Here is a 274,021-nt window from a genome sequence, read left to right on the forward strand (position 1 = left end):
AAAAGTTGAATTTAAAACAGAAAGCTTAAGTTGAATTATTAAGCTTTGTGAAAGTTTTAGCGGTAGCATCCGCCGCATGTGAGGAAACTCTTGTGAGTGAAGCAAAACTCTTGCCACTAGAACTCCACATGTCACTCGTGAAGCGACTGACACGGCTTTGGACTGTAAATAGTTTGGTAAAACTCTGATAGGATTTCATCAGTGAAATATTTACGACGCAGCAGCGCGCACCGCGGATCCAAGCTAACGTGTTTAAACCCGATGTCTTCTACAACAGAAAGCGGCTGATGAGCAAAGCATATGAATTCATTACCTTACAATGTAGTTCTTTATTTTTCTTGCTGTCGTTTACATGTCTGTGTTACGTTCAGAGGAGTTAGCGGTGTGGCTGCACCTCCTTTTCTTTCTCTGCCTTAGCAGCAGCCAACTTTGACAACTCAATATACTCCTTCGTATGAAAAACTTTGAAATGTCGTATCAGCTTTGTTGTGTTGAAATTCTTTTATAACATTCCTCCCCGGGGTGTCTTCTCTCCCCACACCTTACAAACTGCAAATTGGTTGTCCTTTTCAGACATTGTAAAACTCCCATACCGGCGAGGCCGACGCCCCCTCAGGACAGCTCGGTCTGAGATGCGGGAACGCCCGCCCGGGCGGCGTTTGTTGTTGTAAACGTCATCAGATCGGCCGCTCTGAACTATTATTTTCTGATCTCGGATCAAAACCAATAGAGCCATTATCGTCCCGATACCGATCAATCGGTGCATCTCTAGCAGTAATGATAATACTAAAGAGGATAAAACAAATTAATACAAAAAAAAGATATAATAACCATTCAGAAAGATCTAACAGATCCTGTGCACAGTTATGTAGAGTCACTTCTTTCCTTATATGACAACCATTTTCCCCAGTTCGTTACAAAGAGATCTTCTTCCATTTTCAACTTGTATGTGAGATGTTCCATCACCAGTATTTCATCTATAATTAACATCCATTGTTTGCTACTTGGGGGATCAGACTTGAGCCGGTTTTTGGTAATGGCCTTCTTCCCAGCCACTAGGAGAATCTTGACCAGATATCTGTCTCCAACATATACCCATCCATCCAAATGTCCAAGGTACAGAGTAAGACAGGATCACATATCCCAGTACATTACAGAGAACTGAGTGAACATTCCCCCAGAAGGGCTGTACATTCATACATTTCCAAAATATGTGTGTGTGATCTGGATCCATGTGGTTACACAATCTCCAGCATGGTTAGTGGGTATTTATCTGTTTAGCTCTGATTTTAGGTGTGATAAAATATCAAATTAAAGCAGCACAACGTAACTTTCAGCTTTGTTGAGTTTGGCGCCTCCTTTGGACAAAAATCGGTAGTGCTTTACCAGAAAGAACACTCCATTTCCCATGAGCACCAGCGTGTACTGCCGGAAAACTCCTGTCCCCGTCGCTGCATTTGTTTTGATGAGAGAAGACGGGACGGACTTTCAAAACTACTTTTCTGTTTTCAGCGGTCGTTTGCAGGATGGATAATGAAGAGGTAATGTATCTATTTTTTGTTAAACAATATAATATGACGATGTTGAAAAACACTAAGTTCAACTTGGTTTTATTAAGTTGTTTCAGCGAGATAATGCGCCCTACAAACTCATACGCTCTGCACCTTTTTCCTGTCACGTATTTTAGAGGGACTTCGTCATAAATTAGTAGTCCAACATACTTACTGACAAAATAAAAAAATACTTTATAACCTGTGAATAACTGAATGCCCATTCCTTATATTTTGCAGATCAGCTCTGCACAATTTTACAGTTCTCAGGAAAAATACTAGAAATGTTCTATACATTTTCTTTGCATTGCATTATTTCCTCTAGTGCTGTAATTCTATTCAATTGTATTATTATTTTATAAAGCTTCCTCATTGCGAATTACACATTTTTATGATCACTATTATTTTTCTGTCTGTTGTTGATATTGTCAGTAATTTTAGAATTACCAAAACCCAAGACGAATCCCCAGTATGTGAAAACATTCTAATTTTGATTCTTATTGATCATAGAACTCTACATTTACATTTGTATCATAACAATTCTGTCTCTTGTTTTATCAGGAATCTGCTGTTCTTGAGAACACCTCTACCTCTGCATCATCAGAGTTTGAACCCCCACAAAGACGGAGCCAACACGCAGCATATACATCATATATATATCATATATATATATATATATATATATATATGCATATATATACATATTGCCAGTTTGTGCTCTGGCAGCATGATGTTTGGAAAATAAGTGACACCTTTCCAGACCCAATGGGACAGTACACTGGTTTCAGGGCTCGCCGTCTTCTGTAGAATGGAACCTTTTATGAGGATTATTGCAAATATTTTGATATTGTTTTTTTTTTGTTCCATTTTTTCCTGTACAGTTGTTTTTGTGTGTTTAAAATAAAGACATTTGTGCAAAACAAGACAGACTTTTATTTACACACCTTTCAGAAAATAGAAAAATTCTTGAACTTTGTTATTTGCATAGTGACAGCAGTTATCCCATACATTATTATAAACAATAAGTAATCTGTATCACAGTAGCAGTAATGAACAACTGTATGACAGGATAAATTACTGTGAATAAAGTAAACAAGTGTAAATAGAGTAGTAGAAAAATAAACTAAAAATAATGAACTGATAATAAAAACTGAACTATGAAACAGTGTAAGAAGTTACTGTAAATAAATACAATGACTATAGTAGCAGTAGCATCTTGTGTCCATCCATGTTTCGTGCTGGGAGAGTCCGCGTGTGATTCACTGCTGGAGTAGGAGAACCTTCCCTGATGATTCACTGCTGGAGTGTAGGAGAACCTTCCCTGATGATTCACTGCTGGAGTAGGAGAACCTTCCCTGATGATTCACTGCTGGAGTAGGAGAACCTTCCCTGATGATTCACTGCTGGAGTGTAGGAGAACCTTCCCTGATGATTCACTGCTGGAGTAGGAGAACCTTCCCTGATGATTCACTGCTGGAGTGTAGGAGAACCTTCCCTGATGATTCACTGCTGGAGTGTAGGAGAACCTTCCCTGATGATTCACTGCTGGAGTGTAGGAGAACCTTCCCTGATGATTCACTGCTGGAGTGTAGGAGAACCTTCCCTGATGATTCACTGCTGGAGTAGGAGAACCTTCCCTGATGATTCACTGCTGGAGTGTAGGAGAACCTTCCCTGATGATTCACTGCTGGAGTAGGAGAACCTTCCCTGATGATTCACTGCTGGAGTAGGAGAACCTTCCCTGATGATTCACTGCTGGAGTAGGAGAACCTTCCCTGATGATTCACTGCTGGAGTGTAGGAGAACCTTCCCTGATGATTCACTGCTGGAGTAGGAGAACCTTCCCTGATGATTCACTGCTGGAGTGTAGGAGAACCTTCCCTGATGATTCACTGCTGGAGTAGGAGTACCTTCCCTGATGATTCACTGCTGGAGTGTAGGAGAACCTTCCCTGATGATTCACTGCTGGAGTAGGAGAACCTTCCCTGATGATTCACTGCTGGAGTAGGAGAACCTTCCCTGCATGATTCACTGCTGGAGTAGGAGAACCTTCCCTGATGATTCACTGCTGGAGTAGGAGAACCTTCCCTGATGATTCACTGCTGGAGTTTAGGAGAACCTTCCCTGATGATTCACTGCTGGAGTAGGAGAACCTTCCCTGATGATTCACTGCTGGAGTAGGAGAACCTTCCCTGCATGAGGATGTGATTCTGGAAGTTTTCCAGATCTGATGTAGTCCTGCAGAGTGTGAGAATAAAGATACAAAAACATTGTCTTTCTGATAATTACTGACCTATAAATCATTCAACATATTTTGTCGATCACAAGTTTGAATTTTTTTCTTTGTTGAAGTCACTGTAATTACACAGACGGTAAAAGCAATTAATGTATAGCTATAGAAAATTTAGAGAAATGTATATATTTATACACTCACAAGATAAATCACAAGACACATTATAAACACCATATAAGATTTCTTTTACTACCCTTGTTATTATTTTAATATAATTCCAACAAAGTAGATTTATTTTATATGCTTATATGGTGTTTATATTGTATTCTTTTTAACTGGAAGTGTATACTTTGCCTATATATTTCATTTTTCTGGCTATATTTTACTATATCTACAAATGTGTTGCTTTTACCATCCGTGTATGAGTATCTGTATATACAGACCTGAAGAGTCAAAAGGTTTACATAGATATTGACATTTGATACAGTAGCAACACTTACACCAGCTGTAGTAGTTTCAGGATAATTGTTTTTGTAAAACACACTGACATAGGTGTTGACAAAAATGCATACCTGGAGGTGATGAACGTCTTTACATCCTTCAACCATCTCTTGTCCAAGACGACGGCTACAAGGGCTTGTAGCGAGTGAACGCCGGGCCAATGTTTATTCTCCACCGGGCATTTAGCTTGTTACTCTCCCGCTTTCTTTTTTTCGCCTCCTCCGCTCCGTTAAAACTTTTATTTTCTTCGTTTTTTTCGCTGCTTCGGCCATGATACCAGCTCCTCGTTTAGCTCAACACCAGCTTCTGCTGAGCTCAGCCTCTGCGCTCCAAGCCCCGCCCATTTTCGTCTCGACTACGAATCGGGAAGGAGGGGGAAGTGACGTATGTGCCGTAAAGCAGTCAAAGCCGTAAAATTTGTAGTTTTTTAGTGTGGCAGGGTTCCTACCATGCTCCTCAAAGTTACATAGTGCCAGTGAAGGTGATACAGACCCCTCAGATCATGACAGAGGTGTCATTAAACCTGTTGGAAGTTGATGTACCATCACAATGACTCTGGAAATATGATATTAAGCTGGAAAAGTTACGTAGTGTCGCTTTAAATTATCTTAATATTATCTTTAAAAAAGTTATATTCCACAACTTATAGTTTGGGAGAAATACACACAATTTTCACAGTCTTCACAATTTGCCACATTGCGCAATGAATGGACTCCAGTCATTGAGGAACCAGTACCGGCTCCTCCCTTTCAGCAGCAGGTTGACATGCCGTGAGTGCGTGATCAATCTGTCTCAATCATTTCAATTAAAAAAATACAGTTGACAGAGTTTTCACCTTTTTTATTTTTGTTTGTTATTTTTTCAATTAATTTGCCCACTGTTTGCTTCATTGCCTGAAAAGAGAAACGTTGTATTAAAGAAACAATAATGGAATCACTGACAGGTTGTTCTGCACATAATTTCTTTACCTCAGTTTTAAATATTCCATCTCCAGATCAGCCTTGGCTATCTGGCGTTGCAGATGTACCCTAGAGTTCCTTTGCCGACATCTAACACAGCAGCCATGTTCAGCATTTGGTGGAGTTTGGCCCATTTACGCATAAACTATGATTATTTCTTACGTTGCTGTATTGATTGAAGCTTGTAGCGGGCTTGTAGGCGTAATTAGGAAAAATACATTGGACAAGAGGGGTGTGCTCCTCCTGGGAGGTGGCCGGCTCTGATGACATCCCCCCAGGAATCCCCTCCATCATCAGCTCTGATGACATCCCCCCAGGAATCCCCTCCATCATCAGCTCTGATGACGTCCCCCCAGGAATCCCCTCCATCATCAGCTCTGATGACGTCCCCCCAGGAATCCCCTCCATCATCAGCTCTGATGACATCCCCCCAGGAATACCCTCCATCATCAGCTCTGATGACGTCCCCCCAGGAATACCCTCCATCATCAGCTCTGATGACGTCCCCCCAGGAATACCCTCCATCATCAGCTCTGATGACGTCCCCCCAGGAATCCTCTCCATCATCAGCTCTGATGACGTCCCCCCAGGAATCCCCTCCATCATCGGCTCTGATGACGTCCCCCCAGGAATCCCCTCCATCATCAGCTCTGATGACGTCGAAAAACCAAAAAATGGCTAAACAAAGAGCAACTTCTATTTCATATTTCACAGAAATGGAGCAGCAAGTTCCTCCTTGAGGCGTACGAGGAGGAGAGGGCAGTGATTACAAAAAAAAAGTAAAACTAATACATCTGCCAAAGCACGTGATCGGGCTTGGCAGAGAATTAAGCCTGATTTATGGTTCTGCGTTAAATCAACGCAGAGCCGACGGCGTGGGGAACGCGGCGCCGCGCACCGTACGGCGCATTCCCTACGCCGTCGGCTCTGCGTTGGTGTAACGCGGAACCATAAATCAGCCTTTACTGATCGCGTCAATGCGTAAGTTTAGGCCATTATGTGAATTTTATATTACCGTATTTTCACGACCATACAGCGCACCGTGTGGAAAGGCGCACCCTCAGTTTTGTGTGTCATTTTTGGTTTTAAAACACACATACGGCGCACCGACCCAAAAGGCGCCGTCTACAAAGACGAGCTGCACACACGCGCGCTGCAAAACACACACGCGCTAAAAATAGAGCGGAAGCAAAACTTAGTTTGATATTTTATTTCACTTTTCACATCAATCAAACCCTTCAAAAGGTTCATATTCTTTTTCCGCATTAAAGAATTAAAAAAAAACACGGGTCGCCGCACATAAACCTGTCTCAGCCACCAGCCCTTTTCATTTCACTCTGGCTGGAAAAGTCTGTTTAGGCAACGCTTTTCTTTTAAAAATCACCATAGCTGGCAGTTTATGTCCATCAGCGTGGCAGGCAAGAGTAAATAAACTTTTCATACCCCGTTGTGCTGCGGATCCCGACCGCGGCGGTCCCGGGTCCCGCGTCCCGCGTCCCGGGTCCCGGGTCCCGCGTCCCGCGTCCCCCGCGCTGGACCGGGTCCCGGGTCCCGGTCCGCTCCCCCGCGCTGGTCCCGCTCACACACGCGCATGTCGGGATCTGGTAACGTGTTGTGCCGGATTCAGCCTCCCTGCCGTGAAATGCCCCCCCTCGTCATACTTTCCCACAATCACAGTCACAGATAACAAAAATCGGGTAAATGGTTATTGATGTCATTAATTAATAGCCTGCTTACTGTTTTGTCTTCCATAATATTTGTAAATATATATAATATAAACTCCTAAGTATGTGTTCATGTGAGTGTGTATATATAAATATATTGAAGTGTCAGTGTGTTGTTTTTTTTCTTGGTCTACTTATCATTGAATATAAACTCCTAAGTATATATTTACAAATATTATGGAAGACAACACAGTAAGCAGGCTATTAATTAATGACATCAATAACCATTTTCCCCGATTTTTGTTATCTGTGACTGTGATTGTGGGAAAGTATGACGAGGGGGGGCATTTCACGGCAGGGGGGCTGAATCCGGCACAACACCGGGTTGTATCCGACAGGAGCTCCGCTCCGCTAATTCAGCTGCGCCACTGTCTCAGCCACATGATCATCATCCCTTCATCCAGCCACCCCTTTTCATTCGCCCTTATAATGACTCCGGCTGGAAACGTCTTATGCAAAGTTTTTCTTTTAAAAATCACCATACAGTTTCTGTCCATCAGCTGGGCAGGCAAGCACAACATAAATGAGAATGTGTGTGTTTCGCGCCGCGAACACACACACACACACGCATGTCGGAGATCCGGTACCGGGTTTGTAACCGACAGATTTGGCTGGAAATTTCGGAGGGGGAAGCTGATCCGACCTGAGACATACCCCAGAAATCCCTGCTCGCAAAGCGGCCAGGAACCAGGTCGATCGGACCCCGCTTGGGGAACCAGGAAGTCGGGAGGAACAGCGCGCATCACCGCGGCTTTAACCGGGGAACGTAACCGTTTCCGACCGGCCGGGACCGGAGGAACCTGCCTGGACTGGTAGCAGGGACTCCCGGGGAAAGAGCACCGGCATTTCAGCCGGATCTGCCCCGGGGATGCGGCGATCGGACCCCGCAAACCCACGGCAGGTGCATCCTCGTTCCCGACATGCAAAACACACGCGCTGCAGAACAAGTGTGCTTATTTAAAAATATAGCGGGAGCAAAACTTAGTTTGATTGTATTTTATTTCACTTTAGACATCAAGCAAATCCTTGAAAGTGTTCATCTTCTGTTTACGCATTAATCAGCTCAGTGGAGTCTCATTCAAACCGCAACTCACGGGGGCTTCACCCGCCCCCTTCTCTTTTTACCGTTCTCATGGTGGCCGGCCTCACATTACCGTAATTCAGGTAATAGACACACGGCGCACCGTTTCAGAAGGCGCCCGGCACATTTAAAAAAAAAAAAAAAAAAATGTATGTGCGCCTTATGGTCGCGAAAATACGGTAAATTAAATAGTTCGGGGAAACTGGTTTGGTCCTGGAGGCTTCAGGGTCCTGGAGGCTTCAGGGTCCTGGAGGCTTCAGGGTCCTGGAGGCTTCAGGGTCCTGGAGGCTTCAGGGTCCTGGAGGCTTCAGGGTCCTGGAGGCTTCAGGGTCCTGGAGGCTTCAGGGTCCTGGAGGCTGCAGGGTCCTGGAGGCTGCAGGGTCCTGGAGGCTGCAGGGTCCTGGAGGCTGCAGGGTCCTGGACAGATGGAAGATTGCAGCCAATCAGCTTCTCTTTAGAGCGGATGATCCGCTGCAGCTGCTGCCAGCCTGCACCTTTGCTGCATGTCATCCCCATTCTCTCTCTCTACCTCCTTCCTGTCTGACACTTGAATAAATGGCCACTAGCCACAAAAAATCTTTAAAAGAAGATTGAAATGACATTATTTACCATTATAGTAATCAGATTACACCGTATATCAGCATCACTGAAATGGACTTGATGCTTAATCAATCACAACGATATGCAAATATTAACCTTTTGTTAACCAGTTGTTTGTAAGTGGGAACAGAAATCCCAGGTTTGGTGGAAAAGGGGTTTTACTGGGTTTGTTTTTATTTCTTTCTTTGACCCATTGGAGGCTTCCGTTGTCTTACAGCAGCAGCATGAACATTGTTGTGATTAGCTGTCCCGTTTGGTCGGAGGTGGAACTCTTAAAAGGAGCAGCACTAAGGGCCAAATCCACAAAGAATAGATTGCGCCCGCAAATAGCGCTGTGAATTGCGCCGCATTTGCGCCCGCAATTTGCCCCGCTTTAAGGTCCTATTCACAAAAGATTTTGCTCTACTGATATGCCGGCGCAAACACGCCCATAAAGTCTTGCAGCTGGGTGCAATTTTCCCTTGTCTGAGTAAGTGAGCGGAGCTGTTTTGTTCTCCATATTTCAGCACACAGATTGGTCCATAATGAAAACTGCAGAGAGCACAACAGCCTCAACTTTCACGTATTTGTACTTCTCTAGTATTTCGCATGTATGACATAAGCTAATGAAATGTCAAATGTTAAGAGGCTGTGCGCATTTACGCACAAGGCACAGCACCGGTAACTTCATTACACTGTTAACCCGAATAAGTTCACAGAATTCAAATTTTTTTGTGTAACTGGATGCATCAAAATATTTAAGTTATATTTTTAAATGTTTTAAGTTTCCACAACTTAAAACTTGTTAACACCGGATTGGGATCAGATCAGGATCTCACGGTAATTCATGTTCTGTGTTTTGCTACACACACCTACAGGAGTGGGTTTGCGCGCAGTTAATACACGCTTCGAAAAGACGGTATTTGCTCCACTATTTTTGCGTGTGGCAAATAGCGCTGGCCTTTGTGAATTAGACGGTTTTTGCAATGAGGCTTATTTGCATAGAAAGGGGGCAATTTTGCGCCGAATGTATGAATATTACCTAATTTACATGCATGCAAATGGCACAGGCGCACCATGACACTATTTGCTTGGCAGCGCAGTTTGTGGTGCAATTCGCCCTTTGCGGGTGCTTTGTGAATTAGACGCTCTCTTTTTGTCTCATTTGCACCAGTTTAGCGGCCGCAAAAGCCGCGCAATCCTTTTGTGGATTTGGTCCTAAGTGTTTCAAATCCTCAAACCAAGGAATGTCTCCCATCATAACTCCAGCTTTGGTTTTGCTACATTACTTGGCACTACTGCTTTTTTTAACTCAGGATGACGGCATGAAACACAAGATCCTGATTGTCCCTTCAATTCTTTGGATTCTGAAAAGACACGGGGAGCATAAAAGTGGGTGGAGAAAGATTACAGGGTGTTTGTGGTGTTTCAGGTGAAGAACAAAGCTCCTGCAGAGATATTTGAGGGTGTTTGTGGTGTTTCAGGTGAAGAACAAAGCTCCTGCAGAGATATTTGAGGGTGTTTGTGGTGTTTCAGGTGAAGAACAAAGCTCCTGCAGAGATATTTCAGGGTGTTTGTGGTGTTTCAGGTGAAGAACGAAGCTCCTGCCGAGGTGCAGATCACCGCCGAGCAGCTGCTGAGAGAAGCCAAGGAGAGGGAGCTGGAACTTCTGCCGCCCAAGCAGGAGATTACCGTCAAGGAGGAGCTCAACGACTCCAAGCTGAGGAAGAGGAAGGTAAACCTGCTTCCAGGCTCCGTTATCTTGAAACAAACACCACAGTTTAGTGTCTTGACTTCACGCTGAGCTGCTTTCTTGAAGGCCTTTGAGGACCAACATCAGGAAGAATCCAACCGTCATCAGTTAGGGCTCAGTTCTACTTGCAGTTCAGAACGCGTACGCATCGTTGTCATCACGCGTATCCTGCGTTCATTTGGCGCGTGGACGTGCACGTTCTCAAAAAGATAGTGAACGCGTCGGCCGCTCGGTGGCGCAGTGGGTTAAGCGGCGGCTCATATACTGAGGCTACAGTCCACCTCCTGCAGCGGTCGCGGGTTCGAATCCAGCCCGCGCACCTTTGCTGCGTGTCTTCCCCGTTCTCTCTCTACCCCTTTCCAGTCTGCATCTCAATAAAGGGCCACTAGAGCCCAAAAAAAATCTTTAAAAAAAAAAAAAAAAAAAAAGATAGTGAACGCGTACGCGACCTGCAGTTCTGGCTGTGGCCGCGAGTGGCGCTGTTCCCGGTCTGATCCCAGCTGGACACAAGTGACGACGGAGGTCGCTGGCGCCGTTTCCTTTGCCCACATTCTGCTGCTCTCTGCTGGAGAAAGGTCCCCATGCAGGTTAACTTGCCCAAACTTTCTATCTGAAAACATATTCTCATCTTGATGTTTCCTGCTAATTCATACACAATCTTCACTTTAATCCTTAACTTAGTTTTACACCAGAATGGTTTTTTGTTTTATTATTGAAACATAGATACAAACAAACAAACAAGGCACATATCAGAATTACAAACTTTTGCCTTGGGTTGAGCAACATCAGTATTACAAAATATACACTGAGAATCTAATTATTGTACAACATAAAATAAAAATGAAATAAAAAAAATAAAATGAAAAATAACTCACAAGGGCCATATCATATTAAATCATCTTTCAAGTAAAGAAAAACAGTTTAAGGGCTTTCTTGTCTTTAACAAGACTCAAGGACTTACTCATGCCATCTTTCGGGAACCACAGGATTTCGTCTTTGCTTTTTGCAGATGACGTTGTCCTGTTGGCTTCATCGGACCGGGACCTTCAGCATGTGCTGGGGCGGTTTGAGGCCGAGTGCGACGCATCAGGGATGAGAATCGGCACCTCCAAGACCGAGGCCATGGTTCTCCATCGGGAAAGGGTGGCGTGGAGAAGTCCTGCCATCAGGTGGAGGAGTTCAAGTATCTCGGGGTCGGTGTTCCGGACCGTCGTGGTGAAGAAGGAGCTGAGTCGAAAGGTGGCGCTCTTGATTTACCGGTCAATCTACGCACCTACCCTCACCTATGGTCATGAACTTTGGGTAGTGAGCGAAAGGACAAGATACAAACGGCCGATATGAGTTTCCTCCGCAGGGTGGCTGGACGCTCCCTTAGAGATGCGTTTCCTCCGCAGGGTGGCTGGACGCTCCCTTAGAGATGCGTTTCCTCCGCAGGGTGGCTGGACGCTCCCTTAGAGATGAGTTTCCTCCGCAGGGTGGCTGGACGCTCCCTTAGAGATAGGGTGAGGAGTTCGGTCACCCGGGAGGAGCTCGGAGTTGAGCCGCTGCTCCTTCACATTGAGAGGAGTCAGCTGAGGTGGCTTGTGCATCTGTACCGGATGCCTCCTGGACGCCTCCCTAGGGAGGTGTTCCAGGCATGTCCCTCCTCCCTAGGGAGGTGTTCCAGACATGTCCCTCCGGGAGGAGACCCCGGGGAAGACCCAGGACACGCTGGAGAGACTGTCTCTCGGCTGGCCTGGGAACGCCTCGGACTCCCCTCGGAAGAGCTGGATGAAGTGTCTGGAGGAAGTGTCTGGAGGAAGTGTCTGGGGTGAAGGAAGTCTGGGCATCTCTGTTGAGACTGCTGCTCCCGCGAGAGCCGGTTCTGGATAAGCGGCGGAAAATGGATGGATGGATGAAACCAGATAAGGATCCTATGCTCTCAACGAGCTAACGCCCAATATCTCTTTATAAATGTAGATCTCAAAATAATCAGCAAAGCTCTTTCCAAACGTCTGAAAATAATTACCCCTTCTATTATACACCCGGATCAAACAGGTTTTATTAAGGGTAGACACTCTTCTACTAATACTCGTAAACTACTCAATATTATAGATCATTCCAATAATAATAAACAGGAATCTACAGTTATATCTCTAGAGGCAAAAAGAGCATTCAATTGGGTAAACGTTGGAAATTTCTATTGGCAACTTTACACAAATTTGGATTTGGCATTTGGATCTTTTATCTTTCATCTGGATAAAGATATTATATAGCTCTCTCAAGGCATGTGTAAGGACAAATTTGAACAAGCTTTAACTTGCAAAGAGGTACCAGACAGGGTTGTCCTCTTTCTCCCTCACTATTTACAGGTATTGAGCGCTTAGCAGCTGCTATTAGGCAAAACCTAAATATTAAAGGGATACAATGTAAAACATCCATCCATCCATTTTCTATACCCGCTTTATCCTTTGTAGGTTCACAGGGGTCGGCTGGAGCCTATCCCAGGCGAGAGGCAGGGGGTTACACCCTGGACAGGTCGCCAGTCCTGCCACATATATACAAACAACCATGCACACTCACACTCACACCTCTGGGCAATTTAGAATGATCAATTTACCTAGCATGCATGTTTTTGGACTGTGTGAGGAAACTGGAGTACCCGGAGAGAACCCACGCAAGCACGGAGAGAACATGCAAACTCCACACAGAAAGACCCTGCTGGGAACCGGGGACCTTCTTGCTGTGAGGCAACAGTGCTAACCACTAAGCCACCGTGCTGCCCAAATCTTCCTCCAGAACTCACAAACCTCCCTATCACAGACAATTGCACTTATAGATGGATTTTCATCTCTGTCTGACTACTCTATCAGCTGGTCCAAATCCACAGTTTTGTGCATCAACTGCAATTTCCAGAATACAGCAACTACTAAATTACAATCAGGAAACATTAGATATCTAGGCATAAACATCTCCCCTAGACTGTCAGAGTTGTTGTGTCAAAATTCCTGTGGAAAAATAAAACACCACGTATTAGCTTAAAGACATTACAAAAATCCAAAGACTGTGGAAGCTTAGACTTACCCAACTTCCAGTATTATTTCTTAGTTAATAAGTTACAGTATATCTTAAAATGGTGCAAAAACCACTTACTAGATAGTCAATGGCTGGATTCAGAACAAGTATTTTGCAATGATTTGGAAATTGCAGATCTACCATTTATCAGTCAAAATATTACACATCATGAATGCTTTAAAAGCATTTATATTAGCTCAACTCTGACAGCCTGGTGGGACTTCCTTAAAATAACCAAAGTCTCACTTTTTTCCATGTGATCGCACACCCATCTGGAACAATCAAGAAAATGTAAAGATGGTAAACTTTACTCAATGGAGAGACCAAGGAATAAAGTATCTACAACATATAATCATAAGTGGACATTTTGTACCATTTAACACACTCACTGTTCAATATGGAATTAGCAGTAACAAAGTTTTAGAATACCAACAACTTAAGTCCATAATAATAAAAAAATAAAATCAACCAACTGGATCTGCAACTTCCCGCTAAGAAAATAGTTACTTAATCTAAACACCCCAAAATTACTATTGAAACTCTACAGGTTAATGTCCAAAATAGATAGTTTCTCTTCCGATTTCCAAAAGGGCGGCTGACCTCTCTCTTAACAATAACCAAATCTCTTGGTCACAAATATGTTTAAATAATTTCATTATGACGAAGAAGCCAAACTTGCAACTTATACAGTACAAAGTTCTTTACAGAATACATTATACAGGACAAAGGATGTTCCAGATGGGTTTTGCAACCTCTAATATCTGGTCACAGTGTACAGAGAACAGCCCTGATAATCATATACATGCTTCATGGTTTTGTGCACCGGTACAGAAGTTCTGGATGGAGATGTGAGGATTTATCCACATGGCTCAATTACAGTGTGCCCCACACTATGCATACTAGGTCACCTGGGAGACATCCACATGGAATCTAACCTGGCTCACTTGGTTCTCACTGCTTTATGTATCGCAAAGAAAACCGCTCTTATGAACTGGAAACAAAAATCCAATATGTATTAATCAATTAAGGAATCTTCTGTTAAATCATATCAGTAATGAGATAATGTCTGCCTCCACTAAACATCATTTGGCAGAACTGCATTCTCTCTGGTCCCCGACTATAGGCTTCATTACCTAGTGTGGGTGGTGATACATACATAAATATCTCCGCTGTTTCTCATCATCATTTGCTGCATCGGCAGGACTTGGAGCTCTCCAGCCTCCCGGCGGCTCTGGTTGAACGGCCCGATAAACCATCTCCGATCGCGCTGTTTTCTTTACCGAGATCACAAGAAAAGCAGAGCAGTGATCTCCTCTCCATCCCGTGTTGTCTTGTTTATTTATCTTTAAAGCATGACTTCTGGTTCTGCATCAACCCAACGCAGAGCACACGCCGTCACCGTGATGCCGTCATGAACACTTCGGCGTCACTCCATTTCGTCGCGGTTCAGTACCCCCTGTGACCGGTAGTTTGCAATCTTTTCCTGAATGGTTTATCCGACTTTTTCCGGTCAGTGAATCAAAGAGATAAGGACAACTATTGTGCAAAAAACCAAAACAAAAAGAATCCTATATACACGAAGAAAAGAGCGCTGAAAGTTCACGACTGCTTCAAACCGGAAACCGGAAATGCGTTTCTTCCAAGCGAACCAATCAGAGCCTTCTCCGTCTGCGTGTGGCCTGTGTCGCCTCGACGCGTAGTTACAATTTTCGGGAGGTGACGTCAGTGACGGCGTGTGGTCTGCATCGACACGTACCACACGCCGTAGGCACAGGGTCGTTTTGACTCAGAACCATAACTCAAGCTTCACTCCACCAACTCGAAATATTGAATTACTTTTCTAAGCCAACGGCACAACGCAGCTCAAACAGCAGGTGTATCCGCCCTTTAATCTGATTGGTTTACGAGTAAATCGTCCCCCACGTAGGGTCCGCTCTTATGACCGGCTGAAACAAAGGAAGATATCTGATTGGTTGAAGATCCTTCCGTGTTAAAAAAAAAATGCATTTGTGTATCGAGTCACGTCAGGGGAGTCTCAAAAGTCACACGCAAATCCAGCTCAGCTCACAGATAAAAATGTTTTTGTAACTGAAAAGGCTTTTGATAATGCATCCAAGATAATGTAAGTCATCTTCTCTGTTACAGAATCATAAAGGAAGACCCAAAAGATACTGCTGTCGTCATTGCAAGCAAGTCTTCACCACTTCATCAAACCTGAAGATCCATAAGAAAACTCACACTGGTGATAAACCATACAGCTGTGATCAGTGTGGAGCGGCTTTTGCCCTGCAAGGTAACCTAACGACTCACCAGCGTATTCACACTGGAGACAAGCCTTACAAGTGTGATCAGTGTGGAGTGGCTTTTGCCCATCAAAGTAACCTAACGACTCACCAACGTATTCACACTGGAGACAAGCCTTACAGGTGTGATCAGTGTGGAGCGGCTTTTGCCCAGCAAGGTGCTCTAACGACTCATCAACGTATTCACACTGGAAACAAGCCTTACAGATGTGATCAGTGTGGAACGGCTTTTGCCCTGCAAAGTGCTCTAATAAGACACCAACGTATTCACACTGGAGACAAGCCTTACAGATGTGATCAGTGTGGAGCGGCTTTTGCCCTGCAAGGTAACCTAACGACTCACCAGCGTATTCACACGGGAGACAAGCCTTACAGGTGTGATCAGTGTGGAGTGGCTTTTGCCCATCAAAGTAACCTAACGACTCACCAACGTATTCACACTGGAGACAAGCCTTACAGGTGTGCTCAGTGTGGAGCGGCTTTTGCCCAACAAGGTACTCTAAAGCAACACCAACGTATTCACACTGGATAAAAAGTGTACATTTGTGATCAGTGCTGATATCATTTATTTTGAGAGTTCAGTTAAAAGGTACCAATTTAGTTTAGTTAATTTAGTTTGAAAGGAATAATTCTGGTGGTTCGATTGTTGGAAAGATTTTGAATATTTTTTTTAAAAAGCAGTAGATTCTTACAGCTGTAAGAGCTGTTCAGTTATAACCAGATTTAGGAAATGAAGTAAAAGAATTCAATTCAAATGTCTTTATTTTGAACATGATGGTAGTGTAAGTAACAGACATGCTCGAACATACTTGAACAATGAATGCAAGTTTTTTTTTTTTTTTGTTTTTTTTTTTTGAAGCAGCAGCAGTTTTGACATGTTGAAAAAGATGTAAGAAGAAGTAAAAAAAATACCAGGGGGACTCGATCCAGTATTCAAAGAATGGACACAAAAAGGAATGACAGCAATGTGTACGGTTTCGGAGGATGGGGAATTTCTAAGCTTTCAAGAGCTAAAGACAAGGTACGGCCTCGAAAACAAAGACTTATATAGATACATGCAGTTAAGAGATTATTTCACAAAAGAAATAAGGCCAGTTGCAACTATAAACAAGGTGATTGGAGTCATTGTGGATTCATACAAACAGAAGGGGTCTCGGCCCATCTCTGGGAGGGGAGTCAACCCTCTATATAAAAGCAAAATGGGAAGGAGAACTAAAGATCCAAATACAAGAGGATGAATGGTACCACATGTGCGAGACACAATGTACGTCCACAAACTCATTAATATGGAGGGAGTTCTGCTGGAAAAATTTAACTCGATATTTTATAACACCAAAAATAAAATCTAGACAACTTGCCACACAACAAAACTGCTGGAGACAGTGCGGGAATGTGGAGGCGGACCATGCACACATCTTCTGGAACTGTACAAAAATTAAAATATACTGGCAAAATGTAAATTTAGTAGTTAAAAATATTTTGGGATATGAAATCCCAAATACTTGCCCAGTGATGTATCTTGGGAATATTGGAAAGGTTGTAACGAGAGAAGATCTGTACTTGACTAAAGTGTTACTCGCAGCAAGTAAAAAGGCAGTCACAAGAAACTGGCTCAATGTAAATGCCCCGAAACAGGAACAGTGGTTGGAAATTGTCCAGGAAATTTGTGTTATGGAAAAATTGACATATCTTTTAAGGATCAAAGGGGATGTGTTTGAGAAGAACTGGGAAAAATGGAATACTTACATGAGACGTGACACCAACTGAACAGATGCCGAATGGAACAGTGGACTGAATAGAGGATCATCTCCAGACAGTTTGTTTTTGTTTTTGTTAATTTTATTATTATTGCTATTCTAATATGTAACTTGTTTGCAGTATTGTTTTGTTTGTTTACTTGTGAAAAAATAATACAAATTTAAGTTTAAAAAAAAAAGAAGTAAAAAAAACTTCTCCTACTCCTTGAACTCAATACCATGTTTTCACATAGACGTCAGATATCAAAAATCTTGATGTATTGAGAAGTTACACAAATTAATATTAATAATTTTACACGGTGTAAACATATTGTGGTATAGATAGACACAAATTAATTTTACACAGTGTAAACATATTGTTGTATACATGAGTATAAATTTGCGGATACCTGGGTGATTATTGCCATTTGCAGTTACATGTCCCTCTATATAAACACTATTTACCATGAGTCCCTGTATTCATCTATACATAAAAGCGTACATTATTTACTATGTACAATCTTATTCATTACGGGCATTCTCACACAAATATTTCTAGATGCATTAAAGGTATTGTGACATCATTTTTAACATGCTTTTAACACTATTAAAAGTCTTGGCCAACATCCCTCAAATGTGTCTAAAAGAGTGTAACAAGAAAATATTCACTCTAGTACTCTATTCCTGGCTTTTTATTACAGTGTTTTTTTGCGCCGTGAAAAATGCTTCCTTTTCCCCCTTTCCTGTCAATCATTGCTCCGCTCCTCCTCCAAACCTCCTCCTCCTCCAGCCATACGCTCACAGCGGCGTCGGAGAGAGCCGGGAGCGACAGGCGAAGCATGCACGGAAAAGCAGCACGGCGAACCACAGCAAACAATCATAAAAATAAAGGCATGCAAGCAGCAGTGTCACCTTATCTTAAGTCCAGTCAGTGGCCGCGGGTGTTCTTAGCAGTTTTCCTCCGGTGATTAGAACAAAAGAGGCTCTAAACACTAAACAGCTCCGTGTTAAGCCTGATTTATGGTTCCGCGTTAAATCGACGCAGAGCCCTACGCCGTAGGGTTCAGCGTACGGTGCGCGTCGCCGCGTAACCCTACGCCGTAGGCTCTGCGTCGGTGTAACGCGGAACCATAAATCAGCCTTTATGGTGCGCTGGAGAGGAGAGGAGGCAGGGAGCTGGGTGGAGGGGGCGGTGATTTAGCGGGCCGTTACGTAACGATCCGCCACCAGACCACATGCGCCGTTTTTGCACAGTTATGCGGAAAATCCCAGAAAGCACACAATACACTGAATGTTAAAAGTTCGTTGTTTTTTGGGTGTAATTGATGTCAAGACACCCAACAAAACACAAAAAATCAAGAAAATTTTGTTTTTCATGTCACAATCCCTTTAAAGCATAAATATGTACATATATAATAGACAGATACACACATTTCCACGTACATATACACCCACAAGTCCAGTCCACCCCACCACCCCCTCACCCAGAGCAGAATGAGGAAGTGAGCCGTCCCGATCGGCCAGCACAATACAAATGATGAGAAAAGATATGAGAAATATTTGTTGGGCCACAGTCCGATATGAACTATGGATTGTGTGATTATATGAACAGCTGAGGCCTTGGGTCAGCATTGAGGCCCAGTTCTGGGGCCTCAGGCTGAGACCAGCCTCGAGTTTATGATACCTGACCACATGGTTTGGAACAAAGGAAACCCCATGGACGCAAAGCTCAACCAGGATTTGCATCTAAGGCCCTGCAGTGATAAGGAACGGCCCCTGATTGGACACAGACTCCAAGCCACAGGGGGGCGGGGCTTCACTTCCTGGGCCAGCTATAAAAGGAATAGCTCTCTTCTCCTCGCTCTCTTCTCCTCTGCTCTGTCCGTTTTGCAGCGAGTGGCCGCGAGTTTTCTGAGCCCAAAGAGGAGCCGAACCAGGGACCCTGCATGTCTCGACGTGAACGCCTTTGGACCGACCTGGAGCTGAAGGAGGCCCAGCTGCTGTGCCCATGTATTCCCCTCATCCACACTGGTCCTCATCTGGACCAGGAGAGAGAGAGACGCTCTTTATCAGGATCCCCTGCTGAGCGTAACTACTCTTTGTTTCATCAAGAAACACTGACCAGCCGGATCAAACCACTTTCTCTTAATTTACAAAGATTCACGTAAGAGGCTGTTCTGTGTCTGGGCAGAGAAACTTAGTAACACATTTTAAAAGTTGGTTTTACGTTGTGAGCCGGACTGTTGATCCCGTCACAACTGTGCTCATTAGTTGAGTGTGTTGGTTTATCCTATTGTTTTCTCCCCTAATTCTGCTCCTACTAACCCCCCCACCCCCCCTTCAGGTAATCTGAAGTTTTGTGTACATGTTTAGTTAGTTGTTGTTTTTGGGTAGTTTAGCCATCAGAATTTATCCGAAGTGTTGTTTTACCATCTTCTTGACACTTGTCAAATAAATTTGAATGAGAGAAGTTGTTCGTGCTTATTTTACGCTTATTTGTCACAACTGTTGTTGCAAGGCCTTTGTTCAAACTCCTCCCTTCACTATTATTCTGAAGAATAATCTACCTTGAGACTCATTTTTGCTGTTTAGTTATCTTTTTCCTGATTACATCAGGTGGTGCCCCGTTTTTGATTAAGTCATTTTGATAATTCAATTTGATAATCTACTTTATAATTATTAATGATTGTCCTTCGACAATCATTAATGACTCTTTGATAACTGAACCAGCACCTCCCCTGTGGCACAACATCAATGATATTAGAAATAAATGTATGGCTTTATATAAGTTGTCCTGTTGTGGTAGAATAACATATCATCCAGCACAGAGATGTCATATGTGTGGAGAAAAAACAATTTTCCACTCTTTTTACTCAGGTAGCTTGGCTGATCAGTTATCGAAGGCTTATTAATAATTTTATTCAAGAATTATTAATAATTAATAAAGTTGACTATTTATCAAATTGAATGACCAATATGATAAATAAAATCCTCGGGGCACCACCCTAGGCCTTAATCCAGGGAAATGATAACTTAACAGCAGAATATCAGTCTCAAAGTAATTACTATACCCAGTTATTAGTTGAAGGAGTGATATCCGAACACACACTTCGTCACCCAGCCTTGGCGGCAGACATGCACAGAATAAACAGAGACGACTTTTTGCGATCAGAAATTTATTCACACTAGTGTCAAAGTGTGTGTGTGTGTGTGTGTGTGTGTGTGTGTGTGTGTGTGTGTGTGTGTGTGTGTGTGTGTGTGTGTGTGTGTGTGTGTGTGTGTGTGTGTGTGTGTGTGTGTGTGTGTGTGTGTGTGTGTGTGTGTGTGTGTGTGTGTGTGTGTGTGTGTGTGTGTGTGTGTGTGTGTGTGTGTGTGTGTGTGTGCGTGTCAGAGCAGCGTACACTGCGCGTCACGCGGTCTGGGGGCGGGTCACGCTGCGTGAACACGCCTCCCGGAAGGCGAACCACGGCAGTACAGCCGTGAGGGAAATGTGACGGAAAGCGCAGCAGATCACGGATAAACAACGGTGAAACACCACGTGGATCTGACGCGCAACCGGGTTTAGTGAAGAGAGGGGGGGGGCGGAGGAGCGGGTCAGCGGACCGCGCTCGGACGTCGCACCGACGTGCCTGCGGGATCTCCGACGCGTCACACAGATGCGCGGCTGCAGGTGGTCACACCGCAGCCGGGGGTTTGTGAGCTCTAACGGCCGGTTCGGTAGATCGGCCGCAGGTCCCACTCGAGCCGGGTCGGGAGTGAAACCCACCCACTCCGAGATACAGTCGGGAGCCGTGGTCCGATCACTCGGCGGTGAAAGCTCACGTAAACAGGCGTACAGTACAATCAATACGTGACACAGTGCATAAACTCAATAAACAGGATCAAAACGACCGAAATAAACTTTAAACTAAATCTGCCCAGACACTAATTTGCCTCTTACTTTGCAGTAGATGGGAGAGCAGCCGCTCTGTTTGAGGAGGAGGAGGAGGGGGAGTGCGTCCAGCCCGTTGGTGCAGTATCGCTCCTTGCGCGCACCCGGGGGGGGGGACTCCGTCTCGCCCCGTCCGACTCTGGGGAAAGGAACACAGGCAGGATTGCAGGACCGGCGACCCTTATTACCAGTGCTGGACGGTCTCCAGTGGTCCTTTGTGGCGGTCGGCGCCGGGCACCGATGTCGGGATGCTCCGGGAAAGACCGTTTTACCGCGGTGGCGCCCACGGAGTCGGCTGGCAGGGTGCCCGGGGCAGATGCTGCGCTGGTTGGATGTGGGAGTCGGGCTAGGAAAAATTGCACCTCTGCCACCAGGCAAAAAGGCCGGGCAGATGAAAAAGTGAAAAGGGAAAAATAAAAAGAGAAGAAAACTTGGAGCTAAACTCCAAGTTTTGGCCTGATGCCAAAAAAATGAGGAGTGGCAACGGAAAAACAGAAAAAGCAGAGAAACGAAGAAAAAGCAGAGAGCATCAGGTGGTTGCTCCTCTTTATAGTCTCTTTGGGGGTGGGACTGATCAGCAGGCAGTGCCTCCCACTCCCCCGGCCGGTTGAGGCCTGGCGTTCGGGCTCCGGTGTGTCTGACCTACCCAGGTGCCGTAAAACCCCGGGGAGTCTGTTCCTGGCAGAAATCCTGCTGATTCGCTGTTTTGACCCCCCTCTAGGTGTCATAAACCTGAGTTCTGTTTCCGTGGGCGCCCTTTTGATCTGGGGCCGTGTAGTGGGGTCATATGCAGGCCATCTCGAGCCAGGCCACAAGGGTTATAAATTGGCCTGAGCGAGAAGATAGCAGCAGGGCCATAACTCTGCTTTTCAGGAAGGAGGCCGGGTCTGGCTTTGCTGGAATTTGATGACAATGTAATGTTCCTCCGATCGCACATGTCATGGATTCATCATCATATTTTCACATGGGCTGAGCCCAACATATAGCAGGCAGTTAATGTTTATTTTTTCCTGTAAAGTTGGACATTTTAAAGAGTAGGTGAATGACTTTCTTTTTGACAGTTGTGGAACTGCAACAAAATTAATTTATGCATGAGACCCAATGCAATAAAGAGATGGTCGACCTTCCTGTCCTGAGCACCAAGAAGAGGACTGGAATGGTTTTCCATGTCCAAATAATAACACTGTAAAGTCTCACGTTTCCACCAAGGTTCAAACAGGGGACGTTTCACGTGTTAGGCTAACGTGATAACCGCTACACTACAGAAACTGACATGCTTTGACCTGCAAAGTCGGCGGGCATAACAAAAAAATCCTATAAAACATTCTGCTACAAGTCTTGACAGCAAGATGGATACTGCAGGTTTTCTCCTGGCTGCTCTGAAAGACTCATTCTGCGAGAAATATTTTATCTCTTCCTTTTCTTCGAGTCTTTGCACATTGGCTTTGAAGTTATCTTCATATGAATCATATTAGAAATAAATGTATGGCTTTATATAAGCTGTCCTGTTGTGGTATAATAAAAAATCATCCACCACAGAGATGTCATGGGTGTGAAAACAAACAATCAAGAAAAAACTATTTTTTTTTTTAAAGGCAAGTAATTAATATATTTCTTTTTTGTTATAAAGTTGGACATTTTAAAGTGTAGGTGAAAGGAGAATGACTGGCGTTTGGTCTGCAACAACTGCAACAAAATTCATTTCTGCGTGAGACCCAATATGAGAAAGAGATGGTCGGCTTTCCTGTCCTGAGCACCAAGTAAAGGACTGGAGTGGTTTTCCAAGTCCAAATAATGCTATTGCAAAGTCATACATGTTTCTACCCAGTTTTGAACAGGGGCCCTTTCGCGTGTTAGCAGAACGTGATAACCACTACACTACGGACTCTGCCATGCACTGAAATCGCAAATCAAAGATAACAGAAGAATGTAAAGGTCCTGTGAGTGGGAAGAGTTTGCAGAAAGCAGAATTCCACAGTGAAAGGTACTGACGGACCAGTCGTAAAAGTGAGCTACTCCCTTCTCGAAGGAGATGTTGGTGAAACATGTCGGTGTGCGAAATGTTACATTTCGCACACAGAGGGATGGGTGGACGAGGGGGGGGGGGTGGACTAGGGGGTTGCCCTAGAGGGCCAGGAGTGACACGCCCCACAAAGAGACACTGACGGGGACTGGCTTCTCTGGAGAAAAACACTCTACCATTCACACGCCCCCTCGTATCACTCCCTGTAATCTGATGGGAAGAGAGTTACTAATCGGGTTAGGGATGACTATTCTGTGTGGATCCGATTGTTTGACGCATACCTTTCTGGACGGAGGTACACGGAGTGGATCAACCATCCAGTGGACAATGCATGTTATCTCCTCAGCCAGATCTGGCCGCAGATATATATTGGACTTTGTTTGAACCAGAAACACCGGCTACTCCTAGCCCCTTATACGGTCTATCAACAGTGGCGCCCCTGAATCGACACCCTGGGTCCTTACGCTCCTCCCCCCAACCCCTTACATCTCACATTATTTTATGACATGACACCCAATGGTACCATGAGGCCTTCCAAGAGAAAAAGGGGGACCATTGGAGTATTGCGTGCACACACATGTATGTTTCGGCGGTAGGCGTAGTCGCCTCCGCTGCACTCACGACTGCACGACTAAGGTGGTATGAAATGGCGGATGAGGCTTACCCTCATGTGTCATTGGCTTTGCACCCAGGTCATCAGGCTAAGGATTTAAAGCCTCCAAAGCAAAATTATAATATGCTAGAAGACGGATTTAATTCCGGGGGAGATAGGTGTCTCAAAAAGGGGTGCACATCTCTCCAGAACGCTGTTCCTCCATCCTCCACCACCCCACACCTTTGATTGTGGGGGACATGTTGTCCTTTTTAAGACTGACAACGTAATACCTGACTACACCTTCACCACCCAATAGTTGCACGACATGGTGAAACAACTAGGCGTTAGGAACCGAACTTCACAATTAGATTGGGCCGAGGCCGCAGAAAAGGCGTTTATTTTGCTGACACAATTGCTATTGTCGGCAGCAGTCCTCCCCGCCCGAGATTACTCGTCTCCGTTTTATTTAGATCATTCTGTAAAAGAATCATCAGCAAGTGATGTCCTGTTTCAGAAAAAGGGGGAGTATGGTTGATAATCATGTATGACATGGAAACACGACCCTACATGCACACAGCATGTAGCAGCTACGGCGAAAACACCATTTGACGAAGCGATTAATTTGTTTGTAGACGGATACTGTTTTAAACACTGGAACGAAGGGTTACAATTAGCATATGCGATAGTAAACGAGGAAGACGAAACATGGGTAACAGTAGAAGCTAGAAGGATTGAAGGCATCCAATCAGAATCAGAATCAGATTTATTAGCCAAGTTTGAACATTGCCCAACAAGGAATTTGACTCCAGTTATTTCGCTTACCACCCAGATTTAGAAGTAGCAACAGTAATTAACAAATGTACGTTGGATAAACAATGTGGCACGTATTAAAATATATACGATTAAAAAGTGAAAGGTGCAGCAGTACTGAGGTAGACATTGTAATGACAGCTCTTAATAAGAAAAATAAGAAATATAAAATTTTTGAAAAGTGAGCAATCAGCCCAGAGAATAGAAGTATTGGCAATAATAGTGGCCTTGAGATGGGAAATGGAGATTGAAATGAGTTGAGTTAAACCTGAGACCACCTGATATATGGTACAAGCATTATGGGAGTAGTTATATTCTTTTATGGTAAAGAATACCACAGTGGGCAAACAAATGGCGATTAGGTGAATTAAATTCAGTCCAGGAGATGGCACGAGTAATCTTTTTCTTTTTTGTAAAAGGTCACATTTTTTAGGTAACTGGGATAAGTATTACACTAAATAATATTACATTAATTTAAAAATGGTTCAAGCAAAGGTTTATAAAGAATGAAAAGAGAAGAACGTGGAAGGAGGTGTTGAAAAGCAGACCGACATGTTTAGATTTTTAGATATTTAGATATTTAGTTTTGCACAAGTGATCTATATGACAATTAGAGTTTAGACAGTCATCAATGAGGACCCCAAGGAACTTGGTAGAGTTTACTTTCTTTATTTTTTTCATCATTTATTTTGATCTGAAAGGCCAGATTTTCCATATTCATTCGTTCTTTATTGAAACTAAATTATATATAATTTGTTTTCTTAATATTAAGAGAGATTTTGTTCATCTTGATCCAAATATCCACCTTAGAGAGCTCATTGTTAAGGAGATTTTAACTTTCATGAATGTTATGTGATACAAGAAAGGTTGTTTCGCTGGGCATTCCCGGAGGACATGCCAGTGTTTAGCCTCCTGGGGCAGATCATTTTCAACTTTATTCTGTGCGAAGATGTGTCTTTATTTAACAGTGAACTACGAAAGGAGTTTAGCAAGAAGGAATATGTTTTTCATTTATTGTAATAATTAATTTGATCATCGACCAGTATTTTGGGGCAAATATGCCGTAGTTTCGTGTGAGCTAATGATTATTACTTTTTTTGCCTAGAAACGCTATTTTTTTCCACCAAGGAAATGTTAATCGAGTGGACAATCCTAAGTACCCCCTGAACCCTTAAAGGATTTAACAGAGTAATCTGCAGGTCTGGATTCTTTAAGTGGGTGTACATACAGTGCGCAAAGGGAAAGATATCAGTAATGTTCATAAAGAAACAATTTTTACTCCACATCTATCTGTATAAAATTATAAAATAATGTATTGAATCATCTGGAGTTGAGTATTGTGTAGTAGGTGAGATCATGAAGGCGTTTGGGAAACGCCGGATGGGACATGCAATTATGAAGACTAAATTGGCAAAAATCTGTGAGCAGACCAAAATGACATGACATGGGACGCGGGCCACGGACTGACGCCGTACGAACTACAGACTGGACGACTGTTTCCAGGGCCGCAGAACGCGCCCTATTTGAAGGAGACTGATAAATACCAACTTGGTCAAAAAGCTTACTTCTCCGAACTGCGAAGTTTGGTCTCTGCTTACTCCAAACAGGTCGGGGACGGACGGACACCGACCCCACAGACAGAGTGGGTTCTCCTGAGAGTCATCAAGAGACAGTGTTCGAGCCGTGGTGGACAGGACCCAGAATGGATCTCCCACGTCATCCGACTCCACAGGAAAGGTGACACGTGGTGCCACTGGTTGCAGTGGGCCCACCGGACCCCCACAAAGATCAGAACCCCAGATCCGGCTGGATCTGCCGCAGCAGCGGACATCAAACCTGAGCCCTCAACATAGGGGCAGAATAATCCCCTGGTGCGGGTCCACAGGGTGTCAGGGTAGTCTACCCCTGACACCTGAAGAAAGAAGAAAGAAGATACACAGAGTGATCTCTGAGGAGAGATCAAAAGGGGGATTGTTGGATAAAATAAATTCAAAACCAAACTGAATATGTAAACTGCATGTGCTGATTAACTAAATGTGTCTGTGTTGAAACTAAGGCGCATTCTTCTGACGTTTCACTGAAAGAACCATTTTCTGTACCAGGCACGAGATAAGGGGGGCCCCCAGCAATAAACTTTGGGCCATCCCCCCCTTTCTCTTAAAGTAATAAACCAGCCACACACACAGAGCGGCAGATCTAGCAGGACGTTTGACAGGAACAGGCTGCGGAGCCTGTTGCAGCTAGATCTCCCTCTTTAATTATGCCAGTGTTTTTCTTTAACTTTTCCAGCTCAATCAACAAACCCGGGGTGATCGGTTCACAACATTTCCTTGTAGTTACTTGCGCAGTAATTCTATTTCCCAAGTATTTACCCAATAAGTACAGAAATTTATACCTGGCTTTTACTCAGTAATTAAAGTGAAACTGGACTGTAAAAGAAAGCGTGTGTTGTTTCCATAATATTACCTCTGTCCTCCAGTAATTACCTGTATTAATGACACCTGCTTTAACTGGTTATCAGTATTGATAACCAGTAACAAAAGTATTGAGATGAACTTTTGTTATTGATCAAATACTTATTTTAAAATATAATTTGCAAATACATTCTTTAAAAATCAGCCAATGTGATTTTCTGATTTATTTTTATTTTGTCTCTCGAAATCCTCTGGTTACCACAGGATTTCGTCTCTGCTTTTTGCGGATGATGTTGTCCTGTTGGCTTCATCGGACCGGGACCTTTAGCATGTACCGGGGCGGTTTGAGGCCAAGTGCGACGCGGCAGGCATGAGAATCAGTGTGGCGTCACGAAGAGGTAGTTTTGGTCAAAGTTATTTTTACTGTTGCCAAACAACGCCACCCTGGGAGTTTCACCCAGAGAAATTAAAGTAAACTATTTGAGGAGAAAAAGGCACTCAGGTCCGTCACAAAGTGAGGCAGAGACAGTCGTTCAGTTATACAAAAATAGGTTTGTTTTTATTATTCAAAAGTTTCTGTTTTAAAAATGATCAATTAAAGGATATCATTCACTAGGGGGATTTAAAAAGGGGACCAATCAGGGCTGAGACTTTCTGGTGTGGAGGGGTCAACTAAGAGGGGATACTTAAAACACCACACGTGCAATAAAAGAAATAAGGTGAAAAACTTAAACACAGCACACAACAAAAGGCAGGGGCACCACCACCGGACACCATTCCACCACCGTCAGCTCAGCACCTGAGAGGGGGGAAACCAGAGGACAGTTAGGGAACAAATTAACACAAGAGGAAATGAATACCGTATTTTCGCGACCATATGGCGCACTGTGTGGAAAGGCGCACCCTCAGTTTTGTGTGTCATTTTTGGTTTTAAAACACACATATGGCGCACCGACCCAAAAGGCGCCGTCTACGGAGACGGAGCTGCACACACACGCGTTGCAAAACACACGCGCTAAAAATACAGCAGAAGCAAAACTTAGTTTGATATTTTATTTCACTTTTCACATCAATCAAACCCTTCAAAGGTTCATATTCTGTTTCTGCATTAAAGAATTTAAAAAAACCACCGGGTTGCTGCACAAACCTGTCTCAGCCACTGATCATCTCCTCATCCATCCAGCCCTTTTCATTTCACTCTGGCTGGAAAAGTCTCTTTAGGGAACGCTTTTCTTTTAAAAATCCCGACCGCGGCGGTCCCGGGTCCCGCTCCCCGTTTGCTCCCTCGCGCTGGACCGGGTCCCGGGTCCCGGGTCCCGGTCCGCCCCCCCCCCCCCCCCTCGCACTGGACCCGCTCACACACGCGCGCTGTCGGGGAGCCGGTACCGGGGTTTGTATCCGACAGGAGCTCCGTTAATTCAGCTGCGCCGGTCCGAATTTCCAGACCTGTCTCAGCTTCTTGATCACCATCATCCCTTCATCCAGCCCCCTCTTTTCATTCACCCTTATAATGACTCCGGCTGGAAACGTCTTATGCAAAGTTTTTCTTTTAAAAATCACCATAAGTTTCTTTCCATCAGCTGCGCCAGTCCAGCACCACATAGGCTACATGAGAATCTGTGTGTCGCGCCGCGAATACACACACGCGCATGTCGGGATCCGGTACCGGGTTTGTAACCGACAGATTTGGCTGCAAATCTCGGAGAGTGAAGCTGATCTGACCTGAGACAGACCCCAGAAATCTCTGCTCTTAAAGCGGCCAGGAACCAGGTCATCGGACCCGCTTGGGGAACCAGGAAGTCGGCTGCAGCAGCGCGCATCACCGCGCTGCTGCATCGGTTCCCGACATGCAAAACACACACGCGCTGCAGAACACTCACACACAAGTGTGCTTATTTAAATAGAGCGGAGCAAAACTTAGTTTGATTGTATTTTATTTCACTTTACACATCAAGCAAATCCTTAAAAGTCTTCATCATCTGTTTCGCATTAAACAGCTCAGTGGATGGTCTCATTCAGCTTCACCCGCCCCCTTCTCTTTTTACCTTCTCATAGTGGCCGACCTGACATTACCGTAATTCAGGTAATAGACACGGCGCACCGTTTCTTAAGGCGCCCGGCACATTTAAAAAAAAAAAAAAAAAAAAAAGTTGCGCCTTATGGTCGCGAAAATACGGTAGACTTAAATTAAACGTAATTAGGCTCAACAATCACTTATTGGCCACCCAAAATATACAAAATCACAAATACCTCAAAAGAAATATAAATAACGGACACTAAACCAACAATAAGTTCCTAAATGAAATAAAATACAAATAAACAGGACCAACAAACACACAAAACAACCAATAAACCAAGTCCCACACTGTTCTCTCTCACACATACACACACGCGCACACAGACACTATAAAACTTGGCTGAACGTCACGGAGCCCCGAAGCGACACAGTAGCTCCACAAGCAGCAGACGCAAGCTGTCACGCAGCAGCAAAACGGCGTCTGACGTCACGGAGCTCCAAGCGACACGGTAGCTCCAGCAAGGCAAAGCAGCTCCACAAGGCAAAGCAGCTCCACAAGCAGCAGACGCACACAGCAAGGCAAAGCAGCAGGGGTTTAGCGGTGGCTAAATGGACATCTTTAACCTATAATAACAAAAACATAACATAAGAAACTACAAGTGGCTGGCGGAGAAAGCCATTGTCACTGAACATACCGATCAGGCAGTCCTGGCCATTACGGCATGGAAAGAGGGGTCAGCGCAGCATGTGCGCAACCTGTAAACACACACACACAAGTTGCTGCGTGTGCAACGCCAAGGAGGATGACGCGGGGGGAGAAAGCTCACTTACCGGCAGTAAGCAGCATACAGAAAGGTACAAGCGGTGAGCAGCATGCAGCCAGCATTCAACACAGGGACAGGGCGACGTGAGCTTTGACACTTCCACGTCAATTGCACCTGTGAAGAAGCAGCATGCAGCAATCACCCAAACGAGCCTCCACACCCAGGGGCTGAAGTGACGGACGTCAAGTGGCAACAAAGCCCGGCCCCCAGGAGCAAGAGAAAGACAGGTATTGAAACCCCCCTTTTATACCGTCACTGCCCACTAGGAGTGACGTCACAGGACCGAGGACTGTCCTGCTACATCAGCACCTCCAAAACCGAGGCCATGGTTCTCCACCGGGAAAGGGTGGTGTGCCTTCTCCGGGTGGGTGGAGAAGTCCTGCCTCAGGTGGAGGAGTTTAAGTATCTCGGGGTCTTGTTCACGAGTGAGGGAACGATGGAGTGGGAGATTGACAGACGGATCGGTGCAGCGTCCGCAGTTATGCGGTCGATGTACCGGACCGGCGTGGTGAAGAAGGAGCTGAGTCGAAAGGCGACGCTCTCAATTTACCGGTTAATCTACGCACCTACCCTCACCTATGGTCATGAACTTTGGGTAGTGACCGAAAAGACGAGATTGTGGATACAAACGGCCGAGATGAGTTTCCTCCGCAGGGTGGCTGGACGCTCCCTTACAGATAGGGTGAGGAGTTTGGTCACCTGGGAGGAGCTCGAAGTCAAGCCGCTGCTCCTTCACATTGAGAGGAGTCAACTGAGGTGGCTTGGGCATCTGTACCGGATCCTCCTGGACGCCTCCCTAGGGAGGTGTTCCAGGCATGTCCCTCCGGGAGGAGACCCCGGGGAAGACCCAGGACACGCTGGAGAGACTATGTCTCTCGGCTGGCCTGGGAACGCCTTGGACTCCCCTGGAAGAGCTGGAGGAAGAGCTGGAGGAAGTGTCTGGGGTGAAGGAAGTCATACTTCATGCTTCAAGCCCAGACCTTTTCGGTCAAATAATCACAATGTTGACCAGGGAAAAACCTGTGTTATCTTGTTTGTTGATTTTTGTTTGTGATTGACCGAAATAAATATTTACTACTACTATATACCTCCTCACACCACCACCACCTTGTAACAATTACGCCAAAACAGGTGATCTGTCAAAGACTTTTTTTTCTTCAAAATGATAAAGAAAAAAATACAAAGTTCTGTATAAAAAACATATTGTACAGTGTAAAACGTATTGCATAGTGTAAAACATAAAACTAGACACAGTGTTGAAAATATAGGCACATTCAGTCAATCAATGCAACAAATAAAACAACACAGTGCATTCAATAACGATATAACAGCATATTTAGATCACAAACTGGCATGTCAAGGACCCCAGTAATATCTGCATTTGCCCATCAGTAAGTTTAAGTTAGTTTTTCAGCAACTAGCACAACACTGATCCTAACCCTAATCCCCACTCGCCAGTGCGCCCCCCCAACATTTTTTATCACCAGCCATTACTGCATACACATACCTAGATATATACGAAAAAGAACCATGTACCATGAAGGCCGGTTAGCTCAGAAGGTCAGAGCGTGGTGCTAATGCCAAGGTCATGGGTTCAATCCCCATACTGGCCAAACTGGTTACCAGTTAAACTCTGGGGATCTTACAAAGTTTCAGTTTTTAAAGATCGTATGTTTCATTGTTAACTTTACGTGGACCAATAATTATTCACGTCTGAAGGATCACCTGCCTTGAAGAAAGGAGGAAATAAAGATGACTTTTAAACATAATGAATTTACTAAGTTTATAAAGCGAGGGGAAGTTTATTTGTAATAGACATTCCATGTACAATTCAAAGTGCTTTACATTAAAACATTTGAAAAATGAGGATAGAAATATGTGTCATGGATAAAGAATTATCATCCAACAATAAAAAAGGCTCTAGATGCTCTGGTTCTGCAGGTTCTCTGACAGGTTGTTGTGGCCGAGTGGTAAAGGCTTTTGATTGCTTTATATTTGTAAAAATATGAAGAAAAGAAGAAACTAAATATTCAGACTATAACCTGAGTAGCTCAGCTGGTAGAGCATCAGACTTTTAATCTGAGGGTCCAGGTTTCAAGTCCCTGGTCAGGTGGATAAACTGCTGACCACAATTTCTAACTGTTAAGAAACAACCAGATTATTTTCAATGTCCATCTCAAGCTATTAAATAAAAAACAAAGGGTGAAATACAGAGACAAAGCTCTCTCTAGAACTCATGTTCATAATGACTGCTGAGTTTCCCCCAAAAGAGAGAACTTCACTCTTAACTCCCTCTCATGTTTGCTGCATGGGCTGGATTTGAACCGAGGTCAACTGCTAGCAGATATGCTGACCACTAAACCACCAACGCTGCAGGAGACGTCACAGTTTACCAGCCACATGAGCAGGTGAGCAGTCATGATGTCAGGAAAGTAACTGTTTGTTGATGGTTTCTTCAAAATCCCAAGCTACTTACCTCCATTTGTCCTTCACCTTATACAACAACTTCTACATTAACGATTGCATGTTTGCATGTATATTCAGTTAGACACGTGTTGTATGTCATCCATTGCTTTACAACATCCTCTTAGAAAGAGACCATAGACTTGGAGAGGTTTGATAATGACAACTGTCATTGACATTTGAATGAACAGCTCTCTCTTCGTACCTACTCCTGACTGGATTACAGCTTTCTCAAGAACCCTGGCAGTGACGGTCAGCCAACGACTGTTCCCTTATGAGCAACAATTATCATCTCAATATGAATGAGGCCTGTTAAAATGTCATGAGAGTTCAGTCTGCTTTTACTGCTTAGGAAATGTTAGAAGAAGCACTTGCTACACTGAGAAACATTGTAAGTGTTTGTGTCGACAAACAGTTTCCTCCCAAACAGAGGAGAAGGTGAAGACTTTATCCAACCATGTGGAAAACAGATACATTTTTCCACAAAGCCAGTGGTTTTTATCATTACAGGAGTGTTATACTTAATTGTTAGTTTGAAGGCTCTGCTGGGATTTGAACCCAGGATCTCCTGTTTACAAGACAGGCGCTTTGACCAACTAAGCCACAGAACCTCCAACGATGTCTTCAGCTTGTTATACAAACCCTGTTGACACAAAAGTTCTTCCTCTGGAGCAGCTTGATTCCACCTCACTGGGATATATTTAGTTCACAAACCTGTTCCACTACTGTCCTGGCTTTATGTGAAGTAACAGAGCTATGAAGGAGGTGAAACAACGCTTTTATAGTTACCATATATGGTACCTGCCCTGAAATGGGTTCAGTTAAAGCAGGTCTTGTGTGTTCCAGCACCCACTGACTCTTTGCACTATTCTGCACAACGGTACGTGATATAATTGCACTGGACTTTTTGCCAACTACCTCCTCACACTGCTGTAAATACTTCCACTCTCATGTAAATACTGCAATCACCCATGTATGCACTATAATTGAAATCTGTGTAAATCATATGGTCACATCTCATCTGTTCATAATATATATTATCATTCATTCAAACTATCATTTTACAGTTTCTAACTATAAAGTAGTAAAACCCACTTTTATACACCAATATATCTTCCCCCATACTACAACCTGAACAACTCAGCCATCGTACCAGAAATGCCCTTCATAGCAGATCCTCACAGAAATGACTTGATGGTACATCCATCCTTTCTCTATAACCACTATATTATTTGGAGGGGTCACATGGGTCTCCTGGAGCCTATCCCAGCTATTTTCCAGGTGAGAGGCAGAACCTGAAACTTTCAAAGATAACCCGTGTTTTAGTGGTAAACATTCTGGCCAGTATGGGGATTGAACATGCAATCCCCATAGCAAATGACAGCTCCACTCTGGATTTGACAAAAAGTGATTTCCAGTCCTCGCTTGAGTGATCATATCTTGAAAAGTGTCAGGTTAGAAGAGAGAGGAGAAGTTTTCCTCCGTTTTGAAGTCTGAATGACATTTTGTACGTGCAAGTATGAGAAAGTTAGGTGACTCAGAAAAAAGGTGAATTTTGGCTTTTTTTTTTAACCTCATCCCATCCACACTATGACATTCTGCGCCATAAACATACATGTGAAAATCTCCCCATTAGTTTGGAAATTTGGAAATGTTCTTGCACTTCGTGCAAAAACTATTTGTGCCATCGCTCTGAAAATTGACAGGACTGTAGTTAAATTCAGGGCCAACAACTTTCTAAAGCGCACGTTTTTGCACGTTGCACAAAAACGTGTGCACCAATCGCTAATAAAAGTCATACCACTCGATTCGGGCTTAAGGCACACGTGTCTAAGTTTTAACTTTTCGTGTTTTCTCTGCGCCAGAGGCACGCCTCCTCCATTGCTATTGCATAGCTATGGAGGAGGCGTGCCTCTTGGGGCAGCCGTGGCAATAATAATTAATAAAGGAGATTATTTATCAAATTGAATTATCAAAATTACTTAATCAAAACAGGGCACCACCTGATGTAATCAGGAAAATGATAACTAAACAGCAAAAATCAGTCTCAATGTAGATTATTTTTCAGAATAATAGTAAAGGAGGAGGGAGTCCGAACACAGGCCATTGCAACCAGTAATTGTGACAAATATGCGTAAAATAAGCACAAACAACTTCTCTCATTCAAATTAATAAGAATTTATTTACACAAGTGTCAAGAAGATGGTAAAACAACACTTCGGATAAATCCTGATGGCTAAACTACCCAAAAACAACAACTAACTAAACATGAACACAAACTTCAGATTACCTGTGTGTGTGTGTGGGAGGGGGGGGTTGGTAGATTACGTGAAGGGGGGTGAGGGTGGTAGTAGGAGCAGAATGAGGGGAGAAAACAATAAGATAAACAAACACACTCAACTAATGAGCACAGTTGTGACGGGATCACCAGTCCGGCTCACAACCTAAAACTAACTTTTAAAATGTGTTACTAAGTTTCTCTGCCCAGACACAGAACAGCCACTTACGTGAATCTTTGTAAATGAAGAGAAAGTGGTTCGATCCGGCCGGTCAGTGTTTCTTGATGAAACAAAGAGTAGTTACGCTCAGCAGGGGATCCTGATAAAGAGCGTCTCTCTCTCTCTCCTGGTCCAGATGAGGACCAGTGTGGATGAGGGGAATACATGGGCACAGCAGCTGGGCCTCCTTCAGCTCCAGGTCGGTCCAAAGGCGTTCACGTCGAGGCATGCAGGGTCCCTGGTTCGGCTCCTCTTTGGGCTCAGAAAACTTGCGGCTACTCGCTGCGAAACGGACAGAGCAGAGGAGAAGAGAGCTTTTCCTTTTATAGCTGGCCCAGGAAGTCAAGGCCCCCCTGTGGCTTGGGGTCTGTGTCCAATCAGGGGCCGTTCCTTATCCCTGCAGGGCCTTAGATGTAAATCCTGGTTTAGCTTTGCGTCCATGGGGTTTCCTTTGTTCCAAACCATGGGTCAGGTATCATAAACTCGAGGCTGGTCTCAGCCTGAGGCCCCAGAACTGGGACTCAAAGCTGACCCAAGGCCTCAACTGTTCATATAATCACACAATCCATAGTTCATATCGGACTGTGGCCCAACAAATATTTCTCATATCTTTTCTCATCATTTGTATTGTGCTGGCCGATCGGGACGGCTGAATTCCTCATTCTGCGCTGGGTGAGGGGATGGTGGGGTGGACTGGACTTGTGGGTGTATATGTACGTGGAAATCTGTTTATTATATATGTACATATTTATGCTTTAATGCATCTAGAAATATTTGTGTGAGAATGCCTGTAATGAATAAGATTGTACACAGTAAATAATGAATGCTTTTATGTATAGATGAATACAGGGACTCCTGGTGAATAGTGTTTATATAGAGGGACATGTAACTGCAATTGGCAATAATCACTCAGGTATCCGCAAATTTATACTCATCTATACCACAATATGTTTACACTGTGTAAAATTGTTAATGTGAATTTGTGTAACTTCTCAATACATCAAGATTTTTGACATCTAATAACAAGGGTCTATGTGAAACATGGTATTGAGTTCAAGGGATAAGATAAGTTTTTTTACTTCCTACTTCTTTTTCAACATGCCAAAACTGCTGCTGCTTCAAAAAAAAAGAATCTCTTGCATTCATTGTTCAAGTATGTTCGAGCATGTCTGTTACTTACACTACCATCATGTTCAAAATAAAGACTTTTGAATTGAATTCTACTTCATTTTCTAAATCTGGTTATAACTGGACAGCTCTTACAGCTGTAAGAATCTGCTGCTTTTTAAAAATATATTCAAAAATGTTTCCCACAATCTAACGACCAGAATTATTTCTTTCAAACTAAATTAACTAAACTTGTGCATTTTAACTGAACTCTCAAAATAAATGATATCAGCACTGATCACAAATGTACATTTTTTATCCAGTGTGAATAAGTTGATGTCTCGTCAAATGACCTCGCTGGGCAAAAGCAATTCCACACTGATCACACCTGTAAGGCTTGTCTCCAGTGTGAATACGTTGGTGAGTCGTTAGGTTACTTTTATGGGCAAAAGCCGCTCCACACTGATCACATCTGTAAGGCTTGTCTCCAGTGTGAATACGTTGGTGAGTCGTCAAAGTACCTTGCTCGGCAAAAGCCTTTCCACAATGATCGCATCTGTAAGGCTTTTCTCCAATGTGAATACGTCGGTGTTTCGTTAGAGCACTCTGCTGGGAAAAAGCCGCCTCACACTGATCACACCTGTAGGGCTTGTCTCCAGTGTGAATACGTTGGTGACTCGTTAGAGCATCTTGCCGGGCAAAAGCCATTCCACACTGATCACATCTGTAAGGCTTGTCTCCAGTGTGAATACGTTGGTGACTCGTTAGAGCAGTTTTCTGGGCAAAAGCCACTCCACACTGATCACAGCTGTAAGGCTTTTCTCCAGAGTGAATCCGTCGGTGTTTCGTTAGAGCACTTTGCTGGGCAAAAGCCGCCTCACACTGATCACATCTGTAAGGCTTGTCTCCAGTGTGAATACGTTGGTGTATCGTAAGTTGATGTTTCACGGCAAAAGCCGCTCGACACTGATCACAGCTGTAAGGCTTGTCTCCAGTGTGAATACGTTGGTGAGTCGTTAGATTACTTTGATGGGCAAAAGCCGCCTCACACTGATCGCATCTGTAAGGCTTGTCTCCAGTGTGAATACGTTGGTGACTCATCAAATGACCTTGCGTGCCAAAAGCCACTCCACACTGATCGCATCTGTAAGGCTTGTCTCCAGTGTGAATACGTTGGTGAGTTGTAAGATTATTTTTCACGGCAAAAGCCGCTCCACACTGATCACAGCTATATGGTTTATCACCAGTGTGAATACGTCTGTGTTTCGTTAGATCACTTTGCTGGGCAAAAGCCGCCTCACACTGATTACACCTGTAAGGCTTGTCTCCAGTGTGAATACGTTGGTGGGTTGTAAGATTACCTTTCAGGGCAAAAGCCGCTCCACACTGATCACAGCTGTATGGTTTCTCACCAGTGTGAATACGTTGGTGAGTCGTAAGATTACCTTTCACGGCAAAAGCCGCACCACACTGATCACAGCTGTATGGTTTATCACCAGTGTGACTTTTCTTATGGATCTCCAGGTTTGATGAAGTGGTGAAGACTTTCTCGCAATCATCACAGCAGTATCTTTTGGGTCTTCCTTTATGATTCTGTAACAGAGAAGATGACTTACATTATCCTGGCTTCATTATCAAAAGCCTTTTCAGTTTCAAGTATGGAGCTAGAACAGTGTCATAATTCACAAATGCACAGAACAATTCACACGCGCGTAGGACAAGATACACAAATGTATTTTTGATGCACACACAAATATAACCTGATTTACAAATGTTTTTTTATTTGTGAGCTGAGCTGGATTTATGTGTGACTTTTGAGACTCCCCTGACGTGACTTGATTAACAAATGCGTTTTTTTTTTCTAAAACGGAAGGATCTGCAACCAATCAGATATCTTTGTTTCAACCAATCATAAGAGCGCCCAGCACGCTCTTATGGGGGACGATTTACTCGTAAACCAATCAGATTAAAGAGCGGATACACCTGCTGTTTGAGCTGCGTCGCGCCGTTGGCTTAGAAAAGTGATTCAATATTTCGAGTTGGTGGAGTAAAGACAAATAAACAAGACAGCAACACGGGATGGAGAGGAGATCACTGCTCTGCTTTTCTTGTGATCTCGGTAAAGAAAACAGCGTGATCGGAGATGGTTTGTCGGGCCGTTCAACCAGAGCCGCCAGGAGACTAGAGAGCTCCAAGTCCTGCCGATTCAATTCAATTCAATTTTATTTATATAGCGTCTAATGCAACAGATGTTGTCTCTAGATGCTTTCCGGAGATCCAGAACATGAACATAAACATAAACCCCTGAGCAATTATTACATAAACAATGGCAGGTAAAAACTCCCATAGTGGGAGAAAAACCTTAAGCCAAACAGTGGCAAGAAAAACTCCCCTTTAGGAGGGAAGAAACCTTGAGCTGGACCAGGCTCATAAGGGTGGGGACCCTCCTGCCGAAGGCCAGACTGGGGGAGTCGGGGACGTCAGCAGCACACAGCAGTCATGTGGAGTGCAGCAAATGATGATGAGAAACAACTGAGATATTTATGTATGTATCACCACCCACTCGCCCCCACTAATGAAGCCTATAATCGGGGACCAGAGAAAGGCAGTTCTGCCGAATGATGTTTAGTGGAGGCAGACATTATCTCATTACTGATATGATTTAACAGAGGATTCCTAAATTGATTCATACAAAGATTGGATTTTTGTTTCCAGTTCATTAGAGCATTTTTCTTTGCGATACATAAGACAGTGAGAACCAAGTGAGCCAGGTTAGATTCTATTTGGATGTCTCCCAGGTGACCTAGTATGCATAGTGTGGGGCACACTGTAATTGAGCCATGTGGATAAATCCTCACATATCCCGATCCAGAACTTCTGTACCGGTGCACAAAACCATGAAGCATGTATATAATTATCAGGGGTGTTCTCTGTACACTGTGAGCAGATATTAGAGGTTACAAAACCCATCTGGAACGTCCGTTGTCCTCTATAATGTATTCTGTAAATAACTTTGTACTGTATAAGTTGCAAGTTTGGATTCTTGTTAGGGACCAAGCACTTACAGGGCGAATGCCCTATTGTATCTGTAGGAATTCTTGTTATTCTTCTTTCTTCTGATGAAAGGAGGGCCTTTTTGCCCCCCTAAACGTGCCCCAAAAGTCACCAAATTTTGCACGCAAGCCAGGCCTGGCGAACAATTTGATATTTAATGGTTTGCATTAATGGTCGTGGCAAAATGGCTCAACAGCGCCCCCCTAGAAAACTTTGTGCTTCAAGCCCCACAATACGGTTTGACGTACATGCACGAAAATCGGTACACACCTGTATCATGGCGCAACTTAAAGAAAAGTCTCTTGGCCCCATGGCCGAAACCGAACAGGAAGTCGGCCATTTTGAATTAATCGTGTCATTTTGACAAAATTTATGACATTCTTTCGGCAGTTAGTACGGCCTGAACTGTAACGTGCACCCAGGTGTGTTATACATCAAAATGTGCGTCTCCGTCTTGTGACAACACGCATTACTTTTCTCTTTCAAAAGCGTTACCGTGGCGATGCTAGATGCCAAAAAGCGTGCCAACCCTTCATCTGATTGGTCCATATTTAGATAGTTTCACTAAAAGTCACCAGATTTTGCATCCAAGCCAGGCCTGGCGATACGTTTGATATTTCATGGTTTGCATTAATGGGCGTGGCCTAATGGCTCAACAGCGCCCCCTAGAATACTTTTCTCTGCCATGACTTTTGAATGGTTTGACATAAAGACGCGAGGGTGGTGTCATCGGACTCGGTATTGAGTCCTTGACCATAATTGGTGAAAATTAGCCCCGCCCCTTCTTCTGATTGGTTGTACCTTTTTTCTGCTATAACTTTTGAATGGTGGACTTTAAATGCCTCCAAAGAAAACAAAAACGCGGACAGGAGAAAGTGATACTTGTGGTGAACAGGTGACTGCAGTGGACATGGCAGGTGGGAAGACCAATCAACCTGAATTGGCTGCACTGATTCGCACTATCATGAGAGAAGAAATCAGCGCGGCGATTGAAAAACTGCAACCACAGCTAAATGCCTTGAAAGACAATATATCTGAGTGCAGCCAAAAAAATCGGAGATGTTGAACAAGCATTATGCAACATGGACAGCCGGGTGACAAAACTGGAAACGGCAAATAAGCTCCTCCGTCAGGAGAATGAGGATCTGAAAGAAAAGGCCGAACGACTGGAGAGCCACAGCAGAAAATACAATTTAAGAGTCTTTGGTATAACTGCGAACATCGAAAAAGGAAATCCAACAAGTTATATGTCCTCACTTTTTAAGGAGTTGTTTAAAGGCAAGCTCCAGGTGGAACCGGATGTGGAGATTGCGCATCGGGTCGGACCCATGGTGACATCTGGAAATCGAGCAATGATTGTGAAGATGCAGAGATACATGGCGAGAGAGGACATCTTAAGGATCGCGAGGAAGGAAGGTGTGCTTGAGGTACGAGGAATGAAGATACAGATTTTTCCTGACCTGACATCTGACATGGCAAAAAAGAGAGCCGGCTTTCGTGAAGTAAGAGAGAGCCTGAGGAGCGCAGGTGTGAGGCACGGTATTATCCATCCGGCCACACTGATTATAACTTTCAAAGAAGAAACAAAAAGATTCCCGGACCATCTGGCCGCAGAAACTTATTGGAAAGAGGTGATAGAACCTGGACTGCCAAACAAGTAAAGGACGGGATGGACCTGTCACCACAAGGTATGATACGCGATTAAATATGACGTTAATGGACATGCGAGGTTAAGAGAATGAACTGCAAGAATTAATAATAAGACTGACAATTAAAGTTAAAATAAATCACTGGAAGTTGCTGAAAGTTGATTCTTTTTTTTTTTAGTTCAAATGAATTGAATTTAAGTTGTTCAGTGACGCTGAAACGAGTGGATCAATGGCCATACGAGAAATATTGTTACATATGAGGAGATGGCGAGTTCTTTTAAGGTTTCCGCTGTGTATTATTGAAATGAGGAGGAATGGGTGTGTATGTGTGTATGGCAGTCTTGCATTGTGTGTGTATATGTTTGTTTGCGGTTTGTTTTTTGTTTTATTGTTTTGTGTGTGTGATGTGTGTATGTGTCTGGTTGTCCCGAGTGTGTTTGTGGCTATTGCCGTGTCAATGTATACATGTAATCCCAGTAAAGTCTTTGATAAATCTGTGCTGTTTATATTATGGGTTTTGAGGATTTAAACTCTGTTGGAGATTCTCAGCACTGTAGTGATATGGGTGGTAATATTACCTGTAATGTTTTTGACCTCGATAACTTAAAGCCGTTAATTGATGGGCATAATTTTTCTCTGCTACATCTTAACATCAGAAGCCTAAACAAACATCATTCCGATTTAGCTGCCTTACTGTCAAACTCTAGCTGTCATTTTGATGTTATTGGGTGTAGTGAAACCTGGCTCAATGACTTTTCATATGTTGATTTATTTAACCTTGATGGGTACAATTTACACTTTAAGAACAGACCAAATAGATCAGGTGGAGGGGTCTGTCTCTATGTTAAAAGCAGTCTCCAAGAAAAAAACTTGCGATCTTCATTTAGAAGATGATCATTGTGAGTCTTTATTCATTGAGATACACAATCATGACAAGACAATCATTGTTGGTGTACTTTATCGTCCACCAGACTCTCCTCTTAACACATTTTTCTGTAATCTGGAAGTTCTATTACACAAATTGAATAAACTAAAAAAAGACTGCATACTCCTTGGTGACTATAACATCGATATTTCCAAGGAAGATGGGCCAAAACACAACTTTATGAACACATTGCACTCTTCCTCCTTTTTCCCCACTATAAATAGATTTACTAGAGTCACACAGGCATCTAGGACCATTATTGATAATATTATCACTAATATTCTAAACACTAAGTTGGAGACGGGAGTTGTGCAGTCTGACATTACAGACCATTTTCCCATTGCAATATTCTTTGGCTCTGGCAAATTGTTCTCTCCTCCACTCTCAAAAATTAAATCTAAAATTCTAAATGAGAGGAATGTACATAACCTAATTGTTAATTTACAGGACAAGTCGTGGGACTCTGTCTATAATAGTGGGACTGCTGATGCTGCATATGACAGCCTGATTAAGATAATCCAAGATTCCATTAAGGACACAATCCCTGAAAAGACTGTCAGGTGCAGCACTACTCTCCAGAACCCTTGGATTACGAATGGAATTTTAAAGTCAATTAAATATAAAAGTAGGCTTTACAAGTCTTACATGAAAAATCTTACTAACCTAAATAAAGAGAAATATATTTCCTATAAAAAATAAATTAACACAGATCATAAGAAAGCGCAAAAGAAGTCATTACACAGAACTCTTACAAGCTTCACAGGGGGACTGCAGGAGGTCTTGGAATGTGTTAAATGAAGTCCTCAACAGGAGACATAAACCCATTACTCTACCTGATCTTGGTGATGCCAAAGCTGATCTTGCACAGAGTTTTAATATTCATTTTGCTTCAATAGGTGTAAATCTGTCTAGGAAGATCAGTCAACCCCAGGGTGTTACTTTCAAGCAATTTCTTTCTGGTAGCTACATTTTGTTTGTTTGTTTGTTTGTACTGTTTATTCCGAATATGCCAGGAAGCAAAATAATAAAGCATAGAAAACCCGAAAATAAATGACATATTCGAAAAGGAGTGAGAAGAAGCATAGCTTATTAGCTCTCACCCCTTTGTCTAAAATAAAAAAATATATATATATTATATATATATATATACATACACATATACACTGTATATACATACACATATACATATACACATACATAGTCTAGATACTGTATCCATATATACACATACACACAAACCTAAACATACCTACACATACATGCACACATATACATATACACATATATATACCCACATTCACTCATTTTACATTTTACATGAAACCAACAGATAGTACTGAACTACTCAAGATCACTATGGACTTGAGGAGCTCATACACCGCTGGTGTAGATGGAATATGTAATAATATCATGAAAGCCATTGCTAACATCATTGTAGAGCCACTGGCCCATTGTATTAACCTTTCTTTACTTACTGGCACCGTACCCAAAATGACCAAAATAGCCAAGATAATTCCCATTTTTAAATCAGGTGCCCGCAATGATATGAGCAACTATCGGCCCATATCAATTCTACCCACCTTTTCTAAAGTAATGGAGAAGGTGGTATACAATAGACTCAGTGGCTATCTTGAAAAACTAAATATTCTTGTTCCCTCCCAATACGGTTTCAGAAAAAAGAGCACAACCTGTATGGCAATACTTGACCTAATAGAACAAATTCATGACTGCATTGAAGAGGGCAAATGTGGGGTTGGTATTTTCTTGGACCTATCAAAAGCTTTTGATACCATTGACTTTGATATATTGCTGGATAAATTACATCACTATGGTATCAGAGGTTTGGCACTTGCATGGTTCAGAAGTTACTTATATGAGCGGGAACAGTATGTCCATGTAAATGATCATAACTCTACCTGTAAGCCTATAATCTTTGGGGTCCCCCAGGGTTCCATTTTGGGGCCACTCCTATTCATCCTATACATAAATGATTTTGTAAATTGTTCCAAAATATTTCATAAAATAATTTTTGCTGACGATACTAATTTGTTTACGTCACACAGAAACCCACTTATTCTTCAAGATATAGTAAACTCTGAGTTAACCAAAGTGGACTCTTGGTTCAAATGCAACAAACTGTCATTAAATGTCAGTAAAACAAATTTAATCTTATTCAAATCAAACAAAAAGCTCGTCCACACTGGTAACTGCCTATTTAAAATAAATGGGCAGGAAATAAAAAGAGTATATGCCACTAAATTCCTGGGGGTCCATATTGATGATTCTCTCAATTTTAAATGTCATATTGACCATCTTGTAAACAAACTGTCCAAGTATGTTGGTTTGTTCTACAAGATCAGACACTTCCTTCCTCTGTCTGCCCTTCTTACTTTGTACAAAACTCTCTTTGAACCTCATTTCAACTACTGCAATGTGATATGGTGCAACACCTTCACGAGCCATCTTAAAAAATTAGTATCTTTGCAAAAGAAAGTCATACGGGCCCTGTCTTGGTCAGAGATAAATTTCCCCACCCACCCTCTATTTCACCGCTTTGAGTTATTAAGACTGGCTGAGTTAAACAATTATCATAATGCTTGTCTTATGTTTCAAATGGTCAACAGGCTCAACCCTAGACTTAGTAGTCTTGTGCCAATCTCCAGTCCTCAGCACACGTACCAAACAAGAATCAAACCACTCATATTAGGGAAATGTCGCCGACATGTGCGCGCCAGTATGAGTGTTGTTTGCAGGGGGCCGCAGATTTGGAATGGAATTGATGATGGCCTCAAGGTGTTGCGTTCTATCTCCAAGTTTAAAAGACAACTAAAAAATAATCTTTTACTAACCTATATATAATTTAAATGCTTCTTCATGGACTGCTGGGACGTATGTGTGTGACTGTATGTGTATGTAATGTTAAGTATGTATGTTAAGTGTTTTTTTTGTGTACTTGTATGCATTTATCCATCACCATCTCTTTACGGATGGTAACTGCTTATACCATTGACTGTACCCTCACCCTTATATGTACTATGGGCCCCCACCTATAAGCTTTCCTAGCTTCCTTGGGGGACCCATTCACTCTACCCGTTTAATTCAATTGTATTATTATAATTATTATTCTGGTATTGTGAATAAACTTAAACTCAATGTCCACACTAGTATAAATACAGGTTTGCATGGCCTCACAAAATGATGCCGTTTACAATGAGGTGGCAGCACTTATTATTCTAATGTAGGGCTGAACGATTTTTGAAAATAATCTAATTGCGATTTTTTTCCTCAATATTACGATTGCGATTTAATATGTGATTTTTTTTTTTCAAGGTCCTGTTCTCATGTATTTTTCAACTACACAAAAAATAAATCAGTCTGTTTCAGGTAGATTTTCACTTGAAATAAGTAGAAAAATCTGCCAATGGAACAAGATTTTTTTGCTTGTAATAAGAAGATAAATCTTGTTCCACTGGCAGATTTTCCTACTTATTTCAAGTGAAAATTTACTTGAAACAGGTGAAAATTGTCAAATAAGTTATTTTTCTGGTGACAACTCTAAATGTTGAAATAGCAGTAAAACCACATTCATTGATGAAATGACATAAGGGATGGAAAGGGGGGGTGGCAGTTTTACAGGGGGGATGATTTGGACCGTTTTTATTTCAGGGGGGATGATTTGGACCGTTTTTATTTCAGGGGGGATGATTTGGACCGTTTTTATTTCAGGGGGAGATGATTTGGACCGTTTTTATTTCAGGGGGAGATGATTTGGACCGTTTTTATTTCAGGGTGGGGGGTGCCATCACATCCCCCCTCAACTCGAGTACTGCTCACACGGAACTCAGAACTTCATAAATAACTCAAAAATCCCAGAGAGAAAAAAAACACCAGCAAGCTAAAAAACAAACCAATAAAGCTCTCAGAGTTAAAAAAACGAACCAGCAATGAACAACTGGCAGCCCCGCTGTTTTAACCTCTCATCCTCATGACCTGATGGGCTGCAGGTGTGGTTTAAGGCTGATTTATGGTTCCGCGTTACACCAACGCAGCCCATACGCCGTGGGTTACGCGAACTACGGCGTACCCTACGGCGTGCCCTACGGCGTGCCCTACGGCGAAAGCTCTGCGTCGATTTAACGCAGAACTATAAATCAGGCTTCACAGCGCCCGGCTCGTACTCCTCGCCGACTCCGCGATCATATATTTAATAAATTTATAAAGCACATATATTTATAAAGCCTCACTTGGCCGAGCCCTAACGCTGAGGCCATGGTAGGACCTGATGGCAGGACTTCTCCACGCCACCCTTTCCCGATGGAGAACCATGGCCTCGGTCTTGGAGGTGCCGATTCTCATCCCTGATGCGTCGCACTCGGCCTCAAACCGCCCCAGCACATGCTGAAGGTCCCGGTCCGATGAAGCCAACAGGACAACGTCATCTGCAAAAAGCAAAGACGACATCCTGTGTTTCCCGAAAGATGGCATGAGTAAGTCCTTGAGTCTTGTTAAAGACAAGAAAGCCCTTAAACCGTTTTCTTTACTTGAAAGATATGATTTAATATGATATGGTCCTTGTGAGTTATTTTTCATTTTATTTTTTTTATTTCATTTTTATTTTATGTTGTACAATAATTAGATTCTCAGTGTATATTTTGTAATACTGATGTTGCTCAACCCAAGGCAAAAGTTTGTAATTCTGATATGTGCCTTGTTTGTTTGTATCTATGTTTCAATAAAAAAAAAAAAAAAACATTCTGGTGTAAAACTAAGTTAAAGGAGCCGTCTGTAAGAAATGTCCAAAACTGGTACTGCAGTCACTTTCAAAATATTGTTGAGCGGCGTGTACCCTCCCCCTCCTCCCCCCGACCAGAGGTTGCCAGGTAGGCTGCAGAATGCAGCAGGAACGTAGGCTGCCATGGCTGCGATAATTAGAGCCGAGTTGGCAACCCGGATGCCGAAACAATACTGACTTGGTGATTGGGAGATAGGTGGAGGGTGGAGCTTCAGAAACAATACTGACTTGGTGATTGGGAGATAGGTGGAGGGTGGAGCTTCAGAAACAATACTGACTTGGTGATTGGGAGATAGGTGGAGGGTGGAGCTTCAGAAACAATACTGACTTGGTGATTGGGAGATAGGTGGAGGGTGGAGCTTCAGAAACAATACTGACTTGGTGATTGGGAGATAGGTGGAGGGTGGAGCTTCAGGCCAAAACAAAAAATGACAACATAAACATCAGTTGAGGGCTGCAACTCCTCTTTTTAAACTGGAATATCCTGGCTTGAGTGCTGTTGTCAGTGACATAAGTATTTGAAATGAACATGATTTTTAAATGTCTGTTGACATATCGGGGTCATTTTATGATTCATTTTATTATTGCTCTTACATACAGCTCCTTTAAGGCTTAAAGTGAAGAATTAGCAGGAAACATCAAGATGAGAATATGTTTTCAGATAGAAAGTTTGGGCAAGTTAACCTGCATGGGGACCTTTCTCCAGCAGAGAGCAGCAGAATCTGGGCAAAGGAAACGGCGCCAGCGACCTGCGTCGTCACTTGTGTCCAGCTGGTATCAGACCGGGAACAGCGCCACTCGCGGCCACAGCCAGAACTGCAGGTCGCGGACGCGTTCACTGTCTTTTTGAGAACGTGCACGTCCACGCGCCAAATGAACGACAACGATGCGTACGCGTTCTGAACTGCAAGTAGAACTGAGCCCTAACTGATGACGGTTGGATTCTTCCTGATGTTGGTCCTCAAAGGCCTTCAAGAAAGCAGCTCAGCGTGAAGTCAAGACACTAAACTGTGGTGTTTGTTTCAAGATAACGGAGCCTGGAAGCAGGTTTACCTTCCTCTTCCTCAGCTTGGAGTCGTTGAGCTCCTCCTTGACGGTAATCTCCTGCTTGGGCGGCAGAAGTTCCAGCTCCCTCTCCTTGGCTTCTCTCAGCAGCTGCTCGGCGGTGATCTGCACCTCGGCAGGAGCTTCGTTCTTCACCTGAAACACCACAAACACCCTGAAATATCTCTGCAGGAGCTTCGTTCTTCACCTGAAACACCACAAACACCCTGAAATATCTCTGCAGGAGCTTTGTTCTTCACTTTTTTTTCACTTCGCTCTTTGGTCTTGACACCAAGTTTACCGACGACTGATATGTTTTCTATGCTGTTGACTGCACATTAGTGCCCCCCCCACCAACTTTGAAACATGTTTTCTCCAGATTTCAGGCAGAAGAACCCGGATGTGATCAAAGTTCTGCTGAAACAAAAACTAACCAAACTAAACTAAACTCGGCCAGAAGCAGGTTCCTACACTTTTTTCAAGGTCAAATTCAAGTACTTTCAAGGGTCATTTTCAAAATCTTCAAGCACCTTATCGCTGGGGTAAAATATATATACTATATAATTTTTTGCGCTTTTTATCACAATTATGTACATTGTATCGTGCTGTAAACATCTAGTTATGTTTCATCTTACTGATTTTATTTCTCCTTGTAATAACTAAACTATACAGTCTGATCGCAATTTGGTGAAAGACAGAGTTATAATTTCAAGCACTTAAACTAAAATTCAAGGACTTTTCAGTCCTTTATTTAAGAAAAAATGTTGCGTCCCGTATTGAACTAATACGGGACGCGATTCGTCCCGTATTTTCATTAACGCCCCGTCTGTCACACACACATCAACACTAAATTTAACAATAATCAACAAAATAAAACACAGGAAACATTAAGGCCAGCAAAATCTTTGTGGCGGGACAACAGGACCTGCTGCGTCTGTGCCATATCTTTATATATTATTATTATTATTATTATTATTATTATTATTATTATATGTGTGTGTGCCAGACAGCGGGGAGGACTCGGGCTTCACCTCCAGGTCGGGGTTGGGAATTAAAAGTTGCGTTCCGTATTGAACCAATACGGACATTTATTATGCTCTTATTTATTGATGTCATAATCTACAGGTGAAGGTCGGAACATTTGAATATATTGCAAAACGTCATTGGTAGTAAATTTAACTAAAGGTGAAACAAATATATTATTTCCCCACTACATTCAAAGTGAGATAATTTAAGCCTTTATTTGTTATGATTTTGGTGATTATGACTCACAGTTTATGAAAACCCCAAATAAAAAATAAATTATAAATAAATTAGAGAATATTAGATAATATTTTATGAAATCAATAGACAATTGATTTCATCAAAATCATAACAAATAAAGGTTTAACATATCTTGCTTTGCATGTAATAAGACTAGGTAATATATTAGTTTCACCTTTTAAGTTGAATTATTGAAATAAATTAACTTTTACACCATATTCTAGTTGAATTATTGAAATAAATTAACTTTTACACCATATTCTAGTTGAATTATTGAAATAAATTAACTTTTACACCATATTCTAGTTGAATTATTGAAATAAATTAACTTTTACACCATATTCTAGTTGAATTATTGAAATAAATTAACTTTTACACCATATTCTAGTTGAATTATTGAAATAAATTAACTTTTACACCATATTCTAGTTGAATTATTGAAATAAATTAACTTTTACACCATATTCTTGTTCAATTATTGAAATAAATTAATTTTTACACCATATTCTAGTTCAATTATTGAAATAAATTAACTTTTACACCATATTCTAGTTCAATTATTAAAATAAATTAACTTTTAAACCATATTCTAGTTGAATTATTGAAATAAATTAACTTTTACACCATATTCTAGTTGAATTATTGAAATAAATTAACTTTTACACCATATTCTAGTTGAATTACATTAACTTTTACACTATAGTCTAGTTGAATTATTGAATTACATTAACTTTTACACCATATTCTAGTTGAATTATTGAAATAAATTAACTTTTACACCATATTCTAGCGGAATTATTGAAATAAATTAACTTTTACACCATATTCTAGTTGAATTATTGAAATAAATTAACTTTTACACCATATTCTAGTTGAATTACTGAAATAAAATAATTTTTACACCATATTCTAGTTGAATTACTGAAATAAATTAACTTTTACACCATATTCTTCACCTGTATATTCTACATCTGGGCTGATGTGGACGGACGGACGGACGGACGGACGTACATACATACATACATACATACATACATACATACATACATACATACATACATACATAGGAGGATATTTCAGTTACTATATGGTTGTCAGTCTCTACAGTCATGAAAGTTCAATGCTATTAAAGCACTTTAAACTTTAAATCAAAGCATTTAGTTTTTTCATATAAAATAAACACATTTTTATGCAGTTTAGAAGTTTTGGGGCTTTTTTTTTTGCTCCTGCGCTGCTGAAATCAGGGCGTCCCTTATTTGTATTTGTGAAAGGTGGAAACCCTAGTGTGGATTAAACTAATTAAACTGAATTAATCCATCAATAAGAACTGATTCCACTAATTCATATGAATGTGAGCCCGACACCAGGCCCAGTTTGACACAGAAACAGTTTAAAACGCTAAGACTTCATGACTAAAACCCGTGCCCTGTCCAAACCCTGCTTAGCTTAGCTTAGCTTAGCTTAGCTTAGCTTAGCTTAGCTTAGCTTAGCTTAGCTTAGCTTCCCTAAACTCCGGGTTTCGTACCTTCGCCACCTCGGGGATCCGCTGCTTCCCTGCCGCGGTGGACGCCATGATCCTTGGTGTGTCGGGGGTTCGAGCCCCGGAATATCAAACCTGAGCGGGTCAAACAGCAGCTTTTAGCAGCTTAGCAGCGTTTATATGTTTATGGTTTGTAGAGCAACATTTGCTAATAAAGTTTTTTAAATAAAGGCTCCATAACCCGGAAGTGCTGCCGCCATGATTTCCAACGGAGTCCTATGGAAGCGTCGCCTCTGTTTTATCCACTGCTCTGGTTCAGACCAGAGAAACTCCCGTTACATTGAAGATTGGAACATTTTGGAAGAATGGAGAAGGAGAAGGAGAAAGACCAGGACCAGGACCAGAAGATTGTGAGTCTAACAATGTTGCAAGTGTTGAGCCGCAGCCACGTGTTGAACATGGTAAAGGTGTAACTTCAACTCTGAGGTCTAACATCAACTGTAAGACCACATTGTCTTCCAGTTGACCACATGGCCCGAAACAAAGAAACCGAGACAATGACCCATCTGGTTTCAAACAGAGCACCAGCATCACTCATACGTAGTTTTTGAAAACTTAATCTACACTTATTTTTTTTGCCATCTTCTTCTTTCAGGATTATTTTGTGACCCAAACCATATTCATCACCAAGAGCTAGAGAACTTTTATCTATTTTATTATTTTATTTTTATTTTGTACATGTAAAAAACAACAATTAAAGAGAAGATATGATAACAAAACAAAGAATTTCATACTTTTAACACTTACTATCTTAATTTACATATGCAAAAAGGAGTAGGAAGAAGTGTAAACTTATTTAATCCTACCCCCATTCACTAATCATTTATTAACACGTATTTATAATAACTAACTAACTAACTATACTATAATTATACTCACACACTTACCTATACATACATGCACACAGTTGAGTATTTCTATATATTTGTACACACACGCCCATATAAATATATACATACCTATTTACACCATACTATCTCTATATTAACTCCATCTGCTGTATGTATGTATGTATGTATGTATGTATGTATGTATGTATGTATGTATGTATGTATCTACTTACACACGTATTCACACACATACATATTATATATATAATATAACTCCATGTGTATGTATGTGTGTGTGTGTGTGTGTGTGTATATACACATACACATATCTATATATATATATATATATATATATATATTTATATTTCACTCTTATACACGAATCCGGCGACCGGTTTGTGTGCGCCGCCATCGCTGCGGTGGCAGGTGTCAATCTGCCACCGCAGCGCTGTTATTGTAACCTGACGCTCTACAGCATCATTATAGCTGGATGATGATGTTAGACAGTGGCCTTCCATAAATAATGAAGGTATCTTAAATTAATGCTGATGTTAATTTATAAATAATGATTTGTTTGAGCGATAAGCAGGAAAGAATAGAGGAATAGGGAGATAAGGGAGTGTATGATTAAACACTGTAATATAGCATACGTTACGTGTGACGTTAGCAGCGCAAAATGTAATCATTATGGAAAGGCTACGTCATTAAAAAAAACAACAACAACACCTGTTTATGTTTTGTTTTATTTTAGGTGTCCAAGAATATTTTATTGATCGCCTGGCGTCCGATGACCAAAAAAAACACAATTACAGGTCTCTAATTGAAGGGCAGAACTATCTCAGCTCCGGATGATACAGAATACATACATAGGCTACATAACCCCAATCTGCAGATAAATCTAGTTTGTTGAGGAAAAAATATCAACTCTATTTGTAGCTGCAGAAGAAAAAAATAATCTCACGAGGAAAAGAAAAATATTGCTCACGCCTCGGAGCCTCTTCAGCATAATATAGCGGAAAAAGAAAAGAGAAGTAAGAGTAATAAAAAAGATGTACTGTATGTTGTACTATTATACAAATTTATTGAAACACATGGCGAGTCAAACATATACCAAAGCAGCTGCCAAACACTAAACAAGGTAGTAAGACGGTGGTTCTGCAGAACTGCGGCAGTAAATCCTCATCGCAGCTCCATTCTTTAGTAGTGATTTCATATGGATCCAAACCGTTAATAATCATTATTTTCTCCATATACCGCTCCCTGGCTTCCTTGTTTAAGGTATCCCAGTAAATTCCAGTTCCTTTCCAGCAGTTTAACATCTTTTTTTTGCGTTCCGTCTGTTCACTTGGTGAAACAGAAAAGTAGTTTTGAAAGTCCCTCCCGTCTTCATTCACTATCAAAACAAATGCAGCGACGGGACAGGAGTTTTCCGATGATACAAATACATTAAGAGAGCCTGGCAGGGAGCGGAGTAATAGATCCATGGGAGCGGAGCATGGATCTATATACGTATTATGTCTATGGGCTGGAGCGGAGGAGCGGAGCCGCCACCGCAGTAATGGCGGCCGCTCGACTTCCGGGTTTTGCTGGATTCGTGTATAATTAGCAGCCCATTTCTGTACATAAATATAAACCAGTCTACCCAATAGTGTTATATCAGGCCCCTAAAGGCGCTAAACCCCTTCCTCTTTGTACCTTGTGAAAATCATGTTTTTATATTTGTTTTTAAACTGGTTTAATGCTCACTGGCGTCCGTGCACTCAGTATGCTCTGGCGACTGTTTACCTTTGGAGAATACGCACGTAATAATAAATTAAACTTGTAATGCACTTTACATTAAATGAATCTCAAAGTGCTAAACTTAAACTATTAATAATTCATACACATTCTCAACGGTGGTGGTAGCTACGTTTTGTAGCCACAGCTGCCCTGCAGACTGATGGAAGCGTGGCTGCCATACTGCGCCAAACAGCCCCTCCCACCACCACCAACATTCATACACATTTAAACACTGATTGGCACATTGGCTGACAGGAATTATCAACCCTTCTTTTAAAAGTTTACAGTCAATAGAAGAGAGAGGCGTCTCCAGAATAAATCAGACCAAGCTTTCCGGGGAAGAAAGACGGCCGGCTCCCTCCTGACGTTTCAATTCTGCTTCCCAGGTTTCCAGAGGAGAGTTAGGAGGATTCAACTCCGTGAGGCAAAGCTCCAATCTTGTTGCAGCGGTCTCAGGACCTGAGGCCCGTAACACTGACACCAAGGTAAGGTCCAAGAGACACCGGCCATCAGCAGGCCCACAGAGCCAGGGGGGGCAGGTCTAGAGATGGAGGACATCATCACCACATTTTTGTTCTTTATCAATTTTGATTTATTTCCATTATCAATGTTAACAAACACATTTAAGACGAATCCCTCAGATCTACGGATCAGGAAAGAAACTGTCAAATAGAAAATAATAACGGCAATAATGATAATACTAAAGAGGACAAAACAAATGAATACAAAAACAAACATATAATAACTATTAGAGATGCACCGATCAGGATTTTGAGGGCCGATCACCGATCTCGAAAACCAGTATCGGCCGATCCCGATTTTGCCGATCACCGATCTCAACGAGAAATCCATAAAATCGTCAATATCGTTGTCTCATGTACATGACTGACATTGTATTATAAAAGGTATAAAAATAAGGAGATGAAGTAGGATGAATTGACTGTTTTATTGTAGGCTGAGGCAATGTGCAATATTTCACTCTTTAGAGACAACTTGGACTCAGCTTACATTGTAACTTATTAGCTTAGTAGTGGCATTAAATCTGTGTACAACACAGAACATGTGGAGTACACTAACACAGACAACAGTAAACATTTAACTCTCTTAGAGTTGAATCCTGAGTTTTCCTGCAGAAAAAGGACTTAAATCTTTAAATAAAAATAAATTATTATATCCACAAAACGTAACATGATAAACATTTCACTCTGTCTAGAAACTCTTTCTTAAACACAATTTGGAGTGTAGCTACAAGCAAAAAATAAAAATAAATATGTCATAAAAAAAAGACATGTGCAACTGCAATTTTTTCTCTAGAGACACTCTTGGACATAAAACTTTAAGCTTATACTGTAGGTTTCCTTTAAAAAAAACTCAAATTGCAACATAAACAGGCTATAGCCAAAATATATAATAAAAGGCAGTGTGTCTGCATGTAAGAGATAGACAATAGTGTGCAAAAAAGATGTTCACAGCATTAGCAGTAATCAAAACAAAAAAAAATATTGATGCATATCTGTTTCAGCTGAGGTAGTTTCTGTCCCCTGCAGGGTAAAATACAAAAGTAAAACTAAATAAATAAACATTGTAGCTCAATTTCTAGGCCTGGCTATATACCTCTCATTTTTGCTGGAGCTTTTAGAGATACTCAAAAGCTTATTTCTGGTTAACAAGCATGAAGGGCAGATTGGCTTTGCTAAATATAAGCATCTCTGCATTTTTTGCAGTTAACCTGCTCCTTTTCTCATCCATAATAAGTCCTGCTGTACTAAAAAGACGCTCGCTATCTACGCTTGTGCAGGGTGAACAGAGATATGTGCGTGCTGCTTGTGCGAGAGCAGGAAAGCGGCCTTCATTGGCCTTCCAAAAATGTAGGGGCTGAATATCTGCAATAACTGGTTCTGACAGGTATAGAGCTATCTGTGATGAAACAGATGTGTTTGTGTCAGCAGCAGCAGCTTCATCTTGCCCATCTTCAGCCAACAGCTCAGCATACATAGCATGCAGGATGGTCCGTGGTATTTTCTCTGGAGGCTTGGAGCTGCTCGCTGCAGAACTCTCCTCAGCAGCCTGTTGCTCCCCTGCAGTGGCCTGGCCCAGGAAGTCGTCAGAGAGCTGCCTTTGAAGCTGTGGCTTCAGTGCAGTGGTGAAAAACCTGTCTTTATACCTTTTCATTAGAAGGAAACAAAAGACAAAACTTAACATTAATTTATCATGATGAATTTCATATGTCATGCCTAACTTGTGTTTTGACTAGTCATGGGCTTAGCTGGCCCCATAACACAGTCCAAACATGTATTAATTTCTTATTTTTAAATCAAATTTGAAGGAATTGCAAATCTTCCTACACTACAGTATAGAAAAACACATAGCTATAGTTAAATGTTATCTTTAAGCATAACCCCCTTTATCAATCAAAGCTAGATAATCATAATGATCTCTCTGTCACAAACACAGAAGAATGTAAAGTTATTCTCACCTTGGATCAAGGAGTGTTGCAGTCATATACAGAGGCTCATTTTCAATGTCCTTGAATCTCTTCTTCACGGATTCCAACAGCGTTGCTTTGACGGTTTTTACACCATGGTCAGTCTCTTGTTTTTTTTCCAGAAGACGAGTCAAGGCTTTGATGGAGGGTATAACATCTGCAGCCGATGCAGTTGACTCGCTTATTTTGTGAGTCAGCTCATCAAAGGGGTCAAGCAGTGAAATGATATTTTCTATCAGTTTCCACTGGATGGCAGTGAAAATGTTAGGCAGATCAAAATCAGCTGCATAGTTGCACAGGGCACGTTTCTGTTCAATTAAGCTTTTCAGCATCATAACCGTGCTGTTCCACCGGGTGGGGACATCCTGCTGTAGCCGTTTGAGGTGCTGGGGGTTACTCTCCTTCTGGATGTCATATAGCCTGGAGTAAGCAAGTGGAGAATGTTTAAAATGTCCAACGATGCGTCGCCCAGCTGCGATGACGTCAACAACTGCCCGCTGTGCCAAAACGCCCTCGTTAACAGCGAGCTGGAGCGTGTGCGCCATGCACGGCAGGCTTGGGAAAGAAGCATCCCTCATAGCCTTCGCCATGTTACTGGCATTATCCCGTAGGATAACGTGCACTTTTTGTTTTGAAATCGCCCATGCTTGGAACATGTTGGTGAATGTTTTGGCTATAGCATCCCCCGTATGTGATCCTGGGAACTCTTGTGAGTGCAGGACAACTCTCTTCAGCTCAAAGTTTTCATTAATAAACTGAGCAGTTAGACTCAGCATAGACATGGTGCTCACACTAGAGGTCCAAATGTCGCTCGTGAAGCCGATTGACATGATCTTGTCGTCCTGCACAAGGTTTTGGATGTGGCTGTAAATTGTGTGGTACAGCTCCGGCAGGCATTGGTCGGTAAAATATTTACGACTCGGGAGCACGTACCGCGGATCCAAACAATTAACGAGGCGCTTGAATCCGACGTCTTCAACAATAGAAAGTGGCTGGTGGTCAAGGCATATGAATTCCATTACTTTATTATTTATTTATTTCTTTTTCTTGCTGTCGTTGCTGTAGGGTTGCTGCTGTTTAAATGTCTCCGTTACAGTTAACTGAGTAAGCGGCGTTGCTGCACGCTCTTTGTTTGGCTCTGGTTTAGCGGCAGCCAACTTAGAAAACTCGGTATACTCCGTGCTGTGAGCAACTCTCAAATGCCTTATCATGTTCGTCGTATTAAAATTCTTTTTTGAAGTTCCCCCTCGGGATACCCCCTTCCCACACACGTTGCAAATTGCAAATTTGTTGTCTTTTTCGGACACATGATAAAACCTCCACACCGCCGACGACATTTTCAGCTTAATTGTCCGGCTACGCCCCCTTGGGTAAGCTCGGTCTGAGGGTAAGCTCGATCTGAGATGCGGGACCGCACGCGCGGGCGGCGTTTTTTGTAGTCACCAGATCGGCCCGCTCTGAACTATTATTTTCCGATCTCCGATCAAAGCCGATAGGGGCGTTATCGGCCCGATCCCGATCGGGGGCCGATCGATCGGTGCATCTCTAATAACTATTCAGAAAGATCAAACAGATCCTGTGCACAGTTATGTAAAGTCACTTCTTTCCTTATATGGCAACCATTTTCCCCAGTTCGTTACAAAGAGATCTTCTTTCATTTTCAACTTATATGTGAGATGTTCCATCACCAGTATTTCATCTATAATTGACATCCATTGTTTGCTACTGGGGGGATCAGACTTGAGCCGGTTTTTGGTAATGGCCTTCTTCCCAGCCACTAGGAGAATCTTGACCAGATATCTGTCTCCAACATATACCCATCCATCCAAATGTCCAAGGTACAGAGTAAGACAGGATTTGGGAATCACATATCCCAGTACATTACAGAGAACTGAGTGAACATTCCCCCAGAAGGGCTGTACATTCATACATTTCCAAAATATGTGTGTGTGATCTGGATCCATGTGGTTACACAATCTCCAGCATGGTTGGTGAGTATTTATCTGTTTAGCTCTGATTTTAGGTGTGATAAAATATCAAATTAAGTTCCTCCAATTAAATTCTCTCCATCTCAGAGACTGTGTAGTATTTTGGATTGTTTTCCACAAATCATACCATTTGCCCTCTGGAATCTCTTCACCCAGCTCCCTTTCCCACTTTGCTTTAACATACAATGTTGATTTTATTCTGGAGTCCATTAAGCAGCCATATAAAACAGATGGCATGGCTATATGCCCTAGCCGGTAGTTTTATGATAGGATGTATTTTATACTCATTTTTTTGATATAATAGTCCATCATTTGCAGGTATCTAAATAAGTCCTGATTAGTTAGATCGTGTGCATTTTTTAGTCCCTGGAAGCTTTTCATTTCACCCTTTTTAATAGTTGTGCACATGGCTGTAATTCCTTCTGCCCACTGTTTAAATCTCCCATCAAGTTTTCTTGGTATAAATTTATCGTCAAATACAATCCATTTTAGCAATCCTATTTCCTTACCAAATTTTAATTGTTTCACCAAGGAATACCATGTTTCTAAAGTGAATGAAATCACTGGGTTAAAATTATGTTCTCCTCTTATGTGGCTGGGGGTCTCTATGTCCCCAATATTCGTTTGAATTGTGTTTTTGGATATGGAGATTTCAATATCTTTCCATCGAGCTACATACCCCTAATCACACAGGCTGATTAGATGACGCAGTTGAGCGAATGAAAAGACTCTTTTAGGTTTGGGAGTGCCATTCCCCCTTTGTCTTTAGACAATTATAAAGTGGTATAGCATATTATGGGTTGTTTGCCTCCCCACACGAACCTTAATATGCATTTATCCCATTTGTTTAATTGTTCTTTTGATATCACAACCGGTAAAGATAAGAACACGTATAGCAAACGTGGCAGGATGTTCATTTTAACCACATTTATCCTATCAATTAATCCCAGTGGATAGGTGATCCATCTATTAATGTCTTAATGTGTTCATAGTTGCTTCTATATAATTTAGAAAGGTCTTTAGTCACATTTATGCCCAAATATTTAATTGATTTAGCTTCCCAGTTTATCTGCCATTCCCTCAGTTCATGATTAGGCGAGCAATTAAACATGAGAAGTTAGGTTTTAAGTATATTTACTAGGGCTGCAACTAACGACTATTTTAATAGTCGACTAGTCACCGACTATTGAAACGATTAGTCGACTAATCGGATAATTAGTAATTTTTTTTTAAATTTAGCATGAGGTTGCATTAATTATGTGGCAAATGATAATAAACACAAGAAAGATGGCACTAGAGCCCTGATATAGCGGGACTGTTTTCTTCATCCTGCTCCCGCTGAATTTCTGACATTACTGCCCGCAACGTGTGTTCGACTCCCGCCCCTCCCGCAAAACTCTGAGACTTCATGCCCGCACGGCGCACAATAGAGATGCATTGATTTAGTGTCTTCTCCCGTCCCGCAAGAGAATAGTCCAGAAAAATCTATCTGATTTAATGTTGATCAGTGTGGAGCTTGATGGATAATTGACAGTTCATACTAAGTTAGATGCAAATCCATCATTGTCATCACACAAGCTTTTTTCCGCCTTTCGCGCTGCATCAATTATGTGATTGAGGTTATAACAACGAGAGTAACTGTGAGTGGCTCAAATAATACTAATAAATAACATGAAATAAACAAAGTTTAGAATGAAATGAATTAATTTAACAAATGAATCGCTTGGCCATTACATTGCTGTGGAGGGAGAGAATGCTGCTGACCAACTGCGGTCCCGTGCGTCTCTCTTCCAAGATGCGCCACAGACACTAAACGCAGTTTCTCCAAATATCTGACTTAATTTAATACTTTGACAGGCACAACTTTAAAGCTTTCTTTTAAAGCCAAAATACGCTTAATATCTTACTAAAGGCGAGTCCGTTTCGTTCAGCACTCCGACGTGCTTTCTCTTCAAATGCATTACCGACGTGCTCCCGTGAAAAGCAACATCGGCTTTGCAAACCTTGCAAGTCATCTTTTTATTCGCCGTATTGAGGCTAAAATGCTCCCAAACTTTTGAAGTTTTATTTCCCGCAGCCGCTGAGACGCTGTTGTGCACGCCTCACTCCGAAAACTTACGCCTCACTCCGTTGGAAAAACACACGTCTGGCGACAATTGTCGACAATGGAATTCATTGTCGACAATTTTGATTATCGATTTTTGTCGACAACGTCGACGAATCGTTGCAGCCCTAATATTTACTTTATAGCCTGAATATAAACCAAATCTTTCTAGAGTTTGTGTAAGCTGCTTGAATGAACAACTGGGTTTTTTAATAAATCATAATATCATCTGCAAACAAACTTGTATGTTTTTGTTAATTTATATCTATACCTTTTATTGAGGGGTCTTGTCTAACCATCTGGGCCAACGGCTCAATGTGCAGGGCAAACAGTGTTGGACTAAGGCAGCAGCCCTGTCTAGTTCCTCGTTCTAAGGTAAACCTTTCTGACAAAGAGCCATTCACTTTCAGCCTAGCTGTGGGTTTGTTATATATAGACCTGATACACGGAATTGACTTATTATTAAATCCACATTTTTCCAGAGTTTAGTATAAAAATTCCCAATGAACTCTATCAAATCCTTTTTCTGCAAACTAATCAAGGCTGCTCCTATCTCATCTTTATGTATTTTATGTATAATGTGTAATGTTTTAATATTATCTTGCGTTTGTCTATCCATAACAAATCCACATTGATTCTTGTCTATCAAGTCTGGTACAATAGTTTGGAGTGTATTTGATATGATTGAAGTGTACATTTTATAATCAACATTTAATACTGATATCGGTCAATAATTTTGGCAATAGTCCTTATCTTTTAGGGGCTTGGGAAGAAGTGTAATTATTGCTTCAGTCCAGGAGGGGGGGGGTGCACCTCCCGAAAATTGTAACTACGCGTCGAGGAGACGCCGACCACACGCAGACCGAGAGGGCTGTGATTGGTTCGTTTGAAAGCGAAGCATTTCCGGTTTCCGGTTTGAAGCAGTAGTGAACTTCCAGGGCTCTTTTCTTCGTTTATATGTTATTTTTTTTGTTTTGGTTTTTTGCACAATAGTTGTCCTTATTTCTTTGATTTACTGTGACGGGAAAAAGTCGGAAAAACCATTCAGAAAAAGATCGCTAACTAGCGGTCGCGGGGGGTACTGCACCGCGACCAAATGGAGAGACGGAGAACTCTGAAGGGTTCAGCACGGCGTCACGGCTGCGGCGTGTGCTCTGCGTTGGTGTGACGCAGAAGCATAACTCAGCCTTTACCCAATTGAAAGTACGGTGGAGTAGTGGTGTTAGTTCTTCACTAAACTTTTTATACCACTCAGAGGGAAATCCATCGCTACCAGGTGCCTTATTTGATTTTAATTTGCCAATTGCTTTCCAAATTTCATTGTTATCCTTGTTGTTACTTGTTCATTTTGTTTTGTGCCTATTGAAGGTAGGTCTAGGGATTTGAGGAAAGTTTTAATATTTTCCTGGTTCAAATCTGACGATTCAGTGTAGAGTTCCTTGTATAATCTTTAAAGATATTTTAAATTTCTTTTGGTTTATATTTGGGCTGATTTGTTTTGGGGTCATACATTTTATTGACTGTAATTTCTGCTTGTTGTTTTCCTAAACGTCTCGTCAATAATTTAATTGCTTTGGGACCTGATTCATAATAGTTCTGTTTTCAATATCTTGCTTTCATTTCTATTTCATATTTGAGTTAGGGCTGCGATATATATCGAGTATAGTCGATGTATCTCTGCTTGTACTCTGTGTGATGTACAAATTGACTATATCGTGAATATTCAAGAATACATTGTCAAGTATTTGCTTTTAGCCGCGGGCATTAAATTACAGGCTTTTCGCACTCTCTCGTCTCTCCTCAGAGAGATAAAACAAGCGCACCCAGTTAGCTACGTCAGTCACGTGCTGTCGTGCGTGCATCGTTATACGACCAGCAGCTGGTGTCGGCGCTGCTGTCCGGTACGGCGGTCAGTTCCACCCCACTTTAACTTTACTTTAATTTAACTTTAACTTAACTTTAACTTTCCCAAACTTGGCCTTTTTGCACCGTGAGCTCATCCGTGCAGTTGCTACGCGCGGCGGACTCTTTTCAAAGCAAACTGAGACGGTTTAGTAAAGACGGGAGGGGATGTTTTCTCCTCGCACGATGCGCACAGCTCTCCGGAGAGCTGAGGAGCTGCTCAGTGCAACACGCGTCCTCGCGCAGCTGAGCCGTTCTCTTCCAGAGCTGAGAAACGTCACCTAGTGTTGCTTAAATGTGGCCACATGAAATCAATCACTATCATCGAAACAAGACTATATGACGTCATATTTCTAAAAGTAAGTGAAAGTGATGCAAAGTAAAGGAGGAGAGGATGAAACATTGCAGTCCTTACACCTACAATTATTCTTAATATAAAGGTGCTCTAAAGGCCCCTCCTGCTCAGAGCATCTCATCCTGGTAAAACCGGAACCAGAACATGTTCTTAGCAGATGTTCTTCAGATGGGGAGTCAGAAAGATGCAACGTGCACTTTCTGTTTTGAAATTACACTTTTTATTTTTGTGCCACTCACTGCTTAGTAACTGTTTAATAAATACAGTTTTGGTAAATTTGACTTATTCCCCCTTTTTGCACGGATGTTAGTTAAAATTAGCATATATTAATGCAGTATGAACAAGAATGTTTTAATGTAGACATATAGAAGGATCATACTGGTGTGATTGTATGCATCAAAGTGTTAATTCAAGGCTAAGGCAAAATATTGAGATATAATTTAATTTAGCAAGTACAGATTTAACTGCTTGGCATCTCTGCCTGCCGCACCTCCTCCGGTGCACTTTGAGGTCAGCTGCAGGGTCTTCAGCTGGTGCCACCGTTCACTGATGTTTCGCCCCCTAGCCAGGACACTTCCCGGTGGGGGGGCAGTGGCTTTGTGGGGACGTCTCCCCACGCCACTCCCTGCAACTGACCTCACCTGCTGTCCCTCCTCCGTAACCACATCCACAAACTTGCTTTCTCTGCCTCCTCTGCCAATTCCTTGATGGCCTTCTTCAGGCTGTGGCCGGTCATTCCCGCAGCACGAAGGAGCCGGATCGCAGACCCCCCCACAAAGCCCCTGCATCCGACCTCCACCGGGTGAATAATCGCGGACCAGCCTCCTCCTCTGCACTCCTCCGCCAGATCGCTGTACTTCGACCGCTTGAACACGTGTGCTACTGGTATCCCCTCCTCCCAGGGCACAGTCAATTCGATGATAAGGACTTTCTTGGCAGCTGTGGACCACATCACAGCGTCCGGCCTTAGCGTTGTCTGTGTGATCTCAGTTGGGAAGACCAGCTGCTTGTCCAGGTCGACGCGCATTTCCCAACTCTTTCCCGGGGTAAGCTGACGTCCCAATCTTCCGGTCACTGTCTTCTGTCCTACCTCTCCTGGTTTGATGAAGGCAATGTTTTGCCGATGGGGATCGGAGGAGTTGTTTGCCCCGACTCTGCATCTCTCCAACTGCTCTGCCAACTTCCGCAGCACCTGATTGTGCCGCCAGCGGAAGCGCCCCTGTGTCAGCGCGATGTTGCACCCTGACAGGATGTGTTGGAGACCTGCATTGTCCTTGCTGCACAGGGAGCACTTGCCCTCGCTTCCGAACCATTGGCTAAGGTTTCGGGGACATGGAAGGGTGTCATAGGCTGCCCTCACGAGGAAGCTGAGTCGTGACTGTGGAGTTCGCCAGATGTCAGCCCAGGTTATTACTTACATGGCCTAAAAATATCAAGATATTAATTAAAGGCCATGTCGCCCAGCCCTAGTTGGTATGATGTTCCTTTTCTGAAATGCTGTGTTACTTTTACCCCAGATCTAATGGGACATGCACCTTCCAAAAAGTTAAACTTTTGTCTTTTCAGTCCACAAAGTATTTTCCCAAAAGTCTTGGGGATCATTAAGATGTTTTCTGTCAAAACTGAGACGAGCCTTTATGTTCTTTTTGCTCAGCAGTGGTTTTTGTCTTGGAACTCTGCCATTTTTGCCCCATCTCTTTCTTATGGTGGAGTCATGGACAATGACCTTAATTGAGGCAGGTGAAGCCTGCAGTTCTTTGGATGTTGTTCTGGGGTCTTTCTCTCTTGGATGAGTCGTCGCTGCGCTGTTGGGGTAATTTTGGTCAGCCGGCCTCCTGGGAAGGTTCACCACTGTTCCATGTTTTCGCCGTTTGTGGATAATGGCTCCCACTGTGGTTCGCTGGACTCCCAAAGCTTTAGAAATGGCTTTGTAACCTTTTCCAGACTGATAGAACTCAATTACTTTGTTTTTCATTTGTTCCTGAATGTCTTTGGATCGCAGCATGATGTCTAGCTTTTGAGGATATTTTGTTCTACTTCACTTTGTTAGGCTTCTTGATAGTTCTTGATTGAGAACAGGTGTGACATCCAGTCAAATTCTACAAGGAATTCTGGAGCATATCAGCACCGACATTTGATAAAATTATCTTAAATGTTAAGGAGAGTAAAGGTTTACCTTTCAATAGGAACTCTGCTAATATTAACCACTCACTCACTCATCTCACTCATCTTCTTCCGCTTGTCCGTTTCCGGGTCGCGGGGGCTGCAGCCTCAGCAGGGATGCCCAGACTTCCTTCACCCCAGACACTTCCTCCAGCTCTTCCGGGGGGAGTCCGAGGTGTTCCTAGGCCAGCCGAGAGACATAGTCTCTCCAGCGTGTCCTGGGTCTTCCCCGGGGTCTCCTCCCGGTGGCACCCACCCAGAGAAGGCATGCCACACTTTTCCGATGGAGAACCATGGCCTCGGTTTTGGAGGTGCTGATTTTTATGGACAGGATTTCTAGGCGTAGCCAGGGGCCGGAGGGGATCCGGTTCGGGAACCTCAGGATTTCATCTCTGCTTTTTGCGGATTGACAGACGGATCAGTGCAGCGTCCGCAATTATGCGGTCGGTGTACCGGTCTGTCGTGGTGAAGAAGGAGCTGAGTCGAAAGGCGAAGCTCTCGATTTACCGGCCAATCTACGCACCTACCCTCACCTATGGTCATTAACTTTGGGTAGTGACCGAAAGGACAAGATCGCAGATACAAGCGGCCGAGATGAGTTTCTTCCGCAGGGCGGCTGGACGCTCCCTTAGAGATAGGGTGAGGAGTAGGGCTGCAACGATTCGTCGACGTTTTTGCAGACAAAAATCGATAATAAAAATTGTTGACATTAAATTCCATTGTCGACAATTGTCGCCAGACTTGTTTTTCCAACGGAGTGAGGCATCTCACTTCAATACGTTCTCTGCCGAGAGTCGCGCATGCGCGATAGCGTCTCTGCCGAGCGGTAACGGGTAAACAATAATGACGGCGTCCTGTAGAGCAGCTGCGCGTAACAAAACTTCTAAAGTTTGGGAGCCTTTTAGCCTCGATACGGTGAATAAAAAGATGACTTGCAAGGTTTGCAAAGCCGACCTTGCTTATCACGGGAGCACGTTGGTAATGCACAAGCATTTGAAGAGAAAGCACGTCAGGTCTGAGTGACGGGATTCAACAAATGATACACCAGTTCAACCCAGAGCACGTCCTGCCATCCAGGACCGATTTCACCCACTTGATAGAGAAAAAATTAGACGTTTTATTTTATTTTTTATATAACACATTTGCCTGTTCTTAAAAAATGAAAAATAATGGACAGAGGTTTATTTATTCATGGATTTATGTCTGACTGATCACTGTGCCTGTCCTTGGTTTTAAATAGGACATTTTATTAATTTTTTGTATGAACAGCGGCAAAGTTGAATAAAATATCTACAGGACTGTCTCAGAAAATTAGAATATTGTGACAAAGTTCTTTATTTTCTGTAATGCAATTAAAACAACAAAAATGTCATACATTCTGGATTCATTACAAATCAACTGAAATATTGCAAGCCTTTTATTATTTGAATATTGCTGATTATGGTTTACAGCTTAAGATTCCCAGAATATTCTAATTTTTTGAGATAGAATATTTGAGTTTTCTTAAGCTGTAAGCCATGATCAGCAATATTAAAATAATAAAAGGCTTGCAATATTTCAGTTGATTTGTAATGAATCCAGAATGTATGACATTTTTGCATTACAGAAAATAAAGGACTATCACAATATTCTAATTTTCTGAGACGGTCCTGTATTTTTCATTGAAGTACCCATCTTTCTCGTGTTTATTATCATTTGCCACATAATTAAAGCGACATACTAAATTTAAGAAAAAATTACTAATTATCCGATTAGTCGACTAATCGTTTCAATAGTCGGTGACTAGTCGACTAATAAAATAGTCGTTAGTTGCAGCCCTAGTGAGGAGTTCGGTCACCCAGGAGGAGCTCCGAGTCGAGCCGCTGCTCCTTCACATTGAGAGGATCAGCTGAGGTGGCTTGGGCATCTGTACCGGATCCTCCTGGACGCCTCCCTAGGGAGGTGTTCCAGGCATGTCCCTCCTGGAGGAGACCCCGGGGAAGACCCAGGACACGCTGGAGAGACTATGTCTCTCGGCTGGCCTGGGAACACCTCGGACTCCCCTCGGAAGAGCTGGAGGAAGTGTCTGGGGTGAAGGAAGACTGGGCATCTCTGTTTAGACCGCTGCCCCCGCAACCCGGGAACGGATAAGCGGCGGAAAATTGATGGATGGATGGATGAAACCAGATAAGGATCCTACGCTCCCATCGAGATACTGCCCAATATTTTGTTTATAAATGTAGATCTCAAAATAATCGGCAAAGCTCTTTCCAAACGTCTGAAAATAATTACCCCTTCTATTATACACCCGGATCAAACAGGTTTTATTAAGGGTAGACATTCTTCTACTAATACTCTTAAACTACTTAATATTATAGATCATTCAAATATTAATAAACAGGAGTCTACAATTATATCTCTAGATGCAGAAAGAGCATTCAATCGGGTAAATTGCAAATTTCTATTGGCAACTACACAAATTTGGATTTGGCAAATCTTTTATCATCTGGATAAAGATATTATATAGCTCTCCCAAGGCATGTGTAAGGACAAACGATCAAATTTCAACAAGCTTTAAATTGCAAAGAGGTACCAGACAGGGTTGTCCTCTTCTCCCTCACTATTTATTGAGCCCATAGCAGCTGCTATTAGGGAAAACAATGCAAAAATGCGAAAAAAGGCATACAATGCAAAGCATTAGATCACTGCAAGGTTTTGGAGATGGTAACCCTTACATTCAGGACGAAACCTTGCGGGATCCAGGTGTAGAGCGAGCAATGACATGACATGAGACCAGCAGGGATTTTCCAGAACTCTGTTTTTCCTTACTTTTAAGTTGCACAAAGTCACACTTTCCTACATGGAGCAGGGCACACAAAGCACAGGCTTACAGGTGCAGCAGATCCTGGCAGCAAAGGTGAAGCCCAACCTGACGCCCCTCTCTCTCTGGCCCCCCACCTGCTCTCACACCTGGCCTATCTACTAACGGCCTGTACCATTTCCCACACACACCCAAATAAGTTTAAATATGTTTACCAATAAATCCTGCAAATAATATTTACACAAACAATCTACAAATGCATACTGCATAACACAGATTAAACAAAATACATAATAAACTGAATAAATGTCAAACGGAAGCTAAATTCAACAAAACCCTCTACTTCCTCCCCTCTCTGGTCCTGGTCTACTTGGTACAGCCCAACCAGGTAGTTAATTGACACAGCTGGATCCCATCAATTGGAGTTCTGTGGCTGCATGCTCATGTATGCACCCATGAGAACACGCCCACCCGGAAGTCGACCTCAAAGAGACAGTGGTTAGTAGGGTCACCAAAATAAAAGTACAAAAAACAACAACAAAAAAGAACTTCCTATGATAATCAAGTTGTCCAACTAAACACATGTAATGTGTGTTTATCACCTTAGTGAGGGGAATGATTTCCCGCTCCCTCACAATCACAAAATAATTCTTTATGGTGATGATGTACTAATCTTCCTCCAGAACTCACAAACCTCACTATCACAGACAATTGCACTTATACAGTAGATGGATTTTCATCTCTGTCTGACTACTTTATCAACTGGCCCAAATCCACAGTTTTGTGCATCAACTGCAGTTTCCAGAAGACAGCCACTACTAAATTACAATCAGGAAACATTAGATATCCAGGCATAAACATCTCCCATAGACTGTCAGAGTTAATAAAACTAAATTATGTTCAGCTCTTAAGAAAAATAGAGGGTGATCTTACCCGATGGAACTCTCTTCCCATTTCACTGATGGGGAGAATTGTCACCATCGAAATGATGGTTTTACCAAAAATAAATATATTTTTACAATGATACCATCCAAACCCCCTCCTTCTTGGTTTAAGTCACTGGATTCATACGTGTCAAAATTCCTGTGGAAAAATAAAACACCACGTATTAGCTTAACGACATTACAAAAATCCAAAGACTGTGGAGGCTTGGACTTTCTCAACTTCCAGTATTATTTCTTAGTTAATAAGTTACAGTATATCTTTAAATGGTGCAAAAACCAGTCACTAGATCAGGGGTGGGCAATCCTGGTCCTCGAGGGCCGGTGTCCCTGCATGTTTTAGATGTTTCCCTGCTTTAACACACCTGACTCTAATTAATCACTGTCATCAGCTTGTCATCCAGGGCTGCACAATTCTGTTAATGACACAGTCACTTGTATCATGGTGCAATGAAACAAGGAAACATCTAAAAACTGCAGGGACACCGGCCCTCGAGGACCATGATTGCCCACCCCTGCACTAGATAGTCAATGGCTGGATTCAGAACAAGTGTTTTGCAATGATTTGGAAATCTCAGATCTACCATTTATCAGTCAAAATATTACACATCATAAATGCTTTAAAAGCATTAAAGTTATTCTATGCAACTTCCTAGAGCTAGCAAGAATTTTGAAAGAGGCACCTCTAAGCCCCCCCCCCCATTCGGCCCGAATGATACGGATTGGTCCAGGTCCAGGAAGGGAAAGAACCAATCAGATGCTTTCATTTTAAACCACGTACCCCCGCCCTGTCCCATGCGCGCACTCGCTTCCAGCCGCCCGTGTCCACTTCCCACGGGTCCTCCTGGGCTCACAGTGTCCCAGTGTAACCCCCCTCCCTCGGAGGGGCCACGGAGCCCAGCAGTTATTTCCAGAGCGGCTCGGTCCCGCTGTGTGAGAGCGGGGAGCAGAGCGTCGGTCCGGGCTGCTACTGCAGCAGCTCCTGCAGCAGCAGCCCGCCGGGACACAAAGCTGTATGGGGTCCCGAGCTGCCGGGACCCCATACAGCTCGGAAGCTGTAAGGGGTCCGTGGGGATGTAGGCGTCTCCATCACGGCGAGAGCGGAGAGCGCCGGTGCACGGCACCGCAGCGGCTGGCGGAGCGCTGCGCCAGCCGGGGACGCGGCGGGAGCACACACACACACACACACACACACACACACACACACACGTAGCCACAGCTACGCCGTAGGGTACGCCGTAGGGTACGCCGTAGGCTACGCCGTAGCCGTGGCTTTAGAGCCTGCAGCGCAGCGCTGCTGTGCCGTGCTCCGGCGCTCTCCAGGATGGAGACGCCGGTGGGCACGATGCACGTTTGGGTGGGCACAGCCCCCCCCTGCCCCCCCTAAAACCGGCCTCGCTTACAGGTGAATGAGACATGGGGTAGTTTTGTTGTAAATGTGCTGTCCAAAATGTTTAATAATCGTATGCGCGTTCGTGTTTGTGGGGGCGTGGCTTTGGACGGAGCGCTCGTGGGTGGGGGCGGGGGGGGCTTAGAGGAAGCGCCACTTTCAAATCTTGCTAGCTCTAGGAAGTTGCATAGAATAACTTTAATATTAGCTCAACTCTGACAGCCATGTGGGACTTCCTTAAAATAGCCAAAGTCTCACTTTTTCCCATGTGATCGCACACAACCAACAACCAAGACATTCTGAAAAATGATAAAAAGAGGGTTTTACTCAATGGAGAGACCAAGGAATAAAGTATCTACAACATATAATCATAAGAGGACATTTTGTACCATTTAACACACTCACTGTTCAGTATGGAATTACTTAACCAACTGGATCTGCAACTTCCTGCTAAGAAAATAGTTACTTAATCTAAACACCCCAAAATTACTATCGAAACTCTACAGATTAATCTCCAAAATAGATACTCTTCCGATTTCAAATGGGCGGCTGACCTCTCTCTCAACAATAACCAAATCTTTTGGTCACAAATATGTTTAAATAATTTCACTATGACCAAGAATCAAAACGTGCAATTTATACAGTACAAAGTTCTTTACAGAATACATTATACAGGAAAAAGAAAGTTCCAGATGGGTTTTGCAACCTCTAATATCTGCTCACAGTGTACAGAGAACATCCCTGATAATTATATACATGCTTCATGGTTTTGTGCACCGGTACAGAAGTTCTGGATGGAGATATGTGAGGATTTATCCACATGGCTCAATTACAGAATTCCAGTGTGCCCCACACTATGCATACAAGGTCACTTGGGAGACATCCACATGGGGTCTAACCGGGCTTACTTGGTTCTCACTGCCTTATGTATCGCAAAGAAAACCATTCTAATGAACTGAAAACAAAAATCCAATCTATGTATTAATCAATTGAGGAATCTTCTGTTAAATCATATCAGTAATGAGAAAATGTCTGCCTCCACTAAACATCATTCGGCAGAACTGCATTCTCTCTGGTCCCCGATTATAGGCTTCATTACCTAGTGGGAGCGGAGTGGCCTAGTGGTTGGGGCTTTGGGCTCATGATCCGAAGGTTGGGGATTCTGGCACTGGCGTCACTTTGTGCATCCTTGGGAAAGATGCTTTACTCTCGGCTTTCCTCACTTCACCCAGGTGTGTGCTAGCTTTGCTAGGATAAGTATCCAGTGATAGATTCTGCCCTGGGGGTGGTTACCACCTATTCGTTTGCGCTACAGAAACCGGAGATAAACACCGGGGCCACCCGGTACATAAATATCTCCGCTGTTTCTCATCATTATTTGCTGCATCGGCAGGAGCTCTCCAGTCTCCCAACGGCTCTGGTTGAACGGCCCGACAAACCATCTCCGATCGCGCTGTTTTCTTTACCGAGATCACAAGAAAAGCAGGGCAGTGATTTCCACTCCATCCCGTGTTGCTGTCTGTTTTATTTATCTTTACTCCACCAACTCGAAATATTGAATCACTTTTCTAAGCGAACGGCGCAACGCAACTCAAACACCAGGTGTATCTGCCTTTATAGTCTGATTGGTTTACGAGTAAATCGCTGTGTTAAAAAAAAACGCATTTGTGAATCGAGTCACGTCAGAGGAGTCCCAAAAGTCACACGCAAATCCAGCGCAGCCCACAGACAAAAAAACTTTTATAAATCAGGTTATATTTGTGTGTGCATCAAAAATACATTTGTGTATCTTGTCCTACGCACGTGTGAATTGTTCTATGCATTTATGAATTTTGTCCTTTGCATTTGTGGACAGTGTGCATTTGTGAATTATGAGACTGTTCTAGCTCCATACTTGAAACTGAAAAGGCTTTTGATAATGCAGCCAAGATAATGTAAGTCATCTTCTCTATTACAGAATCATAAAGGAAGACCCAAAAGATACTGCTGTGATCATTGCGACCAAGTCTTCACCACTTCATCAAACCTGAAGATCCATAAAAAAACTCACACTGGTGATAAACCATACAGCTGTGATCAGTGTGGAGCGGCTTTTGCCCAGAAAACTGCTCTAACGACTCACCAACGTATTCACACTGGAGACAAGCCTTACAGCTGTGATCAGTGTGGAGCAGCTTTTGCCCAGCAAAGTAACCTAACGACTCACCAACGGATTCACACTGGAGACAAGCCTTACAGGTGTGATCAGTGTGGAGCAGCTTTTGCCCAGCAAGGTCATTTGACGAGTCACCAACGTATTCACACTGGAGACAAGCCTTACAGGTGTGATAAGTGTGGAGCAGCTTTTGCCCATCAAATTGATCTAACGAGACACCGACGTATTCACACTGGAGAGAAGCCTTACAGGTGTGATCAGTGTGGAGCAGCTTTTGCCCTGCAAGGTCATTTGACGAGTCACCAACGTATTCACACTGGAGACAAGCCTTACAGGTGTGATAAGTGTGGAGCAGCTTTTGCCCATCAAATTGATCTAACGAGACACCGACGTATTCACACTGGAGAGAAGCCTTACAGGTGTGATCAGTGTGGAGCAGCTTTTGCCCAGCGAGGTCATTTGACGAGTCACCAACGTATTCACACTGGAGACAAGCCTTACAGGTGTGATCAGTGCGGAGTTGCTTTTGCCCAGCGAGGTCATTTGACGAGACACCAACGTATTCACACTGGAGACAAGCCTTACAGATGTGATCAGTGTGGAACGGCTTTTGCCCGGCAAGATGCTCTAACGAGTCACCAACGTATTCACACTGGATAAAAAGTGTACATTTGTGATCAGTGCTGATATAATTTATTTTGTGAGTTCAGTTAAAAGGCACCAATGTAGTTTAGTTAATTTAGTTTGAAAGAAATAATTCTGGTGGTTCGATTGTGGGAAACATTTTGAATATTTCTTTTAAAAATCAGCAGATTCTTACAACTGTAAGAGCTGTTCAGTTATAACCAGATTTAGAAAATGAAGTAGAATTCAATTCAAAAGTCTTTATTTTGAACATGATGGTAGTGTAAGTCACAGACATGCTCGAACATACTTGAACAATGAATGCAAGAGATTCTTTTTTTTTGAAGCAGCAGCAGTTTTGGCATGTTGAAAAAGAAGTAGGAAGTAAAAAAACTTCTCTTATCCCTTGAACTCAATACCATGTTTCACATAGACCCTTGTTATTAGATGTCAAAAATCTTGATGTATTGAGAAGTTACACAAATTCACATTAACAATTTTACACAGTGTAAACATATTGTGGTATACATGAGTATAAATCTGCAGTTACCTGAGTGATTATTGCCAATTGCAGTTACATGTCCCTTTATATAAACACTATTTACCCTGTATTCATCTATACATAAAAGCATACATTATTTACCGTGTACAATCTTATTCATTACGGACATTCTCACACAAATATTTCTAGATGCATTAAAGCATATATATATGTGTGTGTGTGTGCGTGTGCATATATATATATATATATATATATATATATATATATATATATATATATATATATAATAGACAGATACACGCATTTCCACGTACATATACACCCACAAGTCCAGTCCACCCCACCATCCCCTCACCCACCGCAGAATGAGGAAGTCAGCCGTCCCGATCGACCAACACAATACAAATGATGAGAAAAGATATGAGAAATATTTGTTGGGCCACAGTCCCATATGAACTATGGATTGTGTGATTATATGAACAGTTGAGGCCTTGGGTCAGCTTTGAGGCCCAGTTCTGGGGCCTCAGGCTGAGACCAGCCTCGAGTTTATGATACCTGACCGCATGGTTTGGAACAAAGGAAACCCCATGTAGTCCAGTCATTATATGAAAAAACCTAGGACAAATTGCAACAGTAGCAAACTCAACTGATTTTGTATCCTCATTATGTCCTTAGTGAGGGGAAAAAAGTCCCAAGGAATCCCATCATGGGAAAGTTTTGAAAACGACCTATATATATTCATATCGAAAAATGCCTGTTATAACATAGTTGTGAATGGGGTTCAAAATTTTACTTTTAGATATCACTATAAAAACTCACAGGCTGATTACACACACAAAGACAAAGAAAAAAGTCAATCACAACTTCATTGAATTATTCTGTTTACTCATGCAAATCACACATTATCTTATTTGATATGCACAAATTAGCATACACGCCAGAACTAATCAAAACATTCGATAAAGACATTTTTTTCTTCTTGGAATATTAGTAGATAGGCTCTGTGGAGCTCAGTCCACGAGGATGGGGCTCAAGGGTTTATGTCCGTGGGGATAGGTCCATGGAGATGGGGGCTCTGGTGTCTTGGCAGGGCAGGAGATAAGGCTGAGGGATGAACAGGAGACGGTTAGTAAGGACAGAGAAAAAAATAAGGTAAAGTACAAAAATTCTCAGGTGCAGGGGGTAGGGTGGTCTTGACTGGCACAAATCCCTCGCCAGACTTGAGCCAACCCCAGTCCGTCGGACTACGTTCGTCTGTAAGAAAAGATGCACTTTGTCATTCATCATGAGTATTTGGTACTATCCGAGCAGGAATGAGACACAAGATTATTGTTATATTGACACACTTAAATGTAGGTATATACATGATCAGTGCAAGAACAGTAAAAATGCAAATGTACCGGAGGCTGATGCCTTCCATTCCTGTACTTGTAGGTACACTCTCAGGCTGTGGTATTTTGCTGCCCCTGATGTAGGTGGTAAGGCCTGTGGCTCAATATGAGTGGAGCTTGATGCCACTTTCTCACAGAACCGATGGTATCGGAGGGAGTCCAGGGTGTCTGCTGGCTTGCCATTGTACAGTATCACCAAGGCTTTCTCTCCTGCCCTTGCTACATCATCTTTAGAAGATGAACTGTCAAAGAAGACGTTGGCTTGCTCTCGAAACAGGGCACTCTCTTTGAATTTTTTTAAGGAGGTTCCCTTCCCGACCCCATGAAGACGAGATGTTGTGTCACATCCGAGAACTGCATGTAAGAACAAGATGTGCTTACATATATCTGGGCCGAGCAGTCGTTTTGTGGCCTTGATGTTCTGGGGTTCAAGCTAGGTTTTAAGCTAGCTATTTAATAGCTAATTACCAATGTAATGACAATTTAAAAACAACAATAAACTTTAACATTACAATAAAGCAACATTTAACAATTGTATGAGGCTACTAGCATGATTGATTTGTTCAATAAATTGATTGATATTAATTGATATTGTGAAAGCTTCCACTGACAATAGCAGACCATCAAGCACAATGCAACAATGCATTGTGAGCTTGTCGATCAGCTATTGTCAGTGGAAGCTTTCCCCACAATTACAGAAAACAGAAACAACACTAGCATTCAGCCCTGAGTCCGGTTACCCATATAGGGTTTAAGTGGTTAATGTAACATTTACTACAAGTTAAGAGAGTCAAGAGTCAAGAATGATGCTGACACAGTTCAGTACACACAGTCATCAACATTATTTAAGCTATTCTGTACATTGCAATAACTATCACAGTAATGTTAGCTAGCATGGTTAATAGCTAACTGACTAAATCTTATATTAAACAATACTTTGAAATGTTCACATCTATACTGCTTATTATATGTTACTTGATGTGTGTGTATATGTATATATATATATATATATATATATATATATATATATATATATATATATATATATATATATATTTTTTTTTTTTTTTTTTTACCTGCAAGGGTCTCTGACTTTAGAGGAAATGGATAAATATGTCAAAGCTGTTGGGATGGTTTACATGTCAGCCATCTTGATCTTGTTATGTTGCAGTTGCAATGGTGAGAACGCTCAGTGTATCCTTCCAGTCACGGGCTTGCCTTGCTTCGGTCATGTCTCGGTTCTGCTCTCCAGTATTAAAGTTGAACCCTGTGAGTGCTTTCATTGTCTGGTTGACTTTTGCACAGGCAGGCATGGAAAGCAGCCACAGCCATAAAGCAATACAGTACTGTGTGAAACAAAGTATATAATTCCTGTGTATAGTAAATTTAAAATGAAAGGAAAATCTACATCTGATTATTATCTTTATTTTTGAGAGTTAATGTTACCTCACATCTATACCTCTCCAGCTTTTCCGATGGTGGTGAGAGTGAATGTAATAATTAACATTCCTATCATTAGTTTATATTGATGACCATTTTTGGGTTCATAAAATTTCCAGTAAAGCTGCACAAATGAATAGCTTACATCTGGGCTCATTGGATGCACAAGAGTCTCAGCTGTCAAGAAATACCAATTTATGCAATGACATTCCTGACTCCCAGTGTGCAGAAATGGGCAAATACACAGTTTTTATAATAGGCGGAAATTACATATTTGTACAGCATGCAAAACACTACATGATTCTTGCACAAAACTACATGGGCTTAACATAAATTTGGTATGTCTGTATAGGGGAGGCTTGTAGGTACCCATGTAACTCATTCCCATTAACATATATTGAGGTAGAAGGCCGAGGGGACCATTTGAAAAATGGTGATGGCCATATTTCCCTCCCCAAAAAATCGTCTTAACTTTGAATAATTAGGTATGTAGCCCCCTTTCCAATGAGGTAACATGACATGGTTGGTCTCATTGGAAACCCGAGGTTGTCTAGAATCAAATGGTATCTTTACTTTTGAGCTTTTTTTTTTTTTTTTATAGCAGGCAGTTAATCTTTTTTTTTTCTGTAAAGTTGGACATTTTAAAGAGTAGGTGAATGACTTTCTTTTTGACAGTTGTGGGACTGCAACAAAATTAATTTCTGCATGAGACCCAATGCAAGAAAGAGATGGTCGGCCTTCCTGTCCTGAGCACCAAGGAGAGGACGAGTGGTTTTCCAAGTCCAAACAACACTGTAAAGTCTCACTTTTCCACCAAGTTTCAAACAGGGGACGTTTCACGTGTTAGGCTAACGTGATAACCACTACACTACATACTTTGACCTGCAAAGTCGGCAGGCATAACAAAAAAAATCCTGTAAAACATTCTGCTACAAGTCTTGACAGCAAGACGGATACTGCAGGTTTTCTCCTGGCTGCTCTGAAAGACTCATTCTGCGAGAAATATTTTATTTCTTCCTTTTCTTCGAGTCTTTGCACATTGGCTTTGAAGTTATCTTCATATGAATCTTATTAGAAATACATGTATGGCTTTATATAAGTTGTCCTGTTGTGGTACAATAAAAAAATCATCCACCACAGAGATGTCATGGATGTGAAAACAAACAATCTAGAAAAAACTTCTTTTTTTCTTTTAAAGGCAGGTAATTAATATGTCTCTTTTTATTTTATCCCCGATTTTTTACCCATTTCATCACCCAGTGCTCATACCTAGACAGTCCTGGGCATTGTTCCCCTCTGCCAACCCAGGGAGGGCCCTACACTGAGCTCAGGTCTCCTTCTTATCCTGAGGAGTGATGGACCGCTTCTTTTCACCAGACAGGGTGGGGTTTCTCCGGCCGGACGTAGCGCGTGGAAGGATCGCGTTATTCCGGCCGGATCCTCCCTACCCCATCTGGCGCCCCGGTTGGCCAGAGGGGGCATGTATAGCCCAGGACTGTTGCATGTTTTTGTGAGGGTAGCTCCCATTAGCTACCCAGGGGAACACGGGGAGAACATGCAAACTCCACACAGAAAGATCCTTTCGCCAACCCCACCCAGGGTGTGGGCACTGAAGTCATGGGGGAACTAACACGCACTTCAGCGTCCACAGCGTCCCCGGCGGGAATCGAACCCAGGACCTTCTTGCTGTGAGACGGCTGCACTACCAGCTGCGCCACCGTGCCCCTAAAGTTGGACATTTTAAAGTGTAGGTGAATGGAGAATAACTGGTGTTTGATCTGCAACAACTGCAACAAAATTCATTTCTGCGTGAGACCCAATATGAGAAAGAGATGGTCGGCCTTCCTGTCCTGAGCACCAAGTAGAGGACTGGAGTGGTTTTCCAAGTCCAAATAATGCTATTGCAAAGTCATACTTGTTTCTGCCCAGTTTTGAACAGGGGCCCTTTCGCGTGTTAGAACGTGATAACCACTACACTACGGACACTGCCATGCACTGAATTCTCAAATCAAAGATAACAGAAGAATGTAAAGGTCCTGTGAGTGGGCAGAGTTTGCACAAAGCAGAATTCCACGGTGAAAGGTACTGACGGACCAGTCGTAAAAGTGAGGTACTCCCTTCTCGAAGGAGATGTTGGTGAAGACGTAAACATGTTGGGTGAAACAGGAACAAGAAGGAAAAAAAAAAAAAAAGGTAGGAACTTTTGAATGCATTTCGCGGTGGGGCCAGGCGCGGGGTCGATGAGCTGGGGTCAGACTAAAAGGCACTGTTAGTAATTAGGCATTACATACACACGAATTGTATTAACCACCTTTCCACCCACCCCCCACATTACATTTCGCACACAGAGGGATGGGTGGACGAGGGGGGGGGACCCGGGGGTGGACTAGGGGGTTGCCCTAGAGGGCCATGAGTGACACGGCCCACAAAGAGACACTGACGGGGACTGGCTTCTCTGGAGAAAAACACTACCATTCACACGCCCCCTCAGGATGAGGATCGGACGGAAAACCCTGAAACATTTTTTTTTCTCGTATCACCCCCTCGTATCACTCCCTGTAACCTGATGGGAAGAGAGTTACTAATCGGGTTAGGGATGACTATTCAGTGTGGATCCGATTGTTTGACGCATACCTTTCTGGACGGAGGTACACGGAGTGGATCAACCATCCAGTGGACAATGCATGTTATCTCCTCAGCCAGATCTGGCCGCAAGAGACAGATCTGGACTGTAAAAGAAAGCGTGTGTTATTTCCATAATATTACCTCTGTCCTCCAGTAATTACCTGTATTAATGGCACCTGCTTTAACTGGTTATCAGTATTGATAACCAGTAACAAAAGTATTGAGATGAACTTTTGTTATTGATCAAATACTTATTTTAAAATATAATTTGCAAATACATTCTTTAAAAATCAGCCAATGTGATTTTCTGATTTATTTTTTTTATTTTGTCTCTCGAAATCCTCTGGTTACCACAGGATTTCGGCTCTGCTTTTTGCGGATGATGTTGTCCTGTTGGCTTCATCGGACCGGGACCTTTAGCATGTACCGGGGCGGTTTGAGGCCAAGTGCGACGCGGCAGGCATGAGAATCAGTGTGGCGTCACGAAGAGGTAGTTTTGGTCAAAGTTATGTTAAAAGGATTTTTACTGTTGCCAAACAACGCCACCCTGGGAGTTTCACCCAGATAAATTAAAGTAAACTATTTGAGGAGAAAAAGGCACTCAGGTCCGTCACAAAGTGAGGCAGAGACAGTCGTTCAGTTATACAAAAATAGGTTTGTTTTTATTATTCAAAAGTTTCTGTTTTAAAAATGATCAATTAAAGGATATCATTCACTAGGGGGATTTAAAAAGGGGACCAATCAGGGCTGAGACTTTCTGGTGTGGAGGGGTCAACTAAGAGGGGATACTTAAAACACCACACGTGCAATAAAAGAAATAAGGTGAAAAACTTAAACACAGCACACAACAAAAGGCAGGGGTACCACCACCGGACACCATTCCACCACCGTCAGCTCAGCACCTGAGAGGGGGGAAACCAGAGGACAGTTAGGGAACAAATTAACACAAGAGGAAATGAATAGACTTAAATTAAACGTAATTAGGCTCAACAATCACTTATTGGCCACCCAAAATATACAAAATCACAAATACCTAAAAAGAAATATAAATAACGGACACTAAACCAACAATAAGTTCCTAAATGAAATAAAATACAAATAAACAGGACCAACAAACACACTAAACAACCAATAAACCAAGTCCCACACTGTTCTCTCTCACACATACACACACGCGCACACAGACACTATAAAACTTGGCTGAACGTCACGGAGCCCCGAAGCGACACAGTAGCTCCACAAGCAGCAGACGCAAGCTGTCACGCAGCAGCAAAACGGCGTCTGACGTCACGGAGCTCCAAGCGACACGGTAGCTCCAGCAAGGTAAAGCAGCTCCAGCAAGGCAAAGCAGCTCCACAAGGCAAAGCAGCTCCACAAGCAGCAGACGCACACAGCAAGGCAAAGCAGCAGGGGTTTAGCGGTGGCTAAATGGACATCTTTAACCTATAATAACAAAAACATAACATAAGAAACTACAAGTGGCTGGCGGAGAAAGCCATTGTCACTGAACATACCGATCAGGCAGTCCTGGCCATTACGGCATGGAAAGAGGGGTCAGCGCAGCATGTGCGCCACCTGTAAACACACACAAACAGGTTGCTGCGTGTGCAACGCCAAGGAGGATGACGCGGGGGGAGAAAGCTCACTTACCGGCAGTAAGCAGCGTACAGAAAGGTACAAGCGGTGAGCAGCATGCAGCCAGCATTCAACACAGGGACAGGGCGACGTGAGCTTTGACACTTCCACGTCAATTGCACCTGTGAAGAAGCAGCATGCAGCAATCACCCAAACGAGCCTCCACACCCAGGGGCTGAAGTGACGGACGTCAAGTGGCAACAAAGCCCGGCCCCCGGGAGCAAGAGAAAGACAGGTATTGAAACCCCCCTTTTATACCGTCACTGCCCACTAGGAGTGACGTCATAGGACCGAGGACTGTCCTGCTACATCAGCACCTCCAAAACCGAGGCCATGGTTCTCCACCGGGAAAGGGTGGTGTGCCTTCTCCGGGTGGGTAGAAAAGTCCTGCCTCAGGTGGAGGAGTTTAAGTATCTCGGGGTCTTGTTCACGAGTGAGGGAACGATGGAGTGGGAGATTGACAGACGGATCGGTGCAGCGTCCACAGTTATGCGGTCGATGTACCGGACCGGCGTGGTGAAGAAGGAGCTGAGTCGAAAGGCGACGCTCTCAATTTACCGGTTAATCTACGCACCTACCCTCACCTATGGTCATGAACTTTGGGTAGTGACCGAAAAGACGAGATTGCGGATACAAACGGCCGAGATGAGTTTCCTCCGCAGGGTGGCTGGACGCTCCCTTACAGATAGGGTGAGGAGTTTGGTCACCTGGGAGGAGGTCGGAGTCGAGCCGCTGCTCCTTCAAATTGAGAGGAGTCAGCTGAGGTGGCTTGGCTTGTACCGGATGCCTCATGGACGCCTCCCTGGAGAGACTATGTCTCTCGGCTGGCCTGGGAACGCCTTGGACTCCCCTTGGAGGAGCTGGAGGAAGAGCTGGAGGAAGTGTCTGGGGTGAAGGAAGTCATATACCCCCTCACACACCACCACCACCTTGTAACAATTACGCCAAAACAGGTGATCTGTCAAAGACTTTTTTTTCTTCAAAAGGATAAAGAAAAAAATACAAAGTTCTGTATAAAAAACATATTGTACAGTGTAAAACGTATTGCATAGTGTAAAACATAAAACTAGACACAGTGTTGAAAATATAGGCACATTCAGTCAATCAATGCAACAAATAAAACAACACAGTGCATTCAATAACGATATAACAGCATATTTAGATCACAAACTGGCATGTCAGGGACCCCAGTAATATCTGCATTTGCCCATCAGTAAGTTTAAGTACGTTTTTCAGCAACTAGCACAACACTGATCCTAACCCTAATCCCCACTCGCCAGTGCGCCCCCCCAAAATGTTTTATCACCAGCCCTAACTGCATACACATACCTAGATATATACGTAAAAGAACCATGTCCCATGAAGGCCGGTTAGCTCAGAAGGTCAGAGCGTGGTGCTAATAACGCCAAGGTCATGGGTTCAATCCCCATACTGGCCAAACTGGTTACCAGTTAAACTCTGGGGATCTTACAACGTTTCAGATTTTTAAAATCGTATGTTTCGTTCTTGTCTTTAGGTGGACCAAGAATTATTCACGTCTGCAGGATCACCTGCCTTGAAGAAAGGAGGAAATAAAGATGACTTTTAAACATAAGGAATTTACTATGTTTATAAAGCAAGGGGAAGTTTATTTGTAATAGACATTCCATGTACAATTCAAAGTGCTTTACATTAAAACATTTGAAAAATGAGGATAGAAATATGTGTCAGTGATAAAGAATTATCATCCAACAATAAAAAAGGCTCTAAATGCTCTGGTTCTCCAGGTTCTCTGACAGGTTTTTGTGGCCGAGTGGTAAAGGCGTTCGAATGCCTTATATTTGTAAAAATATGAAGAAAAGAAGAAACTAAATATTCAGACAATAACCTGAGTATCTCAGCTGGTAGAGCATCAGACTTTTAATCTGAGGGTCCAGGTTTCAAGTCCCTGTTCAGGTGGATAAACTGCTGACCACAATTTCTAACTGTTAAGAAACAACCGGATTGTTTTCAATGTCCATCTCAAGCTAATAAATAAAAAACAAAGGGTGAAATACAGAGACAAAGCTCTCTTGCAAGACCTCGGTAGTTCGGATTCAGAGCATCACACTCTTAATCCATGGGACCTGTATTTTTCCAAACAATAACTGTGCCCAACTCTGCCCAAACTTGACAAACTGCTCGATCGATTGTAGAAGGATGCAAAGGACAACTCAAATCTTCTTACTCCTAAGTTTTTATTTTCTTGAAGATGGGTTTAGTTTGATGGTTTAAATGGGGATAATCAAATAATGGAATGGGATAAAGAAGAGTAGTAGTAGGTTGATAACCTTTAAGATAAACAGAAAAGACATTCATTAGACTCAATTTAAACAACAATCAGTAAGCATTTTTCCTTTAAAATTTCTAAATAATATGTCACTCAGTGTTACTCAAACATTTAAATTAACTTCTCAAAGTTAATTTCTTAACTTAATAGTTTCTCAAATGATCAATATTAACTAAAAATAAAGTAACATCATGTTTGTTTGTTTGTTTGTTTGTTTGTACTGTTTATTCCGAATATGCCAGGAAGCAAAATAATAAAGCATAGAAAAACCGAAAATAAATGACATATTCGAAAAGGAGTGAGAAGAAGCATAGCTTATTAGCTCTCACCCCTTTGTCTAAAATAAAAAAATATATATATATTATATATATATATATATACATACACACATACATATACACATACATAGTCTAGATACTGTATCCATATATACACATACCTAAACATACCTACACATACGTGCACACATATATATACACATATATATACCCACACATACACACACACACAGGCTTCTCTGCCTCTCATCACCATGCCATATCAAATGAATGATAATAAACAATAATCATACATGAACTTTATCCTTCGTACCCTTTAAACAACATATTTTTGTACATTTTCTTGAACTGTTGGATGTTTGGACTTTGTTTGAGTTCCTCACTTAGGTTGTTCCATAGCTTTACACCGGTAATAGATATACAGAAACCTTTCAAGGTTGTTCGTATGTTTAAGATTTTGAAGTTATGTTTCCCTCTTAACTGATACCCTCCCTCCCGATTCCTAAATACATTTTGGATATTTTCTGGTAATTGTCTGTTTTTTGCTTTATACATGATGATTGCTGTTTGGTAATATATGATGTCAGTGAATTTCAGTAATTTTGATTGTATAAAAAGTGGATTTGTGTGTTCCAAGTATTTGACCTTATGAATAGTCCTTATTGCTCTTTTCTGCAGGATGGTGAGTGACTGTAATGAAGTTTTGTAATTATTTCCCCAAATCTCAGCACAGTAATGTAAATATGGCAAGACCAGTGAACAGTAAAGTGTGCGAAGTGAATTGTGATCCAGTAGTTGTTTTGCTTTGTGTATGACTGCAATGCTTTTTGAAACTTTGGACTGTACATGTTTGATGTGTGGTTTCCAACTCAGTCTGTCATCTACTGTAACCCCAAGAAATTTGTTTTCGTGCACCCTTTCAATTTCAATCCCATCTATTTCTATTTGCACCTTTGTGTTTACTGTGCATTTGCCAAATAACATAAACTTGGTCTTACTTACATTTAATGATAATTTATTCCAGTCAAACCATATTTTTAGTTTTTTCATTTCCTTGTTTATAACTGTTTCCACTTGTTTAATGTTTTCACCCGAATAAAAAATATTGGTGTCATCTGCATGTTTGACTACTTTCAATAATCTATACATGCTTAAATTAACATAAACAAATTAAGTCAACTTAGATTGCATTGGATTTACTAAACTAAAAAACCCAATCACATCCACATTCAAACTGGTTCTTTCTACCAGTTGCGTCTTTCAATGGATCAGGTGTGTGGTCAGGAGTTGTTACCAGGAGAGAGATGGAGCTAACCGAGACCAGACCAAACATTTCCTGCCATGCCTTCCTGTGCACAGGTGAACATGGTCCCAATTAGTGCCTTCCTGGGAGCACCAGTACTGTGTGTGGTCGCCCTCTGCTGGTTTGGAGTATGAAACTTGGTATTTGACACAACAATAACGTAACAATGTTAATGGCAGCAAAGTGGGACTTGTTCACTCTGAGCCACATGTAGATGATATCAGTGCCAGGACTGAGTGTGTGAGTGACTACATCACCTTCTGTGTGGAAAACATCATCTCCACCACAACACAAAGGAGTTTACCCGACAATAAACCCTGGATCACCAGTGACCTGAAGGAAATCCTCAAACAGAAGAAAAGAGCCTTCAGGGAGGGAGACAGAAGATTACTGAGGTCAGGACAAAAACTAGTGAAAGTCCAGACTAAAGATAACGAGGAGGAAGCCGGAGAACAAGCTGCAGCAGAACAATGTGAGAGATGTGTGATCAGGGATGAAGAAGAACAGGCTTCAGGCAGAAGGAGAACCAGATAGATGGAGGTCTCATCTTCCAGCTCATTCATGGTTTTTCTACTGCTCCATCATCGTCTCCTCCGGCACCAGGAGATGCTGGACCCGTCCACCTCCCACCTGTCTGTCTCTAGCATTCTCCTGCTACTTCACCGCATGTTTAGCTGAAACCCAGCTGCTATCTCCACTCCAAGCAAAAGAGAAACATCTTTTATCTGATTATGATCAGAGTATTGTTGTCCATGTAGACAAAGGTGTTGACTGTTAGAACTCGTGTCCATAATGACTGCTGAGTTTCCCCAAAAGAGAACTTCACTCTTAACTCCCTCTCATGTTTGCTGCATGGGCTGGAATTGAACCCAGGTCAACTGCTAGCAGATATGCTGACCACTAAACCACCAACGCTGCAGGAGACGTCACAGTTTACCAGCCACATGAGCAGGTGAGCAGTCATGATGTCAGGAAAGTAACTGTTTGTTGATGGTTTCTTCAAAATCCCAAGCTACTTACCTCCATTTGTCCTTCACCTTATACAACAACTTCTACATTAACGATTGCATGTTTGCATGTATATTCAGTTAGACACGTGTTGTATGTCATCCATTGCTTTACAACATCCTCTTAGAAAGAGACCATAGACTTGGAGAGGTTTGATAATGACAACTGTCATTGACATTTGAATGAACAGCTCTCTCTTCGTACCTACTCCTGACTGGATTACAGCTTTCTCAAGAACCCTGGCAGTGACGGTCAGCCAACGACTGTTCCCTTATGAGCAACAATTATCATCTCAATATGAATGAGGCCTGTTAAAATATCATGAGAGTTCAGTCTGCTTTTACTGCTTAGGAAATGTTAGAAGAAGCACTTGCTACACTGAGAAACATTGTAAGTGTTTGTGTCGACAAACAGTTTCCTCCCAAACAGAGGAGAAGGTGAAGACTTTATCCAACCATGTGGAAAACACAGAAATTAGATACATTTTTCCACAAAGCCTGTGGTTTTTATCATTACAGGAGTGATATACTTAATTGTTAGTTTAAAGGCTCTGCTGGGATTTGAACCCAGGACCTCCTGTTTACAAGACAGGTGCTTTGACCAACTAAGCCACAGAACCTCCAACGATGTCTTCAGCTTGTTATACAAACCCTGTTGACACAAAAGTTGTTCCTCTGGAGCAGCTTGATTCCACCTCACTGGGATATATTTAGTTCACAAACCTGTTCCACTACTGTCCTGGCTTTATGTGAAGTAACAGAGCTATGAAGGAGGTGAAACAACGCTTTTATACTTACCATATATGGTTACCTGCCCTGAAATGGGTTCAGTTAAAGCAGGTCTTGTGTGTTCCAGCACCCACTGACTCTTTGCACTATTCTGCACAACGGTACGTGATATCATTGCACTGGACTTTTTGCCAACTACCTCCTCACACTGCTGTAAATACTTCCACTCTCATGTAAATACTGCAATCACCCATGTATGCACTATAATTGAAATCTGTGTAAATCATATGGTCACATCTCATCTGTTCATAATATATATTATCAATCATTCATGTCTGACCTGCACCTTATAACAATATTTATTCATCTGCACTATGTACATACACACACACACACACATATATATATACATATATACATATATACATATATATGTATATAGTGTGCATTGTGTTTATTTCACTGCATGAGCACGTCTGGTTGGATGCTAACTGCATTTCGTTGCCCTGTACTTTTGACATGTGCAATGACAATAAAGTTGAATCTAATTTAATCTAATTTGGGTACACAAACTATCATTTTACAGTTTCTAACTATAAATAGTAAAACCCACTTTTATACACCAATATATGTTCCCCCATACTACGACCTGAACAACTCAGCCATCATACCAGAAATGCCCTTCATAGCAGATCCTCACAGAAATGACTTGATGGAACATCCATCCTTTCTCTATAACCACTATATTATTTGGAGGGGTCACAGGGGTCTCCTGGATTCTATCCCAGCTATTTCCCAGGTGAGAGGCAGAACCTGAATCTGAAACTTTCAAAGATAACCCGTGGTTTAGTGGTAAACATTCTGGCCAGTATGGGGATTGAACCCATGACCTTGGCGTTATTAGCACCACGCTCTGACCTTTTTCGCATGTATGTATATGTTTGATCCATCCTGGTTTAAACCATTTCACCACCACAGTTGAACTATGAATGAATGAAACATCTCTAATCTTTCTCTCCTCCAAAGACAGATGAGTTTAGAGGCTCTGCTGGGATTTGAACCCAGGATCTCCTGTTTACTAGACAGGTGCTTTGACCAACTAAGCCACAGGGCCTCTGTAACCTCTCAGTTACCTCGTCTCTATGGTGATTTCTCTTACCAAAGACAACTGAACAGAATTGGGCCTTAAAGCTAATCCAAGGCCTTTACTGTTCACATAATCACACAGTCGCATAATTCACGTAGGACTGTGGCCCAACACCAGGGCCCTCATTTATCAACAGTGCGTAGAAAAGGTCCTAAATTCTGTCGTAGGAGTGAAATTTAGAATGTGTGTAAGTACAAAAAAATCCAGATTTATCAAACGTGCGGACGCTGGTCGTACGCACATCAGTGATGATAAATCCCACCTGTTCTAAACTGCCGTGCTCGTGCACGGTTACCGTCATTTGCATTCAGAAACGCTTCCAATTGGCCATATATGGAGCAACAACAGCTCCCGCTTGGAGGTTTTCAAACTTTATTGAACAAAATTCTGTAGAGTTTACAACAAAAGGCAAATGAAACAAAATAATCAATTATCTACAAATATTCAACATTTGGGGGGGTTGAGAGCAAAAAAAAAAAGATACATTTACTGACAAGCTATGGGAAGTGAATTAATAAAAATGAAGAAACAAAGACATCGTTTCATATAAGCTTTTGGCAATATCGTTTTTTTCAGTGTTTCTCAACCCTGGTCCTCGAGGACCCCTGTCCTGCATGTTTTAGATGTTTCCCTGCACCAACACACCTGATTCTAATTAATGGTCCTAATTAGCTTGTCACCAAGGTCTGCACAGCTCTGTTGATGACACAGGTACTTTTATCACGGTGTGCTGAAGCAGGGTAGCATCTAAAACATGCAGGATAGGGGCCCACGAGGAGCAGGATTGAGAAACATTACAGTTTACATTCATTTTTCAGATGTACAATGGAGGGTTTTCTGTTATTCCATTTGCATTTATGTATGTGATATTTACCTAGTAAAATAATTATGTTGACCATGTTTGATATATTTCTTGGAAGATTATCCATAAATTAAGATTTGGTTGGAGTCAAAAGCTCCTGCTTGGAGGTGCAAACACCAACCGAGCTGTTCTGCAGAATAAATGAGTCGTGCGTTCCTCCAGGCCACCGGGCAACGACGGGCAACAGAGACATAGTTGCATCGCAGATTATTTGTGCATTGATTGAATGAAATCATTTCATGTTCACGTAACTGAATTCATTATGTGATGGTGCTTTTATGGCAATGTGGGTGCAATCTAGCTCCAATTATGTTTGGGAATCCGGCGATCGCATGAAATCCTCGTTTAATTTCGATTTGGTGATGTGTGTATGGAAACTGGGTGTAAATTATGGCCAGAGAAATTATTGCATCCAACACTGCCGGCATGATTTTGCTTAGTGTCGGTTGCGAAATGCCGCAAATGTCAAAATGTTCCGGTGGCAAAAAATCCCAGGGTGGACAGGAGCTGGATGTGACTGGGATGGCTTGCGTTTTGTCTCTCGCTCCATTATAGGTTGTAAATCACGGCATAAATCCATCAGAATGTTTTTGGGGAAGCGCTACCTGCTGAGCAGCCGCTCCGTGCTCTCACTGATCAACAGATCAGTGCGCTCTTTGAAAACGCGCTCCCTCGGAGCGCAAATCCTCCAACACTGCAAGATAAACCATGGTACTTGTATTTTCTTTTCAGGTCGTCCTGCCAAAGCTGTCTTTTATAGCTTGTCACACCAATTATTCAAAATGTCTGATGTCTTATGGAGAATTTTTATTAATTGGAGGAAACGGGGAACATGTGCACATGTTCCCCGTTCAGTCACAGTTCAGCGATCTCAAACTTCACATGTAAAGTTTGAGACTCTTTTAATGGGTTCTATTTGTAGTTTTACTGTTCTACCACTAGGTTTTGTGTGTACGCATGGTCGGAGCTGTGCGTATATTTACACGTGTTTCTGCGCACAAATACATGTTGATAAATACCATACTTTGCGTGGGAATGCTCGTACGCACGCTTTACGCACAGATCTGTGCGTACGCACGGTTGATAAATGAGGCCCCAGGAATGTGCACCTTCCAGGGTCCTACATGCAGGGAGAGTGCACTGTTCCTGGGTAAGTTTCCTGGCTTTGGGCCTCTTATATGTGGAAATGCAAAAGTTGACCAAGCTACCGCTGAAGTCCTAGTGGCCTAGTGGACAAGGAACCGGCCTCCTAAAACAGGAATTGTGGGGCCAAGTCCCACCTAGGATGTTTGAACATGTGGTGAATCACTGCAAAACTAAGCTGAAAGGTCAGATTCACACTGGAACTCAAAATCTCTATACCAAGCTGTTCAGAGAGGTCAGATTAGGCACGCCCTTCCAGGTAACCAATTTTATGATAATTCAGCGTATCCTTATAAACTTTGTTATTCATGTAGTCGATCTGAAAGAAACCCTCAATCCTCACTGTTACTTCAGCAGTGTCCTCTTACAGAGCCAAGGCTGACAGTGGGATTTGCAGTATACATTGTTTTGCACCAACCTTTAGTTTTATGTTCAGACCATGTGGTTAATTGTGAAATTGTTGCATTTCGACTCCTGTGTAACTTATTTGGTGATGTGGGGACTGTCGTGCCCTTCATGTGTGGTAGTGAACTTGTTGTTGAAGTCACTTTTCCTCATATGTTGGACTTCACTGCATCCCCAGTGAGTGTCGCCATAAGACAAAACCTCAGAAATGTGCGTAAGCCAGAATTAATGTGTGCGTGAAGGACCACAACTTTTCACATTCAATCACTTTTTGAATATTAATCGTTGTTGGCAGGATTTGAACCTGCGCGGGGAATCCCCAATGGATTTCGAGTCCATCGCCTTAACCACTCGGCCACAACAACCACTCCTATATGTGTGAATCTGCAGAATCAAACAATTTAGAGACTTTTTAAAACTGGATGATTTTACTTTATCACTTTGACACATATTTTTATCTTAAATGTTTCTATTAAATCACTTTAAATTGTACATGAAATGTGGTATACAAATAAACTTGCCTTGTGTCTCCTGATAAACAAATGAAATTGGTTCTTTTAAAGATTATCTTTTGTTCCTCTTTTCATCAAGTCAGGTGATTATGCAGACTTGAACAATTCCAGGTACATATCAAAGTTTTCTGTTGCAGCTAAAGTTTGTCTGGTTGGTGAACTCGTGAGGATGGATAAATAAAAAAACTGAAAGTTCATTATGACCCTGATGTGAGTTGAACACACAACCTTCTGATCTGGAGTCAGACGCGCTACCATTGCGCCACAGAGCCTTTTCTGACACGGACTGAGGTTGTTTAATTAACACAAATCTAATCATAGAGGGCGAACTAGAGAAACATGATTTGAAGTAGATCAAAGTAAGTGTGTGTGTATATATACATGAGAGACAAAATGAAAGAAAAAAAATCAGAAAATCACATTGGCTGATTATAAAAGAATGTATTTGTAAATAACGGATCAGTCGTCCTGGTCCCTTTGCAGAAAAACCTCCCCAAAACATGATGTTTCCACCCCCGTGCTTCACAGTAGGTTTGGTGTTCTTTGGATGCAACTCAGCTTTCTTTCTCCTCCAAACACGACAAGTTGTGTTTCCACCAAAAAGTTCTATTTTGGTTTCATTTGACCATATAACATTCTCCCAATCCTCTTCTGGATCATCCAAATGCTCTCTAGCAAACTTCAGACGGGCCTGGACTTGTACTGTCTTCAGCAGGGGAACGTCTGGCCCTGCAGGATCTGAGTCGCTGGCGGCGTATTTGTTACTGACGGTTCCTTTGTTACTCTGGTCCCAGCTCTCTGCAGGTCATTCACTAGGTCCCCGTGTGGTTCTGGGATCTTTACTCACCGTTCTTGTGATCATTTTTACCCCCCGGGGTATAATATAGAAGTATAATTATAATCTACAATTACCAGGTAATATTATGGAAACAACACACGCTTTCTTTTACAGTCCAGTTTCACTTTAATTAATGGGTAAATAATATGGGTAAATAATAATAATAATAATATCAGGTAATTATTTCTGTATTTCTGTACTTAATGAGGAAGTACCAGGTAATATTATGGAAACAACACACGGAATAAATGTCTGTACTTATTGGGTAAATACTTAGGAAATAGAAATACTGGGCAAGTAACTACAAGGTAAGTACCTGCCAATTGCCAGGTAAAACATGGTAACTATCAGGTTAATTACAAGGTCAATAGAGTCATTTACACCCTCGGGGGTACATGCACCAATCCATTGATAATACATAAATCAATAATGAATGGGTAAATACCCGGTAGTTATCCATGAAATGTATAGTAAATACAAGGTAACTACATGGTCATTGAAGTGTAATTAGCTGGTAACTACCTCAAATATAGCTTATAATTTCCTGGTAGTTTGCAGAAAAATACTTAGTAATTACCTGGTACTTACTTAGAAATAATTCATGTAATTTCAGAGTAATTACATGGTAAATTGACTGGTAGTTACCAATATTAACCTAGTAAATACCTGTAATTTCCCTCATAGTTCCCATCGAATGTCTTTGTAATTACCTAGTAATGTTTAGTTTAAACAACCAGGTATTTACCATGTAATTACATAGTAAATACACATAATTACATGGTACAAGAAAATACGTAATTATTACCTAGTACTTACTGGGTAAATTACCCGGTAGTTACCATGTAATTAACTTGTAAATAGAAGGTACTACTAGGTAATTACAGTGTAATTACCATGGTATTACCTGGTTATTACTGTACTGTAAAAGAAAGGGTTACCGATATATCTGTAAAACGAGACAAAATGAAAAAAAAATGAAATGAAAAAAAAAAAATCAGAAAATCACATTGGCTGATTTTTAAAGAATGTATTTGCAATTTATAGTTTAAAATAAGTATTTGATCAATAACAAAAGTTCCTCTCAATACTTTTGTTACTGGTTATCAATACTGATAACCAGTTAAAGCAGGTGCCATGAATTCAGGTAACTAGTGGAGGACAGAGGAGCTTCTTAAAGAAGAAGTTACCGGTCTTTGAAAGGCAGAAATCTTGCATGTTTGTAGGTGAACAAATACTTGTTTTACCCAGGAATTTATCAATTCATTCAGTAAAAATCCTACAATGTGATTTCTTGGATTCTTTCCCCCCATTCTGTGTCTCATAGTTGAAGGCCTTTCATTTTTTTAAGTGGGAGAACTTGCACAATTGGTGGCTGACTAAATACTTTTTTGCCCCACGGTATGTCCCGCAACATGATTCTTTCAAAGCAGGCAGTTGAAAACCTGGAGCATCCATCTTGCTGTCGGGAAAATGTGGCAACCAGAGATTATTTGCATGGAATTTTAAATTTTGCACACTGATTTCAAAGAAATTCCAAGTTTCCGTAGTTCAGAGAGAAGCAAGAGATAAAATATGTCCCTCAGCATGAGCCTCTCAGAGCATGCAAGAGAAAACCTGCAGTATCCATCTTGCTGTGGGCATTTTAGCAATCAGAGTCTCTTGGCCCACTGATTTCAGCGAATGGCAGTGTCCGTAGTGTAGTGGTTATCACGTTCTCCTAACACGCGAAAGGGCCCCTGTTCAAAACTGGGCAGAAACATGTATGACTTTGCAACAACATTATTTGGACTTGGAAAACCACTCCAGTCCTCTACTTGGTGCGCAGGACAGGAAGGCCGACCATCTCTTTCTCATATTGGGTCTCACGCAGAAATTAATTTTGTTGCAGTTGTTGCAGACCAAACGCCAGTCATTCTCCATTCACCGACACTTTAAAATGTCCAACTTTATAACAAAAAAGAAACATATTAATTACCTGCCTTTAAAAAAAAAAGAAAAAAAAAAGTTTTTTCTAGATTGTTTGTTTTCACACCCATGACATCTCTGTGGTGGATGATTTTTTATTGTACCACAAGAGGACAACTTATATAAAGCCATACGTTTATTTCTAATATAATTAATATGAAGATAACTTCAAAGCCAATGTGCAAAGACTTGAAGAAAAGGAAGAGAAATATTTCTCAGAGAATGAGTCTTTCAGAGCAGCCAGGAGAAAACCTGCAGTATCCATCTTGCTGTCAAGACTTGTAGCAGAATGTTTTACAGGATTTATTTTGTTATGCCCGCCGACTTTGCAGGTCAAAGCATGTCAGTTTCTGTAGTGTAGCGGTTATCACGTTAGCCTAACACGTGAAACGTCCCCTGTTTGAAACTTGGTGGAAACGTGAGACTTTACAGTGTTATTATTTGGACTTGGAAAACCACTCGTCCTCTTCTTGGTGCTCAGGACAGGAAGGTCGACCATCTCTTTCTTGCATTGGGTCTCATGCAGAAATTAATTTTGTTGCAGTTCCACAACTGTCAAAAAGAAAGTCATTCACCTACACTTTAAAATGTCCAACTTTACAGGAAAAAAGAAAGATTAACTGCCTGCTATAAAAAAAGGGAAAAATTGTTTTTTCACACCGATGACATCTCTGTGGTGGATGACTTTTTATTCTACCACAATCGGAAAACTTATATACCGGTAAAGCCATACATTTATTTCTAATATGATTGATATTGTGCCACAGGGGAGGTGCTGGTTCAGTTAAAGAGTCATTAATGATTGTCGAAGGACAATCATTAATAATTTATAAAGTAGATTATTTATCAAATTGAATTATCAAAATGACTTAATCAAAACAGGGCACCAACTGATGTAATCAGGAAAATGATAACTAAACAGCAAAAATCAGTCTCAAGGTAGATTATTCTTCAGAATAATAGTGAAGGCCTTTGCAAAAACAGTTGTGACAAATATGCGTAAAATAAGCACAAACAACTTCTCTCATTCAAATTAATCCGAATTTATTTTCACAAGTGTCAAGAAGATGGTAAAACAACACCGGATAAATTCTGATGGCTAAACTACCCAAAAACATCAACTAACTAAACATGAACACAAAACTTCAGATTACCTCTGTGTGTGTGTGTGTGTGTGTGTGTGTGTGTGTGTGTGTGTGTGTGTGTGTGTGTGTGTGTGTGTGTGGGGGGGGGGCTTAGTAGGAGCAGAATGAGGGGAGAAAACAATAAACAAACACACTCAACTAATGAGCACAGTTGTGACGGGATCACCAGTCCGGCTCACAACGTAAAACTAACTTTTAAAATGTGTTACTAAGTTTCTCTACCCAGACACAGAGCAGCGAAGAGAAAGTGGTTTGATCCGGCCGGTCAGTGTTTCTTGATGAAACAAAGGGTAGTTACGCTCAGCAGGGGATCCTGATAAAGAGTGACTCTCTCTCTCTCTCTCTCTCTCCTGGTCCAGATGAGGACCAGTGTGGATGAGGGGAATACATGGGCACAGCAGCTGGGCCTCCTTCAGCTCCAGGTTGGTCCAAAGGTGTTCACGTCGAGGCCTGCAGGGTCCCTGGTTAAGCTCCTCTTTGGGCTCAGAAAACTCGCGGGCCACTCGCTGCAGCGCTGCAAAGAAGAGAGCGAGGAGAAGAGAGCTTTTCCTTTTATAGCTGGCCCAGGAAGTCAAGGCCCCCCCTGTGGCTTGGGGTCTGTGTCCAATCAGGGGCCGTTCCTTATCACTGCAGGGCCTTAGATGCAAATCCTGGTTGAGCTTTGCGTCCATGGGGTTTCCTTTGTTCCAAACCATGCGGTCAGGTATCAAAAACTCGAGGCTGGTCTCAGCCTGAGGCCCCAGAACTGGGCCTCAAAGCTGACCCAAGGTTCATATAATCACACAATCCATAGTTCATATCAGACTGTGGCCCAACAAATATTTCTCTCATCTTTTCTCATCATTTGTATTGTGCTGGCCGATCGGGACGGCTGACTTCCTCATTCTGCGCTGGGTGAGGGGATGGTGGACTGGACTTGGACTGGACCTGCCTCTTGCTGGGGACCCTGGTTGGGCAACTGGAGTCTGGTGGGGGCCTCCTGCTCGCTTCCCTGACGCCCCGGTCTGACCTCACCCCTCATTGCAATATATAAATTACCAATTCTAATTCTAATAATTATTCTTGGCATTATCATGATATATTGTTTCATAGTGTATTATTATATTAAGTTATGAAATATCATGGGATGTAAAAGTATAGTATTATTATATTGTTATATATTATAGTATGGTGATATCATTTTGTTATGTTGTATTATAAAAATTATGTTATATTAGGATATTACTATATTTATATGCTATTATAGTATTACATATATTTATATTATGCTACATCACTCTATATGATAATTATTTATTTATTTATTCTCAAATTAATATTCTAAATTTATCTTCTTTCATCATATTATTCACACGCACGCACACACGCACACACGCACACACGCACACACACACACACAGAGTCTTTTGTCACTGTTAGTACTGTATGTTAATAAAAAAAAATGCTTTTATGTATAGATGAATACAGGGACTCATGGTAAATAGTGTTTATATAGAGGGACATGTAACTGCAAATGGCAATAATCACCCAGGAATCCACAAATTTATACTCACGTATACCACAATATGTTTACACTGTGTCAAATTCTTAAAGGAGCTTGCGGCTGCTTTTAAGAAATGAGACTCTCTATCGCCACCCTTCACCACGACGGCCGTTGGGGGTACTGCAGCCAACAGTGAAGCCGGCACAGGAGAACGGGGAGAACGTGCATGCAGCGTCATGTGACGTCACATCCGCAGCCCAGCGCGGGAAAATCGGGACCGAATTGCAGCATATTTTGCAAATAAAAAAAACAGCCTCAAGCTCCTTTAATATTAATTTGTATAACTTCTCAATACATCAAGATTTTTGACATCTAATAACAAGGGTCTATGTGAAAACATGGTATTGAGTTCAAGGGGAAGGAGACATTTTTTTTTACTTCTTACTTCTTTTTGAACATGTCAAAACTTCTGCTGCTTCAAAGAAAAAATCTTGCATTCATTGTTCAAGTATGCTCGAGCATGTCTGTGACTTACACTACCATCATGTTCAAAATGAAAACTTAAGAATTGAATTCTTGTACTTGCAGCTGTAAGAATCTGCTGCTTTTTAGAAAAAATATTTAAAATCTTTCCCACAATCGAACCACCAGAATTATTTCTTTCAAACTAAAATAACTAAACTAAATTGGTGCCTTTTAACTGAACTCTCAAAATAAATGATGGCCCTAGCACTGAACCCTGCGGAACACCATAACAGACCCTTGACTGTTCTGAAGAAACCTCATGTACATGAACAAACTGGAACCTGTCAGATAGATATGATTTAAACCAACGTAGAGCTGTCCCTTTAATCCCAACAACATGCTCTAACCTGTGCAGTAAAATGTCATGTCTACAGTGTCAAAAGCAGCACTGAGGTCCAGTAGAACCAATATGGACACTAATCCCTTATCTGAGGCCATAAGGAGGTCACTCGTGACTCGAACGAGTACTCCCCAAGTATTTGGGAGAGCAAATCATCCCCACTTATAAAAACCATGTCATCCACATATATTCCTATTTCCCACAAAATTCTCAATGTTCCAAGCACTTCTTATGGACCTCAAGTCCTGCATATGCTATAAGTCCCACTGGACTATTCTCTTGGTACTCAGACCAACCATGGCACTCTGGCCATTCTCTCTTTAATGTTACCCGAGATATTAAACCTTTTTTAGAAGAGCGAGTCAAATTCGAAGGCAGGAGAAGCAAAGCATCATCACAACACAATCAAAGTCAAGTGTTATGAAATTGCAAGCGTTCCTACACATCTCTACAATAACGTTCTCAATAACCTCTGCTCACAACCACACAGCGGACTTACCTAAAATTTTGGGATGACGTCAACCTTTCTCTGGTACTCCAGTTCACAGACTTTCGACAACAGCCCAGCAACAATAATTTGGGATTTTGTAAATGGACCCCTTTTGAGTAATTTGGATAAAAGTCACTGGTGTGTCGTTGGACTGGAAAGAGGAGTTTCCATCGAAGGTCTATTGTCATCCGGGTCACAGCATCAAATTGTTGAAGAATAATATAAAATCCAGTTCAGGAATAATTTTGCACACTGATTTCAAAGAATGTCAGTTTCTGTAGTTCAGAGGGAAGCAAGAGTTAAAATATGTCCCTCAGCATGAGCCTCTCAGAGCATGCAGGAGAAAACCGGCAGTATCCATCTTGCTGTCAAGACTTGTAGCAGAATTCTTTTACAGGATTTTTTTTGTTATGCCCGCCGACTTTGCAGGTCAAAGCATGTCAGTTTCTGTAGTGTAGCGGTTATCACATTAGCCTAACACGTGAAACGTCCCATTTGAAACTTGGTGGAAAATTGAAACTTTACAGTGTTATTATTTGGACTTGGAAAACCACTCCAGTCCTCTTCAGGACAGGAAGGCCGACCATCTCTTTCTTGCATTGGCTCTCATTGCAATTCCACAACTGTCAAAAAGAAAGTCATTCACCTACACTTTAAAATGTCCAACATTACAGGAAAAAAAGAAACAAAAACAGGGAAAAATTGCTTTTTCTCAATGTTTGTTTTCACACCCATGACATCTCTGTGGTGGATGATTTTTCATTCTACCACAACAACAGAACTAATATGAAGCCATACATTTATTTCTAATATGATTGATGTTGTGCCACAGGGGAGGTACTGGTTCAGTTAAAGAGTCATTAATGATTGTCGAAGGACAATCATTAATAAAGTAGATTATCAAATTGAATAATCAAAATGACAATCAAAACAGCAATGTAATCAGGAAAATGATAACTAAACACCAAAAATCAGTTTCAAGGTAGATTATTCTGCAGAATAATAGTGAAGGGAGGAGTCCAAGCACAGGCATTTGCAACAGCAGTTGTGACAAATATGCGTAAAATAAGCACAAACAACTTCTCTCATTCCAATTAATCAGAATTTATTTACACAAGTGTCAAGAAGATGGCAAAACAACGTTTTGGATGAATTCTGATGGCTAAACTACCGAAAAACAACAACTAACTAGACATGAACACAAAACTTCTACTACCTGTGTGTGTGGGGGGGGGGGGGGGGGGGGGGGGAGGGGGGACAATAAGATAAACAAACACACTCAACTAATGAGCGCAGTTGTGACGGGATCACCAGTCCGGCTCACAACGTAAAACAAACTTTTAAAATGTGTTACTAAGTTTCTCTGCCCAGACACAGGACAGCCTCTTACATGAATCTTTGTAAATGAAGAGAAAGTGGTTTGATCCGGTCGGTCAGTGTTTCTTGATGAAACAAAGGGTAGTTACACTCAGCAGGGGATCCGTATAAGGAGTGTCTCTCTCTCTCTCTGTCCTGGTCCAGATGAGGACCAGTGTGGATGAGGGGAATACATGGGCACAGCAGCTGGGCCTCCTTCAGCTCCAGGTCGGTCCAAAGGCGTTCACGTTGAGGAATGCAGAGTTCTGGAGCCTCAGCCTGAGGCCCCAGAACTGGGCCTCAAAGCTGACCAAAGGACTTAACTGTTCATATAATTACACAATCCATAGTTCATATGGGACTGTCTATCCGCAGATTTATACTCATGTATACCACAATATGTTTACACTGTGTAAAATTGTTATTAATTTGTGTAACTTCTCAATACATCAAGATTTTTGACATCTAATAACAAGGGTCTATGTGAAAACATGGTATTGACGTCAAGGAGTAGGATACGTTTTTTTTTACTTCTTCTTACTTCTTTTTGAACATGTCAAAACTGCTGTTGCTTCAAAAAAAAATCTCTTGCATTCATTGTTCAAGTATGTTCGAGCATGTCTGTGACTTACACTACCATCATGTTCAAAATAAAGACATTTGAATTTCATTCTTGTATTTCATTTTCTAAATCTGGTTATAACTGAACAGCTCTTACAGCTGTAAGAATCTGCTTTAAAAAAAAAAAATATTCAAAATCTCTCCCACAATCAAACCACCACAATTATTTCTTTCAAACTAAATTAACTCAATTGGTGCATGTTAACTGAACTCTCAAAATAAATGATATCAGCAATAATCACAAATGTACAATTTTTATCCAGTGTGAATACGTTGATGTCTCGTCAATTGATCATGCCGGGCAAAAGCCACTCCACACTGATCACACCTGTAAGGCTTGTGTCCAGTGTGAATACGTTGGTGACTCGTTAGAGCACTTTGCTGGGCAAAAGCCGCCTCACACTGATCGCATCTGTAAGGCTTGTCTCCAGTGTGAATACGTTTGTGAGTCGTTAGGTGACTTTGCCGGGCAAAAGCCGCTCCACACTGATCGCATCTGTAAGGCTTTTCCCCAGTGTGAATACGTTGGTGAGTCGTCAAATGATCTGGCCGGGCAAAAGCCGATCCACACTGATCGCATCTGTAAGGCTTGTCTCCAGTGTGAATACGTTGGTGACTCGTTAGGTGACTTTTATGGGTAAAAGCCGCTCCACACTGATCACACCTGTAAGGCTTGTCTCCAGTATGAATACGTTGATGTCGCTTTAGATCACTTTGCTGGACAAAAGCAACTCCACACTGATCACACCTGTAAGGCTTTTCCCCAGTGTGAATACGTTGGTGACTCGTCAAATGAGCTTGCTGGGCAAAAGCCGCTCCACACTGATCACATCTGTAAGGCTTGTCTCCAGTGTGAATACGTTGGTGACTCGTCAAATGACCTCGCTGGGTAAAAGCCGCACCACACTGATCACACCTGTAGGGCTTGTCTCCAGTGTGAATACGTTGGTGACTCGTCAAATCACCTTGCCGGGCAAAAGCCGCTCCACACTGATCACATCTGTAAGGCTTGTCTCCAGAGTGAATAAGTTGGTGACTCGTCAAATGACCTTGCCGGGCAAAAGCCGCTCCACACTGATCACATCTGTATGGTTTATCACCAGTGTGAGTTCTCTTATGGATCTTCAGGTTTGATGAAGTGGTGAAGACTTGCTTGCAATGACGACAGCAGTATCTTTTGGGTCTTCCTTTATGATTCTGTAACAGAGAAGATGACTTACATTATCTTGGATGCATTATCAAAAGCCTTTTCAGTTACAAAAACATTTTTATCTGTGAGCTGAGCTGGATTTGCGCGTTCATTGTAGATACTTTATTCCTTGGTCTCTCCATTGAGTAAAGTTTACCATCTTTACATTTTCTTGATTGTTCCAGATGGGTGTGCGATCACATGGAAAAAAGTGAGACTTTGGCTATTTTAAGGAAGGCTCCAGGCTGTCAGAGTTGAGCTAATATTAATGATTTTAAAGCATTTATGATGTCTAATATTTTGACTGATAAATGGTAGATCTGCGATTTCCAAATCATTGCAAAACACTTGTTCTGAATCCAGCCATTGACTATCTAGTAAGTGGTTTTTGCACCATTTTAAGATATACTGTAACTTATTAACTAAGAAATAATACTGGAAGTTGGGTAAGTCTAAGCTTCCACAGTCTTTGGATTTTTGTAATGTCTTTAAGCTAATACGTGGTGTTTTATTTTTCCACAGGAATTTTGACACGACAACTCTGACAGTCTAGGGGAGATGTTTATGCCTAGATATCTAATGTTTCCTGATTGTAATTTAGTAGTTGCTGTATTCTGGAAATTGCAGTTGATGCACAAAACTGTGGATTTGGACCAGCTGATAGAGTAGTCAGACAGAGATGAAAATCCATCTATAAGTGCAATTGTCTGTGATAGTGAGGTTTGTGAGTTCTGGTGGAAGATTTGGGCAGCACGGTGGCTTAGTGGTTAGCACTGTTGCCTCACAGCAAGAAGGTCCCCGGTTCCCAGCAGGGTCTTTCTGTGTGGAGTTTGCATGTTCTCTCCGTGCTTGCGTGGGTTTCCTCCGGGTACTCCAGTTTCCTCACACAGTCCAAAAACATGCATGCTAGGTAAATTGATCATTCTAAATTGCCCAGAGGTGTGAGTGTGAGTGTGCATGGTTGTTTGTATATATGTGGCCCTGCGATGGACTGGCGACCTGTCCAGGGTGTAACCCCCTGCCTCTCGCCTGGGATAGGCTCCAGCAGACCCCCGTGACCCTACAAAGGATAAAGCGGGTATAGAAAATGGATGGATGGATGTTTTACATTGTATCCCTTTAATATTTAGGTTTTGCCTAATAGCAGCTGCTAAGCGCTCAATACCTGTAAATAGTGAGGGAGAAAGATGAGAACCCTGTCTGGTACCTCTTTGCAAGTTAAAGCTTGTTCAAATTTGTCCTTACACATGCCTTGGAAGAGCTATATAATATCTTTATCCAGATGAAAGATAAAAGATCCAAATGCCAAATCCAAATTTGTGTAAAGTTGCCAATAGAAATTTCCAACGTTTACCCAATTGAATGCTCTTTTTGCCTCTAGAGATATAACTGTAGATTCCTGTTTATTGATATTGGAATGATCTATAATAGTGAGTAGTTTACGAGTATTAGTAGAAGAGTGTCTACCCTTAATAAAACCTGTTTGATCCGGGTGTATAATAGAAGGGGTAATTATTTTCAGACGTTTGGAAAGAGCTTTGCTGATTATTTTGAGATCTACATTTATAAAGAGATATTGGGCGTTAGCTCGTTGAGAGCATAGGATCCTTATCTGGTTTCATCCATCCATCCATCCATCCATCCATTTTCCGCCGCTTATCCAGAACCGGCTCGCGGGAGCAGCAGTCTCAACAGAGATGCCCAGACTTCCTTCACCCCAGACACTTCATCCAGCTCTTCCGAGGGGAGTCCGAGGCGTTCTCAGGCCAGCCGAGAGACAGTCTCTCCAGCGTGTCCTGGGTCTTCCCCGGGGTCTCCTCCCGGAGGGACATGTCTGGAACACCTCCCTAGGGAGGAGGGACATGCCTGGAACACCTCCCTAGGGAGGCGTCCAGGAGGCATCCGGTACAGATGCCCAAGCCACCTCAGCTGACTCCTCTCAATGTGAAGGAGCAGCGGCTCAACTCCGAGCTCCTCCCGGGTGACCGAACTCCTCACCCTATCTCTAAGGGAGCGTCCAGCCACCCTGCGGAGGAAACGCATCTCTAAGGGAGCGTCCAGCCACCCTGCGGAGGAAACTCATCTCTAAGGGAGCGTCCAGCCACCCTGCGGAGGAAACGCATCTCTAAGGGAGCGTCCAGCCACCCTGCGGAGGAAACTCATATCGGCCGTTTGTATCTTGTCCTTTCGCTCACTACCCAAAGTTCATGACCATAGGTGAGGGTAGGTGCGTAGATTGACCGGTAAATCAAGAGCGTCACCTTTCGACTCAGCTCCTTCTTCACCACGACGGTCCGGAACACCGACCCCGAGATACTTGAACTCCTCCACCTGATGGCAGGACTTCTCCACGCCACCCTTTCCCGATGGAGAACCATGGCCTCGGTCTTGGAGGTGCCGATTCTCATCCCTGATGCGTCGCACTCGGCCTCAAACCGCCCCAGCACATGCTGAAGGTCCCGGTCCGATGAAGCCAACAGGACAACGTCATCTGCAAAAAGCAAAGACGAAATCCTGTGGTTCCCTAAAGATGGCATGAGTAAGTCCTTGAGTCTTGTTAAAGACAAGAAAGCCCTTAAACTGTTTTCTTTACTTGAAAGATATGATTTAATATGATATGGCCCTTGTGAGTTATTTTTCATTTTATTTTTTTTATTTCATTTTTATTTTATGTTGTACAATAATTACATTCTCAGTGTATATTTTGTAATACTGATGTTGCTCAACCCAAGGCAAAAGTTTGTAATTCTGATATGTGCCTTGTTTGTTTGTTTGTATCTATGTTTCAATAATAAAACAAAAAACCATTTTGTTGTCAAACTAAGGATTAAAGTGAAGATTGTGTATGAATTAGCAGGAAACATCAAGATGAAAATATGTTTTCAGATAGAAAGTTTGGGCAAGTTAACCTGCATGGGGACCTTTCTCCAGCAGAGAGCAGCAGAATCTGGGCAAAGGAAACGGTGCCAGCGACCTCCGTCGTCACTTGTGTCCAGCTGGTATCAGACCGGGAACAGCGCCACTCGCGGCCACAGCCAGAACTGCAGGTCGCGGACGCGTTCACTGTCTTTTTGAGAACGTGCACGTCCACGCGCCAAATGAACGCAGGATACGCGTGACGACAACGACGCGTACGCGTTCTGAACTGCACGTAGAACTGAGCCCTAACTGATGACGGTTGGATTCTTCCTGTTGTTGGTCCTCAAAGGCCTTCAAGAAAGCAGCTCAGCGTGAAGTCAAGACACTAAACTGTGGTGTTTGTTTCAAGATAACGGAGCCTGGAAGCAGGTTTACCTTCCTCTTCCTCAGCTTGGAGTCGTTGAGCTCCTCCTTGTCGGTAATCTCCTGCTTGGGCGGCAGAAGTTCCAGCTCCCTCTCCTTGGCTTCTCTCAGCAGCTGCTCGGCGGTGATCTGCACCTCGGCAGGAGCTTCGTTCTTCACCTGAAACACCACAAACACCCTGAAATATCTCTGAAGGAGCTTTGTTCTTCACCTGAAACACCACAAACACCCTGAAATATCTCTGCAGGAGCTTCGTTCTTCACCTGAAACACCACAAACACCCTGAAATATCTCTGCAGGAGCTTTGTTCTTCACCTGAAACACCACAAACACCCTGAAATATCTCTGTAGGAGCTTTGTTCTTCACCTGAAACACCACAAACACCCTGAAATATCTCTGCAGGAGCTTCGTTCTTCACCTGAAACACCACAAACACCCTGAAATATCTCTGCAGGAGCTTTGTTCTTCACCTGAAACACCACAAACACCCTGAAATATCTCTGCAGGAGCTTTGTTCTTCACCTGAAACACCACAAACACCCTGAAATATCTCTGCAGGAGCTTCGTTCTTCACCTGAAACACCACAAACACCCTGAAATATCTCTGCAGGAGCTTTGTTCTTCACCTGAAACACCACAAACACCCTGAAATATCTCTGCAGGAGCTTTGTTCTTCACCTGAAACACCACAAACACCCTGAAATCTTTCTCCACCCACTTCTATGCTCCCCGTGTCTTTTCAGAATCCAAAGAATTTAAAGGACAATCAGGATCTTGTGTTTCATGCCGTCATCCTGAGTTAAAAAAAGCAGTCATGCCAAGTAATGTAGCAAAACCAAAGCTGGAGTTATGATGGGAGACATTCCTTGGTTTGAGGATTTTAAACACTTAGGACCAGCAGCGTAGCAACCTCAGCACGGGCCCCAGTGCAAGATATATTGACGGGCCCTAAGTGCATGTTACTAATTAGGCGCGTACCCGCGCAATCACGCACATGCATGCGTGCGCTCACCCCCACTATGAGGTCTATATAGATTTTACCAACAGTTTGTTCAATTTTACAATCAAATAAATAACATGGGTTATTGTAGCCTAATAGAAACTTTTTAAGAGGTCAAGATTCTAAATGTAACAGCCCAGCTTTGACTCACCTGCACAACAGTCTGCAGGTCAACAAACCTCACCATGGCATCAGACACGGGAGGAGCTGTCTAATACATGGCGGTGCTGAAATGACCACAAAATAATTTTTCTTACAAAGTCAAGAGTGCATCGCTACATGATAAAGCTTAAGGCATGAGCAGATAATAAACATTAAGTCAACAATAGCATGACAAGACAGAAGAGAGATTATTGTTTTTGTTTTTTTACACTTTATTTTAAGATCTTCCGACCAAACCGCAACAGTGCGTTACGTGAAAAACAGACCTCTGCTGTAGGCTATATTAGACTAACTCCTTGAAAAGAAGAAAAAATCTAAGAAAAGGTTCTTAGAATATGAACCTGAGGTTTAACACAGGGTGTAGCCTACTAAACAAAAGATTAATTTATAAGTTCAGTGAAACGGCATCTTGCGAACCTTGCGCTGGGCAAAATCCTGGATTACATCCCCAAATGTCCAACTCCCTGGCTCTTAAATTTTCAATGGAGAGGATAGCTAAGCCACTCAGCCGCTCCTGCCCCATGGAGCTCCTCAGGTATGTCTTAATCATTTTTAACTTTGAGAATGATCTCTCAGCTGACGCCACTGTCACCGGCAATGTTAAAAACAAGAGGAGAGCAGATCGGGGCGCTTTTTTTTGCGCGCCTCCTTTGATGCCGCAACCAGAACGCGTATTTACAGTGGTGACTGCCGCCCATATGCAAAAAGTACATTCAGTCCCGCCCTTGAGTCCTTGTGCCAAACAGACACCAGTTGAAGCGGACGATGTGCTGCTGCAGGTTGCTGCACAAGTCCACTGCAGAGCCCGCTTGCTGTTGTGGAGAAGTCAGGGTTTGTTAAAGCGACGAAACGACGTCGTGCGTCCTCGTTTGGCTTTAAAGCCTGAATTATGGTTCTGCGTTAAATCGACGCGTAGCCTACGCCGTAGGGTACGCCGTAGGCTCTGCGGTACGTTGCGCATCGCTGTGTACCCTACGCCGTAGGCTCTGCGTTGGTGTAACGCGGAGCCATAAATCCGCCTTAAAATCATTTCGACGAGGACGCATTTCTCAAATTACTCCCAACTTTCTGCTTTCGGCGCTGCAGCTTTGATAGGCTGTGTTGGCAATTAGTGTTTGGCACATTCCTGACAGAGCTCGTCGTTTGTGAAAAACCACCACTTGGGACTTTACCAACGGTTGGTTTCATGATATCTATAGGAGTAATACGGCAAGTCGCACGGGCCCCTGTGCGTCCCGGGCCCCAGTGCGGTTGCACGTGCTGCACTGACTATCCCTACGCCACTGCTTAGGACCAAATCCACTGTAGTGACTCCAAACCAAAAAAAGGAAATCACTGAGAGGCTAAGTGAGGGAGCATGGTACTGCTGACGCGCTGCATAAACGACAAGCCATTTCCGTGTTGTTAAACCGGGTCCGCATTTATTCTCCTCCAACGCTGGACAAACAGCAAAAAGCAAGGCAAGGCAAGCCAAGATGTTCACTCTCTGTCCGTATATTCAAAACGGTAATCAAGCGGCATTCATGCGGTCAACAAAAAATACACTCTCCCTACTCACCCCCTCGCCATGCAGCCGCCGCGGTGAACAGGTGAATATATGCCCATTCATTCATTGACCCAGATTACTACGCCTTGACCACACCCCCCTGTGACATGAGTGACAGGTGTCAAACTAACAGCTGATGCCAACATAAACATAAATATTTAGCATATGGCACCTACATCCACAAAAGGATTGCGCGGCTTTTGCGGCCGCTAAACCGGTGCAAATGAGACAAAAAGAGAGTGTCTAATTCACAAAGCACCCGCAAAGGGGGAATTGCACCACAAACTGTGCCGCCAAGCAAATAGTGTCATGGTGCGCCTGTGCCATTTGCATGCATGTAAATTAGGTAATATTCATACATTCGGCGCAAAATTGCCCCCTTTCTATGCAAATAAGCCTCATTGCAAAAACCGTCTAATTCACAAAGGCCAGCGCTATTTGCCACACGCAAAAATAGTGGAGCAAATACAGTCTTTTCGAAGCATGTATTAACTGCGCGCAAACCCACTCCTGTAGGTGTGTGTAGCAAAACACAGAACATGAATTACCATGAGATCCTGATCTGATCCCGATCTGGTGTTAATAGAAAGTTTTAAGTTGTGGAAACTTAAAACATTTAAAAATATAACTTAAATATTTTGATGCATCCAGTTACACAAAAAATGTTGAGTTCTGTGAACTTATTCGGGTTAACAGTGTAATGAAGTTACCGGTGCTGTGCCTTGTGCGTAAATGCGCACAGCCTCTTAACATTTGACATTTCATTAGCTTATGTCATACATGCTTATGTCATGTCCGTCGGCACGTGAGGAATGTGAGGAATGTTTGGAATGTTGGAGGGCTGAGGACGTCGAAAACTTGAAAACTCCAAGTAAAATATGGTTAAAAATAGTTGTGTAGCCTAAACCTTGATGGAAATAACTGATTCTTGATACAACTGTGGAGATTGAGCCTGGACCGGAGCAGTGCGTTTTTGGGAGTTTAATGACTACGAGAAGGAAAAGAGGAGGAAAGCAGACGCCAATCCCCGAACCACCTGTTAACAATCCACCTGTCTTATCTGTGGCACGCGTGGATCTACAGGTAAAAGAGATGGATAGAGAGGAAATGTCCACTTTGATCCGCTTGATCATACGGGAGGAGCTGAAATCACATATGGATGAACTGCAGCCGCAACTCGCCTCCATAAAGCGCGATGTTAAGGTTTGTGCAGAAAAAGTGACCGGTATGGAGGTGGCACTGTCGAATCAGTCTGATCAGATAAACATGCTGGAGAAGGACTGTGGCACGCTCCAGAATATGTGCAGCATACTTCAGAAAGAAAATAAAGAGCTGAGAGAGAAAACTGACAGATTGGAAAGTTACAGCCGGAGATTTAATTTAAGAGTCTTTGGGCTTGACAAGGGAGTAGAAGGGGATAATGCAACTGAATATATGACTGTGCTGCTGAAAGAGGTTTTCATGGGACAGAAGAAGCTTCCCTGCCAACCTGAAGTAGAAATTGCGCACAGAGTTGCGGGAAAAGGCCCTGGTCCAAGGCCGATGATCGTTAGACTGCATCATTTCATGGCGAAGGAGGCTATTTTGAAAATAGCAAAGCAGGAGAAAGTCTTGGAGTACAAAGATATGAAACTGAAAATATTCCCCGACTTTACAACAGAAACAGCCCGGAGGAGAGCGCTGTACAGCAACATCAGGGGCAAGTTATTCCGGGCTGGTATTCAAAGTGGTCTGATCCATCCTGCCACTCTCATAATAACCTTCAATGGAGAGAAGAAGATGTTTCGGAATGCTACTGAGGCTGAGAAATTCTACGATGAAAAAATCTATCCATCTGACAGTGGATGATGACGCGAGGACTAAAATCGGAGAGAGAGCGCAGGATGGCTGTGAGTAATTGGGGATAAAGACGAACAATGACTTACTGGATAATGGTCTGGAACTTGATTATGGATAACGGGAATGAACTTTGGACTTAAAAAGGAGTTAAGAAGTTAAGTTTGAGGACACACGATCTGTTGGCCTGTGTGCACGCATTAAACATTTGGGAATAAAAAAAAAATAAATAAAAAAAATAAAAAAATATATATATATATTTTTGAAGTGATGTATAGGTGATAAGATTTACTATAATTTGTGTTAATGTTTGAATTAAAACTATGAGTTCAGTGGAGAGATTTGAGTCCAGGAGTATTTGAATTTTGACGGAGGAAGTTAGCAAATAACTGCTTGTTTTAAGTTAATTTGAGATTAAAATGGGAATTATATTAATCCATCTTCTCGTTTTTGACTGAGAATGAGTTTTTTTTTCGTGGTAAAGTAAATAGATAAAATGGATAATTAACCGAGTTAATTTAAATATGCTAATAATGGAGTTTGACTTATTTTTATGGGATGACGAGTGATAGAATTGCGGTGGCAATACTAAGTGTTACTAAATTTGTGTGTTTATGTGTTTGTACTAGTCATAGAGTTAAGTGTTTTTCGTGTGGCTCCTGTCGTGAATCTAAGAGTATAAAATTGAATGAAATGTTTGATGTTACATAAATTACCAAAGAAAGGCTTGAAAATGGCCCATATAAATATATGTAGTATTAGGAACAAATTAAATGAAGTGGGAGACATATTAATGTTGAATAATTTGCATATTTTAGCGGTGTCAGAGACACATTTAGACTCTACTTTTGAGGACACATCCGTAATGGTAGATGGGTTTAATATTTATAGAAAAGATAGAAATGCTTATGGAGGTGGAGTCTGTATTTATGTGCAGAGCCATCTGCCTGCTAAAATAAGGAATGATTTAATGCAATCAGACATTGAAGTTATTTGGTTGCAAGTGCATTTAAAACATCTCAAGCCTATACTTATTGGATGTGGTTACAGACCACCCAGTGCTAACCAGGAATATTTAGATAAATTGTGTGATATGTTAGATTCTGTTTGTAGTACTAATGATGAAATCTATTTTATGGCCGATATGAATGTAGACTGGAGGTCTTTGTCGTGTCTAATGAGAAGGAAATTAATAGATACATGTGCAGCTTCTGGATTATTTCAAGCAATGGATAAACCAACAAGAATTAGTTTTAATAAGAATGGCAAGCAAGTGGCAACATGTATTGATCATCTCTATTTGAACACTCCAGACGTATGCTCGAAAGCTATATCGATGCCTATAGGATGCACTGATCATAATTTAATCGCAATTGTTAGGAAAACAAAAGTACCAAAGGAAGGTTTTAAGATAATTAAAAAGAGATCATTTAAAAATTTTGATCAAGAAAAATATGTGAGAGATATTGCAAATGCTAGGTTAACGGATATTCTGCTGCTTGATGATCCTGAGGCTGCCTTTCAGGTTTTTGATGAAACTTTAACGAATGTTATAGATAAGCACGCACCTGTGAGAAAATCAACAGTTAGAGCCATCAACTCTCCATGGTTGGACAAAGAATTGAAAGAATACATGATTGAAAGAGATCAGGCAAAACAGATAGCTTTATCATCGTGTATTAAGTCAGATTGGCAAGTTTATTGTAAATTAAGAAATTTTGTTACTAAACTAAATAAGAGAAAGAAAAAAAAGTACTATGGTAATATTATTCATGAAATTAAACACGATAGTAAAAGATTATGGAGCACCTTAAGTTATTTAATTAAAGGCAATGCTAAGTATACACCATCTTATTTAGAAATTGGAGGGGAGTTTTTCACTAAACCTAAAGACATTGCAAATCATTTAAATAATTATTTTATAAGTAAAATAGAGAAACTTAAGAGAACTGTACAGCATAATAACACTGACCTAGCGGTTAGATTAGTAAATCAGATAATGGAGCATAAAGATTGTACTTTTAATTTTAAAAATGTTACTGCTTCAAAAGTTGAGTTAATGTTAATGACTTACAAAAATAAACCACCTGGAGTTGATTTTCTTGATGTAAGATTTCTCAAGCCTATTGTTTCTATTGTTGCTCCAGTGATTACACATATAATTAATTTATGTTTTACAAAAAATAAATGGCCACAGGGATGGAAAATTGCAAAAATTATACCTATACCAAAAAATAAAAAGTTGCAGTTTTCTGAGTCTAACAGTAGACCAATAAGTTTATTACCTATTTTGAGTAAAATAATGGAGAGAATTGTGTTTGAACAAATTCAGTTTTATTTTTCAAAGAATAATTTATTTACTGATTTCCAGCACGCATACAGAGAAAAATACTCTACAGCAACAGCCTTAACTCAGATGGTGGACGACTGGTATAATAATCTCAAACAAAAGAAAATTATTGGAGCTATTTTTCTTGATTTTTCTGCAGCGTTTGATATACTGGATCATGAGTTAATATTAGAAAAATTAAAACGTTATGGTTTTTCTTCTTCTGCATTGTTAACAATTAATAGTTATTTGAGCGAGAGACAGCAATTCGTTTATTTTAATGGAAGTGAATCAAATACAATGTATGTTAAACATGGAGTACCTCAAGGAAGTTGCCTTGGGCCTCTTTTATTTTCTATTTTTACTAATGATTTCCCCTTGGTATTAAATAAAGCACACATGGCATTGTATGCGGATGACAGTACAATTTATTTATCAGAAGAAACAATTAGTGATTTAAATACAAATTTAAGAGAGGAAATTAAATTAGTTATGGATTGGATTAATAGCAATAAACTTATTTTGAATGTGTCGAAGACCACTGGGATGATTGTTGGAACAAACCACACATTGCGTTCGAATCCAAGGCTTGATCTTACCATTAATAATGAAACAATCAAACAAGTTAATGAAGTTAAACTGTTGGGGATTATTATTGATAATACATTAACATGGGACAAACACATACAGAGAATAGTAACAAAAATTGGAAATATTTTATCAATGATCAGGAGATGCAAAAAATATCTTACGCCACAAACCACTAATCAAGTAATTCAAGCCTTGGTTTTGTCACATTTGAATTATTGTACTGTTGTTTGGTCAAACACATCATTGGGAAATATAAGAAAGCTGCAACTGGCTCAGAATAAAGCAGCACGTGTTGCTCTTTCATGTGGAAGAAGGACAAATGTTGCTAAAATGCATGACAGTCTCTGCTGGCTAGATATAAGAAATAGATTTATGTACTTGTTGATGGTTTTTATAAGAAATGTTATTATTTCAAAAATGCCAAGACTTTTGTATGGAAAATTAACCTTCAGTTCAGAAACTCATAATTATTCAACAAGACATGCTGCTAGAGGTTGCTTTACCTTACCGAAATCTAACACATCTGCTGGCACAGTATTATACAGAGCAATGAGGGAGTGGAATTTACTTCCTGATTATATAACGCAACAGAAAAATGTGCTAAGTTTTAAAATGAAATTAAAAGATTATTATTCAACACAAAATTTTAAGAATTAATATTTAATAACTAATTAATTAAATAATTAAATATTTAACTCATATTGTTGGGTCATGGCATCTTTGTAATGTAACAAAGTATTCGTGATGATTCAATGTAGGAGCTTGTCTTGTCTTGTATGTTTTCTTGTTTATATGTTTTGTATGTGTGAATTTTTGTGTTTTTGTATATATTTGTGAATTAGTATTTCTTCTGTTTGGTTTGTATTGTGTGTACACTGTATTGTCACCTACGAGTGTATGACGACCCCAGGAAGAATAGCTGCTGCTTTTTGCAAAAGCTAATGGGGATCGTAATAAAACAAACAAACAAACAAACAAACATGCGAAATACTAGAGAAGTACAAATACGTGAAAGTTGAGGCTGTTGTTCTCTCTGCAGTTTTCATTATGGACCAATCTGTGTGCTGAAATATGGAGAACAAAACAGCTCCGCTCACTTACTCAGACAAGGGAAAATTGCACTCAGCTGCAAGACTTTATGGGCGTGTTTGCTCCGGGTATATCATTAGAGCAAAGTCTTTTGTGAATAGGACCTTAAAGCGGGGCAAATTGCGGGCGCAAATGCGGCGCAATTCAGAGCGCTATTTGCAGGCGCAATCTGTTCTTTGTGGATTTGGCCCTTAGTGCCGCTCCTTTTAAGAGTTCCACCTCCGACCAAACGGGACAGCTAATCACAACAATGTTCATGCTGCTGCTGTAAGACAACGGAAACCTCCAATGGGTCAAAGAAAGAAATAAAAACAAACAAACCAAACCTGGGATTTCTGTTCCCACTTACAAACAACTGGTTAACAAAAGGTTAATATTTGCATATCGTTGTGATTGATTAAGCATCAGGTCCATTTCAGTGATGCTGATATACGGTGTAATCTGATTACTATAATGGTAAATAATGTCATTTCAATCTTCTTTTAAAGATTTTTTGTGGCTCTAGTGGCCATTTATTCAAGTGTCAGACAGGAAGGAGGTAGAGAGAGAGAATGGGGATGACATGCAGCAAAGGTGCAGGCCGGCAGCAGCTGCAGCGGATCATCTGCTCTAAAGAGAAGCTGCAATCTGCCTCCAGGACCCTGCAGCCTCCAGGACCCTGAAGCCTCCAGGACCCTGAAGCCTCCAGGACCCTGAAGCCTCCAGGACACTGAAGCCTCCAGGACCCTGAAGCCTCCAGGACCTGCAGCCTCCAGGACCCTAAAGCCTCCAGGACCCTGAAGCCTCCAGGACCCTGAAGCCTCCAGGACCCTGAAGCCTCCAGGACCCTGAAGCCTCCAGGACCCTGAAGCCTCCAGGACCCTAAAGCCTCCAGGACCCTGAAACCTCCAGGACCCTGCAGCCTCCAGGACCCTGAAGCCTCCAGGACCCTGAAGCCTCCAGGACCTGCAGCCTCCAGGACCCTGCAGCCTCCAGGACCCTGAAACCTCCAGGACCCTGAAGCCTCCAGGACCCTGAAGCCTCCAGGACCCTGCAGCCTCCAGGACCCTGAAACCTCCAGGACCCTGAAACCTCCAGGACCCTGAAGCCTCCAGGACCCTGAAACCTCCAGGACCCTGAAGCCTCCAGGACCCTGAAGCCTCCAGGACCCTGAAGCCTCCAGGACCCTGAAGCCTCCAGGACCCTGAAGCCTCCAGGACCAAACCAGTTTCCCCGAACTATTTAATTTAATATAAAATTCACATAATGGCCTAAACTTACGCATTGTCGCGATCAGTAAAGGCTGATTTATGGTTCCGCGTTACACCAATGCAGAGCCTACGGCGTAGGGAACGCGCCGTACGGCGCGCGTCGCCGCGTTCCCCACGCCGTCGGCTCTGCGTTGATTTAACGCAGAACCATAAATCAGGCTTAATTCTCTGCCAAGCCCGATCACGTGCTTTGGCAGATGTATTAGTTTTACTTTTTTTGTAATCACTGCCCTGTCCTCCTCGTACGCCTCGAGGAGGAACTTGCTGCTCCATTTCTGTGAAATATGAAATATAAGTTGCTCTTTGTTTAGCCATTTTTTGGTTTTTCGACGTCATCAGAGCCGATGATGGAGGGGATTCCTGGAGGGGATTCCTGGGGGGACGTCATCAGAGCCGATGATGGAGGGGATTCCTGGGGGGACGTCATCAGAGCTGATGATGGAGGGGATTGCTGGGGGGGATTCCTGGGGGGATGTCATCAGAGCTGATGATGGAGGGGATTGCTGGGGGGGATTCCTGGGGGGATGTCATCAGAGCTGATGATGGAGGGGATTCCTGGGGGGACGTTGTCAGAGATGATGATGGAGGGGATTCCTGGGGGGACGTCGTCAGAGATGATGATGGAGGGGATTCCTGGGGGGGATTCCTGGGGGGACTGTCGCTACCTGATTTGAGTCCCTACCCGATTTGAGTCACACATGCGCAGTACGGAACAACATCGTCGGCCATCTTGGAAAGCAAAATACGGCAACACCACTTGGACAAACTATATACGTAAAAATAAATGGAAAAAAAGGCAAACCCTCCATAGTATGTTTTAAAAACGAAATAAAAAAAATATATAACATCTATAAAAAGGTACTATCAAAAGAAAATCAGTCTAAGTTACAATCTTGTTAGGGATATTGTGAGAGACTGTCTACATTTTTGGGGTAATATTAAACTAATGAAAATGGTGTTTTCTTCTCATTCATCATTAGTAATATCAAAGGCAGCTTTTACTTATTTCATTAAAATTCAGACCAAATAGGAAAAGCAATCATGTACTGCAAATAATAATACCCCTAACTTATTGTGAGTAGTTTTTTTTATAATAAACTTTATTTAACATATCAAAAGTGCAAAATTCCTTTGAGGAAACATTTGTTTGCAACTGAAACATAACAAATTCACAACACACAAGCAAATAAGTATACCTATACATTTTTTCCAAGATAATCTTCTAAGATTAAATAAAAAAATAAAAAATAAAATAAAATCACAAAATAAAATAATCACAGGGGTTGACATTTCAATAAAAGTGTTTAAGCGTAGCAAGATTGTAACTTAGACTGATTTTCTTTTGATAGTACCTTTATAGATGTTATATAATTTTTTATTTCGTTTTTAAAACATACTATGGAGGGTTTGCCTTTTTTTCCATTTATTTTTATGTATATAGTTTGTCCAAGTGGTGTTGCCGTATTTTGCTTTCAAGGTTCAAGGTTCAAGGTGTTTATTTGTCACACAGAATGTACAAGTACATGCATTGTGAAAAACTTATGCTGGGTCGTGCTCCACAATACATACACACATACATACAATAATAATAAAATGCTAGTCTAAAAGAAAAAAAACGTTTAAAAGAACTAAAATCAGCGTACAAGGCCGTCAAATCATAGTGTTCATTTGAGTTTGTTCAGCAGTCTGACCGACTGTGGAATAAAACTGTTCTTCAGTCTGCTGGTATTGGCCTTGATTGACTGGTATCGTTTCCCTGAGGGCAGCAACTTAAAAAATGTGTCAACTTTCCAAGATGGCCGACGATGTTGTTCCGTACTGCGCATGTGTGACTCAAATAGGGTAGGGACTCAAATAGGTAGAACAGGTAGTGACAGGGGCGTCATCAGAGCCGGCCACCTCCCAGGAGGAGCACACTCCTCTTGTCCAATGTATTTTTCCTAATTACGCCTAATAGTCAGCCCTTCATGTATCCAGTATGACCTATTGCTGTTTCCTAGGCGTATTTAATATTAAATATTCAATTATTATAATTATTATCTTTTTAATTAAAAAAAAAATAATTTAAAAGTGTTGCTTTTACGCGAAAATGACCAATTTGTCGACCTCTTAGTTCAAGGTGGAACTGCTGCTGGTGGAGCAGCTACCACCCATAGATGCTGATCCTGCTGCCGTAAGTCAGTCTTATTTCAGTGTTTTAGGCTATTCATTAAGCCCACAGCCAGTAGCCTATTTTGTTTTCTATAGGAGGATGATGAACAAACACTGTCGGCCATAGAGGAGCCACCAACACTCTCTACGGAGGTAAAGCCTTTGCCGTGATCAAGTTCAAATTATTCAACCTACAGTTCAGTCTTCACTTAAGTTAAATGAACATGTACTTCAGACTGATAACGAGGCAGATGCTGAGGAGCCCGCTACAAGCTCCAATCAATACAGCAACGTAAGAAATAATCATAGTTTATGCGTAAATGGGCCAAACTCCATCAAATGCTGAACATGGCTGCTGTGTTAGATGTCGGCAAAGGAACTCTAGGTACATCTGCAACGCCAGATAGCCAAGGCTGATCTGGAGATGGAATATTTAAAACTGAGGTAAAGAAATGATGTGCAGAACAACCTGTCAGTGATTCCATTATTGTATCTTTAATACAACGTTTCTCTTTTCAGGCAATGAAGCAAACAGTGGGCAAATGAATTGAAAAAATAACAAATAAAAATAAAAAAAAGTGAAAACTCTGTCAACTGTATTTTTTTAATTGAAATGATTGAGACAGATTGATCACGCACTCTGTGACCATCTGCATGTCAACCTGCTGCTGAAAGGGAGGAGCCGGTACTGGTTCCTCAATGACTGGAGTCCATTCATTGCGCAATGTGGCAAATTGTGAAGACTGTGAAAATTGTGTGTATTTCTCCCAAACTATAAGTTGTGGAATATAACTTTTTTAAAGATAATATTAAGATAATTTAAGGCAACTGTAAGTGTAATTTTTATATTATATGAACTTAAAACATTTAAGAATATCACTAAAATATTTTTGGGTAATCAGTTCCAAAAAACATTTTGGGTTCTGTGAACTTATTAGGGTTTACAGTGTATGGATGGAGAAGGTTACTCAAATAAATCAGGGATTCTGCTGAAAAACGGTAGCGCTCTCGCAAATACTCATGGGGGAAAGATAAAATGTCATACCGTGGTCTTATCACCCTCTCACGGTGAATTACACGGACAATTTGGGCTTCTATGTGTAACAAGTTGCAGCAGCTCCTGAACCTGCGCTTAAATACCCGAACATGACGGGGTTATCTGAACAAAACCTGAACAAAACCTGAACAAAACCGGCATAAAACCTCCCCCCTACCAGGTTATGTTCAGAGTCTATGTTACCATGGTAACTTACTTAACCTGACCATTTTGGAACGGAAAACCCAGGTTTACCATTTACCCTGGGTTAACATACCCAGTTTAGCCAGTAAACCTCCTCCTTGGAAAACCCCCCTGGTATCAGACCGGGAACAGCGCCACTCGCGGCCACAGCCAGAACTGCAGGTCGCGTACGCGTTCACTGTCTTTTTGAGAACGTGCACGTCCACGCGCCAAATGAACGCAGGATACGCGTGACGACAACGACGCGTACGCGTTCTGAACTGCAAGTAGAACTGAGCCCTAACTGATGACGGTTGGATTCTTCCTGATGTTGGTCCTCAAAGGCCTTCAAGAAAGCAGCTCAGCGTGAAGTCAAGACACTAAACTGTGGTGTTTGTTTCAAGATAACGGAGCCTGGAAGCAGGTTTACCTTCCTCTTCCTCAGCTTGGAGTCGTTGAGCTCCTCCTTGACGGTAATCTCCTGCTTGGGCGGCAGAAGTTCCAGCTCCCTCTCCTTGGCTTCTCTCAGCAGCTGCTCGGCGGTGATCTGCACCTCGGCAGGAGCTTCGTTCTTCACCTGAAACACCACAAACACCCTGAAACATCTCTGCAGGAGCTTTGTTCTTCACCTGAAACACCACAAACACCCTGAAATATCTCTGCAGGAGCTTTGTTCTTCACCTGAAACACCACAAACACCCTGAAATATCTCTGCAGGAGCTTTGTTCTTCACCTGAAACAACACAAACACCCTGAAATATCTCTGCAGGAGCTTTGTTCTTCACCTGAAACACCACAAACACCCTGAAATATCTCTGCAGGAGCTTTGTTCTTCACCTGAAACACCACAAACACCCTGAAATCTTTCTCCACCCACTTTTATGCTCCCTGTGTCTTTTCAGAATCCAAAGAATTGAAAGGACAATCAGGATCTTGTGTTTCATGCCGTCATCCTGAGTCAAAAAAAGCAGTTGTGCCAAGTAATGTAGCAAAACCAAAGCTGGAGTTATGATGGGAGACATTCCTTGGTTTGAGGATTTGAAACACTTAGCGCCGCTCCTTTTAAGAGTTCCACCTCCGACCAAACGGGACAGCTAATCACAACAATGTTCATGCTGCTGCTGTAAGACAACGGAAACCTCCAACCTCAGTATGTGTTATATGTCCTTGAATAATGTTTGATGGGTGATGTTTGATAATATCCTTGAATAAAGTTTGAGGTTTTTTATCTGAGCTGTATTTATTTGTTCCAAGGGACTGCAGATGCAAATGATCCTAAGGCTAACTCTGGTGCAATGCATCACATGTTTACATTTATGTTTTTAATTGCACATGGTCCCTCTCAAATAAGATTTAAGTAAGTAAGTAAACTCTCTGGTCCTGGTCTGGGTTTAGGGGGTCTTGACTCCAAGTTTACCGACGACTGATATGTTTTCTATGCTGTTGACTGCACATTAGTGCCCCCCCCACCAACTTTGAAACATGTTTTCTCCAGATTTCAGGCAGAAGAACCCGGATGTGATCAAAGTTCTGCTGAAACAAAAACTAACCAAACTAAACTAAGGTGAAACTAATATATGACCTAGTCTTATTAAGACTAGTCATATATTAGTTTCACCATTTAAGTTGAATTATTGAAATAAATTAACTTTTAAACCATATTCTAGTTGAATTATTGAAATAAATTAACTTTTACACCATATTCTAGTTAAATTATTGAAATAAATTAACTTTTACACCATATTTTAGTTGGATTATTGAAATAAATTAACTTTTACACCATATTCTAGTTGAATTATTGAAATAAATTAACTTTTACACCATATTCTAGTTGAATTATTGAAATAAATTAACTTTTACACCATATTCTAGTTGAATTACTGAAATAAATTAACTTTTACACCATATTCTAGTTGAATTATTGAAATAAATTAACTTTTACACCATATTCTAGTTGAATTATTGAAATAAATTCGTTTTTACACGATATTCTCGTTGAATTATTGAAATAAATTAACTTTTACACCATATTCTAGTTGAATTATTGAAATAAATTCGTTTTTACACGATATTCTCGTTGAATTATTGAAATAAATTAACTTTTACACCATATTCTAGTTGAATTATTGAAATAAAATAACTTTTACACCATATTCTAGTTGAATTATTGAAATAAATTAACTTTTACACCATATTCTAGTTGAATTATTGAAGTAAATTAACTTTTACACCATATTCTAGTTGAATTATTGAAATAAATTAACTTTGACACCATATTCTAGTTGAATTATTGAAATAAATTAACTTTTACACCATATTCTAGTTGAATTATTGAAATAAATTAACTTTTACACCATATTCTTCACCTGTATATTCTACATCTGGGCTGATGTGGACATACATACATACATACATACATACATACATACATACATACATACATACATACATACATACATACATACATAGGAGGATATTTCAGTTACTATATGGTTTTTCTGTCTATACAGTCATGAAAGTTCAACGCTATTAAAGCACTTTAAACTTTAAATCAAAGCATTTAGTTTTTTCATATAAAATAAACACATTTTTATGCAGTTTAGAAGTTTTGGGTCTTTTTTTTTGCTCCTGCGCTGCTGAAATCAGGACGTCCCTTATTTCTATTTCTGAAAGGTGGAAACCCTAGTGTGGATTAAACTAATTAAACTGAATTAATCCATCAATAAGAACTTATTCCACTAATTCCTATGAATGTGAGCCCGACACCAGCCCCAGTTTGACACAGAAACAGTTTAAAACGCTAAGACTTCATGACTAAAACCCGTGCCCTGTCCAAACCCTGCTTAGCTTAGCTTAGCTTAGCTTAGTTTAGCTTAGCTTCCCTAAGCTCCGGGTTTCGTACCTTCGCCACCTCGGGGATCCGCTGCTTCCCTGCCGCGGTGGACGCCATGATCCTCGGTGTGTCGGGTGTTCGAGCCCCGGAATATCAAACCTGAGCGGGTCAAACAGCAGCTTTTAACGATACATGGTGGTCTTTATATCTATATCTTTATATATTTATATCTATGTATCGCAGCAGCTCCACGGGGCGTCCTAGTTTATATGTCTATGGTTTGTAGAGCAACATTTGATCATAAAGTTTTTTAAATAAAGGCTCCATAACCCGGAAGTGCTGCCGCCATGATTTCCAACGGAGTCCTATGGAAGCGTCGCCTCTGTTTTATCCACTGCTCTGGTTCAGACCAGAGAAACTCCCGTTACATTGAAGATTGGAACATTTTGGAAGAATGCAAACGAACCAGGACTGTCCAGATTCCAGCTTTTCCTCTGCTGGTCTGCAGGTCAGTGTTCGGGTCCACGTGGCCGCTCGTTCTGGGTTTTTCTGTCTGCTAATCAGTACTGGAGTTGTAAAAAAACATCAGGGGGGATGGTGGATTTTATCATATTGGGACAGATAATTTGTGCTGATTACAAATAATATAATATATTACAAATAATAGCAGTGACCAAAACACCTGCAGAAATACTGCAGGAATGACATAGCAGCAGTTAAATGCAGCCTTCTGTAAGCTTTAAATATCCACTGGGCTTACATCAAATACATCAAAACACAAAAATAAAAAACACTTTTCTGAACTTATCAATATGACTCTGTCCTTCACAGGATAAGTAAAATGGATCACTGCAAAAACTCACAATCTTAACAAGAATATTTGTCTTATTTCTAGTTAAAATGTCTCATTTTAGTAAAAAAAAATCTCATTACACTTAAAACAAGACTCATCACTGGAAAAAACAACAATTTTCACCTGTTTCAAGTAGATTTTCACTTAAAATAAGTAGAAAAATCTGCCAGTGGAACAAGATGTTATTGCTTGTAATAAGAAGATAAATCCCACTGGCAGATTTTCCTACTTATTTCAAGTGAAAATTGTCAAATAAGTTATTTTTCTGGTGATGACTCTAAATGTTGAAATAGCAGTAAAACCACATTCATTGATGAAATGACATAAGGGATGGAAAGGGGGGATGACAGTTTTACAGGGGGGATGATTTGGACCGTTTTTATTCAGGGGGGGATGTTTCTTTATTATGGAAGCAAAGATAAAATTAACTTTCAATCAAAAATCAGAAAGGAAAAACTATACAAACTGTAATTATGTTTTTTTTAATTGCATGTTTAAAAAAAACACATTTAATTGAAATATAAATACAAAGTTTTTGTTTGAAACCTTTAAAGTTTATTTAGTGAGTCTAACAATGTTGCAAGTGTTGAGCCGCAGCCACGTGTTGAACATGGTAAAGGTGTAACTTCAACTCTGAGGTCTAACATCAACTGTAAGACCACATTGTCTTCCAGTTGACCACATGGCCCCAAACAAAGAAACCGAGACAATGACCCATCTGGTTTCAAACAGAGCACCAGCATCACTCATACGTAGTTTTAGAAAACTTAATCTACACTTATTTTTTATGCCATCTTCTTCCTTCAGGATTATTTTGTGACCCAAACCATATTCATCACCAAGAGATAGAGAACTTTTATTTTATTTTTTTATTTTATTTTTATTTTGTGCATGTAAAAAACTACAATTAAAGAGAAAATAAGATAACAAAACAAAGAATTTCATACTTTAACACTTACTATCTTAATTTACATGTACAAAAAGCAGTAGGAAGAAGTGTAAACTTATTTAATCCTACCCCCATTCACTAATAATTTATTAACACGTATTTATAATAACTAACTAACTAACTAACTATACTATAATTATACTCACACACTTACCTATACATACATACACACACCCATACATACATATATGTGTGTGTGTGTATGTGTATATATATATATATATATATATATATATATATATATATAATTTGTATATATATATATACATGTGTATACATATATATATTTATATATTATATTCACTCTTATAATTAGCAGCCCATTTCTGTACATAAATATTAACCAGTCTACCCAATAGTGTTATATCAGGCCCCTAAAGGCGCTAAACCCCTTCCTCTTTGTACCTTGTGAAAATCATGGTTTTATATTTGTTTTTAAACTGGTTTAATGCTCACTGGCGTCCGTGCACTCAGTATGCTCTGGCGACTGTTTACCTTTGGAGAATACACACGTAATAATAAATTAAACTTGTAATGCACTTTACAATCAATGAATCTCAAAGTGCTACACTTAAACTATTAATAATTCATACACATTCTCAACGGTGGTGGTAGCTACGTTTTGTAGCCACAGCTGCCCTGCAGACTGATGGAAGCGTGGCTGCCATACTGCGCCAAACAGCCCCTCCGACCACCACCAACATTCATACACATTTAAACACTGATTGCATTGGCTGACAGGAATTATCAACCCTTCTTTCAAAAGTTTACAGTCAATAGAAGAGAGAGGCGGTCTCCAAAATAAATCAGACCAAGCTTTCCGGGGAAGAAAGACGGCCGGCTCCCTCCTGACGTTTCAATTCTGCTTCCCAGGTTTCCAGAGGAGAGTTAGGAGGATTCAACTCCGTGAGGCAAAGCTCCAATCTTGTTGCAGCGGTCTCAGGACATGAGGCCCGTAACACTGACACCAAGGTAAGGTCCAAGAGACACCGGCCATCAGCAGGCCCACAGAGCCAGGGGGGGCAGGTCCAGAGATGGAGGACATCACCACATTTTTGTTCTTTATCAATTTTGATTTATTTCCATTATCAATGTTAACAAACACATTTAAGACGAATTCGTCAGATCTACGGGTCAGGAAAGAAACTGTCAAATAGAAAATAGTAATACCAATAATTAGAGATGCACCGATCAGGATTTTGAAGGTCGTTTACCGATCACAGCGTGAAATCCATAAATTCTCCAATATTGTTGTCTCATGTACACAACACTGACATTTTATTATTAGGTATAAAACTTAGGAGATGAGACAGTATCATGAATTGACTGTTTTATTTCAGGCTAAGGTAATATTTCACCCTCTAGAGCAGGGGTGTCCAAAGTCGGTCTCGAGGGCCGCAGTCCTGAATGTTTTAGTTGTTTCCTGCATCAACACACCTGATTCTAATTACCGGTCGTCACCACCTTGTCATCAAAGTCTGGATAGTTCTGTTGATGACCAAGCTCATTGTATCACGTTTTGATTAAAAAAAGGGACACATCTAAAACATGCAGGACACCGGCCCTCGAGGACCGACTTTGGACCCCCCTGATCTAGAGACTCTTGGAGACGATTTAGACTCTGCTTACAAAGAGTAAGTGTAGCTTACTAGCTTAAGCTTTCCTGTGCTAATAATTATGTACATGTGCAGCAACACAGACAACAGCAGACATGTCACTCTCTAAAAGTTGAATTTAAAACAGAAAGCTTAAGTTGAATTATTAAGCTTTGTGAAAGTTTTAGCGGTAGCATCCGCCGCATGTGAGGAAACTCTTGTGAGTGAAGCAAAACTCTTCACACTAGAACTCCACATGTCACTCGTGAAGCGACTGACACGGCTTTGGACTGTAAATAGTTTGGTAAAACTCCGGTAGGATTTCATCAGTGAAATATTTACGACGCGGCATCGCGGTTCCAAGCTGCTAACGACACTTTTAAACCCGATCTCTTCTACAACAGAAAGCGGCTGATGAGCAAAGCATATGAATTCATTACCTTACAATGTAGTTCTTTATTTTTCTTGCTGTCGTTTACATGTCTGTGTTACGTTCAGAGGAGTTAGCGGTGTGGCTGCACCTCCTTTTCTTTCTCTGCCTTAGCTGCAGCCAACTTTGACAACTCAATATACTCCTTCGTATGAAAAACTTTGAGATGTCGTATCAGCTTTGTTGTGTTGAAATTCTTTTGTAACATTCCTCCCCGGGGTGTCTTCTCTCCACACACCTTGCAAACTGCAAATTTGTTGTCCTTTTCACACATTGTAAAACTCCCATACCGCCGAGGCCGACGCCTCCTCAGGACCGCTCGGTCTGAGATGCGGGAACGCCCGCCCGGGCGGCGTTTGTTGTTGTAAACGTCATCAGATTGGCCGCTCTGAACTATTATTTTCTGATCTTCGATCAAAACCGATAGAGCCATTATCGGCCCGATACCGATCAATCGGTGCATCTCTAGCAATAATGATAATACTAAAGAGGATAAAACAAATTAATACAAAAAAAAGATATAATAACCATTCAGAAGGATCGAACAGATCCTGTGCACAGTTATGGAGAGTCACTTCTTTCCTTATATGACAACCATTTTCCCCAGTTCGTTACAAAGAGATCTTCTTCCATTTTCAACTTGTATGTGAGATGTTCCATCACCAGTATTTCATCTATAACTGACATCCATTGTTTGCTACTGGGGGGATCAGACTTGAGCCGGTTTTTGGTAATGGCCTTCTTCCCAGCCACTAGGAGAATCTTGACCAGATATCTGTCTCCAACATATTCCCATCCATCCAAATGTCCAAGGTACAGAGTAAGACAGGATCACATATCCCAGTACATTACAGAGAACTGAGTGAACATTCCCCCAGAAGGGCTGTACATTTATACATTTCCAAAATATGTGTGTGTGATCTGGATCCATGTGGTTACACAATCTCCAGCATGGTTAGTGGGTATTTATCTGTTAGGTCTGATTTTAGGTGTGATAAAATATCAAATTAAAGCAGCACAACGTAACTTTCAGCTTTGTTGAGTTTGGCGCCTCCTTTGGACAAAAATCGGTAGTGCTTTACCAGAAAGAACACTCCATTTCCCATGAGCACCAGCGCGTACTGCCGGAAAACTCCCGTCCCCGTCGCTGCATTTGTTTTGATGAGAGAAGACGGGACGGACTTTCAAAACGACTTTTCTGTTTTCAGCGGTCGTTTGCAGGATGGATAATGAAGAGGTAATGTATCTATTTTTGGCTAAACAATATAATATGACGATGTTGAAAAACACTAAGTTCAACTTGGTTTTATTAAGTTGTTTCAGCGAGATAATGCGCCCTACAAACTCATACGCTCTGCACCTTCTTCCTGTCACGTTTTTTAGAGGGACTTCGTCATAAATTAGTAGTCCAACATACTTACTGACAAAATAAAAAAATACTTTATAACCTGTGAATAACTGAATGCCCATTCCTTATATTTTGCAGATCAGCTCTGCACAATTTTACAGTTCTCAGGAAAAATACTAGAAATGTTCTATACATTTTCTTTGCATTGCATTATTTCCTCTAGTGCTGTAATTCTATTCAATTGTATTATTATTTTATAAAGCTTCCTCATTGCGAATTACACATTTTTATGATCACTATTATTTCTCTGTCTGTTGTTGATATTGTCAGTAATTTTAGAATTACCAAAACCCAAGACGAATCCCCAGTATGTGAAAACATTCTAATTTTGATTCTTATTGATCATAGAATTCTACATTTACATTTGTATCATAACAATTCTGTCTCTTGTTTTATCAGGAATCTGCTGTTCGTGAGAACACCTCTACCTCTGCATCATCAGAGTTTGAACCCCCACAAAGACAGAACCAACACGCAGCATATATATCATATATATATATATATATATATATATATACACATATCGCCAGTTTGTGCTCTGGCAGCATGATGTTTGGAAAATAAGAGACACCTTTCCAGACCCAATGGGACAGTACACTGGTTTCAGGGCTCCCCGTCTTCTGTAGAATGGAACCTTTATGAGGATTATTGCAAATATTTTGATATTGTTTTTTTTTTTTGTTCCATTTTTTCCTGTACAGTTGTTTTTGTGTGTTTTAAAATAAAGACATTTGTGCAAAACAAGACAGACTTTTATTTACACACCTTTCAGAGAATAGAAAAATTCTTGAACTTTGTTATTTGCATAGTGACAGCAGTTATCCCATACATTATTATAAACAATAAGTAATCTGTATCACAGTAGCAGTAATGAACAACTGTATGACAGGATAAATTACTGTGAATAAAGTAAACAAGTGTAAATAGAGTAGTAGAAAAATAAACTAAAAATAATGAACTGAAAATAAAAACTGAACTATGAAACAGTGTAAGAAGTTACTGTAAATAAATACAATGACTATAGTAGCAGTAGCATCTTGTGTCCATCCATGTTTCGTGCTGGGAGAGTCCGCGTGCGATTCACTGCTGGAGTGTAGGAGAACCTTCCCTGATGATTCACTGCTGGAGTGTAGGAGAACCTTTCCTGCATGAGGATGTGATTCTGGAAGTTTTCCAGATCTGATGTAGTCCTGCAGAGTGTGAGAATAAAGATACAAAAACATTGTCTTTCTGATAATTACTGACCTATAAATCATTCAACATATTTTGTCGATCACAAGTTTGAATTTTTTTCTTTGTTGAAGTCACTGTAATTACACAGACAGTAAAAGCAATTAATGTATAGCTATAGAAAATTTAGAGAAATGTATATATTTATACACTCACAAGATAAAACGACACATTATAAACACCATATAAGGTTTCTTTTACTACTCTTGTTATTATTTTAATATAATTCCAACAAAGTAGATTTATTTTATATGCTTATATGGTGTTTATATTGTATTTTTTTCATCTGGAAGTGTATACTTTGCCTATATATTTCATTTTTCTGGCTATATTTTACTATATCTATAAATGTGTTGCTTTTACCATCAGTGTATAAGTATCTGTATATACAGACCTGAAGAGTCAAATTGTTTACATAGATATTGACATTTGATACAGTAGCAACACTTACACCAGCTGTAGTAGTTTCAGGATAATTGTTTTTGTAAAACACACTGACATAGGTGTTGACAAAAGTGCATACCTGGAGGTGATGAACGTCTTTACATCCTTCAACCATCTCGTCCAAGACGACGGCTGCAAGGGCTTGTAGTGAGTGAACGCCGGGCCAATGTTTATTCTCCACCGGGCATTTAGCTTGTTACTCTCCCGCTTTCTTTTTTTCGCCTCCTCCGCTCCATTAAAACTTTTATTTTCTTGTTTTTTTTCGCTGCTTCGGCCATGATACCAGCTCCTCGTTTAGCTCAACACCAGCTTCTGCTGAGCTCAGCCTCTGCGCTCCACGCCCCGCCCATTTTTGTCTCGACTACGAATCGGGAAGGAGGGGGAAGTGACGTATGTGCCGTAAAGCAGTCAAAGCCATAAAATGTGTAGTTTTTTAGTGTGGCAGGGTTCCTACCATGCTCCTCAAAGTTACATAGTGCCAGTGAAGGTGATACAGACCCCTCAGATCATGACAGAGGTGTCATTAAACCTGTTGGAAGTTGATGTACCATCACAATGACTCTGGAAATATGATATTAAGCTGGAAAAGTTACGTAGTGTCGCTTTAAATTATCTTAATATTATCTTTAAAAAAGTTATATTCCACAACTTATAGTTTGGGAGAAATACACACAATTTTCACAGTCTTCACAATTTGCAACATTGCGCAATGAATGGACTCCAGTCATTGAGGAACCAGTACCGGCTCCTCCCTTTCAGCAGCAGGTTGACATGCAGATAGTCACATCACAGAGTGCGTGATCAATCTGTCTCAATCATTTCAATTAAAAAAATACAGTTGACAGAGTTTTCACTTTTTTTATTTTTGTTTGTTATTTTTTCAATTAATTTGCCCACTGCAAACAGTGGGCAAATTAATTGCCTGAAAAGAGAAACGTTGTATTAAAGATACAATAATGGAATCACTGACAGGTTGTTCTGCACATAATTTCTTTACCTCAGTTTTAAATATTCCATCTCCAGATCAGCCTTGGCTATCTGCAGATGTACCCTAGAGTTCCTTTGCCGACATCTAACACAGCAGCCATGTTCAGCATTTGATGGAGTTTGGCCCATTTACGCATAAACTATGATTATTTCTTACGTTGCTGTATTGATTGAAGCTTGTAGCGGGCTTGTAGGCGTAATTAGGAAAAATACATTGGACAAGAGGGGTGTGCTCCTCCTGGGAGGTGGCCGGCTCTGATGACGTCCCCCCAGGAATCCCCTCCATCATCAGCTCTGATGACATCCCCCCAGGAATCCCCTCCATCATCAGCTCTGATGACATCCCCCCAGGAATCCCCTCCATCATCAGCTCTGATGACGTCCCCCCAGGAATACCCTCCAGGAATCCCCCCCCCAGGAATCCCCTCCATCATCATCTCTGATGACGTCCCCCCAGGAATCCTCTCCATCATCAGCTCTGATGACGTCCCCCCAGGAATCCCCTCCATCATCGGCTCTGATGACGTCCCCCCAGGAATCCCCTCCATCATCAGCTCTGATGACGTCGAAAAACCAAAAAATGGCTAAACAAAGAGCAACTTGTATTTCATATTTCACAGAAATGGAGCAGCAAGTTCCTCCTTGAGGCGTACGAGGAGGAGAGGGCAGTGATTACAAAAAAAAGTAAAACTAATACATCTGCCAAAGCACGTGATCGGGCTTGGCAGAGAATTAAGCCTGATTTATGGTTCTGCGTTAAATCAACGCAGAGCCGACGGCGTGGGGAACGCGGTGACGCGCACCGTACGGCGCGTTCCCTACGCCGTCGGCTCTGCGTTGGTGTAACGCGGAACCATAAATCAGCCTTTACTGATCGCGTCAATGCGTAAGTTTAGGCCATTATGTGAATTTTATATTACCGTATTTTCACGACCATACAGCGCACCGTGTGGAAAGGCGCACCCTCAGTTTTGTGTGTCATTTTTGGTTTTAAAACACACATACGGCGCACCGACCCAAAAGGCGCCGTCTACAGAGACGAGCTGCACACACGCGCGCTGCAAAACACACACACGCTAAAAATAGAGTGGAAGCAAAACTTAGTTTGATATTTTATTTCACTTTTCACATCAATCAAACCCTTCAAAAGGTTCATATTCTGTTTCCGCATTAAAGAATTAAAAAAAACCACGGGTCGCCGCACATAAACCTGTCTCAGCCACCAGCCCTTTTCATTTCACTCTGGCTGGAAAAGTCTGTTTAGGCAACACTTTTCTTTTAAAAATCACCATAGCTGGCAGTTTATGTCCATCAGCGTGGCAGGCAAGAGTAAATAAACTTTTCATACCCCGTTGTGCTGCGGATCCCGACCGCGGCGGTCCCGGGTCCCGCGTCCCCCGTGCTGGACCGGGTCCCGGTTCCCGGTACGCTCCCCCGCGCTGGTCCCGCTCACACACGCGCATGTCGGGATCTGGTACCGTGTTGTGCCGGATTCAGCCTCCCTGCCGTGAAATGCCCCCCCTCGTCATACTTTCCCACAATCACAGTCACAGATAACAAAAATCGGGTAAATGGTTATTGATGTCATTAATTAATAGCCTGCTTACTGTTTTGTCTTCCATAATATTTGTAAATATATATAATATAAACTCCTAAGTATGTGTTCATGTGAGTGTGTATATATAAATATATTGAACTGTCAGTGTGTTGTTTTTTTTCTTGGTCTACTTATCATTGAATATAAACTCCTAAGTATATATTTACAAATATTATGGAAGACAACACAGTAAGCAGGCTATTAATTAATGACATCAATAACCATTTACCCGATTTTTGTTATCTGTGACTGTGATTGTGGGAAAGTATGACGAGGGGGGGCATTTCACGGCAGGGGGGCTGAATCCGGCACAACATCGGGTTGTATCCGACAGGAGCTCCGCTCCGCTAATTCAGCTGCGCCACTGTCTCAGCCACATGATCATCATCCCTTCATCCAGCCACCCCTTTTCATTCGCCCTTATAATGACTCCGGCTGGAAACGTCTTATGCAAAGTTTTTCTTTTAAAACTCACCATACAGTTTCTGTCCATCAGCGAGGCAGGCAAGCACCACATAAATGAGAATGTGTGTGTTTCGCGCCGCGAACACACACACACACACGCATGTCGGAGATCCGGTACCGGGTTTGTAACCGACAGATTTGGCTGGAAATTTCGGAGGGGGAAGCTGATCCGACCTGAGACATACCCCAGAAATCCCTGCTCGCAAAGCGGCCAGGAACCAGGTCGATCGGACCCCGCTTGGGGAATCAGGAAGTCGGGAGGAACAGCGCGCATCACCGCGGCTTTAACCGGGGAACGTAACCGTTTCCGACCGGCCGGGACCGGAGGAACCTGCCTGGACTGGTAGCAGGGACTCCCGGGGAAAGAGCACCGGCATTTCAGCCGGATCTGCCCCGGGGATGCGGCGATCGGACCCCGCAAACCCACGGCAGGTGCATCCTCGTTCCCGACATGCAAAACACACGCGCGCTGCAGAACAAGTGTGCTTATTTAAAAATATAGCGGGAGCAAAACTTAGTTTGATTGTATTTTATTTCACTTTACACATCAAGCAAATCCTTGAAAGTGTTCATCTTCTGTTTACGCATTAATCAGCTCAGTGGAGTCTCATTCAAACCGCAACTCACGGGGGCTTCACCCGCCCCCTTCTCTTTTTACCGTTCTCATGGTGGCCGGCCTCACATTACCGTAATTCAGGTAATAGACACACGGCGCACCGTTTCAGAAGGCGCCCGGCACATTTAAAAAAAAAAAAAAAAAAAAAAATGTATGTGCGCCTTATGGTCGCGAAAATACGGTAAATTAAATAGTTCGGGGAAACTGGTTTGGTCCTGGAGGCTTCAGGGTCCTGGAGGCTTCAGGGTCCTGGAGGCTTCAGGGTCCTGGAGGCTTCAGGGTCCTGGAGGCTTCAGGGTCCTGGAGGCTTCAGGGTCCTGGAGGCTTCAGGGTCCTGGAGGCTTCAGGGTCCTGGAGGCTTCAGGGTCCTGGAGGCTTCAGGGTCCTGGAGGCTTCAGGGTCCTGGACAGATGGAATATTGCAGCCAATCAGCTTCTCTTTAGAGCGGATGATCCGCTGCAGCTGCTGCCAGCCTGCACCTTTGCTGCATGTCATCCTCATTCTCTCTCTCTACCTCCTTCCTGTCTCACACTTGAATAAATGGCCACTAGAGCCACAAAAAATCTTTAAAAGAAGATTGAAATGACATTATTTACCATTATAGTAATCAGATTACACCGTATATCAGCATCACTGAAATGGACTTAATGCTTAATCAATCACAACGATATGCAAATATTAACCTTTTGTTAACCAGTTGTTTGTAAGTGGGAACAGAAATCCCAGGTTTGGTTTGGTTGTTTTTATTTCTTTCTTTGACCCATTGGAGGCTTCCGTTGTCTTACAGCAGCAGCATGAACATTGTTGTGATTAGCTGTCCCGTTTGGTCGGAGGTGGAACTCTTAAAAGGAGCGGCACTAAGGGCCAAATCCACAAAGAATAGATTGCGCCCGCAAATAGCGCTCTGAATTGCGCCGCATTTGCGCCCGCAATTTGCCCCGCTTTAAGGTCCTATTCACAAAAGATTTTGCTCTACTGATATGCCGGCGCAAACACGCCCATAAAGTCTTGCAGCTGGGTGCAATTTTCCCTTGTCTGAGTAAGTGAGCGGAGCTGTTTTGTTCTCCATATTTCAGCACACAGATTGGTCCATAATGAAAACTGCAGAGAGAACAACAGCCTCAACTTTCACGTATTTGTACTTCTCTAGTATTTCGCATGTATGACATAAGCTAATGAAATGTCAAATGTTAAGAGGCTGTGCGCATTTACGCACAAGGCACAGCACCGGTAACTTCATTACACTGTTAACCCGAATAAGTTCACAGAATTCAAAATTTTTTGTGTAACTGGATGCATCAAAGTATTTAAGTTATATTTTTAAATGTTTTAAGTTTCCACAACTTAAAACTTTCTATTAACACCGGATCGGGATCAGATCAGGATCTCACGGTAATTCATGTTCTGTGTTTTGCTACACACACCTACAGGAGTGGGTTTGCGCGCAGTTAATACACGCTTCGAAAAGACGGTATTTGCTCCACTATTTTTGCGTGTGGCAAATAGCGCTGGCCTTTGTGAATTAGACGGTTTTTGCAATGAGGCTTATTTGCATAGAAAGGGGGCAATTTTGCGCCGAATGTATGAATATTACCTAATTTACATGCATGCAAATGGCACAGGCGCACCATGACACTATTTGCTTGGCAGCGCAGTTTGTGGTGCAATTCGCCCTTTGCGGGTGCTTTGTGAATTAGACGCTCTCTTTTTGTCTCATTTGCACCGGTTTAGCGGCCGCAAAAGCCGCGCAATCCTTTTGTGGATTTGGTCCTAAGTGTTTAAAATCCTCAAACCAAGGAATGACTCCCATCATAACTCCAACTTTGGTTTTGCTACATTACTTGGCACTACTGCTTTTTTTAACTCAGGATGACGGCATGATGATGATGACACAAGATCCTGATTGTCCTTTCAATTCTTTGGATTCTGAAAAGACACGGGGAGCATAAAAGTGGGTGGAGAAAGATTACAGGGTGTTTGTGGTGTTTCAGGTGAAGAACAAAGCTCCTGCAGAGATATTTCAGGGTGTTTGTGGTGTTTCAGGTGAAGAACAAAGCTCCTGCAGAGATATTTCAGGGTGTTTGTGGTGTTTCAGGTGAAGAACAAAGCTCCTGCAGAGATATTTCAGGGTGTTTGTGGTGTTTCAGGTGAAGAACAAAGCTCCTGCAGAGATATTTCAGGGTGTTTGTGGTGTTTCAGGTGAAGAACGAAGCTCCTGCCGAGGTGCAGATCACCGCCGAGCAGCTGCTGAGAGAAGCCAAGGAGAGGGAGCTGGAACTTCTGCCGCCCAAGCAGGAGATTACCGTCAAGGAGGAACTCAACGACTCCAAGCTGAGGAAGAGGAAGGTAAACCTGCTTCCAGGCTCCGTTATCTTGAAACAAACACCACAGTTTAGTGTCTTGACTTCACGCTGAGCTGCTTTCTTGAAGGCCTTTGAGGACCAACATCAGGAAGAATCCAACCGTCATCAGTTAGGGCTCAGTTCTACTTGCAGTTCAGAACGCGTACGCGTCGTTGTCGTCACGCGTATCCTGCGTTCATTTGGCGCGTGGACGTGCACGTTCTCAAAAAGATAGTGAACGCGTACGCAACCTGCAGTTCTGGCTGTGGCCGCGAGTGGCGCTGTTCCCGGTCTGATCCCAGCTGGACACAAGTGACGACGGAGGTCGCTGGCGCCGTTTCCTTTGCCCAGATTCTGCTGCTCTCTGCTGGAGAAAGGTCCCCATGCAGGTTAACTTGCCCAAACTTTCTATCTGAAAACATATTCTCATCTTGATGTTTCCTGCTAATTCATACACAATCTTCACTTTAATCCTTAACTTAGTTTTACACCAGAATGGTTTTTTGTTTTATTATTGAAACATAGATACAAACAAACAAACAAGGCACATATCAGAATTACAAACTTTTGCCTTGGGTTGAGCAACATCAGTATTACAATTTAGCAAGTACAGATTTAACTGCTTGGCATCTCTGCCTGCCGCACCTCCTCCGGTGCACTTTGAAAATATACACTGAGAATCTAATTATTGTACAACATAAAATAAAAATGAAATAAAAAAAATAAAATGAAAAATAACTCACAAGGGCCATATCATATTAAATCATATCTTTTAAGTAAAGAAAAACAGTTTAAGGGCTTTCTTGTCTTTAACAAGACTCAAGGACTTACTCATGCCATCTTTCGGGAACCACAGGATTTCGTCTTTGCTTTTTGCAGATGACGTTGTCCTGTTGGCTTCATCGGACCGGGACCTTCAGCATGTGCTGGGGCGGTTTGAGGCCGAGTGCGACGCATCAGGGATGAGAATCGGCACCTCCAAGACCGAGGCCATGGTTCTCCATCGGGAAAGGGTGGCGTGGAGAAGTCCTGCCATCAGGTGGAGGAGTTCAAGTATCTCGGGGTCGGTGTTCCGGACCGTCGTGGTGAAGAAGGAGCTGAGTCGAAAGGTGACGCTCTTGATTTACCGGTCAATCTACGCACCTACCCTCACCTATGGTCATGAACTTTGGGTAGTGAGCGAAAGGACAAGATACAAACGGCCGATATGAGTTTCCTCCGCAGGGTGGCTGGACGCTCCCTTAGAGATGCGTTTCCTCCGCAGGGTGGCTGGACGCTCCCTTAGAGATGAGTTTCCTCCGCAGGGTGGCTGGACGCTCCCTTAGAGATAGGGTGAGGAGTTCGGTCACCCGGGAGGAGCTCGGAGTCGAGCCGCTGCTCCTTCACATTGAGAGGAGTCAGCTGAGGTGGCTTGTGCATCTGTACCGGATGCCTCCTGGACGCCTCCCTAGGGAGGTGTTCCAGGCATGTCCCTCCGGGAGGAGACCCCGGGGAAGACCCAGGACACGCTGGAGAGACTGTCTCTCGGCTGGCCTGGGAACGCCTCGGACTCCCCTCGGAAGAGCTGGATGAAGTGTCTGGAGGAAGAGCTGGAGGAAGAGCTGGAGGAAGTGTCTGGGGAGAAGGAAGTCTGGGCATCTCTGTTGAGACTGCTGCTCCCGCGAGCCGGTTCTGGATAAGCGGCGGAAAATGGATGGATGGATGGATGGATGGATGGATGGATGAAACCAGATAAGGATCCTATGCTCTCAACGAGCTAACGCCCAATATCTCTTTATAAATGTAGATCTCAAAATAATCAGCAAAGCTCTTTCCAAACGTCTGAAAATAATTACCCCTTCTATTATACACCCGGATCAAACAGGTTTTATTAAGGGTAGACACTCTTCTACTAATACTCGTAAACTACTCAATATTATAGATCATTCCAATATCAATAAACAGGAATCTACAGTTATATCTCTAGAGGCAAAAAGAGCATTCAATTGGGTAAACGTTGGAAATTTCTATTGGCAACTTTACACAAATTTGGATTTGGCATTTGGATCTTTTATCTTTCATCTGGATAAAGATGTTATATAGCTCTCTCAAGGCATGTGTAAGGACAAATTTGAACAAGCTTTAACTTGCAAAGAGGTACCAGACAGGGTTGTCCTCTTTCTCCCTCACTATTTACAGGTATTGAGCGCTTAGCAGCTGCTATTAGGCAAAACCTAAATATTAAAGGGATACAATGTAAAACATCCATCCATCCATTTTCTTTACCCGCTTTATCCTTTGTAGGGTCACGGGGGTCTGCTGGAGCCTATCCCAGCTATTTCCAGGCGAGAGGCAGGGGGTTACACCCTGGACAGGTCGCCAGTCCATCGCAGGGCCACTTATATACAAACAATGCACACTCACATGCACACTCACACTCACACCTCTGGGCAATTTAGAATGATCAATTTACCTAGCATGCATGTTTTTGGACTGTGTGAGGAAGTTTGGACTGTGTGGAGTTTGCATGTTCTCTCCGGACATGCAGAAAGACCCTGCTGGGCCTGGGAGTCGAACCGGGGACCTTCTTGCTGTGAGGCAACAGTGCTAACCACTAAGCCACCGTGCTGCCCAAATGTAAAACATTATATCACAAAATAAGTCTTTATGCTGATGATGTACTAGTCTTCCTCCAGAACTCACAAACCTCACTATCACAGACAATTGCACTTATAGATGGATTTTCATCTCTGTCTGACTACTCTATCAGCTGGTCCAAATCCACAGTTTTGTGCATCAGCTGCAATTTCCAGAATACAGCCACTACTAAATTACAATCAGGAAACATTAGATATCTAGGCATAAACATCTCCCCTAGGCTGTCAGAGTTTTCGTGTCAAAATTCCTGTGGAAAAATAAAACACCACGTATTAGCTTAAAGACATTACAAAAATCCAAAGGCTTAGACTTACCCAACTTCCAGTATTATTTCTTAGTTAATAAGTTACAGTATATCTTAAAATGGTGCAAAAACCACTTACTAGATAGTCAATGGCTGGATTCAGAACAAGTATTTTGCAATGATTTGGAAATCGCAGATCTACCATTTATCAGTCAAAATATTACCCATCATGAATGCTTTAAAAGCATTTATATTATCTCAACTCTGACAGCCTGGTGGGACTTCCTTAAAATAGCCAAAGTCTCACTTTTTTCCATATGATCGCACACCCATCTGGAACAATCAAAAAATGTAAAGATGGTAAACTTTACTCAATGGAGAGACCAAGGAATAAAGTATCTACAACATATAATCATAAGTGGACATTTTGTAGCTTTTAACACACTCACTGCTCAGTATGGAATTAGCAGTAGCAAAGTTTTAGAATACCAACAACTTAAGTCCATAATAATAAAAAAATAAATAAACTCAACCAACTGGATCTGCAACTTCCCGCTAAGAAAATAGTTACTTAATCTAAACACCCCAAAATTACTATCGAAACACTACAGGTTAATGTCCAAAATAGATAGTTTCTCTTCCGATTTCCAAAAGGGCGGCTAACCTCTCTCTTAACAATAACCAAATCTCTTGGTCACAAATATGTTTAAATAATTTCACTATGACCAAGAATCCAAACTTGCAACTTATACAGTACAAAGTTCTTTACAGAATACATTATACAGAACAAAGGATGTTCCAGATGGGTTTTGCAACCTCTAATATCTGCTCACAGTGTACAGAGAACAGCCCTGATAATCATATACATGCTTCATGGTTTTGTGCACCGGTACAGAAGTTCTGGATGGAGATGTGAGGATGTATCCACATGGCTCAATTACAGTGGGCCCCACACTATGCATACTAGGTCACCTGGGAGACATCCACATGGAATCTAACCTGGCTCACTTGGTTCTCACTGTCTTATGTATCGCAAAGAAAAACGCTCTAATGAACTGGAAACAAAAATCCAATATGTATTGATCAATTAAGGAATCTTCTGTTAAATCATATCAGTAATGAGATAATGTCTGGCTCCACTAAACATCATTTGGCAGAACTGCATTCTCTCTGGTCCCCGATTATAGGCTTCATTACCTAGTGTGGGTGGTGATACATACATACATACATAAATATCTCTGCTGTTTCTCATCATCATTTGCTGCATCGGCAGGACTTGGAGCTCTCCAGCCTCCCAGCGGCTCTGGTTGAACGGCCCGATAAACAGTCTCCGATCGCGCTGTTTTCTTAACCGAGATCACAAGAAAAGCAGAGCAGTGATCTCCTCTCCATCCCGTGTTGTCTTGTTTATTTATCTTTAAAGCCTGAATTCTGGTTCTGCGTCAAACCAACGCAGAGCACACGCCGTCACCGTAATGCTGTCATGAACCCTTCGGACTTCGGCGTCACTCCATTTCGTCGCGGTTCAGTACCCCCCGTGACCGTAGTTTGCAATCTTTTCCTGAATGGTTTATCCAACTTTTTCCGGTCACAGTGAATCAAAGAGATAAGGACAACTATTGTGCAAAAAACCAAAACAAAAAAAAAACCGGAAATGCGTTTCTTCCAAGCGAACGAATCAGAGCCCTCTCCGTCTGCGTGTGGCCTGTGTCGCCTCGACGCGTAGTTACAATTTTCAGGAGGTGACGTCAGTGACGGCGTGTGGTCTGCATCGACGCGTACCACACGCCGTAGGCACAGGGTCGTTTTGACTCAGAACCATAACTCAAGCTTCACTCCACCAACTCGAAATATTGAATTAATTTTGTAAGCCAACGGCACAACGCAGCTCAAACAGCAGGTGTATCCGCCCTTTAATCTGATTGGTTTACGAGTAAATCGTCCCCCACGTGGGGTGCGCTCTTATGATTGGCTGAAACAAAGGAAGATATCTGATTGGTTGCAGATCCTTCCGTGTTAAAAAAAAAAATGCATTTGTGAATCGAGTCACGTCAGGGGAGTCTCAAAAGTCGCGCGCAAATCCAGCTCAGCTCACAGATAAAAATGTTTTTGTAACTGAAAAGGCTTTTGATAATGCATCCAAGATAATGTAAGTCATCTTCTCTGTTACAGAATCATAAAGGAAGACCCAAAAGATACTGCTGTGATGATTGCGAGAAAGTCTTCACCACTTCATCAAACCTGAAGATCCATAAGAGAACTCACACTGGTGATAAACCATACAGATGTGATCAGTGTGGAGCGGCTTTTGCCCGGCAAGGTGATTTGACGAGTCACCAACGTATTCACACTGGAGACAAGCCTTACAGGTGTGATCAGTGTGGTGCGGCTTTTACCCAGCGAGGTCATTTGACGAGTCACCAACGTATTCACTCTGGAGACAAGCCTTACAGGTGTGATCAGTGTGGAGCGGCTTTTACCCAGCAAGGTGCTCTAACGACTCACCAACGTATTCACACTGGAGACAAGCCTTACAGATGTGATCAGTGTGGAGCGGCTTTTACCCAGCAAGGTGCCCTAACGACTCACCAACGTATTCACACTGGAGACAAGCCTTACAGATGTGATCAGTGTGGAGCGGCTTTTACCCATAAAAGTCACCTAACGAGTCACCAACGTATTCACACTGGAGACAAGCCTTACAGGTGTGATCAGTGTGGAGTTGCTTTTGTCCAGCAAAGTGATCTAAAGCGACATCAACGTATTCATACTGGAGACAAGCCTTACAGATGTGATCAGTGTGGAGCGGCTTTTGCCCAGCAAGCTCATTTGACGAGTCACCAACGTATTCACACTGGGGAAAAGCCTTACAGATGCGATCAGTGTGGATCGGCTTTTGCCCGGCCAGATCATTTGACGACTCACCAACGTATTCACACTGGGGAAAAGCCTTACAGATGCGATCAGTGTGGATCGGCTTTTGCCCGGCCACATCATTTGACGACTCACCAACGTATTCACACTGGGGAAAAGCCTTACAGATGCGATCAGTGTGAGGCGGCTTTTGCCCATCAAGGTCATTTGACAAGTCACCAACGTATTCACACTGGAGACAAGCCTTACAGGTGTGATCAGTGTGGAGCGGCTTGTGCCCGGCACGATCAATTGACGAGACATCAACGTATTCACACTGGATAAAAATTGTACATTTGTGATTATTGCTGATATCATTTATTTTGAGAGTTCAGTTAACATGCACCAATTAAGTTAATTTAGTTTGAAAGAAATAATTGTGGTGGTTTGATTGTGGGAAAGATTTTGAATATTTAAAAAAAAAAAACCAGCAGATTCTTACAGCTGTAAGAGCTGTTCAGTTATAACCAGATTTAGAAAATGAAATACAAGAATTCAATTCAAAAGTCTTTATTTTGAACATGATGGTAGTGTAAGTCACAGACATGCTCGAACATACTTGAACAATGAATGCAAGAGATTTTTTTTTTGAAACAGCAGCAGTTTTGACATGTTCAAAAAGAAGTAAGAAGAAGTAAAAAAAACGTATCCTACTCCTTGACGTCAATACCATGTTTTCACATAGACCCTTGTTATTAGATGTCAAAAATCTTGATGTATTGAGAAGTTACACAAATTAATAACAATTTTACACAGTGTAAACATATTGTGGTATACATGAGTATAAATCTGCGGATACTTGGGTGATTATTGCCATTTGCAGGTACATGTCCCTCTATATAAACACTATTTACCCTGTATTCATCTATACATAAAAGCATACATTATTTACCGTGTACAATCTTATTCATTACGGGCATTCTCACACAAATATTTCTAGATGCATTAAAGCATATATATGTATAATAGACAGATACACGCACACCCAACGAAGAATGAGGAAGTCAGCCGTCCCGATCGGCCAGCAGCAATACAAATGATGAGAAAAGATATGAGAAATATTTGTTGGGCCACAGTCCCATATGAACTATGGATTGTGTAATTATATGAACAGTTAAGGCCTTGGGTCAGCTTTGAGTCCCAGTTCTGGGGCCTCAGGCTTAGGCTCCAGAACTCTGCATTCCTCAACGTGAACGCCTTTGGACCGACCTGGAGCTGAAGGAGGCCCAGCTGCTCTGCCCATGTATTCCCCTCATCCACACTGGTCCTCATCTGGACCAGGAGAGAGAGAGAGACGCTCTTTATCAAGATCCCCTGCTGAGCGTAACTACCCTTTGTTTCATCAAGAAACACTGACCAGCCGGATCAAACCACTTTCTCTTCATTTACAAAGATTCATGTAAGAGGCTGTTCTGTGTCTGGGCAGAGAAACTTAGTAACACATTTTAAAAGTTTGTTTTACGTTGTGAGCCGGACTGGTGATCCCGTCACAACTGTGCTCATCGTTTGGTTTATTACACACACACACACACACACACACACACACACACACACACACACACACACACACACACACACACACACACACACACACACACATGCATGATCATATACATACACACACACACACATAGACATACACACTGGCTTGTTCACCTGCATGCTGGCTCTCTAGTTTTTGGGTTTAGGTAGCGGTAGCGATAGCTTAGCTCAGACTGCGATCAGATCTCAAGATTTAGGTCGATTGCTGTTCGTGTTTTGGATGGCTCCGTGCCGGTTTCGTGCTTTGTTTGTGGTTTTTTGTTGCAGATTTCCAGTGCTTGACGTGTGTCTCCGTGTGTTCCTGCTTCCTGGATTGGCAGTGGATGTCGTCACCCCCCCCCCCACCCCCTCCCCCCCAAAAAAAACAAAACAAAAAACAAAAAAAACACTGGGTTTGTATGTGTATGTTTATGTATGTGTGCGTATATATATGTATATATTACATATAGTAATAATGCACATATATACACTTTTGGTTTCTACCGTCATGGTATCAATCAATAATATGTGTGCAGACAAGGTAAAAAAACAAAAAAAAAAACAACTGTGCTCATTAGTTGAGTGTGTTTGTTCATCTTATTGTTTTCTCCCTTCATTCTGCTCTTACCAACCCCCCCCACCCAACACACACACACACACACACACAGGTAGTCTGAAGTTTTGTGTTCATGTTTAGTTAGTTGTTGTTTTTGGGTAGTTTAGCCATCAGAATTTTTCCAAAACGTTGTTTTGCCACCTTTTTGACACTTGTGTAAATAAATTCTGATTAATTGGAATGGGAGAAGTTGTTTGTGCTTATTTTACATATATTTGTCACAACTGCTGTTGCAAATGCCTGTGCTCGGACTCCTCCCTTCACTATTATTCTGCAGAATAATCTACCTTGAGACTGATTTTTGCTGTTAAGTTATCATTTTCCTGATCACATCAGCTGTTTTGATTGTCATTTTGATTCAATTTGATAATCTACTTTATTAATGATTGTCCTTCGACAATCATTAATGACTCTTTAACTGAACCAGCACCTCCCCTGTGGCACAACATCAATCATATTAGAAATAAATGTATGGCTTCATATTAGTTGCCCTGTTGTGGTAGAATAAAAAATCATCCACCACAGAGATGTCTTGGGTGTGAAAAAAAAAAACATTGAGAAAAAACAATTTTTCACTTTTTTTTATAGCAAGGAGTTAATATGTTTCTTTTTTCCTGTAAAGTTGGACATTTTAAAGTGTAGGTGAATGACTTTCTTTTTGACAGTTGTGGAACTGCAATGAGAGCCAATGCAAGAAAGAGATGGTCGGCCTTCCTGTCCTGAAGAGGACTGGAGTGGTTTTCCAAGTCCAAATAATAACACTGTAAAGTTTCAATTGTCCACCAAGTTTCAAATGGGACGTTTGACGTGTTAGGCTAACTTGATAACCGCTACACTACAGAAACTGACATGCTTTGACCTGCAAAGTCGGCGGGCATAACAAAGAAAATCGTGTAAAAGAATTCTGCTACAAGTCTTGACAGCAAGATGGATACTGCAGGTTTTCTCCTGCATGCTCTGAGAGGCTCATGCTGAGGGACATATTTTAACGCTTGCTTCCCTCTGAACTACAGAAACTGACATTCTTTGAAATCAGTGTGCAAAATTAAAAATTCCATGTGATGAGGCATTGTGACAGCACCCTGGTCGACCTGAATGTCAGCTTCCCATGGATCAAGTCCTCGTCTCTGCAGGGGCAGGAAGCCGAAGCCACTTCGATGGTGCCGTCTCAGCAGGGGTGCAGGAAGCCGGAAATTCCGTGACAATGTGTCTCAAGCAGGGGTATGAGGCTGAAGCCACCTGCAAGGCGTCGTCCCTGCAGGGGTTCAGGGGTTCAGGGATGCCATATGATGGACTTCCTGACTTACTATGGGGTAGTTCCAAACTGAATGATCACATCTGACTGTAAATAGCTTTTAATTGCTCCTTGTTTTTCACCTTTGGGTTGTTGATTCTTGCCGTCTGTGCTTTGAAGTTTTTGTATAAAAGCCCTGTTGTCAAACCTCTCTGGGTCGGCATACCAACTTCAGACACGATCTGTGCTGGTCCTGCCCACCGCCGGTTTACTGAAATAAAACTCTCAACCTCACAGCGGATTCCTGAACTGGATTTTATATTATTCTTCAACAATTTGGTGCTGTGACCCGGATGACAATAGACCTTCGATGGAAACTCCTCTTTCCAGACCAACGACACACCAGTGACTTTTATCCAAATTACTCAGAGGTAAAAGGGGTCCATTTACAAAATCCCAAATTATTGTTGCTGGGCTGTTGTCGAAAGTCTGTGAACTGGAGTACCAGAGGAAGGTTGACGTCATCCCAAAATTTTAGGTAAGTCCGCTGTGTGGTTGTGAGCAGAGGATATTGAGAACGTTATTGTAGAGATGTTTAGGAACGCTTGCAATTTCATAACACTTGACTTTGATTGTGTTGTGATGATGCTTTGCTTCTCCTGCCTTCGAATTTGACTCGCTCTTCTAAAAAAGGTTTAATATCTCGGGTAACATTAAAGAGAGAATGGCCAGAGTGCCATGGTTGGTCTGAGTACCAAGAGAATAGTCCAGTGGGACTTATAGCATATGCAGAACTTGCGGTCCATAAGAAGTGTTTGGAACACTGATAATTTTGTGGGAAATAGGAATATATGTGGAGGAAATGTTTTTTATCCACCTTATTCCTACGCCCCATGAGGCTTTGCGCGAATTGTGGGTGCTACTTCCGGTGCTGCCAGAACCGGCGTTTGTTTACATGCTGAGTGAACGCGTTAACCCTCTTTCTCCGAGCGTTGGGATATAAAACATGTGGAAACACCACCTGTCACAGCTCAAACGGGACGATATCATCTTACCTCTGCCTCCTGCTGTTGAGGGATGGGAGGACGACCTGAAGAAGTGAAGAAATGCTTAGAAGATGAGAAGTATCTCATTCTTCCCAATGGGCAAAGTGGATACTACCTCCAGGTGGGTAAATATTGTTACTTATCAGTACTCGAGATGAGGGGGGATGAGATCCCCCCTGAAATAAAAACGGTCCAAATCATCCCCCTTTCCATCCCTTATGTCATTTCATCAATGAATGTGGTTTTACTGCTATTTCAACATTTAGAGTCATCACCAGAAAAATAACATTTGACAATTTTCACCTGAAATGAGTAGAAAATCTGCCAGTGGGACAAGATTTATCTTCTCATTACAAGCAATAACATCTTGTTCCACTGGCAGATTTTTTTACTTATTTCAAGTGAAAATCTACTTGAAACAGGTGAAAATTGTTGTTTTTTCCAGTGATGAGTCTTGTTTTAAGTGTAATGAGATTTTTTTTTTACTAAAATGAGACATTTGAACTAGAAATAAAACAAATATTCTTGTTAAGATTTTGAGTTTTTGCAGTGATCCATTTTACTTATCCTGTGAAGGACAGAGTCATATTGATAAGTTCAGAAAAGTGTTTTTTATTGTTGTGTTTTGATGTATTTGATGTAAGCCCAGTGGATATTGTAAAGTCAACTCCAATTTTCTCCAACTGGACAGAAGGACAACAACTCAGCTTCTTTCCAACCTCTTCCAACTTTATTTTTCCAACTTTTCAAATCAATTTGTTGGTCTTTGTTGGGGGTCTTCGAATAGTAGCGTAGTTAGGTTGTTAACCTTAAAACAAGGAAACATATGATTAACAACATTGTCAAAATAAACAATCATTTTTTAAACAAAAAAGTCCTGTTTCAGTAGTTATATTTTTAAACATTTCTAAACAAATAATGTCTCTTAAATAAACAATTTGGTTTTAAACAAAAGTAGTAAAAGTATTTTTAAACAAACCCTTTAACAATTATTTTAGAGTATTTAAACAAATGTCATTTTGAACAAACTAACTGTTTTAAACAATTACATTTTAAATGGTCAAATTAAATTACAATAAACCATCTTTTAATTAAAGTGCCTTCAAACACATTAAACAAAGTGTCCTTTAAACAATAATTTTAAATAAGTTTTAACCAGTGGCGTCCCTAGGCTAAAACATTCGGGGCTAAAGCCCCGGATGTTTTTTAATTAGCCCCGAATATGAATTTAAAAAAAAAAAAAAAAAAAATTATTTTTTTTTTTTTTTTTTTTTTTTGTGTTTAGGTTAATCTACGGTCCTCTTATGTTGATGCTTAGATAAAACAGTGGACAGATTTGAGTAACAATCCAATTAACAACAATTATTATTATTATTTATTTATTTTTCAAGCCACTTCTTTGGCTTTGGCGCACAAGTGGTTAAAACCTCCAGGTCGCACGACGCACGTCGTGAGTCAAAACAGCAGGCAGAAAGCTGTTCAGATGACTTGTATTCGGGATGTCACAGAAAAAGATTTCCACGTTTTTCTCCCCAAAGGTGGTCAGCAATAAAAGAGGTAATGGGAATAGAAATTATGTGGATGTAAAAATGTATGTAAAATACAATTTTGAAAAGAGTGTTGCAGCTTGAACTATAGATGGAATGTAGTTAGCTGCACACATTTTGATATATATAAGTAAATGAGAAAGGCAAGTATGGAGTGAAAGTAAAAAGTTGCAAACAAGAAATGAACAAAGACAGTAGGTGTAGAGTCAGAATTAATGCAGAGACCTAATTGTAATTGATAAATCAATGTCTCTATGTCCAAAATTTTCGGGCGCGCGCTCTAAGCGCGCACATCATAAACTTTTCAGGGCTAAGCCCCAGATGTGTCACAATCCTAGAGACGCCCCTGGTTTTAACACTAAAGTTTTTTAAACAAAAGCATTTCTTTAACTTACTTTTACTATGAAAGGTAGACACTTTTAAATTAAAGTCATACTAATCATTTGCCAAAGTCAGTTTTAAATGATTAACCATATTTTAAATTAAAGCCATTCTATCCAAAATCAACATTAATTAAATTCAGTTGAAATTAAAGTTAATTAAAGTATTAAATTCAACTATTTAACCAATATATAAATTAAAGTCAGCATTTTAATCACATTATTTTATAAATTATAAAGTAATGTCAAGCAGTATTAAAGCCAACATGCTGAAATGTAACTTTGACTAAGTTCACCTCTAATAATAATAATAATTCAAATTAAAGTATACTGCAAGCTTTTAAATATACCATATTAACTTTTATCTAGATAAGTCAAGTATAATTATAATGAATGGTATAATAAATCAATACTCAAGCAATCTTGTGACTATGACTATGTAGATGTGACCATGAGCCATGAGCTTGTAGCTTAGCTCTAACATTTTAGCAAATATTTAGGCATTTTTATAGTCTTTTAAGTAGCCTTTTAAATTCATATAAATATAATAATAAATATAGTAAATGCAATTAATGTTATAGTCAGCATCTTCAAGTTTTAAGTCATTAGCCACTGGACTATTCAACAACTCCAACTGAGCAATACTGCTCTTGTCAAAGCCAAATATAAAAAGGTATGTATAATGTTATACTAATAATACATTCAGCCACAGAGGAAGATTTAAACAGACTAAACAAAGCAGCATTCACCGACCATTAGAGCCTTGGAGAAGAATTCCAGGAGTAAACTTGCTTGCTTGTTGTTTGGTGTGTGTCTGCATGCTCATGGCAGCAGCTTTCTCAGGTGTTCCGGGTTGGCCAACGAGCTCCCAGCAACCACCTTGCTGCTGGTGCATTGTGGGAGTTGTAGTCTTCTGGGTGATTGTCCTGTTCAATATAAAGATCTTTGCTCTCCTGGGTTAGGACTCAACAAAAAGCTGAAGTTAAAGCTTACAGAAGGCTTCCTTTTACTGCTGCTATGTCATTCCTGCAGTATTTCTGCAGGTGTTTTGGTCACTGCTATTATTTGTAATATATTATATTATTTGTAATCAGCACAAATTATCTGTCCCCATATGATAAAATCCACCATCCCCCCTGATTTCTTTTTACAACTCGAGTACTGCTTATAATCTATGAACTAATGTGACAGGTAGGCTACTTGTGAACCTTCATTAAGACAAACTGTAAGCCATCTTTTATATTTATTCTTTCAGGTCCAGCTGGCAGTGATGTGCCTGGGGCTGCAGAGCTGGTTATCAGGACACCAACTGAGCACCTGGAGTTCCACATTTCATTTGACAAAGACTTCAGATACACACATGAAACACCTCCAGAACTTTCACATACTTCCAACATTTGTAGATGAATTTGTTGCAAAGAAGATTCAGCTCTGCCCCTCTGTATAAAGCTAGGGGGAAAACAGTACAACAGACTTCATTTTTGTTTTCAGTTTTATTAAAAACAGAACCTGAAAGATCCCCTCCTGACATATTAGGACATACAATATAGGGACATCAAAACATTTTAACACAAAAATATTGTTTAACAAAAGCACATTACATTTGTGTCTTAAGTCAGAGAGATTCAGTTTACTGTCGGAGGACTTAAGAAACCAGAAAATATTCACACCTGACAAGCTGAAATCACACCATTTGGACTTTTATTTCCTCAAAAAAATAACAATTGCAGCTGGACCTCAGTTGTTTTCAGAAAATGTTAAATGAATGAAATATGTAAGTGCAGCTCTACAAACTACATACAGCACTTAACCTGTTGAGAGTTATGTGTTAAAGATACTGTAAGTGTAACTTACCTCAATTGTTTTCAGAAAATGTTAAATGAATGAAATATGTCAGTATGTTTAAGTTCACTTGAAATAAACTCAGCTCTTAAATTCACTAAACCAGTACAAATCTTGAGCATTTTGTCAATTTTGGGCACAAAGTTAATTTGGTCCTGTTTGAGAAAGAATATTGTACACCTTCAGGTTCCTTATTCAACATGAATGCGGGCATGAGCAGTGCGGCGTGTGTGAGTGACCTCCTCACTGGTCAGCTGGCATCCTTTGCGTGTGAATGCTGGAATGATTAGCTTCCCCCTACGCTCCTCCAGCAAGTCTCTAACTGTGAAACCACGGTCAACCATCACCTCATCTCCAGCACGTAAATAATAGAATAGGTGTGGTCCTCCATCCCTGGGTCTGACCACTGTGTTTGGGCATCACAGGAAGCTTTGGTGTTGAGCACAGCTCCTCCTCCTGATCCATCTGGTCAGGCTCATCTGAGGGAGCAATACAGTACACAATTATTAAGATAGGATATGATACATTAGGGTTTTCCCTACCACTATAACACCCCCAGCCCCCTCATCTAATGTACCTGAGGGAAGACCCAACTGCAACCACATCATCTAAGCCCTCCAGAAGTTTAGGAAAAACCCGGTACATTATCACAGCTACGATTTAAGATTTAATTAACAAAAAACATTTTTCTTATCAACAAGTCGGTAGTGCAACTATTGTATTTTTACTCTAATGCTGCCCTGCAGTCCGTACCATAAACACACTTTGTATTTTAACTGTACAGAATATCGTAATACTAAAGGTTGTCATAATAGGAAAATACTACAATGCTGTGTCCTCCATACACCTGAAATCATACCTGATATTCTCATGACATTAACCTGAAATCATAACTGATGTTCTCATGACATTAACCTGAAATCATACCTGATATTCTCATGACATTAACCTGAAATCATACCTGATGTTCTCATGACATTAACCTGAAATCATACCTGATGTTCTCATGACATTAACCTGAAATCATACCTGATGTTCTCATGACATTAACCTGAAATCATACCTGATGTTCTCATGACATTAACCTGAAATCATACCTGATGTTCTCATGACATTAACCTGAAATCATACCTGATGTTCTCATGACATTAACCTGAAATCATACCTGATGTTCTCATGACATTAACCTGAAATCATACCTGATATTCTCATGACATTAGCCTGAAATCATACCTGATGTTCTCATGACATTAACCTGAAATCATACCTGATGTTCTCATGACATTAACCTGAAATCATACCTGATATTCTCATGACATTAGCCTGAAATCATACCTGATGTTCTCATGACATTAACCTGAAATCATACCTGATATTCTCATGACATTAACCTGAAATCATACCTGATGTTCTCATGACATTAACCTGAAATCATACCTGATATTCTCATGACATTAACCTGAAATCATAACTGATGTTCTCATGACATTAACCTGAAATCATACCTGATATTCTCATGACATTAACCTGAAATCATACCTGATGTTCTCATGACATTAACCTGAAATCATACCTGATGTTCTCATGACATTAACCTGAAATCATACCTGATGTTCTCATGACATTAACCTGAAATCATACCTGATGTTCTCATGACATTAACCTGAAATCATACCTGATGTTCTCATGACATTAACCTGAAATCATACCTGATGTTCTCATGACATTAACCTGAAATCATACCTGATGTTCTCATGACATTAACCTGAAATCATACCTGATGTTCTCATGACATTAGCCTGAAATCATACCTGATGTTCTCATGACATTGCTGTCAATCCTTCGGAGGATTTGGCATCTCTTCTCCGGTGGTTTGTCGGATCTGTTGGGCCTCGCCCATATGCTCATGTGGACTCTGAACTTATAAATGTATGAACATTTTGTGAATGTGTATATTCAACTTTGAAACTGCTCAGTCGAAAATCGGCTGTAATGTGCCTCCATAAATGGCCACCTTGCCATGAACTACAACCCCCAGCATGCCTTGCTTGGGGGGGGGCGGCACCTACAAGCGGCGCGCATCCAATTGCAAGCGAGGCACCGATGACGTCACCGCAGCGCGCGTAGGATCAAAACGCCGCTCTGCTCCTTTTTCTCTCTTTCTTTTTCCTTCATCAACTAGTGGGTCAGTTCGTCCACTTTTGGCTCCGGGCCAAAGGGACCACGACCTTCCCCCCCCAAAGGGGGGGTAAGAGGAGAGATCTGCGGCGTGCCCCAGCCGGTCCGGCCGGAGGATCCGAGGATCCACGGCGCGGACCGCGGCGCTGCGTCCCTCTCTCCCTTTTTATCTCTTCCCCACAACATCTCGTCCTGGAACAACTGGATCTTTGGCTCCGGGCCAAGATCCCATCTTTCTCTCCCCCCCGGGCTGGGGGGGGAGAGCGACCCCAGTCGACAAGCCCGCAGGCACCCGATCCGGATCCCGAGGAGACGTGAGGTCGTGAGCAGTGATCAGTAGGACTTAAGGGCGGTTCAGAACTGTGTGAAGTCGTGAGCCCTGGTTATCAGTAAATTGGAGCGGTTCAGAGCTAAATCTGTGTTCCGAACTGAGATTACGGCATAGATCATCATCATTGTTATCATTATCGTGTTTTATTATTTGGTAGTCGTCGTTTTCTGCCGTAGTCTGTTTGAAACGCCCGCGTTTGCCATCCGGTCCGATTGCACGTGGCGAGGGCGCGTCCATCTTTAAATACCACAGAGTTCTGCCGTCTTTAAACACCGCAGCCATCTTTGTGCAGCCACCATGTTTTAAACCGTAGATGTTCGTTGATATCATGTTTATTATTGCTTTTGATTTATTTTACATCCCATGCATTTAACTTTCATTTCATTTTTACTGATTTGTTGTTTTCTTAATTAATGGTTTTATAATGATGTAGTGTGCCATCAGGATTTATTTGGGTATTTAATTACATCTGCTTTGTTACCCGTATGTAAATAAATTCTGATTGATTTTTAATAAGTGGTTTCTGTTGTTTCATGCAAATTTTGGTCATATCTGATTGTTTGAACAGAGCCAGTGTTCGAATCTCACCCTTCAATTAAATTATACTATACTTAAACCTTAATCATCTGAGACTGATTTTCTGCTGTTAAAAGTTATCATTTCCCTGCTTAAGGAACAGGGTGGTGCCCCGAAGATCTTTTTATCACTTTTGATCATTCAATTTGATAAATAGTCGACTTTATTAATTATTATTAATTATTAATACAATTATTAATAACCCTTCGATAACTAGACAGCCAAGCTAACCCGCTGTGGCACAACAGATCCCAGCCACAAAGTAGGATGCGGGTTTTCCTCCGCAACACGACGTACCCGAGCTCCGCAAGGACATTTTAATAAATGCTACGGTTGATAAATATGTTAAATATTAAATGTCAGAAACAAACCCGTAACGTCTCTGCTAAATTGAAAGCAAATTGCTTTAAAATAAGCCGCTGTTCGCGCTCAGCTGCCATAGTTAGTCAATGGCTTCATGCTACTTCCGGCATCTCACCGGAAGTTACACCCATAATCATTTCTACAGAAGCGCCTCCAGGAATAAAGTGGATACCACAATATGTTTACACTGTGTAAAAATTTTAATATTAATTTGTGTAACTTCTCAATACATCAAGACTTTTGACATCTAATAACAAGGGTCTATGTGAAAACATGGTATTGACTTCAAGGGGTAGGAGAAGTTTTTTTTACTTCTTCTTACTTCTTTTTGAACATGTCAAAACTGCTGCTGCTTCAAAAAAAAAAATTGCATTCATTGTTCAAGTATGTTCGAGCATGTCTGTTACTTACACTACCATCATGTTCAAAATAAAGACTTTTGAATTGAATTCTTATACCTCATTTTCTAAATCTGGTTATAACTGAACAGCTCTTACAACTGTAAGAATCTGCTGGTTTTTAAAAAAAATATTAAAAATCTTTCTTTCAAACTAAATTAACTAAAGTAAATTGGTGCCTTTTAACTGAACACTCAAAATAAATTATATCAGCACTGATCACAAATGTACACTTTTTATCCAGTGTGAATACGTTTATGTCTCGTCAAATGACCTTGCCGGGCAAAAGCCGCTCCACACTGATCGCATCTGTAAGGCTTGAATCCAGTGTGAATACGTTGGTGTTTCGTTAGTGTACCTTTCTCGGCAAAAGCTGCTCCACACTGATCACACCTGTAAGGCTTGTCTCCAGTGTGAATACGTTGGTGAGTCGTTAGAGCACCTTGCTGGGTAAAAGCCACTCCACACTGATCACACCTGTAAGGCTTGTCTTCAGTGTGAATACGTTGGTGAGTCGTTAGGGCACCTTGCTGGGTAAAAGCCGCTCCACACTGATCACATCTGTAAGGCTTGTCTCCAGTGTGAATACGTTGGTGAGTCGTTAGGTTACTTTGATGGGCAAAAGCTGCTCCACACTGATCACACCTGTAAGGCTTGTCTCCAGTGTGAATACGTTGGTGAGTCGTTAGAGCACCTTGCTGGGCAAAAGCCACTACACACTGATCACATCTGTAAGGCTTGTTTCCAGTGTGAATACGTTGGTGAGACGTTAGGTTACTTTGATGGGCAAAAGCCGCTCCACACTGATCACACCTGTAAGGCTTGTCTCCAGTGTGAAAACGTTGATGACTCGTCAAATTACCTTGCTGGGCAAAAGCCGCTCCACACTGATCGCATCTGTAAGGCTTGTCTCCAGTGTGAAGACGTTGGTGAGTCGTCAAATGACCTTGCTGGGCAAAAGCCGCTCCACACTGATCACATCTGTAAGGCTTGTCTCCAGTGTGAATACGTCGGTGTGTCGTTAGGTTACTTTGATGGGCAAAAGCCGCTCCACACTGATCGCATCTGTAAGGCTTGTCTCCAGTGTGAAGACGTTGGTGAGTCGTCAAATAATAATAATAATAATAATAATTCATTTTATTTAACGGCGCCTTTCATGAAAAATCGCGTTTTCCTGATTATGGAGTCCCCCACTATAGCGGTGGTTGGGGGAAACAGGGGGGGAGGGGGGCGGGGCGGCAGGCACTGGTCCTCTGTTGGAGGGGACCTTGACGAGGTTGTAGGTGCAGCTGCGGCCACTTTGCAGCGGGGTAGATCACTGGAGCGTCGCGCCCTGAGAGCAGCTTCCTTCACAATTTTGCGACGGGAGGAGGAGGTGGTCACAGACCGGGACGATGGAGGACCCGAAGCAGACCCACGACCCCCTCGGGCTGCTGGCAGCGAGGCAAATGACCTTGCCGGGCAAAAGCCGCCTCACACTGATCACACCTGTATGGTTTATCACCATAGTGAGTTTTCTTATGCCTCTTCAAGTTTGATGAAGTGGTGAAGACTTGTTCGCAATCATCACAGCAGTGTCTTTTGGGTCTTCCTTTATGATTCTGTAACAGAGAAGATAACTTACATTATCCTTAAGTTTCAAGTATGGAGGTAGAACAGTCTCATAATTCACAAACGCACACGCCGATCCACAAATGCAAAGGACAATTCACACGTGCGTGGGACAAGATACACAAATGTATTTTTGATGCACACACAAATATAACCTGATTTACAAACGTTTTTTTGTCTGTGGGCTGAGCTGGATTTGCATGTGACTTTTGAGACTTTTAACACAAAGGATCTGCAACCAATCAGATATCTTCCTTTGTGTCAGCCAATCATAAGATCACACCCCACGTGGGGGACGATTTACTCGTAAACCAATCAGATTAAAGGGGCGGATACACCTGCCGTTTGAGCTGCGTCTCGCCGTTGGCTTAGAAAAGTGATTCAATATTTTGAGTTGGTGGAGTAAAGATAAATAAACAAGACAGCAACACGGGATGGAGAGGAGATCACTGCTCTGCTTTTCTTGTGATCTCGGTAAAGAAAACAGCGCGATTGGAGATGGTTTGTCGGGCCGTTCAACCAGAGCCGTCGGGAGACTGGAGAGCTCCAAGTCCTGCCGATGCAGCAAATGATGATGAGAAACAACTGAGATATTTATGTATGTATCACCACCCACTCGCCCCCACTAGGTAATGAAGCCTATAATCGGGGACCAGAGAGAATGCAGTTCTGCCGAATGATGTTTAGTGGAGCCAGACATTATCTCATTACTGATATGATTTAACAGAAGATTCCTAAATTGATTAATACATAGATTGGATTTTTGTTTCCAGTTCATTAGAATGGTTTTCTTTGCGATACATAAGCCAGTGAGAACCAAGTGAGCCAGGTTTTTTTGATTTGATTTATTTTATTTTTGTACATTTCATGAGAAGTTTAAGAAAACAAAACAAAAAAACAAATAATTTCATCCTTTAAAACTTGCTATCTTGATTTACATGTGCCAAAAAAGGAGAAGGAGGGGAGAAAAAAAAAACATCTCCACACTGAGTATAATACACAGTGTCAAGGTACAAAAAACACCTCGGCACACAAAGCAACAAACATCATCACAATGTGGGGGGTGGGGGGGGCGAGGAAGGCGTTGAGTTGAGGGAGGTGTGGTTATCAGCAAGTGTGTGTGTGAGCGGTAGGTCCGTGAACTTCGCTCAGAGCTGCTCCTCAGCCAATGTCCTTGATGTTATCAGACGGCTCAGTCAGTTCTGAAAACAGGTCCACAGATGTTCCTGGAGAGGGGAGGGTTAGTGGGGGCAGAGTCCCTTGTTTACATTCCACCAGGGAGATTGTGACTAGAGCGATTGGCCAACACCGCTCTGTCAAGGCCAGATTATAGAATCAACAATTATATTGCAAAGAACAGAGAGACTCAGTAATTTTCCCCAATAAACTTCCCCAATAAGAAAAGATAGATATACACACGTGGACAAAATTGTTGGTACCCCTCAGTTAAAGAAGGAAAAACCAACAATTCTCACTGAAATTACTTGAAACTTACAAAAGTAACAATAAATAAAAATGTATTGAAAATTAAATAATCAAAATCAGCCATTACTTTTGAATTGTTGATTAACATAATTATTTAAAAAAAAAAAACTAAAGAAATAGGGCTGGACAAAAATGATGGTACCTCTATAAGAGATTGAAAACTATTTGACCAGAGTGACATGATTACATGATGTGTCCTTTAATTGACATCCCAGGTGTTTCCAAACTCACGCAAGAGGAAAATTGATGACAGATTGAAGAGACGGATCGTTCGAATTGTATCCAAAGAGCCCAGGACAACCTCCAAAGAAATTAAAGGTGAACTCCAAGGCCAAGGTACAGCTATGTCAGATCGCACCATTCGTCGTTGTTTGAGCCAAAGTGGACTTCATGGGAGACGACCAAGGAGGACACCACTGCTGAAAAAAAAAAAAATCATAAAAAAGAGAGACTGGAATTTGCAAAAATGCATGTTGACAAGCCACAAAGCTTCTGGGAGAATGTTCTTTGGACAGATGAGACCAAACTGGAGCTTTTTGGTAAGGCACATCAACTCTATGTTCATAGACTCAAAAACCAAGCATACGAAGAAAAGAACACTGTCCCTACGGTGAAACATGGAGGAGGCTCAGTAATGTTTTGGGGCTGCTTTGTTGCATCTGGCACACGGTGTCTTGAATGTGTGCAATGTAAAATGAAATCTGAAGACTATCAAGGCATTCTGGAGAGAAATGTGCTGCCTAGTGTCAGAAAGCTTGCTGTCAGTCGCAGGTCATGGATCTTCCAACAGGACAACGATCCAAAACACACAGCCAAAAACACCCAAGAATGGCTGAGAGAAAAGCGTTGGACTATTCCATGAGCCCAGATCTGAATCCCATTGAACATCTGTGGAAGGAGTTGAAACATGCCATTTGGAGAAGACACCCATCAAACCTGAGAAAACTGGAGCAGTTTGCTCATGAGGAATGGGCCAAAATACCTGTTGAAGCTGCAGAACGCTCATTCGCAAATACAGAAATCGTTTAATTGCATTGATTGCCTCAAAAGGTTGTGCAACAAAATATTAAGTTATGGGTACCATCATTTTTGTCCAGCTCTATTTCATTAGTTGTTTTTTTTTATAATTATGTTAATCAACAATTCAAAAGTAATGGCTGATTTTGATTATTTAATTTTCAATTAATTTTTATTTATTGTTACTTTTGTAAGATTCAAGTGAGTTGTGGGTTTTTCCTTCTTTAACTGAGGGGTACACACACACACACACACACACACACACACACACACACACACACACACACACACACACACACACACACACACACACACACACACACACACACACACACACACACACACACACACACACACACACACACACACACACACACACACACACACACACACACACACACACACACACACACACACACACACACACACACACACAGGGTGCGATTTGCCGGTGGGGATTCCCCCCCCCCTCTGGTTTACACGTCCTACCCTCTGCTGAATTATTTTTATCCTCGGTGGGGACTAAATGTATCCCCCCCACCCAAAGTATTTTCACCATTACATCGTAATTATTAACAAGTAATAACAACCAAAATACACAGAGTCCGTGTTCATTGTGAAAAATTTACTGTTTTCGGAGTCTGACGGTCAGACTCTGACCTATACCCGATTAACTACAAAAGACAAATACAATAAAAACAAAAACATTTTGACAGCACATTATTTCATGTTTTCTGTTAAACTGATATCGAGAGAAAGAATTTAAAAAATATTTTGTTTATTTTTATTTGGCACATTTAAAAACAATATTGGGAGAAAATATTTCTGCAAATGCAGTGGTTCAGTTCATGTTCAAAATAGGCCTACTGCCTACGTTATGTAGCTTAAGTGTAAGGTTTACACAAGAAAAAAGGTTTTATACTGCTGGCCCGTTGTGTGGTAATTTTTCTGAAAAAAAAAAAAAAGTTTCTCAAAATTACCTCCCCCCCCCCCCACCCCCCCCCCTCCCCCCTCCGGTTTTTTTACAAATCTTGCAATATATTCAACAACAGACGAAACTGTTCCAAACTGTAAATCATGCAAAGATTCTAAACCTAAAGGGGTTTTTGGTGGACATATTAATATTAGGAGTCTTCCATCTAAAACAGAACAACTGGAAAAAGTATTGAATGACTAATCTTGATTACTTGGGGCTTTCAGAAATATGGCTGGGCAAGAATACTCCTGCAGGTGTCTATACTATGCCAAACTACAATTTATTCAGAAGAGACAGGACCCACAAAAGAGGTGGTGGGGTACTCTTGTATGTTAAAAGCAGTATCAGATGTAAACAGTTAGATTTTCCCTCAAATGATCTGGAGTGTGTAGGAGTCACAATGTTTTTGTCCCCCGAGATGTCATTCAATGTTGTTGTGCTGTATAGGCCACCAAATGAGAAGAACTCTGCTTTTTTTGACATATTGAAAGATATATTGAAAAAGCTTGCAACAATAGAGAAACTATTTTAATGGGTGATTTTAATTTAAACTGGTTTGATAAAGCATGCTCTGAGAAGACTGATTGCCAAACAGTTTAACTTAACTCAAATGTTGAAGACCCCAACCAGAATAACCAGCTCCTCTAAAACTCTCTTGGACTTGATTTTCACAAATAAAGTGGATCGTATTAACAAAACTTATAATTTAAATTACGGGGTTATCAGACCTTAACCTCACTCTTGTCTCAAGAAAACTTTTGAAGACCCGTTGGAGAAACCAAAACAGGAATAAAGTATTTACCTCTTTTATTCCTAAACGGGACTTGGAGCTATTGGATATGGAAATTAAAAATACTGTTCATAATGACCTTGTTTCTGGCCAGGACGCTGAGTTGGCATGTGGCAATTTGAAGGAGCACACCACCACTATTTTATCTAAATTCACCAAAACTGGACTGCGAAGATCTAAAAGCAGAAAACAATTACCTTGGCTCAGTGAGGGGATATGGCTTTTAATGAAGGAAAGAGATGCTGCCCTTAAAAGTTTTTAAAATCTAGACTGAATACAGACACATTTAATTTTAAAAGCCTGAGAAATAAAGTGATAAGTCAGTTAAGAAAAGCAAACTTTAAATTTTTTTTTGTTGCAGATTTCCAGTGCTTGACATGTGTTTCCGTGTGTTCCTGCTTCCTGGATTGGCAGTGGATGTCGTCACCCCCCCCCCCCAAAGAAAAAAAAATAAAAAATCATTGGGTTTGTATGTGTATATTTATGTATGTGTACGCATATGTATGTGTATATATATGTATATATATGAAATATAGTAATAATGCACATATATATACTTTTGGTTTCTACCGTCATGGTATCAATCATTAATATGTGTGCAGACAAGGGAAAAAAAAAAAAACTTTTTCTTGGACGTTATATCGCAAGCAAAAGGAAATGGTAAACTGATTTGGAAGTACATCGACAAATATAGTAATAATAACATATTCATATTTATTTTCATTTATTGAAATAGTAAAAGCATAAAATAAAAACAAAACAATAAAATATAGACAACTGAGGAGTCAAGTTCAACATTATTAAACAAAAGTCCAGAATGTTACCAGTGGTACCCACCGAAAAAACTAGGGAAGCACCGAAATGAAAATTGGAGGCCGAAACTGAAGCCGAATAAAAAGACTTGGCTGAATACTGAGTACCGAATAGCGTACGGAATGCGGTTGTTCACAGTTTTTCTATTTTTTTTTTTATTTTATTTTGCCTTTTTTTTTTTCACAATTGCAAATGACATTATTAACAACAGAAACAGTAAACTAATGAGTTGAGCCACTGTCAGTTTGTGTACTGTACGTGACTCTGACGCTGGATAGTAATTAAGGAGTTAAAACTCACTCACCACTTACGGGACTCAGTAGCCAGCAGAAACGGCAGTAGGAGCATTTATTACATTTATTAACTGTAGTACCGCTATTATGAGAGGTTATTTCTCACAGTATTAACCTAAAGGGACTTACTCACTGCCGCAACGTGTTGCCTCCAGTCATCTCAATGAGAAGCACACCGCAAAACACCGCATTGAATATTCAGCGCCGCACAGAGGCTCCCAAATGGAAATGATTATTGATTTCTGAATTAATGGATAGATACATTGTTTATTTTTGGCATATTATTTTTTTCTTTTCTGGCCTGCCGGGGGCTCTCATTGGCCATGGCGCCCTGCCAAGCCTGTACAATTGTAGGAAACACTGTATTATCATTATTATTACAACTCACTCGCCATTGCATCTTCTTTTATTCATTAGTGTAACTAATGAAGTGTATGAAAATACACTGTCACGTGTCGCAGGTGGTGCTAATTGAACACTTTAAGAGAAGACTGGATTCCCGGTAGAACGTTTTGGGCTAAACGATGCGACGCGGTTAGGCTTTCTTTTGGCGTTTCTCTTTTTAAATACGAACTGATTAAACTGATTACATTTTGTAGTGGATAGCCTGAGTAAGTCAGGACGTACCGTTTTTATGGTGACAAAAGAATCATTATGGTGAGCTCTGCTTGTTGCATCCGAGTTCCGATACATTCACTCCGCTGAGCGCACACACACACGCACGCACACACACACACGCACACACACGCACACACACACACACACACACCCCCATGTCGGGGCCGCAGAGTTTTTCTCAATCAAGTCGGCGGTGATCAGAGTAATTTGTGGTTATTATCGGTACAAGCAGAGCGAATCACAACTTTAATGAGTGCTGTTCAGTTTGACATTATTGTCAGTCTATGATAAAAACATTTAATTTTATTAAAATCGGGGGGCGTCGGATGTGCTTTGCCGTGTGAGGACGTACGAGTTGAGGCTCCGTGAAAAAGTTGTCAATAATTACTAACATCGCCACATTTCACACATTTGGTGGGATTAAACGAGTGTGTTTTTGCACGGGGAGCAAACGGGGACGCTTTAAGTGCAAATTGAAGCCGAAATGACCGCCCGAGCAACACGAACGGGAGACAAGTCGCAGGTGGCCTCCTCAGCCAGCAAGCCTGCTAGTCCGCCCCGTCGGGACAGCATGCCGCAATGGGCAGAGGAGATGATGGCCGAGATTAAACGAGGCAATACCGAAATTGCAAAATGCCGAGCGGAGACGAAGACTGAGATCACGAAGTGTAAAGAAGAAATAGAAAAGGGGAGAAGAGAGACAACGGCCGAAATGGAAAAGTGGGTCAAGAGCCTGGAGGAAAATACAAAGGCCCAGATTGAGATGCTGTGCGCGGAGGTGAGGCTGATTGACAGTAAAACAAGAAGTTTGGCTTGTAAAATGGATGAACGGGAAAAAGAAGTGGATGAGACGCTGAGTGTGCAGTCTGATGCCATGGCTGACATGGAGACTAGGATGAAAGAAATGGAGAAGGAGATATTAAAGTTGAGGGGACGGAGTGAGGATCTCGAGGCACGGTCACGGCGCAACAACGTGCTTGTCGTGGGGATCAAAGAGGGAGCCGAGGCTGGTAAAAAACCATCAGATTTTATTGCTGGCTTGCTGAAAGAAAAGTTGGGACTGGCAGTAATACCGACGCTGGACTGAGCGCACCGGACTCTCGGCGCAAAACGAGACGGAGACGGGGTCCCGCCGAGAGCCTTCGTGGTGAGATGTCACTCGTCACGCAACGCTGGTCATCACGCCAGAAGGAGGGCAGATCAAAGTCTTCCAGAATCCAAAGGATGCTGTGGGTTACATCAAGAAAGAACTGAGCCCCGGATGAAGTCAACAGACTGGTTTGAACTGGGCTAAGTAGCTTTTTGGGGTGTAATTGTGTGCAGGATTTTAGGGCTGATTTAGGGTTAATTATACCTCCCTGTTCGTTTTCCAATTTTATTTCTGGGCATTACTTAATCTAAGATCTCACGGTTAGAGGTCCTCCAGTTTGTTTCTTCATTAGATGACTAAGTCAGAGGGGCGATGTTAAGTTTTTTAAGGGGGGTGATTGGTACGGAGCCGCACGCGGTAGGCTTTGCGTGTGGAGATGGTGGACCGGTTGGCCACGAGAGAGCTCGTTAAAGAGCTCTGTGTGCGTGTGTGTTAGAGTTCATGTATGTTATATGTTATGTGTTGGTTGTGTTTATATGTATAGTACCCCCCCCTTCCCCTCCCAGAGCCCCTCCTTTTAATTTTTCTCCTTTTTCTTTTGCTGCCAGACCTCTAAGATGTGATCCAATTAATGGGTTCCACGGGGGCACAATGGTGACACCTGGCTGCAGATTCCTGATATGGCGTCAAACATGGGTGTGAGCAAGATGGACACAAAATTGGTCAGCTGGAATGTAAGGGCGATCAATAAGCCAGCTAAGCGGAGTAAGGTATTCTCACATTTGCAGGACCAGGGAGCAGAAATAGCTTATTTACAAGAGACCCATTTGTTAAATAAGGATCATCTTAAACTCTGTAGGGGGGGATTTAATCAAATCTATCACTCGAACTTCAATAGTAAGAGTAGGGGAGTGGCCATCCTGATACACAGGAATTTACAATTCGTAGAAACAATTACAATAAGGGATAAAAATGGTCGGTATGTTATTGTTGTGGGAAAGCTTTTTAATATGCCTGTAGTGCTGGCGAATATATATGCTCGAAATTGGGACAATATGCAGTTTATTAGAGACTTGTTTTCACGATTACCTAATCTGGATACTCACAATCTGATTTTGGGGGGAGACCTAAATTGTGTTCTTGATGCAACTTTGGACTGCTCTAGTTCAACAACCACGGTATTAAGTAAATCAGCACAATGCATCAATTCTTTCTGTAATGCGTACGGTATATTCGACCCATGGAGATTCACAAATCCAACTTCCAGGCGGTACTCCTTCTACTCTCCACCACATCAGACATATACAAGGATTGACTATTTTTTATTAGACAATAAATTGACCCCTATGGTGACGGAAGTAGAATATTCTGGTATAGTAATATCCGACCACAGTCCGGTCATATTGAAACTTTGCTTTCCTGAGAACACGCCACCCCAGCGGACATGACGTCTTAATACCAGACTGTTGGCAGATGACAATTTTACTACATTTATTAATTCTCAAATAGATTTTTTCTTAGAGCTTAATGATACCCCTGGGATAGGATGTGGTACCTTATGGGAAACCATGAAAGCATATATACGAGGTCAAATCATTTCATATAGTGCAGGTGAAAGGAAAAGAAGGATGAAACGCACTACTGATATAATGAAAGCGATAAAAAAAGTCGACCTGGCACACTCTACAGCCCCCTCTGAAGAGTTACATCGAAAGAAGATTTTGCTCCAAACTGAATACGATGTACTGATGAGTCAACAATACATTTTGCCTTATTTATTATTATTATTATATTTGTTTACTAATTTGTATTAATTTGAACGTATATTCTGTTTGTTTATTGTTGGTTTTATTTACCCTTTCTACATATTTGTTTAACTTTGTCTTGGGTGTATCTGGGTCCCTTGAGTGGTGGGTTTGTCGGATGTCTGATGTAGTGTGACCTGTGTGCGTGCTGTCTCGTTTGTAGTTTAGATGTATATGTTGTCTACTGTACTTTTTGGTGAAAAATCTATAAAAACACTTTGATTATTATTAATTTTATTAAAATCGAAAAATAATATTTATAGTCTATAGGCTATAAAAATAATGGTCATTAAAGTAGCCGGCTGGACCTAATTGAGTAGTCGGCTATATGGCCGGCAGCCGGCGCTTGTGGAAAGCCCTGTCAAGTGATCTCCTCTCTATCAAATTCGAGAGCAAAGGACTCGTGGCATCTGGATTCCTCATTTTTGAAGACGTACAAAGAAGTCTTTGCAGCGCCAATTGCACATATAGTTAATCAGTCTTTGATTGAATGTGTGGTTCCTTCCTCTCTTAAAACTGCGATTATTACACCTATCTTTAAAGCAGGTAACAGGAAGGACCTCAATAACTACAGACCGATAAGTATACTCCCCTCTGTTTCCAAAGTTTTGGACAAAATTGTTGCTGAACAGCTGATTGAGCACCTCAACAATGGAAATCTGTTAAATCCCATGCAATTTGGGTTTCGACCAAAACATTCCACCGATACAGCATGTTGTTATTTTGTTGAGGTTATCAAATCTTGTCTTGACAGGGGAGTTGTAGGGGCTGTTTTCCTGGATCTTCGTAAGGCATTTGACACGGTCAACCACTATGTGCTCTTAGGGAAACTACAAAATTTCTATCTTTCCTCCAACACCATCAGCTGGATTAATTCTTACCTCACGGATCGCTTTCAATACGTGAGAGTAAGCGACAAAATTTCGCCTGTCACAGCCTGTACTTCAGGGGTGCCCCAAGGGTCTATCCTGGGACCGTTGCTTTTTAGTCTGTATATTAATGACTTTCCCTCCATCTGTGATGGTGTGGAAGTCCTAATGTATGCAGACGACACAGTTCTCTTCACGCATGGCACCGACGCAAACGTCGTCGCTCAGAAACTCTCGTGGCCATGGAAAAGGCAATGAAGTGGCTTAACAAGTCCTGTCTTACACTGAATACAGAAAAAACGGTTGCAATGTACTTTTCAAACAAACAATGCCATAAAGTCCGTCCCAATATATTGATGGGTAGTTTCATAGTGAAAAATGTTGGAAGAGTTTAAATATTTGGGGGTCATTTTGGACCCAAATCTTAGTTTTAAGAAACATATTAAAAAGACCTCTCATATTTTTAAATTTAATATTGCCAACTTCCGTCACATTAGGAACTCCCTATCTTTAGAAGCAGCTAAATCCTATTTTAATGCCATGATTTTATCCCATATTTTTTTACTGTTTGTCTTCATGGTCACAGGCCAGATCATCAGTTAAAACCTCTGATCTTGCCCCTTTTCAACCTTTCCCCGACCCTGCACCCCAACCTGGGACTTGCTGATTGGGCCAGAGCTTCGGGAGCTGCGTGCTGGCCTGGGTCCCCACCCCTGGTCATCCCGTTGCTGCTTCCACCGTGCTGTTTCCGTCCCTGACCCCCAGTCTGGCCCTCGGCAGGAGGGTCCCCCCTTATGAGCCTGGTCCTGCTCAAGGTTTCTTCCCTCCTAAAGGGGAGTTTTTCCTTGCCACTGTTTGGCTTAATTTTTTTTCTCCCACTAGGGGAGTTTTTACCTGCCATTGTTTATGTAATAACTGCTTGGGGGTCATGTTCTGGGTCTCTGGAAAGCGTCTAGAGACAACTTTTGTTGTATTAGACGCTATATAAATAAAATTGAATTGAATTGAAATCTTAGATCTTTGCACAATCAGGCTTTGAAAATTCTTGATAGAAAGCCACAACGTTTCCATCATTGCCACATATTGTTAAAACTTTAAATTATCAAAGCTTAAAATTTTATCAGGTACTCCAATATCCGCCTGGTACACAAAATCCTGCACGATGCTGCCCCACCCCCCCTAAAGGCCTATGTTCAGCCACGCTCTCAATCGACCAGTAGAGTGCTAAGGTCTGTCTCCAGGGGTGAGTGCAATGTTCCGAAAAGGAAATCCACCTTTTCTCGATCAGCTTTTTCATATAAAGCTATTAAGGAATGGAATGGGCTACCGGACAATCTAATGAACGTGGCTGACTTCCATAGTTTTTCTAGGGCCGTCAAAAAGTGGCTTTTGGATTGTCAGTCCTGTTCTCACTGAAAATACCGGACGGGTATTTGGCCATCAGATGGTTCCCTTGTGGGTACCATCTGATGGCATTTGGATTTTTTGATTTATTTATTTTGACCCAACCTTATTGTAGGTTCAATTATTCTAATCTATGTTCTTTTAATCAGTCTGTATTTTGTACTTGCACTAAGTGCTTTAAATGTTAACCTTTTATTGTGGTTTCAGGACATTGTACAATAGTCTGTTTCTTGTATTTGCATTTGAATACCGTCATTGTAAACCCTAATGTGTAGTATTTATGTTTTTTCAGGGACTACAGATGGAAATTAGCTTGTGGCTAACTCTTTTTATCTTTTTAATGTACCTGCACATTGTCCTTTAAATAAATAAATAAATAAATAATTCTGAATCCATTCTGTTCCATAGTTTTTTTTTTTTTTTTTTTTTTTACCTTGTCTGCACACATTAATGATTGATACCATGACGGTAGAAACCAAAAGTATATATATGTGCATTATTACTATATTTAATATATATACATATATATACGCACACATATGCGTACACATACATAAATATACAAACCCAGTGTTTTTTTTTTGGGGGGGGTGACGACATCCACTGCCAATCCAGGAAGCAGGAACACACGGAGACACACGTCAAGCACTGGAAATCTGCAACAAAAAACCACAAACAAAGCACGAAACCGGCACGGAGCCAACCAAAACAATAACAGCAATCGACCTAAATCTTGAGATCTGATCGCAGTCTGAGCTAAGCTATCGCTACCGCTACCTAAACCCAAAAACTAGAGAGCCAGCATGCAGGTGAACAAGCCAGTGTGTATGTCTATGTGTGTGTGTGTGTATGTATATGATCATGCGTGTGTGTGTGTGTGTGTATATGCATGTGACTAAGTGACTATATGTGTGTATGTGTGTGTGTGTGTGTGTGTGTGTGTGTGTGTGTGTGTGTGTGTGTGTGTGTGTGTGTGTGTGTGTGTGTGTGTGTAATAAACCAAACAAAGCTCCACCTGAAGTGTATCTATAGTGGGGGAGGGGGGGAAGCAACCTCGCCACCCGCGAGACCAGAGGCCGACACGGAAGAGCCCGGAACCCAGGCCACCGGCAACCCCACAGAGGGGAGAAGTAGGAGGGAGGCAACCCACCGCCTGCGAGGCCCCCCCTCCCCCGGCGGCGGCCGAGGGGGCCCGCGGGCGGGGCCCCCACGGCGCGGGAAGAAGCAGCCAGGGATCCCGCGGCGGCGGACCGCGACCCAGGCAATCCCCGGCCACCCGGTCCGGGCCGGACACGCGGCCAGGAGGCCCTCACCCTTCAGGCCAACGACCCCCACCCGGCAGGGGGCCAGCCTGCCCGGAGAGACAGAGCCGCCCCGGCCGCCGACGCGGGCATGCGCACCCGTCCCCCACGAAAGTGGCCCTCCAAGACCAGAGGGGCGCCCCGCCGCAGAGGCAGCGGGGGGGGCCGGAGACGGGCCCGGAGAGAAGGAACCCCCCAACAAGGCGACACCCGTGCAGGCCCGACAACGGAGGGCCCCAGACCCAGGCATCCCATTCATTCATCCATTCAACTATCCGATATCTATACTATATAGATATATATAGAATATGATATACTATACATACTAATACTAATACTAATAATAATAATAATAACCATCTTTGCATAATATAATATTGATAAATTATTAAGTTTCGATGTCCTGCCAATGGAGGCTCAAATCCTCCATGGCAGGACCCTTCCATACCGCATTCTCACCGACACAGACACACAATCACGCACCGTTTCCCCCTCCCCGGGGGGGGTCCAGCACCGCCAGAAGGCACCCCAGGCTGCACGGCGGGCCCCGCCAGGCCCGGGTATCCCGACCCATCTGTCCCAGGCCGGTGAGGGAACGCGGGTGATGTGGGACCTCCTCCCGCCCATGGTGTTGAGTGCATGTGATTAATGCCATAAAAACAGGGAGGGGGAGGGCCAAGTATCGATTGACACCGACCCCCCCCCCCCCCCCTCCCCTCCCGAACTACGTGTCCTTGTCAACTGTATTTATTAAGTGTTGAATGTGCAGTGTCTATTTTGCTGTTAAAACCGTGAGGCGGGGAGTGCCGGGACACGCGGGACAGTGCCCCCCACGACCCGGACCCCCCGCCCTTCGCTTATGTGCGTATGAATCGTGTAGGGGGGGAAAGAGGGGGAGCGGAGGCCGAAGCCAGGAAGCAGGACCAGCAAAGCCGGCCCTGATAAGACACCCGCGTCCCCCCAACGGCCATCCAGTAGACGGGGGCCGGCCCTCCGAGCCGGGCCAGGGCCCCACCGTACCTCCACGGGCGCCCCCGGCGCCGCCGGAGCCCCCAGACGGAGGGGGAAACGGTCCAACATCCTCCCATTCATACTGACAACATAAGACATAGATACCTGGGAATGGTGCCACCCCACCGCTGCGCCCGCCCGTGCACCCCCCGGTCAGGGGGGTGCACGAGTGTTGTGAGAACATGGTGTGTACAGTAAAAACTCTCAGCTGCAAAATGTCATAAATTATCTTCACAGAATATACACATAATATGTGTATATAGTTTAACTCCACTGACTGATATAGAAAATCTTTTCATAGTTGTTCATGTTCTACGAGTCTTAAAATGTAGAGTACCCCTTAAATTATACCTCCCCTCTCTGTCATAAAACATTTCCTGCAAGTGAGATGGTAATAAGTTGTTCCTAGCTTTATACATGAATTGTGCAGTTTGGAATTCTACTATGTCAAAAAATTTGATTATGATAGATTGATGATTGATTTGATAGGTTAGATTCCATGTGGATGTCACCCAGGTGACCTAGTATACATAGTGTGGGGCACACTGTAATTGAGCCATGTGGATAAATCCTCACATCTCCATCCAGAACTTCTGTACCGGTGTACAAAACCATGAAGCATGTATACAATTATCAGGGGTGTTCTCTGTACACGGTAACCAGATATTAGAGGTCGCAAAATCCATCTGGAACATCCTTTGTCCTGTATAATGTATTCTGTAAAGAACTTTGTACTGTATAAGTTGCAAGTTTGGATTCTTGGTCATAGTGAAATTATTTAAACATATTTGTTACCAAGAGATTTGGTTATTGTTAAGAGAGAGGTCAGCCGTCCATTTGGAAATCGGAAGAGCGACTATCTATTTTGGACATTAACCTGTAGAGTTTTGATAGTAATTTTCGGGTGTTTACATTAAGTAACTCTAATTTCTTAGCAGGAAGTTGCAGATCCAGTTGGTTGAGTTTATTTTTTTTATTATTATGGACTTAAAGCGACACTACGTAACTTTTCCACCTTAATATAATATTTCCAGAGTCATTGTGATGGTACATCAACTTCCAACAGGTTTAATGACACCTTTGTCATGGTCTGAGGGGATCTTTATCGGCTTCACTGGCACTATGTAACTTTGAGGAGCATGGTAGGAACCCTGCCACACTACTGGTAAAGCACTACTGCTTTTGTCCAAAGGAGACGCCAAACTCAACAAAAGCTGAAAGTTACGTTGTGCTGCTTTAAGTTGTTGGTATTCTAAAAATGTGTTACTGCTAATTCCATATTGAACAGTGAGTGTGTTAAAAGCTACAAAATGTCCACTTATGATTATATCTTGTAGATACTTTATTCCTTGGTCTCTCCATTGAGTAAAGTTTACCCTCTTTTTTTCATTTTTCAGAATGTCTTGGTTGTTCCAGATGGTTGTGCGATCACATGGAAAAAGTGGGATTTGGGCTATTTTAAGGAAGTCCCACCAGGCTGTCAGAGTTGAGCTAATATTAATGCTTTTAAAGCATTCATGATGTGTAATATTTTGACTGATATTGAATCTACATTTATAAAGAGATATTGGGCGGTAGCTCGATGGGAGCATAGGATCCATATCTGGTTTCATCCATCCATTTTCCGCCACTTATCCGGAACAGAGTCGCGGGGGCAGCAGTCTAAACAGGGATGCCCAGACTTCCTTCACCCCAGACCCTTCCTCCAGCTCTTCCTCCAGACACTTCCTCCAGCTCTTCCTCCAGCTCTTCCGAGGGGAGTCCGAGGCGTTCCAAGGCCAGCCGAGAGACTATGTCTCTCCAGCGTGTCCTGGGTCTTCCCCGGGGTCTCCTCCCGGAGGGACATGCCTGGAACACCTCCCTAGGGAGGCGTCCAGGAGGCATCCGGTACAGATGCCCAAGCCACCTCAGCTGATCCTCTCAATGTGAAGGAGCAGCGGCTCGACTCCGAGCTCCTCCCGGGTGACCGAACTCCTCACCCTATCTCTAAGGGAGCGTCCAGCCACCCTGAGGAGGAAACTCATCTCTAAGGGAGCGTCCAGCCACCCTGCGGAGGAAACTCATCTCTAAGGTAGCGTCCAGCCACCCTGCGGAGGAAACTCATCTCGGCCGCTTGTATCCGCGATCTTGTCCTTTCGCTCACTACCCAAAGTTCATGACCATAGGTGAGGGTAGGTGCGTAGATTGATCGGTAAATCGAGAGCGTCACCTTTCGACTCAGCTCCTTCTTCACCACGACGGTCCGGGACACAGACCCTGAGATACTTGAACTCCTCCACCTGAGGCAGGACTTCTCCACGCCACCCTTTCCCGATGGAGAACCATGGCCTCGGTCTTGGAGGTGCCGATTCTCATCCCTGATGCGTCGCACTCGGCCTCAAACCGCCCCAGCACATGCTGAAGGTCCCGGTCCGATGACGCAAACAGGACAACGTCATCTGCAAAAAGCAAAGACGAAATCCTGTGGTTCCCGAAAGATGGCATGAGTAAGTCCTTGAGTCTTGTTAAAGACAAGAAAGCCCTTAAACTGTTTTTCTTTACTTGAAAGATATGATTTAATATGATATGGCCCTTGTGAGTTATTTTTCATTTTATTTTTTTATTTCATTTTTATTTTATGTTGTACAATAATTAGATTCTCAGTGTATATTTTGTAATACTGATGTTGCTCAACCCAAGGCAAAAGTTTGTAATTCTGATATGTGCCTTGTTTGTTTGTATCTATGTTTCAATTAAAAAAAAAACATTCTGTTGTCAAACTAAGCTGAGGATTAAAGTGAAGATTGTGTATGAATTAGCAGGAAACATCAAGATGAGAATATGTTTTCAGATAGAAAGTTTGGGCAAGTTAACCTGCATGGGGACCTTTCTCCAGCAGAGAGCAGCAGAATCTGGGCAAAGGAAACGGCGCCAGCGACCTCCGTCGTCACTTGTGTCCAGCTGGTATCAGACCGGGAACAGCGCCACTCGCGGCCACAGCCAGAATTGCAGGTCGCGTACGCGTTCACTGTCTTTTTGAGAACGTGCACGTCCACGCGCCAAATGAACGCAGGATACGCGTGACGACAACGATGCGTACGCGTTCTGAACTGCAAGTAGAACTGAGCCCTAACTGATGACGGTTGGATTCTTCCTGATGTTGGTCCTCAAAGGCCTTCAAGAAAGCAGCTCAGCGTGAAGTCAAGACACTAAACTGTGGTGTTTGTTTCAAGATAACGGAGCCTGGAAGCAGGTTTACCTTCCTCTTCCTCAGCTTGGAGTCGTTGAGCTCCTCCTTGTCGGTAATCTCCTGCTTGGGCGGCAGAAGTTCCAGCTCCCTCTCCTTGGCTTCCCTCAGCAGCTGCTCGGCGGTGATCTGCACCTCGGCAGGAGCTTCGTTCTTCACCTGAAACACCACAAACACCCTGAAATATCTCTGAAGGAGCTTTGTTCTTCACCTGAAACACCACAAACACCCTGAAATATCTCTGCAGGAGCTTTGTTCTTCACCTGAAACACCACAAACACCCTGAAATATCTCTGCAGGAGCTTTGTTCTTCACCTGAAACACCACAAACACCCTGAAATATCTCTGCAGGAGCTTTGTTCTTCACCTGAAACACCACAAATACCCTGAAATATCTCTGCAGGAGCTTTGTTCTTCACCTGAAACACCACAAACACCCTGAAATCTTTCTCCACCCACTTTTATGCTCCCTGGGTCTTTTCAGAATCCAAAGAATTGAAAGGACAATCAGGATCTTGTGTTTCATGCCGTCACCCTGAGTTAAAAAAAGCAGTAGTGCCAAGTAATGTAGCAAAACCAAAGCTGGAGTTATGATGGGAGACATTCCTTGGTTTGAGGATTTGAAACACTTAGCGCCGCTCCTTTTAAGAGTTCCACCTCCGACCAAACGGGACAGCTAATCACAACAATGTTCATGCTGCTGCTGTAAGACAACGGAAACCTCCAACCTCAGTATGTGTTATATGTCCTTGAATAATGTTTGATGGGTGATGTTTGATAATATCCTTGAATAATGTTTGAGGTTTTTTATCTGTGCTGTATTTATTTGTGCCAAGGGACTGCAGATGCAAATTAGCCTAAGGCTAACTCTGGTGCAATGCATCACATGTTTACATTTATGTTTTTAATTGCACATGGTCCCTCTCAAATAAGATTTAAGTAAGTAAGTAAACTCTCTGGTCCTGGTCTGGGTTTAGGGGGTCTTGACTCCAAGTTTACCGACGACTGATATGTTTTCTATGCTGTTGACTGCACATTAGTGCCCCCCCCACCAACTTTGAAACATGTTTTCTCCAGATTTCAGGCAGAAGAACCCGGATGTGATCAAAGTTCTGCTGAAACAAAAACTAACCAAACTAAACTAAACTCTGCCAGAAGTCTGGATTAGGGTCGCCACCCGCCCCGTAAAATACGGAATTGTCCTTTATTTGAGAAAAAAACTGTTGCGTCCCGTATTGAACTAATACGGACATTTATTATGCTCTTATTTATTGATGTCATAATATACAGATGAAGGTTGGAACATTTGAATATATTGCAAAACGTCATTCGTAGTAAATTTAACTAAAGGTGAAACAAATATATTATTTCCCACTACATTCAAAGTGAGATATTTCAAGCCTTTATTTGTTATAATTTTGGTGATTATGGCTCACAGTTTATGAAAACCCCAAATAAAAAATAAATTAGAGAATAATTTATGAAATCTTTAAACAATTCCATAATCAAAATTATAACAAATAAAAGGTTTAACATATCTTGCTTTGCATGTAATAAGACTAGGTAATATATTAGTTTCACCTTTTAAGTTGAATTATTGAAATAAATTAACTTTTACACCATATTCTAGTTGAATTATTGAAAAAAATTAACTTTTACACCATATTCTAGTTGAACTATTGAAATAAATTAACTTTTAAACCATATTCTAGTTGGATTATTGAAATAAATTAACTTTTACACCATATTCTAGTTGAACTATTGAAATAAATTAACTTTTAAACCATATTCTAGTTGGATTATTGAAATAAATGAACTTTTACACCATATTCTAGTTGAATTATTGAAATAAATGAACTTTTACACCATATTCTAGTTGGATTATTGAAAAAAATTAACTTTTACACCATATTCTAGTTGAACTATTGAAATAAATTAACTTTTAAACCATATTCTAGTTGGATTATTGAAATAAATTAACTTTTACACCATATTCTAGTTGAACTATTGAAATAAATTAACTTTTAAACCATATTCTAGTTGGATTATTGAAATAAATGAACTTTTACACCATATTCTAGTTGAATTATTGAAATAAATTAACTTTTACACCATATTCTAGTTGAATTATTGAAATAAATTAACTTTTACACCATATTCTAGTTGAATTATTGAAATAAATTAACTTTTACACCATATTGTTCACCTGTATATTCTACATCTGGGCTGATGTGGACATACATACATACATAGGAGGATATTTCAGTTACTATATGGTTTTTCTGTCTCTACAGTCATGAAAGTTCAACGCTATTAAAGCACTTTAAACTTTAAATCAAAGCATTTTGTTTTTTCACATAAAATAAACACATTTTTATGCAGTTTAGAAGTTTTGGGGCTTTTTTTTTGCTCCTGCGCTGCTGAAATCAGGGCGTCCCTTATTTCTATTTGTGAAAGGTGGAAACCCTAGTGTGGATTAAACTAATTAAACTGAATTAATCCATCAATAAGAACTGATTCCACTAATTCATATGAATGTGAGCCCGACACCAGCCCCAGTTTGACACAGAAACAGTTTAAAACGCTAAGACTTCATGACTAAAACCCGTGCCCTGTCCAAACCCTGCTTAGCTTAGCTTAGCTTAGCTTAGCTTCCCTAAGCTCCGGGTTTCGTACCTTCGCCACCTCGGGGATCCGCTGCTTCCCTGCCGCGGTGGACGCCATGATCCTCGGTGTGTCGGGGGTTCGAGCCCCGGAATATCAAACCTGAGCGGGTCAAACAGCAGCTTTTAACGATACATGGTGGTTTTTATATCTATATCTTTATATATTTATATCTATGTATCGCAGCAGCTCCACGGGGCGTCCTAGTTTATATGTCTATGGTTTGTAGAGCAACATTTGCTAATAAAGTTTTTTAAATAAAGGCTCCATAACCCGGAAGTGCTGCCGCCATGATTTCCAACGGAGTCCTATGGAAGCGTCGCCTCTGTTTTATCCACTGCTCTGGTTCAGACCAGAGAAACTCCCGTTACATTGAAGATTGGAACATTTTGGAGGAATGGAGAAGGAGAAAGACCAGGACCAGGACCAGGACCAGGACTCCGGAGAAGAAGAAGAGGTGAGGCCGCATAAAAATGTGTTTATTTTATACGAAAAAACAAAATGCTTTGATTTAAAGTTTAAAGTGCTTTAATAGCGTTGAACTTTCATGACTGTAGAGACAGAAAAACCATATAGTAACTGAAATATCCTCCTATGTATGTATGTATGTATGTATGTATGTATGTATGTATGTATGTATGTATGTATGTATGTATGTATGTATGTATGTATGTATGTATGTATGTATGTATGTATGTATGTATGTATGTATGTATGTATGTATGTATGTATGTATGTATGTATGTCCACATCAGCCCAGATGTAGAATATACAGGTGAAGAATATGGTGTAAAAGTTAATTTATTTCAAAAATTCAACTAGAATATGGTGTAAAAGTTAATTTATTTCAATAATTCAACTAGAATATGGTGTAAAAGTTAATTTATTTCAATAATTCAACTAGAATATGGTGTAAAAGTTAATTTATTTCAATAATTCAACTAGAATATGGTGTAAAAGTTAATTTATTTCAATAATTCAACTAGAATATGGTTTAAAAGTTAATTTATTTCAATAATTCAACTAGAATATGGTGTAAAAGTTAATTTATTTCAAAAATTCAACTAGAATATGGTGTAAAAGTTAATTTATTTCAAAAATTCAACTAGAATATGGTGTAAAAGTTAATTTATTTCAAAAATTCAACTAGAATATGGTGTAAAAGTTAATTTATTTCAATAATTCAACTAGAATATGGTGTAAAAGTTAATTTATTTCAATAATTCAACTTAAAAGGTCAAACTAATATATTACCTAGTCTTATTACATGCAAAGCAAGATATGTTAAACCTTTATTTGTTCTAATTTTGATGGTGGAATTGTCTATTGATTTCATAAAATATTCTCTAATTTATTTTTTATTTCGGGTTTTCATAAACTGTGAACCATAATCACCAAAATTATAACAAATAAAGGCTTGAATTATCTCACTTTGAATGTAGTGTGGAAATAATATATTTGTTTCACCTTTTAGTTAAATTTACTACGAATGACGTTTTGCAATATATTCAAATGTTCCGACCTTCACCTGTATATTATGACATCAATAAATAAGAGCATAATAAATGTCCGTATTGGTTCAATACGGAACGCAACTTTTAATTCCCAACCCCGACCTGGAGGTGAAGCCCGAGTCCTCCCCGCAGAGGTGGAAAAAGTACAAAAATATTGTACTTAAGTAAAAGTACAAATTTTCTGCTTGAAAATTACTTAAGTAAAAGTAAAAAGTACCCATTAAGAACATTAATTAAGTAAAAGTATAAAAGTACCTCAACTTAAATATAATAAAGTACCAAAAGTACATGGTGTAAAATATACTTAAGTACAAAAGTAGAAAGTACAAAATTATTTTCAAAAGGATTGCAATGAAATGAAGAATCCAAGAATTTGCTTACAACTCTAAATAATGGTGATATTATTCTGACCCCTTTAGCGTTTGTTTCCATTACCCCATTTTAATTTCTCCCTTTGCTCATCACTGCTGCTGTACCCCAGTGGCCCCGCTGACAGGTGCACCCCCAGCCCGCTGACAGGTGCACCCCCAGCCCGCTGACAGGTGCACCCCCAGCCTGTATATGCAGTGACAACATTAAGCAACCCCAGCTGATAAAGGATGAGACTTTTGAACTTTTAAATGCCAAAACCACCTTAGAAGGGGTGGAATCAAAGAATGGTGCGCATGGACACGCGTCGGCTGCCGCTCAAGGCTGAGCATAAACATCAGTTGAGGGCTGCAACTCCTCTTTTTGAACTGGGATATCCTGGCTTGAGTGCTGTTGTCAGTGACATAAGTATTTGAAATGAACATGATTTTTAAATGCCTGTTGACATATCGGGGTCATTTTATGATTCGTTTTATTATTGCTCTTACATACGGCTCCTTTAACTGACTGAACATTGTAACATAGGCCTTAAAACAATAAAAATTCATTAAAGCGCTCAGGGTTTTTTATCATTTCAAATGATAAATCAAACTTGTAGCTGAAAGACTTTGCAGATGTGCCCCCTCTAGATATTTGAGCAGAACATTCATTGCAAACAGCCATTCTTGTATTATTCTGTGCCACTCTAAAATACTTCCACACTGCTGACATGTTTGCACCGCACCACTTCACTCCACGCTCTTCCACGTTTGATTTCGTCATCTAAACGCACCTGTAATAGATTGATTTATGTTGTTTTGGTTCCACCTGCTGGTGAATGTTAGTTAAATTCTTATGTGGTTAGTTTTTGGTTGGCCAACTATTTATGTGGTGCGCAACAGTTACGGAGCGGCCAGTCTATTTATATTACAACGCCGTTATTAATTGTTCGGTTTTTTTCCCACTTATTCCACCGAACACCGAAAGTGTTTTTTTGCCATTTTCGGCCGAACAATTTCGGTTACCGAACAATCGGTGCATCACTAAAATTTAGTGTTGATGTGTGTGTGACAGACGGGGCGTTAATGAAAATACGGGACAAATCGCGTCCCGTATTAGTTCAATACGGGACGCAACATTTTTTCTCTCAAATAAAGGACAATTCCGTATTTTACGGGACGGGTGGCGACCCTAATCCAGACTTCTGGCAGAGTTTAGTTTAGTTTGGTTAGTTTTTGTTTCAGCAGAACTTTGATCACATCCGGGTTCTTCTGCCTGAAATCTGGAGAAAACATGTTTCAAAGTTGGTGGGGGGGGCACTAATGTGCAGTCAACAGCATAGAAAACATATCAGTCGTCGGTAAACTTGGAGTCAAGACCCCCTAAACCCAGACCAGGACCAGAGAGTTTACTTACTTACTTAAATCTTATTTGAGAGGGACCATGTGCAATTAAAAACATAAATGTAAACATGTGATGCATTGCACCAGAGTTAGCCTTAGGATAATTTGCGTCTGCAGTCCCTTGGAACAAATAAATACAGCACAGATAAAAAACCTAAACTTTATTCAAGGATATTATCAAACATCAGCCATCAAACATTATTCAAGGACATATAACACATACTGAGGTTGGAGGTTTCCGTTGTCTTACAGCAGCAGCATGAACATTGTTGTGATTAGCTGTCCCGTTTGGTCGGAGGTGGAACTCTTAAAAGGAGCGGCGCTAAGTGTTTCAAATCCTCAAACCAAGGAATGTCTCCCATCATAACTCCAGCTTTGGTTTTGCTACATTACTTGGCACTACTGCTTTTTTTTAACTCAGGATGACGGCATGAAACACAAGATCCTGATTGTCCTTTCAATTCTTTGGATTCTGAAAAGACACAGGGAGCATAAAAGTGGGTGGAGAAATATTTCAGGGTGTTTGTGGTGTTTCAGGTGAAGAACAAAGCTCCTGCAGAGATATTTCAGGGTGTTTGTGGTGTTTTTAGGTGAAGAACAAAGCTCCTGCAGAGATATTTCAGGGTGTTTGTGGTGTTTCAGGTGAAGAACAAAGCGCCTGCAGAGATATTTCAGGGTGTTTGTGGTGTTTCAGGTGAAGAACAAAGCTCCTGCAGAGATATTTCAGGGTGTTTGTGGTGTTTCAGGTGAAGAACAAAGCTCCTGCAGAGATATTTCAGGGTGTTTGTGGTGTTTCAGGTGAAGAACAAAGCTCCTGCAGAGATATTTCAGGGTGTTTGTGGTGTTTCAGGTGAAGAACGAAGCTCCTGCCGAGGTGCAGATCACCGCCGAGCAGCTGCTGAGAGAAGCCAAGGAGATGGAGCTGGAACTTCTGCCGCCCAAGCAGGAGATTACCGACAAGGAGGAGCTCAACGACTCCAAGCTGAGGAAGAGGAAGGTAAACCTGCTTCCAGGCTCCGTTATCTTGAAACAAACACCACAGTTTAGTGTCTTGACTTCACGCTGAGCTGCTTTCTTGAAGGCCTTTGAGGACCAACATCAGGAAGAATCCAACCGTCATCAGTTAGGGCTCAGTTCTACTTGCAGTTCAGAACGCGTACGCGTCGTTGTCGTCACGCGTATCCTGCGTTCATTTGGCGCGTGGACGTGCACGTTCTCAAAAAGACAGTGAACGCGTACGCGACCTGCAGTTCTGGCTGTGGCCGCGAGTGGCGCTGTTCCCGGTCTGATACCAGCTGGACACAAGTGACGACGGAGGTCGCTGGCGCCGTTTCCTTTGCCGAAAATACTGACAGGCCTCTGTAGTTGACACGCCTCTGCCATATTGCATGGAGGAAGGGGACAGTACCGCTGGAGTGGCAAACCGGAGTGGTGGTCCCTCTTTTTAAAAAGGGGGACGGGAGAGTGTGTTCCAACTATAGGGGGATCGAACTTCTCAGCCTCCCCGGGAAAGTCTACGCCAGGGTACTGGAGAGGAGAATACGGCCAATAGTTGAACCTCGGATTCAGGAGGAACAATGCGGTTTTCGTCCCGGTCGTTTGCCCAACCAGTCTACATGTGTTTTGTGGATCTGGAGAAGGCATTTGACCGTGTCCTTCGTGCCATTCTGTGGGGGGTCAGTGAATATGGAGTCCAGGTCTACTAAGGGCTCTCCGGTCTCTGTATGATCGGAGCATGTGTCTAGTTCACATTGCCGGCAGTGGATCAGACTTGTTCCCGGTGCATGTTGGACTCCGGCAGGGCTGCCCTTTGTCACCGGTCCTGTTCATAATTATTATGGACAGGATTTCTAGGCGCAGCCAGGGGTCGGAGGGGATCCGGTTTGGGAACCTCAGGATTTCTTCTCTGCTTTTTGCGGATGATGTTCTGTTGGCTTCATCGGACCGGGACCTTCAGCATCTGCTGGGGCGGTTTGAGGCCGAGTGCAACGTGGCAGGGATGAGAAACAGCACCTCCAAAACCGAGGCCATGGTTCTCCATCGGGAAAGGGTGGCATGCCTTCTCCGGGTGGGTGGAGAAGTCCTGCCTCAGTTGGAGGAGTTCAAGTATCTCGGGATCTTGTTCACGAGTGACGGAACGATGGAGCGTGAGATTGACAGTAGGGGTGGGTTAAAAATATCGATATATCGATATTTCATCGATATACATGTGTAGGAACGATTATCGATACATAAATCCAAGTATCGATTTAAATGTCTTTTTTTTTTTTTTAATTTAAATCCTGATTTTTTTTTTTTTCCCCCATTTTATCACCAAGTGCTCCTTCCTAAGTTAGTCCTGGGCATTGCTCCCTCTAACAGCCCCGGGAGGCCCTGCACTGAGCTCAAGTCTCCTCCTTGACCTGAGGAGTGAGCAGGCTGCTTCTTTTCACCAGTCAGGGTGGGGCTTCTCTGGCCGGACGCAGCGATGGAAGGATCACGTTATTCCGTTATTGTAACTAGAATATCTATATCGAATCGTATCGGAAATCGTATCGTCTTGGGACCTAGTGTATCGGTATCGTATCGTGAGGTCAGTGATGATACCCAGCTCTAATTGACAGACGGATCGGTGCAGCGTCTGCAGTAGGGCTGCAACAACGAATCGATAAAAATCGATTATTAAAAGCGTTTGCAACTAATTCCATTATCGATTCGTTGTGTCTCGCAATTATTACGTCACTCACTAAAGCCTCATTTATGGTTCCGTGTTAAATCGACGGCGTGCATACGGCGTAGGGTACGCGGCGACTCAACCGCCGCGTACCCTACGCCGTAGGCTCTGCGTTGGTGTAACACGGAACCATAAATCAGCCCTTAAGTCGCGGAGCTGAAGTTGAGGTATTTCGCCCGGACTACATTTAATGGGGCACAGCGCGCTGACGCCGCGCACATAAAAAGAAGAAAGAGGGTGCGGATTTGTTTGGTTCTAGTAACATGCCGTGCTTAGTAGGGGTGGGCAAAAATATCGATATGCCAATATATCGCGATACTTTTCCAGCTGATTCAATATCGATATTCAAAATTTGAATATCGATTTTTTTTTTTTTTTTTTTTTTTTTTTTTTTTTTTTTTTTTTTAATCCCCGATTTTTTTCCCATTATATCACCCAGTGCTCCTACCTAAGTGACAGTCCTGGGCATTGCCACTCTCTACCAACCCTGGGAGGGCCCTGCACTGAGCTCAGGTTTTATTTCACGTTTTATTTCATTTTATAATTTATTTTTTATATAACACAATTGCCTGTCCTTAAAAAATGAAAAATAATGGACAGAGGTTTATTTATTTATGGATTTATATCTATACTGACTGATCACTCTGCCTGTCCTTGGTTTTAGTACCCATCTTTCTTGTGTTTATTATCATTTGCCACATAATTAAAGCAACCTCATACTAAATTTAATGTTAATTTCATATGATGTAAATAATATGAAAAACATATACAAATATGTTGTAACTTTAGCTTGTATAGTTATAATAAAACATTGTTTTGACTCAGTTTGTCCCATGAATTGTCACTATAATCTGATGAACGTGCAACTGGGATTTTAAGATCCATCACTATCATCTGATGTACATATATACAACTTGGATTTTAAGATGTGTAATGCATTTTGAAATTTTTCGTTGAACTATGTAGAATATAATAATCGGGATATCGCATAATCGGGATATCGCAATGTGTATCGTATCGTGGCTCAAGTATCGTGATGAGTATCGTATCGTGAGGTCCTTCCCAATACCCACCCTTAGTGCTCAGGCAATGAGTCTGCAATGGCCCAGACGGGAGACACATGTAGCTCAGTGCTTAACTTTTATTTTTAATCCACGCTATATTCTTTTGGGTCCGTTCTCCTATATGTTCCCGCTCTAACCCGGTACATACATAGGTTCCTCTAAACATCTGTTCCCACTAACGCTGGGCGATAATCGTTTATTAGATCTCGATCTCGATTCAGACACTAATGCGATCTCATTTTTAATAAGATCGAATCACGTCGATTCTGTGACACGCTGCATTATTTATTTATGTTCCTTCCTTCTGAATCATCCCAGGCAAAAACAAAAAGTTGTGTGGTTGTGTTCTGTGTCCGTCTCCTCTTCTTATCATGATCATGTGCAAACACCCCGTTGCTATGGCAACACGCACTCATTTACTGCACGTGTGTGTGGTAGAGCCCTGCGCGGGACTGTTTTTTTCATCCCGCTCCCGCTGCATTTCTGCATTACCGCCCGCACCGTGTGTGTTCCGCTCCCGCTCCTGACACTGAGGCAGCATTACAGTAAGCTTTTGTTACTTACTGGTATTTCATTCTCGAGACTTGAGTAGTTGGTCAAGTAGTGAGTGAGAGCACTTTAATTTGATGTTTGATTTTATGTATTATGTACTATGTGAGCAGCACTGACTGAGTAATGTGACTGTTTAATGAAGCCACAGTAGTTGGCTTGCAGTTTGTTGTTGTTCATTTATGTTTCTTCCACTGTTGTTGCCTTCTACCTTGCAAGTAGTTGAATGAAAAAATAAATTTTTCATGGAAAAATGAAAATCGTTTGAGAATCGTATCGTAGATCTAGATCAGCGGTTCCCAAACTTTTTTAGCCGCGCACCCCCTTCTTTGTCTCAACCCGGTTGAGCATGGCTCAGGAACAGATTAAAAAGTGCAGCGCATCTAGGTGGCTCAGCCTACAGGGAGAGAGAGAAAGAAAGAGAGAGGGAGGGAGAAACAGAGAGGGGGTGTGTGTGAGTATTTCCAGTATATTTGTAGCAATAATATCAATACCATTTGGCCAAATACTTACCCATATTAATGCGACGGGTGGGCCTGCATCTTGGCACAAAGTTCTCCGATGTTTGGTGCAATTGAAGACAGTTTAAGCCTCAAATCTTTCTCAACAGCATCCAGTCTTTGCCGATGTTTCGTTTTAACTGCGGTCAGAGCAGAGAAACCAGCCTCGCATAGATACGTTGTTGCGAAGGGCATCAAAACTCTCAAGGCCTGCTTTGCCAGGACTGTGTATGATGACATTGACTCAGTCCAAAAATCCACAAGTGGCTTCCGTTTGAACTGCAACTGCAGTGCCCCATCAGATGACAGCTCGATCAGCTGTTCCTGCTCCTGAAATGACAGCTGTGGGACCGGGAGGGAAACTTCAAATGGGTTGCGAATCCACGCTTGAGATGTGTCTATGGGTGGGAAGTATTTCCGTAGCTGCTCGGCGAGTTGGTTGAGGTGTTCAATTATAAGACTTTTAACATGCTCACCCAGGTGCACGTCATTTTCCCCCAAGAACTCGTGCAGCGTAGGGAAACACAGGAGTGTGTTCCCACTCACACAGATCGCCCAGAACCGTAGCTTTTTTATCATGGCTTCAATCTTGTCTTGTGTGTTGAACACGGTAACACTGACCCCCTGCAGACTTAGATTCAGTTCATTCAGAGCCGAAAAGATGTCAGCCAGATAGGCGAGACTCTTCAGAAAATCTTCCTCATGCAGACTGGAAGCCAAATAAAATGGATTGTCCTCAAAAAACTGCTGAAGCTCGTGTCGCAGTTCAAAAAGCCGCGTTAACACTTTGCCGCGGGACAACCAACGCACTTCAGTGTGCAGCAGCAATGCTTTGTGTTCGCTGCCCATCTCATTGCATAACAGCGTGAACAGTCTTGCATTTAGCGGGCGAGCTTTAATGAAGTTCACCAGTTTCACAGCATCATTCAGGACTGCAAGGAGATCAGCTGGCATGTTTTTGGCTGCCAATGCCTCCCTGTGAACACTGCAGTGTAACCAGTGAATGGATGGACACACTTCCCTGATATGAGCTATAAGCCCTGTGTGCTTCCCCGTCATGGATTTTGCCCCGTCAGTGCAAATGCCCACGCAGCGTGTCCAGTCGATCCCGTTGGTCCTCATAAACACATCAATTAAATTGAAGATTTCCTCTCCTGTTGTTCGGGTAGCAAGGGGCCGACAGAACAAAAACTCTTCTTGTACCGTGCCTTCAAAAAGGTAACAGACATACACCAAAAGATTGGCCAGATTTGCCACATCTGTAGACTCGTCTACTTGAAGAGAGTAAAACTCGCTTTTTTTCATACGCCCGACTAATGTAGCCAGGATGTCTTGAGACATTGTATCGATGCGGCGCGACACAGTGTTTTTTGATACCGGAATCATGTCTAACTTTTTTGCTTCTTTTTCGCCAATCATGCATCCCACCATCTCTTTGGCAGCTGGCAAGCACACGTCTTCGGCAATTGTGTGAGGCAGCCCCTTTCTCGCTATTCTGTAGCTGACAAGATATGATGCCCGTAATGCTTCTTTTGTAGAACCGACACATGAATGAAACTGCAGTTGTTTTTGGCTGTTTTGCAAATCCTCCAATTTTGAATTAAAAAATGTAAGGGGCTTTTGAATTAAGTGAGAATGCTTTGTGTGAAGATGGCGACGTAGATAAGAAGGCTTCAGGCAGCTGTTTGCGAGAACCTCACTGCACACCACACACTGCGGCTTTGGGCAGTCTGTATCACCAATCCAAGTGAAGCCCAGACCCAGATAATTTTCATCATATTTCCTTCTTTTTTTCCCCATCTGGTGTTCATCCTTTTCACCTCTTTTGCCTTGTTGCCATCTCCTTCCCTCCTTCGCGGTTTCTTCCGGCTCATCATTTTCTGATTCTAGCGCTTTTTCTTCTCCCGGCTCCGTTGCAATTATCTCCTCTGTTTTCTCTGATTCCTCACTCTGTCTTGGTTCCTCTCCTCCTTCATCACTAACTTTGATTTTAGATGTCCCACCTGATATTTTCCCTGATTTCAGCCAATTGAGCATATTTGCGACTGCGAGAATGAATAAAGTAGAGGCCACAAGCTAGGTGCAAATGCAGTGGTAGAAGAACTTCTTCTTCTACGCTTCACTTTAAGTGTGTACGTGTGTAACGCCCGCCAGGTGTGCCAGGGTGTGCCAGTGCCACCCACAGAGACAGCTGGCACAGCTGTTAAACCTAAATTATGGTTCCGCGTTAAATCGACGGCGTAGCCTACGGCGTAGGGTACGCGGCGACGCACAACGTACGGTGTGCGTCGCCGCGTACCCTACGGCGTAGGCTCTGCGTCGGTGTAACGCGGACCATAAATCAGCCTTCAGGCAACTCATCAAACGGAGGGTGGATGGCGGACATGAGTTCCCGTCCCTTATTGAACTCCTGCGACAAAGATGTTTTATCCAAGATTAACTGTTTGCATCGTATTCTGATAGCATTGCCTGTTACAAGTTGCTCCGTGGTGTGGAGCCTTTTTTTAGTCGTCAACAGGACCAGATCCGTCAGAGCGACGACGCTCACAGAGAGACTGAGGAGCCTCTCGTTGCTCATGTTTGAAAAACATTTGAAATGTGCATTTTCTGTATTTAACAGCGTTTGTGTGTAATGTATATGATTAATAACAGCAACACGTCATCATAGGCGCCCCTCTGCTCCTTCACCCCCCCATGCCCCCCCTCCTCCCCGACACACACACTAGTATGAGGCTGCAGCTCCAATGCGCGAGCACGCGCTGGAGCGCGAGTGTTTTGATTGACGGTAACTTTATGGAGAGGTAGAAAAAAAGAAGAGAGGAAGAGAGAGAAAGAATCGAGTGATTGACTGCTCCTTGCAGAAAGAAAACTTGCAGGCGACTATTTGGCTTAAGGTTGGCCTGATGGTTTTGTAATAAAACCATCAGGCCGTTTTCTGCATTTTCTGCAAAACGAATAATGCAAACTACAGATCACGTCATTGGCATCCCAGAATAGCGCTTGCACCGAGGTGGCAAAGTGCATGTGGAGTGCGCTCTGAATTTGGGCACATCACCTCTACCAGCTTTATAGGTCTGGGTAATGTACTCACAAATATCCAGTGTAACAGTCTTTGTGAGGAAATATCTATTCTTCTCTTTGCCACCTCCAAAACAGACAAACAGTTGTTGCGTCTCTCATGGAAGCTGAAGCTCCTAAACCCGAATCGCGCAAACCCGAAGCGCATGATGAGATGAGGTCTCTCCTCCTCCTCCATTTGCACAAATTGATGAAACCAAAACAAACTAAGCAAACGTAATTTATTTGGTAGATAGAATAGCCTACAGTTCAGTTGAACGTTGCACTCCCCGAAAAAGTGTCGTGTCTGACACATCCACAGCATTAATTATGCAGGGCAGGCTGCGAGAGTGCGGATGGGTTTTATTATAATGTACACATTCACCGGCTAGAAACAACAACAATCAAACAACAACAACCATTATTCATTGCATTATTACATTTGTGGGAAGTTATTACAACATTGAAAGTTGAAGATTTTCACTTCCCCACGTAATAAATCTCTACAAACGTAATAGTTATTACATTTGTGGGAAATCGCGTGTTACGTTTGTAGTAGGCAGCGACTATTACGTTTGTGGGAAATGTATTACATTTGCAGGATTATTACATTAAAAGCTGCATATTTTTATTACGTTGGTGGGCGTTACAGACGTGCATTTTGAATAGCCTGCATTTATTTATTCATTAAAATTACAGTTTTTGAGGAAGGAAATGTTTATTTACACATCTTTATTGTGTGAAAAAAAAAAAAAAAGGATCAGACCGCCATTACATTTTTCATCTCGCGCACCCCCTAGAGGCAGCTTGCGCACCCCTGGGGGTGCGCGCACCACACTTTGGGAATCCCTGATCTAGATTCTTGTGGAGAAAAATCGAGATTCTCATTTTGAGCAGAAAATCATTTGAGAATCGTAGATCTAGATTCTTGTGGAGAAAAATCGAGATTCTCATTTTGGCCAGAATCGCCCAGCACTAGTTCCCACTACAGTTTTAACTAAAAGAAAAGGCAGAAAATGTCAGAAAAACAAAAACGTAATAAAGCTAACTGGGTAGTTTTCAATTTTAGCTCTATTTGGCAGATGTAAAGCATACATGTGTATGTTTTCTGTGTTAGTCAATTTAGTTTGTTTTTTTTAATCAATCCTTTAAAAGCTCAGGGATGTTCAAGGAGCAATCTGTTTGTGAACCTTCTGAAGATTATCTGCACTGTGAATTTGCACTGCCAGTTTTGTTTTCGAATGGTTGGAATTTAATGCTTTTTTGTTTAGTTTTTATCTGATTCATCGATTAATCAAAAAAATAATTGACAGATTAATCGATTATTATATATATTATATATATATACTAGTGTGGACATTAATGTTTTTCTACAATATTTCGTCCTCATGACAGTAAAATAGGCCATTTTAAGCCAATTTACTGCAGCAATTCCTTTCCAAATCATTAGAAAATGTGGTTAACACCCAGTTGTGCATGAAAAAAAAATACTGTGATATACATTTTTGGTCATACCGCCCAGCACTACTAGGGAGGTGTTCCAGGCATGTCCCTCCTCCCTAGGGAGGTGTTCCAGGCATGTCCCTCCGGTAGGAGACCCAGGACACGCTGGAGAGACTATGTCTCTCGGCTGGCCTGGGAACGCATCGGACTCCCCTCGGGAGAGCTGGAGGATAAATTGGAAATTTCTATTGGCAACTTTACACAAATTTGTTTGGTAAATCTTTTATAATCTGGATAAAGATATTATATAGCTCTTCCAAGGCATGTGTAAGGAAAAACCATCAAATTTCAACAAACTTTAAAAGGAACCCTGGCTATTAAGACATGTAGGTCTTAAAAGATAAATGTTGGTATCAATTATAACAATGTGATATAAAAAACCTTTTTGATGTCTTCGTTTTTATAAAATTTGAAAATATAAATTTAACACGTAGGTCGCCATTGTTGTTTACATTCTGGGTAGTGACGTCAGACGGTGGCTCCTGCTGGCCCCCGTCCACTGTTTTGACACCCAGAAACAGATGAAAACACAGCTAAACAGGTGACGGCGCACCAGAAACACAGATCAAAACACAGCTAAACATTAAGGTGACGGCGCACCTACAAAAAAGTAAAAAAAAAAAAAAAAAAAAAAAAAAAAAAAGTGCCGCACCATGAAGCATGAACTATAAAAACACCATAAAACTCAGATAGACTAACAAACCACACGTTTCAACTAGCAGATAGCCGATGCTACAATTAAAAACCCCAGCCAGATCTGGCGTCATTAAATTAAATAAAGATGTTCTTGCCTATTTGACGCGAAGTCTGCGCCTCCCGTTTCGTCAAAGTCCCGGGCCAGTCCCCTCAGCCTCTGGTCTGTCATCACCCAGCACCGAAGCCGGTTTTAGGGGGGCTGCAAAACGTGCATCTTGCCCACCCGCTTCTCCATCCCAGCGGCGGCGAGAGCGGGTGGTGGAGAGCGGAGAGCGGGTGGCTACGCTGTAGCCGTGGCTGGCCCGGGACTTTGACGAAACGGGAGGCGCAGACTTCGCGTCAAATAGGCAAGAACATCTTTATTTAATTTAATGACGCCAGATCTGGCTGGGGTTTTTATTGTGGCATCGGCTATCTGCTAGTTGAAACGTGTGGTCGGTTAGTCTATCTGAGTTTTATGGTGTTTTTATAGGTCATGCTTTATGGTGCAGCACTTTTTTTTTTTTTCTTTTTTTTTACTTTTTTGTAGGTGCGCCGTCAGCTTAATGTTTAGCTGTGTTTTGATCTGTGTTTCTGGTGCGCCGTCACCTGTTTAGCTGTGTTTTCATCTGTTTCTGGGTGTCAAAACAGTGGACGGGGGCCAGCAGGAGCCACCGTCTGACGTCACTACACAGAATGTAAACAACAATGGCGACCTACGTGATGAATTTATATTTTCAAATTTTATAAAAACGAAGACATCAAAAAGGTTTTTTATATCAGATTGTTATAATTAATACCAACATTTATCTTTTAAGACCTACATGTCTTAATAGCCAGGGTTCCTTTTAACTTGCAAAGAGGTACCAGACAGGGTTGTCCTCTTTCTCCCTCACTATTTGCGATATTTATTGAGCCCTTAGCAGCTGCTATTAGGCAAAACCAACAGGTTAAGCGTTACACCAACGCAGAGCCTATGGCGTAGGTACGCGTCGATTTAACGCAGAACCGTGGACACGCTTTGCTACGCAGCCGCTGCTCTTCTCCCCGGAGCGACGCTTTGTTCCCTCCCCTCCTACACGTCATTCAAGCAGCCAATCAGCGCAGAGCCTCATTATCATACCCCCCTTCCCTTAGAATGGAGCACAGAAAAAGGGGTTAGAAGCGGTAAAACTATAGACACGGCCCACTGGCTGAATTTCTGATTCATGTGGAAAAAACAAGCTTTAGATTGTTTTTAAGACATTCAAGGCCTGTTTAAAATATACATTAAATGCCATAATATGTCCCCTTTAATCTAAACGCCCCAAAATTACTATCGAAACTCTACAGGTTAATGTCCAAGATAGATAGTCTCTCTTCCGATTTTCGAAATGGGCGGCTGACCTCTCTTTTAACAATAACCAATTTTCTTGGTCACAAATATGTTTAAATAATTTCACTATGAATTAAAGCTGCAAGCAGCGATGAACAGGCCCTCGCACTCATGGCCACCGTCCCCCATAAGCATATCAGAAATGACACCACCCACGACTTCCTATGTCAAACCATTCAAAAGTTATAGCAGAAAATAGGGACAACCAATCAGAAGAAGGGACGGGGCTAATTTTCACCAATTATGGTCAAGGACTCAATACTGAGTCCGATGACACCACCCTCGCGTCTTTATGTCAAACCATTCAAAAGTCATGGCAGAGAAAAGTATTCTAGGGGGCGCTGTTGAGCCGTTAGGCCACGTCCATTAATGCAAACCATGAAATATCAAACGTATCGCCAGGCCTGGCTTGGATGCAAAATTTGGTGACTTTTAGTGAAACTATCTAAATATGGACCAATCAGATGAAGGGTTGGCACGCTTTTTGGCATCTGGCGTCGCCACGGTAACGCTTTTGAAAGAGAAAAGTAATGCGTGTTGTCACAGGACGGAGACGCACATTTTAATGTATAACACACCTGGGTGCACGTTACAGTTCAGGCCGTACTAACTGCCGAAAGAATGGCATAAATTTTGCCAAAATGACACGATTCATTCAAAATGGCCGACTTCCTGTTTGGTTTCGGCCATGGGGCCAAGAGACTTTTCTTTAAGTTGCGCCATGATACAGGTGTGTACCGATTTTCGTGCATGTACGTCAAACCGTATTGTAGGGCCTGAAGCACAAAGTTTTCTAGGGGGGCGCTGTTGAGCCATTTTGCCACGACCATTAATGCAAACCATTAAATATCAAATTGTTCGCCAGGCCTGGCTTGCGTGCAAAATTTGGTGACTTTTGGGGCACGTTTAGGGGGGCAAAAAGGCCCTCCTTTCATCAGAAGAAAAAAGAATAACGAGAATTCCTACAGATACAATAGGGCCTTCGCACTGTAAGTGCTTGGGCCCTAACAAGAATCCAAACTTGCACTTCTTTACAGAATACATTATAGAGGACAAAGGACGTTCCAGATGGGTTTTGTAACCTCTAATATCTGCTCACAGTGTAATAATAATAATAATTAAAGCTGCAAGCAGCGATGAACGGGCCCTCGCACTCACGGCCGCCGCCCCCCATAAGCATATCAGAAATGACACCACCCACGACTTCCTATGTCAAACCATTCAAAAGTTATAGCAGAAAAAAGGGACAACCAATCACAAGAAGGGGCGGGGCTAATTCAGGCCAATGAAGGTCAAGGACTCCATACAGAGTCTGATGACACCACCCACGACTCTCCATGTCAAACCATTCAAAAGTTATAGCAGGAAATAGGGACAACCAATCAAAAGAAGGGGCGGGGCTAATTTTCACCAATTATGGTCAATGACTCAATACCGAGTCCCATGACACCACCCATGACTCTTTATGTCAAACCATTCAAAAGTTATGGCAGAGAAAAGTTTTCCGGGGGGTGCTGTTGAGCCATTTTGCCACGCCCATTAATGCAAACCATGAAATATCAAATTTATCACCAGGCCTAGCTTGCATGCAAAATTTGGTGACTTTTGGAGAACTATCAAATATGGACCAATCAGATTAAGGGGGCACGCTTTTTGGCGTCTAGCATCGCCACGGTAACACTTTTGAAAGAGAAAAGTAATGCGCGTAGTCGCAAGATGGAGACGCACATTTTGAGGTATAAGTCACCTGGATGCACGTTACGGTTCGGGCCGTATTAATTGCCGAAGGAATGGCATTAATTGCGCCAAAATTACACAATTAATTCAAAATGGCCGACTTCCTGTTCAATTTCGGCCATGGCGCCAAGAGACTTTTCTTTAAGTTGCGACATGATACAGGTGTGTACCGATTTTCGTTCATGTACGTCAAACCGTATTATGGGGCTTGAGGCTCAAAGTTTTTTCCCTCTGAACCAATCAGATGAAGGGTGGGCGCACTTTTTGGTGTCTAGCGTTGCCGCGGTAACGCTTTTAAATGAGAAAAGTAATGTGCATCGTTGCAGGACAGGGACGCACATATTGATGTAGAAAAAAAAAAATTGCTGACAAAAAAGTCTGGATACTGCGGGAATCGAACTCTGATCTCTGACTCCAGAGACGGGAACGCTCTGGCTGAGCTAAGACTCAGCTTCTCATTTCTATTTGACCTACTGACTTAGGAGAGACCAACATATCGATATTTAGTAATGTAGGTCTGGAGCTGTTTTTTCTAATTTTTTTTAAATATTTGTAAGTTATAAATATTAGTAAAACCCTACTATTTTAATTATTACTTTTTCTGTAACCATTCTGCCAAGGTTGTAACCGGGCTGAGCTCAGAATATTTCTGACGTCACCACATTACAGGGAGCTGATTGGTCGGGGGGCGGGGCCGTCATCACCCTACTCGCCACTGATTGGTCGGGGGGCGGGGCCATCATCACCCTACTCGCCACCGATTGGTCGGGGGGCGGGGCCGTCATCACCCTCCGCGCCACTGATTGGTCGGGAGGCGGGGCCGTCATCACCCTACTCGCCACCGATTGGTCGGGGGGCGGGGCCGGCAGACGTTTGAATCAGGAAGCGGGAGTCAGCGCGAGAGCGACTGGCAGCTCGTGGCGATTTTATTATAAAAAAGGGACAACCAATCAGAAGAAGGGGCGGGGCTAATTCAGGCCAAAGAAGCTCAAGGACTCATTGCAGAGTCCCTTGACACCACCTACGACTTCCTATGTCAAACCATTCAAAGTTTATAGCAGAAAAAAGGGACAACCAATCAGAAGAAGGGGCGGGGCTAATTCAGGCCAATGAAGGTCAAGGACTCCATACAGAATCTGATGACACCACCCACGACTCTCTATGTCAAACCATTCAAAAGTTATGGCAGAGAAAAGTATTCAAGGTGGCGCTGTTGAGCCGTTAGGCCACGCCCATTAATGCAAACCATGAAATATAAAATTTATCACCAGGCCTGGCTTGCATGCAAAATTTGGTGACTTTTGGAGAACTATCAAATATGGACCAATCACATGAAGGGGGGGCGCGCCTTTTGGCGTCTAGCGTCGCCACGGTAACACTTTTGAAAGAGAAAAGTAATGCGTGGTGTCGCAGGATGTAGACGCACATTTTGATGTATAACACACCTGGGTGCACGATACGGTTCGGGCTGAATTAACTCTCGAAGTAATGGCATAAATTTCGCCAAAATGACACAATTTATTCAAAATGGCCGACATCCTGTTCGGTTTTGGCCATGGCTCCAAGAGACTTTTCTTTAAGTTGTGCCATGATACAGGTGTGTAGCGATTTTCGTGCATGTACGTCAAACCGTATTGTGGGGCTTGAGGCACAAAGTTTTCCGGGGGGCGCTGTTGAGCCATTTTGCCACGCCCATTAATGCAAACCATGAAATATCAAATTTATCACCAGGCCTGGCTTGCATGCCAAATTTGGTGCCTTTTGGGGAACTATCAAATATGGACCAATCAGATGAAGGGGGGGTGCGCTTGTTGGCGTCTAGCGTCGCCACGGTAACACTTTCGAAAGAGAAAAGTAATGCGTGTAGTCGCAGGATGGAGACGCACATTTTGATGTATAACACATCTGGGTTCACGATACGGTTCGGGCTGAATTAACTCTCGAAGGAATGGCATAAATTTTTATAAAAATTACGCAATTAATTCAGAATGTTCAAAATGGCCGACTTCCTGTTCGGTTTCGGCCATGGCGCCAAGAGACTTTTCTCTTAGTTGCGACATGATACAGGAGTGTACCAATTTTCGTTCATGTACGTCAAACCGTATTATGGGGCTTGAGGCGCAAAGTTTTTTCTGTCTGAACCAACCAGATGAAGGGTGGGCGTGCTTTTTGGCGTCTAGCGTCGCCACGGTAACGCTTTTGAAAGAGAAAAGTAATGCGTGTGGTCGCAGGAGGGAGACGCACATTTTGATGTATAACACACTTGGGGGCACGTTACGGTTCGGGCTGAATTAACTTTCGAAGGAATGGCATAAATTTCGCCAAAATGACACGACTAATTCAAAATGGCCGACTTCCTGTTCGGTTTCGGGCATGACGCCAAGAGACTTTTCTTTCAGTTGCGCCATGATACAGGTGTGTACCGATTTTCGTGCATGTACGTCAAACCGTATCGTGGGGCTTGAGGCACAAAGTTTTCAAGGGGGCGCTGTTGAGCCATTTTGCCACGCCCATTAATGGAAACCATTAAATATCAAATTTTTCGCCAGGCCTGACTAGGGTGCAAAATTTGGTGACTTTTTGGGCATGTTAAGGGGGGCAAAAAGGCCTTCACTTTGTCAGGAAAATAATAATAATAATAATAATTAAAGCTGCAAGCAGCGATGAACGGGCCCTCGCACTCACAGCCACCGCCCCCCATAAGCATATCAGAAAAGACACCACCCACGACTTCCTATGTCAAACCATTCAAAAGTTATAGCAGAAAAAAGGGACAACCAATCAGAAGAAGGGGCGGGGCTAATTCAGGCCAAGGAAGGTCAAGGACTCCATACAGAATCAGATGACACCACCCACGACTCTCTATGTCAAACCATTCCAAAGTTATAGCAGAAAATCGGGACAACCAATCAGAAGAAGGGGCGGGGCTAATTAAGGCCAACGAAGCTTAAGAACTCAGTACAAAGTCCCATGACACCACCCACGACTTCCTATGTCAAACCATTCAAAAGTGATAGCCGAAAAAAGGGACAACCAATCAGAAGAAGGGGCGGGGCTAATTCAGGCCAATGAAGGTCAAGGACTCCATAAAGAATCTGATGACACCACCCACGACTCTCTATGTTAAACCATTCCAAAGTTATAGCAGAAAATCGGGACAACCAATCAGAAGAAGGGGCGGGGCTAATTAAGGCCAACGAAGCTTAAGAACTCAGTACAAAGTCCCATGACACCACCCACGACTTCCTATGTCAAACCATTAAAAAGTTATAGCAGAAAAAAGGGACAACCAATCAGAAGAAGAGGCGGGGCTAATTCTGGCCAATGAAGGTCAAGGACTCCATAAAGAATCTGATGACACCACCCACAACTTCCTATGTCAAACCATTCAAAAGTTATGGCAGATAAAAGTATTCTAAGGGGCGCTGTTGAGCCGTTAGGCCACGCCCATTAATGCAAACCATGAAATATCAAATTTATCGCCAAGTCTGGCTTCCATGCAAAATTTGGTGACTTTTGGAGAACTATCAAATATGGACCAATCACATGAAGGGGGGGCGCGCCTTTTGGCGTCTAGCGTCGCCACGGTAACACTTTTGAAAGAGAAAAGTAATGCGTGTAGTTGCAGGATGGAGACGCACATTTTGATGTATAACACACCTGGGTGCACGTTACGGTTCGGGCTGAATTAACTGCCGAAGGAATGGCATAAATTTCGCCAAAATGACACAATTTATTGAAAATGGCCGACATCCTGTTCGGTTTCGGCCATGGCTCCAAGAGACTTTTCTTTAAGTTGCGCCATGATACAGGTGTGTAGCGATTTTCGTGCATGTACGTCAAACCGTATTGTGGGGCTTGAGGCACAAAGTTTTCCGGGGGGCGCTGTTGAGCCATTTTGCCACGCCCATTAATGCAAACCATGAAATATCAAATTTATCGCCAGGCCTGGCTTGCATGCCAAATTTGGTGCCTTTTGGGGAACTATCAAATATGGACCAATCAGATGAAGGGGGGGGTGCGCTTGTTGGCGTCTAGCGTCGCCACGGTAACACTTTTGAAAGAGAAAAGTAATGCGTGTAGTCGCAGGATGGAGACGCACATTTTGATGTATAACACATCTGGGTTCACGATACAGTTCGAGCTGAATTAACTCTCGAAGGAATGGCATATATTGCTCCAAAATTCTGCGATTAATTCAGAATGTTCAAAATGGCCGACTTCTTGTTCGGTTTCGGCCATGGCGCCAAGAGACTTTTCTTTAAGTTGCGACATGATACAGGTGTGTACCGATTTTCGTTCATGTACGTCAAACCGTATTATGGGGCTTGAGGCGCAAAGTTTTTTCTGTCTGAACCAACCAGATGAAGGGTGGGCGCGCTTTTTGGCGTCTAGCGTCGCCACGGTAACGCTTTTGAAAGAGAAAAGTAATGCGTGTTGTCGCAGGATGGAGACGCACATTTTGATGTATAACACACTTGGGGGCACGTTACGGTTCGGGCTGAATTAACTGCCGAAGGAATGGCATAAATTGCGCCAAAGTGACACGATTAATTCAAAATGGCCGACTTCCTGTTCGGTTTCGGCCATGTCGCCAAGAGACTTTTCTTTAAGTTGTGTACTGATACAGGTGTGTAGCGATTTTCGTGCATGTACGTCAAACCGTATTGTGGGGCTTGAGGCACAAAGTTTTCCGGGGGGCGCTGTTGAGCCATTTTGCCACGCCCATTAATGTAAACCATTAAATATCAAATTTTTCGCCAGGCCTGACTTGCATGCAAAATTTGGTGACTTTTTGGGCACGTTTAGGGGGGCAAAAAGGCCCTCCTTTCGTCAGAAGAAAAAAGAAAGAAAAAAAAAAATTCCTACAGATACAATAGGGCCTTCGCACTGAAGGTGCTCGGGCCCTAATAATAAAAATTCCTGCAAATACAATAGGGCCTTCGCACTGCAAGTGCTCGGGCCCTAATTAAAGCTGCAAGCAGCGAAGAACGGGCCCTCGGACTCACGGCCACCGCCCCCATAAGCATATCAGAAATGACACCACCCACGACTTCCTATGTCAAACCATTCAAAAGTTATAGCAGAAAATCGGGACGACCAATCAGAAGAAGGGGCGGGGCTAATTTTCACCAATTATGGTCAAGGACTCAATACCGAGTCCCATGACACCACCCACGACTCTTTATGTCAAACCTTTCAAAAGTTATGGCAGAGAAAAGTATTCTAGGGGGCGCTGTTGAGCCGTTAGGCCACGCCCATTAATGCAAACCATGAAATATCAAATTTATCGCCAGGCCTGGCTTGCATGCAAAATTTGGTGACTTTTGGAGAACTATCAAATATGGACCAATCAGATGAAGGGGGGCACGCTTTTTGGCGTCTAGCGTCGCCACGGTAACCCTTTTGAAAGAGAAAAGTAATGCGCGTAGTCGCAAGATGAAGACGCACATTTTGATGTATAACACACCTGGGTGCACGTTACGGTTCGTATTAATTGCCGAAGGAATGGCATAAATTGCGCATTACACAATTAATTCAAAATGGCCGACTTCCTGTTCGGTTTCGGCCATGGCGCCAGGAGACTTTTCTTTAAGTTGTGACATGATACAGGTGTGTACCGATTTTCGTGTATGTACGTCAAACCGTATTGTGGGGCTTGAGGCACAAAGTTTTCTAGGGGGCGCTGTTGAGCCGTTAGGCCACGCCCATTAATACAAACCATGAAATATCAAATTTATCGCCAGGCCTGCCTTGCATGCAAAATTTGGTGACTTTTGGGGAACTATCAAATATGGACCAATCAGATGAAGGGGGGCCGCGCCTTTTGGCGTCTAGCGTCTCCACGGTAACACTTTTGAAAGAGAAAAGTAATGCGCGTAGTCGCAGAATGGAGACGCACATTTTGATGTATAACACATCTGGGTTCACGATACGGTTCGGGCCGTATTAATTCTCGAAGGAATGGCATATTTTGCTCCAAAATTACGCGATTAATTCAGAATGTTCAAAATGGCCGACTTCCTGTTCGGTTTCGGCCATGGCACCAAGAGACTTTTCTTTAAGTTGCGACATGATACAGGTGTGTACCGATTTTCGTTCATGTACGTCAAACCGTATTTTGGGGCTTGAGGCGCAAAGTTTTTTCTATCTGAACCGATCAGATGAAGGGTGGGCGCACCTTTTGGCGTCTAGCGTCGCCACGGTAACGCTTTTGAAAGAGAAAAGTAATGCGCATAGTCGCAGGATGGAGACGCACATTTTGATGTATAACACACCTGGGTGCACGTTACGGTTCGGGCCGTATTAACGGCCGAAGGAAGGCATCAATTTCGCCAAAATGACGCGATTAATTCAAAATGGCCGACTTCCTGTTCGGTTTCTCGACATGACGCCCAGAGACTTTTCTTTAAGTTGTGTACTAATACAGGTGTGTACCGATTTTCGTGCATGTACGACAAACCGCATTGTGGGGCTTGAGGCACAAAGTTTTCCGGGAGGCGCTGTTGAGCCATTTTGCCACGCCCATTAATGCAAACCATTAAATATCAAATTTTTCGCCAGACCTGGCATGCAAAATTTGGTGACTTTTTGGGCATGTTTAGGGGGGCAAAAAGGCCTTCCTTTTGTCAGAACAATAATAATAATAAGAAGAATAATTCCTGCAATTACAATAGGGCCTTCGCACTGCAAGTGCTCGGGCCCTAATAATAATAACTTGCATTTATATAGCGCCTTTCAAGGAACTCAAGGTCGCTTTACAGATCATAGACCTTTTTCAAGGGATGCCTTGAAAAAGGAAAACCAAAGGAAGAAATAACAAAACAAAACACAATCGGGACAAAACAACAGGGGGGGGTGGGCACTAATGGGGAAAAGGTGGGTTTTGAGTTGTGTTTTGAAACTGTCCAGAGAAGGGGAGTCACGGATTACAGCAGGGAGAGAGTTCCAAAGGGTGGGGGCAGCAACACTGAAGGCTCTGTCCCCAAAGGTCTTCAGTCTGGTCCGGGGGATGGAGAGCAGACCAGCGTCTGAAGACCGCAGGTTCCGGGAGGGAGTGTGGTGATGAAGGAGGTCGGACAGGTACTGGGGGGCCTGAGTGTGAAGGGCTTTGTAGGTGAGTAGGAGGAGTTTGTACCGAATGCGGAACTTAACAGGTAGCCAGTGGAGGTGGATGAGGGTGGGGGATATGCTGCCAGGGCTTGGTGTGGGTGAGAACCCTGGCAACTGAATTCTGCACGTACTGGAGCCTGTCCAGGGTTTTACTTGGAACCCCAGACAGGACTCCATTACAGTAATCCAGTCGGGAGGTGATGAAAACGTGGATTAGTGTTTCTGCCACAGAGTCAGAGAGTGAGGGACGGAGACGTGCGATGTTTCTGAGGTGATAGAAGGCAGATTTGGTGACCGACTTGATGTGTGACTGGAAGGAGAGGGTGGAGTCCAAGATGACGCCCAGATTACGGACCTCGGAGGATGGCGTGATGGTGCAGCCGTCCACCCGGATGAGCAGATCTCCAACCTTCCGGAGCATTGACTTTGGGGCCACAACCATGAGCTCCGTCTTATTGCTGTTCAGTTTGAGGAAGTTAGTTGTCATCCAAGATTTTATGGCTGAGAGGCAGTTAACCAAAGACTGTGGGGGGAGCTGGGAGGATGGTGAGGTGCTGAGATGGAGCTGGGTATCGTCAGCGTAGCAGTGAAAACTGAGACCATAATGGCGTATGATCTGGCCAAGGGGGAGCAGGTAGGTGGTGAAGAGGGTTGGACCGAGCACAGAGCCTTGGGGGACACCATGGTTGACTGGGGCAGGGTGGGAGGAGAAGCCAAGGATGGTGACAAACTGAGTTCTGTTGGTGAGGTAAGATTGGAACCAAGATAAAGCAGAGCCAGAGATACCAAGGAGAGCAGACAGGCGTTCGAGGAGGATGGTGTGGGAGATGGTATCAAAGGCAGCGGAGAGGTCGAGAAGGATGAGGATGCTGATTTTACCATTGTCTGCAGCAGTGAGGAGGTCATTTGTAATTTTGATCAGGGCGGTCTCAGTACTGTGGTGGGTTCTGTAGGCTGACTGGAAGGGTTCATAGAGCTCATGGTTGGACATATGCTGGTGGAGCTGGGCCGCCACTGCTCTTTCCAGGATCTTACTGAGGAAAGGAAGGTTGGAGATCGGCCGGAAGTTATTGAGGTCCTCAGGGTCCGAACCAGGCTTTTTCAGAATGGGAGTGATGGAGGCGATTTTAAGACTGGGGGGCACTGTACCGGAGCCTATGGAGGAGTTAATTATGTCAGTGATGGTAGGAAGGCAGGCTTTCACCAAAGCAGTTGGCATGGGGTCCAGAGAGCAGGAGGAAGCTTTGGCTTTGGTGACCAGTTTGGTGACCAGTGCGGTGGTGACAGGGGAGAAAGAAGAGAGAGAGCAGTCGGGGGGGCAGGGAAGCTCCAGGGGCGCACCACTTAGTGAACCGCCGGGGGAGGGAAGGTCAGGTGTGAGGAGTTGCTGGTGAATGGTGTCCACCTTAGCACCGAAGAACTCCAGAAACTTGGAGCAGCGCTCCTGGTCCTCTGTAGTAGGGGGGGCGGCAGGGGGGCGGAGCAGGCGATTGATGGTGGAGAACAGTGTCCTGGGGTGATTTTGTTGAGAGCCAATGAGGGTGGAGTAATACCTCACCTTGGTTCTGGCTAGTTCGTCCTTGTATGACCTCACATGCTCTTCAAAAGCCAGCCGGTGGACGGTCAGGCCAGTTCTTTTGTGCAGGTGCTCCAACCGGCGACAGGTGGTCTTAGAAATGCGGAGGTCTGAGGTGAACCAGGGGGCTGGACGGGCATAGGAGACAGACCGGTGTTTGAGGGGGGCCAGAGAGTCCAGGCAGCACAGTGTGTACAGAGAACACCCCGGATAATCATATACATGCTTCATGTTTTTGTGCACCGGTACAGAAGTTCTGGATGGAGATATGTGAGGATTTATCCACATGGCTCAATTACAGTGTGCCCCACATTATGCATACTAGGTCACCTGGGAGACATCCAAATAGAATCTAACCTGGCTCACTTGGTTCTCACTGTCTTATGTTTAAATGACCTTTAAATGACCACAGCATTTTAGATAAGTTCCAGTCCGGTTTTAGACAGTTGCACTCTACAGAGACAGCCCTTTTAAAAGTTTCAAGTGACTTAATGATGGCATCTGATGTTGGAAATTGTTCAATCCTGGTTTTACTTGACATGAGTGCTGCTTTCGACACGCTAGACTACTCTATTTTAATAAATAGACTCAATAAACAGGTAGGGATCACAGGAAAGGCTCTTAATTGGTTTTCCTCCTACCTCACGGGTAGGAGTTTTAATGTGGCTGTTGGCACACATGTGTCAGCATCTGCCCCCCTTTCCTATGGGGTCCCCCAGGGCTCCGTTCTTGGGCCAACGCTATTTGCACTTTACATGCTACCACTAGGACACCTTATCAGCACTTTTAAAGGTATATCTTATCACTTTTATGCAGATGACATCCAGCTTTATTATTCTTTTAACCCAAAGAGCTCAACTGATTTTAATTTCAACATTTTACATGAGTGCTTGTCAGCTATAAAGGCCTGGATGTCGGACAATTTTTTATCCCTGAATGAGACGAAAACCGAGGTGCTCATTGTGGCACCTGATAGCCTCATTCCAAAGGTGGTGGACTGCATCGGGCCCCTTAAAGACTATGTCCGTCCAAATATCAGGAACCTAGGTGTCAACTTCAACCAGACCATGCAACTCAACACTCACATCAGCTCAATAACCCGCACCTGCTTTTTCCATCTCAGAAATATTGCCAAGCTCAGATCTGTTGTCTCATACCCAGAGCTAGAAATGATCATTCACGCATTCATATCATCACGTTTGGACTACTGTAATTCACTCTTCACCTGCCTCAACAAAACTGACATGGGACGTCTTCAGCTTATCCAAAATGCAGCAGCCAGATTACTCACCAGATCCAGCAGGAAGTGCCATATCACTCCCATCCTGGCCTCCTTGCACTGGCTCCCTGTCAAGTTCAGGGTCCATTTTAAAATTTTAGTTATTACCTACAGAGCACTGCATGGTCAGGCTCCTCAGTACCTCATAGATCTGGTCCCACGCTATGAGCCACAAAGAGCCTTAAGGTCGGCTGATCAGGGCCTTTTAACAACGCCAAAAACAAATCTAAAAACCAAAGGTGACAGGGCTTTCCAAGCAGTTGCTCCACATCTTTTGCTCCCACAAGCCCTGAAAGATGCAACATCTGTGGACATTTTTAAAAACAAATTAAAAACGCTATTTTTTGAGCAGGCATTTATTGATGTATTATGATTTTTGTTTCTTTTCTTTTTGTCTTTTTCTTTCTTTCTTTTCTGTTTGTTATTTTCCTTAGAGACACATTGTGCAGCTTTTTAATTACCTCATGTTTTTACTGTTTTTTCTGTATGTAAAGCACTTCGTGAGTTTCTCTCTGTGAGAGGTGCTATATAAATAAAATTTACTTACTTACTTACTTACTTATGTATCGCAAAGAAAAACGCTCTTATGAACTGGAAACAAAAATCCAATCTTTGTATGAATCAATTTAGGAATCCTCTGTTAAATCATATCAGTAATGAGATAATGTCTGCCTCCACTAAACATCATTCGGCAGAACTGCCTTTCTCTGGTCCCCGATTATAGGCTCCATTAGTGGGGGCGAGTGGGTGGTGATACATACATAAATATCTCAGTTGTTTCTCATCATCATTTGCTGCACTCCACATGACTGCTATGTGCTGCTGACGTCCCCGACTCCCCCAGTCTGGCCTTCGGCAGGAGGGTCCCCCCCCTTATGAGCCTGGTCCTGCTCAAGGTTTCTTCCTCCTAAAGGGGGGTTTTTCTTGCCACTGTTTGGCTTAAGGTTTTTCTCCCACTATGGGAGTTTTTACCTGCCATTGTTTATGTAATAATTGCTCAGGAGTTTATGTTTATGTTCATGTTCTGGATCTCCGGAAAGCATCTAGAGACAACATCTGTTGTATTAGACGCTATATAAATAAAATTGAATTGAATTGAATCGGCAGGACTTGGAGCTCTCTAGTCTCCCGGCGGCTCTGGTTGAACGGCCCGACAAACCATCTCCGATCACGCTGTTTTCTTTACCGAGATCACAAGAAAAGCAGAGCAGTGATCTCCATTCCGTGTTGCTGTCTTGTTTATTTATCTTTACTCCACCAACTCGAAATATTGAATCCCTTTTCTAAGCCAACGGCGCGACGCAGCTCAAACAGCAGGTGTTTCCGCTCTTTAATCTGATTGGTTTACGAGTAAATCGTCCCCCACGTGGGGTGCGCTCTTATGATTGGCTGAAACAAAGATATCTGATTGGTTGCAGATCCTTCCGTTTTAAAACAAAAAAAACGCATTTGTTAATCAAGTCACGTCAGGGGAGTCTCAAAAGTCACACATAAATCCAGCTCGGCTCACAAATAAAAAAAACGTTTGTAAATCAGGTTATATTTGTGTGTGCATCAAAAATACATTTGTGTATGTTGTCCTACGCACGTGTGAATTGTTCTGTGCATTTGTGAATTTTGTCCTGTGCATGTGTGAATTTTGTCCTGTGCATGTGTGAATTATGACACTCTTCTGCCCTCACTACACGTTTGCGTATGTAGCTATGCAGCGAGCTAAACACTCTCCCATAAAGGACCCAAGGCAGGAGCTGGCTTTAGGTGTTTTTAATGGAAGCCGTGTAAAACTGTAAAAAGAACAGTACACAAAGCATAAGTTCTACATAATGAAAAATCTCTTATACAAATGAAATAAGCAGCATAATGTAGCTGACATAAAACAAATGCAGTAAACCAAGCAAACAATCACAGTAAACTAAGTGCACTCACAGATTATGCTTCTTGATGAGCAGAACAAAGCAGAAGGAGGCAGATTGTGAGATGCTTCCTTCCATGAGGTAGTGATGTCATTCAAAATGGCGGATTCAAACCTGCTAACTTTATTAACACCTGGATGTCATATGAACAAGGCCGCCAGATGGCGCTAAACTGCATTACCTAACACATTTTGTATCTGATATATAGGAGAGGCAGAACAGACACTGTTCTAGCTCCATACTTGAAACTGCAAAGGCTTTTGATAATGCAGCCAAGATAATGTAAGTCATCTTCTCTGTTACAGAATCATAAAGGAAGACCCAAAAGATACTGCTGTGATGATTGCGAGAAAGTCTTCACCACTTCATCAAACCTGAAGATCCATAAGAAAACTCACACTGGTGATAAACCATACAGCTGTGATCATTGTGGTGCGGCTTTTGCCGTGAAAGGTTATCTTACGACTCACCAACGTATTCACACTGGTGAGAAACCATACAGCTGTGATCAGTGTGGAGCGGTTTTTACCCGACAAGATAATCTAAAGAATCACCAACGTATTCACACTGGAGACAAGCCTTACAGGTGTGATCAGTGTGAGGCGGCTTTTGCCCAGCAAAGTCATCTAACGACACATCGACGTATTCACACTGGTGATAAACCATACAGCTGTGATCAGTGTGGAGCGGCTTTTGCCGTGAAAAATAATCTTACGACTCACCAACGTATTCACACTGGAGACAAGCCTTACAGATGCGATCAGTGTGGAGCGGCTTTTGGCAAGCAAGGTCACCTAAGGACTCACCAACGTATTCACACTGGGGAAAAGCCTTACAGATGCGATCAGTGTGAGGCGGCTTTTGCCGAGCAAGGTCACCTAAGGACTCACCAACGTATTCACACTGGGGAAAAGCCTTACAGCTGTGATCAGTGTGGAGCGGCTTTTGCCCAGCAAGGTGCTCTAACGAGTCACCAACGTATTCACACTGGAGACAAGCCTTACTGGTGTGGTCAGTGTGGAGCGGCTTTTGCCCGGCACGATCAATTGACGAGACATCAACGTATTCACACTGGATTCAAGCCTTACAGGTGTGATCAGTGTGGAGCGGCTTTTGCCCGGCAAGGTGATCTAACGAAACACCGACGGATTCACACTGAATAAAAAGTGTACATTTGTGATCAGTGGTGATATCATTTATTTTGAGAGTTCAGTTAAAAGGCACCAATTTAGTTTAGTTATTTTAGTTTGAAAGAAATCATTCTGGTGGTTTGATTGTGGGAAAGATTTGAAATATTTTTTCTAAAAAGCAGCAGATTCTTACAGCTGTAAGAGCTGTTCAGTTATAACCAGATTTAGAAAATGAAGTACAAGAATTCAATTAAAATGTCTTTATTTTGAACATGATGGTAGTGTAAGTCACAGACATGCTCGAGCATACTTGAACAATGAATGCAAGAGATTTTTTTTTGAAGCAGCAGAAGTTTTGACATGTTCAAAAAGAAGTAAGAAGTAAAAAAAATGTCTCCTTCTCCTTGAACTCAATACCATGTTTTCACATAGACCCTTTTTGTTAGATGTCAAATATCTTGATGTATTGAGAAGTTATACAAATCAATACTAAGAATTTTACACAGTGTAAACATATTGTGGTATAGATGAGTATAAATTTGTGGATTCCTGGGTGATTATTGCCATTTGCGTTACATGTCCCTCTATATAAACACTATTTACTATGAGTCCCTGTATTCATCTATACATAAAAGCATTTTTTTTTTATTAACATACAGTACTAACAGTGACAAAAGAGTGCGTGCGTGCGTGCGTGCGTGCGTGCGTGCGTGCGTGCGTGCGTGCGTGCGTGCGTGCGTGCGTGCGTGCGTGCGTGCGTGCGTGCGTGCGTGCGTGCGTGCGTGCGTGCGTGCGTGCGTGCGTGCGTGCGTGCGTGTGTATAAAGAAGAAGAAAGAGAAATTTAGAATATTAATTTGAGAATTGATGAATAAACAAATAATTATCATATAGAGTGATGTAGCATAATATAAATATATGTAATACTATAATCGGCGTTTCCCCTACCATTATATAGGCCTGGCGGGGCCGCCAGGCCAACGAGACCCCCCGCCAGGCCTAAGAAAAAAAAAAAAAAAAAAAATCAATGATCATTTACGTTTAGGAGCCTCTGCTGTTCTGCAACGGGAGTCAACCTGCTTCGTTGCCTAGTAATGCTGCTGAGAGCGCGGGCATATTATTATATATTATGGGATGTATAGAGTTTGTAGCTAGTCAAAAGAAAAAAGAAAAAATATCGCGGGCGACAGACAACATGATATAAAGAAATGTTTCTGCAGGTCCGTGTGTTTGTGTTTGCATGAGACGCTGCAGGGAAGCGTGAAGGAAAACACAGCCCGACGACACAGCATGCGTCCGCAGGGTCCTAGTGCCAGCCATGTATGAGCGTCTAGGCTGATTTATGGTTCTGCGGTACACCAACGGCGTAGGGTATGCGGAGACACGCACCGTACGTGCGCGTCGCCGTGTACCCTACGCCGTAGTCTCTGCGTTGGTGTAATATAAATCAGCCTTTACCGTTGCTGACACCGGTCCGACTGGTGACCCAGTAAAAAACAACACATCTAAACACAGAACATCTGGCTGGGATCCCGAATGGCTTAATAACCATAAATACAGCCCCTGGTTGTACCACACTCCCCATGGTAAATGTCCAATTTGTTGTTTACTTACATTTTTGTTCTGATTGAGCTTCTTTTTTTGGTAAGCAATAATGATTAAAATAACAGACAATAGATTGTCTTTCCACTAGAACCACTAAAGGTTCATTTTTCCCCCAGTCAAATGCATGTAACTCTGTTATAACAAAACGGGTAAAACAAATCTACAATGTTTAAATTATTTATAACTGATATAATCTCAATTGTGAATAGGGATGTTTTGTCGCATATGCCGTCAGCACAAGCAGCCGTTAAAAGAGGACCATCCCAGAGGGTTTTCATAGAGATCCCTCTGAAATATATAGAAAAGATGTGCTCAATGCTCATATGGGTCAGACCTTTCAGGCCCATGACACTTTGGTTAAAGGTTAGATTAAATCTTATTATTTCATTCAAGTGATATCATTCAGCAATATAGGCCTACAATGATTTTTAATGTAAAACTTTGTTATATTGCTACATGTCCAATATGCCGTCCCACGCGCCTCGTCTGTTTAGGATTTTTTCGTTGGGTACCACCGGGCCTGAAGAAAATTCTAGGGAAAACACTGTATAATGGCATATAAATATAGTAATATCCTAATATAACATAATTTTTATAACATAACAAAATGATATCACCATACTATAATATATAATAATACTATACTTTAACATCCCATGAGATTTCATAGCTTAATATAATAATACACTATGAAACAATATATCATGATAATGCCAAGAATAATTATTAGAATTAGAATTGGTCATTTATATATTGCAATGAGGGGTGAGGTCAGACCGGGGCGTCAGGGAAGCGAGCAGGAGGCCCCCACCAGACTCCAGTTGCCCGACCAGGGGCCCCAGCAAGAGGCAGGTCCAGTCCAAGTCCAGTCCACCATCCCCTCACCCAGAGCAGAATGAGGAAGTCAGCCGTCCCGATCGGCCAGCACAATACAAATGATGAGAAAAGATAAGAGAAGTATTTGTTGGGCCACAGTCCCATATGAACTATGGATTGTGTGATTATATGAACAGTTGAGGCCTTGGGTCAGCTTTGAGGCCCAGTTCTGGGGCCTCAGGCTGAGACCAGCCTCTAGTTTATGATACCTGACCGCATGGTTTGGAACAAAGGAAACCCCATGGACGCAAAGCTCAACCAGGATTTACATCTAAGGCCCTGCAGTGATAAGGAACAGCCCCTGATTGGACACAGACCCCAAGCCACAGGGGGGCCTTGACTTCCTGGACCAGCTATAAAAGGAAAAGCTCTCTTCTCCTCGCTCTCTTCTCCTCTGCTCTGTCCGTTTCGCAACGAGTGGCCGCAAGTTTTTTGAGCCTAAAGAGGAGCCGAACCAGGGACCCTGCAGGCCTCGACGTGAACGCCTTTGGACCGACCTGGAGCTGAAGGAGGCCCAGCTGCTGTGCCCATGTATTCCCCTCATCCACAGAGAGAGAGAGAGAGAGAGAGAGAGAGAGAGAGCCGCTCTTTATCAGGATCCCCTGCTGAGCGTAACTACTCTTTGTTTCATCAAGAAACACTGACCGGCCGGATCAAACCACTTTCTCTTCATTTACAAAGATTCACGTAAGAGGCTGTTCTGTGTCTGGGCAGAGAAACTTAGTAACACATTTTAAAAGTTAGTTTTACGTTGTGAGCCGGACTGGTGATCCCGTCACAACTGTGCTCATTAGTTGAGTGTGTTTGTTTATCTTATTGTTTCTCCCCTAATTCTGCTCCTACTACCACCCTCACCCCCCTTCAGGTAATCTGAAGTTTTGTGTACATGTTTAGTTAGTTGTTGTTTTTGGGTAGTTTAGCCATCAGAATTTATCCGAAGTGTTGTTTTACCATCTTCTTGACACTTGTGTAAATAAATTCTGATTAATTTGAATGAGAGAAGTTGTTTGTGCTTATTTGTCACAACTGTTGTTGCCAAGGCCTTTGTTCAAACTCCTCCCTTCACTATTATTCTTAAGAATAATCTACCTTGAGACTGATTTTTGCTGTTTAGTTATCTTTTTCTTGATTAAATCAGGTGGTGCCCCGTTTTGATTAAGTCATTTTGATAATTCAATTTGATAATCTACTTTATTAATTATTAATGATTGTCCTTCAACAATCATTAATAATTCTTTGATAACTGAACCAGCACCTCCCCTGTGGTACAACATCAATGATATTAGAAATAAATGTATGGCTTTATATAAGTTGTGTAGTGGTAGAATAAAATATCATCCAGCACAGAGATGTCATAGGTGTGAAAAAAAAACCTTGAGGAAAAAAAATGTTTTCCCTCTTTTTATAGCAGGCAGTTAATGTTTATTTTTCCTGTAAAGTTGAACATTTTAAAGTGTAGGTGAATTACTACTTAGGTGAATTACTTTCTTTTTCAACAAAATTAATTTCTGCATGAGACCCAATGCAAGAAAGAGATGGTCGGCCTTCCTGTCCTGAGCACCAAGAACAGGACTGGAGTGGTTTTCCAAGTCCAAATAATAACACTGTAAAGTCTCACGTTTCCACCACAGAGATGTCATGGGTGTGAAAACAATCAAGACAAAACTTTTCTAAATCTTTTCTAAAGTCAGGTAGTTAATGTTTGTTTGGCTTTCCAAGTCCAAATAATGCTATTGCAAAGTCATACATGTTTCTACCCAGTTTTGAACATGGGCCCTTTCGCGTGTTAAGAGAACGTGATAACCACTACACTACGGACACTGCCATGCACTGAAATCGGCGGGCCAAGACACTGTTACGTCCCAGACTAGGGGAACAGAGGCGCAACATAAAAATGAGGCAGCGAGAGACGGTTTACAACAAAAAGGCTGTATTTATTTTTGCACAGCTCAAGGTTTTCAATAAAAAAGTTAAAATCCATGCTAACTGGGTGAGCACAACCGAAACAAAATGACGAAACGAAAAATGAAGCTTCTCTTCGGGGTAAACTTAGGCCAAAATAACAAACAAAAGAAACTACCTTCTCAACCAGACTACCTAAGCCCTGGGACGAAACAAAAGATCAAACAAAATTACAATCTCTGAGCCTAACTTCCTAACTAACAAAAACAGGAGAAAAAGGGGATCAAATTAAATGGCGGTTTACCCTTACTGCTTCGGTATAAAATATAAGACAGGCTACAGCCAGTTACAAAATCACACAGCTAACTCAAGCAAGAACTGCTCAGCAGACAGCAGACTAACACAGATATCGAATGCACGGAACACAGCGAGGAGGATTGCCACACTGAACAGTAGCAGCCCTCGAAATGCTGACTGAGGTGTGCTCCTTTTGAGAAACATCTTTTATCTGATTATGATCAGAGTATTGTTAAACCACCAACGCTGCAGGAGACGTCACAGTTTACCAGCCACATGAGCAGGTGAGCAGTCATGATGTCAGGAAAGTAACTGTTGTTGATGGTTTCTTCAAAATCCCAAGCTACTTACCTCCATTTGTCCTTCACCTTATACAACAACTTCTACATTAACGATTGCATGTTTGCATGTATATTCAGTTAGACACGTGTTGTATGTCATCCATTGCTTTACAACATCCTCTTAGAAAGAGACCATAGACTTGGAGAGGTTTGATAATGACAACTGTCATTGGCCGGGTTTCCCAGATCAGTTAAGTAGTTCTTAACAGCGAAAGACTTCTTTCAAACCTTCTTAAGGAGCCTGTGAAAGAAAATCGCGTTTCCCAGAGTTGCTCTTAGCTTAAGAATCTCTTTCATTAAGAAGGAAATGAAAGATGCTGCTGACCCAGTCTTTACAACCATCTTAGTGAACAAAGACTCACAGATCCAGCCGCGTCAGGCAAATCAATATCACACCAAGCAATGAGATATTAAAACAATGCACCCCGCACAAGTTTTGATCTATTTTATACTTTAGATTTATATTGTTTAGCATTTATTGGTGACAGCAAAGGGGGGGAAAAAAAGAAAAATAAGGAATAACAAGTGTGTTCCTGTATATGCTTTATGCATTACGCACAAATAAAACGATCATCATGAATATCATTTATTTGATGATTTGGCTGCTATACAGCATGTTCTCGCTGCAAATCAACCGCGTCACCGTGCGCGAAGCAGAACTGTTTTTATGAACGCATTCGTGCGTCAGCACTTCAGTCCCCTGGACGTGTGTCGGACCGGGCTGTCCAGGCAGCCGGTACACCGATCCTCCTGCGCCGCGCCCGAGCGCACCTATGTGATGACAGGGAAGCAGCAGCTGATCAACGGGATCCTTTGATGAATCGTTCATTACAGTCTCAAATATAATCAATGGTGTCGGTTTATATTAAAGAATCTTTTTGCCCAGAAGAAAAAAGAGCGAAGACAACGACCCATAACTATTTTCTTCTCTTGAAAAAACCCACCTGCGGGATGCAGCAGCATCAGAAGAGCAGGAATACGTGCGTGGCGGGGATGATCTCTGCAATCTGAAGCCCTCTATAATTGTAAAAAGAATTTCACTTATCACGGGTTCTTTTTGGAACATAACCCCTGCGAAAAACCAGGGATTGCTGTAATTCCACGTTGCGATTTGCGAAACTCGCCTTCTCTTGGCTCATGTTTTTGAACGCACACACACGCCCACCACGTTTCCTCCCGGTTTCTGCGTGTGGGGAAAAAAAGCCTCACTGTAGCCAGAAATAACGGAGTAACGCACCGTTTGGATGAAAAAGGGTAATTGAATTATATTTATCATCTTAATTTTTTATTATAACGCACAGGCAGCAGGGAATTAGTGCGTTAGGTAGCAGTGCTGCGTGTGAAAATGCGCTGATAGTGATCGGTGATCGATTTGCCTGGCATCGATTGATTTGGTTTCAGAACCGGACAGCTGCTCCAAAGAGCTTCTGAAAGAGCGAAACTAAAGAACGGTGTTAAGAAGTCATCTGGGAAACACCCATATCTTAGGGTTCTCTCTTAGTTCAAACCTTCTTTGAACCTCTCTTAAATCCTTAAGAGAGGTTGGATCTGGGAAACCCGGCCATTGACATTTGAATGAACAGGGCTCTCTCTTCGTACCTACTCCTGACTGGATTACAGCTTTCTCAAGAACCCTGGCAGTGACGGTCAGCCAACGACTGTTCCCTTATGAGCAAGAATTATCATCTCAATATGAATGAGGCCTGTTAAAATGTCATGAGAGTTCAGTCTGCTTTCTACTGCTTAGGAAATGTTAGAAGAAGCACTTGCTACACTGAGAAACATTGTAAGTGTTTGTGTCGACAAACAGAGGAGAAGGTGAAGACTTTATCCAACCATGTGGAAAAGACAGAAATTGGATACATTTTTTTCACAAAGACCGGTTTTTATCATTACAGGAGTGATATAGTTAATTGTTAGTTTAAAGGCTCTGCTGGGATTTGAACCCAGGATCTCCTGTTTACAAGACAGGTGCTTTGACCAACTAAGCCACAGAGCCCCGAACAGATTGCCACCAACGTTCGTTCTTCTTCTGGAGCAGCTCTATTCCACCTCACTGTGATATATTTAGTTCACAAACCTGTTCCACTACTGTCCTGGCTTTATGTGAAGTAACAGAGCTATGAAGGAGGTGAAACAACGCTTTTATAGTTACCATATATGGTTACCTGCCCTGAAATGGGCAGGTAACCTCTAACCGAAGCGAGCTTAAACAACATAAATTCCACTTAACCTCAATTCAGGTTTATTCAAATGTAATTCATAGAAATCATAGAAATCATAGAATCCTTTATTCTCACTGTAAACATTGTTTCTAACATCGCTATGAAAATCTGTTTAGCAGCTCCATATGACAGCATAACACACAACAAGAATCAACTCACACAGAAACGACAAGAATAATAAATAAATAAAATCACTTATGCAAAATTGTAATATAAAATATAAAATTGACTGTACATGTAGTGCAGGGCGATGGATAAATACTTTCTGGGGCAATTATTGCACTTGGTTGTGTATGAGTGTGTGTGGGAGGGGTTGGGGGATTGGTGTCAGTCCATGTCAGGTGGGCGGGGTTAGAGGGTTAGGGGGGGGGGGTTATGGTGTTGGGGGCGGGGTTAGAGGGTTAGGGACGGGGTTATGGTGTTGGGGCGGGGTTAGAGGGTTAGGGACGGGGTTATGGTGTTGGGGCGGGGTTAGAGGGTTAGGGGCGGGGTTATGGTGTTGGGGCGGGGTTAGAGGGTTAGGGGCGGGGTTAGGGAGGGTTGATGGCTTTGACGGCCTGATAGAAAAAGCTGTTACTCAGTCTTGTGATTCTGGATTTGAGTGTCCGATATCTTTTTCCAGAGGGGAGTGGGGAGAACAGGGCATGTCAGGGGTGTGTGGGGTCAGTGCTGATGTTTCTGGACTTTTTTAGAAGTCGACCAGTGTAGATGTCTCTGAGGGGGGGCAGTGTGGTCCCAATGATCTTCTCTGCCGTCTTCACCACACGCTGCAGGTCCTTCCTGTCCTTAGCAGTGCAGCTAGTGGACCACACTAGCTTAGCAGTGCAGCTAGTGGACCACACTAGCTTAGCAGTGCAGCTAGTGGACCACACTAGCTTAGCAGTGCAGCTAGTGGACCACACTAGCTTAGCAGTGCAGCTAGTGGACCACACTAGCTTAGCAGTGCAGCTAGTGGACCACACTAGCTTAGCAGTGCAGCTAGTGGACCACACTAGCTTAGCAGTGCAGCTAGTGGACCACACTGTGCAGCAGTAGGTCAGGATGGACTCGATGGAAGAACGGTAGAAGTTCAGCAGCAGCGGGCAGGGGAGGTGAGACTGTTGGTTCTGCTTCCTGAGAAAATAGAGTCTCTGATGGGCCATCTTCAGCCGAACAGATGTTCTTCAGCTGAACAGATGTTCTTCAGCTGAACAGATGTTCTTCAGCTGAACAGATGTGTGGGTGGTCCAGGTGAGGTCGGCTGAAATATGGACTCCAAGGAACTTGAAGCTCTCCACTCTCTCCACCTCCTCCCCTCTGATGGCGAGGGTGGGCAGCACAGACTTAGATCTTCTGTAATCCACAATCAGTTCCTTGGTTTTGGATGTGTTGAGGTCCAGGTTGTTCTGAGAGCACCAGTCAGTCAAGTGCTTGACCTCCTCCCTGTAGGCTGACTCACCATTGTTCTTAATCAGTCCTACAATGGTGGTGTCGTCGGCGAACTTGATGATGGTGTTTGTGGGATGGAATAGGGAGCAGTCGTGGGTGAAGAGGGAGTAGAGTAGAGGGCTGAGAACACACTCCTGTGGCGTTCCAGTGTTCAGGGTGAGTGTGGAGGAGGTGCGGTCTCCCATCCTGACGCACTGGGGTCTGTTCCTGAGGAAGTCATGGATCCATGCACACAGTGACCTGCCTAAACCCAGGTTGCCCAGCTTCTGGATCAGTTTGTGGTGAATGAATAATGTGTTAAATGCTGAGCTGAAATCCACAAACAGCATCCTCACATAGGTGTTTCTTTGGTCCAGGTGGGTGAGGGCTGTGTGGAGCGCCATCATGACAGCATCCTCTGTCGAAATGTTTGCTCTGTAGGCAAACTGATGTTGATCGAGGTTGGCAGGGAGGGCGTACTTGATGGAGGGGAGAATGAGTCTCTCAAAGCATTTAGCGATGATGGGGGTGAGAGCAAATGGGCGGTAGTCATTCAGGCAGTTCACTGTGTTCTTTTTGGGTATAGGGACAATGATGGCTGATTTGAGGCAGGTGGGCACCACAGACTGCTGGAGGGAGAGGTTGAAGATGGTTGTGAAGACCTCAGCCAGCTGGTCTGCAAATTCCTTGAGTACCCGCTCCGGGACGCCATCCGGACCAGGTGCCTTCCTCGCGTCGACTCTGCGCAGGGTGGCTCTGACCTGCTGCGGCTGGAGCTGGAGCAGGTCGTCATCATTTGATGGTGGAGCAGGAATGATGTATTCCCTGCTGTGGCGGTCGAAGCGAGCGAAGAAGTGGTTCAGTGTGCCAGGGAGGGTGCTGTCCGATGGTATTGACGCTGGAGTGCTGGTGTTGTAGCCGGTCAGGATCTTAATCCCCTGCCACATGCCTCTAGAGTTGTCGGTATTAAAGTGGTCATCGATGCGCTGCTGGTAAATGCGCTTAGCCTTCCTGATGCCCCTGCGAAGGTTATTCTGTGCCGCTGTGTAGCTCAGTTGGTCCCCTGCTCTGAAGGCAGCGTCCTTCACCTCGCCGTTGAGCCATGGTTTCTGGTTGGGGAACACTTTAACCGCTTTAGTCACTGTCACATTGTCAGTGCAGAAATGTATATAGTCCAGTACTGCAGCTGTGTGACCGTCCAGGTCTGTGTACTCTGTGAAAACGCCCCAGTCCTTGTGTGGGCAGAAAGAGTTTGCTGCAATGGACAGAAGTTCTGCTCTGTTGTACTGCAGACCTGCCATACAGGTAAACGCCAGTAAACATAGATGTAAACACAAAAAGCTGCCAAGACTCGTGGAGCGGCGGGCCGCTGCGACTGCGCGCGCCGCCATCATCAGGTTGCCAGATCTGACAGGTTGCCACATTAGTTCTATTGTGTTCATTATGTCTTCAGATGGATATCCTAAAGTTTCTTTTTTCCAGACAAAATTCCAACTTCTTAATTTCAAACTGACAGTTTGGGCGATTCTCCCGCCTTCCTCAGAGTGTCACGTGATGGGAAGTGACAACGTCCTTATCAGCTGTTTTCACGATGAGGTCTTGGCCAACCTGCCAGGTTTGACAGGTCGGCCACGCCCCCGCTGTCCTCCCTCCAAGATGCTGGTCCATGTGTGAGAGCATGTACGCCTGCTCATCCCTCTTCATTGTTTGTTGTCCTTGTTTCCTTATTTCTATGGCCTCCATGATCCAGTGCTGGTGTCGTTTGTCCTCAGTGCGGATGACTCTGGCCTTTTCCCAGTTTATAATATGCTTTTCCCTTTTGCAGTGGTCTGTTATGGCCGACTTGTGGGTCTCTTTTATTGCTCTTGTTTGAATCTTTTCCGTCTCCTTCTCGCATTCCTTTTGATGTTCTTTTCTTCTTGTGTTAAAACTTCTTCCCGTTTCCCCGATGTAAGTTTTATTACATGATTGACAGGGGATTTCGTATATGACGTTGCATTTTTTGTTGTGATCTATTTTGTCCTTTGGGTGCACTAACAACTGTCTGAGTTTTGTGTGAGGTTTTACCGGTGTATTAATGTCGTATTTCCGCATGACTCTCTGTATTTTTTCCGTGATTCCTCTGATATACGGTAGAGCCACGGTTCCTCCGTTCTCGGTCTTGTTGGTGGGTTTGTACTTCTTTTTTGGTTCTATTTCTTTCCTTTTCACTTGTTCTGCCCCTTTTTTAATTACCCATTGTGGGTATTGACATGCTTTAAATGCTTGTTTGATGTGTTTCTCCTCCATCGCCCTGTCCTCCGGGTCCGTGACTATTGTCGCGCGTTCGTGCAGAGTTCTGATGACTGACATCTTGTGAGCTGTGGGTGTTCTGATGTCCATAATAAATACTGATCAGTGTGGGGAGGGAGGACAGCGGGGGGGGGGGGGGGGGCGTGGCCGACCAGCGGGGGGCGTGGCCGACCTGTCCAACCTGGCAGGTTGGCCAAGACCTCATCGTGAAAACAGCTGATAAGGACGTTGTCACTTCCCATCACGTGACTCTGAGGAAGGTGGGAGAACCGCCCAAACTGTTAGAACGGAAGGTAAGAAGTCAGAACTTTGTCTGGAAAAAAGAAACTTTAGGATAGGTTGCCATATTAATTAAATTACTGTTAAATAATTTGAGCAAACCCTACTTAGTAGCTGGTGGGGGTCAGCTTATTTTTGAATACAATTTTTATAATGTGAAACTTTCAAAGATAACACAAGTTTTAGTGGTAACCAGTTTGGCCAGTATGGGGAATGAACCCATGATCTTGGTGTTATCAGCACCTCCGTCTGACCTTCTGAGATATCCAACCTGGTTCTTGAGTTCCATGCATAGTCCCCCAAGCCAGGTACAGATCTCTAAGTCGGTCATTTAGTGTCAGACCTTAAGAGGTCGGACCTGATGGATGGAGAAAGAGGAGTCACAGGAAGACCACATGGCCTAATGGACAAGGCGTCTGACTTCGGATCAGAAGATTGAGGGTTCGAGTCCCTCTGTGGTTAAAGAGGTTTAAAACAGTTAGTTCAAGATGTACTCTTATGACCATAGTACATGACATAGAAATATATTACTCAACTATGTATTTGTCCAGATGGAAGCAATAGGATTTGTTTCTTTGCAGGTTTCTACCTTAGGTCCTATCAGAAGGTCCTGATGTCCTGGAGATCAGACGTTCTCAGCTGCTCCAACAGTGGATGTTCTAGTTTTTCAGTGTTTCTCAGCCCTGTTCCCCGGAGCTCACTGACCTGCAACTTTTAGATGTTTGTAGATTTTTTCTTTCCTCGTGAGACAGAAAGTGAACTTTAAACCAAAGTGTCCTCTATTCCATAATAGGAAAACTATCCTGGTGAAACAACATTTAAAATTGTCTTCAGAAACCAGGATTGTCATCTTCTGTCCTTAACTTTGTGAAGTGACAGCAGCAGCGTCAGGATGGCCGAGTGCTCTCAGGCTCCGGACTCAAGGACTGACTGTTTCCTTTTATTTAGATTTTAGATTTTATTGCTTGTAATGAGAAGATACATCTTGTCCCACTGGCAGATTTTCCTACTTATTTCAGGTGAAAATTTCCTTGAAACAGGTGAAAATGGTCAAATATTATTTTTCTGCTGTTATTTTTCTGGTGATGACTCTAAATGTTGAAATAGCAGTAAAACCACATTCATTGATGAAATGACATAAGGGATGGAAAGGGGGATGATTTGGACCGTTTTTATTTCAGGGGGGATGCCATCCCCCCTCATGTCGAGTACTGATTATAAGTAACAATATTTACCCACCTGGAGGTTTATCCACTTTGCCCATTGGGAAGAATGAGATACTTCTCATCTTCTAAGCATTTCTTCACTTCTTCAGGTCGTCCTCCCATCCCTCAATAGCAGTAGGCAGAGGTATGGTGATATTGTCCCGTTTGAGCTGTGACAGGTGGTGTTCCCACATGTTTTATATCCCCAACGCTCGGAGAAAGAGGGTTAGCGCGTTCACTTAGCATGTAAACAAACGCCGGTTCCGGTACGCGCCGGAAGTCGCACCCATAATTCACGCAAAGCCTCATGGGGGCTAGGAATAAGGTGGATAAAGAACCAACCTGATCATTTTCAAGATTCATCTCAACCTATTAAATAAAAAAACAAACGTAGGAGAGACAGAAACAAAGCTTTCATGCCAGACCTTGGTAGCTCAGATGTAGAGACCTTGAATGTGAGTGACCTGCATGTGTCCAAACAATAACATCACAGTGTTAATAGCAGCAGAGAGGTGTTTTGCAGGTGTGTAGTGACGACTTCCTTCACTGTTATTCTATAGAACCAACCCTGGCAACAGTCAGGCACGCAGAGAATAAAAGCTACATTAAGACTGATTGTGCTGTTTATTATTATTTCCTGATAAGTCAGCTGGTGCCCCGTTTTGATTTATTCATTTTGATATGTCATTTTCATTATTAAAAACTCTGGATCACTTTCTGCTGCTCCTCTGACCTGCTATAACCTGCCAAATAAAGTTTAAATACAACAACCTGGTTCATTTGTGCTGCGATTGGGTTCACTCCATACCAGTACAGGTATCAAAAATACTATTGATTTTACCGGTAAATGTATCCATAGGTGTGTTGGGCCACAGTCCTATGTGAACATGGGAACCTTCATTTGAACTTTAAGGCCCAGGTGTTGTGTCTACATCGGTGGTGGTAGTTCTCTTTAAAACTCTGGTTCTTCTTCCTCACTACTGATCTGTCCCAGTCTGCTCCAGTCTGGAGCTAGTGATGGTTGATTAGTGGTCCAGCTCTTGGAGACGGATGAAAATGCATGATGATAAGAGTTACTTTAACCATAGCTTTAATTCCAGGTAGGATCAGAACTGTTTCTCCCATTGTCTGAGCTCATGTTACAGCTGGTTACGTAGAGTGACCCTCGCCAGGTAACAATAACAGCAGAAGGGTCTTTTTTAAATTGGATGATTTTACTGAATCACTTTGACACGCATTTTTTTCCTCATTTTTTAAAATGTTTTTATCAAAGTACTTTGAATCGTACATGGAATGTGGTGTACAAATAAACTTGCCTTGGGTTACTTCTGTATATAAATATATAAGTGGAGGAAAAAAAGTATTTAGTCAGACCACCGGTTGTGCAAGTTCTCCTACTTAAAGCGACACTACGTAACTTTTCCAGCTTAATATCATATTTCCAGAGTCATTGTGATGGTACATCAACTTCCAACAGGTTTAATGACACCTCTGTCATGATCTGAGGGGTCTGTATCGCTTTCACTGGCACTATGTAACTTTGAGGAGCATGGTAGGAACCCTGCCACACTAAAAAACTACAAATTTTACGACTTTGACTGCTTTACGGCACATACGTCACTTCCCCCTCCTTCCCGATTCGTAGTCGAGACAAAAATGGGCGGGGCTTGGAGCGCAGAGGCTGAGCTCAGCAGAAGCTGGTGTTGAGCTAAACGAGGAGCTGGTATCATGGCCGAAGCAGCGAAAAAAACGAAGAAAATAAAAGTTTTAACGGAGCGGAGGAGGCGAAAAAAAGAAAGCGGGAGAGTAACAAGCTAAATGCCCGGTGGAGAATAAACATTGGCCCGGCGTTCTCTCGCTACAAGCCCTTGCAGCGCCGTCGTCTTGGACGAGATGGTTGAAGGATGTAAAGACGTTCATCACCTTCAGGTATGCACTTTTGTCAACACCTATGTCCGTGTGTTTATATTAAAATAATAACAAGAGTAGTAAAAGAAACCTTATGGTGTTTATAATGTGTCGTTTTATCTTGTGAGTGTATAAATATATACATTTCTCTAATTTTTCTATAGCTATACATTACTTGCTTTTACTTTCTGCATAATTACAGTGACTTCAACAAAGAAAAAAAATTCAAACTTGTGATCAACAAAATATGTTGAATGATTTATAGGTCAGTAATTATCAGAAAGACATAATGTTTTTGTATCTTTATTCTCACACTCCGCAGGACTACATCAGATCTGGAAAACTTCCAGAATCACATCCTCATGCAGGGAAGGGTTCTCCTACACTCCAGCAGTGAATCATCAGGGAAGGTTCTCCTACACTCCAGCAGTGAATCAGGGAAGGTTCTCCTACTCCAGCAGTGAATCATCAGGGAAGGTTCTCCTACACTACAGCAGTGAATCATCAGGGAAGGTTCTCCTACACTACAGCAGTGAATCATCAGGGAAGGTTCTCCTACACCAGCAGTGAATCATCAGGGAAGGTTCTCCTACTCCAGCAGTGAATCATCAGGGAAGGTTCTCCTACACTCCAGCAGTGAATCATCAGGGAAGGTTCTCCTACTCCAGCAGTGAATCACACGCGGACTCTCCCAGCACGAAACAAGGATGGACACAAGATGCTACTGCTACTATAGTCATTGAATTTATTTACAGTAACTTCTTACACTGTTTCATAGTTCAGTTTTTATTATCAGTTCATTATTTTTAGTTTATTTTTCTACTACTCTATTTACACTTGTTTACTTTATTCACAGTAATTTATCGTGTCATACAGTTGTTCATTACTGCTACTGTGATACAGATTACTTATTGTTTATAATAATGTATGGGATAACTGCTGTCACTATGCAAATGACAAAGTTCAAGAATCTTTCTATTTTCTGAAAGGTGTGTAAATAAAAGTCTGTCTTGTTTTGCACAAATGTCCTTATTTTAAACACACAAAAACAACTGTACAGGAAAAAATGGAACAAAAAAAAAAAACAATATCAAAATATTTGCAGTAATCCTCATAAAGGTTCCATTCTAGAGAAGACGGGGAGCCCTGAAACCAGTGTACTGTCCCATTGGGTCTGGAAAGGTGTCTCTTATTTTCCAAACATCACGCTGCCAGAGCACAAACTGGCGATATGTATATATATGCATATATATATATGATATATATATATATATATGCATATATATATGATATATATGCTGCGTGTCGGTTCTGTCTTTGTGGGGGTTCAAACTCTGATGATGCAGAGGTAGAGGTGTTCTCACGAACAGCAGATTCCTGATAAAACAAGAGACAGAATTGTTATGATACAAATGTAAATGTAGAATTCTATGATCAATAAGAATCAAAATTAGAATGTTTTCACATACTGGGGATTCGTCTTGGGTTTTGGTAATTCTAAAATTACTGACAATATCAACAACAGACAGAGAAATAATAGTGATCATAAAAATGTGTAATTCGCAATGAGGAAGCTTTATAAAATAATAATACAATTGAATAGAATTACAGCACTAGAGGAAATAATGCAATGCGAAGAAAATGTATAGAACATTTCTAGTATTTTTCCTGAGAGCTGTAAAATTGTGCAGAGCTGATCTGCAAAATATAAGGAATGGGCATTCAGTTATTCACAGGTTATAAAGTATTTTTTCATTTTGTCAGTAAGTATGTTGGACTACTAATTTATGACGAAGTCCCTCTAAAAAACGTGACAGGAAAAAGGTGCAGAGCGTATGAGTTTGTAGGGCGCATTATCTCGCTGAAACAACTTAATAAAACCAATTTGAACTTAGTGTTTTTCAACATCGTCATATTATATTGTTTAGCCAAAAATAGATACATTACCTCTTCATTATCCATCCTGCAAACGACCGCTGAAAACAGAAAAGTCTTTTTGAAAGTCCATCCCGTCTTCTCTCATCAAAACAAATGCAGCGTCGGGGACGGGAGTTTTCCGGCAGTACGCGCTGGTGCTCATGGGAAATGGAGTGTTCTTTCTGGTAAAGCACTACCGATTTTTGTCCAAAGGAGGCGCCAAACTCAACAAAGCTGAAAGTTCCGTTGTGCTGCTTTAAAGGTATAATCCCTGATGTTGGAGAGCTAGCAAGATTTGAAAGTGGTACCTCCTCTAAGCCCCGCCCCCTCCTCCCCCTCCTGTCAGCGCTCCGTCCAAAGCCCCGCCCCCTCATCTAAGCCCCGCCCCCTCCTCCCCCTCCCGTCAGCGCTCCGTCCAAAGCCACGCCCCCACAAACTTTGGGGAACGCGCATTTGCAGGAGTCGAGTTTTCCAGGACATTTTGGACAGCACATTTTCAACAAAACTACCCCATGTCTCATTCACCTGTAAGCGAGGCCGGTTTTAGGGGGGGCAGGGGTGGGCTGTGTCCACCCAATCAAATGTCCTTTATTTTTTATCATTTTATTTTTTTTATAAATATTAAAAAACATCACAGAATATCTGTACCGTTTCTGATTGGGTGGGCACTGCGCATCATTTTTAGACACAGCAATGAATGCATACTGCAAAAGTTGTGTCTCGGCGGAGGGACCCGACGTCCCAGCAAAATGAGCACAACAGAGAAGTTCAGAACAGCAGACAGAGCACACACTGAAGAATGATTTATGGTTCCGCGTTACACCAACGCAGAATGATGCGCGTCGCCGCGTACCCTACGCCGTAGGCTATGGCATACCCTACGGCGTAGCCGCAGCGCACCGTCAACCGCCAACCGCTCTCCGCCCTCGCCGGGATGGTTATTATATATTCTGCTTCCCTGAGGTTTATTACAAATTGTAAACCATTGACACATCACTGTGAGTTATTCTCTCGGGTTGGATGGTCTTCTCTGGCCACACGAAGGCTCAGTCATTGGTAAACTTTTATATATAAAAGGCAATGCTTGGTCTGCTGCCTTCTTACATCTGCTCTTTGATGTTACAGAGAGGTCTTGCTACGTTCACAAGACTACCTGTTACTCTCTGTTCCTTTTGCCTGAACTGAACTTATTATTATGGGCATGCCAAGTAATGGCATGACCATATTGCAATCGTCCAGAATGGCCCAAAGGGCAATGTTGCTAGCATTTTGCTAACAAGCTAAAGTCGCAAAAGTCCCACGTCACACCAGCGGGTGTACAGCATGACCCCGCTCGGATGTGGAAAAAAAAAATCCCCAAAAACTAAAACACGCCCGAAAAAATGAGGAAAAACATGAAAATGAAGGCGATATATTGGCAGAGGTGGCAAATCCGGCTTCAGAAAGTAAAAGTCCTGCCATATATTTGTTCTGTCCATTCACTAAAACCAGGTGAGTTCACTAATTAGCTCATCTACCTGGCTGAAGAGCTGTGCTGATTAGAATCAGCTGGTTGAGTGAATGGACAGAACAAATACATGGTAGGACTTTTACTTTCTGAAGCCGGATTTGCCACCTCTGTATATTGGTATACAGAAAAGGTTTCCCTTTTCTTATTATTCTTATTCCGCACTTTTTTTCGTCCGTTAATACGGCCCGAACCGCAACGTGCACCCATGGATGGCATACATCGTTGGATGCGTCTCCATCGTGATTCGATGGGTATTACTTTTCTCAGTAATAGGGGTTACCGTGGCAACGCTAGTTGCCAAAAAGCAAAAAAAAAGGCGAAAATTCCCGCGCTTATTGCTCGGCCGAACTTTATCGTAGAGACATCGTTCAAACTTTGAAACACTCGGCCCGATAGTCTTTAAAGGACCATACAACTTAATCATTCTAGTTATTACGGTTTTTGCGATATTTAACTTTCAATTTAAAAAAAAAATCCCTTTTATTTTGGACGTTTGTTGCTAGGCAACGGTTTATCGTACAGACATCATTACAACATTGACAAACCCGGGACGCTTTGTACTGCAACATATTTTAGTCTCGTCAAGTTTGCTATTACAGTTTTTGAGGTATTCCACTTTGCGAATTTTGATGCTAACGGAATTTCGGACGCTTGTTGCGCGGCAACACGATATCGTAGAGACTTTAATTTAACGTTAAAAGACTCGGGTTGCTGTGGACTACAACATACTAAGGTCTCATTACGCTAGGGGTGTAACGATACACTAATCTCACGATACGGTACGATACACGATATTGAGGTCACGATAACGATACGATACGATATTATAGCAGTATTTTTTTAACAACCTTGATAGAGGAATATATGACTGGAAAAAATTGTCTTTTATTTGAAAGACACATAATACAAATAAATGCTGTGCGTTTGCCCTATTGTTTCAGTTTGTAATGCTTTATAACTGTTTAAGTTTTAAAGAGAAAGCCAGGCCAACCATTTTCCACAAACTGAACTAAAAGTAAATGTCAGGTTTGCATTATGATCTTCAGTTTCATACAAGTACAAATATTTTGCCACAAACTGAATAGTTTCTCTCATGTATGATTTGACTTTTTTCTTTTCCAGTAATTTAACAACTAAAATTGAATAAATAAATACAAGTAAATAAATACATACAATTTTACATCATAAAAAAGATTGATTCATGCTCACCTTATAAGTGTAAGAGGAGATTTATTTTTGTTAAGAAGGTTATTTTGGTAATTCAGGGTTCATTATTTTATAAATATATTCTTTATATTCTGTAAATTAGGGACTATAATTAAACTAGTCAGTATATCAGTTGTTAGTATGTTTTAGATTGGGCGGAGTGATACAACACTAGGTGTTGTGTTGATGTTCTGAAATCCTACGCTGTTGAGCGGACATTGAAGTACACGCAAACTCACGCAGAAGTTGTCCCGTGTTTATCCTACTCACGACCCCAAAAAGGTTTAATTTAATAAGGTAAGGCTTAACTCTACACCAGACTTAAATAAGTAAAGGTTCAGAGCTCAAAACAGGACCGCAAAACGGGACTACTTTCTTGTGAGCGGAGTAAGATTTTGGTCCGCGCGGTCGAGGCTGCGGCCGCGGTCGGATGCGCGTTACTAGTCAACACAATAGATTAATATTAATAACCCAATATCGCGATACAGGTTGTCACCTCCACGACACGTATCGTGACGTTTTTGTATCGCGAAATTTCGTGGCACGATATATTGTTACACCCCTACATTACGCTGTCGTTTACAGCTTTTGAGATATTGAAGCCTAATTGTCCCATTCTATCCTATGGAGCTTGTTACCATGGCAACAAAAACCTATGCATTTGGATGGGGGAGCATGTGAATAAAACATCTGTTAATGCTGCCCAGACCGGAACGTGCACCCATGCATGGCATACATCGTTGGATGCGTCTAGATCGTGCCTCGATGGGTATTACTTTTCTCAGTCGAAAGCGTTACCGTGGCAACGCTAAATGCCAAAAAGCAAAAAAAAATGCAAAAATTCGAACGTTTATTTCTCGGCCAGACTTTATCGTAGAGACATCGTTCAAACTTTCAAACACTCGGCCCGATTGGCACTAACAGACCGTACAAGCTCATTATGCCAATTATTACACTTTTTGAGATAATGACCTTTCATTTTTTTCTTTATTTCCGTTTGACTTTGGACGCTTGTTGCTAGGCAACAGATTATCATAGAGACATCCTACAAATGTTCCCCGACTCGGCACGCTGTGGACTTCAACATATTCAAATTTCATGAAGCTGTTATTTAAGGAAATTTTATGTCAAAATCCATGCCAAATGGCCCCATTCATTCGGATGGGGTTTTGTACCATGGTGAAAAAAAAACCTATCCATTAATGTAGCCTGAACCGCAACGTGCACCCATGCATGGCATACATCGTTAGATGCGTCTCCATCTTGCCTCGATGGGCATTACTTTTTTCAGTCAAAAGTGTCACCGTGGGTGGCGCTAGACGCCAAAAAGCGCACGCCTTTAATAACTATTGGGAGCACAGGAATGAATGCAATACAACTGTAAACACCTCAAACTGACATAGAACCACCCTAAACACAACCACTACAGCCCTAAACCAAAGCAGCGAGAGGGGTCGAATGGGCCGTAGGGCATGCCCATATCAAAATTTCATGAAATTTTCTAGTTATTATTATTATTATTATTATTATTATTATTGTTGAACTGGGCAAAAGAGCCTTTGTTTATTCTGCTCCTTCAGCCTGGAACAAATTACAAAATGACCGGAGGCTAACAGAGTTAATTTCTCTGAGGAATTTTAAATCTAAATTGAAAATACTTGAGGGCGACTCCATTACATGTACCTGTTTTTTGTGATTTGCTTGCTTTTTTAATTTAATTTTAATTGTATTTTATCTGTTGGGGTTTTCTGTCATTTATTACTATGTGTTGTAATTGTTGCGGGCTATCTTGGCCAGGTCTCCCTTGGAAAAGAGGTTTTTAATCTCAATGGGATTTTCCTGGTTAAATAAAGGTTAAATAAAAAAAAATCAGCTTTTTATTTTGATCAGTAAACAAAGCTATTTGGGATTCTGCATTACGGCATCTACTTTCATCCCACCAAAGTCTAAGGGAGTTGAAGTGCTTTAGTTATTTTAACCATATTTAATACTAACTAAGTAACAAATAAAACTATCGGTACCATAATTATCGTACAGGTATTTAATAGGACCAGTCAACTCTTTCTCTGACTCTCTACTAAAAAAAACTTCCCAAAAACTTCCCATTTTTCTTTCTGTAAGATCCCTCCAAAAAATCTTCAATTACACTTACTTTTACCCACAAATCACTTGCTAATTATTCCAATCATCAGTCTACTTGAGCATACAAATCATTCCTCTTAATGTAAGGAGAGCGGGTCAGATCCTTACTGAAATTAAATATATCTCCAAGTATTTGGGAGAGCAAATCATCCCCACTTATAAAAAACATTTCCTCCACATATATTCCTATTTCCCACAAAATTCTCAGTGTTCCAAACACTTCTTATGGACCTCAAGTCCTGCATATGCTATAAGTCCCACTGGACTATTCTCTTGGTACTCAGACCAACTTGGCACTCTGGCCATTCTCTCTTTAATGTTACCCGAGATATTAAACCTTTTTTAGAAGAGCGAGTCAAATTCGAAGGCAGGAGGCAAAGCATCATCACAACACAATCAAAGTCAAGTGTTATGAAATAGCAAGCGTCCTTAACATCTCTACAATAACGTTCTCCATAACCTCTGCTCACAACCACACAGCGGACTTACCTAAAATTTTGGGATGACGTCAACCTTTCTCTGGTACTCCAGTTCACAGACTTTCGACAACAGCCCAGCAACAATAATTTGGGATTTTGTAAATGGACCCCTTTTACCTCTGAGTAATTTGGATAAAAGTCACTGGTGTGTCGTTGGTCTGGAAAGAGGAGTTTCCATCGAAGGTCTATTGTCATCCGGGTCACAGCACCAAATTGTTGAAGAATAATATAAAATCCAGTTCAGGAATCCGCTGTGGGGTTGAGAGTTTTATTTCAGTAAGCCGGCGGTGGGCAGGACCAGCACAGATTGTGTCTGAAGTTGGTATGCCGACACAGAGAGGTTTGACAACAGGGCTTTTATACAAAAAGTTCAAAGCACAGACGGCAAGAATCAACAACCCAAAGGTGAAAGACAAGGAGCAATTGAAAGCTATTTACAGTCAGATGTGATCGTTTAGTTTGGAACTACCCCATAGTAAGTCAGGAAGTCCATCATATGGCATCCCCGAGGATCAAGTCTTCGTCTCTGCAGGTGCCAGGAAGCCGGAAATTGCGTGACAATGTGTCTCAAGCAGGGATATGAGGCTGAAGCCACCTGCAAGGCGTCGTCCCTGCAGGGGTTCAGGAAGCTGACATTCAGGTCGACCACGGTGCTGTCACAATGCCTCATCACATGGAATTTTAAATTTTGCACACTGATTTCAAAGAATGTCAGTTTCTGTAGTTCAGATGGAAGCAAGAGTTAAAATATGTCCCTCAGCATGAGCCTCTCAGAGCATGCAGGAGAAAACCTGCAGTATCCATCTTGCTGTCAAGACTTTTAGCAGAATTCTTTTAGAGGATTTTTTTTGTTATGCCCAACGACTTTGCAAGTCAAAGCATGTCAGTTTCTGTAGTGAAGCGGTTATCAAGTTAGCCTAACACATGAAACGTCCCATTTGAAACTCCAGTCCTCTTCAGGACAGGAAGGCCGACCATCTCTTTCTTGCATTGGCTCTCATTGCAGTTCCACAACTGTCAAAAAGAAAGTAATTCACCTACACTTTAAAATGTCCAACTTTACAGGAAAAAAGAAACATATTAACTGCCTGCTATAAAAAAAGGGGAACAATTTTTTTTTCTCAATGTTTTTTTTTCACACCCATGACATCTCTGTGGTGGATGATTTTTTATTCTACCACAACGGGACAACTAATATGAAGCCACACATTTATTTCTAATATGATTGATGTTGTGCCACAGGGGAGGTGCTGGTTCAGTTAAAGAGTCATTAATGATTGTCGAAGGACAATCATTAATAAAGTAGATTATCAAATTGAATTATCAAAATGACAATCAAAACAGCAGATGTAATCAGGAAAATGATAACTAAACAGCAAAAACCAGTCTCAAGGTAGATTATTCTGCAGAATAATAGTGAAGGGAGGAGTCCGAGCACAGGCATTTGCAACAGCAGTTGTGACAAATATGTGTAAAATAAGCACAAACAACTTCTCTCATTCCAATTAATCGGAATTTATTTACACAAGTGTCAAGAAGATGGCAAAACAACGTTTTGGATAAATTCTGACGGCTAAACTACCTAAAAACAACAACTAACTAAAATGAACACAAACTTCAGATTACCTGTGTGTGTGTGTGTGGGACGGGGGGGTTGGTAGATTACGTGAAGGGGGGTGGGGGTGGTAGTAGGAGCAGAATGAGGGGAGAAAACAATAAGATAAACAAACACACTCAACTAATGAGCACAGTTGTGACGGGATCACCAGTCCGGCTCACAACGTAAAACTAACTTTTAAAATGTGTTACTAAGTTTCTCTGCCCAGACACAGAACAGCCTCTTATGTGAATCCAGCCCGTCAGTGTTTCTTGATGAAACAAAGAGTAGTTACGCTCAGCAGGGGATCCTGATAAAGAGCTGCTCTCTCTCTCTCTCTCCTGGTCCAGATGAGGACCAGTGTGGATGAGGGGAATACATGGGCACAGCAGCTGGGCCTCCTTCAGCTCCAGGTCGGTCCAAAGGCGTTCACGTCGAGGAATGCAGGGCCTCAAAGCTGTCCAAAGGCCTTAACTGTTCATATAATCACACAATCCATAGTTCATATCGGACTGTGGCCCAACAAATATTTCTGATATCTTTTCTCATCATTTGTATTGCTGCTGGCCGATCGGGATGGCTGACTTCCTCATTCGTCGTTGGGTGTGCGTGTATCTGTCTATTATACATATATATGCTTTAATGCATCTAGAAATATTTGTGTGAGAATGCCCGTAATGAATAAGATTGTACACGGTAAATAATGTATGCTTTTATATATAGATGAATACAGGGTACATAGTGTTCATATAGAGGGACATGTAACTGCAAATGGCAATAATCACCCAGGTATCCGCAAATTTATACTCATGTATACAACAATATGTTTACACTGTGTAAAATTAATTTGTGTAACTTCTCAATACATCAAATTTTTGACATCTAATAACAAGGGTCTATGTGAAGACATGGTATTGACTTCAAGGAGTAGGAGAAGTTTTTTTTACTTCTTCTTACTTCTTTTTGAACATGTCAAAACTGCTGCTGCTTCAAAAAAAAAAAAATCTCTTGCATTCATTGCTCAAGTATGTTCGAGCATTTCGGTTACTTACACTACCATCATGTTCAAAATAAAGACTTTTGAATTGAGTTCTTGTATTTCATTTTCTAAATCTGGTTATAACTGAACAGCTCTTACAGCTGTAAGAATCTGCTGCTTTTTAAAAAAAATATTCAAATTCCTTCCCACAATCTAACCACCACAATTATTTCTTTCAAACTAAATTAACTAAACTGGTGCATTTTAACTGAACTCTCAAAATAAATGATATCACCACTGATCACAAATGTACACTTTTTATCCAGTGTGAATACGTTGATGACTCTTTAGAGAACCTCGTTGGGCAAAAGCCGCTCCACACTGATCACACCTGTAAGGCTTGTCTCCAGTGTGAATACGTTGGTGAGTCGTTAGAGTACCTTGCTCGGCAAAAGCCGCTCCACACTGATCGCATCTGTAAGGCTTGTCTCCAGTGTGAATACGCTGGTGTCTTGTTAGAGCACCTTGCTGGGCAAAAGCCGCTCCACACTGATCACATCCGTAAGGCTTGTCTCCAGTGTGAATACGTTGGTGTCTCGTCAAATGACCTTGCTCGGCAAAAGCCGCTCCACACTGATCGCATCTGTAAGGCTTCTCTCCAGTGTGAATATGTTGGTGACTAATTAGAGAATTTTGGTGGGCAAAAGCAACTCCACACTGACCACACCTGTAAGGCTTGTCTCCAGTGTGAATACGTTGGTGTCTCGTTAGAGTACCTTGCTCGGCAAAAGCCGCCCCACACTGATCACACCTGTAAGGCTTGTCTCCAGTGTGAATACGTTGGTGGCTCGTTAGCGTACCTTGCCGGGCAAAAGCCGCTCCACACTGATCGCATCTGTAAGGCTTGTCTCCAGTGTGAATACGTTGGTGAGTCGTTAGGTTACTTTGCTGGGCAAAAGCCGCTCCACACTGATCACAGCTGTAGGACTTGTCTCCAGTGTGAATACGTTGGTGATTCTTTAGATGATCTCGTCGGGTAAAAGCAGCACCACACTGATCACAGCTGTATGGTTTATCACCAGTGTGAATACGTTGGTGATTCGTCAAATGACCTTGCTGGGCAAAAGCCGCTCCACACTGATCGCATCTGTAAGGCTTGTCTCCAGTGTGAATACGTTGGTGAGTCGTTAGGTTACTTTGCTGGGCAAAAGCCGCTCCACACTGATCACAGCTGTAGGACTTGTCTCCAGTGTGAATACGTTGGTGATTCTTTAGATGATCTCGTCGGGTAAAAGCAGCACCACACTGATCACAGCTGTATGGTTTATCACCAGTGTGAATTTTCTTATGGATCTTCAGGTTTGATGAAGTGGTGAAGACTTGTTCGCAATCATCACAGCAGTATCTTTTGGGTCTTCCTTTATGATTCTGTAACAGAGAAGATGACTTACATTATCTTGGCTGCATTATCAAAATCCTTTTAAGTTTCAAGTATGGAGCTAGAACAGTCTCATAATTCCCAAATGCACACGCCGATCCACAAATGCAAAGGACAATTCACACAGGACAAAATACACAAATGTATTTTTGATGCACACACACAAATATAACCTGATTTACAAATGTTTTTTTGTCTGTGGGCTGAGCTGGATTTGCGTGTGACTTTTGAGACTCACAAATGCGTTTTTTTTAACACGAAGGATCTGCAACCAATCAGATGTCTTCCTTTTTTTCAGCCAATCATAAGAGCACACCCCACGTGGGGGACGATTTACTCGTAAACCAATCAGATATCTTCCTTTGTTTCAGCCAATCATAAGAGCGCACCCTACGCGGGGGACGATTTACTCGTAAACCAATCAGATTAAAGGGGCGGATACACCTGCTGTTTGAGCAGTGATTCAATATTTGGAGTTGGTGGAGTAAAGATAAATAAACAAGACAGCAACACGGGATGGAGAGGAGATCACTGCTCTGCTTTTTTTGTGATCTCTGTAAAGAAAACAGCGTGATCGGAGATGGTTTGTCAGGCCGTTCAACCAGAGCCGTCGGGAGACTGGAGAGCTCCAAGTCCTGCCGATGCAGCAAATGATGATGAGAAACAGCAGAGATATTTATGTATGTATCACCACCTGCCCGACCCCACTAGGTAATGAAGCCTAGAATCGGGAACCAGAAAGAATGCAGTTCTGCCGAATGATGTTTAGTGGAGGCAGACATTATCTCATTACTGATATGATTTAACAGAAGATTCCTAAATTGATTAATACATAGATTGGATTTTTGTTTACAGTTCATTAGAATGGCTTTCTTTGCCATACATAAGGCAGTGAGAAGCAAGTGAGCCAGGTTTTTTTGATTTGATTTATTTTATTTTTGTACATGTGTAAAAAATAAAATAAAAAATCATCCTTTAAAACTTGCTATCTTGATTTACATGTGCCAAAAAAGGAGAGGGAGGGGAGAAAAAAAAACATCTTCACACTGAGTAAAATATACAGTGTCAAGGTGCAAAAAACACCTCGGCACACAAAGCAACAAACATCATCACAAGACTTGCATCTGGGGGTGGGGAGGTTGGTGGGGGGGATCCCGGCACAGTACATCCAAGTGATCGCCGCGGCTGTGTGGCGCTCGAAACCCGGAGACTGCGTTGGGGGGGGGGGTGGGGGCTGATAAGAGGGGGGGGGAGAAGGCGTTGAGTTGAGGGAGGTGTGGTTATCAGCAAGTGTGTGTGTGAGCGGTAGGTCCGTGAATTTCGCTCAGAGCTGCTCCTCAGCCAATGTCCTTGATGTTATCAGACGGCTCAGTCAGTTCTGAAAACAGGTCCACAGATGTTCCTGGAGAGGGGAGGGTTAGTTGGGGCAGAGTCCCTTGTTTACATTCCACCAGGGAGATTGTGACTAGAGCGATCGGCCAAAACCGCTCTGTCAAGGCCAGATTATAGAATCAACAATTATATTGCAAAGAACAGAGAGACTTAGTAATTTTCCGTCAGCCTTTAGTCTCTGGTTTAGTGCTGGGCGGTATACCGGTTCATTCATTATGATATGAATTTTTCATATACCGTAATACCGGTGAGTAGCGCACACAAAGTTGGGAACGCGGCGCGGCTGGGCGCGGCGGAACGCTGCGCCGCTGGACACTGTTTGTGAGGGGACTGTTTAGCGAGTGAGCAGAGCCGGCAGGGAAAAGTCAACAGTGCCGCGTGTCCGCGTGTAACCTAAATCTACCATGGCCTCAGCGTTAGGGCTCGGCCAAGTGAGGCTTTATAAATATATGGGCTTTATAAATTTATTAAATATATGAGCGCGGAGTCGGCGAGGAGCTGCGCGCGGCGAGGAGCACGAGCCGGGCGCACCGTCAGTCGCGCTGTGAAGCCTGATTTATGGTTCTGCGTTAAATCGACGCGGAGCTTTTGCCGTAGGTCGCGTAACCAACGGCGTAGGTCCTGCGTTGGTGTAACGCGGAACCATAAATCAGCCTTAAACCACACCTGCAGCCCGTCAGGAAAAGGTTAAAATAGCGGGGCTGCCAGTTTTTGATTGCTGGTTCGTTTTGTTAACTCTGAGAGCTTTATTGGTTTGTTTGTTAGTTTGCTGGTGTTTTTTTTTCCTCTCTGGGATTTTTGAGTAATTTATGAAGGAGTTCTGAGTTCCCTCTGAGCAGTACTCGAGTTGAGGGGGGATGAGGGGTGATGTGATGGCATCCCCCCCTGAAATAAAAACGGTCCAAATCATCCCCCCTGTAAAACTGCCATCCCCCCTTTCCATCCCTTATGTCATTTCATCAATGAATGTGGTTTTACTGCTATTTCAACATTTAGAGTCAACACCAGAAAAATAACTTATTTGACAATTTTCACCTGTTTCAAGTAAATTTTCACTTGAAATAAGTAGGAAAATCTGCCAGTGGGACAAGATTTAGCTTCTTATTACAAGCAAAAGAATCTTGTTCCACTGGCAGATTTTTCTACTTATTTCAAGTGAAAATCTACTTGAAAACAGACTGATTTATTGCTTGTGTAGTTGAAAAAAATACATGAGAACAGGACCTTGAAAAAAATTATCGTAATTGTAAACGGCATCAATTTGTGAGGCCATGCAAATCTGTATTTATACTACTGTGGACATTAATGTTTTTCTACAATATTTCGTCCTCATTACAGTAAAATAGGCAATTCTAAGTCAATTTACTGCAGCAATTCCTTTCCAAATCATTAGAAAATGTGGTTAACACCCAGTTGTGCATGAAAAAAAAAATACCGTGATATACCGTGAAACCGATATAATTTTGAAAAATACCGTGATATAAATTTTTGGTAATACCGCCCAGCACTACTCTGGTTCATCAATGGCGACTCCAAACAGACGAATTTGTGATCAATTCCCGCCAAGCCGAGCTTCCAACTTCTCCAAGGTCTTCTCCATCTTGCCAATGAGCTCAAAGACCGCCGCCAAGACATGGAAAAACTTATTCATGCATTCATTTTCAATAGGTTGGAATATTGCAATGGCATCTTTACAGGCCTTAACAATAGTGGGCGACCGATAATCGGCCGTGGCCGATTATCAAATTCGATATTCATAATTTTATTAATAATCGATATCGGCCCCCCCAAAAAAATTTCGATTTTTTTTTTTTTTAAGAAAATCGGCTGCATAAAGTGTATATCTTATATTTACATTTTTGAAAATATTTTTAAAATCTGCTGTATAGTTCTTAAATGATCAAAGTGGAACAATATACAGTACAGGCTTTTCTCGCTCTCTCGTCTCATCTCTCCTTCTCTGAGACATAAAACAAGCGCACCCTCCCCGTTACACATGTCAGTCACGTGCTGTCGTGTGTGCATTATCATTGGCCCCCGACCAGCTGCAGGTGTCGGCGCTGCTGTCCGGGACCGGCGCTCACTTTAACTTTTCCAAACTCGGCCTGTTTGCGCCATGAGCTCATCCACGTGGCTGTTACGCGACTCTTTTCAAAGCAAACCGGTTTAGTAAAGACGGGAGGGGATGTTTTCTCCTCGCACGGCTCCGGAGAGCGGAGGAGCCGCTCAGCGCGACACGCGCAGCTCAGCATTTAGGCTGATTTATGGTTCCGCGTTACACCAATGCAGAGCCTACGGCGTAAGCGCGCGTCGCCACGTACCCTACGCCGTATGGTACGGCGTAGGTTCTGCATCGATTTAACGAGGAACCATAATTCAGGCTTTTCTGGTATCTGACACCACCACCCTCCTCCGTACCGAGTGCGCGCGTCTTCAGTGAAGTTTCAGACATATATGAAAAAAAAAGAAACCGTCTCACTGGAGAGCATGCAGAACAACTCTGCTTTCCGCACCACAACCTTGTGCTTCTTAACTGGGAGTATTGAACCTGAGGGTTTGACTTGTGGTGTTCTTTGACTTATTGTTTACACTTTACACAGTTTGAGTTACAGTATGAAGATTCCTCTTATTTAAGTTCTCCCATGCAGCTTTGTTTTTATTTATCATTATTGAGGAATGCTGGTGTAAAGAAGAGGGATGGGGGGGGGGGGATTGCATCTAATGTGATCATTTACTGAAATACTGCATTTTCTTTTTGTATTAAGAATTAGGGCTGAACGATTTTTGAAAATAATCTAATTGCAATTTTTTTCCTCAATATTGCGATTGCGATTTAATATGCGATTATTTTTTTCAAGGTCCTTTTCTCATGTATTTTTCAACTACACAAGCAATAAATCAGTCTGTTTTATAATAAACAATGCCAGATTTATTTAAAGCACAGATTACAACAATAAAGAAAACAAATCTGTGACTTTACCTCTTTAACACGTCTACACATGGGTCGTTCTCTCTGAACCCAATCGCACAACACCAAACCGGGTTAAACTTTAGCCAAAACGAGGCGTAGTTTAATAGAAAAGCACAGAAAAACTCCCACAGGGAACAAAAAACCTTCCTCACAGGCAGTACTCGAGTTGTAAAAAAAAAAAAATCAGGGGGGATGGTGGATTTTATCATATGGTGACAGATAATTTGTGCCGATTACAAATAATAAAATGTATAACAAATAATAGCACTGACCTGCAGAAATACTGCAGGAATGACATAGCAGCAGTTAAATGCAGCCTTCTGTAAGCTTTAAATATCCACTGGGCTTACATCAAATACATCAAAACACAACAATAAAAAACACTTTTCTGAACTTATCAATATGACTCTGTCCTTCACAGGATAAGTAAAATGGATCACTGCAAAAACTCACAATCTTAACAAGAATATTTGTCTTATTTCTAGTTAAAATGTCTCATTTTAGTAAAAAAAAAATCTCATTACACTTAAAACAAAAATGTTCACCTGTTTCAAGTAGATTTTCACTTGAAATAAGCAGAAAAATCTGCCATTGGAACAAGATTTTTTTTGCTTGTAATGAGAAGATAAATCTTGTCCCACTGGCAGATTTTCCTACTTATTTCAAGTGAAAATTTACTTGAAACAGGTAAAAATAGTCAAATGAGTTATTTTTCTGGTGTTATTTTTCTGGTGATGACTCTAAATGTTGAAATAGCAGTAAAACCACATTCATTGATGAAATGACATAAGGGATGGAAAGGAGGGATGGCAGTTTTACAGGGAGGATGATTTTCACCGTTTTTATTTCATCCCCCTTCAACTCGAGTACTGCTCACAGGGAACTCAGAACTTCTTCATAAATAACTCAAAAATCACAGAGAGAAAAAAAAACACCAGCAAACTAAGAAACAAACCAATAAAGCTCACAGAGTTAATAAAACGAACCAGCAATAACAACTCGCAGCCCCGCTGTTTAACCTGCTGCAGGTGTGGTTTAAGGCTGATTTATGGTTCGGCGTTACACCAACGCAGAGCCAACGCCGTACGGTACGCGGTACGTGCACCGTACGACGCGCGTCGCTGCGTAACCTACGACGAATGCTCTGCGTCGATTTAACGCGGAACCATAAATCAGGCTTCACAGCACAACTCGCTGTGCGCCCGGCTCGTGCTCCTCGCCGCGCGCAGCAGCTGGCCGAGCCCTAACACTGAGGCCACGGTAGATAGGTTACACGCGGACATGCGGCACTGTTGACTTTTTTTCGCTGCCGGCAACGTGACCAGGTTGACGTGACTGGTCAAATCGCAACCTTTGCGGTTAGAAAATCTCGTTTTATCTCATCGCTATATTATAGCAAATGCAATTAATCGTTCAGCCCTATTAAGAATGTTCTAGTTAAAGCAATAAATTGCTCACCATTCATTTAAATGAATTCTTGTATTGAAATTTGTTTTCTCCCAAAAAGGTAAAAAAGGGTAATAATCGTATCGGCTGATATCGGCTATCGGTCTTTTTGATTTCCCCCTAATCGGTGATCGAAATAATCGAAAAAAAGGCTGATCGGTCGGACACTTAACAATAAATCTATCAGGCAGCTGCAGCTGATCCAGAACGCTGCCGCCAGAGTCCTTACAAACACCAGGAAACTGGACCACATTACACCGGTCATGAAATCAGTACACTGGCTTCTAGTTAGTCAAAGGATAGAGTTTAAAATCTTAAAATCTCTGCCTACGTCTCTCACACACACACACACACACACACACACACACACACACACACACACACACACACACACACACACACACACACACACACACACACACACACACACACACACACACACACAAATATACACAGATCTACCCATTCACCTAATAGTGTATTCTGCAGGCTCCTAAAGGCCGTTAAACCCCTTCCTCTTTGTACCTCATGAGAATCATGTTTTTATATTTGTTTTTAAACTGGTTAATGTTTGGACATTGTTTTAGTTCTCAAGATGGCCGCCGAGGGCAAAGGTGGTTTGTTGGGCACCATTCAGGTCATTTGTGTTTCACAAATAATTGTACTGTTCCTTCTTGTTTGGACCTATAACGTTTTAGCACATGATGGTACTTTGACCAATCTGCCAATAAGTGAAACTGGCAAGCTCTACATGTTTGGACATGGACACAGCACGCTTTACTCCACATGGTTCTCATCTTGGTGGAGCAGCAGTAAGACATCCATTACCTATAGGACAATTTCAAGGCAACAGGGATGGGTGCGCTCATACAAGGCACTCTTGGTGCTCCTGCTCCTGGCTGGTGATATACATCTTAATCCTGGCCCGACCATGTTGTAACAACAGGCGAGCTCTATGGCGCAGGTGAGGCCCATGTCGCTGCCACCGCTCCTGCTAGCTGAGCCGCCCGGAACTACAGCGCAGCAATGCTGGTCCGATCGGCTGCTGGCCCAGATCCAGGAAGCACTGGAGCAGCAGTGCGAAGAGCGGATTGCGTCTCACTCTCCAGTCTGCCGCGGGGAATCATGCAGCCATGAGTCTCCAGTTCCGGGTGCAGAGGCTGAGCATGCACCGTTGACACCCACAGGTCCAAGCTACACAGCGCCGGGCGATGAGCGCGCAGCACACAGGGAGCTGTCAGCCAACCAGTCGGGGAACATCGAGGGAGCAGCGGTCCTGCGCGCAACTGTGCACAGGGAACCAGCAGCACACCACAACCTGGAGGACACATCTACTTGCCTGCCAAAGCGAAAACTAATCTTTGGCCTGTGTGGACCAAGAAACCAATTGACGCCAAGGTAAAATATATTCAACAACAGACGAAACTGTTCCAAACTGTAAATCATGCAAATATTCTCTGGGACCCGGATGCTAAACCTAAAGGAGTTTTTGGTGGACATATTAATATTAGGAGTCTTCCATCTAAAACAGAACAACTGGAAAAAGTATTGAATGACTAATCTTGATTACTTGGGGCTTTCAGAAACATGGCTGAGCAAGAATACTCCTGCAGGTGTCTATACAATTTATTCAGAAGAGACAGGACCCACAAAAGAGGTTGTGGGGTACTCTTGTATGCTAAAAGCAGTATCAGATGTAAACAGTTAGATTTTCCCTCAAATGATCTGGAGTGTGTAGGAGTCACAATGTTTTTGTCCCCTGAGATGTCATTCAATGTTGTTGTGCTGTATAGGCCACCAAATGAGAAGAACTCTGCTTTTTTTGACATATTGAAAGCTTGCAACAATAGAGAAACTATTTTAATGGGTGATTTTAATTTAAACTGGTTCGATAAAGCATGCTCTGAGAAGACTGATTGCCAAACAGTTTAACTTAACTCAAATGTTGAAGACCCCAACCAGAATAACCAGCTCCTCTAAAACTCTCTTGGACTTGATTTTCACAAATAAAGTGGATCGTATTAACAAAACTTATAATTTAATTACGGGGTTATCAGACCTTAACCTCACTCTTGTCTCAAGAAAACTTTTGAAGACCCGTTGGAGAAACCAAAACAGGAATAAAGTATTTACCTCTTTTATTCCTAAACGGGACTTGGAGCTATTTGATATGGAAATTAAAAATACTGTTCATAATGACCTTGTTTCTGGCCAGGACACTGAGTTGGCATGTGGCATTTTGAAGGAGCACACCACCACTATTTTATCTAAATTCACCAAAACTGGATTGCGAAGATCTAAAAGCAGAAAACAATTACCTTGGCTCAGTGAGGGGATATGGCTTTTAATGAAGGAAAGAGATGCTGCCCTTAAAAGGTTTTTAAAATCAAGACTGAATACAGACACATTTATCTTTAAAAGCCTGAGAAATAAAGTGATAAGTCAGTTAAGAAAAGCAAGCTTTTTCTTGGACGTTATATCGCAAGCAAAAGGAAATGGTAAACTGATTTGGAAGTGCATCGACAAATTATCTGGGAAAGAGCGGGCTGCAAATGGTCCCCTTGAACTCAACATAAACACTATTGTTAACAAAGCCCAAGTACCTGATACACAAGCCACAGTTACTGACAGCCTCACTGTTGCTAATATGTTCATTCATTTTTTTGTCACCTCCTTGTCAGAACTGTGTGGCCCACAGAAAATAGTGGTGTCCCCCGCATCAACTGCAGCTCCTGTTAATCCAATTACATATGATCATGCAGGCCCACCTTCTCTGTCACAATTGAATGTTTTACATTTTGAATGCATTACTGAGGATAAAGTTTGTCAAGTCAGGGCTTTCCACTAAGGCACAGACTAGCCAGCCATATTAAATAAGTAGCCAGCCGGGAGGGGTGTTGTTGGTGGTCACGTTCAGTGTTGGGAGTAACGCGTTATTTAGTAACGCTTTACAGTAACGCCGTTAGTTTTGCGGTAACTAATACTGTAACGCATTACTTTTTAAATTCAGTAACGCCGTTACCGTTACCAAAGGTGCGTTACTCCGTTATTTCTGGCTACAGTGAAGCTGTTTTTTCCTGCACGCGGATGTTTGAGTGTATGGTGTGATCAAAGATGAAACTGCACACTTAGTAGTTTGATAATCTGTGACAGTTTTACTGCGTCGGCTCAGATCACAGTACAATCAACGAGGCGCCAGTGCAAAGCAGGTGCGTGACATAAAGTGCAGTTGCGCTGAGCATCCAATAGGTGGTACTCTAATACCACCCATAACATCTCTCTTTTCTTTAAGTAAACCATAACTCAAAATTATTTTATACCCTTATTAAAGAACCCGACAGATAATTAACTTTCCGCTGTAACAATAAACAGTTCCCCTTATTATATTATTATTCTATTCCCCCCCCAGATGTTACTGTCCATACGAACCTACAGGTTCAGTCTGTCGGGAGGCCGAATCAGGCGGCCATAACGTGACCGAGCCGGGGAATGAGTTGATGACGATAGTGGAGGGACATCTGCTGTTTCCGAGGTCTGTAGAGAGCCCGATGCACACGCACTGCCGGGAAACCTGCCCTGAGCAGAGGGGGGAGAAAACATACATGCCCTCTGACCCTCAGTCATTTCACCTGGTGCTTGAACCTCATCACCTCCAGACACAGGCTCCTCTGGGTCAGTTACGGGGTGCTGTGATGGCATCGGCTCTGCCATACGTAGGTCGACACGGTTGCGGCGATAGAGAGCGCCCTCGACCTCCACCAGATAAGACCGTGGAGCGACCTTCCGCAGGCACACTCCCCGCCGCCAAATGCCGGTCCTGTCACCAGGAAGTGGTTTCATCCGAACCGCTTCACCCACTGAGAGTTCAGGTAAGTCCTTTGCAGTCCTGTCATATATGAGCTTGGAGACTTGTTTCCTGTGGCGCAATTTGTCAACTACACCCATAATGACCTGCGGTTCGAGCAGGGCAGGAGCCACTGGCAGAGCAGACTTCAGACGCCGTGCCATCAGACGCTGGGCCGGACTGCTGTCCATTCCCTCTGTAGGGGTATTTCGCCACTGTAGTATTGCTTTCCAGGCATCCTTGCCTTCCCGAAGGGCTTTCTTGCATAGATTCTTAGCAATTTTAACAGCTGCCTCTGCCTTTCCGTTGGCCTTGGGATGCCTCGGTGAGGACGTAACATGCTCGAACTCCCACTCCCCAGAAAACTGGCGGAAATGAGTACTAGCAAACTGGGGCCCGTTGTCAGTGATGACTCTGTCAGGTTGACCATACCGAGCAAACTGAGCCTTGCATCGCTTTATCGTTGTCTCTGCACTGAGGTCTGGCAGAACATCAATTTCCCAGTAGTCTGAGTAATGATCGACCACCATCAGAAAATCTTTCCCACTATGTTGAAACAGATCTAGACTCACGATCTGCCAGGGGCGTGTAGGCAGTTCATGGCTCAGCATAGTCTCTTTCTGCTGCTCTACAGCGTACTCGTTGCATGTTGTGCACTTACTGACAAAGTCCTTAATGTCACCCTGCATTCCAGGCCAGTATAAGGTCTCCCGTGCTTGTCTGTAGCAGGCGTCGCCTCCGATGTGACTGCAGTGTATTCTGGCAAGCATTTCAGCTCTCAGTGACTTGGGGATCACAACTCTCTGACCTCTGAACAATACCCCATTTTGAACACTTAACTCCTCTTTGATAAACCAGTACTCTCTCACGGCCTGCTCAGTTTCGCCTTTAACGGCTGGCCAGCCATTAAGGATGATAACCTTCACGGCTTGCAGCTGTGCATCATTATCTGTGTGTTGCTGTATCTGCAATAGTCTTTTATCAGTGACGTTGATATAGTCAGCCATATTTATGTGCTCAATTGCACGCTGCTCATCCACCATACTGCATACTGTGTGCTTGGCATGCCTAGAGCTGGGGTGCGAGCTGGGTGCAACAGCCCTGCTCAGAGTGTCACTCACGAACATCTCCGGTCCTGGTTTGTAGATAACTTGCAAGTTGTAGCTTTGGAGCGCAAGTAGCATGCTCTGCAAGCGCTTAGGGGCATTCAGAAGGGGCTTACTGAAGATCGGTATAAGGGGCTTGTGGTCTGTCTCCGCTGTGATCATATCTCGACCATAAAGATAATGATGAAAGCGCTGGCAGGCAAACACAATGCTGAGACACTCCTTCTCTATTTGTGCATAGTTCTGTTCAGTGGGCGTAAGTGCCCGTGAAGCGAATGCAATGGGCTGTCCCTCCTGCATCAGACAGCAGCCCAGGCCATGCTGGCTGGAGTCACTCTGCACTGTGACGGGTTTTGTGACATCATAGTATCGCAACACCGGTGTCATCGTTACAAGTCGCTTTATTTCTTTGACAGCTGAGTCATGTTTTGACAGCCAATGCCACACGGTGTCCTTGTCAGTGAGTCTCCTCAGAGGTTCACATACCTCTGATAGCTGCGGAAGAAACTTGGCCAGGTAAGTGACGAATCCAATGAGTCTCTGCACGCTCTTTACATCCGTTGGGGCTGGCATATCCAAAACAGCCCTGACTTTCTCTGGGTCGGCCTTGAGACCCACCGCCGACAATATGTGGCCGTGGAAGCGCACTTCAGACACTTTGAACTGAAGCTTCCTGACACTAAGCCGCAGCTTGACTTGACGACAGCGGTCTAGAAGAGCTATCAGCTTTGCATCATGGTCTTTGCCTGCCTCTTCGTCGCTGTCACCACAGCCCACAACGAGGATGTCGTCTGCTATGGGCTCCACTCCTTCGAGGCCTGCCAACAGCTCATGCTGCCTCCTCTGGTAAACCTCTGGAGCCACTGTTACTCCAAATGGAAGTTTCAACCATCTTTTCCGACCCCAGGGTGTCCAGAATGTGGTCATGAAGCTACTGACTTCGTCCAGCTTACACTGCAGAAAAGCATCTCTTGCGTCAACCAATGTGAAAACTTTAGCTTTAGGTAGCTTGTAAAGCACATCCTCTAATGTGGGCATGATGTAGTGCGATCGTTTGAGTGCACGGTTGAGGTGGTGCGGCTGTAAACATATGCGCAGCTTTTCCGGTCTTCTGACAATGACCATGTTGCTGATCCAGTCTGTGGGCTCGCTGACAGACGTGATATGGCCCTCTGCTTCGTACCTGTCCAGCTGGGCCTTCACAGCGTCCTTCATGGCCACCGGGACATTGCGTGGCGCACACTGCACTGGCTGAATCGCTGGATCCAGCTCAAAGTGGACTTCTCCAGGGAGTGCCTCCACCGGACCTGTGAAAACATCATGATATGCTGAGATGACTGCATTCCTGGAGAGAGGCTTGGTGAGGCTGTGATTAACTGTGTTGAGCTCCTCCACTCTGAGCTCCTCTGGAATAGTGAAGTGTATAAGCCCCATCTCCTCTGACATCGAGCCTGACAGCAATGGCAACTGCCGTGCGTTAACAACCTCAAACTCCAGTTTGTATTTGTGGCCCCGCACCCCACAGTCCATGGTTAAAACCCCTAGTGATGGCAGCCCGTGGTCTGAATACAGCTTAAGGGTGGTGTTGCTCTGCTTCAGCTTTTCTCTTGGAGCCAGTCTCTTTTTATCTCTGAGACTCATGACGTTGCACGTGGCTCCCGAATCAATCTGGCATTTCTGTAATATTCCATTTAGCCGAAGATTGACAAACCATTTTTTGCCTCTTGTCCTCACAGCTCCAATACTCTCCACAGCATACACATCATTTGTTTCCATCACTGTGCTTTCTTTGTCAAAGTTCAGTTCCTCAGCTATGTGTAGTTTCCCTTCCTTTCTCTTGGTTTTGTTGCAAACTCTGGCGAAGTGATTAGCTGTGCCACACGCATTACAATTTTTTCCATACGCCGGGCAGTGTTCTTTTCCCCATCCATGTGATGTGCCACAGTACTTACATGTGGAGAAACTCTGAGCCTGTGATCTGGGCTGGGCGCTCATTCTCTCTGCCATGCTGGATTGTCTTTTAAACGGAGGTTTTCCTATGGCGTTGACACTGTCCATGTGAGACCTCTCCTGCTCCATAGATCTCAGCTGCAAATCGCTCAGCTCAGCTGCTCGACATGCTTCAATAGCGCTGGAGAGCGTCAAATCCTTCTCCCTCAGCAGCCGTCTGCGTGTGCTCTCATTAGAAATGCCGATCACTATTTTGTCTCTGATCAACTCATCTCTTAAGGCACCGTAATCACAGGTAGCAGCTTTCTCTCTGAGTCGAGTCACAAAACAGTCTATTGCCTCACCTTCCTCTTGTTTACAGCAGCCGAATACGTAGCGTTCATAGATCACATTCTTTGCCGGTGTAAAGTACTGCTCCAGCGAGTTCAGGATGACAGACGCATCCGCCCGCTGCGCGTCAGTCAGCATCAGGTTGTGTTTGTAAACATGCCGACACTCTGCTCCCATAATACTCCTCAATGTCGCAGCCTGGACCTCTTTGGGTTTACTCACCAGCCCCGTTGCCAAAGCATAATCCTCATATTCCGCTCGGAAAATGTCCCAATTCGCACTCAGATTACCACTGAGTTTCATCGGAGCCGGCGGTGGTATGTTCGCGGCCATGGCTATTTCCTGGTGCTGCTCCGGTGTATCAGACATTCTCAGTCAAACGCGCTGACTAAACTCACTTGCCGGCTTCGTTAATACCGAAGCACGCCCGCTTCTGACACCATGTTTGAGTGTATGGTGTGATCAAAGATGAAACTGCACACTTAGTAGTTTGATAATCTGTGACAGTTTTACTGCGTCGGCTCAGATCACAGTACAATCAACGAGGCGCCAGTGCAAAGCAGGTGCGTGACATAAAGTGCAGTTGCGCTGAGCATCCAATAGGTGGTACTCTAATACCACCCATAACAGCGGAGACCGGAGGAAATGTAGTGTGGATGTGTGTGTGCTTTCAAAAACATGACGGTCATGCCGAGACCGCGGTGAAGTTAGTTTTACGTTGGATATTCGTTTGACACTCGACAGAAATGCCGCCCCTAGAGCGAATGTCTGTCGAATATCCAACATAAAACTAACTTCACCGCGGTCATGGAGAGCCGAGAGACGGCGAGTTTCGCAACGTGGAGATATTGTCATTACAGTAATCCCTTGTTTTTCGCAGCGGTTACGTTCCAAAAAGAACCTGTGGTAAGTGAAATTCTTTTTACAATTAAAAAGGCTTCAAATTGCGGAGATCAGCACCGCCTCGCACGTATTACACTGCTCTTCTGGCTGCGCCGCTGCATCCTGACTCTGTAGCGTCTTTTTCTCCTAAAGCCGCGGTGCAGGTGTGTGTTTCTCGAGAGAAGAAATAGTTATAGGTCCTTTTGTCGCTGTTTTTTCTTCTGGGCAAAAAGATTCTTATAAACCGACATGCCACCATTGGTTATATTTGAGACTGTCAAGCGTAGAAAGTGGCGCACGTACACTCTTTGTACATGAGGCCCCATGAGTTTTAAATCACAATTTTGTCTGAGGTTAAGACATCCAAGATTTAACAAACCTTTTTTCCCCCATTGAAATATTAATCGTTGTTGGCAGGATTTGAACCTGCGCGGGGAATCCCCAATGGATTTTTAAGTCCATCGCCTTAACCACTCGGCCACAACAACCACTCCTATATGTGTGAATCTGCAGAATCAGACAATTTAGAGACTTTTTAAAACTGGATGATTTTACTTTATCACTTTGACACATATTTTTATCTTCATTTTTTTAAATGTTGCTATTAAATCAATTTAAATTGTACATGAAATGTGGTATACAAATAAACTTGCCTTGTGTCTCCTGACTTGAACAATTCCAGGTACATATCAAATTTTTCTGTTGCAGCTAAAGTTTGTCTGGTTGGTGAACTCGTGAGGATGGATAAATAAAAAAACTGAAAGTTCATTATGACCCTGATGTGAGTTGAACACACAACCTTCTGATCTGGAGTCAGACACACTACCATTGCACCACAGAGCCTTTTCTGACATGGTCTGTATAACTGTATAGAGGATCTTTGGCTGAATGAGTCAGCAGCTGAATTCTGGTTACCCCGGCAACAAGAACCTCGACTTAGAACCTTCCGGTTTGGCTGTGAGAAAAACCCAGATTTTGTGACAAGTTCTCAAATAACTCCGATTTGTGAGAAAACCGTAGCTCCTAGCAGAAAAACAAAGACATCGTGAGAGACACAGAACTCGGCAGATTCTGACAATCTTAATTTTATTCCGATTCTTTTATTCCTTAAAATGTGTTAGTAACGGCATTGCGAAAACAAAGTGAGTTTTTTTTTCAAGAAAACTTTTGATTACATTACAGTCAATGGAGACCGAGGCAGGAATTTGCGCCCCTTTAGCCCCCCCGTTTAAATGTTGTACATACCCGGCCTGTCAAAGTCAAATTTTTGAATCCCAACACCTATGTCTACATTCTGACCAAAGATTATTGGTCTCCTTTTTACGGTTTGGCCGTGACCTCGAGTTACAAATAAAAATTAAGGTCATTTTTTTACTGTCTCTCCCACTCAAATGACAGCTCCACTCTGGATTTGACAAAAAGTGATTTCCAGTCCTCGCTTGAGTGATCATATCTTGAAAAGTGTCAGGTTAGGAGAGAGAGGAGAAGTTTTCCTCCGTTTTAAGTTTGAATTACATTTCTACGTGCAAGTATGGGATGTTAGGTGACTCAGAAAAAAGGTGGATTTTGGCTTTTTTTAACCTCATCCCATCCACACTATGACATTCTGCGCCATAAACATACATGGGAAAATCTCCCCATTAGTTTGGAAATTTGGAAATGTTCTTGCACTTCGTGCAAAAACTATTTGTGCCATCGCTCTGAAAATTGACAGGACTGTAGCTAAATTCAGGGCCAACAACTTTCTAAAGCGCACGTTTTTGCACGTTGCACAAAAACGTGTGCACCAATCCCTAATAAAAGTCATACCACTCGATTCGGGCTTAAGGCTCACGTGTCTAAGTTTTTACTTTTCGTGTTTTCTCTCCGCCAGAGGCACGCCTCCTCCATTGCTATTGAATAGCTATGGAGGAGGCGTGCCTCTTGGGGCAGCCGTGGCAATAATAATTAATAAAGGAGATTATTTATCAAATTGAATTATCAAAATTACTTAATCAAAACAGGGCACCACCTGATGTAATCAGGAAAATGATAACTAAACAGCAAAAATCAGTCTCAATGTAGATTATTCTTCAGAATAATAGTAAAGGAGGAGGGAGTCCGAACACAGGCCATTGCAACCAGTAATTGTGACAAATATGCGTAAAATAAGCACGAACAACTTCTCTCATTCAAATTAATAAGAATTTATTTACACAAGTGTCAATAAGATGGATAAATCCTGATGGCTAAACTACCCAAAAACAACAACTAACTAAACATGTACACAAAACTTCAGATTACCTGTGTGTGTGTGTGTGTGTGTGTGTGTGTGTGTGTGTGTGTGTGTGTGTGTGTGTGTGTGTGTGTGTGTGTGTGTGTGTGTGTGTGTGTGTGTGTGTGTGTTTGGTTAGTAGGAGCAGAATGAGGGGAGAAAACAATAAGATAAACAAACACACTCAACTAATGAGCACAGTTGTGACGGGATCACCAGTCCGGCTCACAATGTAAAACTAACTTTTAAAATGTGTTACTACGTTTCTCTGCCCAGACACAGAACAGCCTCTTACGTGAATCTTTGTAAATTAAGAGAAAGTGGTTTGATCCGGCTGGTCAGTGTTTCTTGATGAAACAAAGAGTAGTTACGCTCAGCAGGGGATCCTGATAAAGAGTAGCTCGCTCTCTCTCCTGGTCCAGATGAGGATCAGTGTGGATGAGGGGAATACATGGGCACAGCAGCTGGGCCTCCTTCAGCTCCAGGTCGGTCCAAAGGCGTTCACGTCGAGGCCTGCAGGGTCCCTGGTTCGGCTCCTCTTTGGGCTCAGAAAACTTGCGGGCCACTCGCTGCAAAACGGACAGAGCAGAGGAGAAGAGAGCTTTTCCTTTTATAGCTGGCCCAGGAAGTGAAGGCCCCCCCTGTGGCTTGGGGTCCAATCAGGGGGCTATTCCTTATCACTGCAGGGCCTTAGATGCAAATCCTGGTTGAGCTTTGCGTCCATGGGGTTTCCTTTGTTCCAAACCATGCGGTCAGGTATCATAAACTCGAGGCTGGTCTAAGCCTGAGGCCCCAGAACTGGGCCTCAAAGCTGACCAAAGGCCTCAACTGTTCATATAATCACACAATCCACAGTTCATATGGGACTGTGGCCCAACAAATATTTCTCTTATCTTTTCTCATCATTTGTATTGTGCTGGCCGATCGGGACGGCTCACTTCCTCATTCTGTGCTGGGTGAGGGGATGGTGGACTGGACTTGGACTGGACCTGCCTCTTGCTGGGGCCCCTGGTCGGGCAACTGGAGTCTGGTGGGGGCCTCCTGCTCGCTTCCCTGACGCCCCGGTCTGACCTCACCCCTCATTGCAATATATAAATTACCAATTCTAATTCTAATAATTATTCTTGGCATTATCATGATATATTGTTTCATAGTGTATTATTATATTAAGTTATGAAATCTCATGGGATGTTAAAGTATAGTATTATTATATATTATAGTATGGTGATATCATTTTGTTATGTTATATTATAAAAATTATGTTATATTAGGATATTACTATATTTATATGCTATTATAGTATTACATATATTCATATTATGCTACATCACTCTATATGATAATTATTTATTTATTTGCACGCACGCACGCACGCACGCACGCACGCACGCACGCACGCACGCACGCACGCACGCACGCACGCACGCACACACTTTTGTCACTGTTAGTACTGTATGTTAATTAAAAAATTATGCTTTTATGTATAGATGAATACAGGGACTCATGGTAAATAGTGTTTATATAGAGGGACATGTAACTGCAAATGGCAATAATCACCCAGGAATCCACAAATTTATACTCACGTATACCACAATATGTTTACACTGTGTCAAATTCTTAATATTAATTTGTACAACTTCTCAATACATCAAGATTTTTGACATCTAATAACAAGGGTCTATGTGAAAACATGGTATTGAGTTCAAGGGGGAAGGAGACATTTTTTTTACTTCTTACTTCTTTTTGAACATGTCAAAACTTCTGCTGCTTCAAAAAAAAATCTCTTGCATTGATTGTTCAAGTATGTTCGAGCATGTCTGTTACTTACACTACCATCATGTTCAAAATAAAGACTTTTGAATTGAATTCTACTTCATTTTCTAAATCTGGTTATAACTGAACAGCTCTTACAGCTGTAAGAATCTGCTGCTTTTTAAAAATATATTCAAAAATGTTTCCCACAATCTAACGACCAGAATTATTTCTTTCAAACTAAATTAACTAAACTGGTGCATTTTAACTGAACTCTCAAAATAAATGATATCAGCACTGATCACAAATGTACACCTCCAGTGTGAATACGTTGGTGTTGCTTTAGATGACCTTGTTGGGCAAAAGCCGCTCCACACTGATCACACCTGTAAGGCTTGTCTCCAGTGTGAATACGTTGGTGAGTCGTTAGGTTACTTTTATGGGCAAAAGCCGCTCCACACTGATCACATCTGTAAGGCCTGTCTCCAGTGTGAATACGTTGGTGACTCGTCAAATTACCTTGCTCGGCAAAAGCCTTTCCACAATGATCGCATCTGTAAGGCTTGTCTCCAGTGTGAATACGTTGGTGTTTTGTAAATTGATCTTGCCGGGGAAAAGCCGCCTCACACTGATCACACCTGTAAGGCTTGTCTCCAGTGTGAATCCGTCGGTGTTTTGTTAGATCACCTTGCTGGGCAAAAGCTTTTCCACACTGATTGCATCTGTAAGGCTTGTCTCCAGTGTGAATCCGTCGGTGTTTCGTTAGATCACCTTGCTGGGTAAAAGCCTTTCCACACTGATCGCATCTGTAAGGCTTGTCTCCAGTGTGCTTACGTTGGTGTCTCGTCAAATGACCTTGCTGGGCAAAAGCCGCCCCACACTGATCACAGCTGTAAGGCTTGTCTCCAGTGTGAATACGTTGGTGTCGCTTTAGATCACATTGTTGGGCAAAAGCCTTTCCACACTGATCGCAACTGACTTGCACGCAATCATCACAGCAGTGTCTTTTGGGTCTTCCTTTATGATTCTGTAACAGAGAAGATGACTTACTTTTTGGCTGCATTATCAAAAGCCTTTTCAGTTTCAAGTATGGAGCTAGAACAGTGTCATTATTCACAAATGCAAAGGACAAAATTCACACGTGTGTAGGACAAGATATACAAGTGTATTTTTGATGCACACACAAATATAACCTGATTTACAAACGTTTTTTTGTCTGTGAGCTGCGCTGGATTTGCATGTGACTTTTGAGACTCCCCTGACGTGACTCGATTCACAAATGCGTTTTTTTTTAACACGGAAGGATCTGCAACCAATCAGATATCTTCCTTTGTTTCAGCCAATCATATGAGCGCACCCCAAGTGGGGAACGATTTACTCTTAAACCAATCAGATTAAAGGGGCGGATACACCTGCTGTTTGAGCTGCGTTGTGCCGTTGGGCTTAGAAAAGTGATTCAACATTTCGAGTTGATGAAATGAAGATAATCTCCTTGGTCATAGTGTAATTATTTAAACAAGACCAAGAGATTTGGTTACTGTTAAGAGAGAGGTCAGCCGCCCATTTGGAAATCGGAAGTGTGATGCCCCTATATAGATTACTCCTAATATGGAGCATCATGCAAGCTAACATTCCAGGTAGTCCTGAAACTGGAGAACCTGCTCATTGAGGGTTGATTGCCTGCTTGTGCTCAATGGATGACACCTGGGCCCGGTGTCTCCACCCCTGAGTATATAAGCAGCCTGCACCTCAGTCTGAGGAGATCTCTAGGAGAGAACACCTTCCCTCAGCTCTGAGTAGATAAGCAGCCTGCACCTCAGTCTGAGGAGATCTCTAGGAGAGAACACCTTCCCTCAGCTCTCCATGTCTTTGTTTGTGTTCTAGTTCTTCTGTATTCTTTCCATCCACACACCCTGCACTACACTATGTTTCACTCATCCATCACTCACACACACTACTGACTTACTGACTCCACACTCCATAGGATCCTTATGGCTTCTTCTGTTTGTTATGGTACCTCAGTTGTTTGCTTTTCGGTTAGTTTAATAAATATTATTTGTTTGACTTCCGTCTCCTGTCCCCTATTTTGCCATGACTTAGAGCCGGTCATGACAGAAGAGAGACTATCTATTTTGGGCATTAACCTGTAGAGTTTCAATAGTAATTTTGGGGTTTTTAGATTAAGTAACTACTATACTTAGCGGTAGGACTGGGCGATATGGCCTTTTATTAATATCTCAATATTTTTAGGCCATGTCACGATACACAATATATATCTCGATATTTGTCTTAGCCTTGAATTAACACTTTGATGCATACAATCACACCAGTATGATGATTCTATATGTCTACATTAAAACATTCTTGTTCATACTTCATTAATATATGCTCATTTTAAACTTTCATGCAAAAAGGGGGAAATCACAACTTAGTCAAACGCACGTGACTGACGTATGTAAGTAGGTGCGCTTGTTTTATGTCTCTGAGAAAGAGAGACGAGAAAGAGTGAGAAAAGCCTGCAATTTAATGCCCTGCTAAAAGCAAATGCGTGACAATGTATACTCGAATATTCACGATAGTCATTTTGTACATTGCACAGAGTAGAAGCCGCGATACATCGAGTATATTCGATATATTGCCCAGCCCTACTTAGCGGGAAGTTGCAGATCCAGTTGGTTGAGTTTTTAAAAAAAAATTTTATTATGGACTTAAGTTGTTGGTATTCTAAAAATGTGTTAGTGCTAATTCCATATTGAACAGTGAGTGTGTTAAATGGTACAAAATGTCCACTTATATGTTGTAGATACTTTATTCCTTGGTCTCTCCATTGAGTAAAGTTGACCATCATTTTATCATTTTTCAGAATGTCTTGGTTGTTCCAGATGGTTGTGAAATCACATGGAAAAAGTCAGACTTTGGCTATTTTAAAAGGAAGTCCCACCAGGCTGTCAGAGATTAGCTAATATTAATGCTTTTAAAGCATTTATGATGTTTAATATTTTGAATGATAAATGGTAAATCTGAGATTTCCAAATCATTGCAAAACACTTCTGAATCCAGCCATTGACTATCTAGTGAGTGATTTTTGCACCATTTTAAGATATACTGTAACTTATTAACTAAGAAATAATACTGGAAGTTGGGTAAGTCTAAGCCTCCACAGTCTTTGGATTTTTGTAATGTCTTTAAGCTAATATGTGGGGTTTTATTTTTCCACAGGAATTTTGACACGTATGAATCTTAAACCAAGAAGGAGGGGGTTTGGATGGTATCGTTGAAAAAAGATATTTATTTTTGGTTGAAATGTTAATTAAAGGTTAAACTTGGTTTTGTCCTTCTGTCAACAGATGTCACAACTGCCACTTCCTGATCTTCTCAGGGTTTGGAATGTCCTGATTCAATCACACCCTATCTCTTCCTCCCACTGTCCATAACGGTCAGTTTCTGTCAAGTTTCTCAATAAAAGCATCATGCAGAGGAGGAACTGTGGGAAACATTTGCTGTCACTGAGTCCACACTGAGTCTTGTTTACTCTGCACTCCTACCTTGCTTCCCCCTTCTGCAGAAGCACGTTAAAGATCATTCCGGTAGTCTCTGGTGTCTATCTTCGTTACGAACTTGGTTTAAAGTTGATTTAGACCTAACATTGGTAAAACCATCATTTCGATGGTGACAATTCTCCCCATCAGTGAAATAGGAAGAGAGTTCCATCGGGTAAGATCATCCTCTATTTTTCTTAAGAGCTGAACATAATTTAGTTTTATTAACTCTAACAGTCATGGGGAGATGTTTATGCCTAGATATCTAATGTTTCCTGATTGTAATTTAGTAGTGGCTGTATTCTGGAAATTGCAGTTGATGCACAAAACTGGATTTGGACTAGTTGATAGAGTAGTCAGACAGAGATGAAAATCCATCTATAAGTGCAATTGTCTGTGATAGTGAGGTTTGTGAGTTCTGGAGGAAGATTAGTACATCCTCAGCATAAAGACTTATTTTGTGATCTAATGTTTTGCATTGTATGCCTTTAATATTTTGGTTTTGCATAATAGCAGCTGCTAAGGGCTCAATAAATAGTGAGGGAGAAAGAGGACAACCCTTTCTGATACTTCTTTGCAAGTTAAAGCTTGTTGAAATTTGATCGTTTGTCCTTACACATGCCTTGGGAGAGCTATATAATATCTTTATCCAAATGATAAAAGATTTGCCAAATCCAAATTTGTGTAAAGTTGCCAATAGAAATTTCCAATTTACCCGATTGAATTTGAGCATTTAAGCAACACGAGGTGACGTTTCTCAGCTCTGGAAGAGAGAGGCTGGGCTGCGCGCGGAAGCGTGTCCCACTGAGCGGCCCCTCGTCTCTCCAGAGAGCTGTGCGCGTCGTGTGAGGAGAAAACATCCCCTACCGTCTTTACTAAACCGTCCCAGTTTTCTTTGAAAAGAGTCCGTCGCACGTAGCAAACGCGCGGGGGAGCTCACGGCGCAAACAGGGAAAGTTGGAAAAGTTAAAGTTATATTAAAGTTAAGTTAAAGTGGGGTGGAACTGACCGGTGGACCGGACAGCAGCGCCTGACACCAGCTGCTGGTCGTATAACGATGCACGCACGACAGCACGTGACTGACGTATCTAACAGGGTGCGCTTGTTTTATGTCTCTGAGAAGGAGAGACGAGAGAGGTAGAAAAGTCTGTAATTTAATGCCCGCGGCTAAAAGCAAATGCCTGACAATGTATACTCGAATATTCACGATAGTCATTTTGTACATCACACAGAGTAGAAGCCAAGATACATCGACTATACTCGCTATATCGCCCAGCCCTAATACCAACAGTAAAACATGGTGGTGGTAGTGTGATGGTCTGGGGCTGTTTTGCTGCTTCAGGCCCTGGAAGACCATGAATGAATTCTGCTGTCTACCAAAAAATCCTGAAGGAGAATGTCCGGCCATCAGTTCGTGACCTCAAGCTAAAGTTCACTTGGGTTCTGCAGCAGGACAATGATCCAAAACACACCAGCAAGTCCATCTCTGAATGGTTTAAGGAAAACAAAATGAAGACTTTGGAGTGGCCTAGTCAAAAGTCCCGACCTGAATCTGTTTGAGATGCTGTGGCATGACCTTAAAAAGGCTGTTCATGATCAAAAACCCTCCAATGTGGCTGATTTACAAGAATGCATGAGTGGGCCAAAATTCCTCCACAGCTGGAAAAGACTCATTGGCAGTTATCGCAAACGCTTGATTGCAGTTGTTGCTGCTAAGGGTGGCCCAACCAGTTATTACGTTTAGGGGACAATCACTTTTTCACCCAGGGCCATGTAGGTTTGGATTTTTCTTTCCCCTTAATAATAAAAACCTTTAAAAATTGAATTTTGTGTTTAATTGTGTTATCTCTGTCTAATATTTAAATGTGTTTGATGATCTGAAACGATCTGATCTGAAAAGTGCGACAAACATTCAAAAAAGATTTTTTTTTGCAAATAAGAAATAGGAAGGGGGCAAACACTTTTTCTCTCACACACACACACACACACACACACACACACACACACACACACACACACACACACACACACACACACACACACACACACACACACACACACACACACACACACACACACACACACACACACACACACACACACACACACACACACACACACACACTCCAGGTGAGGAAACTGTATTAGGGAGCCGTCCACGCCAGGAGGTCTCATAACTGCACAGAGACCATCCCTGCCCAGACGGATAGAGGAGTCCACACCACAGCGGTGAAGCCGTGGTACAGAGTTCCACAACCATCCAGGCCAGAACCACCCCCAGGACGACCCCCTGCAGGCCAGAGTCACTCCCAGCATGGAGGCTCCCCATGAGGAAACACTGGAGATGAAAGCTACAAGAAAGCATAAAAGCAAAAAATACACTAAAAAGTATAACATAACATAAAATCCTAAAAGTATGTCTAGAAAGCAAAACATTAAAAACTAAAGGAATAAGACAGTAAAATGTATAAAATAGACCATAAATAACGACTAAAATATTTAGATAAAACATTGAGATTAAATAAAAAATGATAAAGGATAAACTAAATATAAAACAGAGCAGTAAGATCCAATAAAAAATAAGGGTGAGCATAAGAAATTTAAAAGAGTTAAATGAGTCAGTTAAAAGCCTGATTAAAGAGATGGGTCTTGAGCCTCTTTTTAAAAACATCAACAATCTCTGCGGCCCTGAGGTTCTCCGGGAGGCTGTTCCACAATCGGGGACCATAAAAACTGAATGCCGCCTCCCCGTGTGTCCTGATTCTAACTTTTGGTATGGTTAAAAGGCCGGCACCGGAGGACCTCAGGGTCCGCGAGGGTTGATAGGGTAAAAGTAGTGCAGACAAATAAGAAGGCCCAAGACCATTAAGACACTTAAAAACTAGTAAAAGAACCTTAAAATCGATCCTGAAGTGCACAGGGAGCCAATGCAGCGATTTTAAAACAGGTGTAATGTGCTCCCGCCCTCTGGTCCTCGTCAGCACGTGTGCGGCTGAGTTCTGTAATAATTTTAGGTTGTACATGTTCTTTTTGGGAAGACCAGAGAGCAGGGCGTTACAGTAATCTAAACGTCATGAGATAAAAGCATTAGCACATCCGTACTAGCCTGAGAGAGAAACGGGCGGACTCTGGCTATGTTCTTAAGATGGTAAAAACCTATCTTTGTTATGTTTTTAATATGTGGAATAAAAGTGAGATCAGAATAAAAAAATCACGCCCACATTTTTAACTGATTTTGAGGGTTTAAAATCCTGTAACTTCGGTAAAAGTTTCTCTCTCTGGCCTTCGGGACCGATGAGTAAAACCTCTGTTTTGCCCTGGTTGAGCTGTAGGAAGTTTGCTGCCATCCATGGACTTGATGTCTAAAATACAGTTAAAAAGGGCATCAATTGGCCCAGTGTCATCAGGAGACACGGCGATGTACAGCTGTGTGTCATCAGCGTAGCTATGGAAGCTGATGCCGTGTCTCCTGATGACGTCCCCAAGGGGCAGCATGTACAGGTTAAAAAGAGTTGGACCTAAAATTGACCCTTGGGGAACCCCACACTTTATCTTATAGGTTCCTGAGGAACATGTATCCATACTTACGAAGAAACTACGATCAGTGAGGTAGGACGTGAACCATTTAAGAACAGTACCAGAGAGGCCGACCAGGTTCCTCAATCTATTTAATAAAATGTGATGGTCTACTGTATCGAAGGCGGCGGTTAGATCCAGCAGAACCAAGACTGAGTTTTTGGTCTTAAATTCTTAAATTACACCTGATGTCATTTAAAATCTTTAAAAGTGCTGTCTCTGTACTGTGGTTCATCCTAAAACCGGACTGATGAGCCTCTAAAATGTGTGTTGAGTTTAAAAATTCATTCACTTGATTAAAAACAAGTTTTACTTTACTTAAAAACGGTAAGTTGGATACAGGCCGGTAGTTATTTAAAACATTGGGGTCCGACCCACTGTTCTTCAGAAGGGGCTTCACCACCGCCGTTTTAAAGGCCCGTCTGAAGAGAGCAGTTGACCAAATACAGGAGCTGTTCCTCAAAGAATCCATAGAGTGTTTTAAAAACGGTGTGGGAATGGGGTCTAAAAGGCAGGCTTTACCTGGGAGAAAACTCTACCAAGTGTCCCCGCATCAACCAAGGAAAAAGTCTCCAGTGTTTCCTCAGATAAAAGCACTGATCCAGGTGTGTTAAGAGTTCAAATCTGTTGAGATAAAAGACCTAATGTCATCAATTTTACCCCTGAAGTGGTCTGCAAAATCCTCACAGTAATGATCTGTTGCTGTCTTATGGGATCTGTTCGGGTTTCCATTTGTTAAAAAATCTATGGTGAAGAAAAGGAATTTGGAATTGTTTTTGTTATTTAAAATTAGGTTTTTGAAATGGGCGGTTCTTGCCTTTTTAATACTGTTATTGTAATGCTTAAGGTGTTGGCAAAAAATGTCATGATGTACTGTTAATTTTCATTTCCTCCATCTTCTTTCGGCACTCCTGCAGTTTCTTTTTAGTTTCTTTATTTCCTCAGTTCTCCCTGGGGGTGTAGGTTTTATGCTAATTCTTTTAGTTAAAATCGGAGCCACTGAGTCCAGCGTTGTTTTGAGTATTTTGTTAAAATTGTCAACGATGAAATCACAGGGGTGCTGGTAAAATCTCTGCAGGAGTGTTCTGTAAAATCTGGATAAAATTTGCAGCCACTTCAGGAGTTAGGTAACGTTTCCTCACCGTTCTCACCGGGGCCTCCCGCTGGGTAAAAGTAGTCCTAGTCTTTTGGACGAAAACGCTTATTAGTTTTAGTCATTTCTATATGTGATAGTTTTAGTCCACGAAAACTCAAAAAAGGTTTTAGTCCAGTTTTAATCAGCTTTAAAAAGAAAAGATAAAAAGTATTTTCTCCATCATACAACTAGGGGTGGGCAAAAATATCGATATGGCAATATATCGCGATACTTTTCCAGCCGATTCAATATCGATATTCAAATTTTGAATATCGATTTTTTTTTTTTTTTTTTTTTAATATTTTTTATCCCCGATTTTTTCCCATCATATCACCCAGTGCTCCTACCTAAGTGACAGTCCTGGGCATTGCCACTCTCTACCAACCCTGGGAGGGCCCTGCACTGAGCTCCGGTTTTATTTCACGTTTTATTTCATTTTATAATTTATTTTTTATATAACACAATTGCCTGTCCTTAAAAAATGAAAAATAATGGACATAGGTTTATTTATTTATGGATTTATATCTATACTGACTGATCACTGTGCCTGTCCTTGGTTTTAGTACCCATCTTTCTTGTGTTTATTATTATTTGCCACATAATTAAAGCAACGTCATACTAAATTTAATGTTAATTTCATATGATGTAAATAATATGAAAAACATATACAAATATGTTGTAACTTTAGCTTGTATAGTTATAATAAAACATTGTTTTGACTCAGTTTGTCCCATGAATTGTCACTATAATCTGATGAACGTGCAACTCTGATTTTAAGATCCATCACCATCATCTGATGTACAGATATACAACTTGGATTTTAAGATGTGTAATGCATTTCAAAATTTTTCGGTGAACTATGTAGAATATAATAATCGGGATATCGCATAATCAGGATATCGCAATGTGTATCGTATCGTGGCTCAAGTATCGTGATGCGTATCGTATCGTGAGGTCCTTCCCAATACCCACCCCTACATACAACCCCAGTGCATGTTTAACTTGTGCAAACATTCAAAAACAAAGTAATAAAATAAATACAAATTCCAAAAATGATTAACAACATGAATTAGAGGGGGGGTCTTACTACCCCCAGTCTAACAACAAAAACAAATATCACAGTAACATCAAAATTAGCCTACCGACCTCGATTCAGTTTGAGGAAAGCGCTTAGCTCTAAAATTACTCTTGCTCTATTCCGGCGGCCACGACTGAGGTCACCTGTAATGCTTAACACTCTCTCAGCAAATGCTTGAGATGCTGGCATGGCCAGATGATCCAAGGCAATAGATTTTAGGATTGGATAAACAGAATCTCCCTGTGCAGCCCAAAATTCAAAGGTAGTCTCTTGGTTTATGGGCTATGACAGCTGCTCCTTGAAATTCCTCATTTCCTCTTTGACACACGACTTTGGAAGGCTAGACCTGGATGGTCGGGTTTTTTTTTACAAGAATTTGAATCTGGGCCGCTTTCTAGTCTGTGGTCTCTCTTTGGACTCTTCTTCTTCTTCCTCCTCCTCCTCTGGCTCCTCATCTTCAGCCTCCTCCTCCCGTACTACTGGTGGCAGCGATTGAGCAATGTAATCTTCTGCTTTTCCCAGAAGCGCCTCAAATTGCTCGTCATCGTTTTCAAGGAGTACTTCAGGCGCAACTGTTGGGTCGAGGAAGCATGCAGCAGCAGTGAGGGGTGAAAACTTAGAGTCAGTGTGATCTAGAAAGCAGCTGAACCGCTTGTCCATGTTTGCCTTCATCTTCTCTGCCAGGGAAGCTAAGTCCTTGAAGCTAGAACCCTGGGCATGGGGGAACTCAGACAGGTGACCCTGCAGGTCCAGAAGGGCAGGCACCACAAGGGATAGGGACTGTGTGTCGCTCTGGAGCATCTGGGAATGCTCAGCGAAGGGGAGGAGTAAATCTCTTAGAGCAGTCAGCCTCTGCCACTCACTTGGTAGTAGATAGTCCCAGCTCATCCCATCCCGACCTGAACTACTGAGTCCTTGATTTGGAGAAGCCGTGACATCATCAGATATGTGCTGGACCATCTAGTAGGGCAGTCTTTGACCACAGTTAGATGACACAGCTGCAGCAGTCGCTCAGTTGCCACCGATGACTTGCGGAAGAGCTTGACAAGCACTCTAACTATGCTCAGCAGTTGGTTGACACTCAAATCTTTCTGGATCATATTCACCACGAGTTGCAGTGTGTGAACAACACAGGGGGTCCTATCTACGGCTCCAAACCTAGACAGATAAGACAAAAACACAGATAGAAAAAAAAGACAATTAATTTTAAACACCATGCAAAATAAATAATTACTGAAAGTTACTATAACCTAGCATAGGTTATAGTACATTGATAGGACTGACAGACTGAAAATGTTAATTAACAGCGGAACTAAAATAATTATCACCTCAGAGTCTTCAGTTTCACTGATGTCGATGGATTCATCCTCGGAGCTGGTGGGGTCATCCGGTTCATTAGCTTTGAATGCTGCAATCACGTTGCTTCCGTTATCAGTTATGACTGTCAGGGTATGGTCAGCCTCTTATCAAAGGTCTCCATCATGAGGATGAAATCTTCATCCTCAACTGTGCAAGCAGGGAGACCAGTACGTCCAATCCAAAGAGCGATCGCCTGTTCTTTGGCACGTTGTTCCAGCGAGTCTGGCTTATGTTTGGATTGTGCGGCAAAGGCTGCTAGGATAGATGACTGTGCCCTGTCGCTCTTAGGAACACCAGGTTTCTCTTTAGGAGTTCTGGTCTCCAGGATCTGGATGAGGAAAAAACAAAGAGGGGGATAAAATTACTCTCTCTGTATACAAAGTGCACCTCCTATAGAGGTCTACAAATGTAGGTATATAAACACACAATGTTCATACATATTACGAACAATAATAAGTATAATATAAGTTATTACACTTGCAGCCCGACCAGAACCCCGTCATATACTACACAGACTGCGGTTAAGCTAGCTGTCATTCGTACTCGCGTGGTCAAATCAGCCACTCGGCTACCAGTAACACACACAAGCTACTAAATTGATTTCAGCACAACTAAATTAACTTAAGTCTGGGTTAGCAGCACAACCAAGCTAATTTTAGACTGAAGTCAGCAATTGATAATATGAAATTGATAACAAGTCGACTGTGGAGTAACACTGTATGTATATGAAATGTTAACAGGACTTGGTCTAACTTACCTTCGAAAAAATATCCGTGTGGCGAGTCTTCAGGTGCCGCTTGAGGTTGGTGGTGTTCTTTCCCCTGAGTTTGTGGCCACATTTATTGCTGTCTCCCTCCACGATACATTCAGTCTTTCTTTCTGCTTGGTTATATTTAAAATATGTCCATAAATCGTTGCGTTGTTTCCAACCACCGGGCCCCGTGCCGCTGCCGCCGGCGTCCATCCTCTTACCGCAGCAACACGTGCGACCGCAGCAACACGTGCAACCGCAGCCGTGTTGCATTCAGGTGCTGCTGGCGTGATGCCAGGTGGGCGTGACCAAACCAGGATAGGTCGAGTCGAGCCGCTGCTCCTTCACATTGAGAGGAGTCAGCTGAGGTGGCTTGGGCATCTGTACCGGATCCTCCTGGACGCCTCCCTAGGGAGGTGTTCCAGGCATGTCCCTCCTCCCTAGGGAGGTGTTCCAGGCATGTCCCTCCTCCCTAGGGAGGTGTTCCAGGCATGTCCCTCCTCCCTAGGGAGGTGTTCCAGGCATGTCCCTCCGGGGATGAGACCCCGGGGAAGACCCAGGACACGCTGGGCTGGCCTGGGAACGCCTCGGACTCCCCTCGGAAGAGCTGGAGGAAGTGTCTGGGGTGAAGGAAGTCTCTGTTGAGGCTGCTGCCCCCGCGACCCGGGAACGGATAAGCGGAAGAGGATGGATGGATGGATGGATGGATGGATGGATGGATGGATGGATGGTAATTAGATTCTCAGTGTATATTTTGTAATACTGATGTCGCTCAACCCAAGGCAAAAGTTTGTAATTTCTGATATGTGCCTTGTTTGTTTGTATGTTTCAATAAAAAAAAAAAACATATTCTGGTGTAAAACTAAGTTAAGGATTAGAGTGAAGATTGTGTATGAATTAGTAGGAAACATCAAGATGAGAATATGTTTTCAGATAGAAAGTTTGGGCAAGTTAACCTGCATGGGGACCTTTCTCCAGCAGAGAGCAGCAGAATCTGGGCAAAGGAAACGGCGCCAGCGACCTCCGTCGTCACTTGTGTCCAGCTGGTATCAGACCGGGAACAGCGCCACTCGCGGCCACAGCCAGAACTGCAGGTCGCGTACGCAGGGCTCCAGACTAACTTTTTCACAGGTAGCACTGATGCCACCTAGCTTTTCATTTAGTAGCACCAAAACAAATTAGGTAGCACCATATTTTTCATTGCACATAACATATTTAGAAACACTACAATAAGGTTCCCTCAATTAACATTAGTTACATTATTAAGCATTAATTAACTGTTTACAGATTAACAATCATTATGTATAGGAAACACATATAGCCTACAGTTAGGCTAATTAATGTTTACTACTCAGAGTTAGTTAATACATTAAAAGTTGGATAATATCATTTATATAAATGCTTAGTAATGTTAATGTACTAACTAATGTTAGGCTAATTAAGGTGACTTTATGGTAAAGTGTTACCTCTGTGTGTTTTTATAAGATACCTGATCATTTATCTACAGAAATGAGACACACTCCTTACCTTCTGCATGAGCGTGTTCAACCTCAATATGGCCAATAAGCAAATTGCAAGGTCTTCCATCTTCAACTATACGTGCATATATATATATATATATATATATATATATATATATATATATATATATATACGATGCAGCAGTCCCTGCACGTCTTGTTTTTTGACTGTCATTGTGGAGTTTTAATGACTGGACTTTAAATTGTGTTGATCCATTTACAAACTGTGTCCTTCCTGCAACTGACGGGCCACATGCCCTACAGTGGACACACACCATGGCCTGTCCCTCGTATCTTAACCACGGGAACTGTGCCAGCCATTGTTGTTGAAAGCTGTACTTTTTTTTCTTCTCCCCACTAGGGTTGCCACCTTTCAGAAATAGAAATAAAGAACGTCCCGATTTCAGCAATTTTCGCGAGGGGCAAAAAAAGGGGACATTCCCAAAACATCTAAAATGCATAGAAATGTATATATTTTATATGAAAAAACTAAATGCTGTAATAGCATTGAACTTTCATGACTGTACAGACAGCCTGAACCTGAGCATGGTCATCGTAAATTAAACAAAGTCTGCCTGCATTGGGCAGTTAAACAGAACCGCACCTAAATTAAATGACAAAACGACAAAAGACAAGCAGCTCCTTGTCTTTCAGAACTGTGGTGTGGAACTCCAAACAGGTCTGCTCAAAGTTCAGTGATGAGGAGCTCCACTGAACTATTTGTTATAATTTTGATTATTTAATTCTTTATCGATTTCATAAAATATTCAAATTTTTTTAGATTTTTTATTTGGGGTTTTCATAACTGTGGGCCATAATCATTAAAATTATAACAAATAAAGGCTTGAAATATCTCACTTTGCATGTAGTGGGAAATAATATATTTGTTTCACCTTTAGTTGAATTTACTGAAACTAATTAAGTTTAGCAATATAATTTTCTGACCTTCACCTGTATATTATGACCAATAAATAAGAGCATAATATATGTCCCATATTATACCATATCAAGCTCATGGGATGATTCAGGTATGAGGAACTGTGGCTCCTCTGGGACGTTATATTACGTTTGTGGAGGTTCCTGCAGCATGCTGCCTGACACACCTCAGAGAGACCTCTGTTTCCTCTTTTAAGATGGGGTGGGGTGTCTGGAGTCTCTGGAGACATCTTGACTTGACTTTGTTTTGTTTAAAGTCGCGCGTGTCGGTGCAGTTAGCAGCAGTGAGAGGTAAAGGCTGATTTATGGTTCCGCGTCAGACCAACGCAGAACCTACGCCGTACATAACTGAGGCTTAACGAAGCAACGGAGCGCAAAGGGGTTCCGAATGCAACTTTTAATTCCCAATTACGGAACAATTCCGTATTTCAAGGGGCGGGTGGCAAGCCCATACTCATCTCTGCACAGCCTACCTGCAACACAGCAGAGCTGCTGCTTTTTTGTCCCGCTGCAAAAATGTATTTTAAACGGAGCTGCCGGCTCCTCTTCATTTCTGCTGCTGCCGCGTCCTGGCTGTCTGTCTGTGAAGGCTGATTTATGGTACTGCGTTAAATCGACGCAGAACCTACGCCGTAACCCTACTTTTTTATTTATTTTTTCCCCCCGTTCCGCGGAAACCGCGGACATTTTTTGCTGAGACCAAAATCCGCGGAATTCCGCGGATCTGCGGAAGAATCTGATGCCTGCTAAAAGGTTTAGCACCGCCCCCACTGTCTGTCTACATAAGACAAAACGAAAACGCCAGCCATACAACCAGGGCAATCTCCAGAGGTGATTGCATAATCCCATTCAGACGCACTGCACATTATAGTATTAATGGTATATTTATAGTGTATTAATGGTGTATTTATAGTGTATAGTGTATGCACAGGGGCAGAGCGTACTGTCAGTCGAGGGTAGAACTCTGGAACTCATTACCTGTCGTAGTAAGGGACTGCAACACATTTGCCACATTCAAGAACAGCTTAAAGAAATGGCTATTAAGTAAACAGGACTGTAACCATGACCCTCGGTAAAGATTCATTTGTCACCTTGTCACTTTACTGCATAATAACATCATAGTGTTAATAATGCACTTTGCCACTTTATTTAAACACTGACAATCTGATTGTAAACAAGAGGTGATGCTTCATGCCATCACCTCTTGGTTGGCTATTTTTTTATGTAAATGATTACTCAGCTGACTAGTAATTATCTACCTCTTCTTACTTTTTCCTTTTTTTTCTTCCCTTTCTCTTCTCCTTCCGGCCCCATCTCCACAATCTGTTTACTCTACAACTGGCATAGAACCTTAAATTCCACAACTGAACAATACATGTGATCTGGTTTTGCTGCAGCCCATTCCATCTTCACTCTCCCCTCCCCTTCCATCCTCCTTGTCTTTCCCCCATTATAGCACTTTAACTTGAAACCCTCAGCACTTTAATCGTAACCAGCACTTTAATTTGCTCTGGCACTTTACCGCCTAAACTTTTAACTGCTAAATGTGAAATGTGTGTAATGTATTCACTATTGCAATATATGTAAATGTCTAAGATCGTGTTAGTAAGATTGATGTGTCAGGTTGTTCTCCTGTTCCTTCTATCTTAAATAGAAGCAAAATAACAAGAACAGAAACTTTTTGCACGCTATATTTGTATTTGTTCTAACTTGTTGTTTAACTTGTCTTTCTTTTATATTTTTAGCCGGGGGACTGCCAATGGAAACTAGCTCTCTAGCTAAAATTGGGTGCATTTGCATTTTTAATTCTAAATGTATATGAATGTACACTGTCCCTTCCCAAATAAACTGAATTGAATTGAATTGAATTTTCAGATAGAAAGTTTGGGCAAGTTAACCTGCATGGGGACCTTTCTCCAGCAGAGAGCAGCAGAATCTGGGCAAAGGAAACGGCGCCAGCGACCTCCGTCGTCACTTGTGTCCAGCTGGTATCAGACCGGGAACAGCGCCACTCGCGGCCACAGCCAGAACTGCAGGTCGCGTACGCGTTCACTGTCTTTTTGAGAACGTGCACGTCCACGCGCCAAATGAACGCAGGATACGCGTGACGACAACGATGCGTACGCGTTCTGAACTGCACGTAGAACTGAGCCCTAACTGATGACGGTTGGATTCTTCCTGATGTTGGTCCTCAAAGGCCTTCAAGAAAGCAGCTCAGCGTGAAGTCAAGACACTAAACTGTGGTGTTTGTTTCAAGATAACGGAGCCTGGAAGCAGGTTTACCTTCCTCTTCCTCAGCTTGGAGTCGTTGAGCTCCTCCTTGACGGTAATCTCCTGCTTGGGCGGCAGAAGTTCCAGCTCCCTCTCCTTGGCTTCTCTCAGCAGCTGCTCGGTGGTGATCTGCACCTCGGCAGGAGCTTCGTTCTTCACCTGAAACACCACAAACACCCTGAAATATCTCTGCAGGAGCTTTGTTCTCCACCTGAAACACCACAAACACCCTGAAATATCTCTGCAGGAGCTTTGTTCTTCACCTGAAACACCACAAACACCCTGAAATATCTCTGCAGGAGCTTTGTTCCTCACCTGAAACACCACAAACACCCGGAAATATCTCTGCAGGAGCTTTGTTCTTCACCTGAAACACCACAAACACCCTGAAATATCTCTGCAGGAGCTTTGTTCCTCACCTGAAACACCACAAACACCCTGAAATATCTCTGCAGGAGCTTTGTTCTTCACCTGAAACACCACAAACACCCTGAAATATCTCTGCAGGAGCTTTGTTCTTCACCTGAAACACCACAAACACCCTGAAATCTTTCTCCACCCACTTTTATGCTCCCCGTGTCTTTTCAGAATCCAAAGAATTGAAAGGACAATCAGGATCTTGTGTTTCATGCCGTCATCCTGAGTCAAAAAAAGCAGTAGTGCCAAGTAATGTAGCAAAACCAAAGCTGGAGTTATGATGGGAGACATTCCTTGGTTTGAGGATTTGAAACACTTAGGGCCTGATTTACTAAAGGTTTGCGTGTGTTAAAACGTGTGCAAACTTGACAGCACCCGCAAACCAAAGTGCCAGCTGATCTACTAACAGCGTGCAAAGAGGACTGCGTCTCTGAAATGCGCAAAATTGCACACGCAATCCATTTAGTACTTTTGCCCTGATGATCAATATGGGGCGTACCCGGCAGAAATCCTAAATACTGGGAGGGGAAGATGGAAATTGCTCCATTTACCACGCGCAATGAGATTTACCAAGCCTGAAAGTTTTTGCGCGTATTGTGATTGCGTCTGTATTTAATACGTCTGAAAGGAAGGTGCTAATCTGCTGCTGCTGTTATTGTGGCAAGGAGGCGACATCCAAAATCAAAGAATACGCAGAGAGAGAGTCTTTATTCTGCTGCATGCTATTTTAAAAATGGTTGCACAAGTTTTATTAAAGGCCACTTTTTCTTTAGTTCTCCGCCTTATATCTTGCCACCTTCTTTTAATGTGCCCCCCTCCACTCGCCCACAAGCAGGCCAAGCCTTTGTGCCAAACTCTGTATTTTATTGATTACTTATCTTATTGAACGTGAAATCATCCTTCGTAAATTACATTTAATTAAAACCCGTGCTTATTAATCACAAAACACAGGTTAAACATCATGACCAAATCCGCTCCGACCCGCTGTGTCAGGATCAGCGCAGAGACTGCAGCTTCGCCTGAATTATGCTTCTGCGTTAAACGACGGCGTAGGGTCGCGGTGCGGTGTGCGTCGCTGCGTACCCTACGCCGTCGGTTCTGCGTTGGTGTGACGCGGAACCATAAATCAGCCTTTAGTGTGCGCTCTGTTCTGAACACTTCTCTTCTCTTCTTGCCATATGATGGTCCCGTCTGTCACACATTTACTGTCAGTGTTTGCTATATAATATATAATATTTGCAATATACTGTGGACATCTGAATAAAAACTTAACTCATAAATAGATTGAATCAAAGCGCTCTCCAGCTCTGTGTCTGATGTCTTTTTCTCCTCAGATCATGCCGAGCACCGCCGGGTCACGCAAACCCGACCAATTCAATATTAAAATCAAATTCAGTCTTGTGGCCCGTTTTTCTATTTCGTATTTTTGATCTGTGCCTAAAATTGAAATATGAAAAACCAGACGTTTTTCTGTTTTCTGTGTTACCAACTGCATTTATTCTATCGCAGGTTTTCTCCATATTGCGTTTCTTTTGGTAATGTTTAAATTTCTTTGCTGTAGTTCATGAATGTGTTTATTTGCCTCTTCCACTAATATCTCTAACTCCAACTCGTCAAATTTCATTTTGCGCTTGTGACTTGTGACTGTGCATTCCATCCACTCTCCATGGCACAGAGTTTGCTCGCAAACCTTAAGACACGCAACACCTCATTTAAATACTGCTGTTTGCACCTGTTATCAATTGCGCACGCAATCTTAGTTGATCACCCGCAAACCACACGCAAACAGCACGCGGAAACCTTTTTAGTGCACAAGCAATTTAGTGTTCTTTATTTAGGATCTTAGTAAATCGGGCCCTTAGCGCCGCTCCTTTTAAGAGTTCCACCTCCGACCAAACGGGACAGCTAATCACAACAATGTTCATGCTGCTGCTGTAAGACAACGGAAACCTCCAACCTCAGTATGTGTTATATGTCCTTGAATAATGTTTGATGGGTGATGTTTGATAATATCCTTGAATAAAGTTTAGGTTTTTTATCTGTGCTGTATTTATTTGTGCCAAGGGACTGCAGACGCAAATTATCCTAAGGCTAACTCTGGTGCAATGCATCACATGTTTACATTTATGTTTTTAATTGCACATGGTCCCTCTCAAATAAGATTTAAGTAAGTAAGTAAACTGTCTGGTCCTGGTCTGGGTTTAGGGGGTCTTGACTCCAAGTTTACCGACGACTGATATGTTTTCTATGCTGTTGACTGCACATTAGTGCCCCCCCACCAACTTTGAAACATGTTTTCTCCAGATTTCAGGCAGAAGAACCCGGATGTGATCAAAGTTCTGCTGAAACAAAAACTAACCAAACTAAACTAAGGTGAAACTAATATATGACCTAGTCTTATTAAGACTAGGTCATATATTAGTTTCACCTTTTAAGTTGAATTATTGAAATAAATTAACTTTTACACCATATTCTAGTTGAATTATGGAAATAAATTAACTTTTACCCCATATTCTAGTTGGATTATTGAAATAAATTAACTTTTACACCATATTCTAGTTGAATTATTGAAATAAATTAACTTTTACACCATATTCTAGTTGAATTTTTGAAATAAATTAACTTTTACACCATATTCTAGTTGAATTTTTGAAATAAATTAACTTTTACACCATATTCTTCACCTGTATATTCTACATCTGGGCTGATGTGGACATACATACATACATACATACATACATACATACATACATACATACATACATACATACATACATAGGAGGATATTTCAGTTACTATATGGTTTTTCTGTCTCTACAGTCATGAAAGTTCAACGCTATTAAAGCACTTAAACTTTCAATCAAAGCATTTCGTTTGTTCATATAAAATAAACACATTTTTATGCAGTTTAGAAGTTTTGGGGCTTTTTTTTTTGCTCCTGCGCTGCTGAAATCAGGGCGTCCCTTATTTCTATTTGTGAAAGGTGGAAACCCTAGTGTGGATTAAACTAATTAAACTGAATTAATCCATCAATAAGAACTGATTCCACTAATTCATATGAATGTGAGCCCGACACCAGCCCCAGTTTGACACAGAAACAGTTTAAAACGCTAAGACTTCATGACTAAAACCCGTGCCCTGTCCAAACCCTGCTTAGCTTAGCTTAGCTTAGCTTAGCTTAGCTTCCCTAAGCTCCGGGTTTCGTACCTTCGCCACCTCGGGGATCCGCTGCTTCCCTGCCGCGGTGGACGCCATGATCCTCGGTGTGTCGGGGGTTCGAGCCCCGGAATATCAAACCTGAGCGGGTCAAACAGCAGCTTTTAACGATACATGGTGGTCTTTATATCTATATCTTTATATATTTATATCTATGTATCGCAGCAGCTCCACGGGGCGTCCTAGTTTATATGTCTATGGTTTGTAGAGCAACATTTGCTAATAAAGTTTTTTAAATAAAGGCTCCATAACCCGGAAGTGCTGCCGCCATGATTTCCAACGGAGTCCTATGGAAGCGTCGCCTCTGTTTTATCCACTGCTCTGGTTCAGACCAGAGAAACTCCCGTTACATTGAAGACTGGAACATTTTGGAAGAATGGAGAAGGAGAAGGAGCAGGACCAGGACCAGGACCAGGACTCCGGAGAAGAAGAAGAGGTGAGGCCGCATAAAAATGTGTTTATTTTATACGAAAAAACTAAATGCTTTGATTTAAAGTTTAAAGTGCTTTAATAGCGTTGAACTTTCATGACTGTAGAGACAGAAAAACCATATAGTAACTGAAATATCCTCCTATGTATGTATGTATGTATGTATGTATGTATGTATGTATGTATGTATGTATGTATGTATGTATGTATGTATGTATGTATGTATGTATGTATGTATGTATGTATGTATGTATGTATGTATGTATGTATGTATGTATGTATGTATGTATGTCCACATCAGCCCAGATGTAGAATATACAGGTGAAGAATATGGTGTAAAAGTTAATTTATTTCAATAATTCAACTAGAATATGGTGTAAAAGTTAATTTATTTCAATAATTCAACTACAATATGGTGTAAAAGTTAATTTATTTCAATAATTCAACTAGAATATGGTGTAAAAGTTAATTTATTTCAATAATTCAACTAGAATATGGTGTAAAAGTTAATTTATTTCAATAATCCAACTAGAATATGGTATAAAAGTTAATTTATTTCAATAATTCAACTAGAATATGGGGTAAAAGTTAATTTATTTCCATAATTCAACTAGAATATGGTGTAAAAGTTAATTTATTTCAATAATTCAACTTAAAAGGTGAAACTAATATATGACCTAGTCTTAATAAGACTAGGTCATATATTAGTTTCACCTTAGTTTAGTTTGGTTAGTTTTTGTTTCAGCAGAACTTTGATCACATCCGGGTTCTTCTGCCTGAAATCTGGAGAAAACATGTTTCAAAGTTGGTGGGGGGGGCACTAATGTGCAGTCAACAGCATAGAAAACATATCAGTCGTCGGTAAACTTGGAGTCAAGACCCCCTAAACCCAGACCAGGACCAGAGAGTTTACTTACTTACTTAAATCTTATTTGAGAGGGACCATGTGCAATTAAAAACATAAATGTAAACATGTGATGCATTGCACCAGAGTTAGCCTTAGGATCATTTGCGTCTGCAGTCCCTTGGAACAAATAAATACAGCACAGATAAAAAACCTAAACTTTATTCAAGGATATTATCAAACATCACCCATCAAACATTATTCAAGGACATATAACACATACTGAGGTTGGAGGTTTCCGTTGTCTTACAGCAGCAGCATGAACATTGTTGTGATTAGCTGTCCCGTTTGGTCGGAGGTGGAACTCTTAAAAGGAGCGGCGCTAAGTGTTTCAAATCCTCCAACCAAGGAATGTCTCCCATCATAACTCAGGCTTTGTTTTTGCTACATTACTTGGCACTACTGCTTTTTTTGACTCAGGATGACGGCATGAAACACAGGATCCTGATTGTCCTTTCAATTCTTTGGATTCTGAAAAGACCCAGGGAGCATAAAAGTGGGTGGAGAAAGATTTCAGGGTGTTTGTGGTGTTTCAGGTGAAGAACAAAGCTCCTGCAGAGATATGTCAGGGTGTTTGTGGTGTTTCAGGTGAAGAACAAAGCTCCTGCAGAGATATTTCAGGGTGTTTGTGGTGTTTCAGGTGAAGAACAAAGCTCCTGCAGAGATATTTCAGGGTGTTTGTGGTGTTTCAGGTGAAGAACGAAGCTCCTGCAGAGATATTTCAGGGTGTTTGTGGTGTTTCAGGTGAAGAACAAAGCTCCTGCAGAGATATTTCAGGGTGTTTGTGGTGTTTCAGGAGAAGAACAAAGCTCCTGCAGAGATATTTCAGGGTGTTTGTGGTGTTTCAGGTGAAGAACGAAGCTCCTGCCGAGGTGCAGATCACCGCCGAGCAGCTGCTGAGAGAAGCCAAGGAGAGGGAGCTGGAACTTCTGCCGCCCAAGCAGGAGATTACCGTCAAGGAGGAGCTCAACGACTCCAAGCTGAGGAAGAGGAAGGTAAACCTGCTTCCAGGCTCCGTTATCTTGAAACAAACACCACAGTTTAGTGTCTTGACTTCACGCTGAGCTGCTTTCTTGAAGGCCTTTGAGGACCAACATCAGGAAGAATCCAACCGTCATCAGTTAGGGCTCAGTTCTACTTGCAGTTCAGAACGCGTACGCGTCGTTGTCGTCACGCGTATCCTGCGTTCATTTGGCGCGTGGACGTGCACGTTCTCAAAAAGACAGTGAACGCGTCCGCGACCTGCAGTTCTGGCTGTGGCCGCGAGTGGCGCTGTTCCCGGTCTGATACCAGCTGGACACAAGTGACGACGGAGGTCGCTGGCGCCGTTTCCTTTGCCCAGATTCTGCTGCTCTCTGCTGGAGAAAGGTCCCCATGCAGGTTAACTTGCCCAAACTTTCTATCTGAAAACATATTCTCATCTTGATGTTTCCTGCTAATTCATACACAATCTTCACTTTGAGAATCTAATTATTGTACAACATAAAATAAAAATGAAATAAAAAAAATAAAATGAAAAATAACTCACAAGGGCCATTTCATATTAAATCATATCTTTCAAGTAAAGAAAACAGTTTAAGGGCTTTCTTGTCTTTAACAAGACTCAAGGGCTTAGGCCAGGGGTAGGCAATTCCGGTCCTCGAGGGCCGGTGTCCTGCATGTTTTAGATGTTTCCCTGCTTTAACACACCTGATTCTAATTAATCATCGTCATCAGCTTGTCATCCAGGGCTGCACAATTCTGTTGATGACACAGGTACTTTTATCACGGTGTGCTGAAGCAGGGTAACATCTAAGACATGCAGGACACCGGCCCTCGAGGACCGGAATTGCCTACCCCTGGCTTAGGCCCAATCCCAATTCAACTTCACTCGCCCTTCTTTTCTCCACTCGCCCTTCTTTTCTTCCCTAACCCCTAAAAAAGAAGGGGGAGATTTTAGGGTACTTGAGATCTAGGGCACTTGGCCCAGGTTCCTGTCCCATTTCTCCTACTCCCCCTCGTTTTCATCCCTACCCTGATCAGGAAGCAGAGAGCCAAAAGCTGTTTTAATTTCAGTTGTAGCGCTGTTAATATGGCACTTTATTACGTTTTAATATTCTTTCAGGCATAAAGGTAACCTTAAGATCCGCAACCGGGGCTCAGTTTATCCAAATAACGCCTGTTAAGAAATTTGACCCGATGTTTTCGGAGATGAGAATAGCCGCCGCCCCCGGGGAGCAACCTCAGCTCACAGCCCGAGAACAGACGTATCAGCCGGGTCAAGCTGCTCCGTCAGCCCCGGGAGAGAAACCTGCAGCTCCGTTGAGAATTACGCTGGCTGAAATAAATCATTTAGGAAGATGTTGGTTTAATAGATGAAATCTAACAGTTGTAGCTGCGCCTGTTAAGAAATTTGCTCCGAAATTTTGAGATTTCCGCCTGCCGGCTCCGGAGCTTGGGTCCGCGTTAAATCGACGCAGAGCCTACGGCGTACGGCGCGCGTTGCCGCGTACATCGACGCAGACCTTACGGCGTAGGCTACGTAACCTACGCCGTAGGCTCTGCGTTGGTGTAACACGGAACCATAAATCCCTTTATTCTGGCGTGATCTTCGGCAACTTTATCTGAAAGTGTGTAAATTAGCCAGATAACAGCTGGATTACTTTGTGGTTTCTGAAAACTATTATATCAGAAACATCCAAAACAAATCTGACGAGTCACAGGATTATTTCTCTCTGTTTCTCTGAGACGAGTCTGCCTGTTTGCCTTGGGTCGGCGAGTCAAATCGACGCAGAGCCTACGGCAAAAGCATTCTGGGAAATTTTCATACCCCCTCGCTCGCCAAGTCAGCATCTGAAATCCCTCGATTTGAAGGGGCTATTCTCAGCCCCTAGCCCTCGTTATGCCCCCTCCCCCTTGGTGAAAAGATGAATTGGGACACCACTACCTTCGCGGGAACGCGCAAAAGTTAGGGTTAGTGAAGAGGGCGAGGGGGAGTATTGGGACGCAGCCCAAGTATCTCGGGGTCGGTGTCCCGGACCGTCGTGGTGAAGAAGGAGCTGAGTCGAAAAGTGACGCTCTCGATTTACCGGTCAATCTAAGCACCTACCCTCACCTATGGTCATGAACTTTGGGTAGTGACCGAAAGGACAAGATCACGGATACAAGCGGCCGAGATGAGTTTCCTCCGCAGGGTGGCTGGACGCTCCCTTAGAGATAGGGTGAGGAGTTCGGTCACCTGGGAGGAGCTCGGAGTCGAGCCGCTGCTCCTTCACATTGAGAGAAGTCAGCTGAGGTGGCTTGGGCATCTGTACCGGATCCCCCTGGACGCCTCCCTAGGGAAGTGTTCCAGGCATGTCCCTCCTCCCTAGGGAGGTGTTCCAGGCATGTCCCTCCTCCCTAGGGAGGTGTTCCAGGCATGTCCCTCCTCCTTAGGGAGGTGTTCCAGGCATGTCCCTCCGGGAGGTGACCCCGGGGAAGACCAAGGACACGCTGGAGAGACTATGTCTCTCGGCTGTCCTGGAAACGCCTCGGACTCCCCTCGGACTCCCCTCGGAAGAGCTGGAGGAAGTGTCTGGGGTGAAGGAAGTCTGGGCATCTCTGTTGAGACTGCTGCCCCCGCGACCCGGGAACGGATAAGCAGCGGAAAATGGATGGATGAAACCAGATAAGGATCCTATGCTCCCATCGAGCTACCGCCCAATATCTCTTTATATATGTAGATCTCAAAATAATCAGCAAAGCTCTTTCCAAACGTCTGAAAATAATTACCCCTTCTATTATACACCCGGATCAAACAGGTTTTATTAAGGGTAGACACTCTTCTACTAATACTCGTAAACTACTCAATATTATAGATCATTCGAATATCAATAAACAGGAATCTACAATTATATCTCTAGAGGCAGAAAGAGCATTCAATTGGGTAATCGTTGGAAATTTCTATTGGCAACTTTACACAAATTTGGATTTGGCAAATCTTTTATCATCTGGATAAAGATATTATATAGCTCTCCCAAGGCATGTGTAATGAGAAACATGATCAAATTTCAACAAGCTTTAACTTGCAAAGAGGTACCAGACAGGATTGTCCTTTTTCTCCCTCACTATTTATTGAGCGCTTAGCAGCTGCTATTAGGCAAAACCAAAATATTAAAGGCATACAATGCAAAACATTAGATCACAAAATAAGTCTTTATGCTGATGATGTACTAATCTTCCTCCAGAACTCACAAACCTCCCTATCACAGACAATTGTACTCATAGATGGATTTTCATCTCTGTCTGACTACTCTATCAACTGGTCCAAATCCACAGTTTTGTGCATCAACTGCAATTTCCAGAATACAGCCACTACTAAATTACAATCAGGAAACATTATATATCTAGGCATAAACATCTCCCAACGACTGTTAGAGTTAATAAAACTAAATTATGTTCAGTTATTAAGAAAAATAGAGGATGATCTTACCCGATGGAACTCTCTTCCCATTTCACTGATGGACTGATTGAGAATTGTCACCATCGAAATTATGGTTTTACCAAAAATAAATATATTTTTTCAATGATACCATCCAAACCCCCTCCTTCTTGGTTTAAGTCACTGGATTCAAACGTGTCAAAATTCCTGTGGAAAAATAAAACACCACGTATTAGCTTAAAGACATTACAAAAATCCAAAGACTGTGGAGGCTTAGACTTACCCAACGTCCAGTATTATTTCTTAGTTAATAAGTATAAGTATATCTTAAAATGGTGCAAAAAACCACTCCCTAGATAGTCAATGGCTGGATTCAGAACAAGTGTTTTGCAATGATTTGGAAATCTCAGATCTACCATTTATCAGTCAAAATATTACACATCATGAATGCTTTAAAAGCATTAATATTAGCTCAACTCTGACAGCCTGGTGGGACTTCCTTAAAATAGCCCAAGTCTCATTTTTCCCATGTGATCGCACACCCATCTGGAACAACCAAGACATTCTGAAAAATGATAAAAAGAGGGTCAACTTTACTCAATGGAGAGACCAAGGAATAAAGTATCTACAACATATAATCATAAGTGGACATTTTGTAGCTTTTAACACACTCACTGTTCAATATGGAATTAGCACTAACATATTTTTAGAATACCAACAACTTAAGTCCATAATAATAAGAAAAATAAACTCAACCAACTGGATCTGCAACTTCCTGCTAAGAAAATAGTTACTTAATCTAAACACCCCAAAATTACTATTGAAACGCTACAGGTTAATGTCCAAAATAGATAGTCCCTCTTCCCATTTCCAAATGGGCGGCTGAGCTCTCTCTTAACAATAACCAAATCTCTTGGTCACAAATATGTTTAAATAATTTCACTATGACCAAGAATCCAAACTTGCAACTTATACAGTACAAAGTTCTTTACAGAATACATTATACAGAACAAAGGATGTTCCAGATGGGTTTTGCGACCTCTAATCCTCCCTGATAATTATATGCATGCTTCATGTTTTGTGCACCGGTACAGAAGTTCTGGATGGAGATGTGAGGTTTTATCCACATGGCTGAATTACAGTGTGCCCTACACTATGTATACTAGGTCACCTGGGAGACATCCACATGGAATCTAACCTATCAAATCAATCATCAATCTATCATAATCAATTCTTTTGACATAGTAGAATTCCAAACTGCACAATTCATGTATAAAGCTAGGAACAACTTATTACCATCTCACTTGCAGGAAATGTTTTATGACAGAGAGGGGAGGTATAATTTAAGGGGTACTCTACATTTTAAGACTCGTAGAACACGAACAACTATGACAATATTTTCTATATCAGTCAGTGGAGTTTAACTATGGAACAGAATGGATTCAGAATTATTTATTTATTTATTTAAAGGACAATGTGCAGGTACATTAAAAAGATGGCTGCACCAGAGTTAGCCACAAGCTAATTTCCATCTGTAGTCCTTGACAAACATAAATACTACACATTAGGGTTTACAATGACAGTATTCAAATGCAAATACAAGAAACAGACTACTGTACAATGTCCTGAAACCACAATAAAAGGTTAACATTTAAAGCACTTAGTGCAAGTACAAAATACAGACTGATTAAAAGAATATAGATTAGAATAATTGAACCTACAATAAGGTTGGGTCAAAATAAATAAATCAGAAAATCCAAATGCCATCAGATGGTACCCACAAGGGAACCATCTGATGGCCAAATACCCGTCCGGTATTTTCAGTGAGAACAGGACTGACGATCCAAAAGCCACTTTTTGACGGCCCTGGAAAAACTATGGAAGTCAGCCACGTTCATTAGATTGTCCGGGAGCCCATTCCATTCCTTAATAGTTTTATATGAAAAAGCTGATTGAGAAAAGGTGGATTTCCTTTTCGGAACATTGCACTCACCCCTGGAGAAAGATTTTAGCACTCTACTGGTTGATTGAGAGCGTGGCTGAACATAGGCCTTTAGGGGGGTGGGGCAGCATCGTGCAGGATTTTGTGTACCAGGCGGATATTGCAGTACCTGACTAAATTATCAAAGCTTAAAATTTTAAGTTTTAACAATATTTGGCAATGATGGAAACGTTGTGGCTTTCTATCAAGAATTTTCAAAGCCTGATTGTGCAAAGATCTAAGAATTCAATTCAATGTTATTTATATAGCGTCTAATACAACAAAAGTTGTCAGGCGCGCAGGAAGACGTTTTTGCCATGGGGTGCGGGGTGCGGGGGTTCTCCCTTAAGAAATGACTTGCTCCTCCCCTGCATGAAGAACAGCTGACAGTGCGCACAAGCTTTACCAAAACATAGCGAACCAACCATCTACAGTAAAAAAGGAACATGACTATAATTATTATCATAGTCACATAGGCGGCAGGTGACTGAAATATTTGGTGAAGCTATATACAGGAAGGAAAGTGCGGGTGCGTGAAAATTTTTAGTTTTTTTTTTCACCCAAAACAGTTGCGTAACAATGATTTGAGCATAATTTGACCAATATTACCGGCAGTGCAGTCTCCTCCTCCTCCCGGGTCATCGCTGCTCATATGGCCGGCTGCACCATCAGGTGAGCCGGTGTTAGACCATGGGGGGGTCGCTGACGCGGTGGCTGCAGCGGTGCAGCGGTGCAGTCGCTCTCCTCCGACTCACTGTCACTGGTAGCACAGCTGTTGGCAGCAGCTTCGGCAATGTTTTGTGTCTGTTTCTCTTTAAGTTTAAAAAATGAACGTATATCCATCTTGGTCTTGGTCTTGGTCCTTTAGGAGGGAAGAAACCTTGAGCAGGACCAGGCTCATAAGGGGGGACCCTCCTGCCGAGGGCCAGACTGGGAGTCAGGGACGGCAACAGCACAGCAGGCAGGTGGAAGCAGCAACGGGATGACCAGGGGTGGGGACCGCAGGCCAGCACGCAGCTCCCGAAGCTCCGGCCCAATCAGCAAGTCCCAGGTTGGGGTGCAGGGTCGGGGAAAGGTTGAAAAGGGGCAGGGCCAGAGGTTTTAAAACTGATGATCTGGCCTGTGACCATGAAGACAAACAGTAAAAAATATGGGATAAAATCATGGCATTAAAATAGGATTTAGCTGCTTCTAAAGATAGGGAGTTCCTAATGTGACGGAAGTTGGCAATATTACATTTTAAAATATATGAGAGGTCTTTTAAATATGTTTCTTAAAACTAAGATTTGGACCTTCATGGTATCAATCATTATTATGTGTGCAACCAAGGTAAAAAAATTAAAAAATAAATAAGATTTGGGTCCAAAATGACCCCCAAATATTTAAACTCTTCCAACATTTTTCACTAAGAAACTACCCATCAATATATTGGGACGGACTCTATGGCATTGTTTGTTTGAAAAGTACATTGCAACCGTTTTTTCTGTATTCAGTGTAAGACAGGACTTGTTAAGCCACTTCATTGCCTTTTCCATGGCCACCGAGAGTTTCTGAGCGACGACGTTTGCGTCGGTGCCATGCGTGAAGAGAACTGTGTCATCTGCATACATTAGGACTTCCACACCATCACAGATGGAGGGAAAGTCATTAAAATACAGACTAAAAAGCAACGGTCCCAGGATAGACCCTTGGGGCACCCCTGAAGTACAAGCTGTGACAGGCGAAATTTTGTCGCTTACTCTCACGTATTGAAAGCGATCCGCGAGGTAAGAATTAATCCAGCTGATGGTGTTGGAGGAAAGATAGAAATTTTGTAGTTTCCCTAAGAGCACATAGTGGTTGACCGTGTCAAATGCCTTACGAAGATCCAGGAAAACAGCCCCTACAACTCCCCCCCTGTCAAGACAAGATTTGATAACCTCAACAAAATAACAACATGCTGTATTGGTGGAATGTTTTGGTCGAAACCCAAATTGCATGGGATTTAACAGATTTCCATTGTTGAGGTGCTCAATCAGCTGTTCAGCAACAATTTTGTCCAAAACTTTGGAAACAGAGGGGAGTATACTTATCGGTCTGTAGTTATTGAGGTCCTTCCTGTTACCTGCTTTAAAGATAGGTGTAATAATCGCAGTTTTAAGAGAGGAAGGAACCACACATTCAATCAAAGACTGATTAACTATATGTGCAATTGGCGCTGCAAAGACTTCTTTGTACGTCTTCAAAAATGAGGAATCCAGATGCGACGAGTCCTTTGCTCTCGAATTTGATAGAGAGGAGATCACTTGACAGGGCTTTCCACAAGCGCCAGCTGCCGGCCATATAGCCGACTACTCAATTAGGTCCAGCCGGCTACTTTAATGACCATTATTTTTATAGCCTATAGACTATAAATATTATTTTTCGATTTTAATAAAATTAATAATAATCAAAGTGTTTTTATTGATTTTTCACCAAAAAGTACAGTACACAACATATACATCTAAACCACAAAGGAGACAGCACGCACACAGGTCACACTACATCAGACATCCGACAAACCCACCACTCAAGGGACCCAGATACACCCAAGACAAAGTTAAACAAATATGTAGAAAGGGTAAATAAAACCAACAACAATAAACAAACAGAATATACGTTCAAATTAATACAAATTAGTAAACAAATATAATAATAATAATAATAATAATAAATAAGGCAAAATGTAGTCAAACAAAACAGTGAATTAAAGGGGGGGGGGGGGGGGGATTACAAGCTGCCGACTATGATGAGGCTAATGGAAACTTGAGTTCAAAATATAAAATAAAAGGCTGCCAGACCTTGCAATATCTCTTCGTATTCTTCTGCAGAGTAAATCTAAGGTGCTCCAGTTTAAGGTGCGCCATCACCTCCTGTAACCATCGCTTATGGGATGGTGGTGCAGTTTTTATCCAATTAAATAAGATCAGTCTTCTAGCCAGCAATGAGGAGAATGCTATTGCATTCTTTTGGTTAACAGTTAATTGTGCTGTCTCTGGTGCCACCCCAAAGATGGCTGTCAGAGGATCAGGCTCTATCTTCTTTGAATAAATCGATGAGAAGGTTTCAAATATTTTGGTCCAGAATTCTCTGTCTGGGGCAGGACCAGAACATGTGGCAAATATTGGCGGGCACCTGTTTGCATCTTGGGCAAGTTGGATCAGCCCCTTGATACATTTTTGCCAATTTTTCTCTCGATAGGTAGAGTCTGTGGAGCACCTTGAATTGTATCAAGCCATGTCTAACACATATAGAAGAGGAATGAATGAGTTCCACCGCCCTTCTCCAGTCAGTGTCTGATATGTCCAAGTCTGGATAGTTCTGTTGATGAC

General features: G+C 42.3%; 2 protein-coding genes, 1 long non-coding RNA gene and 12 other non-coding genes across 15 annotated transcripts; 5 read left to right on the top strand and 10 right to left on the bottom strand.

The window, feature by feature from the left end:
* Positions 1–3,080: 3,080 nt before the first annotated feature.
* On the bottom strand, positions 3,081–4,625 carry LOC133460794 (uncharacterized). Its single transcript, XR_009784161.1, has 3 exons — positions 4,356–4,625; positions 3,738–3,788; positions 3,081–3,148 (listed from the first exon to the last, which is right to left on the bottom strand). It is a non-coding gene; the product is annotated as an uncharacterized LOC133460794 (long non-coding RNA).
* Positions 4,626–11,312: 6,687 nt separating this feature from the next.
* On the top strand, positions 11,313–138,577 carry LOC133460762 (zinc finger protein 665-like). The gene is made up of 4 exons (XM_061741526.1): positions 11,313–11,619; positions 15,580–16,196; positions 71,230–71,817; positions 136,549–138,577. The coding sequence occupies exons 1-4, from the start codon at positions 11,344–11,346 to the stop codon at positions 137,459–137,461; spliced, it is 2,394 nt and encodes a 797-aa protein (XP_061597510.1). The 5' UTR covers positions 11,313–11,343; the 3' UTR covers positions 137,462–138,577.
* Positions 32,128–32,200, top strand: trnak-uuu (transfer RNA lysine (anticodon UUU)). The gene has a single exon. It is a non-coding gene; the product is annotated as a tRNA-Lys (tRNA).
* Positions 33,088–33,161, bottom strand: trnat-ugu (transfer RNA threonine (anticodon UGU)). The gene has a single exon. It is a non-coding gene; the product is annotated as a tRNA-Thr (tRNA).
* trnai-aau (transfer RNA isoleucine (anticodon AAU)) lies at positions 80,896–80,969 on the top strand. The gene has a single exon. It is a non-coding gene; the product is annotated as a tRNA-Ile (tRNA).
* trnak-uuu (transfer RNA lysine (anticodon UUU)) lies at positions 81,397–81,469 on the top strand. The gene has a single exon. It is a non-coding gene; the product is annotated as a tRNA-Lys (tRNA).
* trnat-ugu (transfer RNA threonine (anticodon UGU)) lies at positions 84,974–85,047 on the bottom strand. Its single transcript has one exon. It is a non-coding gene; the product is annotated as a tRNA-Thr (tRNA).
* On the bottom strand, positions 86,197–86,270 carry trnat-agu (transfer RNA threonine (anticodon AGU)). The gene has a single exon. It is a non-coding gene; the product is annotated as a tRNA-Thr (tRNA).
* trnas-cga (transfer RNA serine (anticodon CGA)) lies at positions 88,997–89,078 on the bottom strand. The gene has a single exon. It is a non-coding gene; the product is annotated as a tRNA-Ser (tRNA).
* trnaw-cca (transfer RNA tryptophan (anticodon CCA)) lies at positions 89,426–89,497 on the bottom strand. Its single transcript has one exon. It is a non-coding gene; the product is annotated as a tRNA-Trp (tRNA).
* Positions 138,578–206,574: 67,997 nt separating the features above from the next.
* On the bottom strand, positions 206,575–206,648 carry trnat-ugu (transfer RNA threonine (anticodon UGU)). Its single transcript has one exon. It is a non-coding gene; the product is annotated as a tRNA-Thr (tRNA).
* Positions 206,649–211,241: 4,593 nt separating this feature from the next.
* On the top strand, positions 211,242–211,314 carry trnar-ucg (transfer RNA arginine (anticodon UCG)). The gene has a single exon. It is a non-coding gene; the product is annotated as a tRNA-Arg (tRNA).
* Positions 211,315–222,856: 11,542 nt separating this feature from the next.
* On the bottom strand, positions 222,857–262,997 carry LOC133460935 (zinc finger protein OZF-like). The gene is made up of 3 exons (XM_061741650.1): positions 262,950–262,997; positions 259,338–259,484; positions 222,857–225,223 (listed from the first exon to the last, which is right to left on the bottom strand). The coding sequence occupies exons 1-3, from the start codon at positions 262,995–262,997 to the stop codon at positions 224,114–224,116; spliced, it is 1,305 nt and encodes a 434-aa protein (XP_061597634.1). The 3' UTR covers positions 222,857–224,113.
* trnal-uaa (transfer RNA leucine (anticodon UAA)) lies at positions 239,560–239,642 on the bottom strand. Its single transcript has one exon. It is a non-coding gene; the product is annotated as a tRNA-Leu (tRNA).
* Positions 239,926–239,997, bottom strand: trnaw-cca (transfer RNA tryptophan (anticodon CCA)). Its single transcript has one exon. It is a non-coding gene; the product is annotated as a tRNA-Trp (tRNA).
* Positions 262,998–274,021: the final 11,024 nt, after the last annotated feature.

The sequence above is a fragment of the Cololabis saira genome, chromosome 15, assembly GCF_033807715.1.
Source record: "Cololabis saira isolate AMF1-May2022 chromosome 15, fColSai1.1, whole genome shotgun sequence".
NCBI classification, from domain to species: domain Eukaryota; kingdom Metazoa; phylum Chordata; class Actinopteri; order Beloniformes; family Belonidae; genus Cololabis; species Cololabis saira.

What these genes read in the sequence shown, in the direction of transcription:
- LOC133460935 (XM_061741650.1), bottom strand. Translation starts at nt 262,997, where the DNA reads ATGGCGTCCACCGCGGCAGGGAAGCAGCGGATCCCCGAGGTGGCGAAG. An exon ending in GGATCCCCGAGGTGGCGAAG is followed by an intron (nt 259,485 to 262,949) that starts GTACGAAACCCG and finishes GTGGTGTTTCAG; the next exon opens with GTGAAGAACGAAGCTCCTGC. An exon ending in CCAAGCTGAGGAAGAGGAAG is followed by an intron (nt 225,224 to 259,337) that starts GTAAACCTGCTT and finishes TCTCTGTTACAG; the next exon opens with AATCATAAAGGAAGACCCAA.
- LOC133460762 (XM_061741526.1), top strand. Translation starts at nt 11,344, where the DNA reads ATGCCATCTTTCGGGAACCACAGGATTTCGTCTTTGCTTTTTGCAGAT. An exon ending in ACTGGAGACAAGCCTTACAG is followed by an intron (nt 16,197 to 71,229) that starts GTGTGCTCAGTG and finishes TAAACCATACAG; the next exon opens with CTGTGATCAGTGTGGAGCGG. An exon ending in ACTGGAGACAAGCCTTACAG is followed by an intron (nt 71,818 to 136,548) that starts GTGTGATCAGTG and finishes TAAACCATACAG; the next exon opens with ATGTGATCAGTGTGGAGCGG.